The 262,517-nt window shown below is 43.0% G+C and overlaps 2 protein-coding genes, 1 long non-coding RNA gene and 2 pseudogenes across 5 annotated transcripts; 3 read left to right on the top strand and 2 right to left on the bottom strand.

Moving 5' to 3' along the window:
• Window positions 1-16,546: 16,546 nt before the first annotated feature.
• On the top strand, window positions 16,547-20,720 carry GDF7 (growth differentiation factor 7). The gene is made up of 2 exons (XM_059943048.1): window positions 16,547-16,937; window positions 19,701-20,720. Exons 1-2 carry the CDS (start codon window positions 16,547-16,549, stop codon window positions 20,657-20,659), a joined length of 1,350 nt encoding a protein of 449 aa, XP_059799031.1. The 3' UTR covers window positions 20,660-20,720.
• Window positions 20,721-34,466: 13,746 nt separating this feature from the next.
• On the bottom strand, window positions 34,467-132,810 carry LDAH (lipid droplet associated hydrolase). Of its 3 annotated transcripts, XM_059942128.1 has the most exons (8): window positions 132,741-132,810; window positions 121,123-121,278; window positions 110,121-110,264; window positions 98,163-98,332; window positions 66,693-66,927; window positions 53,849-53,931; window positions 41,254-41,490; window positions 34,467-38,027 (listed from the first exon to the last, which is right to left on the bottom strand). In XM_059942128.1, the coding sequence occupies exons 2-7, from the start codon at window positions 121,274-121,276 to the stop codon at window positions 41,299-41,301; spliced, it is 978 nt and encodes a 325-aa protein (XP_059798111.1). In that variant the 5' UTR covers window positions 121,277-121,278; window positions 132,741-132,810; the 3' UTR covers window positions 34,467-38,027; window positions 41,254-41,298. The 3 variants fall into 3 exon arrangements, with proteins under 3 accessions (XP_059798111.1, XP_059798110.1, XP_059798112.1); XM_059942127.1 differs by lacking the exon at window positions 34,467-38,027 and having other exon boundaries at window positions 38,067-41,490; XM_059942129.1 differs by lacking the exon at window positions 34,467-38,027 and having other exon boundaries at window positions 38,067-41,352.
• Window positions 69,500-72,565, bottom strand: LOC132377288 (nuclear pore complex protein Nup88-like; annotated as a pseudogene).
• A 55-nt stretch (window positions 132,811-132,865) lies between the features above and the next one.
• Window positions 132,866-179,641, top strand: LOC132377070 (uncharacterized). Its single transcript, XR_009506522.1, has 4 exons — window positions 132,866-133,313; window positions 144,394-144,483; window positions 176,550-176,693; window positions 179,182-179,641. It is a non-coding gene; the product is annotated as an uncharacterized LOC132377070 (long non-coding RNA).
• A 21,544-nt stretch (window positions 179,642-201,185) lies between these two features.
• On the top strand, window positions 201,186-232,847 carry LOC132376776 (beta-1,4 N-acetylgalactosaminyltransferase 2-like; annotated as a pseudogene).
• Window positions 232,848-262,517: the final 29,670 nt, after the last annotated feature.

The following is a 262,517-nucleotide window of genomic DNA, read 5'->3' as shown; positions in this document are numbered from 1 at the left end:
CCAACGGGGAGAGAGTTCAGGCTCAACCCTGAATACAGCAGACAGTGGGGTTGATAGCCATGGAGCAGGGAGGGGCCCACAAGGGTAGGGGGATTCTTGCCGAAAGCAGGCCAAGGGCTTAGACATCCAAGGCAGGGGATGAGGACCTTGATCAGAGACCAAGGGTGATCAGATATCAAGGGTGGGGATCCTCTCTAAACTGACTTAGCAGGATTCTTGCTAAGGCTGGGCTGGGCAGGCCAAAGACTGGGCAGGGGCCAAGGTCAAAGGCCCAGCTGAGAAGAGGGCTCAGAGGAGCCTAAAGTTTGGTCAAGGAGAGGGTCTTTGTGGCCCAAAGTTTCCCTCCCAGAGAGCTGCAAAAGCTCTCTCCCCCTCTGTGTGTGCAGACCCATCTCTCCACGCACCCACTCCTCCTTTCCTCGCCTCCTAACAACACCCGCTCCCCATGCTGCTCCCTGGCAAGAGGAGGTGGGCTTCTGCTTGACTGAATTTTCCCAAAAAACCAGCCCCCTGCCCCAGCTGCACCGCCCTGGAACTCTGGTCAACCAATGTCCCAGCCCTTTGCAACTACCTGTAAGACACTTAGCCCCGGTCCTGGCCCATAGTGACATTTAATCTGTGCAAATGTTTGTGTTGCTCTAATGTTTAGCGATTAAAAAGACAGGTCTCTCTGCTCTGCTTCTGCTACAAGTCAGACTCCATCACAAAACTACTCTCCTCGATCCCTCGTGGCCTTTCCATTCATTCATTCGTTCAGTTGTTCGTTCATTCATTCAACATTATCTACTGAGCTGGGCCCGTGTTCTGGGCCCTGTGGAGGCTCTGCAGCCATTTAGTGGCTAGGACGCTGCAGCTCTGTGCTCCCACGGTGCGCCCACGGACCTGCTCCCTCAGCTTCCCCTTTCCGACCCTCTCTTCAGGGTCTTCAGGGAGCCACTGCCTGGGAGGTGACGGGGCCCCTGGCCTGCCTCTGATGGCTGCCTTTGGGTCCACAGCTGGGGCCAGAGCAGTGAGGTCAGGGGGCCAGTTTCCCTCAGAGAAGGCTTAGGGGTAGAGGTGCGCCGGACATAATCGACCCTCTCATCAGAGATTCAACTGTCCATGGGGTGAGAAACGGAGGTTGTGTCACCTGCCACAGTGGCCCAGAAAGAGAAAAGCTCAGTCTGGAAACAGGGCCAGGAGAAAAGTGCAAATCGCCACCGGTATTCTGTGCTCTGTCCCTGAGAGCCCCACTGACAGAGAACAGCAGAAGCTGGGCTTAGCGGCGTCAGATGCGCGATGGGGTAACGTGCACCGTGTTTCCTACAGGAGGGACAGCACAGTGTCCCTGTGGACCTCGGCTTCCCACCCACCACCCCACCAGCATCATTATTATCTGTATTGGAGTCAGATTTTCGTGAAGAAATCCTACAGTGAAAAGTTTTGAAAAATGAATCACTTTCCCCACTTTATCTCTTAATAAATATATATGTTCATATGCTTGAATGGCTTGTTTCAAATTTGTTTGTAGACAAGACGAGCAATAATGAACAGAAGGATGAGTGAGTGAAAGAGCTGCAGGAGCACCCCGTCTGCTGTCTGCTCTGCCTGCCCGCCTGCCCGTCTGTCTGTCTGCAGGGCAGAGTTTGAGGTAGCAGACGGCCCCCGTGTCTAGTTTAAATTGACATGCCCCACTTCAAAGAAGGCAGAAAGGGTGTGAGCCTCGGCACCCCAGGGGTCCGGCGCAGTGCAGCCCTTGGGAAGGGCCAGCCAGTCAAGCGGTCACCACCACACAGACACTTGTGGGCCATAGACCATGTGCTGGGCGCTGAGAGTGCAGTGACCAAGGCGCAGTCGCTGCCCTCAGCGAGCTTCTTTGCCCTTATACTCGGGGTAGGGTAGGGGTCAGAGAGGACTCTCTAAAGAAGCCAAAGTCCAAGGTTAACCTGAAGAGATAGGAAGGAATAGGATGGAGTGGAAGGAATATCATCTATGAAGTCCTGAAGACAAGAAGAAACAATTCAGGGAGCAAGTTGGGGAGGGAGCTCAAGGGGGAGGACAGGCATAGAGAGCCATGTGCGCCAGGCTGAGGGCTTCACGCTGACCCTGAGGCCAACTCGAGGCCACCGTGGGACTGCAAACATCGGAGTGGCCCGACCAGCTCTGCTGCCGACATCGGTTTGGAACATGTGATGCTGGAGGTGGGAAGGGGAGCAGAACTGCAGAACAATCCAGACTGGGGATAATGGTGGCACAAATTAGCATGAGGGCCCCCCAGGTGGAGAAGAGGGCACAGGTGAGACAGAGACTTAGGGACTGGAACTGGACAAGATGGAATCGAGCGCACGTGGACGGGAGGAGTTGAGACGCTGCTTCAGTTCGGCTCCTGGGAGTAGCTGGACGGTGGTCCATTCTCTGGGGCAGGGCACCTGGAGGAGGGACACATTTTGGGTGGGATGATGAGTTCTGTGTTGGACAGGTGGTGTTTGAGGGCGTGGGGACATTGAGGTGACTGTGGCTCTGGCCCACGGGAGGCAGGCCTGGCTGGAGACCCTGATGCGGGGGTCACAAAGCTATGGGAGCTGAGAGTAAGGCTGAGGCTGTGGAGAAGACAGCCCAGGAAGGTGCAGAGAAGCCTGCATGTTCCAGGGCAAGCACAGGTCGGGGCTGCGAAGAAGGGGACTCTGTGTCACCACTGGGGCTGGTGGCACGCCGGTCACCCATGACTTGCAGACAAACGAGCCTCACCCCTGGCACCAGGGTTCCTGAGTGCGTGCCACAGGGGGACTTGGCACACCTGGTGCCTGCCGAGAATCCCACTGGTTCCCCATGAAAGAGTGACCCCGTCCCCTAGGGCAATCCCATTTTCTGCGTCATTCCACCCGCCCATACGCACTCGATTCCGTCTTGTCCAGTTCAAGCTCCTAAGTCTCTCTCTCACCTGTGCCCTCTTCTCCAGCTGGGGGGCCCTCACCCTAATTCGTGCCACCATAGTCCCCAGTCTGGATTGTTCTGCAGTTCTGCTCCCCTTCCCACCTCCAGCATCACATGTTCCTCTACTGAGGCAATCCCATTTTCTGCCTCAATCCCATTTTCTGTCCCACGTGCCCCTATGTGGCTCCAGCGGATAATTGTATACAATGCATGGAATGTGGAATCTAAATCTGATATTTTCTGCTTCCTGCCTGACTCAAGGACCCCTTCCATGGCTGAAGCCACAGTAACGCAAACCACATTGCCTAGGATCTTACAGTCCCCCTTCCCGCTGCCCTGGGAGGAACGCTCCGGGCCTCAGTCAACCCCCAGGGAAGTCGCTGCACCTCAGGGCAGTGTGGTCAGTTAGAGACACCACAGCCCACAGGGAGACTGATCTGAGCTCTGGCCCTGCCACACACCAACATTGCCCTGGTTTCTGGTGGGGTGGGTCTTCTGGGGACCTGCTGGTTTGTCTCTGTCCTCTATAGTGATGCTCTAGTGCTCCAGGGGGCTGAGCACCCCAAATCTAGCAAGACCACCACCTCATTTGTCACTCAGCAAATGCTCCTGGGCACAGCTCTGGGCCTGTGACCTCTCCAGGCCCTGGGGATGCAGAAGGCCTCCCTGGCGGGGCTCACATTCCACTCAGGACAGTTGGAGATGTCCAAACGGGTACAGGCCCAGGGTGCATGGAGAAGGGCGTAATATAACCAACTCAGCCAGGGGTTGAGGCATACAGGGGTTCTTCCAGGAGGACGTGGTGCCAGACTCAGGGCATGAAAAAGCGGGTGCTGTCTCTTTGAGCCTTGGTTTTCTCATTGGTGAAATGGGCATGATGGAACTCTTTAATTCACAGCACTGCTGTGAGTTAAATGAGATAAAATGTGACTGAAATGAGAGGAAATTCAGACACTGTAGATGAGCTACCCCAAAGCCATTCACAGCCCCTTCCTCTTTGCCTTACTACCATAGAGGTGAGACAGATAAAGCAGTCATGCTCCCAGCCTCCCTTGCGGTTAGAAGGTGCCATGTGACATAATTCTGGCCATACACACAGAAGTTCCTGCAGAGGTTTTACCTTGCTAGGAGAAAGCTCTTTGTACCTTTCCTATCTTCTGCCTAGAAAGGAGATACAATGCTGGAGAGACAGCAGCCATCTTGTGACAATGAGACACAAACGTGAAACTGGGGCCTACACGTGGAGAATGGAAAAGGCTGGGGACCTGATGGCACATGAAGTACCATACAAGCCCTAGATTTTCTTGGAACTTCTTGTGTGAGTGCTTAAACCACTCTAAGTAGGGTTTTCTGCAATGGATTCCTTATTGGTACAGTCATCAAGTACTTACATGAGGTCTGACCTAAAAACTGTTCAATATGGGGTAGGGATGATTGAGGAGGAGGAAAAGAAGAGGTAAAGTATGTTCTAGGTGGCAGTGCAAAGCCAGGGTGTCTCCAGAGAACCACCGTGTGGTTGGGGAGCTGGGGAGAAGCGTGTGGGGAGGGGTTCCCTCCCGTGCGGGGAGGGAAGCGTGTGGGAGACGAGGCCACACAAAACTCTTTTGTGTACCACTCAAAAGAGTCTACATTTATCCTGAAGCAGAGGGTGGACGCACAGAATGAACAAAAGGGCAAGAGTATTTCAGGGGGACTGGGGTGTGATGAGCCATGTCTGCCTAGGAAGATGACAGCAGAGTCAGGGAGGGCCCAGGAGGGGACTGGAGGTGAGTAGATGAGGACAGTGAGTGTGGCACCCTCTTCCAGAAGCTTTTCTTAAAAAAATATATTGTTTCATTTTCACAATCACTTAAAATATTTTATTAAAGAAACAAAGCAACTTAGCTAAAAATATTTATTAAAGGGGACAACATATAGTAGTATAGTTAAGGCACATGACAAAGTTTTGGCATTAAATCTCGAGAAAAGAAATACAAATTATCCCAGTAGACTTCGGAATCTATTTCATTAGTACAAATAGTTTTTTTTTTTCTTTTTTATTCCCACTTTTCTTTTTTTTTAACATCTTTATTGGAGTATAATTGCTTTACAATGGTGTGTTAGTTTCCGCTTTATAACAAAGTGAATCAGTTATACATATACATATGTTCCTATATCTCTTCCCTCTTGCGTCTCCCTCCCCACCCCCCTCCCTATCCCACCCTTCTAGCTGGTCACAAAGCACCGAGCTGATCTCCCTGTGCTATGCGGCTGCTTCCCACTAGCGATCTATTTTACATTTGATAGTGTATATATGTCCATGCCACTCTCTCACCCTGTCACATCTTACCCCTCCCCCTCCCCATATCCTCAAGTCCATTCTCTAGTAGGTCTGTGTCTTTATTCCCTCTTTCTTAAAATTTATTTATTTAGTGGCTGCCCCACGTCTTTAGTTGTGGCATGCAGGATGTTCAGTTGCAGCATGCATGTGGGATCTAGTTCCCTGACTAGGGATCGAACCGGGGCCCCCTGCATTGAGTGCGGAGTCTTAAGCACTGGACCACCAGGGAAGTCCCTCCAGATAGTTTTGATACAATGTTTCAATAGCACCGGATAACGCCTCTCAGATAAGGCACAATCTTCACCATTCAGAAGCTCGAGTCTGAAGCAGAGGAGGCAAGCCGAGGATTTTCTAGAACTATTATACAGAGATAATTCATGCTTGTTGCTGAAAAACTAGAAAATATGGATAATAAAACACAAAATAAAATAAAAAGCACCTCTCATTTGATACCAGACATAACAATCATTAATGTTTTTGTTGTTCTTGCCCTCCTGACATTTTTTCTATTCCTATGTATAAGAAATTAGCTTTTTTTTTTTGGCTGCGTTGGGTCTTCGTTGCTGTGCGCAGGCTTTTCTCTAGTTGCGGGGAGCGTGGGCTACTCTTCATTGCGGTGCGCAGGCTTCTCATTGCGGTGGCTTCTCTTGTTGCAGAGCACAGGCTCTAGGCACGTGGGCTTCAGTAGTTGTGGCGTGAGGGCTCCGTAGTTGTGGCTCACAGCCTCTAGTGCGTAGGCTCAGTAGTTGTGGTGCATGGGCTTTGTTGCTCTGCAGCATGTGGGATCTTCCCGGAGCAGGGATTGAACCCGTGTCCCCTGCATTGGCAGGCAGATTCGTAACCACTGCACCACCAGGGAAGTCCCTAGCTTTTCTTTTAAACGATACATAATCTTACTGGCTATACTGTTTTGTAACTTGCTTTTTTATTTTCTACCCTGTAAACATCTTTCCATGTTAAATTTCCTCCCAAACCATCATTTTAAATGATTACTTAGAATATTGTGTGCAAATGTACCATAACTTACTTGGCCAGTCCTTAAGCTACGTGTATACGATGGAAAGGTGGCGTGTGGGTGGTGGGAGATGGCTGGGTGAGCTTTGAAATGCTGGCTGATGTTTGAGCCAAATACATGAGGGGGAAGTTTGGAGGGAAAGTGCTAGAGTGTCAGAAAACACTTTGGTGAGTCTCTGTGTACTTTGTCGAGGGAGGGAGGGTCTCGGGAGATTGGGAGAATAGAAATGAGGCCCAGAGTTTAATATCTTTGTGTTATGAAATAAAAGAAATTTGGGGGGAGTTATCTACCTGAGCTCTGGGAGAGATGAATGGGGGGGGGGCCCAGCCACGTGGAGAAGGCCCGTTCTGCTCTGTAACCCAAACCCTCACAAGCCACCATGCACACCAGTCTTGGGGAAATGATCTTTGAAATAAGGGAAGGAAATGGCACCAGGTGTGGGATGCAGAGTTCACAGCACCACAGTTCCAAAGAGTGACAAGTCAGCAGCAATTAGGAAAGGGCATGGATTGAAAGGTGACTGTGGAAGCACAGGCTCCAGGGACTCCTCAGGAATTCCCACTGCCTGGTCACAGCAAATCCAGCTTTTTTGTTTGGATATTAAGGAAAAGAGGACCTCAGAATGCTGAGAACTTGGGCACACAGGGTTGCAAAATTTATTCCATGGCTTTGACATCTGCCACCAAACTGTCCCAGAAAGGCTGGATGAAGTGTGCCTCCCAAACCCTTTCCAGCCCTGGATTCATTTTCTTAAATCCTCTTGACTTTGTTAAGTGAAAAATGATATTTCTTGTTTTAGAAGTACATTTATTTGATTACTAGTGAGGTTAAATACGTTTTCACCAGTTTGTTGGTCTTAGAATGTTTCTTTCTAACTCTCCTGTTTATTTCCTTTGCACATTTAAAAAAGCTCTTATTCTTGTTGATTTGTAAGGATGCTTTATATATTAAAGGTACTAACACTTTGTGATATTATCCCTTATTTATTTTTTAATATTTTCCCCCTAAGTGTTTATTGTGAAAAAGTTTCAGATTCACAGCAAAGTGGAAGGGTTCATACTACATCCGTACACCCTTCACCTAAGTTGGGTTCTATCTGAAATGGAACCAGCAGGAAGGTCGCCTGGACGTAATGGAGGTAGGGGGCTGGGTGGAGGGAGCTGAGTGTGATGCAAACACAGCAGAGGCCCCAGCCTATCGCAGGGGGAGCTGGGCTGAGACAAGGGGGTGGACCTTTATACCCCGGACATCGGACATCGACCAGTCTCGGATGTGGGCCGTCCCAGGAGGGGCCCGACCTTGGATGAGGCAGCTCTCTTCAGCCAAGATAAGCCCCAGGAAGGACTGAGCAGAGAACTGCTCAGCAGCAGGGAGAGGGGAATGAGCACTTCAGTCGTGGAGAGGGGAGTGGGCTGCATGTCTCAGATGCACTGCAGAATTGTTAACATTGCCATGTTTGCTTCATCCTTTCTCTCTCTCTCTGTCTCTGTGTTTTTCCTGAAACATTTAAGAGTTGGCTGTAGACATCATGACGCTTCATTCTATTGATAAATACTTCAGAGAGTAATTTCTTAGAACCTGAACATTCTCCTTCATAACCACAATGCCATAGGCAGAAAATTTGACATTGACACTATACTATTACCTAACATACAATCATATTCCAATTTGCTCAGTTGTCCCAATAGTGTCTTTTATTTACAACTGCTTTCCCCTCCCTCCGCTGCCCATCAAGAATTGGATGGAGGGCTGTGCCTTGTATTTAATCGTCATGTTCCTTTAGTCTCTTTTATTCTAACAGTTCCTGGGCTTTTCCATCATCCATGACACTGACATCTTTGAGGGGCCCACACCAATGGTTAGGATGCTCCTGGGTTGGGATGTGTCTAATTAATTTCATGGTTCGATGCAGGTTACTATCTGGCAGGAGCACTACGCTGGTGACCACATCAGGTGACACGTGATGTCAACGTCCCCATGATTGGCGATGTTGAGTTGGGTCAGTTGGTCAAGGTCCATTCTGTTTTTAGAATTTTTTTCATGCAGGTTTTAAGATTTTTATGTAGTTCCAACCATGGACATTTCTCTTGGTGGTTGTTTTTACAATGAAATTATACTTAGAAAAGTGTTCCTTACCCCAGACTGTATAAATATTCACATATTTCCTCCAAATATGTTTTCTCCAATCAATTCCTTGATTCACTAGGAATTAATTTTGGTTTATGTCAAGAGACAAGGGTCATTTTTTTTTTTCTCAAAATACTTAGTCAAGTACCCAGTATCATTCATTAGTACGTTTCATTGAGTACATCATCCTTTCCTCCATTGGAATTGTCACCATTATTGTATTATAAATATTTACAAACACCGTGATTTGCTTCCGGACTCCCTATCCTGTTGTCCTGATCTGTCAATTCCACTTCAAGCGCTACATAGGAATTCGTTTATATTGAAATCTGATAATGAAGCTCTGCAAGGAGGATTAATTGTTTCATGATGTAAAAATATGAATCTGTTTTTAGACAGAGCAGAAAGAAGTGAGAGAGATCCCTGAGGAGGTAAGAGGGCTGGGATACAGAGCATGGGTGGAAGGACAGTGATAGACACAGTGACACCTGGACAGACACACGTCCACCAGTGTGGCTTGACCATTTGTGTGGGTAGCTGAGAGTCTGCTCCTTGCTCTCTCTACTCTGCCCTCCTTGTATTACAGCATTCAATATTGCGGGCATCTTTCTGTGCTATAATAGGGGAAAACCAATCCACGTGACGGTGTATCATACTTTATTTTGTCATTACCCGATTAAATGCCATTTTGGTCATTTCCAGTTTTCACTATTACCTCAATTTTAAAAATCCTTGTATGTTTATCTTCACTTGTGTGAGTATACCTGTAACAAATTAAATTTCTACAACTGAAAGTGCTGAATCAAAGGATTTCCTTCTTTAAAATATTGCTGCTGTCACAGTGCTCTTGGAAAAATCTCTCTGAACTTATATTCCCACCAAGGGTATGTAGAATGCCCACTTCTTTCTCCTCTCATCAATAATGGATTTTACATTCTTCAGTTTTACTGACCTGAGAAGTAAAGAAAAATGACATCCCACTATTCTTTTAATCTGCAATAATTTGCTGGTGACTTTTGGGATTTTGATTTTGTCACCCTATGTTTTTCTAACTCTTTCAGATTTGTGCCCCCAGCAGTCAGGATAAGCACTTTGATCAGAGTTCTCCAACTCTTTATCCAAGCCAGGAAAAAATGTCTGGGAGGACCGAACCCAGCGGGGGCTCTGCCATGAATTAAGGTATTATTTAGAGGTGGATCAGCTACCTAGGAAAGTGGGAAGCACACGGGGGTTGCCGTGGTTTAAGGCCAAGTCCCCAGTTTTGTGGGTAGCCTCACCCTTTGCAGGGCAGCCTCAGAGACTAGCCCCCTGAAGATCTCACAGATGCCTTTGCCATGTGGGCCAGAAGACCTGAGACAGGCCACCCAACTTGGTGACACCAGGTCCCTGGGTCAGTCCCCTGATGCTCCTGCCCGACGCTCTGCTGTGGGAACCATGAGACATTTTGGTCCCAATGTCCTCATCCTCTGGGGCGTCCGCAAAGTCTCACTCACATCCTGGATTGGGGGACACAACTTCTGGGTCCTCCAACTCTGCTCCTGACGTCTGTTAGCACCTATCTTCCCAGGCAAAGAGGACAGTTTGGTTCCCTACTCATTGTGTGTCTAGAACAGAAACCCTGGGCTCCTATCTGACCAAGATTGGAGGACTGGGCATTCCAAATCACTGCACAGTCTAAGAATTACCAGTTTTTATTCCAAAAGGAGTTTGTTTTGTTTTAATCTAATGTGTCCACAAAGGTCTCCAAGAAAAATCTCATGGAGACACAACTTCAGACTAGTGATATGCATAGAGGGGAAATGCCTCAAAGACAGTGGCCGTACAGAGGAGACTGGATGGACAGGTTAGATTAGCCTTCCAACTGGTTAAACCAGGACTTACTTATTAGAAAACTGTAAAAGCCACCATTTATTGAGCCAGGCACTATGGTAAGGACTTTACCTACTTTGTTTCCTTTATTCTTAGGCACACTTGACAGGTAGGAATCCCTGTCTCCATTTAAAGATGGAGGTTGACTGGTTAATTAACGTAATCAAGGTCACAAAGCTGGTGCACTGCAAAGGTAGATTGGAAGCCAGGTCTTTATCATGACCCCATATGCTAGTTTCTTTCCTGACCTCAGCGGAGGTGTGTCATCCTTGTCCCCTCAACTCCCGGATACCTTAGAGCTCCAGGTAAGCTGGTTCAACTGCAGGGTGCGGGTGCAGGGGTTCCTGAGTCTTCTCCCAGACTGGCCTGGTCGGTAAATCCGAGCAGGAGGGAGTTCAGCCCCACTGTGATGCTGTTATACCCAGTGACCAGCAGATGGCAGTATCTGCCAGCCTGCTGCCATTTGTCCCAAACCCAAGGAAGGGCTCTGAGAGGTCCCCCGTGAAACTTCTGGAAAAGAAGCTATCTCACTCCCTTCTTCTCGGTCCCTTCCCCTCCCCACTCAAAGGCAGGCCAAGCCAGTGGCTGAGGGCCGGGCTGCAGCCAACCCTGGTGTGGATGCCAGAGCTGTTGCCCTGAGTAACCTGGGGGGAGGCAGCCCTCCATTGAGCATGGGAAATGCTTCTGAGCCCGAGGAAGCCCAGACCTGGACATCAGATGGGACTGAGCCAGAACCCTGATGGGATCTTCCCATACCCACAGCCGCATCCCTGGTCTTTCTGGGGGAGATGGCTGCAGCACATGTCTGGCTGAATGGAGAACAACAGCACCAGATGTGCTGGTAGGTGGCTCCCTCTGAAGTCTGTTGTCACCATCGTCCCTCCCCCGCCCTCCCAGGGACACCTTCTTGGGGCGGAGCCGCAGGCTAGCCCTGCCTCCTCACCTCTAACCCTCTCCAGCTCTGAATCACAACAGCCATGGTAGGTCCAGACTGGGGGCAGGTTCCTGGCTGGGTCCCTGGCACTGGGTCCCATCCTCATATGCTCTCCACCTCTCACAGGTGGACCCTCGGTGGACATTTGATTGTCAACCTCACTGTGTATTTGGGGATCGAAAGCCAGGAAGGGCCAAGGGACTTGCGGTTCAAGGTTAGAGGCCAGATTTGAATTCTGGCCTCTTGACTCTCGGAAACCATCAACATCATAGCCAGGGGGCATCTGTTTTACCTTCCACAATAGTGCTGGGCTGCAGGGACCCAGAACCCCTAACAATGGGCAGGATGGAGGCTGAGCCCTCATCCATCCTCTCCCTCACCTCCAGGGTACCCAGGGCAGAGCTGGGAAGAGACCTTCTGAGCTGCACAGAGAGCGAAGGCACAGGATCACAGGGGGGCCCCATCATCCCTGGTGGCTGTGATGCCAAATGACAGGGTACTGATCCCGTTCCCTCCTTGGGGGCTTGGATGCCCTATGTGGGCAATGCAAGGTGTAGAGCAGGGCATCTCTAAGGAAACTTCTGATGCTCTTGTCATCAGACACGGGGCCTCGTGCCTGGTGTGGCAGGGGACACTGGCTCTAGACTGAGCAGGCTGCAGCGGGGGGTTGGGGGTGTGGGTCCAATTTCCAGTGGTTCAAGCTGGGAGAATCCAAGACCAGCTTCCTAAGTGGCATCAAGCCAGTGTGCCAGCTCGTGTTCCCAGGTGGCGTGTGAACTCCCATCAGCAGAGGTGCCTTTGAGAGGTGTGGTGGCTCTCACGGGTCTCATGTGCAGACTTCCCCACCTTCAGAGCTATCAGAAGGCTGCCTGGGATTGGGAGGGAGTTCCCATCTCTGCAGGTATGCAAGCACAGCCTGGGTAGCAGTTTGTGATGAATCAGGCATAACATGAAAAGTTGGCCCAAATAATCCAAAATATTCCTTCAGATCCTTGGATTCTAGGACCTGAGTCAGGAACCTGGTGGTCAGAGAAAGCAAACAGCTTCTGCAAAGGACGGATGAGCGGCAAAGTGCTCTCCGAGGGAAGGATCTGGGGATGAGAATGTGGGGACAGCTCCTGCCCACTCCAGTCAAGAAACACCCCGCCCCCAACCAGGCTGCTTTTCCCCTCCTCCCCCTGTTGGAGCCAGTCTCACCTCCCCTCTCTGAGGAGCTACCAGCTGAAGTCTGGCGCTCTTGGGAGACTGGGGGGGTGGGGGGTGGTCTGCCTACTGATAAAAAACGGAAGTTGGAACTCCAGCCCCAGTTTTCTCCCAGCCTTCGCTAAACTTCCTGCACCGGCCCCTGAGCCTCATCCCCAGCTGCACAGTGACCACTGGGGCAACACAGAGGAATAGGAACCCACCTACAAAGTGCACTTTGCAGCAGGTAGGATACAACTTCCGGGTCTCCAGGCTGGGACCACTAGCTCCCTCCTGCCTGGCCCACCTACCAAAGGCTCCCCGTGTGCCCCAGGAGGAAGCCCCGAGCGAGCCTGGGCCAGCCTGACACTGTGGCTCCAAAAGGCCACCTGCTCACCAGAAGGCCTCAGCTTCACAGAGTCAGGGAGAGAGGGCTGGGAACTCCTGGTCTCATATTCCTCTGTGCTCAGGGAGGGCGCTGCCTGCGCTCCAGACTGATGCTCAGTCATGGGTCCCAGGGAAGCTCTGGACAGGGCAGCCAGAGTCCTGGTCAAGTCAAGCCCTCACCGTGGGCCTGACTCGCTAGGCCATCCGGTCACATCATGTAAACTTAGCCACTGGACCACGTGCTCCTACTAGCCCGTCCTACTCTGAGCTCCGTGGCTTTTCCAGTCACAGGCAGGCCTTGGTGCTGGTGATGACAGAGTGCGTTCAGTGGCGGGTGCTGTGAGCTCCCAGCTGACGCCAGAGGCAGGAAGGAGTCCCTAAGACGATGCTTTCATAATCTTCACCTGGACCTGAGAGTTCTTTTTCTGCCAAGAATTTTCCAAAGAGCTTGCAAGGAAAGCCAGGACCCTCTGCCTCTCCACTGGAGTTGGGGAGAGCATTGCAGGTCCAGCCCCCCTCAATCTCACCTCCCCTCTGGGAAGCCAGAGGTAACCCTTTGCCCAGCCAAGCGTTGATGACTCCAGGCTCTGCCACTCACTAGGTGACCTGGGAAAGGGGTTAAATTTCTTTGCGACTCAACTTTCTTTGTCAATAAAATGGGAATAATACCACCTACCTCACAGGACATCACAGTGGCGAGAATGAAGTGATATGAGTTATGTTAAGCAGTTGGCAGGACCCCTAGCACTAGGAGAAGAAGCATCATTATTTGGTTAACAGTGACCATTATTAACAGTTATCATAATTATTTGAGAGGAAGGAAAGGGAGTCAGCCATGGCCCAAGCTTCCCTCCCTCCCTCCCCTTCAGTGTGGCTGGTCAGAAAGGCCCCCCATCCCCCCTTCCCATCACTTTACTTTGAACCACCTAACAGTGCACTGTACATTCATGTGCATTTATGGATTTACGTGTTTCCTGTCTCTTCTGCCCTTACAAAAGCTCCATGCGTTTGTCCTGTGCGTTGCTGAATCCACAACACACGGAAGGCTGCTCACAGTATTTACTGGAAAGAAGGAACGAATAGAGGGATGGATAAGCAATGAAGGAATGCATTATTGCCTCACTTTACAGACCAGGAAACACAGGTGACAGCAGCTAAGGCCTGGCTCGAGCACACGCAGCTGGTGGGTGGTGGCTCGAGCAGGAGCATCCCACACCCCTCCCCTCAGCAGTCTCCTCCAGAGCCTTCCAGGGCCTAGAAGCTACTTCTCTCTCGGCCATCATCTCCCTGGGGACCCAGAACAGACTAACAGAGGCAGGGCGACTGAGCCTCCTCTGTGCCAGCCTGTTATCCTGGACACACACCACCTTCCTGAAGTGAGAATCTCCCCATTTTATAGATGAGGAAATTCAGTCTCAAAGAAGCTTAATGGCCTGCTCCCACAGGGACAGCAAGAGCACAGGGACCCCAACCCGTCCCTAATTCCTAAGCCCCAAGGTGACCTCAAGGCAGAGGTATCATGTAATTAACAAACGTTTATTTGGCACCTGCTGTACCAAGCCTGGGCCAGGACCCTTCCATTCTCTCCCTCACACAGCTGGAGAAGTCGAAGCCCAGATGATGCAAGGGACTGGTTGTTAAGAGCAAAGCCATGACCAGAACCAGGGCTACTTGACCCCAGCTCAGGGTTCCTAGGGTGTTTGTGCAAATCACAGACGAGATGACATGCAAAACTTCTGAAGACTGTTCATGCGTGGCTGAAGGAGGAAAGGAGGCTGAGAAAGACAGCAGGGACGCAGCACCGGCATCAGCGGAGAGACCGGTGGCTGGGCGATCACTATTTTGACTGACCAGTGTCTCTAGGGGGCGGCTCTGCCAGAGAGCCTGCGTGGGTTCGTGCAGGGCCGCTCTGTACCGGGACCACGCAGAGAGGGAGACCCGTGACCACGACCTTGTCGGGGCTCTCGGTCCTCGGTCCCAAAGGCAAGGTGGGTTAATGCAGCCCCGATCATCTTAGCTTCCCACCGCCCTTCCTGCCCAGACATTCCCTCGCGAACCTCGGGCCTTTTTCCTCCGCCCCCGTGATCCGCCTGGGGTCCTCGAGTTATGACCTTTTGCCAGGCCTCTCCTGCTCCCATACGTCCCGGAGTGGTGTGTGGCCCAAAGTCCCCAGCTGAGCGGGCGCTGCATCTCCGCGGTGGTCGGCAGGGCGATGACTGAGGAGCTCGCTCGGGACGAAGCAGCGGGTGTAGGGGAACTCAGAAGCCTGGGGCCGCAGTCGGCCCAAGAGCTCCCCGGGCCGGGCGTCTTCCGTGGGTCAGAGTGCGGGGCAGCTGGGCGAGAGAGGGACTCACGCGGCTTTGGGTCCGGTGGCGTCGGGTTGACGCTGATCGCCCACTCAAAGTAACCGTGACGCATTACCCCAGCCTAGATTTCCAGTTCGGTAGCAAATACAATTTTAAAATAAAAAGACGCGCCTGCCCTGCTACGGGGATACGTCCGGCTCCAGCCCGCCGTCCGGCTCCAGCCCTCCGTCTGCGCAACAGCGGATTGTCCATCCGCTGGGCTTTCCCGCATTCGAGGGATGTCCGGGCTGCTGGTGGAGCTAAGCCGACAACCGCCGACGACCACCCTCCCTGGTGCGTCTCCCTGAGATGTGGCCTCCGGGACCTACCCCTGCGGGCTGCGGACCCAAGTGCCAAGCTGCCCGCACGACTGCGGTCCCGGGCGCCCCCGCCATCCATCCCCCGCCCTGCGGGAGAACCGAGGCCCGGGAAGGAAGTACGGAGGCGCCACCCCGAGGCTCTTCACCGCCCGCCCTCCCGGCTCTGCCTGCGCCCCAACATACCCGGTAGCCCGTTTCTGTTAGCCAGGTCCCCTGGGAGGCGGGCGGAAGGTCCTCACTTTCGACGCACAGACGAACTCGGGGAGCCGCTCCCGCGCGGGAGTCCCCTCATCACCCTGGGGCTGCCTTCGTGGTTCCTGAGCTCCTTTAAGATCCTGGCTCCCGTCTAAGCGCGTGTTCCGCGCCCAAACCTTTGATTTTCGACCGTCGGTCCTTGTCCCGCTGTCCTTCCGGCCTGCCCTTCCAGCCGCTAGCCCTCTCTTCCCTACGGGTCCCCTCCCCTGCTCCGGCCTCCCGCTGCGATCTTTGGAAGCTGTGCCAGGGTGGGGAACCGCGGAACCGGTGATCAAAAACGCGCTTTTGTGTCCACCCTGCGCGCCCTGGTGGCCTCTCTGTGCGCGGTGGCCACGGGATCGTGGCACTGACAGGCGAGGCCGAGCCCCGCCGCGGCCGCACTTCTGGCGTCTCGGGCTCCTGCAGAACAGGAGCGGGCGGGGGGCGGGTGCTTCTCCGCAGGGGAGTGGGGAAGACGCTGGCGGGTACGCGCGGTGTATCGGAGCCTCTGACTCCCGAGGGCGCATTTGGCCCGGGCGCAGCGAGGGCGGAGGGGGTCACTTTGCCCTGGGAGCGCGAGGCGGGGCCCCGGTTTGTGGCGGGAGCCTCCGGCCGGTGACACTCGCCTGGCGAGAGTGGGGGCGAAGCGCTTCGGCGGGGGGAGGAGGCTCCGGCCCTGGGCTCAGCGTTAGGCCGGAGTAGGGGGCGCGGCGCTGCCGCCCGAGTGTTCAGCAGGGGGCGCTGCTCCGGGCGTTGGGCGGGGGTGGGGTGGGAGAGGAGGGGGGGCCGCAGCTTGCTGCGCACACTTCCCCCATTATTAAACACTATGTTCAAAAGGCGCCGGGGGACTTCCCGAAGCCACGGAGCCCGCGCCGCCCGCCCGCCTGGCCCTCGGAGCCCATGGACCTGAGCGCGGCCGCCGCGCTGTGCCTCTGGCTGCTGAGCGCTTGCCGCCCCCGCGACGGGCTCGAAGCGGCCGCCGTGCTGCGAGCGGCGGGGGCAGGGCCGACCGGGAGTCCGGGGGGCGGCGGCGGCGGCGGGAGGACCCTCGCCGCGACTGCGGGCGCCTCCGCTGCCCCGGCCGCCGCGGCTCCCGGGCCCCGCGCCGCGCGCCGCGCCGCGGGCTCCGGCTTCAGGAACGGCTCGGTGGTGCCGCACCAGTTCATGATGTCGCTTTACCGGAGCCTGGCCGGGAGGGCTCCGGCCGGGGCAGTCGCCGCCTCCACCTCGGGTTCTGGCCGCCACGGCCGCGCGGACACAATCACCGGCTTCGCAGACCAGGCGACCCAAGGTACTCACACCTCCACTGCGCCCGTCCATCCTGTCGGGTCCTAGGCTGAGGTCACCGCCGGAGCCTTGCCCCGGCACCATTCCATTCGGGGGCCCTCGGTCCCGGCACATCCCAGCCTCAGGTGTTAGAAAGTTCGCCGAGGCCCACGCACCCGAACCCGCAGCGCCTGGACTGTGGCTAGAGCCGCGGCAGCTTGCGGCGCCCGGCCCCGGAGGGCTGAGCCCGTCCCTCCGCCGGGCTGCCCTGGCCCTGCCGGCCGGCGGGTCCCCTCGAGGAGGCAGGCTGTGTTGGAGATCCGGAGAAGCAAGGAGGGGGTCCGGCCCAGAGGGACTGCGCAGTGGTGGTGGTGGCGGCTGCTTCGTTGCTCTGCAGTTCCCAGTCTTAAGGGGGCCGTACAAACTGGGGAAAACGGAGGGGAATGCGGGACACAGCAGGCATCAGACTAAAGTAAATGGCTCTGGAGAGGCTGGTGGCATCACCAGGTATGGGGAGGGCCCTTCTCAGCAGGCTGCGTCTGGGTAGAGGTGTGTAGCTATGGGTGCCTGCCTTGTGCTGGGCCCCTGGGGGAGCCAGAGGTGAAGGACTCCGGTTGTGTAGAGAGGAGAGGAGGGCCAGCGACCCTGCAGGAATGCAGGCCTCTCTGAGACCAAGTACCCCACCTTACTACGCCCTGAGCCCTCCAAAGGTAGGACTTGGGTGAGACTGTGGTGGTTGGTGAGTGTCATCTGGATTTTATTAATCTCTATTGAAGCCATTAAAACAGACAGATAGGGAAAATTTAACTAATTTCAGGCGGAAATGCAAGTAATTTCGGCCTTAATTCTATCCAGCCAGAGACTCAGCATGGAAGGCAGAAAGGAACGAAAGGCAAATAGGGCCGGAAAGTAAGTGCTGCTGCAATCCAGGTCCTGCCTGGGAGCCACTGGGGGTTGTATATGCCCGACCCTAGCCTGGGAAAGCAGGTAGAGGCGGGGCAGTGATCTAATCTCTCGTCCCCTCCAACATACACATAATGTCTACACAGACTGCTTTATTTGGGATACAGGGGCATCCTGGGCCCAAATGGCCTTATAGCCTGGTGGGAACTTTCAAGCATTCTCCGAGGGCCTGGCATGCATCCTGGATGGGATGCTAGGGTGCTCATAGGGAGCCCGAGTCCTGGTGTACAGAGCCAGGGAAGGCCCCAGCCCTAACACTGCTGAGTGGGCTCCCAGCTGTGGGAGAGGTGAGATGTGCAGGGCCCTAAGCTTGTAGAGGCACCAGATGTTCTTTCTTAGGTCGAGTTAGGCCTTCAGTAGTCTCAGCCTGAGCTAAATCCTTTCCTGGGGAGCTCTGCTTGGTTGGCAAGGCTAGTAAGGCTGCCTCTCCTTCCTCCCTCTGGAGGGAGAGGATGCAGTGGCAGCATCTCAAAGCTGAGAGAGGCCGCGGGAGAAGCTCAGAGAACGTGTGGCAGCGAGCAAGGCCTTGGGAGAAAGCATGGGGGAGGGGTGGGGGAGCACTTGCCCAGTACCTCTCCTGCTTCCCTCTCCACCCTGAGCCTCAGCTTGGAGCAGGGCTGCCTGAGGTCACCGGCAGCACCCAGATTTCAGACCCCAGGAGTCGATGGCTTGGCATCTGTGGTTGGTGAGCAAATCTCCAATAGTGGGGGGAGTCTGCACAGTCTCTTCGTGTTTGGGGCAAAACGAAACCATATGACCTTCTTCAAAGGGAGCTCTTTATCTGCTGCTTGGTGGAATTTCAACTCTTTTCTCCTTTCTGAGCCCCAAAAGAAACAAGTGCCCACAACCAGAAGTAAAATCCCAAAGCCCGAGTTGAGTCGTAACGGAGGGAAAGAATAAGTCTGCGAGGGGACCAGAGGGTACTGGCCGGGAGACCTCACTCGGTTCGCTGCCCGCACTGCAGCAAGGCAGTCCCGGCTGCCTCAGACCCTTCCCAGAAGGTTGCTTGCGCTCCTTTGCCACCTTTCCCCTCCGTCGGAGGTGGCGGAAACACTGGGAGGAGCTGAGCCTGGAGTTCCCCATCGCGACCAGGGGCTGAGCCGGGCCCCTAATCTGGGCCTCAGTTCCCCTTCAGCAAAGCAAGGAGGCTGGAGGCACTAAAGGGTCTCTGCAGCCCTGAGGGCGCGTTCCCCTTCTGGACGAGCCCCCGCCTGCGCCTGCATGGGAGATCGTGGCCGGCTGGAATGTCCAGGCTGGGCTGGGGAAGAGAGGTAGCAGAAGCAGTTTACAGGGGACAAGAATTTTCCGTTTTCGCACAGCCGGGACTCCGAGGCTCTCTTGGCGGCTAAGCAGGGCCATAACGAGCAGTCCCCTTACCGCGGCCGGCCTGGCCTCCAGGTCTTGAAGAGGCGCACGGCTTCTGATGCGCCCACCGGGCCTTCTTTCCGCCACCGGCCGAAAATCTGGCCTCCGACCTAGTCTTCGAAAACCCATGGCTCTGGGGCAGGCAGCGGAACTGTAGTGGCCTTAAGTCTTGGTCTCGGGCGCGGGGGTGCGTTCAGTTGATGTCCGTGGGTTGTAGGAAATCGTTTGGCTCGATGAACCAAAACCCAGATCCAGATAATCTGAACCTAAGGCTCCCTTTCTTCTGGACCAGGCTGGCGGCTTTCCGGCTGGATCCGAGACGCCCAGGCAGGCGCCGGCTCCAGCGAGCCTTGTTCTCACGTCCAGGGAAGTTGGGCTATTTGCAGTAAGGAGGCCCCGCGGCCAGGCGTGCCGGCTTCGCTCTCACACCGCTTTCTCTGTCTCTGCCCGTCCCCTGCAGACGAATCGGCAGCCGAGACCGGCCTGAACTTCCTGTTCGACGTGTCCAGCCTTCCCGACGCCGACGAGGTGGTGGGCGCGGAGCTGCGCGTGCTGCGCCGCGAGTCTCCGGAGCGGGGCCCCGGCAGCGCGACTCCCCCGTTGCTGCTGCTGTCCACGTGCCCCAGCGCCGCGCGCGCGCCGCGCTTGCTGCATTCCCGGGCCGCCGAGCCCCTGGACGCCGCGCGCTGGGAGGTGTTCGACGTGGCGGACGCCTTGCGGCGCCACCGCCGGGAGCCGCGCGCCACCCGCGCGTTCTGCCTCTTGCTGCGCGGAGTGGCGGGTCCCGCGCCGGTCCCGCTGGCACTGCGGCTGCTGGGCTTCGACTCGCGGGGCGGAGGCGGAGCGGCGGCGGAGGAGCGCGCGCTGCTGGTCGTCTCCTCCCGCACGCAGAGGAAGGAGAGCCTGTTCCGAGAGATCCGCGCCCAGGCCCGCGCGCTCGGGGCCGCACTGGCAGCGGAGCCGCCGCCGGATCAGGGACCTGGCATGGGGTTGCCGACGGTGGTCATCGGCGGCCGCAGGCGGCGGCGGACGGCGTTGGCCGGGACTCGGGCAGCGCAGGGCAGCGGCGGGGGCGAGGGCCGGAGCCACGGGCGCAGGGGCCGGAGCCGCTGTAGCCGCAAGCCCCTGCACGTGGACTTCAAGGAGCTGGGCTGGGACGACTGGATCATTGCGCCGCTGGACTACGAAGCGTACCACTGCGAGGGCGTTTGCGACTTCCCGCTGCGCTCGCACCTTGAGCCCACCAACCACGCCATCATTCAGACACTGCTCAACTCCATGGCGCCGGATGCCGCGCCGGCCTCCTGCTGCGTGCCCGCGCGCCTCAGCCCCATCAGCATCCTCTACATCGACGCCGCCAACAACGTGGTCTACAAGCAATACGAGGACATGGTGGTGGAGGCGTGCGGCTGCAGGTAGCATGCGGGCCAGGCCGGGCCACGGAGGGGGCAGCCGCGCCACCACGGACTCCCCGCTGAGAGCAGCTTCGGGCCGAGCCTGTCACCTAGCGTGGGTGCGTGTCGGAGTCTGGCCCGGCGGCCGCACGGAGGGAGAGCGCACGTTCACACACCAACACTCACACCCACACACTTCGTCACTCATGCGCACATTTACGGTGGAAGCATCCGAAAGCCCTGGGGAGAGATGACCTCGACGCTACCGAATGTCACAGTCATGTGTATTTTGCAAACAGATCACCATTGCGCCCACCGCCCCCGTTTGGGGAGAGGATGGCTTTGCATTGCTGTTACAGTAACTGGCACCAAATCGGGTAGAAACGGGTTAGGGACTTGGGGGCTTCAGAATGGGGGAGCTAAAGGGATACTTGAGTCTCATTTCACCCCTTTTTGTTTCTGGCTGAGTGTGGGGCACGGCCCGCTGAGGGGCAGAGTTCCCGGTGTTGTACCTGAGATCGACGGAAGCGCTGTAATGCCCTTTCCGAAGGCTTGAGTTGCATCGGGGCCATTTATTCTGGGGAGGAACCGCTGCAAAAGGCCTTATCTCTTCCCTTGAACTTTCAAAGTCTAACATTCTCCCGGTTTTGAAAAGGAACATTTGTCGGAAAGACTGCATTGTGGAGCTTCCCAGATCTCTGCAACGGTCAGCACCACCTTTTTTTAAAAATACAAATTCCAATTGGGAATGATCTAGAAAGTGGAAAGAAAATTTTCGGAGTGGGGAGGTGAGATGGGGGAGAGGTTTTAAAGCGCCAGTCTGACCTTACATGTCATCGGGTCGGGGGTGCGTGGCATCTGTCAGTTTCTGCAGCTCCTAAGCTGGGTAGACCGGGGGCGCGCAGGAGGAAGCTAGTGCAATGTCTGGGGATGGGGAAAGGGGGGCGCTATGGCTTTCCCTAGAGACCTGCCAGGAGGTTTTCCTAAGGAGCTGGGAGGAGACTCCTTGGGTTTGAAAGAGGCCCGGAGGTGTCCTGGGGCAGACTCCTGCAGAGGATTGGGGCTTGTCTGCCAGGTAGGCAAAGCCCCCTCCAAATGGTGCCCTCGAGTGGCCAACACGTGCTTGTGCTTAGCTATCAAGTCTGTGTCGGCTTTTATGTGCTTTCACTGTATTGTTGCTGTAGTTTTTGGCAGTGTGATAGTAATGGGAAGCGAAGCCACACAAAAGTGCTTTTGTGAGATTTCAACTCCCCACAACCCAGTGGTTCAGAGCAGGAGGCAGGTCGGCCCCTCCCCTACTTGCTCCGTGGAAGGGCATCTGCAGCTCAGCTGCTGTGGCCCCTTTAGAAGGGCGGTGGTATGGGGGCCTGAGGTGGAAGCCTATCCCCCAGTCTCTGTATTTTGCTCCCAGGATTCTTGCTGATGGTAGGAGTGTCTGTCCATGTAAAAGGGAGGTCGAACATGCCAGACTTCGTTGTCTTATTTGGTTCATTTCTGCCTGGGAGTCCTCTGTGGCCTGTGTAAATGGTTGGGAGAGGGAAGAGAAACAAGTTGGATTCCACCTGTCTGGGGCTCCGAGGGCTTCCTTGAGAAACCCTGCAGCCCTCCTGGGTCCTCCCGTTTACGGCTGTGCTGGGCTTTCTCCTTTAGGGTCCCCAAGAGGCATTCATCTTGCCCTTCTTGTCTTGGATGCTAAGGTCCAAGACAATTTATAAAAATTTTAATTCTCAGTGATTACACTCTTAAGAGAGGAAGAGAAAGTTGAAAGATTTAGATACAGCTAATTTATTTAAGGGTCCCACCTCAGTGCTTTTTATCCTTTAAAGTTCCCCCGAAGGAGGAGAAAGCACACTTATCATGTGAATTTATATGCTGTGGCTGTGTGAGTAGCTATACATAACCTGAAAATGCAACAGTCCCTTCAGGTTCAAACGAACAAATAACACAATCCCAAAGTGGCTGCCATGGTACACTCCCATCCGATTTCAATGACTGGGCAAACATTTACGAATTTTGCCAGGGAAGCCGCACTCCTTTTCTAAACTATGATTCCAATAATAATTGCATGGTGATTGCTCTGATACCTGTCATAATGAAGAATTTTTTAAATGGCACTAAAGTATTAAAACTTGTGGTATTAGAAGTTTTAGAAAGGGAGCTGAAAAACTATAGCTAAATATTATTTTGAAGAAATTCTAGGATATATAATATCTTTGGACAAAAGCAAACATTTGATACTTTTTTAGTAACTAGGAAAAACAATTTGGGAGGAAGAAATGTCTTGATTTAGCCTGAGCTTTTTATGGCAGGAAAAATATGTTCATTTTCTGTTTCCTCTGTTGACTTGCTTCTCCCAAGGGGCGTTGTAAGTGACGGTGGAAGGGGGGCGTCTCCCTGCATCTTGAGCCCAGGCAGCACCCCTGGCTGGGGGACGCTGTCCTTGGTCAGTGACGGTTCCTTCGATGGCCCCTGATGCCCTCAGTGTGTTCTTTATCACATAAAAGGAATGCCTCCTAGATTTCCTCCAGAGCTGCATGTAACCCCAGGGACCACCGTGGCCCATCTCAGGCTTCTGGTGTCTCAGAGTTAAAAGCAGGTGAATGGAGGGGATGATGTGCTGTGCTTTGTAAAAAAGACAGCGAAAGGGCCATCACGTGTGGAGGCAGACAGGTTTTTGCTGCAGAGCTGCGGTTTGAGTAGCTTTGTCAAGATGTGGAGAAGCGTGTTCTGCCCGCACAGTTGGTAGCGCCGTGTACCGTCTGTCTGTCCTCTAGGCAGTGGGGAGCGGGGCCGAATCACCCAGCTGGAATCTCCCATCCCTAGGGGTGGGAGAGCTGGCTGTTGACAAGCAGGGACGGAGTGTGTCAGGACTGCGAGTGAAGGTGGCTCTCCCCTCCTCACCTGTGGTCACCAACGTATTCCTCTCAAAGTAAATCACATTTTCCATTTTGCTGGGGGAGAATCTTGTACTGCTAGTTGAGATCATTCAAACTACTCTTCCTGCTAGAGAGGGAGGTCTGGCATCCCTGCCCGGGGAGCACAGGGCAGGCCAGCTGGGGCCCTCAGGGGGTTGGTGCCAGGTCTGCCAGACCCCCAGACAGTCTGGTCACTGCTGCCTGAAGCCAGACTTCCGTACCAAGGGCGACCCTTGCACTGGAGGGTGGCAGTGCCCACCGATGCCGCAAGGCTTGCCTGGTTGAATTCTGGCTTTCCTGTCAGGGGGGCTGGGCCCTCCAGAGAGGGTGGCAGGCTTTGTCAGCTCAGCTTGGGGAAGCGGGCTTGAGCTGTGCCATTCATCGAGTACACGCTCCCCTTCGCCCTCCTGTCGTGGCATTTTATTGCTAACATGGCATGGGAGGGAGAAGAGGAGTGGATTGTGTGATTGGCGAGGCACCCGTCAAACCCCAGTGTGATGACTTCCCCCCTGACAGCTCTCGGAGGTGTCAGCAGGAGCAGAAACCTCACTTCTACCAGTGCTCGAGAGTACTGACCACTTTGTGGGTGTAATCCAAGTGGAATTCAAATCCTACAAGTCACTTATCCTGTTCTCAATTTCATTCAAACTCAAAGCAGTAAATAACTATGGACTGTAGACTGATCTTCTTCTTAAAGCAGGGAGAAAAACTGAATGCTTTTCAAGAGCAGCTTGTGCACAGAAAAAGTCAGACTCTTCTTGCTTGAATGTGGTCTCCAGAAAATCCAGTGAGAGGAAGAGAAAGCACTGCAGCCATCTCTGGGCCACAAATGATTCTCAGGACACAGAACCTCCTGCAGGTCCAGAAAGCAGGGCTGGCTCAGTGGGCTGCGGGCCAGAGGGCCTCTGGGCGATGCCGGGTGGGCTGGGAGGCTCTGGAAGGCAGCAGTTAGAAGGGGCCAGGGGCCAGCATCATCCTCTCAGAGAGGGCCTGGCCTGGGGAGGGAAGAGGCAGCGGCTGAGTGAACCCAACAGCTAGAGGGCAGTGGGAATGGGAGGTAGCTAGACCCCTCTGAGGGGCTGTGGGCGGCGCTGGGGGCCGAGCCCGCCATGGGCTCCTCACACCCAGGACTGAACTGCCCCACCCGGCATGGCCACCCGCAGGAAGGCCGCTCCACAAGGCACCTCTGGAGAAGCCACCGCCCTGCTCAGAGCTTCAACTTCTGCTCCTATAAGATGAGGAGCGCTCAGGTCCCGTGGTTCTGGGATTCTCCTTTGTCCCCAGAGCCCACTCACGTCATTCAAAGGCAGAGCAGATGCGACTTTCTGGAGAAGGTTCCCTCAGACCCAGTCCCAGAGCCGCTCTCACAAGTGCTGCAGCTTTTGCCTGTGTGTGCGTGTGTTCATTACACTCTTAGCCTTTGTTGGTGCTTCCTGGATGGTGCTTTGATTTCCCCCTGGGGCAAGGCAGGCGCGGGGGAGGCCATGATCTTGGGGGGGCGTTAGGGCTCAGCTCACCAAAGTCACGACCTTTCTCACGTTGTGTCCCAGCTGAGGGGCGCTGCCAGCCCTGCTCGCGTTCTGCCTGGGCTCACACGGGGTGGGTAGAGCCACACTCGGTCTTGGGCAGGTTCCCACGCTGCTGGTGCCTCTGTGGGGGCAGAGGAAAGAAGAGGCTGTGCCTTGTTGGCGAGCCGGACTGTCCCAGCGTCCCTGGATGAGGCAAGCCAGCCCGCCTGAGGGTGAACTGCTCCGCCAGGTCCCCACCCGCCCCTCAGCCACCTCACTGCCACGCCCGTGTCCGGCCCAGCTGCCTGGGGGTGCAACCCAGGGCCAGGCACCAGAAGAGCTACTCTTTCTCTTCTTTTTTAGGCCCTGGAAAATGATGGCAGAGTTAAGCACTAAGAAACACTAGAAAGGAGGGGGCAAAAAGATGTTACTTCTAATTTTTCTGATAGCTCGGCCTTTGGTACCTGGAGCCTTCCGGCCCTTTACTGGAGCAGCCTTCTGCCTCCCTTTGTGCCGTCCTGGACTTTAATCTGTGCCCGGGGCTGAAAACTGCACAAACGGTTAACTCGCAAAGAGGCTTTAGGCGAGAGAAGCCTGTTCTTTCCGGGAGGGCCACATCGCAGCCTTGCAGAGAGCCACCTGCCTGGATGCAACTGCAGGGAGAGGGCTGAAGTCAGCCTAGTCAGTCAGCGGGGCTGATCGAGGATTTGACCTTTGCGACACGGGCTGGTCACTGATTCAGGGCTGCTCTCTGCTCGTGCCGTTTGTGCACCCGGAGCTCAGCCTCTTCCACCCGCCCCGCAACTGCCAGCACCCTGGGTGCCGTGGGTGCCCCGGGCCTGGGGCTTAGCCGTAGGCAGTGTTCGCGTTGGGGCTTCATGGCAACAGCAGCGGCTACAGCAGAGCCATCCAGGCCTCCCAGGGAGGAACCGAAGGGTGTGAGGTTGTTGAAAAATTAGTTTGCATTTCAAGTCATGCTTATAGTTGTTGAAAAGTACAGATGCATCCCCAGAGCAGCACAAGCAGTGAGCGGTGGTCCGCTTCTTTGCCTGTGCGGACCTTCCGGGAGCAGTCCTGCAGGCCCCTTCTAGTACATTCTGGTATATACTGTGTGTGCTGTGCTGGCAGAAGAAAGGACTGGCTTCTCTCACACGCACCCCCCTACATGTAAGAGGGCTGCAGTGTTCGCGGCAGCTTCCTGAGAGGTGTTTCTGCAGGCAGGTAAGTCTGTAAGCAGGGCAGCTTAGCCTGCTGGTGTATGAAGCACAGTTTTCACTCTTTTTTCCTGATGAACTTCCTCCTGCTAGTTTAGGGCAGTGCAGAAATTTTTATCTTCTAAGTCAGTAATGAGATGTGAAATAAATTGTCTGAAAAACACGGAGAAGCTTCTGATGGTCAAGTCCCAGGCACCTTTAGGCCTGGTGGCACAGACCTTCTGGGACGCAGCCAGCCGTTTAGCTTTCGCATTTCTTTTTCACTGTCTTTTAAGATGCAGGCGAGCAGGAGTGTGGTGGCGCTGTGACTGGAGATCTGGCCGGGCGGGGGTGGGCCAGCGGCTGTCTCCTTTGCAGCCACTTCTTTTCGGCTCTGTGCTGTTCCACCTGACCAGCGGTTACTGCATCTGGAGGCGGGCCGAGGTGTCTGCTCCCAGCTGGACTCTGCTCAGACACTTGGCTGCCAGAATCTAGAACCTCGGCTGAGCCTTCTGGGGCTGAGGTGTGCTCGTGGCTGACAGAGACAAGACTCCCACCCTGCCAGGCTTATTCACAGGAGTCCTGCGGAATTAGAGGTAAACACAAACCCGTCGGAAGCACACAGGCTGAACCTCCCTTGAGCACGTTCCCTGGGCCGCAGGATGGGGAAGGGCAGCCTCTAGCTGGTGGTTCAGTGCAGCTGCACACAACTTGTGCCTCTTGTACATTCTTTCTGACGAGCCTGCTTTCTCTCAGACCTCTCACCCCTGAGCGGCCCTCACCCGGATTTTTCAGTGGGGTGAGTGGGTCTGAAAAGCACTGACAAGGTGTGTCGAAGGCCTTTCCTTGTCTGCATGTTTATCTCTGAGTGACTGAAGGCTGCCAAGGGCAGAAAAAGATGCACGTATCCCTGTGGCTCAGGGCAGCAGCAGCTTGGCTTGAGGTGAGCAGGCTGGCTTGAGGAAGGAGTGCATGCATGAGTCGGGCTTATTTCTTTTTTTTTTTTTTTTTTTTTAATGTCTGAAACATTTATATTAACATATTTCCATACATATTTCCATACAAATACAAATATAAGATTTTTAGAAATTTCATGTAATGTCTGAAACATTTATATTAACATATTTCCATACAAATAACCCAATGAAAGTTTAGTATTAGTTGTTTTGTTTGTTTTTTTATACTGCAGGTTCTTATTAGGCATCAGTTTTATACACATCAGTGTATACATGTCAATCCCAATCGCCCAATTCAGCACACCACCATCCCCACCCCACCGCAGTTTTCCCCCCTTGGTGTCCATATGTCCATTCTCTACATCTGTGTCTCAACTTCTGCCCTGCAAACTGGCTCATCTGTACCATTTTTCTAGGTTCCGCATACATGCATTAATATACGATATTTGTTTTTCTCTTTCTGACTTACTTCACTCTGTATGACAGTCTCTAGATCCATCCACGTCTCAACAAATGACTCAATTTCGTTCCTTTTTATGGCTGAGTAATATTCCATTGTATATATGTACCATATCTTCTTTAGCCATTTGTCTGTTGATGGGCATTTAGGTTGCTTCCATGACCTGGCTATTGTAAATAGTGCTGCAATGAACATTCGGGTGCATGTGTCTTTTTGAATTACGGTTTTCTCTGGGTATATGCCCAGTAGTGGGATTGCTGGGTCATATGGTAATTCTATTTTTAGTTTTTTAAGGAACCTCCATATTGTTCTCCATAGTGGCTGTATCAATTTACATTCCCACCAACAGTGCAAGAGGGTTCCCTTTTCACCACACCCTCTCCAGCATTTGTTGTTTGTAGATTTTCTGATGATGCCCATTCTAACAGGAGTGAGGTGATACCTCATTGTAGTTTTGATTTGCATTTCTCTAATAATTAGTGATGTTGAGCATCTTTTCATGTGCTTCGTGGCCATCTGTATGTCTTCTTTGGAGAAATGTCTATTTAGGTCTTCTGCCCATTTTTGGATTGGGGTGTTTGTTTCTTTGATATTGAGCTGAATGAGCTGTTTATATATTTTGGAGATTAATCCTTTGTCCGTTGATTCATTTGCAAATATTTTCTCCCATTCTGAGCGTTGTCTTTTCGTCTTGTTTATGGTTTCCTTTGCTGTGCAAAAGCTTTGAAGTTTCATTAGGTCCCACTTGTTTATTTTTGTTTTTATTTCCATTACTCTAGGAGGTGGATCAAAAAAGATCTTGCTGTGATTTATGTCAAAGAGTGTTCTTCCTATGTTTTCCTCTAAGAGTTTTATAGTGTCCAGTCTTATATTTAGGTCTCGAATCCATTTTGAGTTTATTTTTGTGTATGGTGTTAGGGAGTATTCTAATTTCATTCTTTTACATGTAGCTGTCCAGTTTTCCCAGCACCACTTATTGAAGAGACTGTCTTTTCTCCATTGTATATCTTTGCCTCCTTTGTCATAGATTAGTTGACCATAGGTGCGTGGGTTAATGTCTGGGCTTTCTATCTTGTTCCATTGATCTATGTTTCTGTTTTTGTGCCAGTACCATATTGTCTTGATTACTGTAGCTTTGTAGTATAGTCTGAAGTCAGGGAGTCTGATTCCTCCAGCTCCATTTTTTTGCCTCAAGACTGCTTTGCCTATTCGGGGTCTTTTGTGTCTCCATACAAATTTTAAGATGATTTGTTCTAGCTCAGTAAAAAATGCCATTGGTAATTTGATAGGGATTGCATTGAATCTGTAGATTGCTTTGGGTAGTATACTCATTTTCACAATGTTGATTCTTCCAATCCAAGAACATGGTATATCTCTCCATCTGTTGGTATCATCTTTAATTTCTTTCATCAGTGTCTTATAGTTTTCTGCATACAGGTCTTTTGTCTCCCTAGGTAGGTTTATTCCTAGGTATTTTATTCTTTTTGTTGCAATGGTAAATGGGAGTGTTTCCATAATTTCTCTTTCAGATTTTTCATCATTAGTGTATAGGAATGCAAGAGATTTCTGTGCATTAATTTTGTATCCTGCAACTTTACCATATTCATTAATTAGCTCTAGCAGTTTTCTGGTGGCAGTTTTAGGATTCTCTATGTATAGTATCATGTCATCCGCAAACAGTGACAGTTTTACTTCTTCTTTTCCAATTTGTATTCCTTTTATTTCTTTTTCTTCTCTGATTGCCGTGGCTAGGACTTCCAAAACTATGTTGAATAATAGTGGTGAGAGTGGACATCCTTGTCTCGTTCCTGATCTTAGAGGAAATGCTTTCAGTTTTTCACCATTGAGAATGATGTTTGCCGTGGGTTTGTCATATATGGCCTTTATTATGTTGAGGTAGGTTCCCTCTATGCCCACTTTCTGGAGAGTTTTTATCAGAAATGGGTGTTGAATTTTGTCAAAAGCTTTTTCTGCATCTATTGAGATGATCATATGGTTTTTATTCTTCAATTTGTTAATATGGTGTATCACATTGATTGATTTGCGTATATTGAAGAATCCTTGCATCCCTGGGATAAATCCCACTTGATCGTGGTGTATGATCCTTTTAATGTGTTGTTGGATTCTCTTTGCTAGTATTTTGTTGAGGATTTTTGCATCTATATTCATCAGTGATATTGGTCTGTAATTTTCTTTTTTTGTAGTGTCTTTGTCTGGTTTTGGTATCAGGGTGATGGTGGCCTCATAGAATGAGTTTGGGAGTGTTCCTTCCTCTGCAATTTTTTGGAAGAGTTTGAGAAGGATGGGTGTTAGCTCTTCTCTAAATGTTTGATAGAATTCACCTGTGAAGCCGTCTGGTCCTGGACTTTTGTTTGTTGGAAGATTTTTAATCACAGTTTCAATTTCATTACTTGTGATTGGTCTGTTCATATTTTCTATTTCTTCCTGGTTCAGTCTTGGAAGGTTATACCTTTCTAAGAATTTGTCCATTTCTTCCAGGTTGTCCATTTTATTGGCATAAAGTTGCTTGTAGTAGTCTCTTAGGATGCTTTGTATTTCTGCAGTGTCTGTTGTAACTTCTCCTTTTTCATTTCTGATTTTATTGATTTGAGTCCTCTCCCTCTTTTTCTTGATGAGTCTGGCTAATGGCTTATCAATTTTGTTTATCTTCTCAAAGAACCAACTTTTAGTTTTATTGATCTTTGCTATTGTTTTCTTTGTTTCTATTTCATTTATTTCTGCTCTGATCTTTATGATTTCTTTCCTTCTGCTAACTTTGGGTTTTGTTTGTTCTTCTTTCTCTAGTTTCTTTAAGTGTAAGGTTAGATTGTTTACTTGAGCTTTTTCTTGTTTCTTTAGGTAGGCTTGTATAGCTATAAACTTCCCTCTTAGAACTGCTTTTGCTGCATCCCATAGGTTTTGGGTCGTTGTGTTTTCATTGTCATTTGTCTCTAGGTATTTTTTGATTTCCTCTTTGATTTCTTCAGTGATCTCTTGGTTATTTAGTAACGTATTGTTTAGCCTCCATGTGTTTGTCCTTTTTACGTTTTTTTCCCTGTAATTCATTTCTAATCTCATAGCGTTGTGGTCAGAAAAGATGCTTGATATGATTTCAATTTTCTTAAATTTACTGAGGCTTGATTTGTGACCCAAGATGTGATCTATCTTGGAGAATGTTCCGTGCGCACTTGAGAAGAACGTGTAATCTGCTGTTTTTGGATGGAATGTCCGATATATATCAATTAAATCTATCTGGTCTATTGTGTCATTTAAAGCTTCTGTTTCCTTATTTATTTTCATTTTGGATGATCTGTCCATTGGTGTAAGTGAGGTGTTAAAGTCCCCCACTATTATTGTGTTACTGTCGATTTCCTCTTTTATAGCTGTTAGCAGTTGCCTTATGTATTGAGGTGCTCCTATGTTGGGTGCATATATATTTATAATTGTTATATCTTCTTCTTGGATTGATCCCTGGATCATTATGTAGTGTCCTTCCTTGTCTCTTGTAACATTCTTTATTTTAAAGTCTATTTTATCTGATATGAGTATAGCTACTCCAGCTTTCTTTTGATTTCCATTTGCATGGAATATCTTTTTCCATCCCCTCACTTTCAGTCTGTATGTGTCCCTAGGTCTAAAGTGGGTCTCTTGTAGACAGCATATATATGGGTCTTGTTTTTGTATCCATTCAGCCAGTCTATGTCTTTTGGTTGGGGCATTTAATCCATTCACGTTTAAGGTAATAATCGATATGTATGTTCCTATGACCATTTTCTTAATTGTTTTGGGTTTGTTTTTGTAGGTCCTTTTCTTCTCTTGTGTTTCCCACTTAGAGAAGTTCCTTTAGCATTTGTTGTAGAGCTGGTTTGGTGGTGCTGAATTCTCTTAGCTTTTGCTTGTCTGTAAAGCTTTTGATTTCTCCATCAAATCTAAATGAGATCCTTGCCGGGTAGAGTAATCTTGGTTGTAGGTTCTTCCCTTTCATCACTTTAAGTATATCCTGCCACTCCCTTCTGGCTTGCAGAGTTTCTGCTGAGAAATCAGCTGTTAACCTTATGGGAGTTCCCTTGTATGTTATTTGTCGTTTTTCCCTTGCTGCTTTCAATAATTTTTCTTTGTCTTTAATTTTTGCCACTTTGATTACTATGTGTCTCGGCGTGTTTCTCCTTGGGTTTATCCTGTATGGGACTCTCTGCGCTTCCTGGACCTGGGTGGCTATTTCCTTTCCCATGTTAGGGAAGTTTTCGACTATAATCTCTTCAAATATTTTCTCTGGTCCTTTCTCTCTCTCTTCTCCTTCTGGGACCCCTATAATGCGAATGTTGTTGCGTTTAATGTTGTCCCAGAGGTCTCTTAGGCTGTCTTCATTTCTTTTCATTCTTTTTTCTTTATTCTGTTCTGCAGCAGTGAATTCCATCATTCTGTCTTCCAGGTCACTTATCCGTTCTTCTGCCTCAGTTATTCTGCTATTGATTCCTTCTAGTGTAGTTTTCATTTCAGTTATTGTATTGGTCATCTCTGTTTGTTTGTTCTTTAATTCTTCTAGGTCTTTGTTAATCATTTCTTGCATCTTCTCAATCTTTGCCTCCATTCTTATTCCGAGGTCCTGGATCATCTTCACTATCATTATTCTGAATTCTTTTTCTGGAAGGTTGCCTATCTCCACTTCATTTAGTTGTTTTTCTGGGGTTTTATCTTGTTCCTTCATCTGGGACATAGCCCTCTGCCTTTTCATCTTCTCTATCTTTCTGTAACTGTGGGCTTATTTCTTTACAACTTATATTTCTGGGTCAGGACCTGTCAGAGTCAGAGCAAAGTCAGCCATTCAGCATTCTGTTTCGAAAGTGATGATACAGTTCAGGGAGAAAGCAAGCTCGTGATAAAATGTGTTTTCTGGCTGGGAAATACTCAAGTTCCAAGCCAGGAACAGAGGCTCTGGAGAGGGGAACTTCTCGGTCACATTCCACCTGGATCAATCACGGATTGAATACCAGCATCCTTAGAGTCATTGTTTCGTTTTGTTTCGTTTTTGGTATTTCGCTTTATGCTGTAGTGGGAACAGCTTTTATGTTTTTTACGACAAAGAATCATAATCGAGTCACTTTAGGTCTTTTAGCTGCAAATATTTCACCCCAAATGAAAAGTTATTGATTTTTTACAAGGATTTTTTTTTTTTTTTACGATTTTTACTTGTCCTTTAGCAGATGACAATAGGGGATTCTGAAAAGTTTGGATAGAATTTTTTTTTTTTTAATATATAAAGAAGCAGTTCTTCTCACCCTGAAGGCTTCTGCAGAAGTCCTGCACCAGCTTACCTGCGGTGCTGTTTAAGCGGGCCCTGGGTGGACAGCGGCATCTGATGTGATGGGCACCCTGCCCCTTAACAAACACACACACTCCAATTCCAATACTGTGATTTTAAGGAAACGGGCAAAACTCGAAGTGACGGTGATGCCATCACAGCTCAATGACACGCCATTCCCTCAGCAGCTGAAGACAAAATTAATTATTTGGGGGGAGGGATAGAAGTCCCTTTCATTTTGCAATGACACAGTATTTCTCAGCTTGGCTTGGGAGTAAGGTGGGAAAGGGGGAGAGGTTTTTAAACTCATTTAACACAAGCTGGAATCTCCTTTGTCACCTGTTTTCCAGCTCTGGGTCGGCCAGGGCAGAACTCCGAGGCTTGGGGGCTGGAGATCGGGCCAGCTCCCTGCTGCCCTGCTTGGCCATTTGGGCAGTGCAAGGTGACGTCGAGAACGCTGCCCCCGTGCCCAGGCCGGCCAGCAGGGAACCCTTTGAGGGCAGGTACAAATCCACTGTGTATATGTATTCTCAAATTTAAATAGATGTACATAATGAAATGTAAATGAACTGTAAAACAGCAATCTCTATTTTTCTTGACAATGATATAGCAGTATATATTTGTTAAACATGCTTGTGTACTCTTCATTAACCATCTTAATATTTTGTACAGATAAGTTGATTAAATATTTTATTGATAAAACTGCTCCTGACTGGTCTTTAAAGAACTACTTTTTGAGATCCGGCCTTCCCATGTTAAGAACAGCAGCCAACCACTGAGGCGTTAGGCGTGACTGCATTGAAACAGGGGTTCTGGGCCCATGAGTCTTTAAGCTGACCACTCCCCCTTGAAACACCTCAGGCTCTAAGTCCAGGAGGACGGGGGCCCCAGGCATGGGGCTGCTGCTTCCTGGGTCTTTGTGACTGTTGTCACACTGCGTAGGACGCTGTGCAGCCCCACACCGTACGAAGACACTGCGTGGGAAGGTAGAAGAATCCAGCTTGGGTTCGGGGGAGAAGAGGCCAAAATGCAGTGGAAAACATTTTCTCTTTGGAAAACGAGCGCTGGCATTTGTAATGAGTGATCGTTGTCATTCCAAGCACAGTGTGAGTGGAAAGGTTTTCTGTTTTCAGACATTATCAAGCTGCTGCAGGATCTAGAAAGCCTGAGCACTCCCACTCTGGAGGCCACAGTTGTGCCTTTGAATTCCAGTGGCAGAAGCCAACTGCAGCAGCTTCCTCTGCAAGGCCAATTACATATTCTAGGGAAACCAACAAAGTCCTACAGCGAATTTGGCAGGATACTTTTGCTCGGTATTCCTCTGGACAAGTACAAAGATGTATGCTCTGTGATGCTGTCTTGGCTCCTTCAGCATCTCTCCTAGACCAGGCAAGAGAGGACCGACCACACAGCCTTCCACTGCTGCCCTGGCTCTCACACCTGTTTCCTATAGTTGAAGGAGAAAGCTATTTCATCTGTTCCTAAATATTTGTGGGAGAGGATAAGTGATGGAACAGCAGTTGTGGCAAGATGACAAGGACTTGCCCTCACTAATGACTTGTTACCAGGATCACCTCCTCTGGGATATGGATCGGGCCAGTGTGACACACCTTTTCGCAAAGCGATGGCAGCACACATCCACTGTAATCCAATGTTCCTGCAGGGTGTTAATGCCTGTCCCCTTGGTCATGTGTCCTGCTCTGGTGAAAGAAAGTCTGCTCCCTTTTTGCTTCTTACTTTCATTACTACCAAATAAAGGAGTCTCTTTCTTTGGAATAAAAATGCACCTTGTAACTCACTCATTTGGCAGGTTGCTGTAAACGTATAAGCTTTATGACTCTGCCATTGAAAAGTGTAAAGTCTTACATTGCTTTGCTTTAACAATCCTTGGTCAGTTCTTCATTTTCTTATTTTTCACTCTCCACTTGACCTACCCCGGAATTCTGTGGTTAGAGGAGTACACTTTCAGTTGAGAAGGGCTTGTTACAAGGAGAAAGCAAAGTCAGGGGTGGCACTTAAAATTTTATCCTATTTCCCGAACACTGATGCGAGACGGTCTATAGGCCCTGCAACGATTGACGCTAAAAAGAGGCGAAGATTGACTTCTCCGCTCCCCCGGCCCTGGTATGCCCTGGAATGCCCGCTCTCTGCTCACTCCAAGGCAGGTCAAAGCAAAGATGCCACCAACTGCTGCCCTGCTGAGGGCAGAGCTGCCTGACCTGGTTGTGGATGCCTTGTGCTCCTGTGCCCCCGGGGAAGCTCTTCTGCTCTGAAGGAACAGTGATCTGGGGAGAAACTCATCCGTTGTGATGTGTCACCAGTGTGCAGCCGCCGACCGTGAGGCTGGGGGCGTCTGCTGAGCCCTAATCGCATGCAGGTGCGTGGCCCTGCAGCCGCGGCCAGCGGGAGGAAGCCCAGATGTTCTGCGAAGCCCGAGCAGAGTGGGTTTGCAGAGGTGGGATCCTGGTCCCTCTGTGAGGGAGGGAGGTCCTGCAGGTGCACCGCACTCCTGGCTGTCATGGACGCCCAGTCACAGGGTCACATTCCCGTCCCCGGGAAGAGGAATTTTCCCATAGACCCTCCCAGCAAGGAAGTCTGTCCCAGTGTGGGGAGGTCAGCACAGCCCCTCTGCCAGAGTGTCTGAGGAATGCGATACAAAATGAAAACGCTCTGCTGTCCCAGAGCGGGCTCTCGTGTATTGTTGCTGTAATTCCCACTTGGGGTGTTGCACAGGGTTAGCGCTCAACAAATAATAACCGCATACTTGGTAGTTGCTAATACCCAAACTCCAGAGGTTTTCTAATCATAGAAGAATGGAAGTTAACAGTTGCAGCCGGACGGGCTGAAGAATGGGCCACGACGTGCCGTGGCCTTGCTAGTGCCAGATAGTGAACAGTCTATGTCCTGGAATCTGTCTGACCCAACTGTGCAGAGCAAGGCTGAGGAAATGCTTAAGGGATAAAATAGCAAGTCCATGTCATACGTCCAGTTACGTATTCAGTTTTGAGGGACAAGGAGTCCCAGCAATGTGATTCCCTGATAGTCTGACTGACTGAGGGAACTGTATTTCTGGAGAGGTTGCCTATTAGGCAACCTATGCTATGTTGCTGCCTATGGCAGCAACTTTTATTAATTTAGGAAACAATATTTATTGACTATTCTGTGTGACAGGCCCTATTCTATAAGCCCTGAGAAAAGAGAGGTGACTAAGATACAAGTCCCATCTCCTAGGACCCTCTTTTTAAGGGCAGGAAGGAGTGTTGATAGTGGGGCAGGGAGGATAAAAATCTAATTCCTGAAATAATTGCAAGTGCTTCAATAGAGACATGACCAGGGGACCGTGAGGGTTCAGATGGACGGAGGGAGGGGGAGAGAGAGAGACAGATAGACAGACAGAGAGAGACAGAGAAACAGAGAGAGAGACAGAGAGAGAGGAGGCGGGGAGAGAGAGAGAGAGAAAGGCCACTCTGTGGGGCAGAAGCGGTTGTATTTTGGGGAAGGGTCGAGGCACGGGAACTCTCAAAGCTGGAGCGGTTGATCCCAAAGGTTCAGGGCACAGCACAAGTTTGGAGGAGCAGAGGGAAGTAAGTGCATCTGGAGCACCAGTGGCCGTAGCAAAGCTGCCGAGACCGGAAAGCGGGACTCAGCCCCAGCTCTGACCTGCACAGGCCGCTGCCTGATACGCAGCCCGCACCCCAAAGCCGTGTCTGTTGTATCCTCTGTTCTTCTGATGCTACTCAGTTGTTCCCAACCCTCTCCTCTTCCCTTCCCCTGACAACCTGGCCTTCGCCGGCCCTCGCGTGACCCCTTCCCCAAGCCTCCCCTCCTCTGGCGGCCTGCCCGCTGTCCCCTTCAGGAGGCAGCACGGTGCATGGGAAGGGCTGAAGTCGTGTCGCTGGGGCAGAACCCAGCTGTCACTCAGTAGCTGTGAGGTCTTGAGCACGTCACCCGCTTGGCACCCTCGTGGTAACACACGACTGTGAGGCCTGAATGAGACGCTGTGAAAGTGCAGGGTGAGCAGCACATTCTTTCTCTGGACTTGTTCTCTTCTCTTCCAAACCCACCCAAGTTCCACCTGTCCTTCTGGCACCAGGAGCAGCCCTGCCACACCCTCCCTCCAGCAGTTTTCTCTTTACAGAACTGCGGCAACCCGGAGCCTTCTCCAGTCCTCACCGTTTTGCTCTGGAGATGCCCTCAGCCTGCTGGAGAGGACAGACCCATGTCCCACATCGGCTCCCCACGTGGGCCACTGTGATCACTCTCCTACACCTCCAGGGCACAGAGGCAGGGATCTCAGCCCCTTGGGAACGGAAATCTTCCCTGTCCTCGACACTCCTACAGGAGAGCTTCTGCCTCAAGTCCTCAGAGATGTACCAGTTCACAGAGCTCACTCAGTCCCAGGCACTGCCCGCTCCTTAGGCCCCACCCAGCAAGGAAAGGAGAAGTCCAAGGACGTCTCTTCTCTCTGGCAAGAGGGGGCCAGGAACAAAGATGATGCCTCGTGTTATTTAAGAAACACTTTGCTTCCTACATCTTTTCAAAGGACTATATAAGATCCTCGAGGGGATGTTTGGGTGTCCTGGGCTGTGTGTGAGAGGCCTGCAATGGCCTGGGGTCAGAAAGCTGTATCAGGTGAGCGAGTGGCCTCCTTCACCAATATGAACCAGAAACGCTGAGACGATGAGAATCAAATTTCAGGCTGGGTGAAACACTGCAGAAGCTGGGATATCGAGGAGTCCTCCATTGCAACAAAGAGAAGAGAGTGTAAAAGACAAACACGTTTGCTATCCTTCTCCTTTAGGTACCATTTAATAGAGCATCTACCAGACAGGGTGCTAAATACTATATGCAAGACCTCGTTTGACCCCATTAAAGACAAACAAAAACCCTTCCAAAGTCCAAAAGCTAACGCAAGTACTTTTGTAGATGAGGGCCAGTGGGGGAGTGAAGGAGAGGGCTCAGGGAGGTTAAGCCTCTGAACATCACAAACCTGATAAATGACAGATCCAGGATTTGAACCCCAGTCTTCAATTACTTCCTAGAAGAAGTAATTCACTTTCTGGAAAAGAAGCAATAAGAGACAGATGCAGAAGGAGAGTGTGTTTTTTTGTTTTTTGTTTTTTAAAATAATTATTCGTATACATTTCAAAATCATCTCAAACTTACAAAAATGTTGCAAGAACAAAGAACTTTCTTTTTCTCTGAACCATTTGAGAGTAAATTGACATAATGCCCCATGGCTCCCTGACACTTGTGTGTCTTCAGTACAAATAAGGACATTTTCCTACTTGTCCACAATACAACCAGTGAAATCAGAAAATTAACATTGGTCTCTTATTCCCATCTACTCTTCAGATCCCATTCAATGAAGTTTTGCAAACTGTCCTAACAGGTTTTTTTTAATAACAAAAACATCTAATCCAGAATCAGGTATTACATTAAGTTGTTGTGTCTCCTCACGTCTGGAATTAAATTTAATTTTAATATAATGTAGGATACTGAAAAACCAAGCCTTTGGAGGTCACTGGCTCTCCAAGGGTGGAGTGGAGAGGCCAATGGTGAGAGGGCTGCTGCCTTGGACACCTGGCCACGAAAAGCCACTGGGGCTGCCTCTGGAGATTCTCCCCCACAGTCCAGAGCAGACTGGGAACAAATGGTCATGATTTCCAGTTTAGGCCTTTCATTCAGCCCTAGATAACCCCAGATGAAGTTATTAAATCTTTGACAAGGGCCATTCAAGTGGCTGACTGGGATATAAAGGCAGAAATGCTTCTGGAAAATGGATTTCATCCACTGCTTACCAACTTTAGTCTTTTATTTTTTATTATGATGATGTTTAATAATAATTATTATTAATATAGCCAGTCTTTATTGAGAAGATACTCTTAGTCAGGCATTGTGCTAAATGCTTTCATTTAATCATCCCATTGAATTCTTCAACAATATGAGGTACATATTATTAGTAATTCTATCTTATAAATGAGGACATTGAGGCATGGAGAAATTAGATGAAGTTGTCTAAAATCACACAGACAGTAAGGCCTCCAGAGTTCACATACCCTATCACCTCATACATATGCACGGAAACATTTTTGCTTAATTCCTAATGAAATAAAATGAACTTCAATCTCCTGAAATCTGATTCTTCCTTCTCTAAAAGAAGCACTGAGAAAGTGGCTTTTCAATTTAACAGAGAGACTCTGACCCGAGTCTAACTCAGGAGGATGCCAAGATTGTACCCCTCCTCCCCCAACACACAGAGATCAGGCCAGGCAAGGTCAGAAAGTGCGGGTAAAACACTTATTTTGAAAATTCATTTGGTGCTTAGATGATAAACAGGAAATTTACTTTATCATTTTACTTCTTATCATTTTTTAAGCTCTGGTAGCCTTTGGTTTATCAGACATAATTTCATACACGTGGACTCCTGAAATAGGAAGTAATGTTGTAAAGTAACGCTAAAAGAAAAGCTGGGCGTGTTATTCTTCATTCCAGTGGCATGATTTACCCAGTACTTGCTTAAGTGCTTCGGGTTAGTACTATTGAGCATCTCCTGTATGCAAGGCACTTCAGAGCCATGAGACCGAGCTCCTAACATCAGATTTCTAGAAGGTCTCCCTACACAGTTGCCAATAAGGACTCTGTATGCAGCCTTGCCCCAGTGGCTTAGGCATCTACTGGCTCCTTTCTGGGGCCAAGAGCACTGCTTGCCTGGAGCTTGGCTCCTCCCCTCTGAGAAGTCATTTGCTCTGACACAGAAGCCACGCCAAAGGGTCATAACTCATACAACGCTCACCACTGGGTTGGCAGCATATCAGAGGTGAATCTTTCATCAGGGGGCTTTAGGTTTTGAGAAGAAGGACAACATCCCACTGTCCTTAACGAATGGGACACCATGAGGGATGTCCTCTAGGAGAAAATGGAATGTTTCTATCTATCATCAACCATCTCTGCAGTCAGCGGGACTTACTGGCTCCTAAGGTCCCAGGATTGAGTCAGTTTAGGGAAGGAAGCAATACTGTTAGCCCACTCTAGGCCAGAGAACAAGTTTCTTCTTTACTGGGCCTCAAGGTGCCCGGAGAGGGTGAATTCACATAATTTAATGGGTTGTTTTGGTTCATTAGTAAAACAATTTCTTTCCAACTAACAAAACTAATGGAGAAATCATTTATGGTAATTCTCTATTCAGCAATTTAAAGATGCCCTTTCAAAAATTACTTACTAGAAGATTTTCAGAAGAAAAGAATCATAATGTAGCTAACAATCTATCCACAATGCCTTTATAGTACTTGGTTCACTGCTGGTCCTCAGTGGAGTTTGACTGAAAAAAATTACAGAAGGGGCAGTTGCATGTGGCAGGTACAAGGCTGATCTGGGACAGCCTAGGGCCGCCCCACCCTGGCTCTGGAGAAGAGCAGCCTGCAGGGAGCTCACAGCCAGAGCTTGCTGGCTGTCTGTGGAGGAAGGCAGAAATCGGGATCCTTCAATAACTCTTATTAGCTGTTAGTTGACCAGAGGAATGTCTGACGAGCTTTATTTGCTGACTACTGCAGGCAGACCGGGAAGTCACACTCCTCGGGAAAGGAGACAAGCAGTGCTTCCGCTGCCACTGGCTCTGCTGGGGCTTGTGCCACTGGCGGCCAGACAGAAGGCTGACTTGGTGGTTGGAGACATGCTGCAAGGTAGTAACAGGTGGGGTGTGCAGGCTGTCCTGATACCCAGTCTGATTCTGATGATCTCAGCCAAGACCTATGCAAAGTTAGTCTGGGCTGACCTTCAGCTTCTGTCCTTAAGAGAGACCCAGGTCCACTGCTCATCACTTCCTGCTACTGGACTTGAGTGTATCCTTCTCATGATCTCATATGCTTCACATATCCGACTACACACTTAACATTCACCGGTCTCTTACATTTTCTAGTAGGTCTTTCATAATTTTCTCTAGGGGAGCCTATTCTACATTGTAACTCAATTAAAATCAACTAAATTTAGATTTCCTTTTGTCTGCAAGGATCTTGCCTACCAAAGTAAACTGTATGGTGCCACTGGGCATCTCGTGCAAACATAAGAGACTTTGTTTAGATCACTGTGTTCCCTGAGTCTTGGAAAATGTGTTGTTAATCCTATGGAATATTGATCAACTGTGTTTATTTCAGTCTGTAGCATGGGGAGCTGGGAGCTGATAGTTTTTAAGCCAAGAGGGTCTCACTTTTCTTCTCTTCTAATATCCAACATTAAAATTAAACATTTACCTACTAAGTATACTACTTACTACTAAGTACACCTACTGGCTTTATGTACTAGCTGTCAGTGCTTGCTCCTTGTGTCAGGATTTATATTTTGGACAGATCATCCTTTAGCCAGTCAGCTACCATGTCTGCCATTTCCTGGTAAAAATAGAGGATAAAGTCATGAGGTATTTTTTTCTCACAGAGTCGAATATCTCCTTCTGGAAAATCTTTCTTCATGTCTTCATAGTACTCTTTTGGACACCAAGCATCTATAGTACCATAGTAAAATGTAAGCTAGAAGACAAGACAAAAACATTTTATTAGAAAACACTTCCCCTCCCAACACGGATATGACACCAGCAACCTGTAATGCTTTGAAAACAGCCCCTGCACCTGGCCCTATAAGCGAGTCCCAAGGCTCCCTGCAGAGAGTGGCTCTCTCAAGGCAGTGAGCTTTCATGGTTTATGGGAGTGAACCTTGGCATCTGATGGAAAGAAACCCATGTAGGGAGAGCCTGGTGTGATACATCACCCATGATTCACTAAAAGGACTCGCCAGCAAAGTTGTGTATGTTGAGGTTGAGATGGACACTGGAGAGTTGGCCGATGAGGGCAAGGAAGAGTTATTGAGACATAATCACTGAGTAACTAGTAACCATTCATTATACACTTAATAGTTTTCATACAGCCACATGCTAGGCATATGGGACATGTTTGTTGGATGTATGCAAAGATGAATCAGATGGACTCTGCTTCTTAATGTAGCAGATGAAATGTTATCAGAACCCTGAGAGTGTCTATGACATTTCTAGGAATAGGCTCCAGGTAGCAGGAGAGTGTGCTGATTCAGTGGGGAGGTGTTACAATCATACTTCAGGTGACAGCAAGCAGGCTGGATGGAGACAGAGCTTCCTTTGAGGCATTACTAAGACGCTTATTGACTATTGATCTGTACCAATCCCTGATACACATATACACACACATGTTCATGCATACACATATATGTATATACACATACAAATGTGTACATATGCACACATATGTGTACATATGTATGGGCACATAAGCATATATACACCACCTATGTATATATATATGTGTATATATGTGTATATACACATATACATTTATAAGCGTATACACACACACATCTTTATATCTACGTCTAGCTCTAAGCTGCTGTTCTTCACTGAAAAACTATGTTCTACTTCTGTATTTCTGAAAAAAAAAAAAAAAGGCAACAAAAACGAAATCCTATTCAGAAGGGTACATACTGGTAATTTCTACCAAAAAAACCCAAAAACTAAATTTTAAGGCCCCTCTGACATCCGTTATCACTGAAAAAAAAAGAGTTATGCCGTAAGTGGCTAGTTACAGTCACTTGTAGTTTCCATAACACACCAAATTTGTTCACTCATTCAAACATTTAATCATTAATCTATTCAGCAAATACTTATTGAGCATCTACTCTGTATTAGGAACCCGGAAAACAGATAATAAGACAGTCTCTGGGGGAGGGAAGGACTGGAGGCACCACGTACACAAGACAATTAGCCCGGATAAGGGCATCTGGTGGGAACCAGTGGGCAGCAAAGGTTCCCTAGAGCACTGATGTCCAAGTTGAGTCTTCCAGTTGGGGGAGCACACTGTGGGGAGTATACCAAGCAAATAAAAAGTATGAAGGAGCATGGCACGCTTGGGAATTGGAAGTAATTTAAAATGGCTGGGCTTCCCTGGTGGTGCAGTGGTTAAGAATCCGCCTGCCAATGCAGGGGACACAGGTTCGATCCCTGGTCCGGGAAGATCCCACATGCCGTGGAGCAACTAATCCCGTGCGCCACAACTACTGAGCCTGCGCTCTAGAGCCCATGAGCCACAACTACTGAGCCCACACGCCATAACTACTGAAGCCCGTGCGCCTAGAGCCCGTGCTCCACAACAAGAGAAGCCACCGCAATGAGAAGCCCGTGCACCACAACCAAGAGTGGCCCCCACTCGCGCAATTAGAGAAAGGCCGTGCACAGCAACGAAGACCTAACACAGCCAAAAAAAAAAAAAAAAAAAAGGCTGGAATATGGGAGATAAGTCTGGAGAGCTGGTGGAGAGAGATGAAGTCATGAACAGCCTCTGTGCCCCACTAAGGAGGTTGTACCTTGTTCTGAAGTCCACAGGAGCTAACAAAAGACTTCACACAATGAAGTGACGTGATTAAGTCTGTATGGTAGGAAACTTACTCCGGCTGCAGTGACGAAGAGATTGGAGGGGATCAAACAGAGGCGGGAGGAGGATATGGGAAATACGTGTTATTGCCCACTGGATAATTTTCTACTTGGATCATTAAATCCATTATCTGAATATGGACAGGTGAGATCACTCTTATAAAAATACCAGCTTTTATTACAGTAATGTTATGATGTAACCAACATTTAAAGAGATGGTTAATTAAAAAACATTTTAAAGAGGAGAATATTTAATGTAGTACTCCAGAGAGTCAATTACTAACAAATAAACTTTGAGTTGTAGACTTATTCCAAAACACTTCATAGGGATTTTTCTGGCTTTCACCTGGGCTTTGGTTTTGAAAGCTGCAAAGGATCTGTGGCTCACAGATTTCTCACTGAATTTGCTCTTCCTACTCTCCTGTTTTTGTCACTACAACCATTTCTTGGCACACCAAAGGCCCCAGGCCACACTTCATTTTGCCAGGGCTCTCAGCAGTGTAGGAAGTTCCTTTTGATTCCCGGAGAACAGGAGAGCCTGGCAGTCGCCTGGCTCTTCCTCCTGGTGCCGTTCTCTCTATAGCTCTAAAATGCTGCAACCTCACAACCAGTGGGGGACTATTCTGGCCAGTTGTGGAAAAAATAAATTTCTCAGAATTTCTCAGCAACCACCCTGCCACAGCTTCCCCTTGCAATACTGCTGCGAGTACAAGCTGTCCGCAGGCATTAATGATCTACCAATAGGGCTAATAACTTTAGATTCTCTCTAAACCACTCCCTACTCTTAGCACCAAGAATCCTTTAAATTATATCCAGGAAATAGCATCTGGAACAGTCATTATGCACAGTTGTTCAGCACTTCCTCAGAGTATGAAACAGTGTTGAGAAATCTAGAAATGCGAAATTCAGACTTGGGCTCGTGTCCATCAGGTCTGTTCCTCTGCTCCACTGCACTCTCTTGCCCGAAGACACTGGGACACTGAGAAGGGTACCCTGGGAGTCCTCACACCAGTACAAGCTACGGTGGTGAGGTCTTGTGAAAAACCCTAATACAAAAGGGTCAACTAGAAGGAAAGCAAGGCAGGAAAGACCTCCCCCAATGAAGTCTCTTTGACAAGGAGGAAAGCATCACTGTGGCACCTGCTGTTACTTTCTGCCTAACTCTTCAAAGACTATTTCTATGGAGCGTTTCCTTTTCAGTGAGGCAATTGCAACTGGAACTGTCTCCACTGAGAAGTCCAGCTTGATGCGCCTTAGCACTGGGGAAACGCCATTCCTTCCCTCATGCATGAAGGTATCAGACAGTTGAGCAGGAGTAATAAATATGGATTACAGGAACCCACCCCTACCTTCAGGTGTCAAGAGACAAGTCCTGTCCAAGTAGTTATGGGGCACGCGCTGCCCAAGGCATACGCTAGGAACCTCAACACAAAGTGACGTCAGTGTTCAAGACAGCGTAACAATGAGGATCATAGATTTCCCATATGTTCATCTGATTTTACCTCTCAATCCTCCATACTGTAATCATTTTGAGGGGGCTGTATTTGGTTACGTTTCTAAGTGATAGTGGGGTAAGGTCTTTTTGTTTTGTTTTATATTGTTTTTTTAAGTTCTTCTTCAGAAGAAGGGCTCTGTAAGAAAATCTTGGCTTACAAGTCAAACACGTGGTTATTTCTATTGCCTTTACATACACTGGCTCAAGATACTTCCTGATCCCTACAGATTACAAGTCACAGGCAATAGATCTGAACAGAGGACTCTGCACCTGTAACCTGAAACAGGAAACTGGAAAAGTATGGGGTGTGTGGTGGTAGTGGTGGGGGAAGGGGAAGGACAGGTGAGGTAGAAAGAAAGAAATAATCGGACACCAAAGCGTAGTGGTGAAGAGTGTACACTACTACTACGTCGATATGTAAAAATGATTCGCAACAAATAACGATGACCTGATGAAAACTGAGAATGATTTGCCAGGCTCTATGCTAAGTTTTGTGTTCACTGAGTCCTTATAATAATATTCTGAGGAAGGTATTTTATTCCTGTTTTACAGAAAAGGAAACAGGCTTAGAGAGACTAACTTGCTTAAGTTGAAACAATTAGTGAATATAACCCAGTGAAAAACTGAGTTATAAATCCAGGGATGGCATTCCTAATCAGTACGTTTTACTACTATTTACAATTAAGAATAAATTGAACCATGGTGTGAAAACACAAACCTGAAGACTGAGAGGTCTTGAACTGGTTATGAAAACTACCTGAATGTGACAATCACCGACACGTACAAAGTTGATGTATACAGTTCTTCTGGGGTGCTGCATGCCACGGGGGTGATGAAAATACTGGAATTGTTAACCAAGGATCTCAGGCTATCAGAAGGATGTTTAAATCAAATGTTTACAAGAAAATAAATTATTTCCTAGTTTATTTCTCCTTGGCACTTGCTTTGATATGCATGAGAGTTGATAAAGAGTATACATTATTGAGATGGAAATTATTCTATTTCCAAATTGTTATGTTAAGTAATTGTTTCTCTATTAAACATAACATTTAATTTTCTCAATTCTAGATTTTGATTGCCCAGGATTTTGCTTTTCTCTGTGTACCTTCTACAGTAAGGTGGAATTATGGTTACTGTGATAACCACAGTTATCACAGATAGTCTCTGTGCTCACAGGTATATTTTCCTTTAACTCTTCAGTTGCCCCTAAGGAGACATGTCCCTGTTGAAATGTCCCTGCAAATTGCTGCAGCTTGCCCCCACAGAGCAGCCACAGTCGTCTTTTCCAATGGCTTTTTTTTTTTTTTAAACTTTTTGCTCCTGAAACTGCAGATTCCCAGCATTTCCACCCAAAATGACTCTAAACCTATCTCCCATCTGGCACTGGCTAAGTGGTTGAAATTCAGAAGTAAGACAGCTCTGCCCTGGAGAAGCTCCAGAGTAGCGAAGAACTCAGGCATGTACAAGCTGGCCCTTAAACACAACAGGCAGAGAGAGGTATGAACAAAGTACTGTAGGAGCCAGAAGCAGGAAAACCTGACTTCTGCCCTGATTGATGCAACAAAGCTTTGTTTTAGTACACACTGAGTTGCTGGCTTTTATGCATTACTAATAGAGGATTTATTTTAAGAACAAAAGACATATTAGAAACCACCTTATGATACAAGTTTATATATTTGATTTAGCTAATAACTAACAAAAATCACTTCCAATGATATATCAACATCTTAAAATATTAAACATGAAAAAAGCCACACACAGAAGTCTCTATCTGGTGATAATAAATATTATTCAGCTACAAAAAAGGAAGGAAATCCTGCCATTTGCGACAACATGGATGGACCCTGAAGGTATTTTAGGCTAAGTGAAGTCAAACAAATAAAGACAAATATTGTACGATCTCACTTACATGTGGAATCTAAAACAAAAAACCAAATTCACAGAAACAGAGAACAGACTGGTGGTTACTAGTGGCAGGGGGTAGGGGGCGGAGGAAACGGGTGAAGGTGGTCAAAAGGTATAAACTTCCAGTTATAAGATAAATAAGTTCTGGGGATGTAATATACAGCATGGTGACTATAGTTAACACTATACTGTATATTTGAAAGTCATTAAGAGAGTAGACATTAAAAGTTCTCATCACAAGAAAAAAAACTAAGTGAGGTGATAGATGTTAATTAAACTTGTGATAATCACTGGGCAATACATACATGTATTAAATCATTACGTTGTACACTTTAATACAATGTTATGTGTCAATTCTATCTCAATAAAACTGGAAAACAAAATCTCTATCTGAATTACTTCTTTCTATTCAGTCGTCAACGGGGACTACAGGAATTGCTGCACAGGAGCGACAGGCTGCTGCTTCCACCCTCCCCGCCAAGTCAGACACTTAAGCCTCGACCCTGCAACCTTAAAGGAAACCTGTTCTGTAACATAAGCATCTCCTTTCAGTTATTTGAAAATCCATCCCTCTCAGGAACAGAGAGGTAGCAGTCACAAAGCTTTAAGAGTTCACTGCAGCCTTTCTGAGCAACCATTTTTAAGAACTTGAACAACTGCTGAAGAAAGGGAGATAGCTTAGAAAATTCATTTTCCGACTTACCTTGTTTCCTTTCTTTCTTTTATCTAGAACTGGCTCAATTACCATTCTTAAAAAAATGAGAATTAGGGCTTCCCCGGTGGTGCAGTGGTTAAGAATCCACCTGCCAATGCAGGGGACACGGGTTCGATCCCTGGTCCAGGAAGATCCCACATGCCGCGGAGGAACTAAGCCTGTGTGCCACAACTACTGAGCCTGCGCTCTAGAGCCCGTGAGCCACAACTAATGAAGCCTGCGCACCTAGAGCCTGTGCTCCGCAAAAAGAGAAGCCACTGCAATGAGAAGCCCGCGCACCGCAAGGAAGAGTAGTCCCTGCTCACCGCAACTAGAGAAAGCCTGCGTGCAGCAACGAAGACCCAAGGCAGCCAAAAATAAAATAAATAAATTTATTTTTAAAAAAAGGGAATTAAAATCCCTAAAAATTAAAAAAAGTGGCTGAGGACAGACGTGAACACACAATCCTTCATAAGCACCGAGCCCTGCTCCCCCTGAAAGCATCTAGGGGAGCAGTGGGAACTGGGTGCGAAAGGAGTGGGAGGTCCAAGCGGGTTAGAGGCTGGGCTACTCTCCAGTAGCTGGAACAATCATGCATCAAAAGCCCTGCAAAGTGGGCTCTCTTCTTTCTGCACGATTCAAGTGTAAAGGGCCAGAACCTGCTCATTCCCAAACGGAAGTCACTGCTCCTTCCAGAGTAACTAGCTTCGTCTCTTTCTTACCTGGGTCTGGAGTGAGAAGCTGACCCAAGGCATCTATCTTCCTCTGGTGAGGCAGCAGAGTATGAGGCACTGGGAGCAAATTTATCCTCCTGTGCTTCTGTTTCTCCCTGGTTATATGCCTCAGGAAACTGGCAGACGTGCTGGGAAGGGTCTTGCTTAACTAACTTAGAGAAATGGCCAATTCCAGCTCATCTGAATTCTCCGTACTGGGCCCAAGTCCTGGTAAAGTTTAAGTACTACTGTGTCTTCCTTCACTGCTGTTCCTACACAACATCTCCCTTAGGCATTTTATGGGAAGCAGTGGCCTGAATGGGACTGGGGCATTCCAGGGTCACTTGGCTACGTATTTAATATTACCAAAATCTTTCATTATAGAATGAAAATATCTGAAGGGGTGTGCAGGGGGAGGAAAAGTTAGGCAAAGTCTTTTTAAAGTACTCAGAGGCATATCTAGGATATAACTAACTTTGTAATAATAATAATAAACTTTCATTGAATGCTTAGTACATGCCAGACACTCTTGCAAGGTCTTTATATGAATTGCATATAGCATTATAGTTCTGTAACAACTGTATGAGAGTAGATAGTATTATTAAACCATTTTATTGATGAAGAAAGGAGACACAGTGAGGCCAAGCAACTTAACCAAGGTCACGTAAGTAAGCACATGGTGGGGCTGGAGTGTGAACCTCGGGCTGTGCCTCTGAAGACTCTGCTCCCCGCTACGCTCCTCCCCCTCCGATCACGCTCCACTAGAACACTCAAGCGTATGCTGACACGAAGGAGTGCCTAAAATGAAGCGCTCAAGGTCAAAGTGATTGAGATACAAACAAACCTATCTACTTCCGGGATGATTATGATATTCTGAACAGGCTTCAAATTAAACAGGCAGAACTAACACAATCAGTTTCAGACCGAGGTTGGCGGAAAGGCAGTCCCGGTGAGCTGGTCCAGAGAGCACATCCTATGCTCCACTAAGCGGGACGTGTGCATGTCCGAAGGATTTGCATGCCCCGATCTGCAAACAACTGTGCAAGGTTTGCTTGTTCCCAAAGGCAACATGCGCCTCTGGGCTCAGGCGGGCTAAGCAGGATGGGGAGAGCCGTAGCAGAGGGGTCCCTGTTCCTGAGGACACCCTGCCCCTTTCCCAACCACACTGCTGGCCCCAGGCTGGCCCTCTGGGGGCAGGGGCAGCACCACTTTGCAGGAAGTCCTTCCACCGCTGCCCACCTTCATCAGAAAGCAGCGTCTCACGTGCTCTCGCTGGGAACAATTTCAGACCCCTATTGACTGATAGTGAAGCTCAGATTTGGTCTGGCAGTAGCACACACCAGCTGTTTCCATAAGCCTAGGCCAAGGATGGTCACGGCAGTTTAGAATTTCCCTCCTAAGTGAGTTTTAAATGAAAACTTCAAGTTTCTAAACCAAACACTAATTCACTTTTCTTTGAATGAGAATACATCCCCTTATAGCTGAGAACAATGACAGAACGGGAATGCTGACCTCCTATTTGCCTCAGACACACCAGGTGCCTCATAATGCAGAGCATACCCCAGCGGCTCCCAGAAGGATTGGGACTGGGGTGGTGAAAATGTACAGTTGATTCTCTTACTTTGGTTTATTCCATCCTGGTTCTCATTCCCGTCCCTCCCCCTTCCATTTCCGCCTTATTCATTAGTTCCTCTCCTTCCTCCCAACCTTTAAATTGTGTTCCCAAGGGTCAACCTTTAGATGTATTCTCTCCTTATACCACATACTTCCTTGGGTTACTATTTCCATGCTCATGACTCCAAATATATCCTCATCATTCCCAAATCAAAATTCAGCCCAGATTTCTCTTCTAGGCTTCACACCCATATATCCAGCTACCTGCCAGACATGTGTCCCCCTGGATGTCCCACAGGTATCTCAAACAAAAGTACCAAAATGAACTACTTTCTCAACCAGCTCCCACAACTTGCTGGCACTTCTCCCATATTCCCTATCTTGTTACAAAATCCAAATACAGAGAAATAATCTTAGACTCCATCTCCATTCTCTCACATCCTATGAGTACTAAGTGTCTTTGATTCTACTTCCTAAATCTTTCCAAATTCTACCTGTTCTTCATCCCCAATTCCACTGCCTTCGTTCTTGTAAAAGTCTTCTAAAGAGTTTTCCCACTTCAAATTTCATTCTTTTCCAACATTCTGATACACATTTTCCCCCACATAATCCCTCTCATTGGTTAATCTAGCCACATTCCTAGGACTAACTGATATGAACTGGCACCTCTGAACTGGCTGTTTGTTCACAGATGGCATATGTTCTGATGGGTCAGTGGTTATGTCATATGGTTGTCAAACATTCTGAGTATCACCCTGATTATTACCCCCTTCCTTAAATCCTTCAATGGTTCCCTAACAACTCAAAATAGTCTCTTTAGTGTAGCATATCATGGCTTCTTGTTCTCAGGCCAGTGCCCAAACCACAATACCATGCTCCCTAACCTTTTCTAGTGCCTCAAAGCAACTTCTTCACCTGGGATCTACAGGTCCACGCAGTTTCATGGGTAGATGCAGTGGCAGTTGAGGGGAGCGGAGTAATGTAAACTTGGATGGGAAAAAGAATATATCATTTTTTTTGCTAACCTCTAACAATAATTTAGTATTTCCTTCAATTATGAATACAGGCAACAAACCACAGAAATATTAGAAATACCTATCTTTTGTCATCTATAAAATTACTGAAATTTTCAAATACAGTAAAATTGTTTTAAGTAACTAAAAGTTTAGACACATCACTACATATTTACAATAGTAATTCTGACTGCTATTATATCTCATTATTTAGTTTGTTAATAAAGATGCACAAATTATATATCACAAATTTGCTTTTAATATATTTTGGTAACTATACTTCAATGTAATTTTTTTTGGTAATCCCGTGTATTTATTTCATGCACTTTAAAATATTATTCTGTGAAGGAGTCCATACACGACACAGCCAGAGAGATCCATGGCACAAAAAAGGCTTAGAATCTGCAACAGCTTTCCTGTCCATCCATCTAGTATACATCTATTGATTGTTCACCAGGTATCATGCATTGTGCTAGGCCACAGGGATACCAAGATGAGAAAAACCTTCAAGGTGGGTGAGAGGGGAAAACCGACTGTTTAAATACTGTGTGATAAATGCGATATTATAACTTTACATATAACTTTACAAATTTTCTGAAGGCTTGTATTTGGGCAGAAATGAGACAGAGTATCCTTGACTAGAATATCTAAAGTAGGGATATGTCTAGTCTTGGGAACTGATTTTCAAGTCTGACTAATTATCAGGGTTCTTTGGAAGGCAGGGGAAAATGCCCACTATTTTGCTAGAACTATGTGCCCTTTTAAGTTTCCTTACTTTCTCAAGCAGACTGAGACATATGTTGATTCAACTTTTACCAATATTAAATTACAGCATGTTTCCATTTTTTTTCATTACAGAAACAAAAAAATTGCAATAAACTTCCTGTCTTTCTATACCTCGTTTCACTTAGGAATTGGAATTGTATTATTCTAGTGGAGAGTTCAAACTTAGCTGGTAGAAAGGACATTCAATTAATCGCAGGTAGTTGTGCATCATTAAACTCAACAATGCCTTGCTTTCCCAAACTCCACAAGTACATGTCATGCTATCTTAAAAACAAAATAAAACCATTCCCTGTAGTTGGAAAAGTTTAGTCCTGTGACCGTGTGTTAATATCAACCTTGAAATGCCTGCCACCTACCATTATACCCCCATATTTCTCCCACAAAAGTTTCAGTAAAGTACGGTCCTGACATGGTTACCATGAGCAGCCCTCTATCTGGGAATGATTACACTTGCATACGGATTTAACTTAGGACAGGAATAAGTTAGCACCTTCCTTTGACCTCCTTCTGAGCACAACATACAAACAGAATCCAGGAATGATGAGTACTTTACAGCAGTTGGCTTCCACAGGTGGTAAGACAGGCTTTGACACATGATGGGTCTACTCATTCAGCAAGTGTGATTTTTGGAAATGAGCATCTGCCAGTCTTATTATTAACTGGGAACTGAGTTGTTTTTATGAACTTCCAGCCTTGAGAACTTAAGCACAGCTTTGAAACAAATTCACTTATAATTTAACTAAAAAATAAAATACTGTTTTTCTTGCATTTTCACATACGTCAATGAGTGGAAACAGTTGAAAGCCCTGGAAAGAGGGTCCTTATGAGGCCCCAACCTCCCCCATTCAGCTAATGAGGGTTTCCTCTGTCTTCAAAATTTCAACCTCTGGCCAATTGCTATTTTAGAAATATGATGACCACTATGGCCATAAGACAACCACAGAATGGCACTTTCAAAAGTCCTCTCTAGGTGAAGCTACGGATAGATCGATATTCTAAAAATATTTTTTTAAGAACATATACATTTCTTGCTTTAAGATAATTGTATTGGGAAGTTACAGAAATATGAATTAACACTATAGGCAAGTTTAAGTCAAATGTCTCAAAGTTTATGAAGAGATTCTAAACCCAGCAGGATATCTAAGATTTTACTTGCAGATTGTAGGTTCCTGGGCCCTGTAAGAGTGGTCCCTCAGTGGGGCTCATTTCATTGCAGCCAGCAGATGTCACGGTTCAGCACTGGACTGCAAAGCTCTATATTAGCACAGTCCAACAGAAATACAAAGGCACACAGGTAATTTCAAAATTTCTAGTAACTACATTTTAAAAAGTATAAAGGAATGAATGAAATTGCTTTTAATATATATTATTTACCCCCACGTATCTAAAATATTATCATTTCAACAGCTAATCAATATAAAAATATTAATGAACTATTTTATTTGTTTTTTTGGTACTAAGTTTCTGAAATCCAATGTGTATTTTACACTCATGGCACATCTCAATTCAGAGTAGCCACAAATAACCACATGTGGCTAGTGGTTACTGTGTTAGATGGTACAGCTCTATCCTATTCAGGATGGACAGAGAGACAAATGATGTCATGGGAGTACCAGGGCCACCTTAATTCTAGGGTGCTTAGACATATTCTAAACCATGGCCCCTCACAGTTTCAGAAACTGTGCTTCCAAATACGCCTGTGTTAAGATTCTAGCACTTACAGCAGCAACTCAAAAATGCTAAATATTTCAATTGTTGCCTTTCTGCACCTGCTTGTATAGAAAACTCGCCTTGGTGTCAGCTGGGCATTCCTACTCTAATGCGTTGGAGAATAAGAAAGACGGGCTCACTGGATCATCAGATCATAGGAATGTTAGTTCTTTTCCAACGTTTCACTTATATTTTAATATAACTCATTTTTTCCATAAATATTATTGAGAGTCTTTTCAGTACAAAGCTCTAGAGAGAAGTATCGATTCTAAAAATAAACCCAACAAAAACAGGTGGTAAAACATATTTAAGTAACTATGCAGTCAGCTTTACTTACTTTCTATGCAACTTTCAAGGACTGCCTTAATGTTAACTAGAAGTAGAACTTGATCTGAAAATTACAAACCCTTGAGGTCTTACAGATTCTAACCAACTCTAGCCTTTCATCCTCAATAAGTATTTCTGCCCATCTACTTACTTCCTTGTAGCACTAAAGTGATTACCTTAGATAAATGTTCTTTTATGGTTTCATTGTCTCTCTTCACCACCTCCATCATTTCTTGGCTCCCAAGGTAGGCAGCATTAACTACATTAAAAAAAAAAAAAGGTAAACACTTAGAATATATAGAACAAACACAAATGTCAAATTAATTGTAGTATATTCCTGTTTTACTCTTTTCTTCTGCCAAGTGCTATGTGATGTGAGATATTAGTGAGGCCAAGAGAGGCATGTGAGTCAGTAACATGCACTGTCACCGGAAACAAGAGCATGCCCTGTGGAAGAATCTCTCTCACCCTCACCTGGCTTTCTCAATAGCAACGTTAGCAGTATGATGGCCTAATGTCAGATATCACAGCAGATGTGTGTAATCATACCCGATCAAGGCATTTTTATGATTTAAGGTTTAGAATCACAAATTTTGATAGATAAATCATGTATACCAGGGAAACCACACATAGTTACGAACATGAAACCATCTTGATAATTTTTTTAAAAAGGACACAACTAAAAAGAATGTTTATTTTAAAACAGGTTTAAATGATCTTTAAGAGTTGCTTATAAGGGTTAGTTCTATTATACTGACTGCAGAATGAGCAGAGTGACCCTCATTTTCAAGATGTCAAATAACTGAGAAAAAGGAAGAAAGCCAGAGATAACATGAATTTATGTGATTTTCTGGTACTACTACACAAATTTTCATTTGATTCTTTGTGCCTTGAATTCTACTTTGATTGGTGTTATTATTGTTACTTTGCTTTCTTTTTGGCATCATCTGCCTATTTGTCTTTTATTTTTAGTCTTTTGCCATTTTGTTTTAAGTATGTCTCTTGAAATCATAAGTAGATTTCTTTAAAAACAAAATTTAAAGTCTCTCTCTCTTAAATAAAGGGACTTAACATACTTACGTATATTGATATAAAAAATATTTGGTCTGACTCCAGTCAGTAGGCAGAATAAAGTAAATAATAAAATTCACAGCAGAAATTAATGAAATAGAGACCAGAAAAACAACTGAGAAACTAAATGAAACTAAAAGTAAGTTCAATAACTGATAAATCTTTAGCCAGACTGATCAGCAAAAAAATGTGAGAAGACATAAAACATTACCAGTATCAGGAAAGAGAAATGACAGCCTTTCAGATAATACAGATATCAAAAGGATAATCAAGTAATTTTGTGGACAACTTTATGTCACGAAATTCAATAACTTAGATGAAACAGCCAGTCTGCCCAAAGACACAAATTTGAAGCTCACTTAACAATAAATAGATAACCTCAATCGTCTTATATCTATTAAAGAAATTAAATTTGTAACTTAAAGCCTCTCCACAAAGAAAACTCGAGGGCAAGATGAATTCATTGGTCTACTCTACCAAACATTTAAGGAAGAAATAATATTGATTTTAAATAAATTCTTCCAGAAATGACTACACATATATAGATATTTAATTTTTGACAAAGGTAGCATTTCAGAGCAGCAGAGAACAGGTGGTCTGTGGTAGGCAGAATTCCCAGATGACACACATACTCCTTGCCCTTTTACAATCCCTCCCTTTTGAGTGTGGGTGAAACCTGTCGAGTATGATGACATATTACTCCCATGACTAGGTTATGTTATAAAGTTGAGACGACTTTAAGGGAGATTATCCCAGTGGACCTACCCTGATCACACAAGTCCTTCAAAATTTGAGTTCTCTCTGGCTAGTGGCAGAAGAAGAAGTCACAGATTCAAAGCACTAAAAGGATTAAATGTACCACTGTTGGTTTGAAAATGGAGCTCATGTGAAAAGGACCTGAAAGTGACCTCCAGGAGCTGAGAGGGACCCCTGGCTGACAGCCAGCAAGAAAATGGGGACTGCAGTCAAAAAGCCACATGAACTGGATTCTGCCAACAACCTGAATGAGCTCAGAAGTGGACTGTGGGATACGCAGGGGTATAAAAGAGGCTTCTGAGATCCAGGCAGTGGTGATCCTTGAGCTGGGTGGGAGTTACATGGGAGTTTGCTTCCTGATAATTCATGGAGGTAAACATTTATGTCTTAAGCACTTTTCTGTAGTGTTATTCTTGAATTCGAAAAAATATAAACATTCAAAAAACTTGTAAGGAATCTTACATTTTTAAAAGTAAATTTTTCCTCAGGGAATGTACCTCACCTCACCTTTATTCTTATTCTTGTTTTTCCTGGTAATTTCCCATCTAAGTGTACTTTTTTGTTGTTTGTTTTTAGAAAGCAGAATACCAGTTTCCTTTCCAGTAATAGCTCCAAGGAAGCAATTATCTTTTTCTTTCCTCAAAAATGCTCATAACACAGCACAGTGGTCAGAAACAATAATACTAAATAGAAGTGTAATTTCCTAAGGGGAAAACACATTTCTCCTGGCAATGACTATTGACAGCATTCCTGGAAACCCAGCAGAATTCACAGTTTCAAGCACCATAGTGAAGGTATCTAGGAGCAGGAGTAATGGAAACAAAACACGAAGGGAAGAGAATGATTTAGAAGAATGGCACTTATTTACTTTTATGTCATTAAAAATCTAAATACAGGTGTAATAAAAACCTCACTGAGTCTAATGTTCTATTTTATTTGCTACCATCTTCTTCTGAAATCTGCTTAGTGTTTAAATATCACTACAGGACATCAACTCACAGTGGAGTGGCTAAGGAACGAAATGAGTGAGGGCTAAAGTTGGAAGACCAATAGAACATTCACCTCACGGGCTAAATGGTACCACTAAATTCTCCAAGCACACATAATCTACAATAGAAGGCTGCCTTCTGTTTAACTCAATCACCTATCTTGATGCCATTTTGCCTGTCTGGAAAATTCCCAACTCATCTTCAAGTCCAAATTCATTTGTCTTCTCCCTTACTTATCTAGGTAGAACTAATTTCTCCTTTTCTTGGTACCATTCCTGACCTGCATCTGTATTCATAACAGTCGTAACTGTGATATGTTAAAATTCTTCACATTTATCTCCCCTACCATGCTATATAAATATATATATATATATATATATATATATATATATATATATAAATATAGCAGCAGCTATATTTCATTTATTATTCTCTCCAGTGATTATGCAAGTGCTTGGTTCATGGCAGCTGTGAGTTAAGGGTTGTTAAATAAAATAAATGAGAAGGGACTCGGCCAGTGTTTTTCTTTTTGTGGGGGGGGTAGGAGGGAAACGAGTCAGGAGGAAAAACCTGCTGCCTTCCTTGAAGTGGTGCAAGAGCTGACATCACAAGAGAGGCCAGAACACTGACATGGTAAGCCAAGCTGGCAGGTACTGGTATAAAACTGGGACAAACCATTGCAGGCAAGAGTGGCAATCTAAGAGCTTCTGTTGAGACTGGCCCCAAACTAGGCCACATAAAGCACTGGCCATAGCAGTGAGGGAAAATGCAGAGGGAAGAAAAACCACAATTAATGATACAATAGGAGGTTTGGGGGAGATGTATGAACAGTTTTCTGAAGTAGAACTTGGGGGTTGGAAGCCAAGTTGTCCTGCTGTTTTGGTGGTATGTGATCCAGTGCCATTAGCGCAGTTTCATAGTAGAAATGCCCCAGTTTGTTCAGTTTTGCCTTTATATTGGGGAGGGAGGGTTGATGGTGCTGAAGCAAAGGGAATTACTTGAACTGGACACAGTTTAATTAGGGCAGGTGAAATCTGGAGGTAGGAAATCTCCCATACATGGGTGTGTACACTGCAGTGTAAAATGTGATTGTTACTCCTGGTCTGTTCTGACCAAGATATTATTTCTAGTCACTTTAATTTTCTTTAAAATGGCTGTTAGGCTCTGTATGTCCAAAGTATGCCATAAGGTTTAGAAGAAAAAAAACAGTCTCTTAAAAAAATGCTCCTTACAAGATTTGCTGGATTAGAAAAAGGGTTTGGTATATTTACCTCCACGATGGGAGGGTGGCTGAGGACAGAAGTCATTAGTAAGCACACAAATAGAGGTAAACAGCAAAAAGTTTTCATTTAAATTCTCTTTAAAATAATAAGGGTACTACTAATAATCACGGGAACCAAGACAGGCTCTCCTGTGGATAGGTGCATCTAGATGTGCTTCCAAGAGGGTCTCCCATAAATAAACTGCAGACCCCAGTCTGAGGTGGTCTTGTCAGGGCTAGTGAAGCCCAAAGACATTCTGGAGGGGACATGGCTGTGGTGGACTTTAGTTACGGTGAAGAGGATGGAGTTAACTGTCTAGGTTACTAGATAACTAGTACGGATGGAGTTAACTAGCAAGGTGTTTGGTAGGTCCATGGAAGATGAGTAGGTAGGTAGGTCCAAGACCATCTTGAAGTAGGGATGTAGTAAATACTAGTACCTACCCAAAAGCCAATAAAAAACCCCTCATTTCCTTGACTAGAGACATGGGAAAGTCAAAACATACGGCTTTTCCACATCCCTTATAGCTAGGGATATGGCCTAGTTTTGGCTACTAATGTAGAGGCAAGGTTCCTAGGGGAGGACTTCTCTTCCTAAATAAGCCAAAGCCTCATCAGGAATAAGCCTCTGCTTTTGCCCCATTTTCCTTAATTCCATCTGAATGTCAGACATGAGGCCTAGAGTAGCAGAAGTCATCATGTGATCATGAGATGACGAGCATGAGGATAAATGTGCTGAGGACAAAGAGTGGAAATCTAGAAAGAACCCACATCCTTGATGGCACTGTTGAGATACCATTTATCTCTGGACTCTCCCCTTTATATTTCTTGGTGCATGAGAAAAATATCAATAGATGCCTATCTGTTTAGGCCACTGTAATTTAGTTTTCTGTTATCTATAGCCAAACTCAGCCTTAGCTAATAAAAGCAAATAAAAATGGGGTTTCTGGATTTTCTGGGTGTTTTTGGTTAACAGAGGTTGATGTTGTTGTCAACTTCCTATCAGATTCTGGTACTTGAGTAGGGGAGCAGGGTGGCATCAAGCCTTATCTATACATACTAGATCTTCCCTATAGTAGGGAAGAAGTAGGAGCTGACTGCAAAAAAGCTGTTCCAAGGATAGCCCCTCCTAGCACATCTTCTAACTGGCCCTGAGGCTGGCAAGATGTTGCCGAATGTAGAAGAGTTAGGTGCGAGCCAAGCAGGGCTGCATGTTAGCAAAATTCTTGGGGCTGAGGACAGACTGTGAAACTGGATAGTCCTGGAGATGTGAGTATCCCATACTCCAGCAGAGCTCCGTCCAGAGCTGCTCAGGCAAAGTTAAGGCTAGGCAATCAAGAAGCATAAACCAGGAGAGTTTGTCAGAAGTTAAGCAGGACTACACATGCTCAGAAACCCAGATGAAGTCTTACAAGGGCCAGTTCTTTGGTAAGTCTTTATTTTTTTCCCGATTGTTTTCTACCGTTTCTATTTGTGCCAATTGTGGCTTTTAACAATGTGAAAACCAGATCTAAAAAAGTAATTCTCCCATTCTAAAATTTCTGCATAATTTGGAGTGTTTACTATTCACATATGTTTCTCCATAAGCCAAGACTTTCGTTATTATAACCACTGATTTAGTCTGCAAACAGATAGTCTTATCTATGTGACACTGAGTTCACCAAAGTGAAACACACAACTCAAGGTGTATGATTTTTTAAAAAATAATACAACCTTTTAGAGTGGCAGATAATTTAAAGATATATATATATATAAATTTCTATAGAAAAAAATAATAAAACTTTCACTGAGTCATTTACTTCTAAACCAGAGATGATATTCTAGTACTATATCTAATCACCTTTTGCCCTAAATCCTAATACTGACCACACACACTCAAAATCTTTTCTTTCATTGCTGAATTTTAGGCTAAACTTCTATGAATAACTAAGGCTGAAGTTGGCTTTTATAAATGGATTTTCCTAAGATACACACATAAATGAGAGAATAGGTAACATGGCAGTCTGGTTTTGTCTTATTCAAAATATTATTCTGGGATTAAGTAAAAAATATTCTGAGAAGAAATTTGTGATTTTTTAGTGAAGCTTATGTGTCAGTTCATTGAATAGTTCTGTTCATTTCATATCACTGTACATGTTTTTAAAAGTTATTTCCATATTGATTAAGGAAAGGAAAGATTATGAAAGTGTCTTTTACAAGAATGTATGCAACAGAAGTAACGTAATCTACCAGGAATGCCCTTTGTCTGCACTGTGTTTTTCTAGTTAGGTAACTGAAAGGAATTAAAACATCAATTTGGCCTAACAAAAAGACCCTAAAATATTTTTTAACGTTAATTATCTTGACCTGTGATACTGCTAAGCTAAAATATATTTGCTTTTAGCTTTGATCAGAAAATCCAATTCAGCTGTCTTAGTGAAAAATTTATTTCTCATGAAACAGAAGAACATCTATTCTAAAGAAAATATGTAGTAGCAAATATTCCAGAATTAAAATTAAAGAAAAAAACCATATATTTTCTTTAAAAATAACATTCAAAACAATCTAGTTGTATCAATTGAACTGATGAACACTGTGGTAAAGTTTATAAAGTATCCTAATTGAATTAGGGCTACTCTATCCTGAATGCTGGATAGGAAAGGATGTTTTACTCACTCAGTCTGCTGAAGAAGGCTAATACATAGCATCTCAGCCTATAAGAAGCACCATTTTTGCCAAAAGGACAACAGCATTTGAAATACTTGAATACTTTGGTTCCTTGAATTTTTCAGACCTTACTACAATAAAAAAATATGTGTATAAACTAAAGGATACAGAAAATCAGTTTCTATCCAGATAGGTCAGGATTTATTATCTACTACTTGGACTGGCAAACTTCCTCCATTTGTTTCCATAAGATTTCTACTGAAGCACAGACATTACATAATGTGAAAACACCCCAAGTCCTCCTAAAAGTCAAACCGGTATGCTAAAGGTCGTTGTCTGGATGACAGTCAAGCCACAGAGAAGCAGGTCTGGAGGAGGAAGGTCCGGATGGCATAGATTTGACCACCGAAAATGATCTCAGACCTGGTATTCCTTTCCCCTGATGACCCCTCTCTTTGTGTAACATGAAAATCATGTCACCAACTCAAGTGACTGGTTTGAATATCGATTACCCTTCACCATTCATGGGATACAAGCTCGGGAGGAGTGCACTAATCATCCACAAGGGCCAGGGTCTTATCTGATGAGTATCAGTCCCTCTCCGCGGGGGCCTTCTAGCATTTGTCATAAGCAAGGGAAAAGGAATCACTAGAGGGATGGCCAGGGTAAGCCTGGGTAAAGGCAGGTTCTGTGGTAGCTGTTGCAAGAGGAGGCAGGGGTGACACGGGACCCAAAGGGGAGAGGTATAAAGAGGCCGGCTAGAACGATTGCAATGCTTGCTTAAGGGTTAGCCTACGGTCACTACTAGGAGATTGAACTAAGTACCCATGCAGAGAATAAACCGAGAACACAAAGCAGCAAGAAGACAGGTAATTCTTGCTTCCTTTCTCTTTACCCAAGGTTATACAGACAGGGTGGGTAAAGGGGAAACAAAAGAGACTACTGAAGTACTAGTTACTTGGATATCAGAAAGGCAGATCCAGAAGGAAGAGAACAGAAAATCAGAGAAGGAAAGGATATCAGAAACATAAGGGCTGTGCCCCAAAAGTTTGTTTGCAAGTTGGTTGTTTGGAACAGAGATAAAGCAGTGTGGCTGAGTGTTTAGTCTGGTCTAAAAGTCTATTTTGCACACAATATAACTCTACTATGGGAAAGAAATCCCAGGGTTCCCCAAGCAACAATGCAGCTGGAAGGCTCTGGTTGCCTTGAGTCAGGGAGGGGAATGTGTCCTAGGTCCAAACTGTCTTGCTCCTTGATGCCTGCACTTGGGGCTCCAGGAAGACTCAGTAAGAGGTCAATCACTGCAGCTGAGAGGAAGATTCCTTTCTCTCGAGTGCAGCTTATGGAGCCTACTTCTTCAAGAGGGTGTTTACAATTCTGCTGTAGAAAAATTGAAAATAAATCTTTATATAAGTATCCATTTTAATGAAAAAACATTAAACACGTCATATGTCATATGTGATGTGTTATATAGTCACTAAATATATATAGAAAAACAAATAAAACTTTCTTATATCCCATGTGCTGATTTGGGTTTAGAAAGTATTTCTAAAGAGGTAGAAGGAAAGCACAGGTAGCTCCCTATCTAATGCCTATCAGGAACCCAGATGTTTTCGGTGGAGTGTTCTATAAATGTCTATTAAATCCTGTTGGTTGGGGCTTCTCTGGTGGCGCAGTGGTTGAGAATCTGCCTGCCAATGTAGGGAACACGGGTTCGAGTCCTGGTCTGGGAAGATCCCACATGCCACGCAGCAACTGGGCCCGTGAGCCACAATTACTGAGTCTGCGCATCTGGAGCCTGTGCTCTGCAACAAGAGAGGTCGCGATAGTGAGAGGCCCGCACACCGCAATGAAAAGTGGCCCCCGCTTGCCACAACTAGAGAAAGCCCTCGCACAGAAACGAAGACCCAACACAGCCATAAATAAATTAATTAATTAATTAAAAAAAAATCCTGTTGGTTGATACTGTTGCTAATTAATCTATATCCTTGCTAATTTTTTTCTGTTCTATTATTCTACTGATTGTTGAGAGAGGGGTGTTTAAGCATCCAACTATAATTGTGCATTTGTCCATTACTCCTTTCAGTTCTATCAGTTTTTGCTTCATATATTTTGCCGCTCACTTATTTCGTGCATACACATTTAGAATTGCTATAACTCCTCGGTAAATTGAACCTTTTATTATTATTATTATTATTATGTATTGTCACTCTCTGTTCCTGGTAATTTTCTTTGCTATGAAGTCCACTTTATCTGATATTAATATAGTCATTACTGGTTCCTTTTGATTAATGTTTGCATGATGTATCTTTTCCCATTCTTTTACTTTCAGTCTACTTATATGATTATATTTTAACCAAGTTTTCTGAAGACAGCATATACTTAGGTTATGTTTTTTAATCCACTTTGTCAATCTTTATCTTTTAATTGGTATATTTTGACCATTTACATTTAATGTAATTATTGGTATGTTAGAGCTTGTATGCCATTTTATTATTTGTTTTCTGATGGTTGTCTGTTTTCTATTTCTCTGTGTTCTTTCTCTGGCCTTCCTATATTTTTTACTAAATGTTTTAGAATTCTATTTTGATTTACCTATAGTGTTTTGGAGTATGTCTCTTTTTATAGATTTTAAAGTGGTCATTCTAGGTATTACATTATATATGTAACTTAATACAGTCTACGGGTGTTGACATTTTACCAGTTCAAGTGAAGTACAGAAGTATATTACTTCCCTTTATGTTATTTTACCCTCCCCTATTTATAATATAATTGCCTTAAATACTTCTTCTGTATACACTTAGATCATATCAATGTTATAATTTTTGCTTCAACTGTTAAACATAATTTAGAAATCTCAAGAGGAGAAGGAAAATGTAATTACCCACATTTTTTCTTTCTGTTCTTTCCTTTCTAAATGTTTCAAGATTCCTTCTTTGATCATTTATTTTCAGTTTAGAGAACTTCCTATAGCTATTCTTTTAGGATACGTCTGATAGTTACAAATTCCTTTAGTTTTCCTTCATTGGAGAGTGTCTTAATTTTCTCTTCCTTCCTAAAGCACATTTTTGCTGGATATAGAATTCTGTATTGATGGTTCTTTTCTATTTACACTTGAAATATATGCCATTTCTTTTGGCCTCTATAGATTCTGAAGAGAAAGTAGTTGTCACTCAAATAGATTTTCCTCTATAAATATGTATCATTTCTCTCTGGCTGCTTTCAAGATATTTTCCTTGCTTTAGTTTTCAAATGTTTATGTGTATTGGTGTGGATTTCTTTGGGTTTACTTATTTGGAGTTCATCTAGCTTCTTGAATTTTGTAGGTTTATGTCTTTTACCAAATTTGGAAAGTTCCTATTTTTATTGTTATATCTTTATGTTCCCTGGTTCTTTCCTCTGTCCCCTCCATTTTACTGTTGAGCTCAAACACTGAGTTTTTAATTTGGTTATTATATTTTTCAGTTCTAAAATTTCCATTCAGTTTTTCTTTAAACCTTCTCTTTCCTGAGACTTTCTATTTTTTCATTTTTTTCAAACATGTTTATTAATTGCTCATTTAAGTATTTTTATAATGACTGCTTTAAAATCTTTGTCAGAAAATTCTAGTATCTCTGTCATTTGGTGTTGGCATTTATTGTCTTCTTCCATTCAAATTGAGCTTTTCCGGGTTTTTGGTATGACAAGTGATTTTTAACTAAAACAAGGACAATTGGGATATTATGATACTCCTGATCTTATTTAAACTTTCTATTTTAGGTGGGGTTTTTTTTTTTGTTTGTTTGTTTGTTTTTCCCCTGGCATTTCTTCAGCAAGGGAAGTGGGGAAGGAGAAGTGCCACCTCACTACTGCCAGGTGGGGCAGAAATCCAGGTTCTCCATTTGGTTTCTATTGACAACCAAGCGGTGGAGGGGCTCCTCATTATTGCTGGGCATGGGTAGGAATTCTGACTCCCCACTAGGCTTCCATTATTACCATCCCAGCTAGGAGAGGTAGAATTGCCTTATTGCTTTTCCCACATGATCCCCACTGATCTCATAGGAGTGGTGGTGGTAGTGGCCTCATTACTGCTGGGCAGTGGTGAAAGTCCTGCCTCTCCAATCAGCCTCTTCTGGACACCACCCTAGTGAGGAAGGAGAGGGGTGCCTCATTACTGTTGGATGTAGGGTAAAGTCCAGGCCTCCCACTTGGCCTTTGCTGGTTTGGGTAAGGATAAGGCCACGGTTTTTACTATGGTGCATGGCTAGATTAGGGCAGTCATTATCCAAAAGTTTCTTTTAGAAAGGTTGCCATTTTCCTGGTCCTCTGGCTACAGAGTGCAGGCTTTTTTCAGGGCTTTTAAAAAATCCACACCCATTGGTATTTCTGGGTCACTGGCTCCAAGTCTAGGATATACGTGGTAAAAAGAAAACCCAGGGAACTTACCACTGTGTTGCTCTGTGGGTCCCAAGGTCCCTACATAGTCTGCTTTCTTCTCCACCTTTCAGAGTCTTATATTTGTTTTACATATAATATGCAGGATTTTTAGCACTTAGTAGGAGAAACAGGGAAAAGAATACATCTATTTCATCTTCCTGGAAGCAGAAGTCCTTGGAGGAAAATGGATTCCTTAACTAGAGAATGCTTTTTTAAAATCCTTTCTAAGGGTAAAATGAAAAAGATTAAAGAAGGAAAAAAAAAATCTGTAAACTGTAATGACTTACTGAAGTATACATGGAGTAGTTTTATATATGTTTGCCAGAATTTCAAGTGATTTCCATTTGATTTCAATTTCCAAATGTGTCCAGTCTAACTCTTGATTTGATCAATGACTGAGAACCAGAGAGGGGAAAGGACTAAATTGAGGCCACAGAGGGAGTCTGAGGCAAAACCAAAATGAGAGTTGAGGTTTTCTGACTTGTAGTCAGTGCCATTTTCACTTACTAGGCCATTTCTTTCTCTTCTATGAGGGAAAAATAAGGGGCTGGACCAGAAGGTCTTCAAGGGACATCTCCAACTTCAATGTTTGGTAATTTTTATGACTGTCCTGAGCCTTGCTTCCCTACTCCCTATCTCATCTTCTGCTGCTGCTATGCTAAGCCTATAACAAAGAATGAGAGTTGGGGAGAGCATAAAAATCCACAAATACAGAAAATATATTGAACTTTGTATTTGTGATGACTACTTCTTGCTACATATTTAGAAAAACACTTCCCATACAATCTGTAGCTGTACAATTCTAAAGGCAGGGCTGTGACTTGTTTCTGGATTCACTATGCACATGATCTCGTGGCACTCGATGTAGGTGAGCATGGTAAACTTTACTCAGGAGTCCTGCTTTTATGACTGAAAGGAGCAAAGAGACAATAATAGCAGCAGCTATGGTAAAAGGAAGCTTAACACAGTGGCATATTGCTGGAGTTTGAACACTACCCACTAGTTGTGTGACTTCAGGCAAATCATGTAACTTCTCTGAACCTCAGTATCTTCATCTGTAAAATGGGGACAATAATAATACCTAAACCTTATTAGTTCTTCTGAGGACTACAGGTTAAAGCTTAGAACAGCAGCTATTAGCTGCTGCTGCTGCAACTGTTGTTATATCATTCATTGGAGGCTTATTACAAATAAAATACTAGATAGACACTTTGCATATATTATCACATTTAATCCTATAATAATCTTTTGAGGTATGGGATATTATTATCCCATTTTATGGCTTAAGAAAGTACCATATTTTATTATTAGTATTAACTAAACAGATAAATTACATTTAAAAGCAACATTTGAAGCCAAGAAGTAAAGTAGCAAAAACATTCCCTGGCACATTCAGAAACTATAATCAGTAACGCATCCAGTGTTACATTACCATGACTATTATTTATTGTTAGTTTTATAACTTAAACTTCTCCAAGAACTTTTAAAGGGCAAAGTAAAATCATAGCCTGTTCACTCTATGGGAATATTAGGCCTGATTTTCTTGGGCTGATTTTTGCAAAGTTCACACACTGAGCTTAACAGGGCACACCCTGGATCCCTGTAAGGACTCCATATATATACTCGATACAGAAGAATTCTTTCTCATCATCCTGTAGCTAGAGTGGAGAATCAGAAGGATAAGGTTTAAAATTAAAGCATGATGAGGCTTTTCTGTCATTTAGAATACCCCTCACTATTTTCTTTTTATTTCTAGTTTTAAACTTTTGGGAGAAAAACACAACAAATAATTCCTTGCTTGATACTCATCCACTGTCTGAGATTATTCTCTTAACACTTTCTGATACAAGAATAAACATATACATTTTAAAATGTGCTTACTGAGGCAGAACGGTTCCAACAAATTCAGAAACGAAAATTCACTCTGTAGGTTCATCCTTCGAAGGAGCATTCTGATCACCAAGGACTTGATTTTCTCAGGCCACGGTTTAAGTAGTAAGTAGCCAGGAACATAGAAAGCATATCGAAACCAGCACAGAAGTGGAGTGGCCAGCTTGCCTTTGGGTGACTCAGACATTCGCTCAATTGTTGGAAAGAGCAGAAAAGAGCGAATTACCTACAATAAAAAAATTAAAAAAAACCACTTTGATGAGAAGTTTTCTTAAGGGATAAGTCATTGCTTTACTGTTTCTTCTATACAGTATCCACAAATGACTGAGTTTTAGAATATGGCTAACAATCTATTCAGACTGAGAAGAAGTACCACCCACTGCCTTCTCAGCCCTCAACCGACCTGGGTAGGATATAAGGATGTCCCTTAAGTTGCTGGGGTTAACTTTCAGGGTGAGGAGGAAATCAGATTCCTAGATAAGTTCTTGATTGTGACAGCAACTCACAATCCCTTTGAAGGATTGCTGAAAGTAGAAATGAATGTACAATTTTAGTAGTTATACCAACTTGACTGACTAATGACGCCAAAAGAGAATAAAGCTACATAAAAGACTCCATTTCTAGTCAGAATTTCTTTTATTGATTATATTTAGAGATAGTTCACTTTTGAAAAGCTCCTCTATTCCTTAATCTTACCAGCCAAAGATAATCTTTAATAGGACCAAATATATTTTTAGCAACTGATTCAACCTCAATAAAGTGTAGGCCAGGGACAAAGGAAGCTGGGAATTTCTACCTATGTGGGAAAATGTTTAAGGACAAAAATATCATTTCAACTCAATTCATCAGAATATCATGAAATATATTTTAATAATATACCAGAAGAAAAGAGCATCTCTAAAACATTTAAAATTTACCATTATTTACCATATTAATATTTAAAAAATTAATATATAAAAATAATTTATATGGGGGATCAGAAAAGTCAAAATAGTTAAGTATAATCCATATTAATAATAGGATAACATAAATGGAACATACATGGAACAGCTCGACAATGTTAGCAGACTGTAGAACAGGAAATGAGAATGGACACAAGATTTTAGTTTTAAAAAAACCTTTTAAATTGTTAAGTATAACATACATACAGAAAAGCATATAAAACATAAATGTTCAATTTAACAAATAATTTATAAAATGAACAGCTGTGTGGGTCAAGAAACAAGACACTGCCAGCATGGCATCTTCCAATCACAACCCCTTCCTCTGCTCACATCTTAGGTAATCTCTAGCCTGACTTCCTTACTTTTCTTTGTATCAATACTTATCATTCCTTAATACTATAATCACTTCCTTATTTTGCTTTATATTAATGCTTATCAACCTGCTATAGACTGAACTGTGTCACCTCCAAATTGATATGATGAAGCCCTAACTCCCAAGGTGACTGCATGTAGAGAGAGGTAATTACGGTTATATAAGGTCATAAGAGTGGGGCCCTAATGGATAGGATTAGTATCCTTATAAGGACAGACACCCGAGAGCTTACTCTCATCCCAAGAACACACAGAGAAGAGATCTGGCGAACACACAGACAGAAGGTGGCCATCTACAAGCCAGGAAGAAGTTTCACTGGAAACTGACCATGCTGGCATGCTGATCTTGGACTTCCAAACTCCAGAATGGTGAGAAAATAAATGTCAGTTGTTTAAGCCACCCAGTCTATGGCATTTTGTTATGGCAGTTTGAGCAGACTAATACCTATCCCTTAATACCATAGTTAATTTTTGTCTGTTAATGAACTTTATATACATATAATCATGCAGTGTGTTTTTGTATTTTACTTCCTTCACTCAACATTGTTTATAACATCCAACCATGCTGATACATGTAGCAATAGCTCATTATCTTTGCTATACAGTTTTCCACTGTAAGAACAAAACACAATTTATTTTACTGACAGATATTTGTGTTATTACAAATATGCTGTTATAATATTTTTACACACATCTCTTGTGCATGTATGCATGTATTTCTGTTGACTATATCACCTCGAAGTAGAAATATGGGGTCATATGTTTGCACACGTGCAGCTTTAGTAGGTAGTTCCAAATTTTTTTTTTGAATTTTTGAATTTTATTTTATTTATTTTTTTATACAGCAGGTTCTTATTAGTTACCCATTTTATACATATTAGTGTATATATGTCAATCCCAATTTCCCAAATAGTTTTTCAAAGTACTTATACCAATTTACTCCCCTACCATCAGACATGAGGGTTCATATTGTTACATTTCCTCACATCTGGTACTGGCAAACTTTGTAATTATAATTGTAATTGATCAACCTGGTGTTTAGAGGTATTTCATTGTGGCTCTAATTTGTGTTTCTCTGATGACTAATAAGCCTTTTATATGCTTTTTGGACATTTTCTATATATCCTTTGCAAATGTCTTATTTAAGTCTCACATTTTTCTATTAGACTGTCTTATTTTTTATTGATTTGTAGAAGTTGCTTTTTATTTTAGATACCAGTCCTTTGTCATGTTGCAGTTCTTGGCTTGCCTGTTCAACCCTTATTCTTTTTTTTTTTTTTTCTTAATGGAGATAAGCTCTTAAGTTTGATGCAGTTGAATTTAACAGTCTTTTCTCTTACAGTTATTGTTCTTTGTCTGTGGTTTAAGAAATTCTAGAAGATATTATTTTTTCATGCTACCTCTTATCTGTTCTACAATGTGGATTTAAGCCTTGGGCTGTGTTTAACTTCAGCTGTGAGTCTGCTCCTTTGATTTCAGGCATCAGTGATTTGCCATTTCCCTTATGTATTTACATTCTTCCTTCTGGATGAACTGGATGCACTTTTCCTGGTAGACCTGATAGTAAAGGTGGGGTTTTGTGGACTCAGTCTCTTTTTTAACTTCCACTGTTGACAGTCCTTTTTCATAGTAACCTATTTGATGGCACTGACCAAATGTTAAAGTTGATCAGGTAACACCTGTCATTCTGCCTTCATGTCTGTCTCACTAATAGAGAACAGGGATCTGAGGGTGAAAACTGTGGAGGACTCTTCTTTCTAATCATGATATCTTCTTGTTCTTCCTTGGTCATATCTATCAGCTAAGTGCTTAGCCATTTCCTGCAGACTTTTCCTTTTCTCTCAACAATATCTGAGATATTTTAGTTGTTTCTTTTTTGGTCACAGTAATTTGATCTCTACTAGATCTCCTCCTCTGTCACATAAGTAAGAATGTACTGTTCCCTGTGGCCTTGACGTTCTTTGGGAGCAGGGAGGCACAGCCTTTTCAGATGATTTTTAAAATGCTGGGTTGGTAACAACACATGGCAAGGTGCTCATAATGTGCTTTTTGAATGAATGCTGAGTTTCAGCCAGAATATGGGAGTTTCTGCCACCTTGGCATCTTCTCAAGCACAAAGCAGAGGAGATGCTGGATGGACTGTGCTTAATAAAGGCCTTTGGGGCCTTTATGGGGCATTCATGGGCACCTGTGATGCAGATCACTGTGGGCTCCAGAATGTCAGGGATGATCCAGAATCTTCCAGTCAGAGCCAGCTGCCTGTATTACAATGGGTTTATACAAAGGTTATATACAAAGATTCACACAAAGGTCACAGGATCTCTTGGAAGTCTGACTGGACAAGAAAAGTCAGTTAAAGGAATCATTCTCCCTGGATGCCAATTTCAGTGTGAACTCTAACTCAATGCATTTGTCTTGTTTTTTTTAACTTTTATTTTTATTTTATTTTTGGCTGCGTTGGGTCTTTGTTGCTGCGCACGGGCTTTCTCTAGTTGCGGCGAGAGGGGTTACTCTTTGTTGCGGTGCGTGGGCTTCTCATCGTGGTGGCTTCTCTTGTTGCGAAGCACGGGCTCTAGGCGCGTGGGCTTCAGTAGTTGCAGCACGGGGGCTCAGTATTTGTGGCAGGCAGGCCCTAGAGCACGCAGGCTTCAGCACTTGTGGCTCATGGGCTCTAGAGCGCAGGCTCAGTAGTTTTGATGCACGGGCTTAGTTGCTCCGTGGCACGTGGGATCTTCCTGGACCAGGGATCGAACCCACGTCCCGTGCATTGGCAGGTGGATTCTTAACCACTGCCCCACCAGGGAAGTCCCTAACTCAATGCATTTGAACACAAACACAGGAGGAATGAAATCAGCTTCGGGATCCTGGGACTTTTGATACTTGGTCACCTTCTTCTTCCCCTTCTAGCATAACACAGGGACACAGCATTCCTGATTCATCAGTGACGACCATGGTGTTGAGGACACAGGGTAAGCAGAGTATGTAGCATGAGCATCCTAACTATAGTTACCTTCAGTCTTGGGAAGCATAAGTAAAGAAACTGATAGCTTCCCGATGTCTCCAGGGCTCTTGAACAGCTCTCCATATTTTCGTATTCCATATACAGTGGGCATGCTACTGCTTCACCTTTGCCTTTTCTGTCCAAAGATATTCTTCAGGACTGCTCCCAATGGCTCAAAGTCAAACAGGGCTGCTGTCTCTCTTAAAGATATGGAATATACCCTTCAGACTGGCAAAAAATAAGAAATCTAACAATACCAAGTACTAATGATGTGGATCAACAAGAACTCTTAAACAATATGGCATTAATTATTAGCCTTTCTTCTTCTGTTTTCGAAAGTATGATCACTTTGGTGGGTGTCTGGAACTCACATAGAAAGTAAATTTTATCATATTGTCTAATGTTAGCAGTTTAATTCAGGGATCTGGCATTGCACTTGGATACCAAACAGCACACTTTAAGACTCTGAGGGGCAGAAACAATAAAAAATCTTTTAGCAACTGGAGTGGTGCTACAATTAACCACTGACTTTTATACCTTCAAATTCAGATTTCTTCCCCTATCTCTTGACGTAATTCTAATATCATGAGTCCTTTAACTCCTGTAAGTGCTACCAATGTTCTGTTGGACTTAAGTCTTGAGAGATTTCAAACAGGGGTGGATTTGTATTAAGCCCTCTTTGGTATTGAGAGAGGCAGGGTTTCTCACTGCCCTGCTGAGGCCTCCCAGCTGAAGGGCTAAGAAGGAGCTCCCTTCCCCACCCCACAGGAAGAGTTCTCCCTCGAGGCTGAAGAGCAGGTTTCTTGTTAGCAGCTGCAGCGGCAGCAAAGACAATGATGAAGAAACTGACTTCTCAGCCTCAGCTGGGCTCTCGTTTGTCGCTCCCACCTGGAGCTATAGGAACACAATACCGTAAGAAAGCCAGGTCGGCCACAGTTCACAGTCACAGGCTCCTTGGCAGCCAATGTTCTTCAATAATATCTCTAAAAGCTCGATGGCTTAGTCTTTCACTTTTTGGTTCATAATCTACCTGAAACTGATTTTTATGTGTGGTGTGAAATATGGGTCTAATTTAATTTTTTTCCATATGGAAACTCAATTGTTCCAGCACTGTTAACTGCAAAGATTGCCCTTTTCCTGCTTTTCTGCAGTGACATTTCTGTTGTAAATCCTGTGTATATGTGAATAGGTCCTTTCCAGGGTTCTATAATCTGTCCTACTGGCCTACTTTTCTAACTCTGTGCCCAGAGCACACGTCTTATTTACTAAAGCTTTATATTTTGATATTTGGTAGAGTAACTTAAACCCCATTTTCTTGTTCTTCAAAAATGCCTTGAGTATTTTTGGCTCTCTGCATTGGATACAGATATGAGTTTTATATGGATAAAACCCATACATGGATACTGAGTTTTATAAAATACCTTTTCTGTCCCTATTGAAATGATTGTATGATTTTTCTCCTTTCATTTATTAAAGTGGTAAACTATCAATTGATTTTCTAATGTGAAACTAACTTTCCATTTTTGGGATAGACCCACCTTGGTCATGATACACCTTCTCATATGTTACTATATTACTATATTTGGTTTCCTAATACTTTGTGTAGGACTTTTGCATGTTGATGAGTAAGCCTGGCCTATAATTTGCTTTTCTTATATTATTTATTCCAGGTTTGGATATAAGGCTTTGCTAGTTTGAGAAAACAGAGTTGGAGACTATGGTTTCCTTTCCCATTATTCAGAGGATTTTGTAATATAATAGAATGATTTATTCTCTGAATATTTGATAGAACTCACCAGTGAAGCCTAAAGTTTGGTTTTTTTGTTTCGTTTTGATTTTGCCACACCACACAGCTTATGGGGTCTTAGTTCCCTGACCAGGGATTGAACCCAGGCCACAGCAGTGACAGCGCCGAGTCCTAACCACTGGACCACCAGGGGAAATCTCTAGAGTTTTATTTTTAGAAACACTTGATTGATTCAATTTCTTTAAAGGCTTAGGACCGCTCAGGCTTTCTATTTCTCCCTGAGAATCTGTTTTGATGTTATCTTTTTCTAGGGATCTAGCCATTTAGCCATTTTATTTAAACTTCCAAATTTATTGACATGAAGTTATTTATAATATCCTGCTATTATACTTCAATCTCTGGACCACCAGTAGTGATATTACCTCTTTTATTCTGTTATTGACTATTAGTACCTGATAGAGTAAACCTTTTATAATTATGAAGGAACTCTCTTCATCTCTAGTAATGTTTCTCCCTTAGGGCTTATTTTGTTTAATGTTAACATAGCTATACCAGCTTTCTTTTGGTTAGAAGTTGCAAGATATACCCTTCCCACCCTTCTACTTTCTACCTTTCTATAGCCTTATATTTAGAAGATAGTTGGATTATTATCTCTATCTAATCTGACAGTCTATGTCTTTTAACTAATATGACTAATACGTTTACTACATTTTCACTTAAAAAATGCCAATATTTTGGAGTTAAATCTAAAATCTTATTTTGTGCTTTCTAGTTTTTGTATCTCCTTACCCCATTTTTTCTTCTTTCTTACCATTTTTTGCATGAGAAAGATATAAGTAATAAAAACATAAGTGACAGTAAATACTAAATAAAGAATTGAGTAAATGATATAACAATGAATAAAACATGTATGTTAGTAAGTCACAATAAATGATTAATAATTTAAAAATAATTATATGACAATCTAAGGAATGAATAATTATAAAAATAAAATAATAATAAGTAATTAAGAGATGTATAATACTAGTAAATCTCAAGTCCTATGGTGGGGTAGGAAAGAAATAAGATAATGAAAAAAGCCTAGGAATTGCTGGAAGTGGTGGTGTGGCTCTAAATAGGGTGTTTACAGAAGGCTTCAGTGAAAGGTGACATTTGTGCAAAGGCAGTTATGGAGTGGGCTGATGATATTTGGGAAAAGAGTTTTTCTGGGAGAGGGAGGAGCAAGTGCAAAGGCCATAAAACAGAACCTAATTTGGTGTTTGAGTAAAAAGCAAGAAGTACAGTTGGAGCCGAGTATGTGAGAGGACAGCAGCTCAGGCTGTGGCAGCTGTGATCACAGGGGCAGCAGACGATGGACTGTCCCATAGGCCTCTGGTTTTCACTCTGAGTAACTGAAAAGCCTTTGAAGGGTTTTGAAAACAGGGGTGATATGTTTGACTTCCATCTTAATAGGATTACTCTGGTTATTGTATTGTTAATACTGTCCTAGAAGTACTATATCAATGAAATTTGACAAGATTTTTTAAAAAGTAAGAGTTAGAAATATTGTGAAGGTAAAATTACCATTATTTTCAGCTTATGTTTTAAACATTAACAAAATCTCATGTATAAAAATAATAGCTAAATACCACTGTAAAAAGAAATGTACTACACTTAAAGAAAACTTTAAAATCCAAAGGGACATTTGTTCTTACATTGCAAAAGAGATATAAATTCTCCCACCAAGTTAGTTCATCAATTCAGTTCATTCAATACCAATTAAAATACTAAAAAATCATCTTTATTTTGAAATTTGACAAATTATATTAATGTTTATCTGGAAAATGAAAGGCACTAAACCTAGAAATTCTGAAAAAGAAGAGAAAGAGGGGAGATTAGGTCTACTAAACATTACACATATTATGAAGCTACAGTAGTTAAAACTGTATGATCAGAAAAGGATCATACAGCTCAACAGAACAAAAAAGAGTCTAGAAACAGACCTGAATATATATGGGAATTAAGTTTATGATAATGGTATCAGTGGAGAAAAAAAAAAAAAGAGCTGTTCAATAAATGCAGTTGGGAAAACTGGAAAACAGAATTATTTAGAATAGCAAAAGACTGGAGATGAATGTCCATAATTAGGACTGGTTACATAAATTATGATATTTCCATTTAATGGAATACTATGCTATAATGAACATCAGGCAGATTCGCATGTGCTGACAATGAGGGTGTCCAAATTCTGTTTCTTCTTGGAAACCAACTAGTTGGAATTATGACTAAAAGGGAATTAGCAAGCTTCAAAGAAGACATTCTAAGCCTTGGGGCTCATATGTTCTCTGAACTTTTTATTCTGAAAGGACAAAGGTAATTTTGCTTATTTTCAGGTTCTTCAACTATATCCTGTAAGTGATACCTGGAAAATTAGATGTCACTGAATAATGCAGTCTCCACTGACTAGAAATTAACTATTCAACTCTCAAACTTTCTGCATTTATAATGGCACCAGAGATGATAAGAGAAAATATTCAGATCTAGGACTCTCAGGTGCTACAAATTCTTCAGGAAAGTAAAACTAAATTATGTTCTATTGTTCTCTGCTTATAAAAGCAGGAGAATATGCTAAAACACATTACAAACACTTAAAAGGGGAAAGTTCGAAAGAAATGGTTTTTGTTTTTTGTCTTTTTTTTCCTGGCCAATCCACAGTTAACCAGAACAATCAACTAATGAAAATAATCTGTTTTCCAAGAAGTCTGGTAATTGAGTCCGGTATGGTAACTCATTGCTCATTTTAGTTTCAAGTTTATTCACTTCAAAATAACGGGCTTCCTTGTGTTTATTAAAATGTCCTAAAGGATTAAATGGTTAATACAGTTACTGTCATACTAAAAAATGTACCATACAGATTCCATACTAGTTATGTAACCCACAGTATCTAAGGAACTTCAGGCTGATCAAATCAGCTGGCAGAAAGAGGAAGCAATCCGTTACTTTGTATAAACGATCCATTACTGTGACCTGTGTTAAACAAAACTGCATGCAAGGAAAAACTCTAAAAATACATGAGGAACTACAGGGTTACATTTGGTTGATCTATATCAATAATAAATTGAGAATTAAAGTGCACTCTGAAATCATGGGAATGTACTGAAACAATAAGGAAGTTCTAATGTGTACTCTGAAGGCATCATTGCCTCTCAAAAATATAAGAAAACCAAAGATTGTTTATCACAACTAATAGTTGGTGAGACTGGTTTTCCTCTCTTGCCTTTGGAGAGCAACAGTTATTACCTGTTGGGTGAAACTTATATTTTTCCTAGATACCATAACAATAATTTCAATGAAATTTATAGTCCAAATATGATAGGTTAAGGAACAGTAATAAAAATTTCTTTTATTCATATAGACACCTACTGGCAAAAAAACCACTGAGGTCAAGGAAGTATACCCAATTTTATAACACAGCTGTGCAGAGAAAGTTTCCAAATCTGTGTACATGACAAAACGTTTTCTTATGTTACTGTCTCATTAAAGAAAGAACTTCTAGGCTGGCCAATTCATTCTACTCTAAGGAAACATTTTTATATATTTCACATTTTCATTTGAAATCTGAGTCAACTTTTGATAATGAAGCACAACCATGTTTTCTTGACTAGTATGGGAAAGCAAATATACACAGTGGAACTTTTTATACAGGGTACGTTTGGGGAATTGGAGACAGTATTTTGATGTTTATTTTTCCTGAATTTTTTATTATTATTAATCATTTTCCAGAAAGTAAGTTAGGAAACAATTTGAAGTATAGCCATAAAGTAAGGAGTATGATGTTCAGGTGTGGTTTTTGTACAACCTGTTTCATTAAATAGGCATTTTATTTTTAAACACAGTAAAATCTAAAAAACATCTTCAATACACTTATGCTGTTCAGATAGCTTATTTTTCTGGGGTGCGGCAATGATGCCTGTGTGTTCTGACTAAATGAAGCCATGATAAACAGTACTTCAACATCTTTGAAAGAATGGCATCACTGCTACTTTCCTTATTTGCTTATCAGCTGAGCCCACCTGCTGCAGTAATGGCAGGGTACTTCCCTACTGTAACAAGCTGAAAACAAGAAAACATAGCACATAGTTTTTTTCCTTTCGTATGACTGCCAACATTGTTAAGACATGTCAGAGAACATGCAATATAAACCAGGCAGCCTTCAAAGATAAAGCTGTTAGTAGTCAAAACGCAGACCTAGGAATAATCCTAGTTTAGTTTATCTCTTCTCCCCAAAAGGCCATGTTTTCCTCTCTTTAGGATGAGACTATTCAGCTTATTTAATCATATGTAGTCAGTTTATAAACTGCAAACTCCATTCTATTTTAATGATCAAGAGCTTGCTTTTTGAGATCTTATATTGTCTTAACAATTTCATACATTAGTAAGACAGGAATATGCCCCACAGTAGGGAACTGCTTAGAATAACAGTAGTAATGATAGCTTACTATCTTCTAGGAACTAGGCTGATGTACTTTATATACATAATCTCATTTAATATGCATAACAACCTCATCAAGTAAGTTTCTTCATTCTATAGATGAGAAAAGTGAGGTTTAGCTACTAAATAACAAAGATGAAGTATGGACCCAAGGAGTGTAACTTCAGAGCCCATGCCATTAACCATTAATTACACCGTATACTTGCAGACAAAAGAATTTCTTAATAATTATTATTGTTTGGTGACATACTTGCAGACAAAAGAATTTCTTAATAATTATTTTTTGGTGACATAATTCCCTGTGGTTTAAACAACTGCTACCATTATTGTTAGAGATAGGCCAATATTTACAAGTGTTTCAAATCATTCAGCTTCAGAAATAACGTTAAATCCTAAGAAGGAAGATCCTTCAAAATTGATACTGAAAAAAAATTATGCCACTTCAATATGTTTTGCTTAAGATAGATGGCATTCATGAAACTGACCACTTTTACCATTTCCCATTCATGTGAATCATACTCAGATCTTCTGGGGCAGAGATTTTTCTACACTTTAATTACCTGAATGTAAAAAAAAAAAAAAAAAAAAAAGCCATTTCATGCATTTAATCTACATGTCAGGGTTGCTAATTACAAGGAACGCTGCATATTTGCAGAGATATTTGCATATGATTACACTTAAATATTTGAAACATAGCTTCAAATTCTTCCTATAACCCATTCTTCTCAAGCTTCTGTCATTTTATACACTTCAGATTTATTTTATTTTGAAAGCAAAATGCTCTTCTCCTCAGCTTAAAATCTCTTGTAATCTGCTTCCTTTTGAGTCTTTCAGATTCAGAATCACTAAGAACTCAAACAGGAAATTAATGATGCTCAAGCTGCTCTGGAGTACAGCAATCTATTACAGAGCAACTGTTATTCCAAATTGAACAGTGTTTTCCAGGTAGCCTCAGAATTCAGTGAATGGTGACAATAACAAACCCATCCTCATGTCTACAGCTCTGATATTCTCATGTAGCTACTATGGCCTTTGGCAACATCAGCTTTCTCTGGGTTAATAATGGCAAAGCTACACAGAATCTGAAAGAGTGGCTTTGCTGATCAAAATACTGTTATTTGGCAATTCCTTAAACTTGGAGCTGGAATACTCTGTGTGAGTTAGGAAGCAAGAAACGTGATTATTTGACAATGGGGTTGGGACTTTTCTAAGTTAGAAACTCCAGTCTTTAAAAGCTAAAGCCACTTTAGAGGGAAGAGTCGTTCACTGGGTTTACTGATTGTTTGTTAGTTTGTTCATTCATTCATTCATTAAAGATATATTGGCACCTACGATACACCAGATGCTGTGGTGAGTGCTGGAGGCAAAATGGTGAAAGAGCCTCTGCTTTTAGAGAACTTAAAGTCAAATGGGAGAGGTATCTACAGTAATGCACGATAGGTACCAGGCTACGGGAAATAAAGAGTACCAGAGAGACATATAAAATGGGCACGAGAAGCCTCTTATTCATTGTGGCGTATGTCAACTACAAATTGGCATTTTCCATTGGCACTTGCCATCTACCTCTACAAGGATTAAATCATGTGCTGCTGCAGCTGCTGGCTTCCAACACCCCCTGAAAGGAGTTCAGGGTGCAGAGCTGAAATGAGGCGCTCTGTGCTCTGGGAAAAACTGGCAGAACAGGTCTTCAGATAGTTAGATATTTTCAGGAGTTGATTTTATGAGCCCAATTCTTGTATCTCCTAATATCTAGAAAAACACTAAAATCCTTCATGGTGACGTCTGCTCCTTGTGACTAGCAGTAACCTTCACGAGACTAGCAGAAACCTTCTGCAAAAAATATGTGCCTGATTGTATGTACTCCCCCGTCACCAAAGTCACATATATACTGACCTTCCCCCCTACCTCTTTGGAGCAGTTTCTCAGAGCTATCTGAGATGCTGTTTCCCGGACTATAGTCCTCATTTTGCCCCCAATAAAACTTAACTCACAACTCTCATGTTCTGCACTTTTTTTAAGTTGGCACCTAGGAACCTTTGAAAAGGGCCATGGAAAGAGAAACTGTTTGACAAACATTCACTGAATATCTACATAAGCAAAGTGCTGATGACAGACCTCAGGGTTATCCAGGGAAATCAGTAAAAAAGATTCTTCCCTGTTTAACTTTGCTGAAAGACACTGTGAAATGTATACGCTTCAGTTCCATATACTAAAATACCACTTTCATACCTGTACGAAGACCAGGCAAAGGTATCCATCACAGGGCTTCAGACTAGGGAGAGTGAGACAATGAAAGGGCCCATGGCAGAGACACACACTGGGTGCAGGCCAAAGCACCAGACAAGGGATTTCTGTCACAGAAGCTGCCCCAGTAAACACTCCTAGCTTCTCAGAAGTCAAAAGGAAGGCACAAAGTACGGCAAAGTATGTCCCATTTTATCTGACAGCAGGTAATTCCAACAGTTAGGGAAGCTAAGACCCTGTGAGATACAGATTAAAACTTGGGGAAAAAAGCAGTTAACTCACAACAAAAAGTTAGGCCCAAATAATTGAAGAAAGCCCATAAACCCTAATACCAGCTATGATAATGAAACAGGTTAAGAATCTGTCCTCCTTTCAATTCAGGAAAAAATAAAGATGTATCAGAGATGTACATATCTTAACATATCTTTTCCCTCACAGGTCTCTGAAGGGGGTGCTTCCTCTCCCACTGTCACCCAGACGCACCAGCTTCCTGAGGGTAGCAACCATCCCGGTGCTACCATGATAACTCCTAGGCTTAGCCAAACACCGCACTAGCTCCTGAGTCTTATTACCTCTGCCTCACTGGGCTTCTGAGGCCTCAGCTTCTACAGAGCTCAGAGAGTGGCCAAATGCCCCTGGGGAGGCCCTACCTTCACTAACAGGATTGGCCTGCATTCCCGAGAGCCTTTAAACATCTCTGCCAACTGCCAACTGTTATGCTGCACTTGACATACAAATATGATAGTCACTAATTTATCAACTAAAAATGTCCCATGGTACCTGAAAATACTGTATGATGAAAATGGGAATCATATACTCTGTTACCAGTTCAAATATTAGCCACCAACTAAAAACATTCATTCACCTCAAAGGACCATGACATATTTAACTAACTCTCAAATAGTTCAGAAAGAAATATTATATATATATATACATATATGTATCACTTATATGTATGTGTACACACACACACACACACACACACACACACACACACACACTTACTCTCCCTACCCCCCTCATATATATGTATGAGAGAGAGAGAGCAGTAGGGGGTGGAAGAGGGAGAGCAAATAACACGTAAAATGAGGTAAAATATTAACAGCAGTAAATCGGGGTAAAGTGTATACGGTGTTCTATGTACTATTCTTATTCTTGCAACTCTTCTGTAAGTTTTAAATTATTTCCACATAAAGTATTAAAAAATAAAGTACAGTCCACCACTGCCCTCTATCCCCCAGCCATGGCACTTCTAATCCCCGTATCTTGCTCCACTTTTTATCAAGGCAGTCTCACCTTTGAACATATTAATTTTTATGTTTATTACCATCTCCCCTTAGCAGACTATGACCTCTGAAAGGTCAGGGCTTTTTTCCTGTTTTGATCATGGGTGCCTTCAAGTCCATACCAGGTGCTCAGTGACAGTGCAAGGACACAGCAAACTGAATAAATGAAAGTCAGGCTAAGGGGCAGGGTCTCCAGGTTGACTGCCTCATCCAGTACCCCCAAGCAGCTCCTCCTCCGGAGTTGCACCTCGGGAATGGAGGTCTATTGTGTACAGAAGTTGAAGGACAGAGCTTTCCAGGCATAGGGAATGGCTGGGGAAAAGGGCCATCAATGGAAAGGAGGATTAAGTGAAAGCCCAACATGAATACTGACACTCTCACAAGCAAACACCAGCCTCTCATGTTTCACTTAGATGATGCTGCTCTCAGGCAGGAGATTTGAAGATTTTAGGGGGAGAAACTGAATGGCTCTAGAGAAAGAACATACTAATAGTGACACTGGGAAACAACACCAAAAAAAAAAAATCAGGACCCCTGTCCCATGTGACCCTGCGGTGAAGCTGCCCCGCTGACAAGGCCCACTCCCCCACACAAACGTCCTAGGATTTCCAATGCTTCATTCCTAAATGCGAATAGATAAAAAGGAATGTCAGACATCTGAGAAACCTTCTATTATAGATCAACATAAGCAAAACGTGAAAAAGAAAATTCAGAATGAATAGAGACAGCGCAAGAATACAGCAAAACCCCCAAAATTTGCTTTCCTCAGAGAGAGAGAGGTAGAGAGAAATACCCATGAATAAAAAGGATTGTACAAAAAGGGAACAAAGAACAAGAAATTATCTTAGAAATTGTTTGTATGAAGGCTTGAAATCAAAAGTTTAATTAGATGAATTCCAAGATAAGGCTGGGAAAAATATCCATTTCTCATCGTATAGAACTTTAAAAGAGAAGAGAAAGATGAACAATGGAAAATGAAATAAATCAAGAGAATCTTTTCTGGAGGTTTAACACATGAATAATCAGAAAACAAGAAGAAAAAAATACAAGAAAAGTTTTCAGTACGTAAGGATGCCAGTTTCCAGATTAAAAAGGATAAAGAGTGCAAGGAGTATCATCACAAAATATAATGGGAATAAAGTGAAGATTCTAAAACTGTCCAGAGAAAAAACAGGTCACATAAAGAATAAAAAACTCGAAAGGGAATACTTCTCAGGGCAAAGCCGGAAGAACTGGAAGCTAGGCCGCAGTGGTGATGGTGGCCATGGGGAGTGGGCGTGGCAGGCTAGCCTACTGCAGAGCCATCTGCCTGCCAAGAACAATTAGAAAAGATGGAAAAAGCATTTTTTTAAAGTGTCTTTGGAAGCATCAAAGGCAGAGGAGATTTGAAGGGCCAAAATTCTAGAGAAAAAGGAAACTTTGAGAGGTGTGCTGAAACAGTTCTTCTCAGTTATTTACCAATTTGCAAGCAATGGCTATAAGGCCAAGAAGCTGAACAGTTTCTGAAAATCTTCTGTGGCTCAAGGGTCAAAACTTGGGCGTTTGCTGCCCATTAAAGAGAAGGCACCTGGGCTCTCAGTGTGAACTACTAAAGGGTTACCCCTTAGAAGCAGTGATGAACCAGGCCTCACAAAGATAGTTTTGATTCAGTCCAATTCCTTATCACATTAAAGTGATCGATCCTCACTATAACTGCTAGTCAAAAGCAAAGGTAGAGCTTCCCTGGTGGCGCAGTGGTTGAGAATCTGCCTGCCAATGCAGGGGACGCGGGTTCGAGCCCTGGTCTGGGAAGATCACACATGCCGCAGAGCAACTGGGCCCGTGAGCCACAACTACTGAGCCTGCGCGTCTGGAGCCTGTGCTCCGCAACAAGAGAGGCCACGATAGTGAGAGGCCCACGCACCGCGATGAAGAGTGGCCCCTGCTTGCCGCAACTGGAGAAAGCCCCCACACAGAAACGAAGACCCAACACAGCCAAAAATAAATAAATAAATAAATAAAAATCTTTGACTTTAAAAAAAAAAAAGCAAAGGTAAATCCTCTCTGGAGGAAGACAGAAGCCTCATACTGTCTTAATAATTTTTCATATATAATGCCAGGTATTCAATTTAAAAAGAACCTTACCAAGCAGTGATGGTTTATTTTCTGTGTCAACTTGACTGGGCCATGGGATTAGCAGATATTTGGTCAAACATTATTCTGGGTGTGCCTGAGAGGATGTTTCGGATGAGATTGACATTTGAGTCAGTAGACCTAGTAAAGAAGACTGTCCTCCCCAGTGTTAGTGCGCCTCATCCAATCAGCTGAAGGTCTGAATAAAACCAAAAGGTTGAGGAAGAGAGAATTCCTTCTGCTGACTGCCTTTGAGCTGGGACACTGTTTTTTTTCCCTGCCTTTGGACTCCAACTGAAATACTGACTCTTCCTGGGTCTCGAGTTGGCCTGCTTTTGGACAAGAACTTACACCATCGACTCTCCTGGGTCTCCAGTTTACTGACTACAGATCTTGCCTTTGTCAGCCTCCATAACTGTGTTAGCCAATTCCTTATGGTTAGTCACTTTCTATGTATACACACATCCTATTGGTTCTGTTTCTCTGGAGAACCCTGACTAATATACAAACATACTGGGGGACAAGGCAACATGACCAAAAACAAAGAAGGAAAAAGCAGAAAAGAAATGTAACTACAAGAGGCTTAGACACTAGAATTATCAGTTATGATTTTCATTTATTTTTATTTCAAATATGTCACCTCTGAATTTTATTTTTTAAGAGTAAAATTGTACTTTAAAAAATTGTTGACAGTACAAAGGAGAATAAAGTCAGACATGAACTTCAAATTAACTGTGATTAATATGATCAAGAAATTAAATGACAAGGGCTTCTCTGGTGGCACAGTGGTTAAGAGTCTGCCTGCCAATGCAGAGGACATGGGTTCGAGCCCTGGTCCGGGAGGATCCCACATGTCGCGGAGCAGCTAAGCCCTTGTGCCACAACTACTGAGCCTGAGCTCTAGAGCCCGCGAGCCACAACTACTGAGCCCACGTGCCAGAACTACTGAAGCCCGTGCGCCTAGAGCCCGTGCTCCGCAACAAGAGAAGCCACTGCAGTGAGAAGCCCGCGCACCAGAGCAAAGAGTAGCTCCCGCTTGCCGCAACTAGAGAAAAGCCCATGCACAGCAACGAAGAGCAACGCAGCCAAAAATAAATTAATTAATTAATTTAAAAAAAAAAGAAATGATGAGATGTAGAATTTTAGGAAATGGTTAACTATAATAATAATAAAATGGAAATTCTATAAGCAAAAAATAGAATGAATGAAATGGGGAATTCAACAGATGGGTTTAAAAGGAGTTTATACACAGCTGAAGTGAGGGTTAGTGAACTGGAAAATAGGGCAGAATAACCAGATTGAAGCAGGGAGAGAAAAAAAGAGCTATTGTGTGAAAGTTACACCTTAATTTTAAAAAAGAAAAGCTCAAAGATCTAATAGGAGAATCAAATAAATATGCAATGCCTGTAATACAAGGTAGAATTTTGAGAAAAAGAGTTATAAAGGAAGGACAGTAAAAATAACTGGGAAGAATCAGGAAAGAGTTCACACAGAAGTTTGCACTGAGATGACTTGAAAAGGTGGATAGACGCCATCTGTTAGGTGGTGGCAGGAAAAACAGAAAGGAAGTGGGCAACAAGAAATAATAATAGTTAGGAGGAGTACCAGGTATGTACAGGGCAGGCGTAGGGACTGCGACCGAAGGGGACAAATTGAGGCCATCTCCCTCAGAGGACCTTGAGGAGAACTCCCCTGGCACCCAGATAATCAGAATCGTCCCTAAGATTTTATGAAATCACTTCTGAATCACTATCAATCAACATTTGTGTAATATTACTGAAGTCCTAGAACCTTTCTCCTCTGCAATAGGCACAAGAAACTCCTCAGCATTTTTCTGAAGGTAGTAGGTTATGAAAGAGGAAAAGGCTGAATCTCTAACACTCAGTTTGCCTTATACAGAAGCTCCCACAACTGTACTGGTGAGGAGATAAAATTATTTGTTGAAATGGAGTTTCTGGACTGTCTACAGACTTCATTCATGCATGTTTCCTCTGGTCTCTGTATGACTGATAATGGGAAATGATTTACTGTCTGTTTTCCTAGGAACAGGTTGTCAGAAATGACGCTGGCTTCAGTCTTTATCCGTTTGTCAATATACCTCCCTGATACCTGATAATCTGGCTTCTTCCCAACCAAATACAATTGGTCTGAACTGGCTCAGAATGTAAGATCTCAAAGCAACCACATTTCATTCTCGTGAAGCATCTTTCATTTAGTGCCTGCCAGGCTTTTTCCACTTCAGGGAATTTTTTGTGGCCTACATTGCATATTGTTCACAGATTTTCCATACTAGCAAGAAGGGAGGGTAAAACAGCCTCATGCACACAGGGTAACCATGTTAAAGAGTCTTTTCCTTCCTTAAAGATCATATTCATAGTTCTCATCTCCACAAACTGATAGGCCTGAAAAGAATCTTCTGGCTGGAATCAACAATAGCCACAAAAAAACAATTTCACAGAATTCTGCTCATCTGTTTCTACTTTCTTCTATGTTATCTCTTTTCTGACTGCTATGCTCCGTCCACCGAGGCTCTGAGAATCTGCTCTTCTGTGAACATCCAGTTCACTGGCTTAACAAGGTCTAAATGTAGCAAGGCACAAGCTGTATTTTTCAGACCTGTATCCATCCAACTGCTAGGGTACTCACAAAGACAACATCTCTGCCTTAGCATGGGCCACTCACTCACTCACACCCCAGACCCTCTTGAAGTCCTAGCCACTCTGAAACCTGTAGTCCAGTGAGATCTGAATAAGGTCTGCGTCACCCCAGCAGTACGATGAATGATGATGCTAATCCCAACCTGTGGTTTTGTTATCACATTCAAACAACGATCGTGAGGCAGGCCATCAAAATATGTACCTAGCGACAACCCAAATTATTCTGTGAAGGGGGGGAAGGCAGGGTTTATAAAAAATTGCAAGGAAGGAGAAAAGCCTCGCTAATTGAGTAGAGTAGGATGAGTTAAAAGGCTAGGACGGCTGCTACTGCCGAAGATGCTGCTACCGACCAAGGGCCACTGCTGGTCTCGGGGGTGGGTTTTCCTGCAGAGAAACCGTGAAGAGCTGACATTACATTATCCTTTTACTTTCCCCTTGTGATTGTTGTCTCTTGCTGTGTAACAAGTTACTGAAAACTTTATCTCTCCTGAACCAACTTTCTGTTATGAAGTCATAAAATCAAACTGCTTTTTAAAAAAGGAAAGGAAATACATAACCATTAAATCATTATAAAAATATATGCCATTAAAAGAAATTTTAAGGACAAAAAATAAATAGAAAAAAATCACTCCAAAACTCACCACTCAAACATAACCACTGTATTCATTTTGGTCATTTTATTTTCAAGCTTGTAAATGTATGTTTTCTTTGACATACAGCTGTACTCTATATTCTCTTTATATTTTAACATCCTTAATATTCTACAATTAACTTTCATGTATTACAATGTCTTTTGAAAATATAATTTTAATAGTTGCAAATTCCATATTCAAACTTTCCTTTAGAGTTGGACATTAGGATGTTTACAATTTTTTTGATACAATAAATAATGTTTGTACACAAATGTGTTCTTTATTTTTGAGATTAGTTTCTTAATATAGATTCCAAAGAAAAGAATTAGTAGGTTCAAAGGCTATGAACACTTTTTACAGGAACTATTTTTTTTCTGGTAACACATGATCATTGTAAAAGAGTAGAAACAACATAGAGTCTCCACCTCCTATACATACCCTTACCTCTAACCCCCAGAGATAACCACTGTAAGCCACCTGGTATTTACCTGTTCAGACTGTCTAAAAATACATAAAGAAGTATACGCATACAACACTGAACTTTTTCAGTTAATAGGCAGACATTATTAACTATTACCAGACACTAGTTTATTAAGCACTGTGTCATACATTGTGCTAAGTACACATTTTTTGATAGACTTTATTATCTAGCTCTTCTTCAGTGAACTATCTGTTCATGTCCTTTGCACCTTTATCTGAGAAGTTGCTCTTCTTTTTACTGATGTCCGCAAATTCTTTATAATAAGAAATTAACTTTTAGCCTAGTGGCTAAGAACATGGACTTTGGAGCCAAACAAATGTGGATTCAAATTCCAGCACAGCCTTATTAGTTGTCTACTTGAACAAGTTACTTCTGTCCTTCTAAGTCTCAGTTTCCTCACGCATAAAATGGGAAAAGAATAACCCCCTTCAAGAGGTGTTGAAAGAATAAGGTCCTTAAATTATAATTATAGTAATATAATAAATAATAATTATAGTAAAACAGTTAATAATAATTTAACCTTTAATTATGCTAAATATCTATAAGGGAATTAAGTATCTTAAATACACCCTAATAAATAATAGTGCAAAAATATCCCACATTTTCCTTTTTTTCTTATTAAATAAAAACAAAATTGAAAGGGGTATTGCATTATCCTCTCTGGTCTAAGCATGAAAACTCAAGGAACAAATTAATTACTTTTAAAATCATGAACTCTTACATCAAATTTCTTTGTAACAAATTAATCTCAGACCCACTGGTACCTTTCTTTAAACAATTTCACATTCTGTTTTAAGAGGCTACTTGTTGTTTTATAAAAGCAATTTGTGGTAAGTATGTTATGTCTCTCTGGATACTACAGCAATCCTCAAAGGCACATTTGCTTTTTTTTACTGCTTTTCCTACCTGCCTGAAATTTACAAATATATTAACTTTTATAATTGGAAAGAAAAGCCTCTAATTTAAAGAAAGATCTCACAAACCAATTGTAAAAAGACATTCTCGGGGAATTAAGAAAATCTGAATATGAACTGTATTAGATAATATCAAAGAATTACCATTAATTTTGCTAGGTGTGATAATGACATGGTAGTTATATAAGAAAAAGTCCTTTTTCAAAGATGCACAATAAAGTTTTTAAGGGTGAAATATTATGAGGGCTGTAATCTACCTGAAAGTATTTGAGGAAAAAAAAAAAAATGAGGTAAAGATAAAATATTAGTAGCTATGTTAATCTAGATAATGGGTGTCTGGAGATTCATTATACAATTATTTTTTTTTTTTTCTGTTTGAAACTTTTCATAATAAAAATTTTAAATGATCAATTAAAAAAGATGTCTCTTTTTCCTTTCCATTGATATTAGCTTAGATAGCTATATTCATGCTTCTGTCAAGATGGGTTGCAACTGAAGACATATACCTTAAACTGCTTAAACACCTCTCCCAGGCTATACCTAAGCTTCACCCTTACAAGCTGGGGCACCAGTGATCAGCTAAAAGTCCACTTCTGTCATCAGGAGAATATTCTCAAAATTTGTTACAATGCCACATACACAACTACTTCAGTGCCTAAACACACAAAAATACCGACACTGGAGTTTGCTGGAATGCAGAGGGCCCCTACGAAACTTAAGATTAAGAACTTGCCCATAAAAGAGCAGGGCTTAAATCAGCTTCCACTGACAGACCTCTGCTACCTTGCTGCTTAAATCTTGGATCTTAAGACTTCAAAGAAATGAGAATGAAATATATGGTCCCATCCCAGGCTTGAATTATGGAAATGAGAAAATACGTCTTGGTCGTGCTGTTTCCCTATATCAACATTTTACTCAAGGGGGCTCACTGTGCTTGTGGATAAGGTCATAGGTGCAAAGAGCTAGAGAACATGAAATATAGAAAAGAAGATCTTTCTTTTAGAGAACTTGATAAGTATTCCTCCTGCTTCCAAGGAATGATATGAGAAGGTAGAGATGACATGTATGGAAAGACCGAGGACAGATTTAATTGTCCGTAACATCTCAGAATATTCTACGTTCCAAGCTTTTGGAAAAAGTTCTAGTTCTCAAACTAGAGCATGCATCAGAATCACCTAGAGTACTTGTTAAAACACTGACTGGTGAGTCTCAGCCCTAGAGTTTAAGATTCTTAAGTCTGGGTGGGGCCCAATAATTTGTGTTTCGAACAAGATCCCAGGTGATGCTGATACTGGTTTGAGAACTACTGGCTCAGATATATGAATCAAATACCTTACATCATCAAGTATACTCTACTCACAACTACTCCTGGGCCAGGAAGAGGTGGTGCTAAAATATGTTTAGGCAGTAAATGTAAGGCTTTCTCTGGCTAGTAGCCACTTCACATCATTTGTCCTACCTGTCCCTTTAAACACATCTCACTAACTCCCAATATATACTGGACCTTTGAGAGCATGGGGGGAATTTTCCATATCTAACAGTCTATCACGGATACACATATATTAAAATGGCTCAATATTTAAATCTGAAAAGTGTTCAGAAATTCTCAGATGAAATGCATTAGATAAAGTACTAAGTATTAACATGCATGAAGAACGTTCTATTATAAACCACTGTTTTCATTTTCTTGCAGCTTTCCAAAAAATTAGCCCTTTGTGGTGAAATTTTCCATGCTTGGTTTCAGCCCAAAGGTGATTTTTTTTTTTTTTTTGCAAAGTTTGAGAAAAATATATTAAATAGTTTTTGAGTTATGAAAAATGAAAAAAGCCCACACAATTTTTCCACTTTCAAAGCAATTTCAGGATCTTTTTTTAATATGCAGATAACTAAAAAATGGCTGAAGTTGAAAAGTTGAAACTTTCCATGTGTCTAATTTTCAATAAGGTAGTCTGTGGGTAATTCAGAAAAGATAATGTGTGTGTGTGTACACATAAACAGATAACATATATATATTTAAATAAATGCATAAGTGATTAGAAAAATAGCATTTCATCATATTCAGTACGAACTTTCCTCAGAATAGGAGATGTGTTGTTTTCTGAAATGGAAAGTCTTTCACAAACCCAGAGTGGCTGTCGACTGCCTGACCCCTGTGGTTTTCACACACTGGGGTTCACTAACGGGTTATGCAGACACAACTGCAGACTATTGTGCACTGTGTTTGCAGAATCTTCCAGTTCCCTTCACATTCGAATCTTCCTTTTGTCCCAGCTCAATTCTAGGATTCTGATTCACTGTCTTCGGAGTTTAACTTCTGCCCTTGGTCCATACCTCACTACCAGCTCCCTTGATCTTCTATGCTCCAGACACTCAAGACATGTTCTCATTTCTCCCAATTCTCTCTGACCTCCCCCCGAAAGCATTCACCCACTAACTGCTAAAACCCTCCTTGTGTATTTGAAGACCTCAAATCTTAAAGAAATAACAGTAGAAAACTTAAGTTTAGGTTAAATAGGTTTTGATGGTTTGTCAAAGTAACTTGCTCTAATTATTTATAATCATAACCTTCCTAACTAACTCACCTGAAGGCTGATGATGGAAAAGTTAGAGAACAGAATAGAGAGTCCTAGTTCTGCCATTTACTAGCTAACTGACATATGGATAAGACACATAACTCCTTGGAACTTTGGTCTCATCTGTAAAATGGGAAAAAATTAGGTTGTTAAATAACCTTGTTACATATGAACATGTTTTGTAAATTTCAAATGCATGTATAACTGTTAGTAATGACAATAACCTCAATTTTTAACTGTTTCAGGTTTCTGGGCTCAAATGAAGAACCAAGTATAAGGCACCAAAACACTTTTGCAAGGATGTGAAGATTAAGAAAAATCCAATTTTCCTGGTTTTCAAGTGTGCAGGCTTAAAGGACAAAGAGAAGGAAATCTGCTCCGATAAACATTTCTATTCCTTTTTCATTTTCAGCATCTCTCTCTCTGCATGGGTTATTCCCCCCAGCATATGCTAAATTCTCTCCCAATTACAGGGAAAAGATGTTCCCTTGACCAGCTTCTTCCTTAAGTTATCTTCTTGTCTTCTCCCCTTCACTGGCCAATTCCTGGATCACCTAACTTCCTGCAAGCTCCTTCTCCCATTATTTCACTAAAAATGTTCTCTTCCAGACCATTAATGGCCTTTCGATTACCAATACCTGTTGGCAGACCTGGTTATGTGACTTGCTGTGTCCAATGCAGTATGAGGAGTGACAAATGTCACTTCTTCCAGGCAGAGGTTTTAGAATGCTGCATGTAGTTCACTATTTCCTTTTTATTCTCTGCCACGAGACTGGAATATTCCAGATAGAAGCTATTACATCAATCTGGATTCTGGACTAAGAGTGCATGGAGAGAACTACACAAGGGCAGCCCACCCTCAAAGGACTTGTATCACGAGCGATAAACAAATCTTTGTTGTTAAAAGCCACTAACACTGTGTTACCATGGCATAGTCTACTGCATCTTGACTAATCCACTAGTTGCAACCCACTGAAGTGAATACAGGACCCACTAATAGACTGCAGCCAACAGCGTGGAAAATTATTATACCTTTTGCCTTTTTCTCTGCTTCCTCCTCTTCATCCTCCTTTCCACCAAATAAAGTCACTCCCCTAATGTACATCTATGACCTGTTTCTTTTGTCTCTTAACAACTTCCCTGGGCAAATCCCATATATTGTCTTCATTATTTCTCATTTGGACTAGGAAACTTGCCTATCACTTGGTTGTTCACTTTTTACTCTATACTCTCTCTCCATTTTATTTTCCTTTTCAATGAGACATTAATTTACCCGATGAATGACTATTACTATCACAGATCCTTCAGGGGCTCCTTGCTGTCCAGAAAACAGAGTGCAAACTCTCTTGCCTTTCCACTCTATCAGCCTAGGTTCTGCTGTCCCACCGCTCCCTTCACACACACTGCGCTGCATCCAAATCCGACCACCTAATGCTCTCTTCATGTGCCCAGTGCTAAAGCCCATTTCTCTTCTCTTCATACATTTCCTACCTCTTAGAAGGCATAGCAACCCCCACCCCGCCCAAAAACCCCATCAAATTCTGTGTATAAATACTTCTAAATACTGACTCATCCTTCCTCTGTTCAAATACCAGCTCTTTAATGATGCTTTTTTTGATCTTCCCAGTTACAAGCCATCTCTCTTTTTAAAACACTCAGAGCCTCACGGTACTTCCTCATTTTGCCTTTGGCTTCTTATCAATTAATCTAGGGACAGGACTCTGACAACAGTTACTCTGACAAATGAATTATCTCCTATTCTCCCCCCACCTCCAGATTATCTTGACTGCTGAACACAACTTAGTGACGTCATATAAATGTTTCTCACAAGCATGTCTAACTTTGCAGATACGCAGGTTCATCAGAATAGTGTAAGTACACCACAGGCTCAATGATCTCATTACTTCCAGAATATTTGAATTTATTTTTTTCCTAATTTAGATGAGATGTACTCCTGATTCAACACATACATGATCTAACATACTATTTTGACTCTTTCGGTAAAGTTTTTCAAGCTTCTCAGCTGTACCTGTGGTGTGTTTTGAGTCTCTAAAATTCTGAGTATGTACAACACCACTGGGGATCCCAAAAGAAACAAAAGAAAGTTTTTTTTTATTGCTCTGAACAATAACAAAATCCATTTACTTAATTTTGTCAATTTTACTCTCGTATCTTCATTTAAGATGTGTTCATTCTTACTTGAGACAAAATTCTAACATGGTTATCTGTTTTCTCTATCTGCAGCAAATTAGTAGCAACAAAGTGTAAGTAGGGAAGAGAAATGGCACCTAACTCTAGGAGAGGAGATGGAAAAACTATAAAATAAACAGACATGAGAATTCTTTTTTAACGAAGCACTATCACCTAAGAAATTTCAGGACATAGGCAAAATCCCTTTAATTGTATTTTACTGTAGTATAATAACAGTATCAAAATGATGTCCTTGAATCATTAGGGAAAAATTCTTCCATAATCAACCTACATTGTTGAAGAAGGCAGATAAGTAAAAAATATATTTTAGACAAATTTTTACCCAACTGGATAAAATAGTCTGGGACTTAAAGGAGTCAGTTTAAGTAATCTGGAAATTTCATTTAGGGAGAAGATATTTTTGCCAACCAGACAGACAAAGGAAGGTCTATGTTATTGTGCATCTTCCCGAAGGAAGGCCAAATAACATAAAAAATTAAGTTTTGAAGGATATGATACCCCTGGAAGGGGAGGAAGTATTATCATTAAATGCCATATAAATTCTTAGAGGAAAATAATAGTTAAGTTACTTGAATTTCACTTCATGACTTAGTGCAGTGCCCAGTTAGGAACCGAGGGCTTTCACAACTACTGAAGCCCGTGCTCTGCAACGGAAGAAGCCACCGCAGTGAGAAGCCCGCGCACCGCAACGAAGAGTGGCCCCCACTCACCACAACTAGAGATGGCCCGTGCACAGCAACAAAGACCCAATGCAGCCTAAAGTAAATAAATTTATTAAAAAAAAAAAAAAAGAATTGAGCGCTTTCAACTCCCAACCTTGAACTTTATGCAATTTATTGGCAAAATCAGACGGAACATTTTAAACATACAGAGGATTGATGTTGAGGGAAAGAAGATTCTAGATAGTGGGGGTAAGATGATTACTTTTTTATTCCCATGTCACCCCATCTGCCCCAAATTGCTAGAACAGTATTCATGGGGTCTCCTACTCCTTGAGCTGCAATGTAATGAGTCACGTGGAGCTAGCTGTGAACACTCCAGGAACACGCCATACTATCTGGAGTCTCTGCCATCATCCAAAGGTTGAGAGAACCATCAGATATCTTTGTAGACTGCCTTTATATCCACAGCTAACATAACCGTACCCCACCCCTAGATTAAGACAGAGCCGAGGCTGGATCCTGGCAAGGCACTTTTCTCTCAGTTTCTACCTATAAAATTAAAGATGGGACTAGATTGTCTCTAAAAATCCTATGAATCTGAAATTGTGTTTATTATTTTAAGTCATGACAGTACTATTTAACAATCTTCCAATTATCTATTTTCTTAAGTTTCTTTTTTAAGTTCTTTATTCTGGACATTACTGTCACAATATATGAAGACTTTCTATAATTCTATGTTCCAAATTTGCTTAAAGAAACAAAATTTTTACTACCAGATTTTTAAGAGTCAATTATTTTCTTTAGCATATGAAAACATAGGTCAGACATTATGTCTAAAATATGCAGTAAGTCTCTTAAAATAATTTTAAGGCCAAAGTTTCCTATAATTAGCTACAAAAATATTATAAAGAATTAAACCAAAATAAAACCAAATAAACCAGCTACTAAACTACACATATGTCCTTAAAATCTTATAGGAGTCAAATATTCCAGTAAAAATAACAGAGAGATGGAAACACAAGTTTCTTATTATCACACTTCATATGTTGTAAAACATAACAGCTAACTTATTTTTGGCAAAATGATTAGGGATTGCAACACTCTGGCTAATACAAACTTATTTGATTGTCAAATGCATCTTAGATGGAGTGTGTCGTGCTAACTTCAGGCATGCAGGCGCTGTGCCATCTTAGAGTAGCCCAGAGACACTGAAATTTCAACACTTCAGCTGGGGTCACACCACCAATATTAACTGGGCCAGGTGTTTAAGCGGGGCAGGGCGGGGGTGGACTTCAATAATGTAGTTAACTGAAACCAGATAAAGCTTTTGAATAATAAAAAAATCATACAGATGTTCGCCCTCCTCCCCGGGTAACCTTTGTGGACAATTTATTGCATGCGTTATTTTCTACAGTACACCCTTTATAAGAAAACACACTTTCTCATGTCTCTCTGAAAACTCTATGATCACAGTATGACTTATGTCTTCACAATTAGACTAGGTTAAGCTCATGTTTCATCTGCCTTTTTCCTTTTCACCACTATTCCTGCAAAGGTAAGAACACCTGAAAGCAGAGCCTTAATTAGAAAGTTATAGAGCTGAGGAAGCTATAAGAAGCTACATTAACCTTAAGACGCATTGTACTTCTTTCCCAACAGACACTGTGAACGCAAGCCAAAAAAGAGAGATGGGTTCAAAACAAATGTGTTGAACAACTGTTTTCAAATATGCATAAGAGAAATTATACATTACATGCAGAATGGATGTGGTGCAAACAAACAAAAACCAAAAGGAAAGATCTCTGATTAAGTTAACAAACTGAAGGACTCAGAAATGGTTACTTTCTTCCCTATGTTTAGAGTAGTGTATTTGTCAGGGTTCTCAAGAGAAACAGACTATATATATGGATATAGATAAAAGAACAGTTACTATAGTAATTGGCTCACACAATTATAGAGGCCAAGAAGTCCCACACAACATGCCATCTGCAAGATGGGAACCAGGAAAGCCAGTTGTATAATTCAGTCCGAGTTCGAAGACCTGAGAACCAGGGGAACAGATGATGCCGAGGGCTTGAGAACCTGGAACTCCACTGTCACAGGGCATGAAAAGATGGCTGACTCAGCTCAAGAAGAGAGAAAGAATTTGCCCTTCTTGGGAATTTTTGTTCTATTTGAGCCGTCAACAGATTGGATGATGCCCACCCACAATGGTGAGGGCAGATCTTTTTTACTCAGTCCAATTCAAATGCTAATTTCCTCCAGAAAAGTCCTCACAGACACACTCAGAAATGTTTTACCAGCTATCTGAGTATCCCTTAGCCCAATCAACTTGACATGTAAAATTAACCACCAAAAATAATAATGTTATTATTATTGCAAACATGCAAGTACTCTTTTTAAAACACCTGGAACAACTAATAGCCAAAAATTATATGTCATATCAGTTTGCAACATTTTATTTGACAGGACCAAGTTACTTCCTACACCAGGAAATAAATCCAGTATTTTAATTTATATATTGATATACACCTATATATCTACATGCTTGATGGTACATCACACAAGTGAAATCCTAACTGTAGTTAGTGGTGGGGTAGGCAGCCTCTGTCATGGTCCCCAGTGATCCTCACCTCCTAATATTCATGCTCTAGTGTAATCCCCTCCCCTTTAGTTTGGGCTGGACCTAGTGATTTGTTTCTAACAAAGAGAATACTGTAAAAGTAATGAGATATCATTTCTGTAATTGGGTTACAGTCTGTGACTTCCATCTTGCCAGCAGACTCTTTCTCTGGCTCTTCTCCCAGACTTGCTCTCATGGGGCGAGTTAGAAAGGCCCACATTCTAAGGAACTGAGGGTGGCCTCCACCCAACTGCCAGTGATGAACCAAGGCCCTCCGACCAACAACCCTTGAGGGAGTGAATTGAGGCAGATCCTCCTCAATTCAGATCTTCACATGAGACCACAGCCCTGAAAGACACTTTGATTACGGTCTTGTGAGATACCCTGAACCACAGAACCTAGCTAAGTTGTGACCAGTCCCAGGTCCACAGAAACTGTGAGAGGATAAATGTGTATTGTTCTATGCTGTTAAGTTTTGAGGTCACTTGTTACACAGCTGTAGATCACTAACACAGTAGTTAACCTAATTACTGAGCCACTGCTTCCAGTCATCTCCATTATAATAATAATAGCTAACACTTACATGGAACTTTTAAGTTCTAGGCACCATTCTTAATTCTTTATATAATTCCTCACAAAAATCCTTTGAAGAACATACTACTATCCCCCTTTTACAGATGAGGAAACAAAGGTACAGAGACTCAATAACTTGCCCAAGGTCACCAAGACAAAATATGACAGCAAGTATTTGAACGCAGGTGTCTTGTTTCTAGAGTGAGGACTTGTGGCAACTGTGCAAAGAGAACTGCTAAGGGCTAAGACTGGACACTATGGAAACAGTAACCTCATAACATGGTACCAGAGGAGCTTTAGAGGCACAACAGAGATTAGAAGCCATGCAAAATGCTAAAAACAAAAGGAAAGCCCGTTTTCTGATTAAGATGCCTTATCTAGGGGGAAAAAAACCAGGGTAGAAGCAATAATATAGTGAATGGAATGCAATCTAGAACTTATTGAATTCACACTTAGAAATGAAAAATATACTTTCTGATACCCAGTGTAAGAAATTAACAGCCTCCATTTGGTATTAAAAACCACACCCAAGGAGGCTATAGTTGTACTTTTCCCAAAGACAATTAATTATAAGTAAGAAGTAAGTGTGTCAAGCTGGTGGGAAAAGAAGCAAACTCCTAGTGAGCTCCAAGACTCCACTGAAGATATTTTACCACATGGAGTGAGAAAAGTCAATATCCTAGGATAGGGAGATTCCAGGAAGGAATCACTTCCTATCTTGTATTCAGATTACCAGGTTAAATAGCACTCCTTCATGATCTCACACACCCTCTATTTACATAAGAAGTAGGTATCACACCTATGGGTTAGTCTGTGTCCTCCCTTAGACTTCAGGTTCTCTTACCTCAAAGACTATTTTATTCACTGGGATGTCTTCAAAACACAGCACAAGGCCTGATACATGGCAAGTGCTTAATATAAGTTTGTTGAATGAAGAAATAATTTATGTTGTGAATCACATTCATTTAATGGGTCATTTCAATGGTATATGTCAGTGAAAGTATGAGGTTTGGTTTTGTTTTGAAGTGTTGTATAGTTCACTAGCTTTCCTGGCACTTTAAATAGGTCTTTATATCTCCAGTGTCTCACTTAATATCTGGCACATAGTGGCACCCAGTAAGTATTTGTGAATGAATGAATGAATGAATAAATGAGTGTCTCAAAAAGGCTGCCAAGCTATAGAACAGATAAGGATTCAGACTTATGACTAAATAAAGATTTAATGTTCCTTAAGAATAACTGTTTGCCTATCAACAATGGTGATAATAATAATTTTTCTTCCTTTTGAGAGGAGGCATGAATATTTGCATAATACTCTCCCTAGACAAGATTATTGCCTCAGCCCTAGTTGGTGACTGCTTTTAAATATTCCTTTACAGGGACTTCCCTGCTGGCCCAGTGGTTGAGAATCCATCTTGCAATGCAGGGGACACTGGTTTGATCCCTAATCAGGGAGCTAAGAGCCCACATGCTGCGGAGCAACTAAGCCCACGTGCCACAACTAGAGAGAAGCCCACACACTGCAACGAAGAGCCTGCATGCTGCAACTAAGACCCAATACAGCCAAAAAATAAATAAATATTTAAAAAGACATATTCCTTTACCAAAGACAGCAAGTTGTATGTAACTTAAGAACTCCAGATAACCCTAGATTAAAAAGCATTTGTTCAAATAAAATACTGTAAATTAACTATACTTCAATTTAAAAAGAAGAGGCATTTATTCAGAAAATTCCTACCTCCTTCAGCGTTATTTTTTGAAATATTATGGGAAATGTATGAACATACACTCACACAGGCCCACAGTAATACAGAGATAAGGATAAAGGCAGCTGCCAAGTATCCCTCTCTGTGTTTTATTTATCAATTCAGTACGAGACAAAAAAGCAAAGGAAATCTGAGAGGATTTGTGCGAGTGCACAATCAAGCACCGACAGTCACCTCCTGAGGCGTACTTACCGGGAGCTCAGGGGCACGCTTCAGAACCTGAAGGGAGAAATAGCAGCCTATGGAATGGCCAATGACCACAAGTTTCATTTCCTTTGGCACATGAGTTCTCAGGAAAGCTAGTTTGTGTTCTACTTGACCACGGAGTCCATAGATGTCCTTAATTTCTTGAGCATTTGGATCTAAAAGAAAAAATATAAGTTATGTATTCATTCAGTAAGTGAAAGCAATCACTTCACTGGGGAAAATATCTAAAAAAAAAAAACCAATAACAATAGCAGTAGTTATCATTTATTGAAAGCCTACCATGTGCAAGCCACAGTGTTGGCACTTTATTTAAAGTATATCTACCAATCTTCACAACAACCCTGGAAGGGAAGTATTCCTATCTTCATTTTATAGATGAAAATCCCAAAGCTCACTGACGTTAGGTGATAGATTGGCAGTTACATACCTGTTAAGTGGGACGGGTGAGATTCAAACCCAGGTGTCTGTCCTCAAAGCCCATGAACTCTCAACTACTCCATGAACTACTACAGTTTAGGCTACTGGTTCTCAAACTTGAGTATGCATCAGAATTCTCTGTAAGGCTTGTTAAAACACTCATTGCTAGGCCTCACCATCAGAGTCTCTGATCCAGTGGGTCTGGGCTAGAGCCCGAAAATTTGCATTTCTAAGTTTCCAGAAGATGCTGATATTGCTGGTCCCAGGACCACACATTGTCAACCACTGGTTAGGCTAAGTTACATGATTAATATATAACCAAGAAAATCCATGACACTGCTTCATTATTTTAGATAATCTTTGTTTAAAGAAGTCAAGACTAAAAGGCATAAGTAGGAATGTTTTAAACTGTTCCTTTTAACCAGCACAGTCCTGACCTGAAATATCCTTTCTTCCTTTCACAAATGAACGTCTTTAAGATTCTTCAAGATCTACTCAAAACTTTATCTAGCTAATCTTCAAGAAAAATAAATGAGCCTTCCTTTGTGTTTAACTGGTATTCACTTCTTATTATAGCATTTTATCATACTTGTATAACTGTCTGTTTCCTCCCTTCGACTGCGAGCTCCTTGAAGGCAAGGTCCATCTTTCATTTCTGTGTCCTCTGTGACTAGCACCCAGTAAATATTATTGTTGATTGAAAATATGAAATGACTAGACAATCTGAGGATGCTGCCAGCTCTAATATTCTATGAGCAGAGAAAACTTCAGTAGGCTTTCCCTATGAACATATATACAACCCCAATGACAGGGTGTAATATTTCAAGATATCACAAGGTAGTCAATTGTCTTCTGAAATTGGAATCATTGGAACACTAAATTTCTTACCTTCATGACTCCTGCAAGGTACTGATGCAAACTATAATAAAGGTACCCAAAACTCATTACGAAGAACTGCTCTTCAGTTTTATCTGTACATGCTGGTTTTCTTCCTTCAGTGCTCAGCTCCCCCTTGTTAATCTGGCTAACTCCTCTTTATCCTTCAAACTCTCAACAAGTGTTACCTCCTCTGAGAAGTCTTTTTATGATTCAGTAGATGAGGAGTAAAGTAGCCTTCCTTTCAGTTTCCACCACATCCCATGTTTGTCTCACCACACTACTCCTAATTTACTTCTGTACTTCCTGTCTTGCTTATCTCTTTCTCCAATGCCTGGCATACAGTTATTGAAGCGCTTTTTATTGAATTAATGAGGCTTAGTTCCCCATTTCAGTGGTACTACTGAAACAGGAGATTTCCCAGGTGACACATGTTCTGCTTTAACCCTTCTTCCCAGGTGAGCCTAGAATTCATTCTCTATTTAACAAGGAAGTTCCCCATAAAACAGAATTGGGAAGAGACAGAATCTGGAAATTTGATTTTCGTAGGGCCTCTGACGGCTCCAAATCCAAGTTTTTATTTATTTAATATTCTATTTAAGTTTGAGTTGTTTATACTCCACTTCTCTCATATACCTTCTCTGATCACTCCACCCAGGAGTCATCATATTGTTCTGATACCCCAAAACAAATACCTATAATATTTGCAACCCAAGTTCTTTATTTTTCAAAATATACAGCTTTTGAAAATGTTGAAGTCTTCCTTTCATTGGTACAGTATGGTGTATTACAAAGATCAAGGGCGTTGGAGACAAGATAAATCTGGTTCTGACTCCCAGCTAAGCACCTTACTATGTGACTCCGTGCAAATACTTTGACCTCTGGCTTCAGTCTCCTCATATATAAAACAGAGATAGTAATTCTAGCCTCCGAGGAATGTTGCTTGCATAACACTTTAAAGCACATAGGAAGTGTCTGGCATAAACTATTTGAGAAATGAAACTTATGATTGCTATCATTTCAATTCCTGTCATTTAAGGCCTCCCTCAAATACACATTTATATGGTTAGAGCAAAGACAAAGAAAATGAGCTAAATATAATAAACATTTAAAAACTTCATTGATTCTAGAAATAAGGTCCTAAAACATATTTCAGATGAACTTTAATGACCATTATCATTCAAATCATTACCGAAGTGAATATTTCAGAGGTAAGTCTGGCTTTACCTCTGGGAATTGCTCAGTAGATTTCCAAGATAAACACACTACTTAGTGTTTTCTGAAGTAATGAGATTAATGGGGAAAGTACTTTCTATAAATAAATAATCAATGATAGAAAATTTCAATGTGCTCTCTGGATATTATTTTACTAGCAAAAACTAAAAGCTAAAAGAATATCTATATACTGGACTGTATACTCTATACTTTCTCTCCTGTTATGATTTTAATATACTCTGAAAAAATTCTAGGAATCATTTACTTACTCTCCATAAAAATATTGTAAAAAATCACATTCAATTGTATTACAATCAGAATGATAATATGGAAATGATTTATACCGTTCTTTTTATAGGGAAAATGTACTCCAAGTTACGATCAACTAAGTATATTTGGAAAGTAAACTGTTTCTAAACTGAAAACTGCCTGAATTGATAGATGGCAATCCAATTCATCAGTTCTTTATCAATATATGGTCCTGAATATAGTACTGACAATTGCCTTTTAGAACCTGAGCCTGTTTCTTAGACCCATCTCAATGGAATTCACTTCATAGATCATTTACTGATTCTGGAGTTTATTTCAAAAGGTATGTATAATCTGTTCCTAAGTAGTTCTTTGGGGAATTAAGTAATATCAGTACTTCACATTTACTTTTCATCTAGTTGTTCAAACTGATTGATCCAGTTATTAAAATTCTGTCAATTCTGGATCAAAATATCATGCATCCCTTATAGCTTCAGGACACAGGTAAATCTGATAACTATTATCTTCTTCCATTTCTCATGAACTAAACTGACTGCTCTGACAGAAAACAGTGACTAATTGGCCCATGATAATATTGAAAACACAGATATAAATACAATATACTCCCTTGCCTTCAAGGAGCTCACAGTCTAATAAGAGGAAACAGAAGTAGATAAAAACATTATTACAAAACACTGAAGTAAGTATAGCTCAAGCATTTCCTTGAGAAATTAAGAGGGTTTTATTGGATCAAAATAGAAAGGTAATGCCCCTTTGAATTCATAAAAAGTACTATGCCTTTCTCCAAATAAACCAAGAGAGATACCTGGAAAATACTATTTACTACATGCACATTACTATAACTGTGTAATTTTAACTACACATTTGAATACTGTCACAATGGTCTAAATTTAACAACACATATTTTAACAACGCACCCACATATATGTTTATCTAGATACACATTGAATATAAATGCATAAGTTTTACTATACATTGTCACACAAACAGTATTTACAAGTCGCCAATGACCACAGAGCCAACAAGACCAAAGATTAGTGCCACATGAGCCTTCTGCTAGGACTGAGTCTGCAGACAGAAACTCTCTAAATCTTACACCAGAATTTTCTCAACTAGTGAAGTCTTCCATCCTGCTCCCATCATTACTCCAAAGCTATACCTTAATAATAACTTTAATTATACAACTTACACGTGGAGATTAAAAGGCTAAAAATAGCACTTCCTATTTTAAAGAATGCTTTGAGCAAGACGAATATACAGTTTACTCTTTAGGTCAAGCTTTAAAAAACACACAAAACAATATCATGTATTGTTTAGCATTACATATACATAACTAAAAAAGAGAAATGAAATTTACTCTAAATTCATGATACTAGAACATAAAGGCATACAAGTGTGAGGTGTAATTTTGGACCCTGCGATGAGTACTGTGCCTGTTTGTGGTTATGAGAGAGATGGAACAAATAAGGTTAGAAAGGAAGGTTGAGACTAGATCAAGTAGGACCCTGAACATCACTAAGGAGTTCTGGACTCCACTGTGTGAGCAGTGAGAAGATGCCCAAGGATCTCAAAGGGAGGGACAACGATCCGGTCTGTGTTACAGGACATCAGCTATAATGCTTTTCTCCCTCCTCTTGTCTGCTTCTTACTTCTGTCTTCCCTGAGAATCTAACAGTTTGCTCGATTCTTAACTCTTCTTCTTGCTTTACCCTTTGGTTTTCTGCTTCTTCCCACCTACTGAGACACTTACTTGTTTATTTCTAGTGACTGAGAGCCCTGAGACTTGACTAACCGTCCCTGCCTCGGGAGAATCTAGTCATTCCCTGTAGCCGCCATGTTCTTCTGCCAATCAGAGTCCTGGCAAGAGAAAGCCCTACTGGTTTTTCTCTTTCTTTCAGTTTTGGGTACTAGAGTGGGAGCGGTTTAATGATTCTCGGGATAAACATGACGCAAATTCATCATTAGTTGAAAGACTATGTAACTTTTTTAGGTAATGTTTTACCAGTTGAAACTAAACCGCTATGATTTCCAGCTTTTCTGTTACACGTTTGGAACAAATGACAAAATAGTTGATAATGAATCTGCCATCAAGTAAGCTGACTCCATAGTAAATCAAAGCCAGAGAGAGTTTCTACTTCTAATTCCTCAAATTTTCTTTTCACACTTTTTTTTTCCTGAGTCACCTCCTTCTGACACTGGTGAACATCTGTTCTCCCAATTATACCCAATTTATGATTGTGATAATGTGGTGCAACTAGAATATTATTTCCAACTGTTCATAATTTTAACATGTGCTAATATGAAGCAAAACGTACTTTCAACATTTGATGTGTGGTTATAGCTTATGTCTTTTCTCTCAATGATTACATATTTTTCACACCAGATTTTGCATGTCAGAAAACCTGTACTTTAGAACAATAATCTTGGATGATGAATAATATATCTGTCCTGCCTATCCATTTCAGTCTACTGTAGCATGCATTTATAAACATAACCTCCAATTTGTAAAACAGATGAAGGCAGAACTGTTCTGGTTGAATAGGGGGGACTAGTGAAGCTCAGAGCCCCATGTGCCCTTTATAGAACTTTTGGGCTACTCACAACACAGATGGAAAGTCACTAAAAGGCAGCATTTTCATTTCTTTGTATACTTCTGTAGCACCACACATAATAATCTAGTAGGTTGTCGATAAATCCTTGATGATGGATGAGTTGCCCTTTCACCCCCCTCTAGAAACCACAGCTTCCTTTGGCCCTGTGGTGGCCCTTTGGGCTAATGCCTCTAGATGGCACTGTTCTCATTAGTAGCAAAGGACCCAGGCTCTAATTACTAAGTCATTAACTCAACAGCACACAAGCAGCCTAAGCAATAAGCATACTCGAAATAAAGTTATAAATAATATGTCAATTTAAAACAAGAATTAAAGACATTTCTCAGAAATTCAGACACAATAGATACTTTCCGCTGGTTTTCCCCACCAGTGTTTACTGGTGAAGATCTACAGCAGGGCTTCTGAAAATGTGGTACCAGGACCAGCAGCATCAATATTACTTAGGAACTTGTTAGAAATGCAAATTCTCAGGTCCTACCCCACTTGTAGTGAATCAACAACTCAGGAGGTAGCATCCAGTAATTTGTGTTTCAATAAATCCTCCAGGTGATTCTGATGCCAGCCAAAGTTTGAGAACCCCTGATGTAGGGTTACTCTTTTGAGTCTATTTTCAACTTTCAAAGTTGCTACTCATGTTCTGCTCAACGTTTGTTTTGTCTTCAAGTATGACTTAAGGGCTTACTGTGATAACTGAGGTGGATGTTGCTTTCATTAGGTAATTCAATATATAGCTTCTATTATGATGACCGTTCTCACTGAGGTAAGAATATAGGAATAAGACATGTTCGCTAATCATCACTAAGTTTGAGCACCATGAAAGAAGAGGTATTATCCTTCATGAGTGCTATGAGGTATTTCCACTACTTCCTAGCTCCTCCTGTCCTTGGTTATCTCTTCTCTTGCCAGAGTTAAGATAATAGGCCAGCAAAACTGGTAGCTTTTCGAGATTTAGCATGTTAAACAAGCCTGTTTTCTAAGAATTCTTTTAACACCTCTGTTTTCCAATACCACGTAAGATAGCCAAAGCACATTCTAAGCAGACGTACAAATTTCCTGACAGAGGAAAAACTGTGGTATTAAAACCCCCAAATTTCTTTGGGTATATATGAAGAAATAACTCAATAAATATGTATCTTTTAAACTATTTCAAGGTAAAGCAAGTATATACTATACATTTGATTCACATTCAGCCACATTTCTGTGATAGCTGTTGAAATAGATGTTTTTAATCAAGGCAATAAAATCTGTATATCCGGTTTCACTTCACAAAATCTCTCACTGCTAGGTAATCAATAGTTGCTTGCCTTTCAAAGCATACCCTAGGCTTTAAGAGAAGTGTAAAAGGCTCGAAAGTAAATTGCATTCACAGAGGAACACACACACACATACACGTAAACAGATAGAAAAAGACACTATGAAAAGAGGCACTTTGAGGTATTTAGGCAAGCATTTGCCATGAGTTGCATAGTTTCATCTACACCCCACTTATCCTGTCCCCCTTACAAGACATGGCAGGAAAAGGGTGACAGACCAGGGTACAATCTGTGACCGTGGAAGGGCTAATCACTAGCACTTTGCACCAGCCACCTGAGATGACCTACCACAGGACTAGAGCACTGACCTCAGGGTCAGAAGTGTTGGCTTCCTGTCTGCGTTCTACCACTCACCAGCACAAGGTCATTTAGCCCTGTTGGACCTTACTTTCCTTCCTTGAAAAATAAGGGTTCAAGATGGAATTTAATGTAAATACGTTTTTTTTTTAGGTTGATTGTTTTAATTAAAATATAGTTGATTTACAAAATTATATTAGTTTCAGGTGTACAACACAGTGATTCAACATTTATATAATAGATTATACTCCATTTAAAAGTATTATAAAATATTGGCTACATTCCTCGTGCTGTACAGTATATTCCTGTATCTTATTTATTTTATATACGGTGGTTTGTACCTCTTAACCCCCTGCCTCTGTGTTGCCCCTCCCCCATTCCTCTTCCCACTGGTAAGCACTAGTTTGTTCTCTATATCTATGAGTCTGTTTCTGTTTTGTTATATTCATTCATTTTACTTTCTGGATTCCACATATAAGTGATAACATACAGTACTTGTCTTTCTCTGTTTTGTTATATTCATTCATTTTACTTTCTGGATTCCACATATAAGTGATAACATACAGTACTTGTCTTTCTCTGTCTGACTTATTTCACTAAGCATAATACACTCCAGGTCCATTCATGTTGCTGCAAATGGCAATATTTCATTCTTTTTATGGGCGAGTAAAACACAGTGTGTGTGTGTATACACACACACATCACATCATCTTTATCCATTCATCTGCTGAAGGACACTTAGGTTGCTTCCATTACCTTGGCTATTGTAAATAGTGCTGCTATGAACATTGGGATGCATATCTCTTTTCTAATTAGTGTTTTCACTTTCTTTGGTTATATACCCAGGAGTGTAATTGCTGGATCATATGGTAGATACTTTTAGCTCTAAGATCCTATAATCCTTTTCCTTTCTTTAAAACCTTTTTTTAAAAGTGGAAATTTTGAAACATACACAAAAGTCCAGAGAATAATATAATAGACCCCCATGTACCCATGGTCCAGCTTCAAAAATTATTTTCCTTTTTCTTTCCAGCTTTACTAAAGTATGACTGCCAAATAAAATCTGTATATATTTAGGTTGTACAACATGCTTGTTTTTAAAGGTGTACAAGGTGATGACTTAATATACATATACACTGTGAAATGACTACCACAGTCAGGTTGAGTAACACATCCATCACCTCATGTACTGAGTGTAAGTGCCTGACATTAAGCTTTTGAGTGATGAGACATCCACTTTGAATAAACATATTGCCAGCTGTAATGACCCAGCTACTAGCAAAACAACCAGATAAGGAACTAGGCCACCCCCACCCATGAAGGCTTTCCCTTTCAGAAAGCTTTGGGTAACCTAGATAACTGCTCAAGTGACCTTTTCTCCAAGACTTGTTAACTTCTGTCTTTTTGAGAATAGCCATCCTAACAGGTGTGAGGTGATAATATCATCGTGGTCTTGATTTGCATTTCCTTGATGACTGATGATGTTGAGCATTTTTCATATACCAGTTGGCTATTTGTATGTCTTCTCTGGAAAAATCTGCCCATTTTAAAAATCAGGCTATTAAGTGTTTTTGCTACTGAGTTGTATTAGTTCCTTATATATTTTGGAAATTCTCCTTATCAGATATATGGTTTGCAAATATTTTCTCCCATTTTATAGGCTGCCTTTTCATTTGGTTGCCTGTTTCCTTTGCTGTACAGACGCTTTTTAGTTTGATAAAGTCCCAACTGTTTATTTTTGCCTTTGTTACTTGTGCTTTTGGTGTCAAATCCAAAAAAATCATTGCCAAGACCAATGTCAAGGAGTTTTTCTCCTACATTTTCTTCTAGGAGTTTAATGGTTTCAGGTCCTAAATTTAAGTATTTAATCCATTTTGAGTTAATTTTTGTGTATGGTTTAAGTTAAGGGTTCAATTTCATTCTTTTGCATGTGGATATCCAGTTTTCCCAATACCATTTATTGAAGATACTATCCTTTCCCCATTGTGTATTCTTGGTGCCCTTGTCAAAGATTAGCTGACCCTATATTTGTGGGTTTATTTCTGGGCTCTCTATTCTGATCCACTGGTCTGTTTTTATGCCACTACCATACAGTTTTGATTACTAGCTTTGTAATATAGTTTGAAATCAGGAATTGTAATAACTTCACCTTTGAACCTTAACTTCAATCTTCTTCCTCAAGATTATTTCGGCTATTTGATATCTTTTGTGGCTTCATACAAATTTTAGGATTTTTTTTCTATTTCTGTGAAAAAATGCAGCTGTAATTTTTGTAGGAATTTATATAGGGATTGCACTTAATCTGTAAATTTATAATTCTAAATAGAAGATAATTAGGGAAATAAAAAAGATAAAGTAGGTGAAAGTGGTAGTAGAAGAAATCTGAGCAACTAAAGAGCTGAAACAAAGTCTGGATGATCCTGCTTATCAAGGGCCTGATCACGGAGAATGGAAACTGTTTTAACAGAGAGGAGGAGATTAGCCAAGATAAATGTAATCTTACATGTGATGCCTTAAAAAGAAAGACACAGGAAGTCTGGGTGGTGAGATAACCTAATAATAAACAATGTAAGTGCAACAGATTTGCTTTAAGCACAGAGGTATTTTTCCATAAGTGCTAGCAAAGAGGCAGGTTCACAGCAGGTACTCAAAAAAGATTAAATTGAGTAAATGGAATTAGGAAAAAAGAAAGCTTAAATTCCATTCTCAAGAGTTGGCATCTGATGTTAAAGTCAATCTAAAATTAACACAGGATTCTGGAACCAGAACTAAAATTTCAGGAAGCTGATCTATACCACGATATGTAAGAATTAAGAGAAGAGATCAAGAGCCAGGGAGTTGTGATGTTCACAGTGAGATGACACATGAATAGTTTGAGCTATGGCTTCAGGAGGGAAAAGAAAAGAGAACCAAATCCCATGCTAACTACAGAACCAAAGAGTATCTATCTACTCTGTATGCACAGGGTGATTTCATTTCTTAAATTCTGCAATAACTACATTGTGTCTTGACCATATGTATCAGTTAACAGCCAAAAATAGGACATGGATAAAAATAGGAATCACCTCTTAATTGTCACCCACTTCTTCAAATAAAAAAATTATTACAATTTAGCTTGCCTGCAGATGTTCATGACTGTGGAAAGAGCTGCCACTTAGAACAGAAACTTCTCCTTTGCTACGCAACAGGATCGAGGCTTCAAAGGGCCTGCTTCTAACAACTGTAAGGTAATACTTCTGAGGATGGACCAAAGGGAAGCTAATAAAACTTGAACAAATATCTAGCAAAAAAAAAATAGCAAAAAAAAAAGAGATAATTTGTATGTTCTACTATTGCTCAGGTACAATGTCATATGTATATGCTGACCTATGCCTGTGATCAGATTTAAAATGTTAATACATAACATTCCCATTCATGATTATATGGACTGAATATTTTTGTCCCCTAAAATTCTTACGTTGAACAACCCCCCTGCCCCCACTGTGATGGTATTTGGAGATGGGGACTTTGGGAGGTAATTAGGGTTAGAGGAGGTCATGAGGGTGGGGCCCTCATGAAGGGATTAGTGCCCTTATAAGAAGAGACACCAGAGAGCTTGCTGGCTTGCACTCCTTCTTGCTCTATCGTGCTCCCTCCCTCTCCCTCTCTCTCTCCCTCTCTCTCTCTGTCATGTGAGGACAAAAAGAGAAGGCAGCCACCTGAAAGCCAGGGAGAGGGCTCTCATCAGAACACAATTATGCTGAAACTCTAATCTTGGACTTATAGTCTGCAGACTATGAGAAAATAAATTCCTACTATTTAAGTTACCTAGTTTATGGGTTTTGTTATGGGAGTCTGAACTAATACAATGATAAAAAGTATAATGTAAATATTAAAATTATTAAAAACCTCCAGTATTTGTTTTTTTATTAACAGATTTTATTTTTTAGAATGGTTTTAGAGTTGCAGAAAATTTGAACAGATTAGTCCAGAAAGTTCCCATATCACCCACCTCTTTCTCCCTCCCTACCCACACATGGTTTTCCCTATCATTAGATGCTCAATAAGTACAAGAAGATGCTCATACCATAGGAGAGGCATACCAGAACCAGGGGCAAACTAGGCAATGAAGCCATAGCCACCTCTCTCCCACTTCAGATTAACAAAGCGGAACCCTTAGGGAATGCCCACACAGAAATTATGTTTTTCTTTTTTCCTCTCATCTCACTTTTTTTTTTAGAAAAGTGAACATGCTAGAATACTCATGAATCAGAAGCAGGTAATTTGCAACTCTGTGGTACTACTTCCTCCATTTAAAGCCTTCCAGAAATTTACCATGTAAAGTCCTAGTTCTCCCTTCAGCTTTCAAGGTTCCTCCCAATCTGGCCCTGCCTAGCACTCAAGTACCTACTGAATCTCTCTTCCTGCTATGTTAATCCTTCTGCCTATTATACAGAAGGCACCCACCTCCACCCCTCAATTCCAAATTCTACTCAACTGTTAAAACTCTTTTACTCTCTCCTTTGTTTACTCCTTAAGTATCCACATGATCAGCAGGCCAGAGTTTATCACTTAATCACTCTCTAAACATGAGAATGAGAGCTTCTTTAGAGTAGGAACCATGGCTAAGGACCACGTCGTCTTATACTACTTCACTCACTGTTCCTCTTAATACAACCCTGGAACTATAGTACATGATCGATAAACATATAGTTGGTTACTAGTTGGTAAATACAGATGGCAAGTCCTAGACAAACTGTTTGATCTGCCCAAACTTTTAAAGAAAATTACCTGCAGAATGATTAAAATGACCCCCCAAATCCTAAAATTACCAGAATGTGGCATCATGGGCCCAATGACACAAGTGGAGGTTTCCACTGGTATAACTCTTAACCTTAGCAGGCTTTCTAGAAATATGAACACCCATTCACTGTAAAGGAAAGCAGATGTTAACAAACACATACCATCTGAGGTTGTAAGAATCTTCTTGTCTTTGGGGGCCAAGGCATGCCCAGCATGACTGATAACCCAAACTGGAAAGCGTCTTTTTGTTGAAGAATACAAAGCCTTTGCAAATGGCACATAAAAGGCAGAAAAACCTGGGTTACCTAAGAAAAGAAACAGACTTTTAGATTAACCAAAGCAATAAACTCACATAAGACAATGTGCTGACTGAAAAAGAAAGATCTATTTCTCCTTATACTTCCCTAAATGTTACTATACAAATGTAGTAACATTTACCCATACAACTCAATTTTAATATCTTTTATACCTTAAGTCTGGGAATTATCATTTAGAAAATTTCTGCTCCTGCTTTGTTCTCCAACTGCTTCAAATAAATTCTTCCTCCATGTTCCTCATCTTAATAAGTGGAAGCACCAATCATAAATCAAATACTCAAGTCCTAACAGCAGGAGTCATTCTTGGTTCCTTCCTGTTCTTCACATCCAATTCATCAATAAGTCCTGTCAACTCTGCTTCCAAAATACATCTCAACTTTGTCCAATTCTCTCCATTAGTGTTATCACTTCCCACTGGGTTTCCCACAACAGCCTCCTAACAGGTCTTCTATCTACTCTTGTCCCCTGGGAATCCATTCTTCAGGGTACCCAGAGAGATATCTCCAAACCTCAAATTGAATCACAGCAGTACCCTACTTAAACACCTTCCAGTGGTTTCGCATTGTCTAAAATCATTAATACTGCCTGTCAGCCCCATCAAGGTTTGACTATGATCAGTTACCAAGCTGCATAAAAACCAATCAGTGTCAGAATCATTCACAAAGAAAACTTTAAGGAGTCTACTAATTGTTTTCTGGTCATTTATCACAAGTACTTATATTGTAGAGATGTATAGTTTGATCTTTGGGGGAAAAGACCACCAACTAATACATGTAGATTTTTCTTGTGTATGTACAGAAGGTATTTTTGAGATGGGTTTGCTATAAAGAGACAGAATGAATAAATGATCTTTTTTAAAAATAGTCAATCTGATACATCTTTGGGGGAAAAGAGTGAAATGGTGTTTTCATCTTACAATCATCATCTGTATAACACCTTCATAAATACTAGTCCATTTCCACCAATATCTATTTCTCCAATCAATTTATCTATTTCTTCATGCTGCTAGGTTTTCTCCTCTTTGCAATTACATGACAGGGTTTTGCTGTACTGATGTAACCTCTGCCATCCTTGTCAAATTTTACTGATTTCTTCTTCATTGTCTATATCTTTTAGTTTCCTAGATAAGCAATGTAGCAAAGTGGTTAAGGGCATAGACTCTGGAGCCAGACTGCCTGGGATGGTTTTCTTACTTTGCCACTTAGCAACTGTGTGACCTTTGGCAAGTTATTTAACCTCTCAGGCCTTGGCTTCCTTGTCCATAAAATGAGGATAATAATCATACTACCTCATGTGAGAACTAAGTGAACTAATATATGTAAAATACTTAAACACTGCTCAATACACTGCTTGCTGTATAAATGTTAGCTATTCAAACTTGTCATCAGTGTCTAGCCATGATGGTAACATATGAAGGCCTTATCACCCCTATTGTTACTTTGCTTCTGTTGCATTCTGACCTAGTGACTCAAGTTCCAAATTCCTTTTTGTGATGGTGCTAGTGTCATCTTTGTTAAATAGGTGAAGACTTCCTCAAATAAAGTAATGTGTTCTTTGGTCACCTGATTAATTGTCTGCTGTGCAGCTAGAGAAAGAAGGGAAACAGGGTGTGTATCAGCACAGAGTTACTGTAACATCAATGGTGGATGTGATGGCACTGTTTCATGTTTTATATTTAAATCTTCAGTATGGTTAGAATATTCTTGAGTGTAAAGTACAAAGCAGTAATCCAGTTTCTTTTCAAGTGAATAGCCAAGTGTCCCAAGAGCATTTATTATATTACCCATTCTTTCTGCATGGATTTGAAATGTCTTCTGATCCAATACTGAATTCTTACATTTGTTTGCTACTTCTGATTCCAAATAATTCCACTTATTTTTTCCTTTTCTTCTCTGCCAGCACCATACTGTCTTGATTACTACATTGTGTTTTTTTGTTTGTTTGTTTGTTTGTTTGTTTTTTAATGTTTCAGTAACTGGTAGGCCCTTAGAATTATTTTCAACAGTTTCAATTTTTAAAAATTTCTTTGGAATTCTGATTGAAATTTTATCTCATTTATACATAAGTTTAGAAATATTTGATATTTTCCACATTACTGAGTATAACCTTCTAGGAATGTGTCATGTCTCATATTCAAATATTTTTTGTCTCTCAGTAAAGTTTTATAGTTTTCTTCATAGGACTAGAAAATAATAACACTTTTAAGTGCTATAACCTATTACATGCCAGGCAGTATTTAAGTGTTTTATATATATTAACTCATTTAGTCCTCACATGAGGTAGTACTATTATTATTTCCATTTTATGGGTGAGGAAACTAAGAGAGGTTAAATAACTTGCCAAAGGTGTTACCAGTGTTATCATACAAATGATAAGTGCTCAATAAATATCTGAAGACTGAAAGAACATAAAAAGTAAATAATACTGAATTTTGAAAAGAACATAAAATTACCTAGTCTAGGATCTTCTGCATACCTTGTTTTAGTTAATCTTACAACAGCGCTATAAAGTAGCTGACATTATCACCAAGGATAATGAGTGGACAGCCATTATTATTATTACTATTATTACTACTATCATTGCTATTATGACTACAATTATTATTACATTTTTAATTTTTTAAGTTGAATAGATTTAACATGTAGCATTCTGTAAGTTTAGGATGTAGAGAGTGTTAAACTGGTTTAACTTTAAGGAGAATCCAAAGATAACAATTACATGATTTAGACACAATAGTTGCAATGACAGGATACATAAAACCAGAATAAATGAGTACTAGATAATGGAACTGCTAAAAAACAACTTTTTCTCTCTATCTCCGGGTTTAAGTCTGAGTTCTTTCCCTTAATGACTGTAAGATCTTAAGCAAATCCCCTTAAACCTTCTGATTTACTATTTTATTACCATGAAGTAAATGATAATGCCAACTACTCCATGTCCATTTATTCCATTCACTACTATAGCTTCTTTGGAATACAGTAAGTCCCCTACGTATGAACCTTCAAGTTGCGAACTTTCAAAGATGCGAACGTGTCCCTGTATGCCAGCTGTTGTACTGTATTACTGTACTTTTCAAGGTACTGTACTGTAAGATTAAAACTGTTCTCTTTTTTGTGTGTTTGTTTTTTATGTGTTATTTGTGTGAAAAGTATTATAAACCTATTACAGTATAGTACTATATAGCCAATTGTGTTAGTTGGGTACCTAGGCTAACTTTGTTGGACTTAAAAACAAATTGGACTTAATGAACGTGCTCTCAGAACAGAACTCGTTTGTATGTAGGAGACTTACTGTATTCTTTTAGTTATTTTTTTGTAATTTATATTCTAGTAGGAGAATATATACACATAACTAAGTAGGTAAATAAGATAGTTCAAGAGTGTGATAATTTCTATGAAGGAGATAAACAGGATCATATGATAGAGAAGGGACAAGATTAGGATGGCCTGAGATAAATGTCTGAGGAGGTGGCATTTAGCTATAACTCAAAAGATGAGAAGAAATCCACCATGTAAAGATTTGAGGGAGAAGAATACTAGGATGGAAGAATAGGTGCAAAGGCCCTCAAGTAATAAAGAGCTTGACTCCTGAAGAGAGTCCACATTGGCCAGTAGCATGGAGATCCAACTTACAACAGAGACAGAGGTAGAAAATATAATGCAAAACATTTAAATGTCATTGCATACTTCACCACTTAAATGTTATGGCTTATGTTACACTTTATGAACCATGAACTAAACTTCCTGGTTAGGACATCACAGAGAAAATTAAAAGGGTCTTGTTTATACAACTAAAATCAGATATAGATGTATGTATATATATCTATCTCCAGGTGTAAAGATGTTCAAAAGCATTCCAATACAGAAATGCAAGTTATACCTTTTATCAAAGGATATCAAAAGGTGTTATAAACACATGCTTGAACATACACATAGTGAAATGCCTAAGCAACGTATAACAGAGGCTGTGGTGATCATCTCTAGACCCTGACTGCCAATAAACCCTTAACTACTTAACATTGCAATTGTAGACTTATGCCTTCTAGTTAATCTTGTAGGGGACAAAACTTCCATATATCAAGTTAATGTGGCATGGCATCTAGAGAAGGTTGTCATGTGGACAGAACTTTGGGCTTCTCCATGGAGCCTTCTCTGCTCCATCTCCAATCACTGTACTCACAACACAGGACATGCCACATGATTCCATTATCCCCATATGACCACTTGAGAATTATAATGATTCAATATGTTCTATACTGAGTTCTCATATTGCCTCCCTTTGCTTATTTCACTACTTAAAGGAAGTCCAAGGATGCTATTAGCAGAAATTCTACAACAAAAGTTCATTGGAAAAGATGAAACTAAATTAAAAGCTACTCAATCTGTGGCTTCCAATAAATAATTCCTCATTATCATTACTAACTTAAAAGTGATGAACTAATTTTGCTATGTGTATAAGCAAAGTGATTTAAAATACTACAAGCAGCTCATGCAGCTCAATATCAAAAAAACAAACAACCCAATCCAAAAATGGGCAGAAGACCTAAATAGACATTTCTCCAAAGAAGATACACAGATAGCCAACAAACACATGAAAGGATGCTCAACATCACTAATCATTAGAGAAATGCAAATCAAAACAGTGAGGAATCACCTCACACTGGTCAGAATGGCCATCATCAAAAAATCTACAAACAGTAAATGCTGGAGAGGGTGTGGAGAAATGGGAACCCTCTTGCACTGTTGGTGGGAATGTAAATTGATACAGCCACTATGGAGAACAGTATGGAGGTTCCTTAGAAAACTAAAAATAGAACTATCATGTGACCCAGCAATCCCACTCCTAGGCATATACCCTGAGAAAACCATAATTCAAAAAGAGTCATGTACCACAATGTTCGCTGCAGCTCTATTTACAATAGCCAGGACATGGAAGCAACCTAAGCGTCCATCAACAGATGAATGGATAAAGAAGATGTGGCACATATATACAATGGAATATTACTCAGCCATATAAAGAAACAAAATTGAGTTATTTGTAGTGAGGTGGATGGACCTAGAGTCTGTCATACAGGGTGAAGTAAGTCAGAAAGAGAAAAACAAATACCATATGCTAACACTTATATATAGAATCTTAAAAAAAAATGTTTATGAAGAACCTAGGGGCAGGACAGGAATAAAGACACAGATGTAGAGATGGACTTGAGGACATGGGGAGGGAGAAGGGTAAGCTGGGACAAAGTGAGAGAGTGGCATGGACTTATATATACTACCAAATGTAAAATAGATAGCTAGTGGGAAGCAGCCGCATAACACAGGGAGATCAGCTTGGTGCTTTGTGACCACCTAGAGGGGTGGGATAGGGAGGGTGGGAGGGAGACGCAAGAGGGAGGAGATATGGGAATATACGTAAATGTATAGCTGATTCACTATGTTATAAAGCAGAAACTAACACACCATTGTAAAGCAATTATACTCCAATAAAGATGTTTAAAAAAATCTACAAACAATAAATGCTGGAGAGGGTGTGGAGAAAAAAGAACCCTCTTGCACTGTTGGTGGGAACGTAAATTGATACAGTCACTATGGAGAACAGTTTGGAGGTTCCTTAGAAAACTAAAAATAGAACTATCATGTGACCCAGCAATCCCACTACTGGGCATATACCCTGAGAAAACCATAATTCAAAAAGAGTCATGTGGGCTTCCCTGGTGGCGCAGTGGTTGAGAGTCTGCTTGCCAATGCAGGGAACACGGGTTCGAGCCCTGGTCTGGGAAGATCCCACATGCCGCGGAGCATCTAGGCCCGTGAGCCACAACTACTGAGCCTGCGCGTCTGGAGCTTGTGCTCCACAACAAGAGAGGCCACGACAGTGAGAGGCCCGCGCACCGTGATGAAGAGTGGCCCCCGCTCGCCGCAGCTAGAGAAAGCCCTCGCACAGAAACGAAGACCCAACACAGCCATAAATAAATAAATAAATAAATAAAAATTTAAAAAAAAAAAAAAAAAAAAAAGAGTCATGTACCACAATGTTCATTGCAGCACTATTTACAATAGCCAGGACATGGAAGCAACCTAAGTGTCCATCAACAGATGAATGGATAAAGAAGATGTGGCACATATATACAACAGAATATTACTCAGCCATAAAAAAGAAACGAAATTGAGTTATTTGTAGTGAAGTGGATGGATCTAGAGTCTGTCATACAGAGTGAAGTCAGAAAGAGAAAAACAAATACCGTATGCTAACACATATATATGGAATCTAAAAAAAAAAAATGGTTATGAAGAACCTAGGGACAGGACAGGAATAAAGACACAGATGTAGAGAATGGACTTGAGGACATGGGGAGGGAGAAGGGTAAGCTGGGATGAAGTGAGAGTGGCATGGACTTATATATACTACCAAATGTAAAACAGATAGCTAGTTGGAAGCAGCCGCATAATACAGGGAGATCAGCTTGGTGCTTTGTGACCACCTTGAGGAGTGGGAGAGGGAGGGTAGGAGAGGGAGGGTGGGAGGGAGACGAAAGAGGGAGGAGATATGGGGATTAGCTGATTCACTTTGTTATAAAGCAGAAACTAACACACCATTGTAAAGCAATTATACTCTAATAAAGATGTTAAAAAAAAAGTGATTTAAAATAAAATGTTACATCAGTCTATCAGAGATGGACTAAACATAAGGTCTATAGTGGCTTAACAATCTTTGAAATACTGTCATCCTAATTTTCCCCACAGTATAAAAGGACTAGCTCCCCAAATAAAATACAATTTTGAATTCCGCAAACTAAAGAGCAGCAAGAGCCTACAGCTTGCACAAAGCCCAAGGAAACGGGCCAAGGGCAGGAGGAGAATAGACGGGCAAACATAAAAGAACACCAGGAAACAAAATGATCTGAAAATGTCAAAGCACTATAAAACAATGACACTTAAAAAATAAGTGTTTTAAACTTCCCTTTCTCCTCAGTGTCTTCAATGAATGCTCCTTCTATCTCTTCACCATATCTTAAACCTGGCTCTCCCCTATGATGGACTCTCTTCCTTTCAAGGCCCTGCAGAAAAGACCTCACTATTCTCTAACACTTCGTATACCTCAATGAGAGCAAAGGCTTTTGCAACACACCACTCCTAGCACCTAATACCAATGAGTGAGTGAAAACACCTCTGAGTGGGGAAGTATAGAGTGGGCTGTTTGCTCCACTTATAGTTCATCCTACTGTAAGAACCTCTCCTCCCCTAAGATTGAAGCCATCTGCTTCCATCTATCAACTTTCTAGTCATTCTCACACATTCCCTGAAAACCTTGACCCTTAAATGGCAGTTTCACTTGCCATTCCATAAGTTAGGTGATTTCAAAATCTGGGCGGCCTGACTGAGCCAACACCTTTGTCCCATAATTCATTATCTCGATCAAATTCAAAGAACTTCACCTATATCCAATTTAAGCAACTAATTCCAGTAGCCACAGCCTAGATCAGTGGTGTGCATATCAAAATCCACTAGAGGGCTTCTTAAAACCCAGATGCCCCACCCCCAGAGTTTCTGGTTCAGAAGATCTAGGATAGGGTCCCAAAACTTGCATGTGTAACAAGTTCTTAGGTGATGCTGCTGATCCTGACCACAACTTTAACAATGACAGGCCTATGTCTTTTCATTACTCAGAAATGGTTTACATCCAAAGCATCCTAACTCTGATAGCCCTTCTCCAGCTCAATCTTTGACCCTTTTAGACTTCACTCCCAATATACCTGCTATTTGATCACAGCCCTGCTCAAAATCTATCTACTTGTTTTTGGTCAATAATTCCTTTCAGGGCTTCCCTGGTGGCACAGTGGTTGAGAGTCTGCCTGCCAATGCAGGGGACACGGGTTCGAGCCCTGGTCTGGGAGGATCCCACATGCCGCGGAGCAACTGGGCCCGTGGGCCACAACTACTGAGCCTGCGCGTCTGGAGCCTGTGCTGCGCAATAAAAGAGGCTGCAATAGTGAGAGGCCCGCGCACCGCGATGAGGAGTGGCCCCCGCTTGCCGCAACTGGGGAAGGCCCTCGCACAGAAACGAAGACCCAACACAGACATAAATAATAAATAAATAAATAAACCCAAAGTTAAAAAAAAAAATAATAATTCCTTTCATCCTGAATATCTGCTATTTTCAATGCTGACCAATTTCCTTAAGGCCCCAATCCACCCTCTGCCATCCTTATTCTCCACAGATCACCTCAACTCTTAATTAACAGAGAAAACAGAGGTCAGGAGGCAGGAACTACTTTATTTCCTCTGACACACCTTCACACTTCTCCATTACAGTAACCAACGTCACCTCCTTCATTCTAGCCTCAGAAAGATATTCCTTCTCCAGTCCAATATAATGTTTCTAATTATTTTCTCAATCCCACACTCCACCATTGCCTCCAAATCTCCGCTTCATATAATAGCACTTGTCATGCCTATAATTTCAAACTCTCCCTCACTATTGGCAGAGCATATGTATTTTTTATTTTTTTTAATAAATTTATTTATTTATTTTTGGCTGTGTTGGGTCTTCGTTGCTGCGCGCAGGCTTTCTCTAGTTGCGGCGAGCGGGGGCTACTCTTCGTTGCGGTGCATGGGCTTCTCATTGTGGTGGCTTCTCTTGTTGCGGAGCACGGGCTCTAGGCACGCGGGCTCAGTAGTTGTGGCTTGTGGACTCTAGAGAGCAGGCTCAGTAGTTGTGGCACACAGGCTTAGTCGCTCTGCGGCATGTCGGATCTTCCCGGACCAAGGATCGAACCTGTGTCCCCTGCACTGGCAGGTGGATTCTTAACCACGGTGCCACCGGGGAAGTCCCTGTATTTTTAATTTTAATAGATGCTGACAGACTGCTTTCCAAAAAGACTGTTACATCATGGCAGAACACTGGAAGTTTATTTTCAGAATAGGTTAAACCAAAGAGAGATTCTGGATCAGAAGTCTTAGCCCAGTTGAGAACAAAAGCACTACACTGAGAAGAAACACTGAAACTCCAACCTCCTCTCCCTTGTTCAGATCTGAACATTAGCAGACAGGCTTCCATTCCTCAAATAGGATACTTGGAAGATTCCTTCCTGGAAAAGTGAACAATCCAAGAAACAGCTACAGATACTGAAAGCTGGAAATCCTCCAATGAAATGCTGAGTCCCTACCCAATCACCTTAAGGTGAGGATTACCTAAGGTAACCAACCACTCCGTTTTGCCCATCCTGTTGTCATGGTTTTAGTACCGAAAGTCATGTGTCCTCGAAAACGCCTCAGACTAGGATGGCTAGTCACCCTAGGCATACCTGTGGACAAGGCCCACCCCTGAATACAAGCTTCCAATAAATTTTTTACGTCTTCCTCTTAAAAATGAAAGGGTAGTCAAGGATGATCAAACATTTGAGGAAAAACAAACACTAATAGAAACAGAAAAAGGAATGCAGCAAAAACTCTAACAATGCAGGAAGCCAAAAAAAGAGATAATGCACCCACAAAACACATGAAACAGAAGACTATAAAAAAGAAAAGAACACAGAGCTCTGAGAATTGAAGTTAAGTTTCTGGCTTAAAAAGGTCCACCAAAATCCAATGTATGAAAAACAGCCATACCAAGGTGCCTGACTATAAAATTTCAGAATCTTAGAACAAAGAAAAGATCTAAAATATTTTTTTGCTGTGGGAGGGGGGGAGCTTCACATACAAAAGATAAAAAATCAGAATAATATCAAGACTTCTCAAAAACAGTCTGAACCCTGGAAAACAATGAACATGCCCTCCAAATTCTAAGGAAACCACGATCTCCAACCTAGAACTCTTAAGACGTTTTCTGACATGCTAGAAATGTAAAAGACTACTTCCCATGCACCTCTTCTCAGGAAGCTCCTAGAAGGTATGCTCCACCAAAAACAAGGGAATAAACCCAGAAAAAAAAATACGGGATCCAGGAAACAAGGAATCCAACCAGGAGAAAAGTGAAAGGAGTCCCCAGGATGGCCTGTGTAAGAAGCCTAGAGAGCAACCAGTCTAGACTGGAGCCGAAGAACACAGAATTCTGGGAGGGACAGCCCCAAAAAGCAAACCAAAACAAAACAGAAACCCTATTACTCAAAAGCTGAGAAGTTTTTTTCACTTCTGGAGAATAATTTTAGGATAAATTACCGATTGAAACATAGAAAACTAAGCAAATAAAAGGGACAACCATTAATCCAAGGAAAACAAACAAAAATGTACAAGAAGAGAAATCATAATACCCCATAGGCCTAGCTGTGTACATGAGATGATATAATATGATACATATTAACAGTTTCATTTTTAATCTTTAGGCTGATATATATATATATATACACACACATATATTTTTCAAGCTCATATTTTTAAAAAGTGCTTCGAATACCTACAATCAAGAATCTTCCCCTAACATTCTATTGATACTGATCCAGCATAAATCACAAATGACCCAGCTGACAAATCCCAGAATAAATAAATGTTCTACCATAAACTTACAATCATCTTGAAATAAGACAGTAAAAATTATTTAGAAAACTGTCAAAAAATATTATTTGATAAAGTTCTAATTATTCTAAATATTGTTAAGAAATTTTAAAAAGCAGATTATAAAACTACTTATGGCATACATTGTGATTTTAAAAATGTATATAATATATATACTATTAATGCATAGATGACAAACAAAATATCCAGCCACTAAAGTATCAAGGGTGGTTGTTATCAATGGTTTGAGTGATTCTATTTCCTTCTATAAGGATTTTTATATTTATCAAATTCTCTTAAAATCAGAAATAGTTATAACTATCTGTATACAGTCTTCTCATCCAGATTTTTAAACTTACCAGGAATAATGAAAATAAGCAGCTTAGGCCTGTTGGCAATTTGATCGTTAATGAGGTCAGTCCAGGGCCCACATTTTAGAACCTGGGTTTCAATTCCACAACATAGAATGAATTCCTCGTGCACAGGAATTTCTTCCTTGATTTCTGAGTCCATTTCTAAATAAGTGGAGAAGAACAATAAGAAGAGTCACTAAAATATAAAACTTTGAGCCAAAGACAATATTCGAGAATAAAAAAGACAAAATTCAATATACCTAGAAGGAAATGTCACAAAGAGATATGAGAGATATATGACTATTCAGCTATTCTAGATTACAGGATTGAAAAAAAAAATTAAACCACAAGAGAAGAGAGAAAGAGGGGCATGTCTTTGGTGAAATTAAAGACTACAGAGGAGTGTGAATCAAAACAAAAATCCCACCACTCTCCTCTCCAGTCTAAATTGACAATATCCATGGCTAACTTCCACTTTCCCTCTGCTGGAATTCTTGTATAGCTATATGCTCTACCAGTGAGAGAAGTCCCCCTACTTTCACCTGGTGAAGTCTGGTGAAAAAATACAGAGGCTATGGCTGCCCTTGTACTCTCTCAGATAGAACTGTAAAGAGGGACAGTGAACTCCTTGATGAGCTCTGAGTTTTTTCCTCTATTAATCCTCTCATCCCAAATTCTGTATGTTTTTATAAATTATTAAAGCATTACATTATTAAATTATGAAATGGATAGGTGGAAGAAAACAGAATATGAGATAACATCATGAACAATTTTCTGAATAATCAAGATATGTGCAAAAATGCAGTCCCAAATTATTTATATTACCCCTCCACCTCTGCCTTCCCTGTGTCTATCAACACGACCACGTCCCAAACTTTCATTGGTCTTTCTATCCTCCTCTTCAACTATCCTCCTTTCATTCAGAGCCCTCTAGAGTCTAGATTATAAGTACCCTTAAAGCTTTTTCTCCTCTTACCACTTTATGCCAAGCTTGTACTCTGGTCTATCTTGTCCCTGCATTTCCTCAGTGTCTTCATGCTTTTCTGCTCCTATACCTTTGCTAATGGTTTTACTCTGCCACCACTTCTGGAATGCTTTCCCCCTTGTGCCACTTATCAATTTATTGCCTCCAAATTCATCCTTCATTGCCTTCTCTGGAAAAATGGATCTGGGTCTTTTAAATATTTTTCCTCTGCCAACTGATATGATGTTGACCTTGAAGAGTGTACTGGAAGAGAGACACTGCAGGAAGAAGGATTTCTCCCCTGGTTTCAATGTACCCTCTCAGAAGACTTCTGGAGCACTTGTCCCCTCACCCCCGTGCTCAGGCTGTGAGGTCTCTCTAGAGCAGTGACTTCCAACCAGAGACAATTTTGCTCCCAGAAGACATACGGCAATAAATATAGTATTCAACGTCACAACTTGGCATCAGGGGAGGTGTTACTGCCAGCATCTAGTGAGCAGAGGCCAGGGGTACTGCTAAGCATCCTACACTGCACAGGACGGCGCCCGCAACCAAGAATCACTAGCCCAAAAGGTCAACAGTGCCAAGGTTGGAAAAATACCTGGAATGAAAAATTTTCACTTAAAAAGTGGGGTCTCCTTTCAAAATTATATTAAAAATATACTGACTGACTAAATAAATAAAAGTATCATCTCACCTTTTCTTGTGGATTGATTTTTAGTTCACTTATAAATGTCACTGTAGCCCAATCTTTGAAACTATCACAAAATACAGTATATTTATAAAGGTCTTATGACATTTGTAAAGTGTTAGAAACAATATTAGATTTAACTGTTATACACAGTATTAAATTAGAGCACTGACAGAGAGAACACTGGCTAAATTTAAGATTTTCACCACAAGAGAATCCAAAGTTATTAACTGTAATCAACTCATAAATACTTAACTTCAAAGTAAATGACATCTTAGGAGTTTGATTAGCCACAAAGTTAATGAGAATGCAAGTAGATATGAAACTTAAACAGTCTATGAAAATCAGAAAACAAAAAAGTAACAACTCTAAAACACTTCAAGTAAAATACAACTGGGAAACACTGAGTTAATGTATGTATTTGTAAAGCATCTTTTTATTTTACTGCACTCTTATGTTTCTGAATCTCACACAGCCAAATAAAAAAAGTAAAGAAAAACTTTACTTTCTTCCTTACCTAAGAACCCAAGGTAATTCAATGCTGCCAACAATGGGCAGGTTAAGACAGGACAATGTGTTCTAATATATATTATTAAAGGCTGATGGCCCCACCTTCAGCCGCCACCCACAAGCAATTTTAATGATCAGCTTTGATAAACAGCAAGACTTAGCCTGGATAAAAACCATATGTACAGTGTAGATATAATCTGTACAACTTAGGCAATCCTTACTCAGCTAAGCATAGGTGTTCATCTGCTTATATTAATGGGTTTCTAACTTTATTTAGTAAAAGAATTTTTTTCCAATTAAATCTTATACAAACCTAGACAATACACAAAACTGAAAAGCAGCATTTGATCACTATAAATGAGTCCCTCACCATCCAAGTAATGTCTGCATTTTATTTTGGCTACTCAGAATTCTACTTTATCCATCATGTAAGAACTGCACATGATAAAAAAGTTTTTTTAAAAAACTCGTTGCAATGTCCAGGTAGTCTTCAATGAAACTACATTACATTTGAAAAAGAGACAGTAAGATACTTTTCTTTCAAAGTTAAAGCACAAACAAAATCTAAAAATAACTTGTATTATTTATCATGTATATAAGGCAGATAAGGAGCTGCTGAAACTTCTTCAAATGACAAAAATTTTATATATATTATTATCAAATATAAGTTGTGACCTGGGTTATTGTCCCATAGTTACACAAAGCAGAGCATACACTCTGCATGTATCTGCACTTTGACTGGCAATTAATTAGTGGTATTCCTGGGCATAGTACTAAACCTACTTGTAAAGTATTTAGTGACTAGACAAGTGAGGATTAAATTTTTAAAGGCCCAGGGAAGAGATACAAAATTTGTAATTGTTATCAAAACACAATATAAGAAGTACAAATACATACAAAATTGGCAGTGGAAGCTTTATTCCAAGTTCTTTTTTTTTAAAATTAGCCTGGTAGCAAACTTTGACATGCTGGTTATCTCTGTAGTATATTAAATGTTTGGTATATAATAGAAGTGAGTCTAGGAATTGTTTTAAATTAGAGAGGCTTTTTTAGTTTAAAATGTACATTAAAATTAAGTTTGATCCTGAAGTGGGTAGGAAGGTGGGTGAAATAGGTGAAGGGGATTAAGAGGTACAAACCTCCAGTTATATAATAAATAAGTCACAGGGATGTAATACGCAGCATAAGAAATATGGTCAATAGTATTGTAACAACATTGTATGGGGACAGAAGTAAAAAGAGAAATAGACAAATCCACAATCATAGTGAAAGATTCTAACACACCTCTTAGAATGATAGAATGAGCACAGAAAAAAAAATCAACAAAAATATATAAATTTTGATTGACATAATTAATATTTATGTTAACATAATCAACATAACTGACATATATAGAACTCTATACCAAATAAGTGCAAAATGCATATCCTTTTCAAGTGTACATGGAACATTTACCAAAACTGACCATATACTTGGCCATACAGCAAGACTCAACAAATTTCAAAGAACTGAAATAATATAGAGGATGTTCTCTAACCACAGTGGAATTAAGCCAAAACTAAATAACAAAAATAATAAGAAAATCCGCCAATTTTCGGAAATTAAGCAATATACTTCTAAATAACTGATGAGGGAAAGAAGAAATCACAATGCAATTTAGAACTAAATAATAATGAAACAAATAATGAAAATATGATATATCAAAATGTATAGGATACAGACAAAGGCATGAATGTAAGAAAATTTAAAGTCTTAAAATACTTTCTAAAATATTTTCTAAAATAGTAGGAAAAAAAGGCTGGAAATCAATGATCTAAATATCTATCTTAAGGAGTTAGAAAAACTAAATGAATCCAAATAAATAAAATAGAAAAAGTAAAATAACAAAAAATAGAAATTAATGTGATAGGAAAAGAAAGTTTACATTTTAAAAGATTAACAAAGCCAAAAGTTTGCTCTTTGAAAAGACCTATAAATAAATAAACAAACCCCTGAGAAGACACATCAAGAAAAAGGGCACAAATAACCAATATCAGAAGTGAAGAGAAGATATCACTCCAAATTTCATGGACATTAAAAAGATAATAAAAGAATATTATGAGGAGCTTTATGCCAATAAATTTGATGTGGGCAAGTTCTGAAACAAACACAAAAAGGCTAGAAACATCTTTATAGTCCTATAACCAGCAGACATTGAATTCATAACTCCTAGTCCAGATGAGAGTCAACACTTAAGGAAGAAATAATACCAATCTTACAGAGTTGGCCAGGGAACAGAAAAAGAGGGCCCATTTATCAACTTATTTTATGAGGCCAGTAAACTTTGGTATAATACCTAACAAGGGCATTATAAGAAAGGAAACATATGGGACAACCTCTCTCAGAAACACAGATGCAAAAACTCTATTCAAAATATTAGTAGACCAAATTCAGTGATACATAAAGGGTTATACACGACAACCAAATTGTGTATAAATCAGAAATGCAAGGTTGTTTAAACATTCAAAATGTAATCAATGTAACACATTAGTAGAATAAAGGAGAAAGATATATAATCATCTCAACCAATATAGAAAATACACTTGATGAAATACAATACAGTCATGAAAAACTCTTAAAAAAGAAGAAATAGAGGGATTATCTTTTACAGAATCTAAGAATCTATAAAAAACCTACAGCAAAAACAACAACAACAACAAAACCTACAGCAGATATTTTACTAAGGGTGAAATACTAAAAGCACCTCTGAGTTTGACATCAAGACAAGAAAGTCTGCTATCAACACTTCTATTCTACAGTGTACTTGAGGTCTCTGCCAATGTAATAAGACACAGAAGAGAAATAAATATATATAGATTGGATAGGAAGAAAGATAGCTGTCATTAGTCACAAACACCAATATTATATACATTATATGGGTGTTCTAGTTATGCCTGTTGCATTATTCCAAAACTTGGTGGCTTAAAACAACCATTTTATTATACTCATGGATTCTGTGGGTCAGGAATTAAGAAAGGGCATAGCAAGAATAGCCTATCTCTAATCTGTAATATCTGGGGCCTTAGCTGAGGAGACTTTTTACTGTGGGCGGGGGGCAGGGGGCGGGGAATGCACCATTATGTTTATTAGAAGTTGGATTTCAATGTGTGCTCTAGACAGATGACAGAATAAATACCCACACCTTGAGAAAAGGAAGTCCACAATTCATACAAAGTGCTCACTACAGAAAGTTGCTGTGTCAAAATCCAGGCAAGGACCACACTCGGAGCAGCCCCTCCTCTCCCACTGCCCTCAACAAGGGCTGTGCTATGGTTCTTAATTTATTATTTCTTTTATTTATCTTTATTATTATTAATATTATTATTTGCTTCTCCTGTGGTCACTGGTGGGTGTGATATGTTCACTGGGGGCAAGAGTCTTCTGGAAGTGAGAGTCCTCTGGAAGTGAGAGTCCTCTGGAAGTATCTTTATTCACATGTCTGATGACTGATGCTGCTTTCAGATAGGTTGCTGGCCAGGAATATCTATACATGTCTACTCTGTATGGTCTCTCCACATGGACTATTTTGGGCTTGTTCAGAGCATGAGAACTGGGTTCCAAGAGCAATTGTCTCAAGAGTACCAGACTGAAACTGCATCACCTTTTAAGACCTAGTCTCAGAAGTCACACAGCATTACTTCCATGTTAGCCACAAGCTCACCCATATGCAAGGGGAGCAAAATGGACCTCTCTAAATAAGGGAAGTATCATATCATATGAATAGTATGTGGTATGGGAGTTACTGTTGTAGCCAACTTTGGAAAACACAATCTGTCAAAATAGGTTAAACAAAGATTTTAGTTCTGCAGACCCTTTCAAATTATATTATTAAGAAGATTGTGAAAGACAGAAAAAACACAAGATTTCACTAGAGTTTGGAAGCTATCAAAATAACCTAAGCAAGAAATAAGGGCAAGAGTGGGAAAGGAGTGAATGAGAGACTAAAGTCTTGGTAATAATTCTGTAAGGGAATCGGAAGGGAAAGTGACAAAGATGACTTGGATTCTGATGCTAAAGATGAGGGGAATGGAAACACTACAATCCTATCATCAATAAGCAGTACCATTACTTTTAATTCTTGTAGTCTTTGGGTATAAAATATCTCACTCTTTAATTTGTATTTCTCTGACTACTAGTATATTTGAACATCTTTTCATGTTTGCTGGCCTTCTGGACTTTCTTTTCTGTGAACTGTCTATTCATATCCTTTGCCTGACTTCCAAGTGGGTTATTTATCATTTTCGTATTGGTTTGTGAGACAACTTTGTATATTGCTGATATTAAGCCTTTTCTGGACTCCTATATTTAACATATAGCTTCCTAGACGTTTATTTTAATTTTTATTATTCTAGTTTTTACATTATAACTTTTAAGCCATCTATATAAGAATTCAACTTTGTTTTTCTTACAATAGAGAGCTACTTGTGCTAATCCTATTTAATTAAAAAAATCATCTTTTCCCCACTTTTTCATATATTAAATTTTCATACTTACTGGGAAATACGTTTTTTTTTTTTTTTAATTTTTTAAAACTTTATTTTCTGAACAGGTATTACATACACATGGTACAAAATTCAAAGAGTAGAGGAGGGTAGACAATGAAAAGTAAGCATCCTTCTCTTCTCAGTTTCCTAGCTGTTTAGGTTCTTGTTGTTATCAATTTCTTGAGTATCCTTCAAGAGATATTTCAAGCATTTTTAGAACCATATTCATTTACACGTTATTTTTTTCTCACACAAATGGTAGCACACTTTACATAATCTTCACTTTTTTTCACTTAATGAAATATCTTGGGTAGGGAAATACGTTTTTAATCGCAGTGCTATAATGTCAATGAATCTGGCAACTGGGTCCATGATTAATTTTTAATTATTTGGTAAGGGTAGAAATCGAACCAATAAAAGCAAGAATCAACATTACCTAAATCTCAAGTATGGCCAGTGAAAGTTATCTGTTGTACTTAAAATCGTCAGTGTTATTCAAGGGAAAAAGGGGGAAAGGAGGGGGCTTTCTGAATCTGGAACTATATCACAAAACTCCTTTAAAAGTTTTAGTAAGCAAATGTAAATTTTTCATTTCATTTTTGCTTCTTGGTTTCTTTTTTCTAGAATTCCAAAATTCCCGCTCCACCTGCTAGTGGGATACTACAGTTTGCCATTTACCAAGGCCTAGATTTCCTTCTTCATTTCCTTCCCCATTTCCCTTTTATTAGGTTTCTAATATGAAATTGCCTGAAACAAGGAGAGAAAAAGTACATCTGTTCACTTTTCTTCTGCTAATTACAGCAATAATTCTGCTGAGAAGATTAAAATCTTGAGTAAGATGATTAGTTTATATGCACAAATAATCCACAGCTATCATTAATTTTGCTCAGAAATTACATGGATATTCAAAGTAATTCTCCTTGAACGATAAAATACTTTACAAAAGTAAGAACCAAATGTAATTATAGAATTGAAAAGTATAATACATTTTTAAAAACTTGGTGGATGGGTTCACTAGTAGAGTTAAATTGACAGAACAGGATCAGTGAACTTGAAGACACATCAATAGAATTTACTAAATCTAAACAAGACGAAAACAGACTTTTTAAAAAATGAGCAGGATCTCAGGGACTGGCAGGAAAATAACAAATGGCTCAACGTTTGTATAACCAGAGTCCCAGGGATATAGAAGAAAGAGTATGGGGCTGAAAAATGTTATAAAAAAATAATGGATAAAAACCTCTTTAATTTGGCAAAACACATAAAACCTACAGATTCAAGAAGCTGAGTTAACCCCAAATAGGATAAAACCAAAGAAATACAATACAAAGCACATCATAGTCAAACTTCAGAAAACTAAAAACAAAGAAAAAAATCTAAAAAGCAGCCAGAGAGAAATGACATATTTCCTAAAGGCAAACAATAATTTGAATGTCAGCAGATTTCTCATCAGAAACCAAGGAGGCTAGGAAGAAGTGGCAAACGTTTTTCAAGTGCTGAAGGAAAGTAACTCTCAACCCCAAATTCCTTATCAGAAAAAACTATCCTTACTATCCTTCAAGAATGAAGGAGAAATAAAGATATTCTCAAATGAAGAAAAACTAAAGGAATTTGTCACTAACATAGCTCCCTCTTAAGTAAGGTCTCTTAAAGGAAGTTCTGCAAACAGAAAGGAATAAGTGAATAAGGTTTAACTTCAGATAAAAAAGAACAATGGAATAGGTAAAAGCAGTGGTAAATATAATGGATTATGTTTCTCGTCATTAGCTTCTTCAATAATATTTCATGGTTGAAGCAAAAGTTTAATGTGGTATTCAGTGTATGTAGAGGAAATCTGATAATTATATTTAAAAAATGGAAAGGGTAAAAGGATGTAAATGTAAGTGAGGTTTCTACACTTCACTTAAGGTAGTAAAATGTCAATACAAAAGTAGGCTGTGTGATGTTATGTATATATACTGTCATACCTAGGGCAACCATGAAAAAAAAAAGTATACTAAGAGATATACTCAAGAATGTAAACAAGTCAAATAAAATTCTAAAAAGCATTTAAGTAACCTACAGGAGGCAAGAAAAGAGTAACAGAAAAATGATAACAGAGGAAACCAACAACAACAATAAATAATAAAATGGCTGAATTAAGCCCTAACATATCAATGATTATTTTAAATACAAATGGTCTAATTATACTGGTTAAAAGGCAGAGATTGGTAGAATGGATTTAAAAAGAAACATGACCTAACTATATGTTGCTTACAAGAAACTCACTTCAAACATAATGACATTGGTAGGTTGCAAATAAAAGAATGGGAAAAGATATATCATGCTAATATTATTTTTTTAAAAAAGCAACAATGGCTATGCAACTATCAGATAAAGTAGACTTTAAAGCAAAGAAAATTACTGAACAAGGAGGGACATTTCAGATTAATCCACCAAGAAGACATCCTAAATATACATGCACTGAACAACAGACATTCAAAATACATAAAGCAAATACCAATACAGCTAAACGGAGAAAGAGAAAATTCCACAATTATAGTTGGAAACTTTTAGCAATGAAAACAACTACTAGACAGACAATCAATAATGTATGGAAGAACCTAACAATACCATCAACCAACAGGATATAATTGACATGTAACTGACATCCAACAACAGCAGAATACACATTCTTTTCAAGTGCCCATGGAACATTCACCAAGATACACCTCATCATGAGCCAGAAAACAAACGTAAATTTAAAAGAACTAAAATCATACAGCTTATGTTTCTGACCATTATAGAATAAAACTAGAAATCAGTAACAGAAAAGACAACAGGTAAATCTCCAAATACTTGGAAACCAAAGAGCACACTTCTAAATAATCCATGGGTCAAACAGGAAGTTGCAAAGGAAATTTTAAGAATACACAGAACTCAATGAAAATGAAAAGACAATACACCAAAATTTGTGAGATACAACAAAAGCAATGCTGAGAGGGAAATTTATAGCACTATATGCTAGCATTAGAAACAAGAAAAGGTCTCAAATTAATAATCAAGAAACTAGAAAAAAGAATAGTAGAATAAACCTAAAGCAAGCAGAAGAAAATGATGGAGCAAAAATCAATAAAATTGAAAACAGAAAAATTAAATAAAGTGCTAGTTCTTTGAAAAAGATCAATAAAATCAATAAACCACCACTGAAAAAGAGAGAAGATGCAAATTACTAACATCAGGAATGAAACAGGGGTTATCACTAAAGACCCTACAGAATACTATTGCCCTGATACCAAAACTGGACAAAGACAGTACAAAAAAAGAAAACTACATGGGAATTTCCTGGTGGTCCAGTGGTTAGGACTCGTCACTTTCACTGCCTGTGCCTGGTTCAAACCCTGGTCCCTGGTCGGGGAACTAAGATCCCACAAGCCATGCGGTGTGGCCAAAAAAAAAACCACAAAGAAACAAACAAACCAAAAAAAAAAACCCAAAACAAAACTACACACCAATACCTCTCATATCTGTACCTTAACAAAATATTAACAAATAGAATCTAGCAATGTATAAGAAGAATTATGTGGGATCTATTCCATGTATATTCAACATTCAAAAATCAATCAGTGTAGTCCACCATATCAAGATGCTAAAGAAAAAACATATGATCACATGAATTAACTAAATGCACACCCTATGACACAACAATTATACTATTGGGCATTTTTCCTAGAGAAATGAAAACATATTCACAGAAAAACCTTCAAGCAAAGATTCACAGCAGTTCTATTTGTAACAGCCCATAACTGGATACTACGCAAATGTCCTTCAACAAGTGAATGGTAAAACCAACTGTGGTACAACCATACCATAGAATACTACTCAGTGATAAAAAGGAACAAACTATTGACACACTCAACAACTTGGATGTATCTTAAAGGAATTATGCAACCTGTCTCGTGTAGAAAAATAAAAAAACCCAAGGGTGACAGTTTACAGTAAGGCCTATGTGTGGATGAAAAGCAGGGTGAGCACTAGGTGTCTGCTGCAAAGAACTTCAAGGGAGCTGTGAGAGTCAGTGTATGGGTCATTCTTTAAGAGTTGATGTTTACTGAGTGCTTATTACATGTAAAGCACTGTTCCAAGTGTTGTATGAATTATCTCAGTTAATAAAATAATCTTATCAAGTGGCTACTACTGTACCCCATTTTATACATGAGAAAAAATGAGACAGACTATTTCTGAAAAATACCATGATGCATGGCACTCGGTAGAGGCAACAAAAGCCGCAATTGTTTCCCCAAAATGCTGCACTCCAAATTCAAGGGAGCAAGCGCCGTTTTGACCTTGGCGCCACGGAGAAATATTACCGCAGCTATAGTGAACCTCAAACAACTGGTTAGGGGAGTGTCAAGTTCAGAGATTGGTGCAAGAGTCAGTTCTCAAGGATACCTGGTGTAACAAATTTGGGAGAGGCGTGGGGGAGGAAGTTGATCCTGATGAGAAACTCGATTCCAAACCAAAAGAGCCCGTTAATGGACAAGGTTGGAAACTGAGACCCAGGGAGGGAAGAGAGTGACTTGCCCAGGGCTACAGGCTTGGTTGATACAAGAACTCAGACCTTTGGAGTCCCCGGCCCAGACTCTAGTCACTTCTAGTCACTTCTTCCCTGCCAGTCGCCCAACGTCCTGGACCTTACCCCCTAGAGGGGCCGCCATAAGACTCTCCACAGGCGGGCTACAGTTAGCAGTACAAATGGTACGTTCCCGCTGGGCAAGCAGCCAAAGGGGCTCCCGGCCAAAGTGGCCCCGAACCCCCGAGCGGTCGCAGCCGTCTGGCTAAGGACAGCACGGGCTCTGCGAGGAGCCATAGAGAGGAAGGGTTCCAGCTCCCGCGTGCCTGCCCGGCCGTCCTTTCTCCTACAAAGTCACCCCGAACGTGGGAGGCAGGTCCTCACCTGTCAGCCTAGAAGGCAGCTGGCTCTACCGTGGCCGTCCTGGTTAGGCGTCACCGGGACCGGAAGTCCCGCCTCTCTCTGACGTCACAGCACCGCGCCGCGCGCCGCTCTCGGGAACTGGTGCCTTTAGGACACGTGGTGTGGCGGGGTTTGGGAGATTCTTGACCCTGGGTTGGGCCCTGTGGCCCAGATCCAGCGAGACCGCTGGGAAGCTGTCGCTATGCTGGAACTGTCTCTTCCCTTTCATTTGAATTTCATCCGCCTCTTATTTTAGTCATCCTTGATACACTTCAGCTTCCCTTTCTCCAGTTCTCCCCCGTGCCCATGTTTCCCTTCCTACGTTACTGGTTGCATCTCTTCCCTTCCTTTCCCCACATTCACAGGGAAGTTGGTTCTCAGTTGCCCTGTTTACTAGCATTAATATGCCCAGCCTCTGCTACTCGGCCCTTTAGCAAAATGCTGAAAATGCCTATTCCAGAGGTATTTCGAGCTTACCACATCCAAACTCCATGAAGACAAAGGTCATATTCATCTTGCGAACTGTTGGCATCCTCAGCACCTGGCACGTAATAGGTGAGTGGCATATATCTGTTCAAAAATGCAATAGAGAAAACAAAGTAGTTTTATAGCCAGGGGTAGAAGCAGACTAGTAGACTGGCAAATCAGTAATCTCCCCCACACATAGAAAAGAAGACTTGATCCTTTTTCATTCAACATCTCAGTGATAGGCACCACCTTCCAACCAGTTGTTGGAAGTTGACTGGTACCTCTTCGTTACCTTCCCTGCTTTCACTTTACTTCCTAAATATAATAGTTAACCCAATGAGTTTAGAAGATGCCACTCACTGTGCTAAGAGCTTCTCATAAATCAACTCATTTTTAATCCTCACAGCAACCCCAATGAGGTCAGTATTAACGTGTGACCATAGAGTCTGGAAACATAGACAAATGCACAAAATTAGTGAATGATTACACTACAGTGACATTACATGGTATGTTCAAGGTATTGTCCCTCATTACTAATGCACAGCTCAATGTATGCAAAATTCCGATAAGTGTGGTTCAAATGCAGCAGTTCTTTCAATTCTTGCATATGCATTTATGGTGCATTGCTCAAGTGATTTGTGTCTCTGACTTCTTTAAATAAGGCTGTGCCAGAAATGTTAACCAAAGAGGTTCCTTTTTTTTTTTTTTTTAAATCTATCTTTCCAGACCTCTGGCCAGTCTGTGTTATTATCCCCATATTATTTGCTGTTCAAATAGTTTCTACTTTCTACCTTCTAGGCACTTATTAGGATTGCACTTCCCTTATAGTTCAGGGGTGGAGAGTGGAGGAAGGGAGGGACCAAGGGGATGTGAGTAATTCTGGCTAATGAGTTGTGAGGAGAATGCTGTGTCACTTCCAGCCGAGCAGTTGATTTCTTGTGTGAGATGCTCCAAAACTTCACTTTTTCCTTTGGTGAGGTGATGGCAACATTTGAATGATGTCTGTCCCAAGAGCCTGTGTCCTTCAGTAGCTGCTGCTACATAAAGCCTATTGACCATCCTGTGATGAATACTTCGGAGAAAGAAAGAAACCTCTGTTGTTACTTTTGGTGTTCTTACAATGTAGCCTGTCCTAATTGATACACAGGGACAGCCACACAGAGAGGATCTTTTTTCTCACGCTCTTGATTTTAATTCTAAATGCTCAGGGGAGACTTTCTGATTGCCTTGTCTTGGGTCTGGTTGTCAGCAATTGTCCAATCATCAGTAACAAGCACTAGGGGTCATATTGTACCTTGTAGACAGGGACCATCTGCTACAGTTAAGGGGATTTTAGCGAGCAGGCAAACATTCCACAAAGGTGTCTACTACAAGCAGACATGGCTATAAAATTAGACCATTGTATACTGATTTAAAAACAATAAATGAAATTGAAACAGATTCACCTTTTACAAGAATTTTAGACTCTCATTACTCATTCAACGTTTCTTGACTACCTATTACATTCCAAACACTCTTCCAGGCACAGAGGACGCAAAGGCAACCCAGAGAGAAAAACACTTGCTCTCACCAAAACCCAAAATAAATTAAATACATTGACATATAGTGACAGTGGAAGAGGAACTAAAAGGCAGAGTAAAAGCATTCATTACCTACTGCTGCTTAACAAATTACCCCAAAACATAGCAGCTTAAAACATTTATTATCTCGCACAGTTTCTGAGGGTCAGGAATCCCGGAGAGCCTACCTGGAGCTCAAAGTCTTTGAGGTTTCAGCCAAGCTGGTTGCTCAGGGCTGCAGATATCTCGAAGCTCCACTGAGGCTGGAAAATCCAGCACTAAGCTCAGTCACGTGATTGTTAGCCAGCCACTGTTCCTCACTGGCTGTTGGCCAGAGGCTGACCTACTCCAGGGGCATCTGGGGACTCATTATAAAAGCATTCAGGGGCTGACTCCACATTTCATTAATTTAGCAGTGTCCACAAAGAGATGCAGTGCAGGATCTTCTGACTGTTTAACTTCATGACTGCATGGCAAGGAATAATTTATGGAAAGAAAGCTTCAAAAGGTAAATTTAGGCTTATGTAGAATAATTATTCTAATTATGGAACTCTAAGGAATGTAAATTACTAGAAGGAGAGACTTTTGTCAAATGAGAGTAATGGCTAATATTTCCTGAACATTTACTGTGCCAAGTTTTGTGCTAAATGCTTTACATAGGTCTAGAAGGGAAAGAGAAGTTTGAGGACAGAGTTCAGAATGATGGTCTGAGATAAATGGTCCCCTCTTTGCCCAAACCATATGGATTCATGTCTGAGTCCTAGCAAGAGAAGGATTATGGCAGGAAGCAGAAAGAAGAAATTTCCCACAAAATCTCTGAGAGATTTTGGGATCCCAAGGCAATGCAGCTCAGGAACCACTGTGACAGAGTACCAAGGAAACCTGCCTTCTGTTGAGCAGAGAAGCTGTGCAGTGTCCCGTGGACAGGGGATGATTTAAGGAGACTGTCAACCACATGTAGCACTTACAGGGAAGAAGTTGCAGGGGAGGTAGTGTCTCAGCCTCCTGACATTTTTTTGGACAACATCATTGAAGAGAAAGAGGAAAAAAATAAAAAGTTTGCATTTCTGATATGGCCCAGATCAACTATGCAGGGATCTTTAAAAACAGCTCCTAGAAACTGCCACAGCTGTTGGGGACACTTTAGCAGAGGTAAGAGAGTAGTTGGGGACACTTTGCAGAAGTGATTGAGGGCCCACAATAGCAATGAGAGTGAGACAGAGTGGTAGGTAACACTTAGATCTTTCTGATAGGAAAGAATATTTCTTTTGTGTGTGTGTGTGTGTGTGTGTGTGTGTGTGTGTGTGTGATGAGAACTTTTTAAGATTTATTCTCAACAACTTTCAAATATGCAATACGGTATTATCGACTATAGTCACCATGCTGTACATTACATCCCCACAACTTATTTATTTGATAATTGGAAGTTTGTACCTCTTGACCCCCTTCACCCATTTCACCTACCCCCAAACTCCCTCCCCTCTGGCAACCACCCATCTGTTCTCTGTATCTACGAGTGTGGTTTTGTTTTGTTTCGAAAAACAGGAAAGAATATTTCTGGTGGATGTTATGAGAATGTTAGAAGGACCTGCACTTATTAATAAAGTATGTTCCCATCTTCCTTATTATTCCATTACACAAAGTTAAAACTCTTAGTTTAGACACCCTTTGAATTAAGATATGTAGATTGAATATTATATAAAAAGGAACAAGAGAAAGAAAAAGAAGAAAAGAGCAAGGAAATAAGAGAAAAAAATAAAGATTTATTTCTAAGTGTAGAAGACAACTAAGATTTATCTTCAATATATATTCTAGAGAGAGTATCAGTGAATTTTGAATTGTGGTTTTCCACTGGTTCTAATAGTGAATTTTCTCATTTGTAAATCTTTAAGTGTGAACAGTTCTAAATGCTTGTAAAAATACCATTGCTCCATGCAGCCTCCTTAAGATGGCTCTGGTGTACCCTGAGATCTACATAAATGTCTTTTTTCAAACATTTTAGGTCAAGAAGTCCACATAATGATTCTCTTAAACATAAATTTAAAATCAGTAGCTAAAAATCGACAAAACCACATTTAACCCCCATATTATAGTTATACTGTTCCTCCTGACCAAGAGATAGCTGGTCCTAAAAGCCAGCACACTTGAACTGTGAGACTTGGAGTGTCTCACTATAGGACTGTTCACTGATAACATTGCCTTCGTAGAGGCACTTGGCTAATAAAAAGAATGAACTAAAAAAATCTGGCAAACATCAACATTTAGATGTTAAGGCCATCAAAAATAATACATATATATGTATATATATATATATACATATATATGCGTATATATGAAAGAGACTAGAATAATATTTTTATTTTAAGACTTTCAAGGTCATTCACCACATGTTATATAACTGCAGCTCCAAATGTTTTACTGTTATCCATTGATATGATCCATTAGTCCCCCTCAATGAAACCATACCATAAAGAAGCTTTTAGTGGCAGAGCACGGTATGTTAAGGATAAGAAAAATATGGGAAATGTAGTTCAACTATCTCTATAAATTAAAAACAAAGTAGAGATTGGGACTAGCTACAGATGAATATCTCCTGAGAGTATAGTATGTTCCCATTTTATTGGGTTCCTCAGAAACTAATTGCTCGTTTCAACAAGGTTTTTGTGGGCTAATTATACTGCTACAGAACTTTTACACATCGTTCCTTCTTATTTTTTAATGGAGACTTTATATTCCCCAGTAAAATAAGAATGGAGTTTTTCATAAATCAAAATGTCTATCTATATTATCCATCTATTCAACCGTCATAGACTGAGTAATGGCCCTCCAAAGATGTCCTTGTCCTAATCCATGGAATCTGTAAGTATTCTGCATTACATGACAAAAAGGGCTTTGCAGATATGATTAAAATGTGTTATGGATCTTGAGATGAGGAGAGTAGCCTGGATTATCCAGGTGGGCCCAATGTAATCACAAGGGTTCATATAAGAGGGAAACAGGAAGACTAGAGTCAGAGAAGCTATGTGACACTGGAAACTGAAGGAGAGAAGAAAATGTGATGGTGAAAGCACTAGTCATAGTCAGAGAGAGATCGGAAGATGCTATGCTGCTGGCTTGAAGATGGAGGAAGGGGCCACAAACCAAGGAATGCAGGCAGCCAATAGCTGGAAAAAGCAAGGAAATGGATCTCCCCTAGGCCTTCCAAAAGGAACACAGGCCCGCCACCACCTTGCTGTTAGCCCAGTGAAGTTGATTTTGAAGTTCTTACCTCCAGAACTGTAATATAATAAATTTTAAGCCAATAAATTTGTGGTAATTTGTTTCAGCAACAATAGGAAACTAATATACCAACTAAATAAAGGCTTAGACATTTCTGTTTTGTAAACAAGTGAATAATATTAGTCAGGTAGAATTCAGTCTTCAGAGTACAGGCTTTTACCCAAATCCTATGACTTCTCTTACTTCCTCCAAACGTGACAGAAGCCCATTTCTCTTTCATTGTTCCTCCATTATGCTATTTGCTGAATAAGTGCTACATCATTTTATATGAGACTTGAGCATCTGCGTATTTTGGAATTGGGGGTGCCAGAATCCTGGAACCTATCCCTTGTGGATACCAAGGGACGACTGTATTCCTGTTTCTTGTGACTTTTGATAAGTGTTTAATCTTGATAGAGAGAAAGCTAATTGACTAATTTATGTTTTCCTCTAATGTTTGAGTTTCTTTTGGCTTAGCCATGTGTATTAGTTTTTAAGTTTATAGCTTAAAAATTCATTATGTTGTGTCCTTAAAAACTGCAAAGGAATTCTACTCTCAGTCCAAACCAACCAGACTAACGTATTTGTTTCACACTCTCAGTAGCAACCTTAATGAGGCCCAGGCCTATGATTTAGCTCTCTGTGAATTATCCAATGGAGATATTGTTCTCCACAATGCTGGCTACCACACAACAGGGGAACTAAAATGTCTACTATTCTCTTGTTCTGTTATTATGGTTTCTCTGTTCAACTTCTGCTTTCTTCGATTTAGATCCTTTTAAAAGAGTCTCATGCTTTCCTATCTTTTCATAGTCTAGTTCCTGAAAACTAAAAAGTAGTCATGTCATTAGCACAGAGTACATTTTCATTTATGGTCTTCTTTAGAATTCCTTACTGAAATTGATAGCATTAAACAAAAAAATTTTTTAAATGTTGAATTTCTGACATTATTAAAGCATCTTAACTTTTAGTTTAAGCATCATTCATTTTTGTAACATTTCAGAGAGGTCAGAGAACCACATTCATTTTCCTTTTCTCTCGCTTTTTTTGATCTTTTTTTCCCAGATGGTAAAATTGAGATATGGACCGCAAAGAGTATCTCTGGGGACTGAGTGGATGCCCGAACTTTCGGCTGCCCACATCTGGCCTTCTCCCAATGCTTGGGGAAATATTCCACATGATAAATTTTATAACATCCTAAGCATTGTGCTGGGCTTGGTTCAAGGTAACTCCTTCTAGCTGAGGAAATGAGAGTATCCCACATAAAACTGTCCTGATATTGTAGACAAGCTCATCATCAAGTGCCATATTGAATATCATGCTTTTAAGAGTTAGACGAGGGGGAATTCACTGAACTACAAATTGGGTAAGAAGAGCTTTTGACTGAAAGGAGTTCTTGAGTCCTGCCTTGAAAGATAGCTACTATTTGCGTAAAGGAGAAAGAAAATGGCATTCTAGATGAGGAGATTGATTTAACAAAATATAATAGTCTAAATTAAATGGTCTAAGTGGCATGATCCTGTGGAGAAAAGTTGACTCTAGTCTCAACTTTGCACAATCAAGACTAATAATGCTTTTTTGTACATCATTATTGGAGTATAATTGCTTTACAATGGTGTGTTAGTTTCTGCTTTATAACAAAGTGAATCAGCTATACGTATACATATATCCCCATATCTCCTCCCTCTTGCCTCTCCCTCCCACCCTCCCTATCCCACTCCTCTAGGTGGTCACAGAGCAACGAGCTGATCTCCCTGTGCTATGTGGCTGCTTCCCACTAGCTATCTATTTTACATTTGGTAGTGTATATAGGTCCATGCCACTCTGTCACTTCGTCCCAGCTTACCCTTCCCCCTCCCTGTGTCCTCAAGTCCACTCTCTACGTCTGCATCTTTATTCCTGTCCTGCCCCTAGGTTCTTCAGAACCATTTTTTTCTTTTTTTTTAGATTCCATATATATGTGTTAGCATACGGTATTTGTTTTTCTCTTTCTGACTTACTTCACTCTGTATGACAGACTCTAGGTCCATCCACCTCACTACAAATAACTCAATTTTGTTTCTTTTTATGGCTGAGTAATATTCCATTGTATATATATGTGCCACATCTTCTTTATCCATTCATCTGTCAATGGAGACTTAGGTTGCTTCCATGTCCTGGCTATTGTAAATAGAGCTGCAATGAACATTGTGGTACATGACCCTTTTTGAATTATGGTTTTCTCAGGGTATATGCCCAGTAGTGGGATTGCTGGGTCATATGGTAGTTCTATTTTTAGTTTTTTAAGGAACCTCCAAACTGTTCTCCATAGTGGCTGTATCAATTTACTTTCCCACCAACAGTACAAGAGGGTTCCTTTTTCTCCACACCCTCTCCAGCATTTATTGTTTGTAGATTTTTTGATGATGGCTATTCTGACCGGTGTGAGGTGATACCTCATTGTAGTTTTGATTTGCATTTCTCTAATGATTAGTGATGTTGAGCATCCTTTCATGTGTTTTTTTGCTATCTGTATATCTTCTTTGGAGAAATGTCTACTTAGGTCTTCTGCCCACTTTTGGATTGGGTTGCTTGTTTTTGTGATTTTGAGCTGCATGAGCTGCTTGTAAATTTGGAGATTAATCCTTTGTCAGTTGCTTCATTTGCAAATATTTTCACCCATTCTGAGGGTTGTCTTTTCATCTTATTTATGTTTTCTTTTGCTGTGCAAAACCTTTTAATTTTCATTAGGTCCCATTTGTTTATTTTTGTTTTTGTTTCCATTTCTCTAGGAGGTGGCTCCAAAAGGATCTTGCTGTGATTTATGCCATAGGGTGTTCTGCCTATGTTTTCCTCTAAGAGTTTTATAGGGTCTGGCCTTACATTTAGGTCTTTAATCCATTTTGAGTTTATTTTTGTGTATGGTGTTAGGGAGTGTTCTAATTTCATTCTTTTACATGTAGCTGTCCAGTTTTCCCAGCACCACTTATTGAAGAGTCTGTCTTTTCTGCATTGCATATTCTTGCCTCCTTTATCAAAAATAAGGTGACCATATGTGCGTGGGTTTATCTCTGGGCTTTCTATACTTTTCCATTGATCTATATTTCTGTTTTTTGTGCCAGTACCATACTGTCTTGATTACTGTAGCTTTGTAGTATAGTCTGAAGTCAGGGAGCCTGATTCCTCCAGCTCCGTTTTTCATTCTCAAGAGTGCTTTGGCTATTTGGGGTCTTCTGTGTTTCCATACAAACTGTGAAATTTTTTGTTATAGTTCTGTGAAAAATGCCAGTGGTAGTTTGATAGGGATTGCACTGAATCTGTAGATTGCTTTGGGTAGTATAGTCATTTTCACAATGTTGATTCTTCCAATCCAAGAACATGGTATATCTCTCCATCTGTTTGTATCATCTTTAATTTCTTTCATCAGCATCTTATAGTTTTCTACATACAGGTCTTTTGTCTCCTTAGGTAGGATTATTCCTAGGTATTTTATTCTTTTTGTTGTAATGGTAAATGGGAGTGTTTCCTTAATTTCTCTTTCAGATTTTTCGTTCTTAGTGTATAGGAATGCAAGAGATTTCTGTGCATTAGTTTTGTATCCTGCTACTTTACCAAATTCATTGATTAGCTCTAGTAGTTTTATGGTAGCATCTTTAGGATTCTCTATGTATAGTATCATGTCATCTACAAACAGTGACAGCTTTACTTCTTCTTTTCCGATTTGGATTTCTTTTATTTCTTTTTCTTCTCTGATTGCTGTGGCTAAAGCTTCCAAAACTATGTTGAATAATAGTGGTGAGAGTGGACAACCTTGTCTTGTTCCTGATCTTAGAGGAAATGGTTCCAGTTTTTCACCATTGAGAACGGTGTTGGCTGTGGGTTTGTCATATATAGCCTTTATTATGTCGAGGTAAGTTCCCTCTATCCCTACTTTCTGGAGGGTTTTTATCATAAATGGGTGTTGAATTTTGTCGAAAGCTTTTTCTGCATCTATTGAGATGATCATATGATTTTTCTCCTTCGGTTTGTTAATATGGTTTATCACATTGATTGATTTGCGTATACTAAAGAATCCTTGCATTCCTGGGATAAACCCCACTTGATCATGGTGTATGATCCTTTTAATGTGCTGTGGGATTCTGTTTGCTAGTATTTTGTTGAGGATTTTTGCATCTATGTTCATCAGTGATATTGGCCTGTAGCTTCCTTTCTTTGTGACGTCTTTGTCTGGCTTTGGTATCAGGGTGATGGTGGCCTCGTAGAATAAGTTTGGGAGTGTTCCTCCCTCTGCTATATTTTGGAAGAGTTTGAGAAGGATAGGTGTTAGCTCTTCTCTAAATGTTTGATAGAATTTGCCTGTGAAGCCATCTGGTCCTGGGCTTTTGTTTTTTGGAAGATTTTTAATCACAGTTTCAATTTCAGTGCTTGTGATTGGTCTGTTTATATTTTCTATTTCTTCCTGGTTCAGTCTCGGAAGGTTGTGCTTTTCTAAGAATTTGTCTATTTCTTCCAGGTTGTCCATTTTATTGGCATATAGTTGCTTGTATTAATCTCTCATGATCCTTTGTATTTCTGCAATGTCAGTTGTTACTTCTCCTTTTTCATTTCTAATTCTGTTGATTTGAGTCCTCTTCCTTTTTTTCTTGATGTGTCTGGCTAATGGTTTATCAATTTTGTTTATCTTCTCAAAGAACCAGCTTTTAGTTTTATTGATCTTTGCTATTGTTTCCTTCATTTCTTTTTCATTTATTTCTGATCTGATCTTTATGATTTCTTTCCTTCTGCTAACTTTGGATTTTTTTACTCTTCTTTCTCTGATTGCTTTAGGTGTAAGGTTAGGTCATTTATTTGAGATGTTTCTTGTTTCTTGAGGTAGGATTGTATTGCTATAAACTTCCCTCTTAGAACTGCTTTTGCTGCATCCCATAGGTTTGGGTCATCATGTTTTCATTGTCATTTGTTTCTAGGTATTTTTTTATTTCCTCTTTGATTTCTTCAATGATCTCTTGGTTATTCAGTAGTGTATTGTTTAACCTCCATGTGTTTGTATTTTTTATAGTTTTTTTCCTGTAATTGATATCTAGTCTCATAGCGTTGTGGTCGGAAAAGATACTTGATACGATTTCAACTTTCTTAAATTTACCAAGGCTTGATTTGTGACCCAAGATATGCTCTATCCTGGAGAATAAGACAAATATAATGCTTTTACCTCAAATATTTTCCCTAAGGTTGTTCACAGCTTCTACTGAAGAATTGCCCTGTGCTCCTTCACGTCCATTTCAACATACTTTCCAAGCCTTCGTGACCTTACATATCTCATGTCCTCTGCCTGGAATGCTATTCTCTTCCCTGGTAACCCTACCCAATTCGCCCAGAAAATTCCTACACAACTTTCAACACTCAAATATCACTGTCCTTACTTTCCTGGGCAGAATTAGACTACTTGGCTTTCAAGATACCTTAAACATATCTGTAGTCTTACATTTATTACATCTACAGTATGTTCACATGACTGTTTTTTGTTGTTGTTGTTGTTTATTTGTTTTGATGGAACATTTAAAAGCAAATTCCAGACACTATTATTTTAACCTTAAATACTTCAGTATGAATCGCTAACAGATAAGGAGTTTCAAAGAAAGAGCAACAATACCACTATTACACTGCACAAAATTAGCAGTAGCTCTTTAATGTTTTTAAATATCCATCTCGTATTCAGTTTCTCTAAAATGGATCTAACTGACTGTGTCCTCATGGTTCCAATCTGGGGCTTCTAGGACAACAGTAAGTGTTTGCATTTTACCACTGGAGTATATTAATGTTGTCATTTACTCTCATTGTAGAGCCTCTGATGGTCTATTTTAGACAGTGTAGCAAGGACAAAATTTAAAATGGAAAATAAAATGTAGATAAAATAAAGTTTTAGCTTTGAGCATGAATCATAGCATGGCCTTGGATTTATTAAATAATGTACTCTTAAGCAAGTTGATAGCCTTCTGGAGGCAAAATCTATCTCGTCCATCAGTGGTCCTAGAAGGACATCCAAAGAGCAGTTATTGGTAGAATAGCCTCCTGAGGGTGGGAGCAATACTCTCCTATTGGGTCTCTCTCTTGATGGATATAGACCATAGGCTAATGGTCAAACCAAATGAATTTTTAAAAAACCAACAAAACCAACAAGCCTGAATATAATTTTCGCTCACAATGTTTCTTTTCAAAATGAAGGACCTCAATTAGTTTAACAGTCCTGGCCTCTCTCAAGCCCCTCTGCACTCTGCCAAGGGAAAGTGGAGTGACTTGCCTGATAACGTAACTTTTGGAAGAATAAACTATTCATGGTTAACTCATTTTTGTTTTCTTCTTCTGGGAGCTAGCATCCCATAGGGAGTAGAAGGTCTTTGCTCTTCCATGATATAACCTAAGCAACTCTCCACCCCTGTAGAAGATTGCCTCTGACTGAGTGGGTAAGTCTGTTTAATTCTGGGGTTCACTTTGCAAGCCCTTTTGATATGCATGCTAGCTATGGGCCCTAATATAGCCTTTATCAGAAATCGAGATGATATTTAGGCCTCCAGGTGTTCTGTAAGCATAAATAAGACTAGGGTCTTATTTCTCAGTTTTTTCAGAATCCAGATGAAGGGTACTATTTTGGGGGTCTTGTCAAAAATATAAATAATAATAAAATGGTATGTTAATACGCTGCTATATTCTATTGGCTAATATTTTACATAGAATTATACATTGATATTCTTAAGTGGGATTAATTTGTGGCTTTTAGGGGTTTTGTTACCAGTATTACACTAGTTTTATAAAAAGAATTTAGAAGCTTTCATTCTTTTTATTTTCTATGCTCTGGAACAATTTAAATAGTATTGGAACTATCAATAATTTATATTTTCTCTAAAAATCACCCTTTTAATTCTGGCTCTCATATTTATTTGCTTAGAGTTGAGCAAAGTAGTCACTTATGAATCTTTCAGTTTTCTCTGTGTTTGTGGTTATTCCATCATCATTTTCAACTTTTGTACTTTTGTGCTATCTCTCATTTCCCCACTTGATCAGATGACCTAACGGTTTGTGTTTATATATTTCTACCTTTTTTTTGGAAGAAGCAGCTCTTGGATTTATGTAATAGTTTTATGTTTTTTCTTTTCAAATTCATTATTGAATACTTTTTATGATTCTTCCCTTCTGCTTTCCTTGACATTCTTTTTTTCCTACCTTGAGACTTGTTTGTAAATATAAACTTTCCAGCTATGAATTTTCTTCTGAGCTTTGCTTTGCTTCTATCCCATATTTCTGATGTACTGATGGGTAAAGTCATTTGATAAGCAGGCAGATTTGCCCAGTTGAGAGACCTACTGTCCTGTGAAGAAGAGAGCTGAACAGTCCATTGTTTGGATAAACATGTTTCCAGGAAGTCTCTTAAGCAATAAAGTTATTCCCAATAATTTTCTGCCCTTCCCATTGAGAGATTGTATTTTGTGTCCCATTGGTATCAAACTTGTGGCTTGTTTTGGACAATGAAATGTTAACAGATGGTCCACTGAGCGTTTCTACCCTTGTGGGATTCTGTCATTCCTCTTATCTCTCTGCCCCAAGATCAGTGTGTCCCAGATTGGGGTTGTTCATTTATCCAGGGTCCCAGAATGAGGAAGACATGGAATAGAGGTGGAAGCAACCAGTGAGGGATGTGTAATGGGAGCAAGAACTAAATCTTTGTTGTTGTAAACTGCTGAGATTTCTGAGGTTTTTTGTTATTGCATCATCAGCTGGCAAAACTGTCTGACACAGCATATATTGAATATATTTATGTATATATATTCTTTTATATGTACCTTTATATACTATATTACATATACATATAATATGCATACTCAAATATGGCATAGTAACATCTTTTGAACAAATAATGTATAAGTATATTTTATGGAACTTAAGATGTAATTTTTGCTAATTAAATTTTATCAAAATTTATAGTTGTGTCTTTGCTTTTATGACACATATGTGGTCATAGTCATGATTTGTTTGATTCCAAGCCTTTGGTCAAAAAAGTTCCTCCATTACAGGTTTGTTTCTTTGAGAAAATCCCATTGCTCTATACCCGTCAGCTTTGGGACATGGTTATAGAAATTCACTAATATGAAAAATAGCACTGCCTCTACTTTTTGCAATTTTTAAATTCTCATTTTATTACTCCTTAAAACCAGTGGAAATGACCTGTAATCATAGTGATATAATATATCTTTATAAATGATCTCTCTTATAGAAGGAAAAAAATGGTCTTCTATAACCATCAGATATATAAACAGTGTGGGATATGAAGATAGTTTAAAAAATTCTAAACAGGGAAAAGAAAATACTCTATATTTTTCTTGAAAACATAGTTAAGAAGTCGGGCAATATTTAAAGATTCCAAAATATGCATCTTATTTTTAACACAATAAATTAAGAGTTGTGCCTTTGATTTAGCAAGTGCTTATATAATTTTTCAAATCTTGTAATGTCTTATAGAATATTAAACATTTATTGATAGATCTAAGCAAAAATGTAAGATGTCAAAACTATTTGAATATAATGTTTTTGGTTCAGTGCTCCCTGCCTTACATTGTCATTATTTTACACGGCAAAGCTGGCATAAGTGAGAATTTGGTTAATTGTCTAATTTTGTTCTTATAAACCCCAATTCTCTATATGTTAGTACAAATCTGAGTTTTAGTATGCTAATCTCTGAGTAATCAAATATGCCTAGGAAAAAATAATCTGCAGGGGAACTGCAACTACAGGCCATATGATTTGCATTATTAGTACTTTCCATGTAATAATTCTACACATTGTTATCATTAGCAACACTATTTCAATCATGAATATCACCAAGTTCAGAAGAAATCATTTCTGAATTGTCTCTATTAGACCATGATCAAGAGGAAAAAATACAAGACCTAGTTTTCCTTTAGTGTTGTATCTGACATTTTTAAATAGACTCATTTTCTGTGGTTTCATGTAACCTATTACATTTGTCACTGAATGGCAAGGAGGCCTGTCTCTCATTAGCACTTCCGCTGGTACTTGAGAAAAATATCCTGGAAGAAAAAAGATTCAATTTCCCCCCCTGGATTTGGAGGCATTTGATTTTTTTGAGAATTTCAGTGAATATCATCTCTAATTTTAGTTGAATACCCCTTACCATATGATGTTACAAGATATAACTAACATACTATCCGCCTAGAAATATGTTTCTCTTTGATCCTAAAAATGGCTTTTGATTAAAAAATTGGCTCTCCATTATGTTAAGAGTGAGATAGGATTTAAGTGGTGGTGGGGGAGACTGATCTATAAAAGACAGAACAAAAGAATAGATCAGAATTAAGTGTTACTTTTTTATCCGTCTCTTAATTTTTTCCCTCCTTTATGTTCATCTGAGCCCCAGGATTCCCTGTAAACTTCTGCAGATTTGGAATGTGTTTATATTGGGTTTGTCTGTAGTGTGTTGCGTGTGTGTGTGTGTGTGTGTGTGTGTGTGTGTGTCTTTGGAAGGAAGTCTTGGAAAGTGTTTTTAGCCCAGTTGTTTGCCTTGCTCCTCCTTCCTTTTTCTCCCAGCACTAGAGATGTTCTTAACATCTCTTAGTGACTCTATTGGGGTGAACCATTTAGGATGTGACAGAATTCCCCTTGCACCACTCATTAATGGACATATCCTAACGTGAGTGCTGAATGATCTTTGAGTTGTGAACATTAGACTGTGTCACTCCCATGCTTAATATTGCTTCTTGGCTCCCTCTTACCTAAAAGCTGAAACCCACACTCTATCCAGCATAATAAGGTCTTCACGATCTGGTCCTAATCTTCCATTCTGGCCTCATCTCCACCCTCCAGGAGTCTAAACTTTCTAGAGTTTCCCTACAAGCTATATTCTGATCCCTTTGTCTTTGCACATCCTATTTGTGTGGCCTGGGATGTTCTTCACCAACTGGGGAAGCTAATTAATTCCTTTCGTTCCTTTTGTTTTAACTCAAATTCTAAACCTTTTCAGTGAAGCCTTTCCTACCCTGCCTCAGGCATCCTACAGAGTTCCCACTGTGTTTTGTACACACCTGCTGAAGTAAAGACGGCTAATTTACAGCCAATCCAATATCCCTTCTCCCCTCTTCCATTCGTAAGAGATCCCTGATTTTATTTGGAGTGGCAGTGTGCCCAATTCCTAAACTTCTTTTGGCCAAGTGATCAATCTCTGGCCAATGAAATACAAGTAGATGCTGAGTGGGACTTCTAAGAAATCCTCTCAGAAGGCGAAAACTGGAACTGGCCTTTTTTATCTTTACATACTGCCTGAAATGTGGATGTATTGGCTGGGGCTCCAGCATTCATCCTGGACCACAAGGCTCCCTTGAAGAAATACCGTGTGTTAGAGATGGTGGGGCAGAAAGAAGGAGAAATCTAAGATTGACACTGTGAGGTTACCTTAACAGCCTTGGACTATGTACCTCTGAACTCTTCACATGAGAGATAGAGGTTTATTTATTGTGTTTTAACCTGGCCCTATTTAGGTTTTCTGTTACGTGCACCAACTCTAATCTTGACTGATACATCTGCCTTACAGCACTTACCAAAGTGTATAATACTGGTCTACTTTCATAGATATCTTTCCTGTGTTATTTCCCAGTAGGAGAGCTGGGGTTACTGTGTTGTGTTCTAATAGAAGGATCAAACGGAATCCCGCCAGGGCATGACTCTTGAATTGGTGGTGGTGGTGAGGGTGAGGTCTTCCAAAAGGTCATTCATTTCTTTTCTGCCTTTTTTTTTTTTTTACCATCTGTCACTATACAAAGATATTACATAATTATTGACTATATTCCCCCACACTGTACATTTCATACTGTGACTCATTTGTGACTGGAAGTTTATACCTCTTTCTCTTCTCCCACACCCCCTCCCTCTGGCAACCACCAGTCTGTACTTTGTATCTATGACTATGTTTCTATTTAGTTATGTTTGTTCCTTTGTTTTGTTTTCTAGATTCCACATATAAGTGAAATCACAAAGTATTTGTCTTTCTCTGTCTGACTTATTTCACTTAGTGCAATACCCTCTAGGTCCATCCACGTTGTTTCAAATGGCAAGATGTAATTCTTTTTTTGATAGCTGAGTAGTATTCCATTGTAAGTATGTACTCCATCTTCTTTATCCATTCATTTATTTATGGGCATTTAGATTGCTTCCATATCTTGGTTATTGTAAATAATGCTGCAATGGACATAGAGGTACATATAGCTTTCCAAATTAATGGTTTTGTTTTCTTTGGATTAATAACCAGGAGTAGAATTGCTGGATCATATGGTAGTTCTTTTTTTTTTTTTAAGATTTTTTTCCCTTTTAAAAAAAACCAATCAATTAATTAATTTTTTTTGGCTGTGTTGGGTCTTCGTTGCTGCGCATGGGCTTTCTCTAGTTGTGGCGAGCGGGGACTACTCTTCGTTGTGGTGCACAGGCTTCTCATTGCGGTGGCTTCTCTTGTTGCAGACCACAGGTGGTAGGCACGCAGGCTACAGTCAATGTGGCACACAGACTCAGTAGTTTCAGCTCACGGGCTCTAGAGCACAGGCTCAGTAGTTGTGGCACACGGGCTTAGTTGCTCCGTGGCATGTGGGATCTTCCTGGATCAGGGATCGAACCCATGTCCCCTGCATTGGCAGATGGATTCTTAACCATTGTGCCACCAGGGATGTCCCCACATGGTAGTTCTATTTTTAACTTTTTGAGGAATCTCCATACTGTTTTCCATAGTGGCTGAACAATTTACATTCCCACAAAGAGTGCCTGAGGGTTCCCTTTTCTCCACATACTCGCCAACACTTGTTATTTGTTGTCTTTTTGATAATAGCTATTCTGACAGGTGTGAACTGATATCTCGTTGTGGTTTTGATTTGCATTTCCTTGATGATTAGTAATGTTGAGCATCTTTTCATGTGCCTATTGGCCATCTGTATGTCTTCTTTGGAAAAATGTCTATTCAAGTCCTCTGCCCATTTTTAAATCAAGTTGTTTTTTTTTTTTTTAATGTTGAGTGTATGAGTTCTTTGTATATTTTTGCTATTAACCCCTTATCAGATATATCATTTGAGAATATCTTCTTCCATTCAGTAGGCAGCCTTTTTCATTTTGTCGATAGTTTCCTTCACTGTGCAAAAGCTTTTTAGTTTGATATAGTTCCATTTGTTTATTTTTGCTTTTGTTTCCTTTGCCTGAGGAGACATATCCAAAAAAATTTAGCTAAGACCGATGTCAAACAGTATACTGCCTATGCTTTCTTCTAGACGTTTTATGGTTTCAGGTCTCAAAAGATCATTCTTGGTGTCTGTCATATAGATGAGAGGCCAGAACCACTGTAAGGGGGAACTCAGTGGATAAAAGAAATAACTGAGCCTTTCTCACCCTCTCTGAACCTGAACTATGAGGAGTCTAGGTTTTTATAAGGACGCCTTCAGGTGAGGAGTGTTCAAGTTTGCCTTTTTATCCCTGGAGGCCCATGAGGATGTAGACTGAGTGGGACCCCTGTAGCAGATCACAAAGTGAGCATGAGTAAGTCATAGCTTATGAGTCAATTTATTCTAGATGTGTGCTACTCTCTGTGTGTATTTCCATTTTAAATGTTTCAGGTGCATCTAAGCATTATTCAGGAGACCAAGGCAAGGGCCTGTGTCCATCTTGGGCATGAGGATATGCAGAGTCCTTCTGAAGTCAGCATGATGGTAACTACAAAAGTCAACCAGGGACCTTAAGAGTAAGGGAGAACTCAGGAGGAAAGAGTGAGTGGGGGAAGACACCCTTTTCCCCAAGAGTACCTGCTTTCAATGCAAGATCCTTCGCTAAGGAATATGGAATTTCTCTTCAATTACAAACATGTATGATGTTAGTTCTAGAAGGGCATATAGAGGTCATTTAGTCCAACCCTCTCATTTTACAGATGACCCACAGAGGTTACATGAACTCACCTATGTCAGTGGCAGAGCCCATTCAATATTCTTTCCATTGTGCAATATTGATACCAGGTTATCGAACAAGTCAATTTTCAATGAAATAAAACATTTAAAAGTTGTGTGTTTATGCATTTTTATGGAGAAGAAATTCACAGTTTTTTAAAATCAAATTTGCCAGAGCATCCATGAGCCATAGCATAAATAATAAGTTCTGGGAGGATGACAGTTTTCATCACAACTTCTTCACCAGCTTTCCAAGCTCTTGTGAATGAGATTCCAACACATTAAGTCCCTCCCACCCCCCAACTCCATTTACCAACTGATTTTCTCCTGAAAAAGTAGCTTTTATTCTCACAGAAATCTTCTTCCTTTGATGTCTCACCTTACTTTTACTTATGGCTTTAACAGGAAAATACCTTTCCTACAGTAGGTGCTCAATTCAGAGGTATATGGATTTTCTGTATCCGATTCTACCTGCATAGAGATGGAAGTTTGTTTCTATCACCATTGATTGTATTGCAAGGTTCAGGGCACTTCAGTCAGTTACATTTTCCTTTGTTCTTCACAAGTGTTTTCTCAGTTCAAATGACGATTTGAACTCAGAAACTCTCTCATCCAGTATGGTTTCTGACCTATATTGACTCTGAATATTATATTCACTTCCAAAGTAATTTTTTTCCTTTATTTTTATTTGATATTTTATGCATCATGCTTCCTTTATTTGGACAAAGTAGTTAACAAAATAAAATATCGAAACATTAACATCTTTGAATGAATGAATGAATAAACAACATTGTGAAAGAGAAGCATTGACTCTGAGTGCAGCTGTGGATGGTGTAAGCTATGTCGCCAGTCATCTTGGCTGGGTCACTGGTGTCTCAAATCCACTCCATGCTTTTGAGACAATATTTGTGGTATGATGCTGTTGAAATAGTACCTGATTCAGTTTTGTTCCTATTGTGTCCTTCTGGCCCTTCTCTCACCCAGTCAAATGGGCACTCCACATTCCCTGCATCAGGGTAGGAAAGACACAGCAGAAGACAGAAAGAAAGCCATCCTTGTTTTTGTTTCAAAACTCTAAGCCTCAGTGAAAGGGGAGAAACTCAAGTGACTGGACTATAGATTGGAAGACTTTTTGATAAGAGGACGCTTGGGGACATTCTTTAGTCTGGGAGGGTTGCGAGAGAAAGGGGAAGATACAACCAATTAAGGGAGAGCTTGGTGGAACTGGGATGGACCATGGGGAAAGGAAGACAGATGGCATCTGGAGACCATTCCATGTCCCGCTTGAGCAAGCAATTAAAGTATTCACTACCCATGAGCCATAAAGGAGTTAGACCAGTGTCCACAGGCTGTCTCTCCTTTTGAGCATCCCCTGGGTTGAGGAGCTTTACTACTTGCCCTTGGGTTTAGCTGCCTAATAAGAAACTCCCTAGCAGTGGTCAACTTGCCACTCATGACCCCTCAGCAGGAGGAGTTACGACCTTCTTTTCAGAGCTTTTGATTGGAAGGTACCCAACCACTCTGTATGGGACTACCTCTTACTTGGTGTCCTAGGACATCCATAATCCTCCTGAAGGAAGGCAGCATCCTGGTGAGTGAGACCAAAGACTTGTGACTTACATTTAGTTTGAACTGATCAGAATCAGCTCAAGATCTCCACCACATCTTGGCCTGTGGTATAGCACTCCTCTATTGTCTGACTGAGTTGGGAAGTTTTTAGGGAGTTGCAAATAGGAGTCTGGGTTGTTTGCAAGGTCTTAGTGACAGTAACAAAGGTCCTAGAAGCAGCGGATTGAAAGTCAAGATGTCACCTCTGCCCACCCATGGTGCTTTAGTGGGGCATCAGCTTTAATTTGCCCTTCCTCTTTTTCCATTTTGTGGCCTTGGCTGATCTAACTACAGACCACCCCTGCTTTCTTTTTCCCTATTATACTTCTCTGTGGAGTGTTGCTTACATGGGGATCATCAGGAAACATTGTCCCAGACATGGAAATGGGCAAAAGAGATTGATGTATGTCCTTTCGGTGTAGTGCTGGATATTGTCTAGTGTATACTTGGGGGTTGTCTAATTGAAAACAGGTGTGCTTCTTTCACTGGTTTTCTATGGGCCTTCTATAGGGGTAGAAGGTAATTTATAAAAAACTGATTGTAGTACATATGATTATTGTCCTTAGTAATGCAAATGAATTTTGTCTGGTAGAGGTAAAATTGATTTCTCTCGGTAAAAAAGAGAAGCCTAAACATTAATATCTTGTTGGGCTTAAGAATATTAATCAGTTTTACATCTATTAGGTAATCAATTTCAGGATTCCAAAGATATTTCAGAAATATAAATTCAATATATATGTATGTATATATATACATATATATGAACATATATATATTCAAATTCTCCTTTAAGCTAGTCTTAATATCTTACTGTTTCTCTTACTAATTAATAGCTTGAGTAAAATAAAATACTGAATAAAATCTTTGACTTGTGTTCATTTTGTATTTGCAAGTTAAAAGTCATTTTAACTTTTGAAATTATACTTTAAGTGGATAACTTCTTAAGATGAGGCAGACTTCTTGAGATGATTTTCTGACATTTTTCCTCCTTGTTTACTTTATACTTTTAAAATGTTGCTTTCTGTTCTAGAACACAAAATTTTTTCCATTGCTCTAAGTGGTCATAACTTTAGATGTAAACAGAGAGGAATGTGGTTGATTGCTGCAAGTACTAATTTTTCTTAATCATTGGACATTTTTTGTTCAATAAAATGTCTTTACCCTTGTTGGCTTAGTCTTGTAGGACAAGATGTACTTACAAACCTAATCAAGCATCTTACCCGGATTCATATGTACAAAGAGGCTGGACATCAGCGATGTTGATGGAACTAGCGTTATTATGAGAGCAGACACAAACCAACATTTCCTTCTTCTAATGATTCATGGCTGAGCTGAGCACCATAAACCACATTAGACTTCTTATCAGAATGGGATAAAACAAGGATCATCCAGTATAGAAAAATAGTTTATAAGCAAAGTATTAGAGATTATGAGCATTGGAATGACCAAGACATGAGGAAAGATTTTACTGATTGGGCAAATTATAAAGAGAAGCAGTGGAAGATAAGATAAGTGAAGGTCTTTGAAGTTTATCCTACAGGAAAGTGAGGAGATTCTGGTAATTCTTGAGGAGGGGAATGGAATTCTAAACATAAATGGCTTAAGAAGACTAACATGGCAGTCATGTGTCACAAGGATTGGATTTGGAAGTTGCTGGCTGAGGTGGGTAGGGGAGAATTAAAGACAGCCTTGAGAACATCCTAGATGGAAAGTGAAAGAAGAATGTAGGGGATTTTTTTCAAAGGTTTAATGACCTTTGGACTAGAGAATGAAAAAGAGTGATATTGAAAATGACTTCAAAATTTTGAACTTGGGATGAATGATGACATTGAAAGGGAAGACAGACAAAATTTCTGTTTTCTGAATTTTTTCAGTATAAGGCAGATCTGACAATATAATAATTTATATTCTGTGATTTTCTTTGCTTTTTAAATTTTGAAGCATTTTCCCCAATTTGTCTCATCTGATAGTCACAACAGTCTGTGAGGCAGGCATAGTAATTGCCATGTTCCAACTGTTACTCTTACAGAAGAAGAAGCTGAAGCTCAGAGATGTTAAGGGATTAAATGATTTTTTCAAACTTCAGGGAGGTGGCCCAACTTTGATTTTGTTTTTGATCAAATAAGTGAGTAAAATGATGTACAAGCATCATAGGAATTCAGGATAATGGGTGACTGTCCAGTTAGAGAAAGAAGAGGTTGGTCTTGTAGATATGGTCAAATTCTCCTCTAGATGTGAGATATGGGTATCATGGATGTGAAATAGTTGGGAAGTAAGGGCCCAGGTATCTGGAACTTGACTCTCTAGTGCTAATCCAAATTGGAGGTAGAGTCTTACCCAGTAAAAACAGATATATTGCAAGATATCACGTATTGATCACTCTCTACCCAGATTTCTGGAAATATTCTGGTCTATAACATAAAGAGTACCCCTCCCAGGGCTTCCCTGGTGGCGCAGTGGTTGAGAATCTGCCTGCCAATGCAGAGGACACGGGTTCGAGCCCTGGTCTGGGAAGATCCCACATGCCGCGGAGCAACTGGGCCCGTGAGCCACAACTACTGAGCCTGAGCGTCTGGAGCCTCTGCTCCGCAACAAGAGAGGCCGCGATAGTGAGAGGCCCGCGCACCGCGATGAAGAGTGGCCCCCACTTGCCGCAACTGGAGAAAGCCCTCACACAGAAACGAAGACCCAACACAGCCAAAAATAAACATAATAAATAAATAATAAATAAAAATTTAAAAAAAAAAAAAAGAGTACCCCTCCTTTTCCTTCAAGGAGGAGAAATTGATTTGATTAAACAAGAGGAGGGATGGGGTCAGCACACGACTTGAAGGTGGAGAGATAAGAGAGAGCTGTGGAAAGGCCTCCCTGAAGCAAGACACTCCTCCACCCACCATAGGATTTTTGCAAGGTGGGAAGAGAAGCTCTTGTCATGTCCATCCCTTGTTGGGTATGTTCCAGAAACAGTTTTGGAACAGCACTGAATGTTCTCATCTCCCCATTCTCCATAGGTCAGGGATAAGTGGAAGTACTGAGGGTAGTAGAAGTACCCTCACATTAACCCTCACATTAACCCTCACATCTCTTTTCATCTCTGGATACTGGTCATTAGTGTCAAAGCCTTAAAGCACGTGTGCCTGTTATCAAGACTATACCTTGTCTTCCTCCCATACTTCATGAGGTTCTGATAAAGAATCCTGCTGCTTGGGTTAGTTCCTATATGGCATTGAATGGATTTTTCAAATCTGTTCTGTCATCAAATGAATGTTACACCCCCAGAGTTGCAATTTAGGTACTTAGCATCAGTGCCAATCAATGGTAAATTTTGGCAGCAAAGAGCATGTACTTCTGTCATTTCCAGTGAAGTTGTACATAATAAAGTGTCAAGGCCTCTCCAGGGCCCAGAAGAAAAGTGCTGGAATCCTGAGCTCTGAGCCTTTGATGTGTGTGATGGCTAATTTTATGTCAACTTGACTGAACCATGGTGCCCAGATATTTGGTGAAACAATATTGTGGATGTTTCTGTGAAGGTGTTTTTTGGATGAGAGTCACATTTAAATTGGTGGATTTTAAGTAAAGCAGATTACATTTCATAACATAGGTGGGCCTCATCCAGTTAGTTGAAAGCTTTAATAAAACAAAGACTGATCTCTCCCAAGCAAGAAGCAATTTTGATAGAAGTTTGCCTTTGGACTCGGAATACAGCTTTTCTCTGGGTCTCTAGCCTGCTGGCCTACCCTGCAGATTCTGGACTTGTGAAGCTTCAAAAGTCATATGAGCCAGTTCCTTAAAATCTCAGTCTCTCTCTCTCTCTCTATTTTTCCCCCCTAGTTTTCTAGTTATCTTATTGTTACATAACAAACAACCCTGAAACTTAGTGGCACAACTGGGATGGCTCAACTATGGGGTGGAATAAAGATCCACTTTTAAGATAGCTCTCACACAACCACACAGCTAGCAAGTTGGTACCAGCTGTTGTCTGGGAACTTAGCCAGCGCTGTTGGCCAGCAGCCCCTGTTCCTCTCAATGTGGCCCCTCCACAGGCTGCTTGGGCTTGCTCGTAGCATGGGACTATATTCTAAGTACAAACGCCCAAGAGAGGAACCAGGCATCTGTACCTCATTTTATGACCCAGCCTTGGAAGTCACATAGCATCATACCTGCCATAATCATAAAGTCACCCAGATTTAAGGGTGAGGAATTCTAGGGTTGCCAGATAAAATATGAGATGCTCAGTTAACTTTGAATTTCAGATAAATCACATTTTTTTTAGTGTTAAGTATGTCACATGCAATATTTGGGTTACACACTAAAAATTATTTGGGCTTCCTGTATTTTTCCTTCTTAAATCTGGCAATCCTGTTATTGACCTCCTCTGTTAATGGGAGAAGACTCAAAGTCACATTGTAAAAAGATCATGTGGAATGACAGTATTATTGTGCCATATTTGGAAAATACCCTCTTCCCCAGTCTGCCTTATGACTACAACAGTTTCCATCCCTCACATGTGCAAAATAAACTCATTCCTTATCCCTAAGACCACCAAGTCTCATCCATTTAAGAATTAACCTGAAGCCCAGGATCTTATCATCTTGATCAGGTCCAAGTGCAGATGAGGCTTCTCGGTGGGGTACCATTCCTCAGGTACAACTCCTTGAATCTCATTCCTTTTTTTTCCTTTTCCTTTCTTTCTTTTTTTTTTTTGCAAAGTGATTCAGATATATGTGTGTGTGTGTGTATATATATATATAATCTTTTTCAGATTCTTTTCCATTAGAGGTTATTATGAAATATTAAATATAGTTCCCTGTGTTATACAGTAGGTCCTTGTTGTTTATCTATTTTATGTATAGTAGTGTGTATCTGTTAATCCCAAACTCCTAATTTATCCCTCTCCCCGCTTTCACCCTTTGGTAACCATAAGTTTGTTTTCTATGTCTGTGAGTCTATTTCTGTTTTGTAAATAAGTTCATTTGTATCATTTTTTAAGATTCCACATATAAGCGATATATGATATTTGTCTTTTTCTGTCTGACTTATTTCACTTAGTATGATAATCTCTGGGTCCATCCATGTCAGAGTTTCATTCCTTTTAATCTGAAGACTATGAAGAGAAGAGACAAGTTTTCTGTTCCTTACACATTCAACATACAGGAGTGAAACCCTCCCATTCAGAAACAGGAAACATGAGAGTACACAGCACTTACCTGTCTGGGGCTATTCTGAAATTCAGCTAGGGGATGTTGCAGGTGCCTTGCTTAGGGCTCAGTCCTATGCCTGGGATTGTTCTCCAGGGATCTTTGCTCTCTGGGCTCTTGGTTCTGCCCCATGAGTCCCCTTTCCTTTTCCATAAGAAATGACATGTGGTTGAAGCTGAGGAGTTCTCTAAGGCTCTTTCCTGTCCGTAGCAGTTTGGGAATACAAAGACTTCTTTTCATTATCTCTGTTGTTTTCAGTCTAAGTTGATAAAATACTTTTGAAAATGCTGTTGTAAGCTTTTTGTGCATCAATTTATAATCCTCTCCATTAGACAAAAGTCACACTCACAAATCTCCCTGTGAGACTGCAACAGGACAAGACCCATAAGATTCTTAGAAGGCCTATTGTTCTGTTTTTCATTTTGTTGTTTGTTTGTCTTTACATCCTTTAAAAAAGTTTTTATTTGAAAATACTTTCAAACTTACAAAAAGTTACAAAAAACAAAACAAAATAGTACAAGGCATACTCTGTACACCCTTTACCCAGATTTGCTTATTGTATTCGTGTCCTGCGATTTCTGTAACAAATTACCACAAACTGGGTGGCTTAAAACAACAGAAATGTATTCTCTTATACTTCTGGAGGCTCAATGTCCAAAATCAAGGTGTTGACAGGGTCATAGTCTTTCTGAAAGCTCTAGGGGAGAATCTGTTTCATACTCTGTTAGCTTCTGGTGTTGCCAGCAATCCGTGGCACTCCTTGGCTTGTAGAAGCATCACTCCAATCTCTTCCTGCTTCATTATGTAACCTTCTCCCTGTGTATGCCTGTCTCTGTGTTCCTTCTTGTCTTTTAAGAACACTAGCCATATTGGATTAAGAGCCCACCCTATTCTAGTATGACCTCATCTTAATTCAATTACATCTGTAAGAACCCTATTTCCAAATAAGGTTTTGAGGTTCTGGGAAGGATGTGAACTCTTGGGGGACACGACCAACCCAGTACACCTGTTGTTAATGTTTCACCCCATTGGGTTTACCATTTGCACTCTTACTCTCTTTCCTCTTCTCCTTCTTTCTCTCTCTTTTCATTCTCTCTCTCTATATAATAGTTTTTCCCCTGAATCATTACATTTCATGCACCATGGCCCTTTTACTGCTATGTACTTTAGTGTATTTCCTAAGAATAGGGATATTCTCTTACATGTGTTACTTACCCATTTGTGAATAAACATTTGTTATTCCTAAAAAAAAAAATTGTGCTCTTATATAACCACAGTACAATTGTCAAGTTCATATGTTTATGTTGATACAATACTTTTATTCTACCATCCATATTCCAATTTTGTTAGTTGCTCTATAACATTATTTATAGCATTTTACCCCTCCAAAACAAGATCCAGTCTAGGGACAGATACTGTACTTTGTTGTCATTTCTCTTTAGCTCCTTTAATCTGGAACATTTCTATAGCCTTTCTTATGTTTTATGCCGTTGACATTTTTGAAGATTACAGACTGCCCCCCGCTTTGCCAACTGCCACTCACTTTTTTTTTAAAACAGAACTTTCCTCATTTTGTATTTTTTCTATTATTTCTTCCTGATTAATTTGAGCTTATGAATTTCAGCCAGAATAGAACACTAGTGATGTGTCCTTTTTTAGGGTATCACATCTGGAGGTACACAGTGTCCATCTGTCCCTCACTGATGGTATTAATTTTGATCACTTGGTCAAGGTGTTGCCCAATTTTATAATGGTATAATAATACTTTTTATTATCTCTTCCAACTGTTAAGTATCCTGTGTGTAAAACCATGCAAATATCCCGTTCCTCATCAAAATTCCTCCCTGAGTTTACCAACCATTGATGATTCTTTACCATGATGGTTATAAAATCATGATTTTCTAACCCAGGACCCTGCTGACATTTACCAGTAGGTTCTTGGCATTCTGTAGTAAGCAAGAGACCTCCCTTCTCCCTTGTCTATTTATTTATATATTATTGTAATTGATGCATAGAGCTCTATTTTTTAATGGTTTAGAATTACTGCAGTTAATTATTTGGTTACTCAAATTGTCCCAGATTTGGCTAGTGGGGACCCCTTCAAGCTGGCTAAAGTGTCCTTATAATAAGCTCCAATAAAAATTTTCAGCACTTGCTGATTTTCTGGTTTAACAAGTTGTTTCAGGCTTACCTTGTACCTTCCCTGGGATCAGCTATTTCCCCAGGGAGCCCTGGTTCCTTTTAGTGGGGAATGGTATTAGAGACCAAGGAATGGGTGCTAGGTATGCTCATTGCTACTGGGGTAACTTTGTTTCTTGACCCTTTCAGTGGACAGAGCTAGGAAACGTATGCATGTATATGCACACATACATATACAGACATGTAAATATAAACATGCATATATACTTACATATACGTATTTTAGAAATCATAAGTTCATACTGATATCTCCAATTCCAACCTATTCCCACAGCGTGTTTTCTTGCCTGCCCTCCATTCCTTATTTGTAACTTTCTTCCTCCATGGTGAGGACCCTGACTCCCAACAACACTGGCACATTTACTCATTTGCTCAATCCTATAATAAATTTAGAACAGTTTCAGAATTGCTTCACCCATACCATGACAACAAATAAACCTACTGCAAAGAGTTTAGTATTGATTTGCATTCCCCTTTCTCCTATACCCAACTCTTCCCAATTCTGAGGGCATATAGTCTCACACTGTATTGATAAGGTACATGGATTAGCTCTTTCTTTTCCCCCTTCAGTGTGCTTATAATGTTTATTTGAAATATGAGGCTCAGGTTTGTTTTTTTTTTTTTGGCTTCTTTTTGTTTTAGACATCCCCCCTCCAATTCCTTTTCTCATTGACTTAATTTCATTTTTGAATATGTAGGATAATGATATGCTTTCAAAAGTGAAAGAAGTTTCACTCCCTCTCATATATTTTCCTCCCACTCCAGTGGGTAACAGAGTTTATTGTGTTCTGGTTAATCCATCCTGTATTTCTTTTTTGTAATGGTAAGTAGATATTTTCTTATTTTCCTTTCATCCTTTCACAAAAGATGTCATAACACATGTACTCTTTAGCACTTTGCTTTTTCCCCTTAATAATATCTCCTAGAAATAAATCCAGAACAGTTCAGAGAGATCACCCTCAGTCTTTTTTTACAGCTGTATAGTACTCCATTGGGTGTATGTGCACAGTTTATTCAACTGATCTCCTAAGCTTGGATACTTACATAGTTTTCAACATTTTGTAATTATAAATGATGCTACTATGAATAGCTTTTTGCATATGAATTTTCGTATTGTTGGAGGTGTAAATTTTTAGCAGGGGGATTTCTGGGCTGAAGGATAGGTATATATATAGTTTTGTTATTGCCAAATTCCTCACCATATAGGATTTTTCCTGTTTTGCAGTTCCATCAGCAGTGAGTAAAACTATTTCTGACAGCCTTACCAACAGAGTGTATAGACACACTTAAATTTTTTTTGCATATCTATTGGGTAAGAGATGGCATTTCAGTGTAGTTTAATTTGCATTTTTCTTATTATGAGTGAGGATAAACCTCTTTCCATATGCTTTAGGACCATTTGAGATCTCGTTTTGTGAATTGTCTGTGTTTTGCCCATTTTTCTAAGGATTTTTGGTCTTTTGTCTCCCAAATTTTGAAAGTTCTTTAAAATTAGATACATTAACCTTCTCTCCGTGATAACCTGTCAAATATTTTCTTCCAGTTTTATTGCCTCTGGATTTTGAATTGCAGTTAGAAAGTCTTTTAGTACATTGAAGTTAAAGCAGAACTCACCCACATTTCTTCTAGTAGTTGTGTGGTTTCATTTAGTTGACTTTGGTATTCATTTAATTCCCAATTTTTTTCTTCTTCTGAAGATTCCTGACCTTTTTGTCAGGTCAGTTATTCATTTTAAAGAAGTACTTAAAATATTTTATCCAGCAATTTTAGTGGTGTTTATCAGGAGGGTCATTCAGAGGATTGTGCCTACCATGCTGCCAGACATAGAAGTCAGCTAATCTCTGCCCTGCAGCCCTTAAAGAAGACAACATGGTTTTGCTACACAGTTCCTAAACCCATAGTCTTACAACACGTCAACCCTTTTGGTAATTTGCTTTTGGCTAATCGTGCTATTTCCTTTTAAAGGTGTTTTTTGTTGAAAAAGAAAATGGTGCATGTTTACTTTTTCTAAAGGTTTCTGTGTGTATTTGCTTGAATACAATAAAATATAGATTACTTGGTTGAATATATTTTTAAAGGAAAAACCTTAAATAAAAGCAAACTTAATTTGCAAATATGGTGCTTGAATTCTATACATGATCAGTAAATACTTGTACAATTCAAATTTTCCTCAATATATAAGCCCAAACAGAAGCATACTATTTAGTATTAGAGATATTTGTTTAACAGAGAAATGAAATTCAAATAATATTCTTAATAAGTTAGAAATAGTTTAATACTTCTTATCAATACTCAAATGCACTTCATTAGGAGATCACTAGCCATTAGGAGGCACCCATGCTGTTTTCTCTGTGATCTAGCGTTGACAATGCGTAATAGCCTATGTTTATTGTATATGTGGCTCTTTTATAGCCAAAAAAGTGCTAGGACTTAACCTAGTAGCATTTCTATTTGCTAGCAATATTATAGATGAAAAGAAAACTCAGATTTTTGGAAAAATCCCTCTTTCTAGTCTGATTACATGTTCCTGGACCTGATCTAGTGCAATTGTTGTTCCAGGCACTTGGAGCTTTTGAATTCACCTCCACAGACATTGCTCTGAGCAATTCTATACGTAAGTGCAAAATATTTTACACAGGCTCCATCCAAGAAAAGCTTAATTTTCTATCAGCTGATTTTTGGGTCTCCTACCCTACAAACTTCATCCTAAGTTCTCTTATGTTCTTGATTTGGTAAAAGGTTTCAGATGAGCTGTTGGGTAAAAGAGAAAGCAGCTAGGATTTTTACCAGACCTAACATAGTGTCCACTTTCAAAAACACATTTTGAAAATCATTGTAAATTTTAAAGTTTATGTATTTATTTATTTATTTTGGCTGTGTTGGGTCTTCGTTGCTGTGCGCGGCCTTTTCTAGTTGCGGCGAGCGGGGGCTACTCTTCGTTGCGATGCGCAGGCTTCTCATTGCGGTGACTTCCCTTGTTGTGGAGTACGGGCTCTGGAGCGCAGGCTCAGTAGTTGTGGCGCACGGGCTTAGTTGCTTGGCGGCATGTGGGATCTTCCTGGACCAGGGCTCGAACCCATGTCCCCGGCATTGGCAGGCGGATTCTCAACCACTGCGCCACCAGGGAAGCCCCAAAAAAATCATTGTAAATTTTAATGATGAAGTGTGGAAATCTGAAAAGAAGCTTTGTTTAAAAAAATGGAAAATTTTCCCATAAAATCTTCCCCAAATTCACAATCTATAATGTATGCTTCTCCTTAATTTCCTCTTTTACTCACTTCCTAGTTCCCAGCAGCTGCATGGTCTCTGCAGCTAACACTCTTCAGAGTGTTTGCCTAATCAGTATTTGTGGACTGAAAGAATAATCCAACAGTAGTAGACAGTATATGAAGACATGTCGGCAAATCTCTTAGATCTGAAATGGTTTAAATGATGGCCTGATACTGTATAATTTTAAATGATTTTATTTATTTATTTATTTAAATTTATTTATTTTTGGCTGTGTTGGGTCTTCGTTGCTGCGCATAGGCTTTTTCTAGTTGCAGCGAGCGGGGGTTACTCTTCGTTGCAGTGCACGGGCTTCTCATTGCAGTGGCTTCTCTTGTTGTGGAGCACAAGCTCTAGAGCGCAGGCTCAGTAGTTGTGGCGCACGGGCTTAGTTGCTCCACGGCATGTGGGATCTTCCCGGACCAGGGGTTGAACCTGTGTTCCCTGCATTGGCAGATGGATTCTTAACCACTGTGCCACCAGGGAAGTCCTAAAATGATTTTAATATGGAATCATAACCATTAAAATCTTTAGTTCTTAGGTGAGAAAGTTATTGTCTTCAGGGTTGGTTATAAATATTACAGGAAGCACATGCAGCAAATTATTACTAAATTAATTCTAAGAATGTGAACTATTTGAGAGCCAAAGTTATGGATGATATCAAAGGAAAGTAAGTACATCAAAGTTACGTGATGCTTGATGTGAAATATCTATGGAAAATTTGAAACTCCTTTTCTTTGCTCTAGCTCGTGGTGGGTTTTAGACTGCATTCACAGACATGGTTCTTGTCTGAGGCTCACAACAGTCTTGTCGGGCAAGCGGTCCAGAAAGTTTCTGTCACCCTTTTGAGGGATGAGGAATCTGAACATTCGAAGGGTTAATTGACCTTCTATGATTTCCAGCAGTATTGGCAGGGTCCAGGCTAACATAGAGACCTCTGGACTCTTCATTGTGTTGCTTCTGTTATAACATCAAGAGAAAATAAAACTTAAAGCAGAAGAAGAAAGGAAAAGGAAAACAAGTTCAATTCCATAGGTTGTTACAAATAGTAGGTTTATAATAAAAATATTTATAAATGTAATAAATTTAGTGAATATTGGGATGGACTCCCTGGCCTGGGGAGGCGGGGGAGAATGTCTTGATTAAAAAAAAATTCAGATATAAGGTGAAAATAAGATTTGTGGAATAATAAAGCTCTTAGGAAGAGTAAACGGTGACATTGACTCTGCAGATAAGGTAGGTCGGTTTTTATCTCTTACTAGAGATCCTTAGCATATCTGCCCATATGCCGTAAAATCGCCCATCCTTTCAGACTTTGTGGGCATTTTTCTAGAGGAGACACCTTTCATCCTCGCTCTGTACCAAGTGGATTGACAGCTGTGCTCTGGATAGCCATCTGCTTGCCAGGAAATCCCAGAAACCTCCTGCTGGGACTTTAATTGTGGGCCAGGGGAAAGAAGATGCTGAGAGCAAAGGAAGGCATAGATGGCATTCAGAAGGCACACGCCTGGCTGTCATTGTTGTATGAAAATTTCCTGATGCAGAACCTCACCTAACACCTTCATCCGCTGTGGCATAGAAGTCACTTTCCAAGGCCCAGATTGAGCAATGCATTTTTATTCTCTGAGAGTAAATTAACAGGTAGAAGAAGATTCCCAGGGCTGCAAATGACAGCCCTTTACATGGCTTCTGTCTGTTGCCAGACATGCTAGGGCATGTGCATCTTAAACTGTAGAATAAAATCCTCCATTCTTATTTCTTGGCTCTTAAGATTACTGTAGAAATTCAGTCTCTAGTTCATTTGGTTACATATGTGCAAAATGCCTAACACATGTGTGAAAAGGCAGTTAAATACAACAGCAATTAAGTCATCACTTAAAAAAAATGGTTTTGGATAGTTAAAACTCTTGATTCTGATGAGGTGGTTAAACCATATTCCAAGATAGAATCTAAGGAGCCGTATTAGGCCATAAAAGCTCTTTGCAAATCCCACTTGAATTTCATAGCATGATGGTCTATCTGTGTTAACAGAGTTGTTAAAATGTAAATTACTAAGGGTAAATCCTGATGAAAGGAGCTATGCCAATTGAGGTTAAGAGAGCTTTGAGATTTCCCTGTAGCTGAGGCTGGGGCTCGGGCTGGGGCTGAGCCGAGGCCAGTGTTAATACATAAAGCAAACGCCTCTTAGAATACAGAAGGGGCTTTAGGGAGTTAAGTGTAAACCTAATAATGATTAGAAGAAATCTTATTCATGATAAATTAAGACTTGTAAGTACAAATTAGATCAAACCATTGAGCTACTTTCCTGAGCAGCCTCATTCTTATATCTCCCAACGACAAGTCTGCACCCTCCATGCCTTCTGCTGACTGCAAAGGCATTCATGTATACAGGTAGGTCTGGAACCTATTCTAATGGTTCAACCTGTATGCAAATGTCAGTCTTCAAAATCCAGCCCTCCTGAGGCCCTTATGTGGCAGACAAGAGGATGGAAAGGAAGGCACCTTGGCATAAAGCTGTCTGTTCAGGCATCTTTCCAGGCTCTAATCCAATGTCCACACTAGCTGCCAGAAGGGTCCTCCCAAAACACAAATCCAGTCACGTCACACTCATTTAGATCCCTTCTGGGGAACTGCACCAGCTTCATCCCCCACCTTTTCAAGCAGTTCACAGTCAGGCCCTTTCATGTCTCATCATCTTTGCTTATGTGGCCCCTTCTGCCTGGAAAAAACAATAACCAAAACCCTCCAAAACCTATTTAGTTTTCATGGCTCTATTTTTCTATCTTTTCTTTTGTGAAGACTTCCATGATCTTTCACCTTTATCTCTGCTTTTAAGACAGAGTTAGGCTCGCTGTTCTGTGTGTGCCCACAGAATACAGATTCTGTGCTTACTTACAGATTATATTATGATTGAATATTCACACACATGCGTGCATATGAATGAGTGCACACACATTTGAACGGTATGAATGCTGAGCATACAGTGGGCTGAGCCATATCTGCTTCCTGTGTGTTGTACAGTGCCAGCTCTTAGAAAATGATGAATTAATCAATAAAAGGAACACATGCAACAGTCCCAGAAGAACCACCAGGTTTCTGGTTATCTGAGAGTTGTCTTTACAGAAGAGAATGTTAAGAGTGTCCCAAGTTCCCTTGGATGTTAACTAGACTTACCGTGGAGATTATTTTGCAGTACATGCAAATATCAATCATTGTGTTGTACACCTGAAACTAATATAATGTTGTGTTGATTATACCTCAATAAAAAAAATTACTCCTAAAAAAAAGTGTTCCAAGTTCAAAGGAGTTTCGTTTTGCCCTGACTCCTTAAGTAAATATTAAACACAAAAATGTTGAGGGTAGGGGAAAGTCAACGGGAAGGCACAGGAGTTGCAGACACTGCAAAAACTGAGGTCACTGTAAAGCCAGACTCTGAAGTTTTGCATGACATCATTTCATTCTCTTAAAGGAGAAACCACAGGTAAAGCCAGTATCTCGGTAGATAGCTGATGCTCAACAAAGGTAAGGTCCCGTTTCTGTCCCATCTCTGTTCATTCCTCTGATGAAGTGCAGTCTGCCTGCTCCCTGAATTCAGTCATTTCATTGTTCAACAAATGTTTATTGAGTATCTGCTCTTTTGCCAGGACTTTGCCAGGCTCTGGAGATACAATGGGGATAATGGTAGGTGCAATGATGCCTTCACAAAAGCCTGCTGTCCAGCAAGCACTGATGTTCCCCAAAGATCCTTCCTGCCCTCTGTTCCCTTCTATACATTCTTCTTGGAAGATATAATTTATTTTGGTAGTTTCACCTGTGTTCTAAACACCGATGACTCCATCCCTATCTCAAATCTCCCTCCTGAGCTCCAGATTTGTATATCCAATGCCAATTAGCCATCCCCGCTTGGATGTCTCTTAAGCACCTCGAGTGCAACATGCCCATGGCTTACCCCATCATCTCCTTCCCAATGCCTAGTTTTTTTTTGATCCCACTGAATGTCATCACCAGCCCCTCATACTCCAAATCCTGGAATCATCAACTTCAGGGAGCATTTGTTGGGTGCCTCCCTTGAACCTTGCACTGGGAGAATATTTTGATGTACACTGTCTAACCTTTGGCTTTCTTCTTCTTCATACCAGCCTTTTACTCCTACTCCACCTTATCCGTCCTGACTTCAATCTGATCAGTTTGAGGGCTACAAAGTTTCTTTTCCCCCCTGAAGCTGGGGTCCTAATTAAAGTTTCAAAGCCTCTTACTTTTATCGTTGGAGTCCATCCAGAATAAAGTCCATGCCCAGCTTGTCATCTAAAGATCTACACGATCTGGCTCTGACCCAATTATATAGCTCATCTCCTTCTCCGCCCTTCCCCAGAGTCTTGCTCTCCAGCAACACCAATTGACTCTTTTTTTAATAGGTCCTTCTCTACCATGGTGTCTTGCTGGATATGGGTCCATTTCCTTGGATGGCCTCTCTCCTATTCTATACTTTTTGAAATCCTACCCAGGCTTAAAGGTCCCCTATCTTTCCAGTTTTCTGGTATTTTCTTAGATTGTAGTAATCTCTGCCTCTCCTGCACTTCCAGAGTTGCTTTGTATTATGGTGGTCACGGCCGCCCCAGGAGAGCTTAGGGTGGAGTGCTAGTGGGGGCAGGCTCTACCTAGAGTCAGTCTGTCTGGTTCTTCTTCTAATTTAAAATAGGACAGTACATCATTGATCATAACCCCATGATCTCAGATGATTATGCCCTGAATCTATGGATGGAGAACATCCCAAACCAATGCACCTTCAGGAGCTTTGCTGCTTGATTTAGTTAAAAAGGAAAAAGTTGTTTGTAACACATAAATGTCCTGTGAAAACAAAACAAAGCAAAAAAATTGGACTAAGTATGGTCAGATCACTGTGGGAGTTTAAAGAGAAAGGGCAGGGAGTGCATAACTAGGTTAAGGCAGTTTAGCCAGAGAGAGTAATAAAATGAGATGACTACAGCAGTGATAACATCAAGGCAGGTTGCTAAATAATTGTCACATTATTTGTTAGGGTGCATTAGGTAATCGTCCTATTTTGCCACAGCTGGTGTGAAATAGAGTAACTTGCTCATGATTGCTGTGGAGAAACACGATGGCATGGAGGCAGTTGTGGCCATAGGTAGTGTTAGATCTTTATCACAAATCAGAGGAAGGTTGATCCAGGGTAAAATTCAACAGGCTGCAAAAGCATAGAAAGCATAATTTGGACCAAAACAACAACAATAAAAACTTTACATTTTCTCAATTAATATTTTACCTTTTGAATTACATGGAAAATCACTTCAAAACTTTGATTTTCTAGTAAAGCAATGCTGCATGCCAAGAATACTGACATTTGAAGTTTATATAATGGGAAATAAAGCTACCAACTAAAGTACGGGTGCCATTGAAACAGGAAATGTTTCTCACCTGAGGATGCTGTATTATTTGATTGTGATGGCAGATGATACCTGCTCTGTGAAGGTGTCCCTACTTCCCCTGCCACCCTGCCCAGGTGCTCTCTCCCTCCTCTGGGCTCCCACCACCTTGTGGGCATATATCAAGTACAACATTTTTCAGACCTTATTTAATTGTGTTTTTTTGGTTCCCCTCTGGACTGAGGGCTCCTTAGGGATTTTCAGGCAATTTCTTAAATGTTTTTGCATTTTACCCAACAATAAAATTCTAAGTTTTGTTTTGCCTTTTTATAATTACCCTTACTTTGGGACTTCCCTGGTGGTGCAGTGGATAAGACTCCGCGCTCCCAAGGCAGGCGGCCTGGGTTCGATCCCTAGGTGGAGTCCAGGATTCCCCTTCTGGGTCACCGGGCTAGCTGCCTTTTGGTGTCAGCAGAAGAGTGGCTGCGCTTGTAGGGAGGAGCCGGGGTGTACTGCGAGGGCTCTACGCCCCCACCCCTCGCCGACCCCTCCATGCAGGTGTCTCTCTGCAGAAGAGACCGGGCTTAGTGTCTGCAGCCCCGTGTTTCATGCAAGCACCGCCAGCAGCCAGCTGGGTCACCTGGAGCTCTGAGCACGTTTCCCCATCTTCCTACTGGGCATTAGAAATCCCTCGCTCTCTCAGTCCTTAGAGAGGAGACCTGAGAGCCAATGAGGTGAAGGATGAGAAAGCACTTTGTACTAACATGTCTGATACCCCCCATTAGCTCTCACCCCATGAGCCAAAGCAAAGCCCTTTGTGAAAAGGCAGCTCTGCGTGGAACGGGTCAGACATTAATTATCAGCCGTTAACTTCTTGACTCTTTCCTGAGTGACCTTATCTGAGAATGGGGTTCAAGGGGAAGACTGAAAGACACGAGTCCTGTGGTAGGGATGCCAGGTGGGGCAGGTTTGTCAGGCAGCCAGGATAAAGATTCCACTAGTTGTCTGCAGGAGGAGTGAGGGAAGACAGAAGAGACATTGGGGAGCATGGTGTTGGAGAGAGACGGAAAGGAACAGAAAACCCTCCCCTGCCTGGGTTGGTCCCTGGGCTGACCTTGGCCTGGAAGGGAGTAGACTGAGCCAGAGACCTCGCCTGACCTGGGAGCCTTGCCCAGGCAATGCGCTGGGAGCAGGGACAAAACCTGAGGCAATAATGGCCTATCATCTCTCCAATGAGAGCAAGAGTCAAGCTCTCAAAGAGAGTTGGTGGAGAGATTTACTATGCCAGAGAAAGCAGACAAGCAAAACAGAACCTCGCCCAAGACTTCAGGCTGACAAAATGAACATAGGAACGTGGATTTCTTTCTGAAATAGGAGCTTGGCTATAAATGGCTAGACACGTGAAAGGAAATGGACTGTACAGGGAAGATTGTTCCCTTCAAGATGCGTGTTAGTCTTCAGACTACACCCCATTTTTACCTCCCTAAACAAGTGACCCTTCAAACAGGGTTTCTTGGTCTCAGCAACTATTGACGTTTGGGGCCAGAGAGTTCTTGCTTGTGAGGGGCTGTCCTGTGCATTGTAGGTTGTTTAGCAGCGTCCCTGGCTTCTACCCAGTAGCACCCTTTCCCCAGCATGACAATAAAAAAATGTTTCTGGACATTTCTAGAAATGTCATGAGGGTAACAAAATCTCCCCTGTCTGAGAACCACTGGCTTAAATGTTCTAAAGGACGTTCCTTTGTTACTTTGTTCAACTATTTCCTGATCTCAACGTTTGTTTTTTTCATCACTGGACTAAGTTTATATATCCTGCTTTACATAATTAATTAATTTGTTCATTTATTCGACCAAGTTCCCTCCTCAGTAAAGTGGCAATGGTAATAAGAAATGACATTTTGGAAGTTCAAATGAGACAGTGTTTAAGCAAATGATAGATCAACCATGTCTTACTTAACTAATTAGCACATTTGCAAAATTATTAAAAGGAGCAGTATAGAGTGCTTAATTGAAGCGCTGAGTTTGGAGTCAGAAAACCTGTAGTCTGGCCTCTGCCCACACGTGTGGGCTCTGGCAGCTCAACCCTCTAAAGCCTTAAATCCAAATGGATTTAATGTGAACATGTGTAGCACACCTACACAGGTATTGTCATTTTCTTTTTCCACTTTACGAAGCTAGAAGCACACAGTAAAAAGTTTCCGCTAGGAAGCTTTCTGTGGAATAGTTTGTCTCAGTCTCAATAGTAATCCTGCATTAATTGCATTAAACACAGGTGGGGCTAATTTGTGTGAGGAAACCTGGAGAGACACGTAGGTATGAAAAGACAAAGAAAGATGTAAGACGGAGGCAAGAAATTTCAAAAGGGATCAGTTTGATAAATCATGTGTGAATGACTGCATACATGTTTATTAGAAACATGAAAATAAGACAGAAATACCTTCAGCAAGTGACTGAAACAGAACACAATTAGAAAAATACAAAACTTCACAAGAGGTTAAAACAGACTGACTTCATAGAAAATGCTCTAAATGTTCAACATAAAAAAAGTAGGTGAATGTATCATATGGTACGTAGACACCTGAACAAGTTAACTATGTGCAAATTGCTTTTAGAAGGATTGATTTTAGGACAATTGGCTTTAGTCAAATTGGTTTCTTAGAAAACTGCACTGCTCTGGTGATTCTGGGGTTAGATGGTCAGTTTTTGAAGTAAAAAGGAAAAAAAAAATTAGGCAGATACATGAAAAGTAAAATGGGGCAGTGTTAAAGGCCAGGTTTCTGCCCAAATGCTACATCCCTGAAGGCGTAGCCCTTGACAGAGAGGAGACCTGGCCGAGGGTGACCCTCAGTGGAGGTCCCTTAGTGGAGAAGCCTTCCCAATCAGCCTCTCCGCCCCTTGCCCTACTTTATTTCTCCTCGAGGTACTCATCCCGTCCTGAGTTAGGTATTTATTTGTTTATTTACTTGATTGTCTTCTGCACCCCTCCTCCCAAGCAACACACACACACACACACACACACACACACACACACACACAAATATAAACTCTTTAGTCACTACTGCCTTCTCCAGGGCTTATCCTTCTTTCCCCTTCAGAACTCTTAGGTGCTGAGTATTGTTTATTTGTTTACTTCACATTAGATCCTGGGCCACTTACACCCTGACCCCTGATCTTCACAACAGCTCTGCCAGGCAGGGATCACATCACATCTTCAGAAAACTCACAGATTTAGTAGGATGGATTAAACACATTCACAATAAATCTTTTTTTTTTTTTAACATGAAGCATCTGATGTTCAGAGAGGTTCAGAACCTAATATCATACGGCTAGTAATGAGCCTCACTGGTATTTAAAGCAAGGTTGTTTAACTAAAATCTTTATAAAATGCCATCGTGCCCCAAAGGAGCAATAGCATCAGTCAAAGAAGACCTGTCTTTCTGTTCTAAAATGTGCTTGAACTTCCAGGAGCATTCCTTGTGAACTTGAGGTCTTTTCCATGCTTGGGTGCAGAGCAGAGCCCTGGGAGGCCCATGGAAGGTCACCGGGTTCAAGTGGCTGACCTGGCCAGGGAGGAAGACAACTGCCCAGGTCCCCAGCCCTGGGCTCCAGAACCTTTTAAAAAAATGCTAGATATTCCAATAGAAAGATAATGTGAGCCATAGTTAATTAAGAAATTTCTTGTAGCCACATTAAAAAAAGGAAAAAAAAAAAAACAGGTAAAATTAATTTTAATGATATATTTTATTTAGCCCAGTATATCCAAACTATTATCATTTCAACATGCAATCAGTATAAAAACTAGTAATATGTTTTATGTAACTCTTATGTTAAATTAATTAAAATAAACTAAAATTTAATATGTATAGCTGATTCACTTTGTTATAAAGCAGAAACTAACACACCATTGTAAAGCAATTATACTCCAATAGAGATGTTTAAAAAAATAAATAAATAAAATAAAATTCAGTTCCTCAGTTGCTCCAGCCACATTTTAAGCACTCGGTAGAGGATGGTAATGGAGAGCACAGTGCTAGAGAAACATTCGCTGCTGGTGGCAGTTAGGAGGAATTCCTTTGTGAGTCTCCGTGTGTAATATCTCATTAAGTATTTCAGAGCCTCTCCAGCTTGGCAGCTCACATGCTTACATGGTGGCTCAGTGTCCCAGAAAACAGGGCAGAAACTGAATGCCTTTGATAACTTAGCCCTGAAAGACACATTGCGTCTCTTCTGCTGTATTCTCTTGCTGTCCATAAAGTTTTATTGGTACATAGCCATGTTCATTTGTTTACATATTGCCTGCGGCTGCTTTTGTACTACAATGGCAGAGTTGAGTAGTTACAGTGCAAAACCTAAAATACTTACTGTCTAGCCCTTGAGAGGAAAAATTTGCTGACCCTGGTTGTAGAATAGCAAAATTTTGGATGGCATGGTGTGCTGTGGACTCCCAGTTTTTAAATAGCAGGGTAAAGTTAAGATGATGGTACCTTCTTGTCTTGGAGATATCCTCAAAGCAACAAAGAGAACAGAAATCAGACATATAAACTCCATCTTTACCAAAAAGGGAAACATCTATAACCTTAATCACAATCTATGAGGAAATACAGTGGAGACCAAACAGGCCAAAGGAGAAACCAAGAGATTATACTTGTGTCTTGGACGTCACAGAGGAAGCTGGCAGAACACAGTTCTCCAAAGTGGATGGCCATCCTGAAGGGCAAAACCGACAATTCCTTACCGGGAACAATGGCACTATCATAAGTAGAGTTTTGGCAGGAGCACTCTCGAACTTGATGTGACAGCAAGGATAGTCAGGGATGACGGGGCTGTATCACTGGGACTCTGGCATATTGTAAGAGGAGAGGAGCAGAGAGCCGCTGTACTGAGAGCAGCACCCCCAAGCCTCTGTTGGCTGGGAAAAAGTAGAAGCTAAAAATTTACTCCCACAACTCTTCATTCCTTTGGAGGTGTGTTAGTCTCCTAATGTTGCCATAACAAATTTCTACCATCTTGGCGACTTAAAACAAGAGAAATTCATTCTATCACAGTTATAGAGGCCAGAAGTTTCAAAGCCAGGTGTTGTCAGGGCCACGCTGTCTCTGAAGCCTCCAGGAGAGAATCCTTCCTTGCCTCTTCCAGCTTCTGGTGGTCCTGGCATTCCTTGGCTTGTCATAATTCTAGTCTCTGCCTCCATCTCCACATGACTCTCTTCCCTGTGTCTCCAAGTCTGTATGTCCCAAATTTCCCTCCCCTTTCTTTAGTAAGGACACCAATTAGTGGATTTAGGGCCCTAGTTCAGACTCATATCATGTCAACATCCTTAACTTAATTAGATCTGCGAAGACCCTATTTCCAAATTCATAGTACTAGGGGTTAGGACTTGGACATATCTTTTGTGGGGGACACAATGCAACCCACTACTGAAGATATGGTGGTTTTAAAACATGGCCCCAGGGCTTCCCTGGTGGCGCGGTGGTTAAGAATCTGCCTGCCAATGCAGGAGACACAGCCAAGGAGGAAGACAACTCTATGAATTTGTCTGTTCTTGAGATTTCATATAAGTACAGTCATACAATACATTTTTGTGTGTGTCTGACTAATTTTATTTAGCATAATGTTTTCAAGGTTCATCCACATTTTAGCATGTATCAGAACTTCATTTTTCATGGCTGAACAATATTCTTTTGTATATATATCACATTTTGTTTATCCATTCATTTGTTGATGAACGTGGGTTATTTCCACATTTTGGCTATTGTAAATAATGATGAACATTGGCGTACAAGTATCTGTTTGGGTCACTGTTTTCAATTATTTTAGGTATATACGTATGAGTGGAATTGTTGGATCAATATGGTAATTCCATGTTTAGTTTTTTGAGGAAGCACCAAGCTGTTTTATAGAGTGGCTGTACTATTTTACATTCCCACCAGCAATGTACAAGGGTTCCAGTTTCTCCACACCCTCACCAACATGTTTTTGTTTGGTTGGTTTTTTGTTTTAATTATAGCAATCCTAGTAGGTGTGAGGTGGTGTCTCTTTGTGATTTTGATTTTCATTTCCTTAATGACTAGTGATGTTAAAGATCTTTTCATGTGCTCATTGGCCATTCATATATCTTCTTTGGAGAAATATCTAAGTCCTATGCCCATTTTAAATTGGGTTGTTTGTCTTTTTGTTATTGAGTTATAGGAGTTATTTACATATTCTGGATATTAAACCCTTATCAGATATATGACTTGCAAACATTTTCTCCCCTTCTGTCAGTTGCCTTTTCATTCTGTTGATTGTATCCTTTGATGCACAAAAGTTCTTAATTTTAATGAAGTTCAGTTTACTTTTTTTCTTTTGTTGCCTTTGTGAATGTTGGTTTTACAATGACTATTGACGTTAGGTAAGCAGAGTGGGTTTTGGTGAACACTTAGATCTTTGATCATGACTAGACTGGACTAGAAAAACTCGTTTATGGAGCTATTTATGGACCCACAGCACATTCACTCTGGATGGCTGAGGAGTCTGCAACAGAGCAGATGTCACCTTTGTCTCATCAAGGAATGCTCTTTGGGACCAGCATTCTTTCAATGAGTCCCAACTGGCCTTCATTTATCTAATGCTGACCCGATTATGGGGGAAAATTATCTCCAGTCTGTTTTAAATCCTCTTTGAGATTCCCTCTTATCCTGAACTTCTTACCTTCTCAGAGATACCTAAGCACATAGAGAATGAACAACGGCTAGTTTCTATTTTACTCTTCACCAGTTAAATAAATCTTCTAAGTACCTTATCAGTTTAAATTAAAACTACTGTTTTCTTGTATCATCAAGAGGACATCATCTGCATTGTATAACCAGTGAAGTCTTTTCTTTTTTTTTTTGTTTTTCAGTGATGTCTTTTCAACTGAATTGGCCTCATTATTCTAATGCCTATAAGATACATAATATCATTAGTTTTATGGTTGCTTTTTCTTCTCAAAGATAACCTTTGTGTTTCTTTTATTTTTCAATTTCCGAAGTGTACAAAAAGTATGGGCAATAACGGATGGCAGTTGTGTGCATCTGTGTGCATTCAGATAAAAGCATTTTGACTCTATGGATGCAGGTGGATTCTCCAAGTACACCAGAAATATAGAAAGTCATCTTTGCCCTTTCTGAACTTCAAATATAATTTCTTGCCACATCTAGGAAGCAAAAACACACTTGCAAAGTACATCCGAGAACCTATGGAAATATTTTTGGGGCCAATTCCAGATATGCTTTCTTTCAGAGTAGATTTAATTTGTGGAAACTGATGGTACAGTGCAACTGGTATAAAAGTTTGAAGACAAATTTGACATGAGTCTCATGATTTCACTACACTCACATTCTCATACAAGTGATATCCACGTGGAAGAAGTGGTCTGAAAGAGCAGACTTGGAAAATATTTAAATAAGCCATTAGTCCTGCCAACTCAACACTAGGGCATCTTGACCGCACATTTGGAAGTACAAGAAACAAGTCATAAACCTCTGAACTCTGGGAATGATTACATCTGGCATGAGAAGATGCAAGGCGGGGCCCTTCAAGCCAGCCACAGCTGATCGTCAGGGTGTGTTTCCAGACTCTCTGGGAGGGTAAATGGAGCCAAGGAGTCTGCCCAGCCATTTATCAACAGGAAGGGAAGGTCAAGGTGACAAGAAAGGGTAACAGATAATGGGACAGAGTGGGCACAGGAGTAAAACACTGCCAAGGATGGCTTTGTGCAAGGTGGAGTGTGATGAAGCAGAAGGAAGGAGGAGGAATAGAGCTTTTCTTCCTAGAGCCACGCAGCTAAGAATGAATGCGGGTGTGAAAAACTGGAGCTGGGGTTCCAGAAATTCTCTTCTATAATTCTGTAATTCTCCATCTTTACTGTGTTTCAGAACAACCTGCAGATCTTGTTAAAATACAGATTCTGGTAAAGCTGGTCTGAGGTGGGACCGAGGTTCTCCATTTCTAACAAACTTCCAGGTGATGTAACCCTGCTGGATCCCCTTTGAGCAGCAAGGCTGTAAATTGAAGACAAGGTAGGAAAAGAATTAAGAAGGAAATGAGGGAGGGCTGGAGGGTCATAAACCCCCATACTTTCCGCAGGTCATGCCATGGGACCACTTCCAGAGGAGGTCCTTTGGATTCTTGGGCAACTGAATTTCCTCAATAGGGTCCATGACAGAGTTCCCTCTTGTAAGAATTGTAGCCTTTTATTGTTCTTGAATCTGTGTGACAAGGGTAACAGAATGTTGGAGTAGTGAAATCCTTGAAGCAGAGACATTGGCATTCCAAGGAAAGGCTGGAACAGAAGAAGCCACATGAAATCTAAGTGTATAAGTGAGCATACGTAAGACATCCCAGGGAATGCCCAGAAGCATATTTTTGGGGTGAACCTGATAAGAGAGAGATATGTGACCCTCTGAGGAACCGCGTGTTTGCGGCTCAGAAGAGTCAGCATTGGGTTGCCTGCCTCAACAACTCACAGAGAAGAGAGTGTAGCATCCATCTGCCTTTTTCCCCCTCTCCCTCCTCCCACTCTGATGCTGGAGGAACTAGAAGAAGGTGGCTGCAAGAGTATCTGAAAGCCAGACTTTCTATTTTTCCTTCTAAAACGTATATATATATATATTTTTTTTTTTTTTACTGTGAATTTGTACATTTGTACCTTTTACCATTTTTTCAATTGTGTTTATTTTTTTTATTAATTTCTAAGAGGTCTTTATATATGTTAATACAATTACGCCTTTCTTGTACATATGTGTTTAAACTTTTAGAGACCAATGGCCTTCAAAGGTGCAGATACTCCTACTCTTTGGCTCTTTGGGCATCAGTTCTGTGGGGCATTAATGTCTTGTTTGGGGTCACCAGTGTCCCATGAATACTACTGCTGTGTAATAAGCACCCCAGACTGAATGGTGGTTGAGAACAAGTGGAGATTAAATGGGTACCACCAGCAAGTGGCGAATTAAAGATCTCATGAATATTTAGTGTCTCATGAAACTCTGATATATCATATGCCACATGAATATTTAGTGTCTACTTGGTCCTTCCATCCATTCCAGTCTATGTTTAGCACACGAATGCTTTACTTCTTTTTTGCCTAGTGCTTCTCACATGATTCCTATTTCTATACCTAATGTCATCTATCTTCCTTATTTATTTGTTTCTCTAATTTTTTATTATAACATTGAATAGTCTTTTTAAAAAATAACAAACATTTATTACTTTCCCCAAGGCAGTTTGCAAAACATTTGGGAGTCAATGTAGGAGGCCCACTAGGTAGAATTAAAAGGCTTCTTTCTTTCCTTTTTTTTTTTTTTTTTGAAGTATAGTTGATTTACAATGTTGTGTCAGTTTCTGGTGTACAGCAAAGTGATTCAGATATATATATTCTTTTTCAGATTCTTTTCCATTATACATTATTACATGTATTGAATATAATTCCCTAATTCTCTGTGCTATACAGTAGGATCTTGGTGTTTATTTTATATACAGTAATGTGTATCTGTTAATCTCAAGCTCCTAATTTATCTCTTTTCCCCCCTTTCCCCTTTGGTAACCATAAGTTTGTTTTCTATGTCTGTGGGTCTATTTCTGTTTTGTAAATAAGTTCATTTGTATCATTTTTCTAGATTCCACATATAAGTGATATCATATGATATTTATCTTTCTCTGTCTGACTTGCGTCACTTAGTATGGTAATCTCTAGGTCCATCCATGTTGCTGCAAATGGCATTATTTCATTCTTTCTCATGGCTAATATTCCATTATATATATTATATTATATATGATATTATAGATATTTTTTATATATAAAATTTTAGACATATATGTATACCACATATTCTTTGTCCATTCATCTGTTTTTGGACACTTAGGTTGCTTCCATGTCTTGGCTATTGTAAATAGTGCTGCTATGAACATTGGAGTTCATGTATCTTTTCAAATTAGAGTTTTAGTCTTTTCCAGATATATGCCCAGGAGTGGGATTGCTGGATCATACGGTAGCTCTATTTTTAGTTTTCTGAGGAACCTCCATACTGTTCTCCCTAGTGGCTATATCAATTTACATTCCCACCAACAGTGCAAGAGGGTTCCCTTTTCTCCACACCCTCTCCAGCATTCATTATTTGTAGACTTTTTGATGATGGTCATTCTGACTGGTGTGAGGTGATACCTCATTGTAGTTTTGATTTGCATTTATCTAATAATTAGCGATGTTGAGCATCTGTTCATGTGTCTTTTGGCCATTTGTATGTCTTCTTTGGAGAAGTATCTATTTAGGTGTTCTGCCCATTTTTTGATTGGCTTTTTTTGTTTTTTTAATATTTAGCTGTATGAGCTGTTTGTATATTTTGGAAATTAAGCCCTTGTCTGTCGCATCATTTGCAAATATTTTCTCCCATTCCATAGGTTGTCTTTTCGTTTTGTTTATGGTTTCCTTTGCTGTGCAAAGGCTTATATGTTTGATTAGGTCAAAAGTCTTCTTTCTTGAACTAAAGTTTCTCTCCTATTCTTGACCAGGTCTCTTGTTTTGAGCCCCAGAGAATATGGCAGGGGAAAACAGCAGCATTCTTTCCCAACAAGGCCCAGTAAAGCCCACATGTTGAGCTGCCTGGAGAGTTTGCATTTTCTGACGGCAAGATGGAAGCTCTTTGGAGTCCATTTTGAGGCCATTCTGGCCCAAACCTCACTGAAAAGCATGATTGTTCAGAAACTGCAGCACAGTTGTGAATGGCGCCAGATTCTTATTGTACACACCTGCACTCTTAAGGTGGTGGAGAGGTGGGTGGTGGTAGCCCTACTCAGTTATGTGTTAATTCTGTACAAAGCAAAAACTGTAATTGAGATAAAAATCAGAAACATAAATCCCATCTTACAACATTTGTGACATCCCATATAATTAATGGACAAAAGTGAAAACTTAAATTGCACTCGTAAAATGAAAATAGTTATTGAAATAAACTTTACTCCCCCCATTTAATAGGAATCATTAGGCTTTTATTTTACATGGAAAGGGGGGATCAAAGGCATTAAAGACCCATTATTTAAAGCCAAAACAATGTTTTATTGGGTTTTCATGAATTATAATAGATCAAGGTCCTTTCAAAGTTCAGAAACAAAAGTGAATAAATTTAGGAAGAGGATGTAGCACAGAAGAGAAGAAAGTTAGTATCTTAGAAGTTCTATACTTAAAATAATAGTTCTTTGCCCCTCCTCCAACTCTTGTATTTGATAGAAAAACAGAGATGAATCGTTTTCATTAGCTAAGTATATTCTAATGTTCTATTAACTAAATGGAAATCTTATTTTAGTCCCTGGTGGAATAATTTAAGCTAGTATTCTTTATGTGGCTTTGCATATAAATATCTAACTTCAGAATTTTAACCAAGATCCAAATCAAACAAAATTAGTTAATTTCATCTTTCAGTAAGACATTGTTCAACTAACACACAGGTGTACTCTTTGGAAAGAAACCAGCTAGAAAGTACTTGAAACTGACTGCAGAGAAATTCCCAGAATTTACTGAAGACCATAGGTCACAGTTTTAATTACTTAAAGAGCAATTTATTCAAATAGCCGGGAGGGGTTTAATCTCAGCTGAAAATATTTGGGTTGGTTCCATTTTAGTTTCACTTTATTCTAGAATCTAAATCTTGTGTTTTTTTTTTCCTTCCCAAAGTACCATATTGCTTTTTGCGTCATGCCAATAAATACAAAGCTCTTATTAGTTGAAATAGGGGCAAACAAGAAATACTCACTCACTGTCTAGATACTCTTGATCCACATGTCTAAAGTACTTAGGACGAATGATACCCATGCCTCTTTGTTCTGCAAATAGAGCTGAAAATCTCCAAAGATTAGATTTTCTTGCAGAGCTTCCAATAATAATACTTGATTACACAAGGAATTGATGTAATAATAGTTTCAGATAATAATAATGCTTAGCACTGAAGCATTTGTCATCTTCAAAGTGTTTTAACTATTTAATCCTCATAAAACCCCTGTGAAGTGAAGTCAGCTAGCAGTATATTATTCTCATTTCATAGTCTTGAACTCAAACCACTGAAGCGTGTTTGCTTCCTCCTGTATCACTTGGCTCCAGCTGAGTTGGATGAACTGTGAAAAATGTTTCCTTCATCATTTCCTTTTGTCTCACATAAACTGTGAAGCTAGCAGAGAGCTGCTCTGTTTTTATTTCTATTTCTTTTTTCTTTTTAACATTATAAACATTAGTTCAGTTATCTTAATGTCACAAAAATATCTGGTGAGTACCTTCTATAATACAAGTGAAACAACTCCAGGACCTCTGCCTTCTAATTCAAGAACACTAGATTTGGGAATGTTCTTATAAGTTATTATGGAAAGTCCCTTTGCTTGGAAGTTAGTCTAGATAGAAGAGGAACCTTGAGGATTTAAATGCATTTAAACCTCATCCAGATTAAAATGTTTTGTATTTTAAACAAAATAGTCCAGATTTAAGAGGATAATATGTAAATACTTTTAATAAAACTGAGTTATAACCTGGTTTTTACCATCAATTTGGGAAAAGGATAATAGAATGCAATCATTGCATAAAGCCTGCTACTCTTGACTGTGAGTTTAAAGCTCTAGTTGAGGTTTGGTTTAGAGAATTCCGAGGAACAGTTCCTCTATCAGCCAGGATGCAATAGTTTTTAATGTGATAACAAATTAATTGCAGCATCCCAGTGGCTGAACATAGCAAATATTTACCCCTCGTGTTACCTGTCCATTGTGAGTCAGCAAAAGGAAGGGTGCGAGAGGGGGCTCTGCTCCTGGGATCCAGCTGATGCTCCACCATCTTGTAGCTACATCGTCTGGAACATTCCTCATTCAGCAATGCAAAAGAAGAGAGAAGCACAGAGAAATCATATCTGCTCTTCTATGATTGGGTCTGAAGTGACAAGTATCATTTTTGACCAGAGTCCATTGGCCAGAAGTACTAGGCTAGAAGGAAAGAAAATGGACCACGTGGTGAGCATTATTGCCCCTGCCATAGTTACTACATGATTTTGTAATATTTTATACACACATGATATTTTATATAGAAATGTAATATATCATAATTTATATACATAAAGCATACTATGTATATAATATAGTATTTTATATATATGTAGTGCATGCACATTGCATGTATATTGACCCTATTTTACTTAGATTTGTTACGGAAAATTGAAGTGCAAAGTAAATATGTGTCTTTCCCATCTAATTTCCGTGACCATTTCAGAGGGGTAATCCATTGGGAAAACCATTTGCCCCAGTAGAAAATACAAAGAATAGTAAAGAACTCATTCTAATGTCTGCATTGTGGAACGCTTTGCCTCCATCACTGTGAGCCTATTGAAGAGAGATGCTTACCTCATGTTGTTTCCGTATTCAACCAAAACCCACATTGTAACACTATGCCACACAGCTAGTTCTGACTGTGGAGTTTAAATGGAAGTGATGGTGGTGAAGAAGGGTAATATGCTGTGCCTCAATCATTCATCACGTTCAATTCAATTGAGAGACAACCCAGGATTCATTAATACTCCGATGAGGCATATCTTTCACAAGCTCTGAATCCCACATCGAGGGATAGTGTGTTAAAACAATAACCTAAACATTATTTAAAGGTGGTGAGGAAAAGTGGGGCAGTGAGATCTATTTTTGAGTTATTTTAAGGTTGGTAAACCACTGTAAGGAAGCATGACTGAACACCTATAGATGTTAACTGGTCTTTGCCTGTTTTTTGAGTTCACTCTAATTTTTAAGGTGTGTCTGACATTTTGCTCCAGAAAAAATAATTAAATGCAAGAAATCCAGATGGATAAGTAGAATGACCACATTATTAAGGGTTTACTATATGCCAGATATATTATTACATGTTTATAACATTATCTTATTTAATATAGATCCCACAATGATTATATGAAGTATTAGATCCATTTTATTGATGAAGAAATTAAGATCCAAACACTTTAAATTAAACTTGCCCAAAGTCCAAAGGCTGTAAAGTGCAGAAATATATATATTTATTAACCAAATGGGTGAAAGGGTCTGGTCTGATATGATGGAGTCCAATTAGACTTGACCCCTTCCTTACCACTTCTCAGTGTCACGAGGCTCCTTCAAGTGCATATGCTTAAGGAGTCTGGATGACTCTCCTAAGTCAGCCTAACAACAGGATCAGATCTCACAGAAGCTGGAGAAAATCCGAATTAGAGGCTAGATATTTTCCGAAGACATAGCTCTTAGTCTTTTCTTCATTCTCAGCATCTTCATATAATTTCTCTTCATTTTTAATGTATAGCTTGTATTTTTTTCTGTTTGCCACTTCTTCCTTCTGATCTTACACTTCTACACCTTCCATATAAGAGCCCTCCGTCTCATTCCTGAATCTGTTTTTCTTGTAAGAGATCAATTTCTATTCCTTATTAAGATGTCACGACGACATCCAACTACTCCCAGATGGGGCTAGTCTTTTTTTCAGTCCCCCCAAAGCATGTCTCATTCCCACAGCAGCAGCAAGTGCACCCACGAGGCCAACAGCTTCTTTGAAAATAATGTTCTCTGGCCTCTGGGTTCTGCCTGGATCCTAACCTTAGGAAACTGAGCCTGGAGGGCAAGCCTCTATCTGTATACCAAAGGAGCTTGACTTCCACCCTGTTCATTTCTGCAGACTTCCTTATTCCAGCTCACCTCCTAAGCACATCCAGTAGGAACACACATCTCGTAAGATAACCAGGGAATGCTGACTATCCCAGGAGCCATCCTGTAGGAGCATGTAAGAGAGGACTGCAGAGTGAAATAAAGCTGGAAGAGCGTATGCTTTGGAACCAGGGCATCCTGGATTAGAAGCCCAGCTCCAGGGCCAATCATCATAGCTTCTGAAAAGCTGAAGTTGAAAGCAGTCTCAAACTGTCCTCTGAAGTCTGCTATAAGCTCAAAGGAATTTGCCCATGAGAAGTCTGGCAAGTCTTTGAACTCTGTAGGCAAGGCTGTATCCTGTTCCGAGCTCCCAGCTCACTGCCCACCACCACACCCTTAGCTCTCGCTGTCAGAGACGATCTCATTCCCAGTGTGAAAACCATCTCTAAGGGGCACTCAAAGATAAATTCTTTCAGGGTCTTATGCTTTACGTCGGTGCGTGTGTGGATTCAATAAATATGTTTCACTGAATGAATGACTGTTTCTCACAGGGAATTGTTCCATGAAGAGGGACCTGCAGTGTAGGAGGCCTTGCGGGGCCTCTGAGAGCCAGGGGAGAATAGGGGATTGGGCAGGAGTGTCCAGACCGTTTACTCAACCCCAGGGCTCCAGCCACAAGGCACATTGGATCTACCAGGGAGCCCCAGAAATGCTGCCCTAATTCCCCAAGGAGAAACCCTGGAATGGGACATTTATGCTCCTTTTCCCAAGGGCTTATTCCTGCAGGTAAAACCCAGACCACGATGATGGCTCTTGCTCCCTTGGGTTTCCTCCCCCTTTGCTCCTATCTTGGGCTAGCACAGATGTCTGCAGGCTGAGGAACAGAGGCGACCTTGAGCCAGGCCGGCCTCCTCCCCAACGCTAGACCCTACGCCCTCCCTCACTGCAGCCCCTGAGCTTCTTGCTCTTTCTTCTTGGGTTTTCTGTCCCTCAGAGTCCTGCTGGGGGTCTGGGGTTTGAGCCACGTTCACACGCTGGAAGCAGAGGTTAGGATCCCACGGTTGCAGGTCTGAAGAGCTTTAATTAGAGGCTCCTCCAGACCACCCCCCTGCCAGTCTCTCCAAGCCCCTGCCGTCTGTATCCCAGAAGGGTCCTCGTCGCTGTGGGTGGCAGACCACAGCAGGACGCCTGAAGGTAGTCAAGTGGGCCTGAGACGGCCCTCAGACCTCAGCTGGTTTTAATCCTATAAAACTGAAACTTAATATACGAGGCAGGCAAGATAAAAAATGCTTTTGTGCTGCATCAGTGTTCTATGTTGGACTCCAAATCCCATTGGGTTGAATTCAACTACAATAATGATAATTGTAACAGTAATAATAGGCATCACGACAACCACATGATGATAAAAGCAGGAACCAAAGGGAGAATCCTGACGCTTGTCTGACACCGCCTGCTGTGTGTTCATTGTCCTGGTTTGATTAAACATGTGGCCCAAGTAATGGGGCTCAGTGGCTATGGGTCCTCCTGGTCCCAGTGGCTCTGCTGGAGGCGTGGCCAACCTGGCATCGTCCTCAGGCCTGCGTCTGGTTGCCCAAAGCCTAGCCTGGGAGTCCAGTCGTAATTCTGTCACCTTCTCCCCAGCTAGGTTGGCCTGGACGTTCTTGGAGGCCCCGGCCTGAAGGGCTGAGGGGCATTTGTTAACGTTTCTTCCTGAGGAGACCCTGGCAGTTGGGGTCAGGACAACCAATTCACAACCGAGAGCAAGCGACCAAGAGTGAACAGAAGACTCACCAGAAAGAACGCTTCCTTGTTTCCTTTTGTTACGTGATAAACTCACGTATCTCTAGGGAGCACCTTCCCCAGCCCCACAGCGGCAGCCCTGAGCTCGTCCGCCTCACAGCGGCCTCCTCAGGAGCCCAGACGACCTCCCCTCCTCTCCTCAGAGCCGGCGTCTCCCCTCCACACCCTCCCCTCCTCCTCTCTGGTTTCACAGAACGAGGCGAGTCCTCTTCTTTCCAAGGCCAGTCACTCTAATTTGCCCTTGACTTTGTTTTCCCCACTTGTCCATCTTTTGGGCTGTCAAGTCTCCTGTCATGTATTTTTAGCAGCTCCTTTCACTTGGCCTATGAACATGCTTATCACTCCCGTGTTAAAACAAAACAGAAATTCAGGACCTCATATCTCTTCCATCTCCATCCTTTCTCCTTTCCTTATCGTCCATTTATACCCCCTCTTTTTTGCTGTTTTTTTTTTTGAGATAAAATATGCATAACATAAAATTTACCATTTTAAGCTTTTTGAATATATAAATCAGGAGCACTAAGTAAATTCCCATTGTTGTGCAACCATCACCACCATCATTCTCTCTCTGAGTCGCTGTAATCTGGCTGCCGCCTACACCACTGCGTGAAAACTGCGCTTGCTGAGCTCATGAACAGCCTCCTAACTGCTGAATCCAGGGGATACACATGCAGGGTTGTCTAACTGACCTCTTGCAGGTGTGTGACGGCGGTACCATCACTTCCTTTGGAACGGCTGCTGCCTTTCACGCCTCTCATTCCCTCCAGCTGTCTGGCCACACCCACTCTCCATCATGCCATCTTCTTCCTCTGCTTCAGATATTGGTTTCTTGGGAATCCATCTGCAGCCCTCTGTGCTTCACCCCACATGTCAGTTATCTTTCGTGCTTTGGCCAGACACTGGACACTCCTGTATGGAGTGAAGGGCACAACTGGACACTCCTGTATGGAGGCGGAATGTCCTAAGCCCAAGGCCTATTGCAGCTGAGAGAGGATCCAGAGAATAGTATGCATCCAACACCCCCGATCTCCTAAAGAAGCTTCTCCAGTATCCATAACCTAAAAGCTGCAGGTAACTGAAGTGTGTCTGGTTGGTAGAGGAACGGGGCAAGTTGGGAGATTTGCTCACTGACAGCACAGACCGGAGATAAGTTGATTTTGAAGTTCTTATGAAGCCAAGAAGAAATTCCCCAACCAACTACAGGCAAAACAGATGGCCCACACATGTGGGAAAATATACTGTCCTCGCATCTTTGTACCGTCCTCAAAACTCTTCCTGATTCCTATAAGTAGAGCCTCGGTTCCCCAGCTGCCAGCCTTATAATCCACTGTTTAAGAAACAGCAGGTAGGAATCACTGTGTTCAGGGAAGCGCAGTGTGAAAGTGAGGGCTTTCAACACCCCAGAGGGAAGAGAAAAGAGGTCTAAGGACAGGCATGGGCAGGAGGGGGTGGTGGAAGGTCCATAGGGACCCATATCCTTCTTTTCTAAATTGAACATTGACATTAACACAGCCATACAATGACCAGAAATACACGGGCCCAGTCACACAATGGGTGCTTGGAGCTCTTTATAGAATACGATGGGCCCGGAAGAGTCCTTCTCTGAGACTAGCTGACTCAGGGCTTGGTGATTGCAGACCAGCAAAACCCACCCACCCAATGCCAGAACACCGTGGCTACAATCAGCCCTAGCAGTAACTGTTGGCATCTTAGGAAAGGATTTTTGAAAGTTTAGTATGGGTATAATTATAAACTGTTGTATGACCTGGTCCTTTGGGGAATAGGAAAATCAAAACCCCCGGAAATGATTGATGATTCTCTGGACAATTTCTGCTCATCTTTCAAGACTCAACTTCTGTGTACCCCTCTTTATGAGGTCTTCCAATCCCACGCAGAATGAATTTTACAGTCCTTCCTCCGTGCTCCTTTTGTATGCCTTTCTGCCATATAATTTCTTTCCATGTGTCATAATCATCTATTAACCTCTGCCTCATCCATTGGACTACATGGTCCCTGAGGGCAGTCCATCTATTTCTGATGCCTACCATTGTTCCTGGCATATAGAAAGTCCTCAGGAAAATTTGGAGAAATGAATGAATAAAAATTTGAAGTGACTGGTTCTCAGGGCCAGATGGGAAATCATTCCTTAATGATGGACACACATCGCTGGGTGTGTGTGAAGCCTAAGATGGTTAGGGAACATCAGGATCATGCCAACCAAGAGGACATGGGGATGTGTAACCAGGAACTCAGAGAAGGAGCACACATTATCAGGATGACATGAAATACTGGGTACTCCCTGGATGACAACCTCTTTCCAGTGTACGGCCCCCATACACTGGAGCATTGAGCTGGTCAGGCCAACTTGTGCTTGTTTTGTTCTGTGGAGTTCTGAATAATTTTACTACTTCCCCCCTACCCCAAAAGACTGATTGACTTAAGGAGAGTGTCTCTGATAAAAGCATCCTTATAACCTAACAAATTCAATACAAAACATTTAGAAAATGGTTGCAGATCTTGTCAATGACTATGGCAGGTGTTGGTTCACTTATCCTGGGTCAGCTCCTTACCTGGTCTGAGCTAGAGCCCAGGATTGCCAATGTAACATCCTCTTCACCGTACCAAAGGGTCAGAGTGTTGGCCCATGGATGGAACAAACATTAGTCCTTTCAATTTTTATCAAGCTGTTTTTTGGTTTTTGTTTTTGTTTTTTTTAAAGAAGGCTCCAGCAAAGGGGAGAAGGCATTCAAGTTGTGTGAGTGTTGGGGCAGAATGAGAAAAATGCAAAGTCTCTACTGAAGTGAAACCCTATCATCCTGGCTCTGAGAGTTGAAGGTTTGTCCTGGAGCAGGGGAGGAAATAGAGCCCAGCTCCCTCAAGCCTGGTGGGCTGCTTAGCACCCCAGGTTGGAAGATCTAGGGCTGGGATATCCTCCCTCTTTTGCATTATTTCATTAGGCTGTTGACAAATAAACACATGGAAACAATCCATAGCCGGGAACTGATTACATTTTCCTTCAAAGGCATGGCAGGCCCTGTGTCTTCTGTGAAAAATTATCTTAATCACTGATCGACATCTAACCCACCCTCACATTTTCCGAAATGTCTTAGTCATGCTTTTCAGAGGGTTTGATTGTTGTTCTGTTCCTTCTACAGGACTTTGCACAGTGTTCACCTTGCTCTTCTCTCCATCCTGGAGTCACTCAAGGCAGGGTAACAACAGAGCTGACCTCCAGAATCATCATCCTTACGATGGAAGCTGCCCGCCCCACTTGGTGGCCCATTGAGTAACGCCACAAGCCAGGCGCCATTTCTGTGGAGGCAGAGTTAGTTCTCTTTGCTCAGTTATGTGTGCAAAACCAGAACCTTCTCAATCAGACTTTAAACACTTAGGGTATCAGTACTTCTGTATCATCCATCCTCCCTAACACTCTGCAGGCTATACAATGGGTCCCAGTCTATGCCTTTTCATTCATTGATTGAGGGTCTAGCAGCCTCAGTGGGGTATAATGAACTAATTTCTCTCGTGTGCATCTAGAATGGTACTGGTTATGTACCATCCTTGGAAGAAAGGCAGAATGGTCACTATGATGATATTTTGTGTTCTCTGGTTCAGGTGATTTCAGAACACTTCTGAGGTTGAACAGTTCGTTCTCATAGTGCCAACAGCAACCTAGAATCAGGTTAACTTGGCAGTTTGCACAGCAATTTTCCGGTGGGTCATCGTGAGCGGGGGCAGGAGGTGTTTCCTGGAGGTGTGTCATTCCATGTGTGTTTATGCAGGCTTTTCTTCGAGAGAGCATACCGCCTCAGCCTGACAGTCTGTTTATGCACAGGCCTCCTGATGCACTGTGCACAAGTTAAAATGTCCAATGTGGAAAGTATTATAACAGCTATGCAACCACCTTTGATTAGAAGCAGCTTTCGCTTCAGATATGATCGGGGTTACCAGAAAATTGGGCATGTGCAGGGGCTGGCTTAACAACTTTATTTTTTCTCTGCTCTTGTTTATCATTTTTTTAACCTTGGGAGGTGAATTCTAAGGTTCTGTGTTCCCTATAGAGTGTCCCATGGCATTTACATGGAGGAGCACAGATATACAGACACATGAAAACCATTTAGAGTAGCAAGTAAGCTTTGGAGCATGGAACTGTTTGAATGTTTCATTCTCAAGCTTTGGCTCATTACCTGAGAGGTGGGGATCTCTTCAACAAAAACAACAAACCAAAGCTAACCAAGTACTCAGGTAGCCAATGTCTGATGGCCTTGGCATTCTGTGTTTGCAGTTCCTTAACTACCCAGGATCGCTGAGTGTGGAGCCATGCCTTCCTGCAGGTTCCCTTGTAGTCTTATCTGAAGTACGATGTGGTTTTGCAATGAAAAGTAGCCAGGATACCACTCCCTGTCATGCAGTTTGTGTGAGGCGTAACACCGCTTGGCCCGGGGGCTTGTTGGGCTGCAATTCAGCCCTCCTTCTGTTTGCCAAGGCCCTGCTCTCTGTGTCAGCCCAGAGGACGGGACATCTTTTTTGGAATTTGTTACCTCTGGGCTTCTTTTGCCCAGAAGCACTGCACAGTGTGTCTGTCATGCCCCTCACTGTACCTGGTGTTCCCAGCGCCCTCGGCCTCCTGACGTCTCTCAAGTTCTCTACTCCCACCCAAGTAGAGAAGACCAGGGTGGAGGAATTTCTCCCCTAATGCCATTCTCCACAAGCCCCTCATCTCCCTTAGTCATTTTCAGCTTCTTGAGTGATATTCCCGCCCACAGATATGCACACAGCCAGGATTGTCTTGCACATCCACACCCTATAGGAATGTGATATATAGTATGACAACATTGTGCGACATTAACTTATGTGGGTTTTTTTCTCCCCATAGTTACATATTTTGGCCTTCCCTCTCCACCCAGCCAATTTAAACATCAGGCTGTTCTATGCTCAGTCCCTCAGGAGAGGGATGGGAAAAGTAGGAAGCAGAGAAAATGAAGAGTTATCTTGACATATGTTTCTAGAAGCTGATACTCTTAGGGGAGTAGTGAGGATTCTGTGTGCAGACAAGTTGGGACAGACATCCCAAATGAGTGCTGAGATCCCCACTCCTGCTTTCTTTAGAAAGGGTTCCCCGGGGTGAAGGGTAGATACTCTGTGGCCTAAGATTCTCCTGCCCCAACATGGCATAAAATGAGTCCTGTGCCCTCAAAGGTGGCACAGGAAAGCTAAGGGAATAGTCAGATCTAAAGCACCTTATGCCTGGAATGAGGGATGTTCTGCTGGAGACTCGTGTGGGCTGGAAACTGACAACCAGATGGGTGATGGGCACCTCAGCAATGCCTGCATGGCATGTGACCTCCCACCCGGCCCCTTAGCACTGTGGAAGCTTCCCAGGATATACACACAGTCCTGAGAAAACAGAAGTATTTGAGTTTACACTTCTGCCACCCCAGCGCAGTGGGACTCAAACATGAAGTTATAGAAAAGCAGGTGAATTGCACACCTCAACAGTGAGCAGGGATCCAAACCTGCTGTAGCATCTGTATAAATAAGGTCCTCTCCCCACCCTTTCTTCCTGCCTCACAGTACCCCATCTCTCTGTCCTCCTTACAGTGGTTCTGTCCTGTACCCACATTCTGTCAAGGAAACCAATGAATGCCATGGGGCTGCTGCAGTGGGGTGTCGGTTGAGGGGCTGCAAGGCTGAGCCCAGATGTTACTGGATGGAAAATGAGCTTGAGGAAACATCTGTGTGTGTCAGCTGAGCTTAGGTCTTCTCCCACACCCTCACCATGTGGCCAGAGTGAGATGCGGGCTCGTGTTTGAACGTTGAGAGGGAGTTCTGGGCCCCTGCTATCTCAGGCAGCCCTCCATGGAGATTCCAGCCCTGTCTCTGCAGTCTGGACAAGAAGGCTTCTTTGCTGCCTGGAATGCAGGTCCGGCTCCCCGACTTCTGAGTGAGGTCCTCACAGCACAGCAGGCTTCTTGGCCAGCAGGGCTGGTACATCCAAGGTGTGACAGGATGTGCAGGAGTGAGCTCTGGGCTGGAGGCAGGCCACCATCAGCGACATCCGGGTCCTGCTCTGGCAGTGGCTTGAAGAGTGACCAGAGCACTTTCCCAGACTTCTCTGAGTTCCTGCTTCCTCCTTGGGAAATGAGGAGATTGGCCTAAAATAATCTGTAAGGTGCTTCCAGCTCTTCAATGTCTGTAGCTGACAATCCGATATTCCCCCTTTCCCTGATTTGGGGCAGCAGTTTAGCTCTTTTAAAAACCTAGTGGAGATCCTGTCCCTTTGTATGCCTGGCCTTTTAGGGTTCCCTTGTGGGAACCCTATCTTAGATATTTCATATAAGTGGAATCATATACTATTTGTCCTTTAGTGTCTGGCTAGTTTAACTTAGTGTAATGTTTGCAGGGTCCACCCACATTGTAGCATGTATCAGGACCTCTTTCGTTTGTATGGCTGAATAATATTTCAATGTACCACATTTTGTTTATCTATTCGTCTGTTTATGGATAATTGAGTTGTTTCCACCTTTTTGGCTATTGTGAAAATGCTGCAATGAACACTAGTGTACAAGTATCTTTGGTCAAGTTCCTTAAACTCTCTGTCTCTGTTTCATCATCTATAAAATGGGCATCAGGGGGTAGCTTCCTGATAGGCTTATGATGAGGATTAAAGGAGGTGATGCATGTTTGGAATTGAGTATGGTGACTAGCACAGGCTGGGCTCAACAAATGGACACATAAGTCTGTGAGGAAATTGGATTTGTTTTGCAATAATTCTAGTTTTTCAGGAGCGTACCTGCTATGTAAGTGAGAAAAAAACTCTATTTCTGCCTTCCCATCTAATTATTATTATTGATAATACAAATTAATATTCACAATTTTCCCTCCTTTACTTCTTTCTTTCTTCGCTTCTCTCTTTCCCTGCTTCTTCTGTGAAATGAAGCAGTGCATCTAATTATTGGATTCCCTTCTCCTATGATTAGCCTTCTAGGGAAGCATAGGAGAGAGGAACATCAGGAGGAAGGGAGCAGCCCAATGTACATGGGATTGTGAGATGCAGTTCGTTGTGGGCACGCTCTATGAATGGGTCTGTGCCTGGGCGTGGAACCCAGTTGGCCATAGTTACTTGCTGTGATGATCATCATCATATACCTGCCATTTATCTAATACTTATTAGCTGCCAGATGCCTTAGAAATATTTTCTCACTCACACAGCAAACATATGAGATAGGATTTATTATCAACATTTATCAGATAAGGGAAGTGAGACTCAGCAAGGCTAAGTTAATCAACTCTGCATTGACTTAATAGTAAAGACAACTAGCAAGATGTGCCAACGCTTCTACAATCAGTACTGCCATCTGCCCGCACCCCTCCCTGCCTGCGGGCCTGTGTTGATGATAGATGAGCATTTCAGCAGATGCACTAGCACTGGCTGTGCTGTCCTAGTGACACCTGGCTTGCCAAAGCAAGAGCATTTTCCTGTCCCTTCAGATGCAGACAGGTGTGCTTTCTATGGTTGTAGTGAAAGGATTCCATGTTTTCCTCTCGGATTTACCTCAGAGCCTCTGATTCTAATGGGGCTTTGACACTTTGGTGCTGATTCTTATTACCCAAGGTAACTATTCCAAACACTTATTGTTTTCATGACACCCTTAACAACTCCTTCCATTGTTACTTTAAGTATATGACCTCCTTTTTTTAGGGAAATGAGGCTGTGAGTCATGATCTATTCCATCTCCCTGCGCTTGACTCTTACAAAACCTCTGTGCCCACCCCCACTGGCTGCACGGGTTGAAGCCATCACCTCTACCCGCCCTCTGTATCGCATCCTTTCCCCGAGCACAATTGTGATTCTTCTTTCTTTCCCTCTCTGTTGGTTCTTTTTTCTCAGTCTATACACATGCCCATTTCTCCTATTTTAAACAAACAAAACTCCACAAAAATAAACAACAACCTTAAAGCCCTCTTTTTACCTTCTGACTGCTTTAATTAGCATCTCCTTTCTGGCTTCTCATTCGAATGTTTCCAAGGATTACTAATCCCCTCCATTTCTTCACTTCACTAAAGAATTTCTTTATCTACAGCAGTCTGACTTCTACCCATAAGGTCACAATTAACATTCTAATTTCCAAAACCAACCAACAACCTTTAGTCCTTATCTTACTGGACTTTTTTGCTGCATTTGACACCGTTCCTCACGCCTTCATTCTTTTTTTTTTTTTTTTTTTTTTTTTGCATGATAAAGTTATATTTTTATTGTTCCTAAGAAGCAATGACGCAAGGAAATCCTTTTCCTAATATAGTATACTTCATTCTTGAGGCTCTGTTTCATTCATGACACCTCATTCCCTTGGTTGTCCTGGGACCTCTTTGCTTTTCCCTTCTTAAATCTCCCTCATGAGCCCAGCTTCCTCAGTTCTTTTGTTTCCTAGAGTTTTGTCTCAGGCTGCCTTCTCTTCTGACAATAAATACACATTCTGGACAACCTCATCCACTCCCATAGTTTTGGCTACCACCTACACTGATGGGTTTTTGGTCTCCTGTCCATACTTCTCTGAGCTTTAGACTTCAATTGCCTACTGGACATATCTACTTAGATGGGCATCTTGGTATCAACATAAGTAAACCTTCATTATCTTACCCCCGAAATCACTTTCTTTTATCAGTTGATGGAGATCCTACTCCTTTCTCGCTGGAAATAGTAACCAGCAAGTCATCTTCAATTCCTCCTAAAATGGTTCTGAGGCTCAGTTTCTCTGTGCATGTGCGTGTGTGAGGGAGTTTCCCACAGAGCATCAAGTCATTCTCCAGACACCAGCTGGGTGTCCTATAATTCAACTCTATTCTGACTCTGTCTACCCAGAGATAGCATCAGATTCCACAGGTTGATGGCTCAGTCCTACAAGACTGCTTCCCGACCCCTTCCCCCTCTCACTTCAGATGCCAGTGGCAAACCCAGTTTATCACCTGTGCTTCTGACCTACTGGCTATAAATCAGAGGTTCCCATGACCCCCTCCCCCAGTTCGATTAATTTGCTAGAGTGGCTCATGGAATGCAGAGCAACATTTTCCTTACTAGATTACTGATTTATTATAAAAGGATATAATTCAGGAACAACCAGATGGTGTACAGTTCAGGGGAATTAATTACATTTGCACTGTTGTGCAACTATCACAACTGTCCATCTCCAGAAATCTTTACATATTGCAAAACTAGAGCTTTGTACCCATTGATAAATCAATTAAATAAGGAGGTCATTAGCCTGAGGCGGCTTTAATGCCTTAAGTAGCCTATGTCTGCAAATCCAAACCTAAGCCTATATTGCCTCAAGGTTAGGAAATCAAAACCTAAGGACAACCAATCCAAACAGGCAACTAGACTTTCTCAAATAAAGCAGCCGCTTCAGCTATAGCCAGTCAAATAATTTCCTTGCCTTCCATCTCTTCTCCTTACACATCTTTCCCTTAGCTCTTAACCAGTGTTTTGGTACTGCCTAATTTGTATTGTTTTTTGCTCAAATAAACTCTTAAACTTTTTAATATGCCTCAGTTTATCTTTTAACACTATTAAGCAGTAATGCCCCACTCCTCTCTCCTCCCAGCCCTGGCAACCACCATTCTACTTTCTGTCTCTGTGAATTTATCTACTCTAGGTATGTCACATAAATGAAATCATACAGCAGTTGACCTTGGGTTCCAATATCTCCACATCCTCACCAACACTTGTTATTTTGTTTTTATTTTGTTTTGGGTTTTTAAAATATAGTAATGGGTGTGAGGTGGTATCTCATTGTGGTTTTTGATCAGCATATCCCTAATGATTAGTGAGCATTTTTCCATGTGTTTATTGGCCACTTATATGTCTTCTTTGGAGAAATGTCTACTCAAGTCCTTTGCCCTTTTAAAAATTGGGTTGTTTGAAAACAATTTATTTTTAAAAATACAAATCTGACCATATCTTTTCTGCTTGAACTTTTCTTTGTTTCCCACTGTCTAACAGAAACCTAGCTGAAATCACCTCTTTCCTTGCCCTCCGTTGGCTCGTTGGAGCCTGTATTTTCTGTCTGCATAATCTCATCCTTTATGACCCAGGCCCACCTCACTCATCACTTCCACTGGGAACTCATTTTCATATATCCAAATTGGGTTACAGAATTTTCCCAGAGCTTGCTTTGATTGTTAGATTTATTCTTTTGTATCATAGGTAGCTATTTTCTTTATCACACTGTGAGCTTCCTGGGGGGAGGTCTGTATCTTATCCGTTTTCCCAACATTCAGCTGAGAATCTGCTATGTAATAGACCCTCAATAGGTTTGAAGAATAAGTAAGTGACATGACAAAATTCCTTTAGGGTAGCCCTTCACAAACATTTTCGTCGCAGGAGCCCTTTACACATTTCAAAATTATTGTGGCCCCCAAAGACTTTTACTTATGTGGGTTTTAGCTATCAATATTCACCATATTAGAAATTAAAACTGAGAAACTAAAAATGATTAATTCACTAAAAATACTAATCATAAACAAATTACATGTTAAAAAATAGCATATTTTAATGAAAAATAACTCTATTTTCCAAAACAATAAATGAGAAGCGGGGCATTGTTTTACGTTTTTGCAAATGCTTTTAAAATATGGCTGTACAGGGCTTCCCTGGCAGTGCAGTGGTTAAGACGCCGCGCTTCCATTGCAGGGGGAGCGGGTTCGATCCCCAGTCGGGGAAGTTCTTCATGCCGCGAGGTGCGGCCAAAAAAAAAGAAAAGTTCACCCCCCTCCTGGGACTTCCCTGGCGGTCCAGTGGTTAAGACTTCGCCTTCCAATGCAGAGGGTGCGGGTTCAATCTTTGGTCAGGGAGCTAAGATCCCACATGCCTCAGGGCGGAAAAACCAAAACATAAAACAGAAGCAATATTGTAACAAATTCAACAAAGACTTTAAAAATGGTCCACGTCAAAAAAATCTTTAAGAAAAATATGGCTTTATAGAAGACTGTTCATCTCTCATATCTGTTTCTGCATTCAGACTGTTGAGATATATTGTTCTGGTTGAATTAATGAAGAAAATTCAACTTTGCATGACATATAGCTGGAAAAGGGAGGAGTATTAGCTTTTTCAGATAATTGTGGATATTCTTCAGTGATTCTACACCAAAACTCAGCCAGTGGTGGTTTTTTAAGTGCTAGTTACCACATGGAATCTGAAATCACATTAACGAATTTTTGTACTCGGTTACACTATATCCTTGGTCTATCTTGCCCTTTAAATAGAAACTTTACACGTGCACAATTTTGTAACACACTATATTGGTCATTTTGAAAACATTGGTTTGCTGCATTATACCAATCTTCCAAATGTTTGACTGTGGCATATCATTACACAATATCAAAAATCACATTCATTAATATCACCACTCATCTCCCTAGAAAGGTGTTTAAGTATTGGAAAGCCGTCAAGTTCCTAATGGCAGACACCAGTTTTCCAAATGTCTCATTTTCATTTAAAAGCTTGCATCTTATCATTGGCAACAAAAACTGTGAGTTCTCCTTGAAATGACAGGCTTATTTTATTCATTTTCAAAAAAAATATCTTGCCAAGTACCCAAGTCTGAGTAACCAGAGTCAGTTTTTCTGTCAAGTAAAATCGATGCTCTATGAAAACAACCAAAAAACAAAAAACGACTTATTCAGCTTGCAATTCAAACAACAGTACAAGTGTTTCTTCTTGAGCCAACCGCGGTACTTTAGGACACGGCAGATGTGCTAGATGACTACTTCCCATTTCATCACATGGAAGATTGAAAAGATCAGCTTTAATAAAATTAATAATTTTTACTGCTTATTCAAGAATATTCTTTTTAATATCTTTTATTTAATCCAGTATACCCACAATATTATTTCAACATTTAATCAATGTGAAATAATTACTGAGAAATTTTACATTCTTTTCTTGTGCCAAGTCTTTGACATCTGGTGTGTATTTTATACTCACAGCTCTTCTCAATTCAGACTAGACACAAACGTGCAAAAAGCCCCTAAGTCTACTGGATTAGACAACACAGAAGTAGATCTTTCATGAACATTCTTAATCAAAGCTGTTGTTTTTTTCCTGTGAGTGTAGGTGAAGAATACAATGACCGCTAGCACATTTCAGTACCACTGCCTGCGTTCATGCTAAGGTACCAGCGGTTTTACACACCATTGCTATTGCCCTGTCAAGACAAATGTCAACACAGAAGAAGGCAAAGATTATCTTGGCATCATTATGAAGATTGTCTTGAAAGCCCCTGGGGACTCCAGGGCTCCATGGACCACACTTTGGGAATTGTTGGGCTAGAATTAAGTAGGCTCAGACTCTGATGCCTTGGTTTTGGCATTTTGCTGCCTATGTGGGAAAAACAATCCGGAGCTGTATATTCCAAGAATAATGTACACATCGCTTCGTTTTGGACACATCTGAGTCTGAGTTATGTCCATGACCTTGCAGGAAAAAAATTAATGAAGTCACTTCCAGAGAGCAACCTTGAGAGTTGATTTCAAAGCCAGTTTTGTTTTATGGAGTAAAACACGTCCATTGAGGGGAAACACCACAGAGCTGGTCGGTGGCTCAGGAAGCAGTTATTAGCGTTGCGGAGCTTCCACATCAAAGCTGAGAGCAGGGCAAGTGTTTGTCAGCCCCAGTGCCGGTGAGATCAGCGTATAACAAGTGGGTCAGTGGAAGATGCCCTCTGAGGGAAATGTGGATGGGGCAGGGTGGCGGCAGTCTGCTAAGAGCTGGAGTGGGGGGACCTCTGGCTCCCGTCTGAATCAACAGCAGGCCCGTCCTTGCCTCAGTCTCCACGAGGAGTCAACACAGGGGAGGTTGTGGTTACGACCTCTGCGGCGCTTGTCCAGGGCTTCAGGCTTCCAGGTTCTTTTTTTTCATCTGTTATCTCATCTGATTTTTCACTCAGTTGGGAGAGATAAGCAAGACAAACCTTATTCTCATTTGTCACCAGATAGAGGCCCAGAAGAGGTGTGCCTTGTCCAAGGCCATGTAGGGAGTCTCCTAGTGACTTTCCCAAGGCCACCGCTGTGTGTGGGGGACTGGAATTTAGACTTATTCCAGATTTCAGGTCTCTGAAGGCTCTCTCCACTCTCCCCACTATGGCAGGTGTGGATGCTCTGAGGGATCCTTAGGCCACTATAGTGCGTGTGTGTGTGTGTGTGTGTGTGTGTGTGTGTGTGCGTGTGTGCGTGTGTGTGAGTGTGAGAGAGAGAGAGAGAGAGATTGAGAGAGAAGAGTGTTACTCTTCATGTCTGCACAGAAAGACTTCCTCTGGGGCCTTGGAGGGCTTTCCAGCCCAGGCTACTCCTTGGCTACTCCTTGGGTGGAAACAGGGGCTCTTTATCTCTGGCTGGGGGGTTCCCTTGATAGAAAAGCAGGCTTTGATGGGGAGACCTTTGATCTGTGGGTGCAGCTGGCTTGAACTTGGTTTCCTGCTGGATTTCAGACACGAGGTATGACGGCTCAGAGCATGCAGGGGCTTCCCGGCAGAGTCCAGCTCCTTTGGGTCTCACCCTCCACACACCAGTGATACGGGTCCGGGAAGCATCTGCAAGTGGCCGATCTCATCCTGTCCCTATAGAGGTTTCTCAACGGTCTTGACATCTAGACGCTTCATGATTACAACCTGCCTCATTATATTTTATTAGGTGTCCAGGTCTTCACATTGCTCCCTGTAGACTCCAGGAGGTAACTTTAAAATGTTTCCTGGGGAAAGTGTCTGAGTGACAGAGAGACAAGTTTTTGACATGCTGCGGCCCTCAGCCGACCGCCTGCATGCCCCGCTCTGCTCACACACAGAGCAGCCGGCCTCGCCGCCCAATCGCCTTAGCTCAGCCATTAAACCCTGTTTGAAGTTTTATTTCCCTCTATTCCTGCTATCTCAATGGGCAATCACTCCCAGGACATTTTGTAACAAATAGCATTTTCTGTTCTGCTGAGAACACAGACCCCTGGCCTGCAGCCTGGTTATATTTGAGAGCCTAGCCCATCCCTTCCCCCCAATCTGAACCTCATTCTTTCTTGTTCCTTGTTGTTTTTTTAAAAAATATTATTTTTTCCCCCTGAGGGCCTCAAGTGTACAGAATTGAGGTATACGTATGCCCCAGTTCATGTCACACTAACGTCAAGGCCTGTCTTTTGTTTTGTTTTACTTTCCCCCACCCCCATCTCTATCCCAACCTCTCTCTCCACTGGAACCCACTTGTATTGTAAGGCCTGAAATGCCATTTGCTTCCTGGACACCTCTGAGCCTCATAGGGCCCCAGAGGCCTCTCTCTGAGTTCCCAGCTCTCAGCAGATATGCCCCTACCTAAAGGGAAATGCTCCCCTCTGCTAGCTCTCCTATCAGCTGGATCAGCCGCCTCCCCCCCGGTCCTCAACCTAACGGGTTTCACCTCCCTGCCAGGCTGTGGAATTATTCAAGCAAGCCAATCACACCTTCCTGTGGGCACAGGGAGCGCCCACCTTCCTGTTCCCAGAAAGCCTGTCTTGCACAGCCCTTTCTGGTTCTCTCTGCTCCCAGGTACAGCCGCATGGGACCCCGTGTGGTGTGTGGTGTGTGGTGACTGTGAGTGTATGTGACTGATAAACTGCTGTCAGTCTCACCTGTTCAGTGTCGGGGGAGTCCCTTTCTCACCAACAAACTGAATAGTACTTGGTGAGGATGGTACTCCAGTGCTGAAGAAATTAGAGGTTCCTTGGACACAGAAGAGCAGGGGCCTGGACCTGTGCTTACTGGGAGCCTGGGTCATCAGTGACATTCTCAGGAAGTCCTCCTGAATATCTACTGTGTGCTTTCCGGCTGCATGGGGAGGAGGCTCCCTGCCACCGCCTTCACTCCAGCCCAACACCCCTCCCTCAGTTAACTACTCTAGCCCCTGCCTGCTCTGGGTTCTCCCGTACACCTGTTCTTTACACTGAATCCCGAGTAGTCTTTATTTCTTAAACGCAAATCCAGACATATCCCTTGAATTTTCAAAACCCTTCAAAATCCCCTCACTTTTACTGGTATTTTGGTCATCCAGGGAGGATAATTGGCTGGAGGTCCTTTTAGTTTTATATGATGGATAAAAATATAAATCTTCCTCACCAAAAAAAAAGGAAGTTTGTATGTAGTTTAATTGTTTGGAATGGTGAGCTTTTAGGTATAAACATTCGAAAAGCTTGAAAAGGAATTCTTTTCATATTACTAAGACTGTTTTTGGATTATACTAGTCTGAAATGGTAATATTCATTGTTTTACATGGTTTTTTTTTGAATTTTATTTTATTTTATTTTTTTATTCAGCAAATTCTTATTAGTTACCTATTTTATACATATCAGTGTATACATGTCAATCCCAATCTCCCAATTCATCCCACCACCACCCCCCCTACCCCACCTTCCCCCCTTCATTGTTTTACATGTTTAATGTCCACCAAGCTGAACCTGAATATTTTTTTTTTAAATCTGCCAAGAATAAAAGTGAGAGGTTAAAAAAAAAAAAAAAAAAGCAGCTCCTTATTCCCTTTTAGCATAAAGTCCCTTTATTGATCAGCACAAGACCCTCCCTGAACTGGCCCCAAACTCTCATCCCAGGTCCGGCAACCCTCGCATCTGCATCTACCCTTTGTCTCTCCTCTATCCCCAGAATAACCTAGGGCGTCCACACCCCCATGCATTTGCTCTAGGGGATTCCTTTGCCTTGAATCCCTTCCCATTCTTTCCTTAGGGGTCAGTCCTTCTGTCAGGTTTCCCTGATTCCTAGTGGCTCCTCCCACTGGGCTTTCCAAACAGGTGTGGCTTGAAATCAGAATTAAGTAATTAACCAGGCGAAGTAAAGCGAAAGCAGAGAGGGGTAGCCCAGGTGGAGGCAATTGCCTGGGCAAAAGCCTGGGGTGGGAGGGAGCGTGAAGGGTTTGTTCACTAGCAGGAGGTAGTTCAGGAGGACTGGAGAGAAGAGTGGGTGCGGTGGATGTGTTGGGGGACCAGGGTGGCCAGGAAAGAGATCAAAGAGATAGGCGTGGACTTGGTCAAAGTGGGACTCTGGCGACAATGGGGGAGCCTCCTGAGGGGGTAAGCAGGCAGAAGCCCGCCAGCTCGTGATTGGGTTTCATCAGCCCATCCCGTGGTTCTGCTCAGCCGCTTGCCCAGCTGGGGCCTCTCTCCTGCGTCCCGCACCCCAGTGAGCTCCCACTCGGCACTGGCTAGGGGAACCAGCCCTCCTCAGCTCCTGGGAGCTGAAGGCATTGCTCCAAGGATCCTGGGACTTCTGGCTCAAGGATAGCTGAACACAGGTAAAGGCTGGACTCACTCCTGAGGCTTCAGACTGTGTTAAAGTTGCGCCTCATCTGAGTGGAGTGGTTTATGGGGGGTTGAGGTGGGGGATTGGGCATGGAAACCCCATGGCCAGGGGAAGTTCAACAGTGAAGCTGAGGCCCAACTGCCTTTTGTGTTTCTCCAAAGGCACTGTTTGCCTCAAATGGCTTTGGAACCTCAGGCCCTAACCTGGAGGATATAGGTGCCACCAGGAAGGAGAACAAGGGGACAGGGCCCAGTCTGAGCCAGAAGAGCCCTGTGAGGGCAGAGCTTGTGCTGCAGGGGCCTCACAGAAGCCTGTGTTTTCATTACTAAGCAACTTAGGAGGAGTGAGTTTGGGGAAAGAAAGACGGTGGGTAATAAGTCTGTAATAATGGCTGCCATGTGGAGGGAAGGCAATGTTACCCAGCTAAGAACTAGAAAACATGGTTTATATTTTCAACAGTTGGAGAAAGAAATGAAAACTGAATATTTGCTGCACCTGTGAAAACATATTTGATCATGATGGCAAGTCCAGCATTCTTAGTGCAGGATTCATATTTCATAACTCATGTTCAAACAAGAAAAATGATTATAATGTTAAGTATTTCCTGAGTTTATTTTGATGGATGACAGAATAAGTACTGTATCTTTCACTCATTAAAATACAGATTGGTGTAATTTAATAAATGAACTTAATACACAGATGTTCCAGGCTGTTTTAGCAGGGTGTATATTAATCAACTTCTTTCTATATGATCCTCTTTTATATTTTTTAAAGAAACTTGCAGGAGCCAAGAATTTATTAGATTTGCATGCTCTAGGACGAGTATCCGATGTCAGGTACATGCGGGAGTGGATTAAGATGAAACGGAGCCAGAGTCTGCAGACTGGCCAGACCCCCACAGGGGTCGTCCCCGGCTAGCTCCCAGGGTCGTCTCAGAGCCCCAGGCCTGTGCCAGGTCCTAGGTGTTTGCTGAGTTTGCTGGCTGCTGCCACGGCCTCAGGGCCACTCAGAGGTGCCTCCGGAGACCCAGGTGGAAGGTGGTGGCCTTGGAAAGATTGGTGGCCCAGGCTGGACAGTGGCCCTGCCCGGGGCAGAGGCTTCAGCTCAGGGGAGCCTTGAGGGCCCTTCGCAGCTTCCCTGGCCTCCCCCAGCATTGTCACTCTCCCTTTCCTCACTCTCTCTTGGCAGCACGTTGGGGGCTGTGCTTTCTTCTGCCTGTGCTTGTTTCTCATGAGGGAAGCTTGTCTGGCTGACACTAAACTCCTGAAGATAGGGGCTGTGCCTTCTCCAGCCTGCACAATCTGTGCTCAGTGAATCTGGTAGGTTTGTACCGAATCCATGTGTCGGAGAGTCAGAAACCCTGGTTCAGCCATCCTAGAGGGCGCGCGGCGTCCTGGAGGGCGCAGGTTGGGAGGAGGGAGGCACCGTGAGGACACAGTACTAATTGACCTTTCTGGGAAGGGACAGAGAAAGCATGAGAGCAGAGACTTCACGTCAGCCGCCCTCTCCTCGCCCGTTGCAAATCCTGGTGATACAAGGATGGCGGGAGTTGTGTCTGGCTGGCAGCGGTGGTGGGTGGTGGAGAAGGTGGAGGGGAGGCGTCTGAGGCCAGGCACCTCATTTTTGCAGCCTGTTCTGTCCACACAGAGCACTTAGCTGTCTCTCAAAACATCCTGCACACTCCTATTCGTTCTGGAACTATAGTGATACTGCTTGATGCGCCGCACTGGATAGGAACCCCTGCAGGGCCAGGGGCCACATCTCATCCATTTCAGCACCTCTCTCCTCATTAGAGTTTAGTCCAGGCCTCCCAGCCCTCCCCGCATCGCCCAGGTAGCTACTCACTGCTGGCTGGCTTGTAGGCGATACGTGAGACAAGCCAGCCACCCAGAGCACAGGCACTGGCGTCCCTCCAGCTCCCCCCAAGGTTGGGTGCTGCCTGCTGGCTGCAGCCTGAGCTGGCTCATCCCCCTGCAGCCCCTCTGCCCCCCTCGGTGGCTCATCAATCACACGGGCAGGTCCTGCGGGAGGGTAGTGGCTCTGCTGTCACATGCCTGTTTGCAATAAGCTCTGGCCATAATCATTAATCATTCATGGAAGCTGTGGTTAGCGGCCCTCAGTCAAGGGGATGGTTTCAGGTTTTTCAGGCTAAGTGCCTCTCCAGCAAGCATCCTCCTCAGCCCTTTCATGTCCGGCCATTTGATGTTCTGTGCATGCTGAGCTGGCCACCAGGGCCAGGCTTTGTTTTGGAGGGTTGCTCTGAATGCTTCCCTCAGGGCCAGTGGAAGAGAGTTCTGGGTCCCAGCTCCACGTCTGCACAGGAAATAGAGCTTGGAGGCTGAATCTCTCTTGAGCACTTCCTGAGCGCCCACTTCTCTGCCAGACCATGGCGATCTGAGAGAAGTTACTCACTCTGCCTCAGTCCCCCATTTAGGGGCAGAGCTCATGCAAGACAGTTGGCCAGCACGACTGAATTTATTTGGGCTAAGAGGTCTGGAACAGCCCTTCAGTCTGTGGGTTTCTCACGAGGGTAGATGCTCAGAGGCTGGGCAGTATGGGGGAGGGAATGGAGGGAATCACAGGCGCAGAGGCCGCAGATAGGGGTAGCTCTGTGTGTGCAGGGCTGCTGGGTGGCCCTGCTGTGTGGCCTGAGCTGGTCCTTGAAGGCAGACTGAAGCTTATGGATAATGGTCTGGAAACAGTGGCAACAGTAAAAATCTTTTTTTGTTTTGTTTTGTTTTGCTGGGAGAAATGTGAGAAAGATGAACTTTACGTTTAATCTGAAGGTGACAGTGTTTTCTGCAAGCTACTAATATGATCGTCGTCAGAGTACCTGAGTTACTTGAAAAGATACATAATACATTGGCATGGGTTAGAACTGGGAGAATCTGGGACTAGAGTTCAGCTGGGTTCAACAAATACTTCTCAGCACCTCCTAGGTGCTAGGACCTCGGCCACAGGGAGAAGAAATGTCCTAAAGATGCACGCTCTACCCAGAGCCATGCCTAGCATCACAGCTCCGAGGGGAGGAATTCCAGTGTCTGGAGCCACAAGGGCAGGGGCCGGGGGCAGGGGGTTGAGGATGGCCCATATACTGCTGAGGCTGAGACCCCAGCCTCCATTTCAGTATCTTTCCCAGAAAACATTTCTCGCGTGTTCAGCCATTGAGACCTTACGGTGAATAAATAAAAGAACTCTGGGTGTTCAGAGTCAAGAGAGATTGCCTCTGGTCGAGGGGATCAGGAGTGGGTGCGTATAGCGGGTGGGGTTTGGCAGAATTCTGGAAGGCCAGGAAAGACTTCCCCAGGCAGAAGTGGGCTAGGAAGAGCTTGCCAGGTAAATGGACGAGGGGACATGAAGGCACAGAGGGTAGTCTGAGTTGCTGGCAGCCAGGGTCCTGTGCCAGGGTGCTGGCAGATTCGGCTGGGAGGGCAGGGTGCTGTCACACAAGATGTTGTCCGCCACCGGAACAGTCATTCTCCTGAAACATTTTTTCTCTGTGCTTCTCTCATGCTGTCTCTGCTTGGGAAACTTTTCCTCTCTTTGATTCCTGGAGCGTTTCTCCTCATCTTTCAAGATCCAGCTCCAAGGCCAGCTCCTCCTTGCAGCACTCCCTGATTGCTATGGTCTGCACGGATGATCCCTGCCTCTGGAACCCCACGCTGGAGAGCGGGCTGTGCTGTTCGCCACCCACCGGGAGCTTGTTTTGTGTGTGTGTGGGGGGGGTGACGCAGATCTGAGACCTGCTTCTGCCACTCACTGCCTGGGTATCCACCTCGATTTTCTCATCTGTACGAGGGAAAAAATATTGCAAAGAGTTTTGAGTAGCAATAAATAGAATAAATCAAATGACGTATGTAATGCCAGTTACAGAGCCTGGCACAGAGTAGATGCTCAGACAGGGTGCGGCTCCTTCCTGCTCCCTGACTTCATTCTATCTCACTGTCAGCCATCTACACACAGGTCTCTGCACCTAGGACATGAGATCCATGGGGTAGAATCCGAATCTTGCACAGTAACAGGCAATCTCCTTCTGCAGAATTCCTTCCCTGTGGAGAAGGAGCCGAGCTCTTCAGGGCGATTTGTAGATGTGGGAATCAAGTTTGTTTGTTTGTTTTTCTTATGAAGGTTCTGATTAAGCCAGAAACTTCCTGAAGTCATACAATTCCCCTATCCCCAGAGAAGGATTTGAATAAAGTATCCTCTTGCTGGAAGGAAAATTAGAGATAATTAGTCCAGTGGTTTTCAAAATTTGTAAAGGACTGGAACCATTTTTTCAAATGAAATTTTATATGGAACTTGAAGCAGGCAAAGCATTATTTATGAATATATTAATATTTATTATTAATTAGTGATTAATTAAATCACAATAAATAAACCAACAAATGTATTTATTGTATAATATCAAGCTTATAACAAATAAGAAAGCACAATGAGATTGTTTTGATCCGTGCAAAAAATTAGAAATTAAGTGTTATGGTGATCCTTGCTGTGTTTTAGTTTCAGAATGCAATTCATGTATGTATTTTGTTTTCACCGTCTGGAGAGAATCCTAATTCGCGGTGATGGGTAGATCCAAATGATTGCTGTTTTGCAGCAGTTTGTCTTGCAGTCTCCATGTCCTTCAATTAATGGGGCAGGTGGTGGAAGGGGAGCTCTGTTTTGAGTCTGCCACAAAACTGAGTTAAACTGGTCACATAAGTTATTGTCTGTCTGCACAGTGTTAAAAATGGCTATCCTTCTTGTTTTAAAATCACACTTTCATCAATGCCTAAAGATATTTTTAAATATACAATTTTGAAATAAAACATAAAGTAACTTCTGGGGTCTTTAGGGCCCAGAGCGTGTGATGGGAAATTGCTGATTGAATCCACCCCTTTGTATCACAGATGAGTAAACTGAGGCCTGGAATGTGACAAGGTCATGTCAAGGCCACATGGAGAATAGGTGCCGGGCTGCGGTGAGAACTTAGGTCTCTTGCATCTCACCTCTGGGCCTTTTCAACGATATTCTCTATCTTTTTTTCCCAATTTGTATTAGTAAAAAAGTGTTTTGTTGTTATTTGTTTTTAAATAAGTTAGCTACCCCAACTCTATAGTTTGGTTTATATTCAAGGCCTTCTTATATTCCGGGGATGAGCATGAAACTGCTTACTGGAATTAATAGTACAACCCGGAACTCTCCTTCCATGTCTTCCTGTCTCACCAGGAGAATTCTACCCCAGTGATAGATAATTGAAATGGATTTGGCTAGCCGGCCTATATAGAAATGATTATCCTATGTTTGTTCATCTGTCAGAAAAGTAAAGAGCAAAGCTGGTAATTTGTGTTAACTAAGAACTTTCATTACAAGAACTCAAGGGAAAGGGTGGGGAACAAAACATTTTGTCGTACAGCTGTCCCGGATCCTGAGGATGATTTGTGTAGTTAAGGAGAAATTCTAATAATGTTGAGCGTATGGAAAAGTTTAAGGCAAAGATGATGGGTCATTTTCCAAGTGTTCGGGTTGAGTATCAAGAGTGTGTAGCTTCCTTTCCCAACTCCTGCTCTTCCTGGCGGGGCGGATCTCACATCGTGCCTCCCACATGGTGCACGGGTGACTGCCATGAATTCCCAGCTCACAGATGGCGCCACCCCAGTGGGTCACAACAAGGGTGTGAGTGTCCCAGAGGGAACCCAGATTTCCCACTCTTCGCCCAAGAGGTAAGAAAAAGACTTGCTCTGGAGTGCATTGGATGCTTACAGCTGCTACAGTCTCTTCTTCAACCTCTCACTCCTGACCTCAGGTTCTGTCTGGCAGGTGCTCACACCCAATTCCAGGGAGCATTTTAAGGGTGAGCCCTCTCTATCTTAAAGCAGCCCTTTGTGGGGTTGTTCTTACCTGTAGGGAGACCAGGCTAACGGTCCCCATCAGATGCCTCTGTCCCCGACATTCTTCCTCCTCCTGCCCATCCAAGAAGGCTTGAAACCCTTTCCCAGGAGACAGAGCCTCTTCTGCCCTGGAATTGAGGTTAGAGATGCTAGTACCGCAGAAGATGGAGATAAGGGTCTAATCGTCATGTTGGAGTGAGTGGCCTGCGTTGCCTCTTCCTCAAGGGCAGACATTTCTACAGGGATAGAAAGCATGAGGACCCCAAGAGGCTGGAATCCTAGGACAGGATCGCGGAGGAGAGAGGAGAGGAGGTAACAGAGGGGAGTGTTTGAGATCCTCAGATGGTCTAGGCCGCCTGACCGGTTTTGCCCCAGGAGAAAGCAGGTGGAGAAGGAGCCCAACCTTGTGGGGCATCTTGAGGTGAGGCTGTTTTCCGCCCCTTGGGACAAGGATAGCCCTAGGTCTGACCATCCTTAACTAATAAAGGTGATGGTTAATTCTTCAACTTGCCGCAGTGATCCTCTCTTCATAAAAAGGCTCAGAGCTGAGCTTCCTTAAAGAGCAAATTTCAAATAGGATTTGAGTCACGTACAGAGCAAGTGATTTACCTTCCCACCTCCAAGAGCACATCTATTATGCAAAGCAGAATTCTAATTGGACCTCGAAAGTAATCAAACAAAACCAAAGATTTTTTTCCCCTTGTTAGAGAGTAAGGCATGACTGCATATAAACCATCTGTGCTAATTCCGAATGGTGTCACATTTGACTCAGATACAGGGACCCAGGGAGGAAGAGGGTGAGAGAAGTGTGAACTTATTGGTCTTCAGCACGGGGTGCCCATGTGGCCTTTAGTTTTAGCTGGTCCAGTATGGCTAAAGATGCAACACAGAGTGAGGTACCGCAACCAGACTTAAAAGAAAACGGTGTCCTTTGAGGCCAGCACGTGCATCATCACAGCTGCTGCTTGATCACAGCTGTGGATGAGCGAACCCCTCCCCGCCTCACACAACTTCCTTGGCTAATTAGGTACGTCTTCCCTTTATGGCCACATCTCTCAGGCATTTGGAGACGAAGGCAAAGCTAAAAGTCTCTCTCTTTATTGGATTCAAATCTTCTTTGTAAAGACATTGTATATGAAGAGTTAAAGCAAGCTTGACAAAATAAACAGGGATCAAAATGTTTGCCAGTGAGTCTTTGTTAAAAAGGACTGCTTTTTCTCTTGGAGCCTTGGTTGACCTTCATGGGTGAGGAGGTGGAAATGTCCCCAGGAAATCTCAAGAACCTCAGAGGAAGCTGTTGACAAGCTTCCAGTGAACTGCTTTTTGCTTGTGCTCCAGAGGCAGAGAGTAACAGATGGACTTGGGCAAACCTCAGGCAGATGAGTATAATCTTCAAAAGGTAGTTTCCTTTCTTTTTGCTTTTTCACTGGCGGCGTTACAAGCCCATGCTGCCGTGTTTCTGGGCACCATGGTGGAGTCCTGGTCTGATGGCAGTTTTTAAGAAATTATAAAGAGCAGCTAACTGGAGTCAGGAGCTCTGTGTGTCTAGACAGGTCACCTAAGCTCTCAGTGGTTTCCTCGTTTGTAAGGAGGGATGACCAAAAAGCCTACCGGTATCTCTGAGCCATTGTGAAAACACTTGAGAATGGGAGAATGGGAAACACTTTGAAAGCAACTCAGAGGCTGTGACGACTCAGCGGCAGGAGCTCAGGAGGGCTGTCACACAGAGAGGCAGGTTGAAGAGCCCTGTGGCAGAGCAGGGCTAGATCCAAGGGAGCAAAAGTGAATGGAGAAGCAGTTGAGTTAACTTTGGAGAGCAGCGGTGCTTTCTGTGACTGCCCAGACGTAGCTGTCTTCACATGGAGCTCTACTCCTCCATCTAGTTCAGCCTTAGAGGCCTCTGGTCAAATGGGAGCAAAGCGCAGCTCTGGAGACAGACTCAGTGAATTACTCTCAGAGTTTCCTGAGTGTGTGACCAGAGGCAATGTCTCCTCCCTCAAAAGTGTAAGGCCCTGCTGCATTGAGCAAGAGGTAAGTTGAAGCCTCCATTTCCCTGAAGTCCTTGCTGGCCAGTTCATCTTACGGTGCTGGGGCGGAGGTTGCTGGAAAGTCCACAGTGAGAATGGCAGGGGTGGACTCCAGTAAACAAAGCACAAATGGCAGTGGTTCAGAAAGATGGGTAACTTCTAAAGGTGGCTTGTCTTTTCATTGGCAATTAACCTGAAGTGAAATTGTGAAAGCTGCTGAATCCTGCGCAGTCTGAGCACAGAACCTTGGGGAGCACTAGCCTTCAGTGTCAGACTGGCTTGGCCAGGACTCAGGTTCATAACCACCAACCTCTCATGGACCATCTGAGCAGAGGTAGAGGCCCTGAAACCCAAGTCTGGGCTGACTTCAGAGCCATTCATATTTTTCAGATCCCTGAAATTGCTGGCCCGGGTATCTAGTTAATGAGGTGGACAGCATCAACCCTTTCCTTCCCTGCCACCACTCCCAGAAGAATCCAGGACTCTGGTCCAGTTAACTCCCCAACAGAGGTCAGAGCTCTCCAAGGTGCTGATGGTCCAGGCCAACTTCCCCAGAGGGCGTATTACACTGCAAATGTGCTTTGAAGCCCACCCAGGTCACCTGGGGGACCTTTCTCTGCCTCCATTCTTGTGACCAGGAGGACCCTTTGATAGAGTTGAGTGGAAGAAGTTGCTGGTTAGGCTGTCTAGATTGGTGTGGGAAGACCGACCAAAGGCTCCAAGCAGACTTGAGCATGTAAATAAGAATGATGCCTCTCCAAGTTGCCTGGAGGAGCCTGGCTCAAAATGCCTTGGAAGCAGCCACCCTTGAGTCAGATATGTCCACACCAGTATATTATCATCACCTCTAAGAAATAGAAAAATGCTGCTTTTTAGAGTCTAAACATGAAGGGGGCAACTTGGGGCATCCTCCTGGTAGACTGTGGATGTGACCAGTGAAACCAACAGAGGGCTGTTCGAGTAGTTAGGCCAGAGATGAGTGTTGAATTAGGACAGTAACTTTATCACCGGGAAAATCCTAATGGCAACACCAGCAGGCCTTAGTGATTATTGGACAGGGGCCGGCACAGAGAGGAGTTATCCTTGACTCTCAAGTTAATTGCTTGGGAAGGTGGGTAGATGATAATGCCATTCACCAGGAGGAGCAGCAGGGTTTCTCTGGAGGTGGGGAATGATAAATTCAGATTATATATGTTGAGTGTGAGGTACTAATGGAACTCTTAGAAGGATTGTCCAGCAGGAGTTGGGAACACGGTTTTGGAGCTCAGCAGAGAGGTCAGGGCCAGTGATTGAGATCTGGGAATCATTGAAGAAGAGGACATTGTTGAACAGATGGGAGATGGCAGATGAGATCAACCAGGGAAACTGTGTGTAGAGTGAAAGGAGAGGAAGGCAGAGAATAGATCTTGGTGGAATTTCTGCATTTTCTGGGTGTGCTGAGGCCGAGGTGCTGATCAACGAATCTGCCACAGGGCTCTCATCAACCGCTCCCAGACCACTTCACCACTGGTCTGACATCATCCCAATCACCTCTCTTCCACTCTCCTCTGAAATATAGATAGATATAAATGTAGATTTAGATTTAGGTGTAGATACATAAAGTCCGATTTGTTTTTTTATTTTTTTTTAAAGTTTTTTTTAAAAATTAATTTATTTATTTTTGGCTGTGTTGGGTCTTCGTTTCTGCACGAGGGCTTTCTCCAGTTGCGGCGAGCAGGGGCCACTCTTCATCGCGGTGCGTGGGCCTCTCACTATTGCGGCCTCTCTTGTTGCGGAGCACAGCCTCCAGACGCGCAGGCTCAGTAGTTGTGGCTTACGGGCCCAGTCGCTCCGTGGCATGTGGGATCTTCCCAGACCAGGGCTCGAACCCATGTCCCCTGAATTGGCAGGCAGACTCTCAATCACTTGCGCCACCAGGGAAGACCCAAGACCGATTTATTTTAAGGAATTAGCTCCTGTGATTATGGAGGTTGGCAAGTCCAAAAGCTGCAGGCTTGGCCAACAGGCTCGAGACCCAGGGAAGAGTGGATGTTGCAGTTTTGACCCTGTAGCCAGTCTGGAAGCAGAATTCCTTTCTTGGGGGACGTCAATCTTTTTTTCTCTTAAGACCTTCCACTGATGGAACGAGGCCCACCCACATTATGGAGAGAGCGATCTGCTTTACTCAAGGTCTACTGATTTATTTATTTATTTTTTAAACATCTTTATTGAAGTATAATTGCTTTACAATGGTGTGTTAGTTTCTGCTTTATAACAAAGTGAATGAGCTATACATATACATATATCCCCATATCTCCTCCCTCTTGCATCTCCCTCCCACCCTCCCTATCCCACCCCTCTAGGGGGTCACAAAGCACTGAGCTGATCAGGTCTACTGATTTAACTGTTCATGCCATCTAAAAGAAATACCTTCACAGCAATATCTGGACTAGTGTCTGACTAAACACCTGGGTGCTGTGGTCAAGTTGATACATAAAATTAATCATCTCAAGGTGGGGCACCCCCTGGCAGCCTTGCATCCAGGTTCAGATGAGAGTAAATAAATAATAAAGCATAACCTGTGTCTTCCTCATTGCTTTAGTGGCCAATGCCCCCTCCTTCTCTACACACACACACACACACACACACACACATGCAGGGTATGGAGGAGCAGGGTGTGTTGGTGCCCTTCTCAGGAATTTGTCCACATTTCTATCCAGTCACATTTGCTCCTTCCAACCTGATCTTTCCAGATTCTGCACCCTAATTCTCACTTCAGTCCCACTTTGGACTCTCTTCTTTGTTCTCTACTTGGAGAGTCTCCCTCAGATTTGATTCTGGTATTTCATCTATTGCACCTTCTAGCAGGTAATGGAAGCTTCAGCTCCCACTCTGTCCCATCCAGCCTCACAGATATAAGAAGGTTTTAAGACAAAGAAATTTCTCATTTCCATTTCAAAGTTGGAAAATGTGAGATAGATAGGAGTTAAATTACTTGCCCCAAAAATCTTTCAGAGAAAGTCTAGTGCTGCCAACAACGGGGTTTTCTGCATAGCCACACCATTCCCCATCTGTGCCAGAATCCTCAGTGCATTTTTCAAGCTTAGTGTCCAAGACATCTCCAGCCTAATAAGAATAAGGTGCCCTGGGCTGGTTCCCAGCCAGGGCGGGAGTGAGCAGATACACATTCCTTTGAAGCCGGTTTCAGATTCTGGAATGCTTTCCTGGAAACCACACAGTCTCAGGAGAGATCCATCACCTCCTGATGCTGCCTTAGGTCTAGGTCAAGACGGGCCCTGGACCTCTGAATGAGACAGTGTCTGCCCTGATTAGCAGCTTCCTGTGTGGTGGCTGCAGGATTTACTCAGAGCTAGCCTAGGCAGATCTGGCTGAAATTCAGTGCGAACTGCCCCACCTCATGCCTCTCCCCATCCTTGTCTCCCCTCACGCCCATACTTCCTCCAAAGATTTATTCCTTGGATATCAGAATAGAAGGCCCAGGTCCCGAGGCACAAGCAGAGAAACTCTTCTTTGGGTATAGACCGAGAAACATTCTCCTGTCCAGGCCCGGGTATCGAGGTGGGCTGCCCATTGTATAATGACACCAAGATGTCTTAGGAAGGCAGCTGTGGAGGCAGTCGTGTGAGCACTGGACAAGGAGTCATGGCCCTTGAGACCATGTCCTGATTCTGCTGTTCCCTTCCTGGTGACCTCAGGCAAGTCACAAAATCAGAAAATGGTAATACCACGTGCACCCTCGGAAATCATCTTCCCATTTGTTCACTTTAGAGATGGGGAGCCTCTAAGAGGTCACAGCAATGGCTTAAAGTCCCAGACCGAGGCGGTGTCAGAACCAGAAATAAAATGTCCCAACCAATATACTTCCTATGAGTGTCTCTGTCCCTCCTCAATTTCTCTGGACCACAGATTTTTCTCACATGTCAAATGGGGGCCAGTAACATCTGCCTCTCAGTACAATTTTAAAGATCAAATGCAATCATGGATAGAAAACGGTTCGAAAAAAGTGAAAGTGTTGGGTTTTCAGGAGACTCTTGAATCCCAGGAGTGGCACAGGTTACCTTCCATATCTGATACAGCCCAGCAAGGATGTAGGTATGAATTCCAGGATGAGGGATGCCAGGGATGATGCCAGCTGATGCTTGTGAATATGTCTGTTAAGATACTGAAATGCTTGTGGTCCCAGTCTCCCTGGGTGCCCTTCTGCCACCTTAGCCCCTCCCCCCATCGTTACTGGACCTCCTCACATTCCGGGGATTAGAGGGTGAACATCTGGCACAGCAGGAGGTCTCTAAGGACCTTGCTCCAGCCCTACTGCCAGTCAGCATCCATTCTGATTGGTCAGGGTTCCTGCCATACCTATATTTTACTTAACTATTGATATGCAACAAACCACTCTGAGACTTGGTGGCTTAAAAGGACAGTTTATTATTATCTCTCAGAGTTCTGTGGGCTAACCAGGCTCAGCTGCGTGGTTTCCCGCTTGGAGTCTCTCATGTGATTGCGGTCAGATGGTGTTGGGGTTGATGTTATCCGAAGGCTCATCTGGGCTGCACGTCTAGCTTGTTTTAGTGGCTGGCAGCTGGTGGCTGGCCATCAGCTGGGAGCTCAGTGGGGCTGTCCACCCTACTGGGGCACCTACATTTGGCCTCTCCAAATGGCTTGAGCTTCTCACAGCAGGGAAGCTGATTTCCCAGAGGGAACATCCCGAGAGCCTGCTTGCCAAAGGCAGGAAGCCAAACTGGCCTGGTGCCATCTCCACCACATTCAACTTGTCAAAGCCGTCAAGAGCCCTCCTAGATTCAAGGAGGTGGGAGAGTGCCAAGATCAACTTGCAGAAAAGCATGTGGGTGGCAAAAATTGTTGCATTCATCTTTGGAAAATAGAGTCCGTCCCAGTCACCATGGGAAAAGCTCACCTGGCCAGCACTTGGTCTGTCTGACATCCCCCTGCCCTTCCTGTAACAGCCTTTTCCCCTTCCCAGGAATGCCTCCATCAGCTCCAGTGGGAGAATACCCTCCCCTCTCTGGAGCTTGCTCTCCTCTGTTCTCACGTCTCCATCTGAGAAAAGAGCCGCCGGTCCCTCTACGCTCTCACACCAAAGAACTCCACAGGTACTTTGACCAGATTCGCGTCAACTACAACATGGTGCCCTGTTTCCTGGCCAAACCAGAAGATGATATTAACCTCAGGAGCCAGTGTGGAATCTCATCCCCTGGGTGTGTGTTGGCGAGGAGGGGGCGTGGCAGGAAGCATTGCTGTCAATAGTCTTTGGGCAAAGATTGATTCCTGCCAGAGACACGAGTTCTGAGATGATGACTGAATACAGTGGTGTGTCAGGAATAGGCAATCTGAAACGGCTTTGCCTTCCCCAACCAGGTCAAGGCCCCATATGCTTGTCATCCATCCTTACCCCTGCGTGCAGGCTCGTCTATCTGGGCTGAATTCTGGGTGGTGTCTGGACAGTTCCTCTTGCTGCTCAGAAAGGCTATGTCCTCATTTTCTGCACGCCAGGGCAGGGCTTGGCATCACCGTCAGCCACCATTGCTATCTAGAGCATTCCATGCGCCTCACTTCCCTCCCCAGCGTGAAGTGTGGCTGCATCTGCAATCGGGTCTCTGCCGTGGACTTCCTAGCAATTCCCCCTGTCGAAACTTTGCCAAGCTCTCATAGGGAGAAGAATTTGTATGACCTTCCATTCCACTGAAGAAAAAGCAAGTGGCTCTTGGTCTCTCTCCCATCCACCCAACCTCCGATGTGCTTTTTAGCTGAGGGAAAATCTGTTATTCATAAAGAAAAACAAAGGATGATAAATTATAGGACCTTGTAAAATATATTAACATGAATCCACACTTTCTTCTGGATAGTTGAATTTAGAGTGACATCGGCCAGACTCTGCAGCTTACGCAGGAATGCCAGCCTTCCTCGGTTGTTTTTCATTCTTTCGGTGTGATTTCACAAAGGCCTGGCTAAGTCCGAGGCCTCCATTGTCTCCCGGCCAGCACGTGTTGTAATCTTGTCCACAGTTTCATTACTCTCTGAATTAGGAGCTTCATTAAAATGATAAGTCTCTCTCAGCGTTGTAAATGACAAGTGACCTTCTAACCAAATGTGGCCTCATTAGATGACAGGAAAGGATTAAATGTCAGGATGCGGGGTGGTAGGTTTTGATATTTATGAAGGTCAGATGAAGGGTGAGTAATATAATGGAGTATTCCACTTAAAGTCAGACCAGTGTTCCTGGGAACCACTGTCATGGCTGCTCTTTGGCGCTGTAAGAAGTGGATTTTCTGTAGACTTTGCTTGTATTGCAAGGTTGTGGACTGTCCAGTGTTTACATGAAGCCACAGCTATATTCTAATTATAATTGGAAGAGTGGTTGGAAAAATAACTGGAAAATGTCCAGAAATAACTTGTTTCTGCCAACTGTCTTAATCTTCCACTCCAACCAATTATTCGTTGGTTAATTGGTATTTTGCCAAAGCAGAGGTCTCAGGAGAGAGACAGCTTTGCTCATGTGAGAATCCTTGAGATTTGGCTCTGCTGGATTTCCTGTCTTCATAGATCTTGTCTTTATCTCTTCAAGTAAATAGAAGTGTGGTTTTAAAATCCAGGCCCAGTGCAGTTCACTGGCTTGGGGCTACTCAGTGGAATGAGGAAGAGGCTTTGGGTCTGCAGGGAATTGGCATTCTGATTGGCAAGAAGATCTGGAGGCAGTAAGAGCAGGAGAGAGTTGGGGATTAAGGTTGCTAAGACTCACTGGGGTGGTTCATTCCAGGTCTAAGAAGTGTGTCACCTTAGGTTCCCAGCACCTTGGGGATTCAGAGAAGAGCCACCAGGTAGGATTGCATAGTATTTGCACAAGAGTACCTAATCAAAGGGATGAGCAGTGGACGAGTTTTAGCCTGTGTCCCATTTACCAAGCCCTGGTGCTTGGCTGCATCCACCTGGAGCAGGGGCTGGGAAACAATAGCCCGTGGGTCAAATCAGGTCCACTGCCTGTTTTTAAAAATAAAAACATTTTGGAACACAGCTACACTCATTTGTCAATGTGCTGTCTATGGCTGCTTTTGTGTGACAATGGAGACCTTCTAGCCCACAAAGCCTAAAATATTTACTATCTGGCCCTTGATAGAAAAAGTTTGCAGACCACTGATCTGGAGGTAGGGGCACCTTTTTCTAATTTGCAAAGGCTCTGTCTGTCTGCCAAGCCAGAACTGCATCTGAAAGATGGGGGCCGGCTTTTTCTAATTTGCACAAAGGTGCCTTGTGAACGAGCAGGCACCTTAGGATCTCTCTCCTAAGGAGGAGATCCCAGTCCTGCCCCTGAGGGTGGGGGCCTTGGGGAGCAGTGCTCACAAGGCCTCACCGCAACCCATGGCAGGCTGCTGGTGACCACACAGTAGAAAAGCCACAGGCTTGATGCGCAGAAAGGCTGTCCGGGGAGCGAAGGACTGGTTGTAGCAGCTCCCAGAGGTAAAACCAATGCTTCCCTTGCTCCTTTTCCAAATAACCGTAAAAGAGAAGGTTTGTTTGGGGGTCTTTGTCGCCGGCCACTCCATAAAGAAATGCAAACTGTCTCATGAGTTATCATCAATCACTTGTTTACACAGCGGGGCTGATTGACGCGGTTTATTTTTCTGTGGTTTTTCTTCTAATCTAAAGTGAAACATGAACTAGAGAATTCATGAGTTCCCTTCACCTTTTGCAGCCCAGAACCTGCAAGGAAGGTGACTGTTTTCACTTGTGTGAATATTATACGCCCCATCTGCATCTGGTCGCACGCATGTGAAAGATCTGATCAGCTAGGCCTGAGAACCTGCAGGAGCCCTTGTCCTCCCCAGGGCATTGATGCGCAAATCTGGACCAGTGATCTGTAGGACATCAGGCTGGATGGGAACTCAGAGTTGTTGTCTTTTGACAACTCTGGAGTCCCTCCATTGATCAGCCCCAGTGAGGTGCAGTGACTTTCCCAAGGCTTCGAGGGACCCGAGGGTACCTTCTCTCGTCAACCTCCAGTAGGCAGGATTTGAAGTCCGGGCAGGAGACCCTCGTGGTAGGAAAGAGTGCCCATGGTGGTCCAGATGGCAGGGACCTGGTGGGAATAATCATGTTCATTTCAGCATGCCTTGCACCAGGTCATTTACAAAGCTCTTCTCATTCATAATCCCATTTACTTCTCCCCACTGTTTTATGAGACTAACACTTTCTCCCATATTCCATTAGTTGTTATATATAGTTTAGAGATAATCTCAAAAAAATCTAGCCAGATGGGATGGAATGATAAATATAATGGTCTACACAAGTTGAAGGGATGATACTATGGGTGCTTTTTACTTTTTTTGATAAAAACAAGGAAAGAAAACACCTCTGGCTTTGGGAACTGTGAAACAACCTATTTTTAAAAAGCTGACTACACAAAATCAGAACAGGAATGGCCTGGCTACAGAGAGGTCATGAGGACAGACCTGGGGGCCCATGGTGGGGGGAACCTGAATCAGGGGTGAGGAGGCTGTCTTGCATGGGACACAAGAGTCCAGAGCTGCTAGTTGCCCCTCCCTGGAGGAGAGAGATAACAAGATGGGCAGGATCCTGAACCCCCAAAGCATTAGCGGGGGCCACTTCCAGGGGCTGCAGCCACTCTTGCCAAACCCCAGGGAGATACTTTCCTCTCTCCCCTGCTTCCTGGCCTTGTGCCACCAGCCTGTTGCCCACACCCTCTGGGAGGTTGTGGGAGCCCTAGAATTTGGCCTGGGTGTGTCATGCAGGATGTACACAATCCCAAGATTTGTTTGGAGCCAAGTTGCCCGGTGCCCCCCATACCCACGCTCACACATGCCTACACATATGCTCATGGTATTACTCACGCTGTATTGGCTACAGAGTCTTTTGTGGGAGGGCGGCTGGCTCTGTTTCAATTAACAGTTTCTTCATAAATAGGATGCGTCAAGTAGCCGTACTTGGCAAGTGAATGAAATCCTGCAAAGTAAGTTGGGGAGTAGCAATACTCTTAAGACACACTGGGCTGGATATGCTTTCCTATGTGCGTGTGTGTGTGTGTGTGTGTGTGTATGAGACATTTTGACTGAACGAGGCAGGCTTTGAGACCTGGGAGAGGATGGGAACGCTGGGACATTTTGTGGAAGCCACCTCTTGTTCTATGAGTCCCAGCTTTGGGAAAGGCTCTTATTTATTTGGGAGGTTTGACTGGGCTTCTGCCCTGTTCAGTGGCAGCAGAAGAATCTGATGGTCTGTAAAGGTCTGTCCTGCTCGGCAGTAGAGAACAACCAAAGTCCCTTACATTCAAGTTGTCTATGAAATGCACATTCAGCTCCAGTTGGAAGCAATTCTGGAAGGAAGCTTTGTCTTTGCAAGGCCAGTGGTTGATGAGTCCTCTGAGCGTCCTTCCCTGCGTTCCTCCCCCTCTCCCTGGGAGTTGGCTGAATCATTTGACTTTGGTGGAGGCCACCTAGGGCTCCAGAGCACCAGAGCTGCAATTTCCGGAGTCCAAGAGCCAGGATTATAGTTCTGTTGCTGCTGCTTTTTCCCCTTCTTCTTCTTCTTCTTCGGCCGCGCTGTACGGTTTGTGGGATCTTAGTTCCCTGACCAGGGATTGAACCCAGGCCCTCGGGAAAGCGCAAGGTGTCCTAACCACTGGACTGCCAGGGAATTCCCTCCGTTGCTTCTTATAAGGAAAGAACCCAGTCCTTGGGTTGTCTCAGCTGGAAGAAGGCGCCTCCTAGGATTCACTTCCCCTGAAGTCAAAGCCCAGCATTCTAAGGGTCCTGGGCAGTGCTGCGGGGCAGGGGTGAGCCCTGGTGTATGGCGGGAGAGATCAAGACAGACTCCAGCCCTTCCGAGGGGCCAGAAGTGTTTCTTAAGCACTGGAGTTCTGCGCTGTGATTAGCCTAGCCGTGGAAAGCACAGATGCTCACATGTACCAAGTCTTTTTCTGAGTCAGTTTTATACAGTGAATGTGTCCATTTATCCCTGCGCAAGTACACTGCTGACTGACAAGTAGGGTCCCCCCGCCCCGTTCCCATTCCTCAAGCGCTGCCTCTTCCACCTCCCTCCCTCCCCAGGCCTCTTCTTTAGGGAGTCTTCCCTGGTCATCCCAAGTCAGAGCCCTCACCCTCCGGTAGTCCAGAGTATCCTTGGTCTTTGCCAGGAGCGCCTGACAGGGTGAAGGCCAGCACGGGAAATAGCCCAGCTTTGCTTCCAGACTTCTCCTATAGAAGGTCTTCTCTCTCCTAAGGAACTGTAAACTGTAAGCTTGACCAGTTTTGGGGAAAAAAGGACTTAGACCCAGGAGCTTAACCAGGTAGATGGGGTTGATGGAAGTGAGGTCATGTGTGATCGGGACACCTTATTAGGAGGGTCACACTGACTTTGCCCAGCAAGTGCCCAAAGTATGGTGTGATCCAGGCCCCAGATGCTTGGTGGATGGGTCTCTGCTCTTCCCAATGTCCCAGGGCCTTCTGTCTTGCCATGGGTGTAATGGAAAGTTTTAGGTCCCAGGGCTACATCTTTGTTAAAATCATTAGTATTTCAAAGAGATTATTTATGCCAACAACTGTTCATCTTTTCCCTTAAATGACCTGAGGCCTTGACCACAGTCGCTTTTACCCCGGCTTCCTTTGGCCTCTGAGATGTGGAGGGTGGGCAAGGGTTTCCTGACACTCAGAGGGCCTTTGAGAACCAATTACACAGCAAGGAGGTGAGGGGTTCATAGGGAGTTTGGCAGGGGATGGGGCATTTGTCTCTCCAAAGACCACATGAATGACTTTTATTATCTGATACTTGGACTGCATTTCCTTGCGCTATTGGACATCACCAAACATTTCTGGGAGCAAGGGCAAGACAAATATCAGTCTCTAGCCATTTGGTATAAAGTTTTTTCCTTCTTTCTTTGGTTTCAGTGTCTGCTGCCTCTTATAATTCCTGGGTAATCAAAAGGCATCTGACTGATAAAAAATATTTCTCTCTGTAGCCCAGAAGCAGGAGTTCAGAGACAGTCTTTGCCAAGAGTACATAACTGCATAATGGCTGGCATGTGTGGCAAGGGCTTAGTGGTCTTGCTGGCAGAAGAACCCATTAGTCGCAGGAAGATGGAAAAGACTTAACTTGGCCAACAGTCGTTTGGATTCTCACTCAGAGCATGGGAGAGCACAGGACATATTGCGTGGGAAAAATATGATTTGGGGGGACTAAGCATGGTCCTTAAATCTCTCAAAGGGAAGAAGGAGAGGAAATAGGCTGTGTGGCCCAGAGGACAGGGGTAGGACTTGCAAGATGGCAGTTGTGTAGAGAGGCAGATCTGACACCAACAGAAGGCAGAACTTTCTAATGGTTGCCTCCAGTTCTGGGGAAAGACAGCAGAAGCTGGGGGAATACTCATCCCTGATGTTGCTAAGAGTGTTCCTATGATGCATAAGACCTAAGAAGCCAAATGTGCAAAAGACCATACAATCTGGTGGTCCTTAATAAAATTACACACACACCAAAAAAAACCTGATTAAAGACCTGACCTTTTAAAAAATAACGATCTTGCTCACGTTTAGTGCAAAAATAATGAAGCAGGAGGAAGGAGGAAAGAATGGTACAAATTTAGAAATTTACGAGACATTTGATTATCATGTATCTTGTAAAAGAAGTGATGATTGTTCATCCAAGATTAGAGTAATACTGGCAATCTTGGTCAGTACTTGATCTTCTTCTTCAGCTCAAGGGTGAATAGCTCCTACTTGAACAAAGTCAAGCCAGTCCTGATGTCTTGAAGGGAAGGGTCCACAGGATAGGTCCCTCTGGGAGATGAGGATGGCTGTCTCAGTTTCCATCTGTACCTCCATCCACACATAGCCCGTTCCCAATGCATATAATGGCAGCCAGGCCAAAGAAGGCTCCCAAGTGCCTCGCTGCATGGCAGACCTCAAAGGCCCGCCTGGTGTCCTCCATCACCCCCGACCCCAGCCCCGCCACGTGTCTCCTCATCTCTGCGATAATGCTAGTTGCTGGGATGCAGTCCCACCCTTCTGCTGCTACACAAAGGGCACACTCAGGCACCTCGACAATAAAAGCAACTTGAAGGGAGACCAGCTGTACTTATAAATAAACATCCCAAGCACATTAATCTGCTGAAGGTTTTTATGAGGGGAAGCATAAAATTTCAAATAAAGGGCTAATGGGAAATATGTCCAAAATGTTGGAACTGGTGATGCTCTACAGTAGGGAACTGCCCAGATAGAGCCATAAAACAAAATGTAACTAACAGCTGATTCAGTTTTAAAGCCTCAGCCCTCTCACTCCCACACCTGAGTTGTATATTTTATCTGAAGGGCTGTTTCATGTTCCAGAATCAGCTCTGTTTGCAAGCGAGCTGTCACAGTTTTATGGCCTCGACTTTAAAGAGTAGGACATTTCTTTCCTGGAGAAGAAGGCTAATAGGAGGTAAAATGCAGGGATTATGGGCTCTCCCACAAATCCAGGCTAGCAGATGCGCCTCTTTTCTGTAATCAGAATGAATGTTTTCTTTGGACCCAGCTAGGAAGGCCCCTTAAAACATCCCGGGAACAGGAGACATGCACCAGGCCAGATAACAGATTGGAAGCAGACGGTGAGGAAAGCAGGTGCCTAGCCCTTTGGAGTACCTGCTCCTTTCCCCCTTCAGGACAGGTAATTTAAAAAAATGACAAGGTGATTTTCTTTTTTTAAGTGAAAAATGGGAGATGGCATATGGTTAGCATTGCTCCCTGCCCTGCCCTTCACCTCCGTTAACGATCTGCTTTCTTCCCCCGGCTGGGGCTATGAGGAGCTCTGTTTTGCATTCTTTTCCTCCTTAACTTTGTACCAGGCCATTCGAGTCTGCAGGGGAGGACACCCCACAAATAAGAGCCTTTGGAGTAGTGGAGAGAGCTTGGATTGGGGAATTAGAATGGGCTCAGGTCCCTATTCTGCCACTTACCTGCTTTGTTGGACCTCAGGCAAGTCTCTTATTTTCCATTTTTCTCATTGGGAATAAAAGGAAAAAACCCACCACCATCACAGGTGCATTGTGCGCATTGCGTGGTGGCCCCAGTGAAAGCTCCTTTTGGGGCAGAGTCTGACTGCCAAGGGTCAGAGTTAACAGTTGATCATGAACAAATACTTTCCCCTCTCTGAGCCTCAGTTTTCTCATCTGTAAAACAGGGATAATAACCCCTCACAGGGTTGTTAAGAGGATTAAAGGAGATTTGCACAGGAAGTGCTTAGCAGAGTGCCTGCCACGTGGTAGGCACTCAGCCTTGACCATCATTGCTATTATTTAAGCAGAGATTAGGTTGTTTGGCATACAGTCTGACTCACCCAAACACCACATGGCTTAAGTTCAGTAAAGGCAAAACCAGGCACTCCATACCCTGCTCCCCTTGCTCGTGATGGAGCCCTTGTTTGATTACAGTTTCAACCATCTCTGGCCTTTGGCTGCTTCTCACTCTCGGGCCAGCCCGTACACTTTGGGCTCATCATACGAGCTTTGTTTACCAAGATGGGTGACACTGCATACTGTCCTAGGATTTGACTTGGACACCCCTTGGGCTGTTTCAGCCCCCAGATGCCTCAGACAGGGCCTCCTATGTTAGCTGTAATCCCTGCATCCCACATACCAGCTCTGCACTGCTCTGCTTCTCTCAGGTGGGTGACCTCAACCCTCCATGAGAAGAATAAATGCTTAAAGTTGGGCAGGAGTTAGTGCATCCTAGATCTTTCCCCTCCATTCCTACATGGTGGGCCAAACACTACTTTCATCACCTGCTCTACTCACTCCAGTTTGACAGCAACAGAGAGCAAAAGAAACACAGGCAAAATAAACAGACTTGCTAACAGCAATGGGAAGAATGGCAGCTCCAAAGATAGTGCCGACGGTGTAAGTTTATGACCCACTCCCAGCATATTCCCTCGACGGGTCACTCCTCCTCTAGGCTGAAATCGACTCATCTCACCCTCCTTGCCCACACTGCCTGCTTCATTGCTACCTCCTGTGGCTCTTTAGTTTTCTTGTTTTTTTTTTTTTTTTTTTTTGGTGCCATCTCCCAAGTGAGACTGAATTTATGGAGGGGGGATACCATGGTCTAAACCTCCTTGTTCCCAGTATCTCCCATCGCAGAGCAGAAGCTTAATGAAGACTAAAGTAAGGGAGCCCAGGCCACGTGGAAAGGCTGCGCTGGGGGTGTTCAGCTGAGGTCCCAGTTTCCTCCCTTAAGGGAGGAAGCCTCAGAGACTTCTCCTGCCCCAGCCACTGCCTGCCCACAACGGCGTGAGGGACCTGGATGAGAACCGTCTAGCGGAGCCCATTCAACTCCTCGACGCATGAGAAATAATAATAATAAGGGATCGTTGTTTAATGCCATTGGGTTGGGGTGGCTTGTTGAGCATTAATAGATACTTAGATAACTGATCACTTAAACAGCTCTTTTGGCTATTTGTATGGTCATGAGAGCCACAAGCCGTGCCCTTTGGAGAGGCCTGAAGTGCCACCACCAGCTGGTGGTGGGCAGTGGCTCCAGGCTGTAGCAGCAGCATCCTGCCCGACCTGCATGCCGGACCTCAGGATTGCCAGAGACCTTGGACTATGCGATTCTTCTGGCTGGCCACCTTGCCTGGGGAGGCGTTGGCTGCCTGGCCCTTGGGGAGCGACCTACCCTTCCTTCTCCAGCAGAGCTGGGAAGATATCCAGGGCCAGCTGTGTGCTTTGGAAAGCTACTTCTCTAGTTCCTCGGCTCTCTCCCCTGTGCAGGAGTATACGATTAACCTCTAGTTTTACATCCTGGAACTCCAAGTACCATATAAGGTTCAATGTTTTTCAGGTGCAAGTTCTTTATTTGGCTTTTTGCAAATGAATACAACAACAAAATTCGAACATGCAGGTCCTCAGGGGATGAATCTGGGAACCACAAGAGTAAAGGGGTTTCTAGTTACCCTCTGGCTTGTGCTCAAAGCCCTCACTGGGTGAGGGCTGAAGAACGGGTGTGAAGGCCCAGATTATGCAGTGGTCTGGGAATGGAGACTTGGAAGATAGGACTGAGGTTCCCCAGAATTATAGTACATGCTGTTAGCTAGCAAGCAGGTGGTCAGACAGAAAGGAAGGCCAGGGAAGGCTGCCATGAAGTTGTGTGATAAGCATGGTACAGTCTTTCAAGGTGTGTTTTCAGCAACTATACTCAGCTGTCAGCCCTGCTATGGACTGAATGTGTGTGTCCCCACCCCTCCAAATTCATGAAGTGAAGCCCTAATCGCCAATGTGATAGTATTTGTAGTTGGGGGATAGTTAGGTTTAGATGAGGTCATGTGGGTGGAGCCCCCATGATGGATTAGTGCCCTTACAAGAAGAAGAAGAGACCAGAGCCCTGTCTGCCATGGGAGGACTCAGCAAGAATGTGGCTGTCTGCAAATCAGAAAGAGGGCCCTCCCCAGACACTGAATCTGTTGGCACTTTGATCTTGAACTTCCCAGCCTCCAGAACTGTGAGAAATGTTTGTTGTTTAAGCCACCCAGTTTATAGTATTTTGTTATAACAGCCTGAGCTGACTAAGCCAAGCCCTAAAACCCTACTTTTAACTTTGTCTCATGGGCCCAGGTGAACCTAAGAGAACATCTCCTCCAGCCTGATCTGCTCACAGGTGAAAGCCCTCGTGACTTGGGGACTTGCTCAAGGTCACAAAGCTGTGTGGAGAATGCCCTCCACAACGTGAGTATCCTACCACAGCAAAGCCTTGGCTTTTAAGTCAGAAAGACATTGGCTTTTACTGGTCACTGTGTCCATCTACACTGAAGAAAGTAGAGAACAGAGTCAATTATCCAGCTAATCCACCAAGCAAACCCCGTTGATAAAAGAGGGGATTTCTTGACAGGGATTGGTTCTCTATAGGGATTGGAAATCCCTGGATGTATGCTCAGGATTCCAGGGCACTTTGTAGGAATACAGCCAGACACGTCAATAATCATGCCCCTGTGTAACAGAGTCCAGTTCTCTTGTAGCTTTTGAATTCACAACAAGCCCAATTTCAATGGCTTTGCAGACAGAATACTTAAGTTCAAGTTCTGACTCTAATACTACTAACTGTGTGATTTTCGATAAGCTACTTAACCTCTCTGTGCCTCAGTTTTCTCACCTGTAAAATAAATAATAGTAGCGCCTCCCTCATGGGATTGTTGTAAGGATTTTTATCTCACACTCTATCTTAGAGAAGTTCCTGGTTGTTAATTGCAATGCTATTGTTTGTCATTATTTTTATCTGAAACTTTAGTTTTCATTGTAACTAGCCATGGGGAGCTTGTAGCCCACAAAGGTTACACAGTGGTGTGTTTTGTGTTGACAGCATGTTGTTTAATAAAAATTAGAATTTGCATGTGCTTGATGTGCTTGATGGGGTACCCACTCTCCACCTTGTCACAGTCTCCACCACTCACATTTCAGACATTTTTGTTACCGGCCAGGTCCCTGTAGACCCTAGGGTTTATAACTTATGGTCTATTAGGAAGGTTAATTGGACAGATTAGGACAGAGCATTCATGGGTGTAAGGGTCTCCGGTAAGGGAGATGAGGTTTGAAGTCAGTGAAGGCATTCTCAGAGTGCACCATTGTAACGGTCAACCACATTCCCTCTTCTCCTGCTGCTGCACCCGTGCGTGTGGTGGAAATGACAGAAGCCAGAAGAGTTTGAAGCAGTGACTGCCCAGAACAGACACTTGCGTGCGCCAATATTTCAGTCCTAGTCTGAAGACTGGAAAAGACCAATGTCCCAGTTCAAACAGAGGGGCAGGAGGAGTGCCCTCTTCCCTAAGAAAAGGTCAGCCTTCCTGTTCTATTCAGGCCTTCAACTGATTGGATGAGGCCCACCTACGTTAGGGAGGGCAGTCTGCTTTACTCAGTTTACTGATTCAAATGTTAATCTCATCCAGAGACACCCTCACAGACACACCCAGAATGACGTCTGGCCAAATATCAGGTACACTGTGGCCCAGTCAAGTTGACATGTAAAGTCAACAGTCACACATACCCTCATGGATGCACCCCCGGTTCGCAGCTGTACAGTCTGGCCTTGTGGGCAGTGCATGCTGTGTGGCTTCTTCAGCAGCAGCACTGATCCCTTGGCAGTGTTGGATATTCCTGCTCCTGACGGGGGCCGTGCATTGTGATGCCTGCCCTTTGGGGGCAGTCTTTAGCTCCAGGAGTGGAGTTCTGTGACAGAGGCTTCCCACTGATGAATGGCCCACAGTGAACAATTTCTCTTTGCTGTGGTTTCCTCACAGGATGTTTATCTCCAGATTCTAGTGGGATGGAAGGGCTATTTCAACAGCTGCCACAGTGGCTGGGGAGCAAACAGTCAGGAGGCTGTGGCTTAAAGGTCCTTTGTCTTCATTCGCAGCTCTGAAGCAGGTGCTCTGAACAGCAGGGCATGCATTTTCCTGTCCTCAGATATGTCTGCCTCTACCGTAAGAATTTAGCAGACCCAGCCTTTTAGTTCATGAGGTTTGTCCTCATCTCCGATCCCTCTTTTACACTTAGCTCTTCTGTGTGTGTTTGTTTTGGCCTCTGGCTATTCGAAACCCACTATCTTGAGGGCCCACAAGGCCCGTCACCTCCCATCAAGAGCCTCAGCTCCAAAAGCAGCCTCTTTCCAAACCTACCACATCATGACAGCAGCTCCCCACTAGGTGAAAGTCATCCATTAAAGAAAATTCACATTAAGTAGGAAAAGATAGATAGTCTACCTTACTCATCCTATGGGCCCTTATCATCATACAATGATGCAGTGAAAAGTGGGTCTCCTACTCACCTTATCCCCCATCTCCCAGTTTGTCTAAAGGAACCAGTTTCTTATGTGAACTTCTAGAAGGAGTCTGTGCATATCTAAGCACATATATTATTTTCTTTAAGGACATGGTAGCATTCTGTACAAAAAATTCTGTATCTTTATTTCATATTACTTTCCTTGGAGGTCATTTCATATTAGGACATACAGAACTACCTAAATATATTTATAGCTCTATATTATTATATTGCATTGATGTACTTTGATTTATTTTATTAGTCCTCTATCGATGTACATTTCGGTTGGTTTCAATCTTTTGCATTTACAAAAACTATACTGCCATGAATATCACGTATCTCAAATCTGTAGGATAAATACCTAGAAGTGCATTTGCTGGGTCAAAGGTAATTGCCTTTCGAATTTTGATTCCTATTGCCTAACTGTCCTCCATAAAAGCTTTGCCATCGCCCCAGCAATGTCTGAGGATGTTGATTCCCCACATTTGTACCAATACAACGTGGTGACAAATTTTTTGACTTTTGCCAGTTTGATAAGTACAGAGTGATATTTCATGGTAGTTGTAATTTGGATTTTTATATTGTGAGTGAGGTTTTGCATCTTTCACATATGTTTGTACGTGTATCTGAATTTCCTTTTCCATGCATGGTCTGTTCATATCTCCTCTCATTTTTCTTTTGTACTATTGCTCTTCTTCTACTGACTTATTTGAATTTATTGGAAGCGGGGGAGGATTTCCCTTCTCCATGCTTTATATTTCCAAGTGAAAGGACATCAGTAAATGTAAATCTTGTCCTCTTTCTGACCCCCACCCCCCTCACTCACTTCAGCTGTGGGGGAGAGAAGTAAATTATCTGATTGGTAAGTTTGGGAGGAGGAAGTGAACAGGGCTTGCCTCTCTCTCCCTGCCCTTTGGGATCTGCCTGCCTGCAGAACACAGGTGCTCCTGGTGGCCCTTGGCTCTGCAGTCAACTTAGCAACAGAGGCCCTGCCCTTGCCAGGTGAGGCCTGCAAGTTTCCACAGTTGCCTGTGATCTGGGGGCAGATCTGCTTCATCCCAGGGTCTGGTATTAGGAGGCCCATTGTTTGCATACCTAAATTATGTTCTTCAAAACTCTGTGAGTAATAAAGCTGGTTTTGGGGTCCTCATTTACCTATTCCTGTGTCTATTACAAGTTGGTTTGGAATTTTGGTGGGAAAAGGGATACTAGTTATTAGATCTCTCAAACTCTAAAGGAGCTTTTTAAGTCTCAAGGGAAATTAATCTTTTACCTGTGATATAAGTTCCAAATATTTTCTTCTAGGTTTTCATTTATCTTTGCTTTTGCTGTTTGGTGTTCGTCTTCTTAATATGGAAATCTAGTCAAAATTGTCGATCTCATATTTTATGGATATTGAGGTTTTGTGACATGCCTAAAAAGGCATTTCCCCCTGATGGATTATAAAATATATTTCCCTGAGTTTCCTTCATCTGCTTTTGTTTTTCACGTTTAATCCTTGTGAGGTCCTTCCTGGGGTGGCAGGCTACCGGGAGCCTGGACTGACTCTGAGAGAACGGGTCTTCGGGAGGTGGCAAAAGGAGGAGGCCCAAGGGGACACCCAGCTCCATGTATGTGCTTGAGGTCAGCACCGTGTGGTGTGCGCAGTTATGGATCAGACAGGTCTCCAGAGCAGCCTGAGCACTTCAGCAGCCACGGCGGGAACGAGGAAGAGCCCCAGTAGCCTCCGTCCGGGGCCCAGGAAGGGAAGGGGCTTTCTTAGCCCACCCCGCGAGTTGGGTGGCAGCAGGATTAGCGCCCAGGCCTCCTAACCACAAGCTAAGGCCTTGTTTTCTGGACTTGGCGGCCCAAGTCCAGCTTGATTTCAGTTGAACCAGAGAGCTCAGGGGACAGCGTGCCCAGGTCCGAGGCTGATGGGCCCACTTGTCTCCCGAGGTCTGCTGTACGGTCTGGACCTGGCCGAGCTCTGACTCCTGCTCCGGACGCCAGGTCCGCTGGGATGACTAGAAAACCAAGGCAGGGCTGCAACCATGGCCTCCAAGAGAAAAGCGGTGATTTGTTTCCTTTCCTTTGGGTAAAATCAACAACAGCCTGCAAACATGGGATCACTTAGAGACCAAAGTCTTCCTGCATCGGGTACTTGTTACTCTGTAAGTTCCTTTCACATGTGATAAAGGAACATGCCTTCGGGGGAGCAGGGCGGGCTGTGTGCTTCTCTCCTCTCAGCCCCTCGTCACTCAACAACCTGAGGACCAGGCTTCTGAGCAGCTCAGTGTCGTCCCACCTGTCTACCAGCAGCCCCTCCCTCCTCCCACCAGCACATCCTTGAATGAGGAAAAGATCTCTAACGTTTTGGTTTTCATAAGCATAGTTAAACACTGAGAAGTCCTTTGGTCCTTCTCGGATTCTTTTTAGATGAATTAGGGTGGGTCTGGATGAGTGTGAAGATGCTTTATTATAAGTGTTCATGTGCTGTGCGTATGTTTACATTTTATGTATTAAATCTTGTAATATATCTTCTCCCAGTGATAAGATCAATTCTATGTGTTCTTTGGTGTTGTGTCTTCTTAGCTTTCTTCCCTTCCTGCTCAGAGAGCCCTGAACAGCCTCCACTAGGGCTACCATATACAGTTGTGTAGGTTGTGCACTGCACAACTCCAAGGGGTGCCATTGATTTTACAGTCTGTAAGCTGAAAGACACCCCTGGACTTATGGACTATGGCAGCCCTTTCTCCATCCATTGTGCTCATAATTTACACAGGCAATTCTAATGCCTTTATATAATGAATGACTCATATGCTATATCCCAGAGCCACATGGAAATATTTCTTGGATTACCTGTTCTGGATTATCCATGCTTAATTCTTCCACTAATGTATGTGATCGAGAATTACTCCCACTCTTTTAGTTGAGCTGAATGAAGAGGATAAGGGGAAAATGTCAGATTAAACTGATCCACACTAAGGTGTGAGTGACTAATATGCCACCCAGGCCCTGGATGTATCTGGGAAGGCTATTTCATTTCAGAAAGGGATCTTATTCAGTACAAGCAAGATTTTGTTTGTAAAAATCACAACTAGGTGGGCAGAGGAGGGAGGAACTTATGTCAGGGTGGGAGCAGATTTGAGGGTAGGACCCTTTAAGGCTCTCACTCTCTTCTGTTGCTCTAGGACCAATCAACTCAGCAGCCTACAGGCTCGGGAGAGCCTTTCTGCAGAGGGCATTCTCAGTATTTCTTCTCTTTGGCAAATCCGCTAGTGTTGTCAGCTTCCTACCTCCTGCTACGGCAGCAGAATAGGCCTGAGAATTGTTCTTCATGACCTTGACTGCTGGGAGTTGCAGATACGACTTAAAGTCAGCCAATCAAATGCACTCATTCAGAGCCAGAGCAAGGGATGTCAAGGAGCAGGTGCATTTAGAATTCTCTCTGGCCGAGGGGGAAGTGCTTGGGGTTGAGGTTCAGTGCCCTGTGGCAGCAGAACTGAGACACGAGCATCCAGCCGCATGGTGGCCTGGTCTGGCAGACCCTGACTGGCCATGCTCAGTTCCAGCCTGTTGCCTGATTCTGATTCTCCAGATTTCCTGTGGATTCTGTAGGCTATCTGACATCCATCCCCAAAATCCCATATCTGCTTACCAGAGTCAGGTTCTGTTGTATGCACCATGAATCCTGAGAGAAATCCCCTCTGCTCACAAAGTCCTGAGGTCTTTTTTTTTTTAAATAAATCTATTTATTTATTTATTATTTTTGGCTGCGTTGGGTCTTCGTTGCTGCGTGTGGGCTTTCTCTAGTTACGGCGAGCGGGCTCTGCTCTTCGTTGCAGTGCACGGGCTTATTGCGGTGGCTTCTCTTGTTGTGGAGCATGGGCTCTAGGTGCGTGGCCTTCAGTAGTTGCAGCACGTGGGCTCAATAGTTGTGGCTCGTGGGTTCTAGAGCGCAGGCTCAGTAATTGTGGCTCACAGGCTTAGTTGCTTCGCGGCATGTGGGATCTTCCTAGACCAGGGCTCGAACCCGTATCCCCTGAACTGGCAGGCGGATTCTTAACCACTGTGCCACCAGGGAAGTCCCAGTCCTGAGGTCTTATTGAAGTCAGAGTGATTCTCTCTGGCGAGCAGTGATGTGCTGATGAACTATCTTTCTAGGAAAAAAAAAGTCCCCGATGTGTGGCATTTGGCATTTGCTGATTTCCATGGTATAAATATTCCCACCACAGTCAGTTTCATAATACCAACCTTTAAACACCTGACTAGCAAGGTTCCTGAATATTTAACAACAGGCTGTCAGGGGGCAGGACGAGCCAGCTTCAGCATAGCACGGCCATCAGAATGTGGTCTTTATCGCCAAAGTTTAGGGTTTGCCAGACTCTGAGTAGGTGGTATGTAAGAAGGGCAGTGGTGAGCAGTGGCCAGTCCCCAAACTGGGACAGAGAGCAGAGGCAAGGCCTGGGCTGCTGGCACTCCCTCAGGCCAGGAAGAGCCCCTTTCCTCTACGGGTAGGGGAAGAAACCTTTCTTTGCTTTTAACCTAAACCTTGACTGACTGCTAAACTGATTACTAGGGTGCCAACGGCTGGACAGTCGGCGGGGTGGCCGCCCAGCTCCACCAGCCCGGAATGTGCGAGGCGGCGGGTTTCGGGATGACTTCGTGCAGGTCTCCAGTTTGAAGGACCAGATGCTCCCTTCTATGAGGTCACCCTGACAGCTTCTCTGGGGACACTGAACACCCTTGCTGACATCCCAGACAGAGTGGTGCAGGGCGGAGGCCAGAAGCAGCTGACCACTTCGACCAGTAACTGGAAGCTTTTGAATTTCATACTCCAGCATGTGACATACACAAGCACAGAGTACCAGCGCTGCAGGGTGGATGTGATGAGTCTGGAGTCCAAGTCCTCAGTGGCCAAGTTTCCAGTGACCATCCGCCTTCCTGTTATGCCCAAGTTATATGACCCTGGACCAGAGAGGAAGCTCAGAGACCTGGTGAGCATTGCCACCAAAACTCTCCTCCGTCCCCGCAAGCTCATGACCATGCTCCAGAGCATTCGTGAGCATTACCCAGACTTGGCCGTGATCGTGGCTGATGACAGCAAGGAGCCCCTGAAAATTAATAACAACCACGTGGAATATTACACCATGCCTTATGGGAAGGGTTGGTTTGCTGGTAGGAACCTGGCCATATCTTAGGTCACCATCAAATACGTTCTCTGGGTGGACGATGACTTTCTCTTCAACGACAAGACCAAGATTGAGGTGCTGGTGGATGTCCTAGAGAAGACGGAACTGGACGTGGTAGGCGTTCAGTGTGCTTGGAAATGTGTTCCAGTTTAAGCTGTTCCTGGAGCACAGTGAGAATGGGGGCTGTCTCCACTGGCGGTCAGGATCTTTCCGGCCCCTGGACGGCTTCCTCAGCTGCGTGGTGACCAGTGGTGCTGTCAGCTTCTTCCTGGCCCACATAGAACGGCTCCAAAGAGTTGGCTTTGACCCCCGCCTACAGCGAGTGGCTCACTCAGAGTTCTTTACTGATGGGCTCGGGAGCCTGCTTGTGGGGTCCCGCTCAAATGTGACTGTAGGTCACCAGCCCCGTTCTCCAGTGGCGGACCCAGAGCTGACAGCCCTGGAGAAGAGCTACAACGCATACTGGACCAACACCAAAGCTCAGGTCTAGTTCAAGCTGGCTCTCCACTACTTCAAGAACCATCTCCAATGTGCCACATAAAGGTTGTCTGGGCATCGGAAAAGCGCTAGGCTGACTGGTTGCAGGTATCTAAAACAGAGGAACTGGCGGATGGCCTATCAAAATTTGAACTCCTGGGCTTCCCTGGTGGCACAGTGGTTGAGAATCTGCCTGCAAATGCAGGGGACACGGGTTCTAGCCCTGGTCTGGGAAGATCCCACATGCCGCGGAGCAACTAGGCCCGTGAGCCACAATTACTGAGCCTGCGCATCTGGAGCCTGTGCTCCGCAACAGGAGAGGCCGCGATAGTGAGAGGCCTGCGCACCGCGATGAAGAGTGACCCCCACTTGCCGCAACTAGAGAGAGCCCTTGCACAGAAACGAAGACCCAACACAGCCATAAATAAATACATAAAATAAAATAAAATAAATAAAAACCCAAAGTTAAAAAAAAAAAAAGTTTGAACTCCTGATAAGATGGACAGGGCAGATGGGTCTGGCTCAGGTATTGGAAATATCAATCAAAAGCTAAGGGTCATTAGAAATGGACCAATCACTGATCAGGGCAAGGGAGACTGTATTCATTATTGTTTGTATGATGTCTTACCATTTATGAAGCATTTGTACATATCGTATCTCACATTATCTCATTTCATCTCACATGAAAGTATATGATGGGTTGGTACCCTCAGTCACAAAGATGGCCTCTGGGTTCTTGAGGGTTATTTGCTGGAAATTATATCACAGATCATCTCCAGCATCACTGTCATCCACAAATTTTTTTGGTCCTACCTTGTGGACTCAAATAACGTGAATCACCCAGGGTCCTTGCCTGGAGGAGGTGGCAGCCTGGTTCGGTTCGGTCCACTGGTGGAGTCGGCTCAGAGGATGCGAGGCGGACCAGGCAGGCGAGGAGGGCTGTGGGGAGTCCGCTCACCTGGAGCCCGGCGCACGGATGGGACGCAGGCGGCTGGAGGGATGAGATCACTGGGGGAGTCCACTCACTGCCGGAATACAGGTTTCCCTGGCATCAGACTCCCTATCATAAAGACAGATTCCAGAATGCCTGGGATTGAACTTGGACCCTGTGCTGAGGTACCATGATAAACAGCGTAAGTGCAGTGGCCAAGCCACTAAATTCCAGGGCCTTGAGATCAGTTGCTGACCCCTCAAGACCCATGTCATCTACAGAGCGGAGCCATCATGATGAGGCAGGCTCTCTCGGTTATCCTGGGAGTCAGCAGATTCTCCCAGTGCTGCACTGGCTCCGCCTTTTTGTTTCTACTCTTTCCTCCTGAAGACGGCCTAGGGTAGTTCAGGATCTCTGAAAATGTGTCTGTGAGATATTAATAAAACCTCATGAAAAATGAAAAAAAAAACCTGACTACTAAACTACTTCTGTGACTGGGTCAGCTGGGCCTCAGTTTCTCCATACAGAATATGGGGTGGCACTTGCCATGTTAACATCAGGAAGCTCTTGTGAGAACCAGGTGTTTTGTGTTGTGGGCCAGGATAGTTCAGCTCTGCAAGGACAGCTTAAAACTTCCGGGGTTTTGGCTAAGGGACTGGGTCTCACGGGAGGTTTCTGGCTTTGCATGCTTTGTAGCATCTGCGTGATACATGCCTGGTGTGTGCATCTGTGTCTGTTGTGTATGATGTGGTGAAACTGGGCCCTGGGGACCTCCAGCCCAGTGTGGCTCCAGGCATGTGTCTTGGATTACTGGTGCTCAGCGGGTGAGCAGACGACAGCATCTAGTTTTAGAGAACATGAAGAGGATTTGAATGTTTAATAAGGAAAGGATGGACAAAACATGCTACAAGAAATCCACAAAATGTCACTGGCATCGACAGGCCTGCTCCCTCCAGCTTGTGTTGACAGCATTTGGTAAATATTCTGATTAATCTGTGTCCTCGTGTGACCTAGAAATTCACAATTTGAGTTTAAGTTTGTTCCTGGGACTTCATGTGTTGGCCAGTTGCAGAGAGAAACAAAGAGGACCCTACATGATTTCCTGGCCTCATATCAGAAAATGTGGCCTCATTGGCCTCTAAGAGTCACGGGGCTCTGCATACCAGCCAACGTTGCACTCCTTGGATGTTCCGAAACACCTGTGCTTTCTGCCCTGCCTCGTCCCAGCCAACCTGACCGTACAGCCTGGAATTAGGGTTCGGTGCGAAACTCCAAATGTCTTGGGCAATGTCATGGCCCTACCCAAGGGCCTGAAGTCCACTCCAGTGCCTGGGCCCTTCTCTCAGAGCCTTCTCTCAACATTGAACTCTGACACATCTGGGGAGATTGGAGGTCCTCAGTAGCAACTTTTTACATTTACAAACCACATTAATCCAAGACTCTATTTCATATCAACTGTTTTCCCGAAAAAGGACTGAAGGTTAGCTCACATTTGCTGGTACCACCAGATGTTTCTGGCACCCATGGCTCAGGCCACCCCCTGGCATCCAGCAGGTCTTACAGCTGAATGGGAGTGTGGTGATGCCCAAAGGGTTACTCGACCAGCTGTCACCATTTGGCCCCAAGCAGCTGTGTGTAGCTTGCAGGTCAGGAGTCGTCAGGGCCTGACGCTCCCCCGGCCCCAGGGTGAGGTTGCCCTAGACAGAAGCATAGCGTCAGGCAAAGCACCAGGTGCTGGTATGAAGTCAGGTCTCTTTGTCAGCAGAGCCACTCACTTCCTGTTCCACCACCTGCTTGCTTCCACCCTCTTGCTGAGAACTGCAGGCATCTGCATTCTGAAGGGAGCTAGGAGTGGGGGCCCCCTGACCTGTCCCCCTAGTGTGGAAGAAACGGGCAAAATCCCACTATACGTGCAAAGCAGAGAAAGAAAGACTGTGCTCAAAACACGTGTTTTTGGGGACAGGAAATTTCCCCAGTCACTCTCTTTTCCCCATAAAAAACAGGCTACATTTAAAAATCACTAAATATTAAGTATTTTAAAAGCATATTAATAACCAAGTTGTAAAAATATAGCTAATAATAAAACAAACTTTTCTATTTATAACCCCAGTTTAATAAACAAACAAACAAACAAAAAAACAGGCTACAGCAATAGTCTAGCTATTCACTTAGCCTTGAATTAATGTGACATCATCCAAAATGACTATCAGTCTAAAGTTAAAACTTTCAAGTCCTAAAATAAAAAATCCCCTTTCCCTAAAAATAAACATTACAGGTACTCAACTGTAGGCGTATGGGATTATAGACTTGGGGAATTGGAAGGGATCTTAGAGTTCATTTTACAGAAGAAGAGACTATGGTCCAGAGAGGGAGACTCTTTGTCTGGAGCCAGGATGAAAGGTCAGGACTGGGAGCCCCCAGGACTCTTGCTGCATCTCAGGAGAGTGGGGACATTGAAATTACCTGGGGCCATATCTGGGCTCAATCATGTCACCTTCCATTTGTATGCTGCAGGCGTTTGGTCACAGACTGTGATGAGGTGACGTGAGCCCGAGGGATTGCAGTCTTTTTAGATTTCTGTGCCACTTGGGACATCCAAAGACGTTGGTTCCATCGTGGCAGGAAAAGCTCATGGTAGTAAGCTGGGTACTTAACTATTTTCCTCCAAAAAAACAGAGAGAAAATGGGAAGGAAAGTCTCCATAAATTTATGCCATCTGAGCCCTTGGGGATGAACACCAGCAAATGCCAATGACAGGCTGGCCAGGCCAGGAAAGCATACTGAGTGGGGGCAGGCTATTCCTCGGATCCATGATGCTTGGGAATGACCGAGAAAGTCCCGTGAGGGAAGTGGGAAGGGGTTCTCTTCTGCCTCAAGGCCAGACTCACCCCGAGAGCATCAGAGCACACGGGTGTTGGGAGGGTGAAGGGAGTACAGGGCAAGAGGACTTCCCTTGGCCCTGGAGGGCACCTGACATTTTGATGGGTCATTTGGCACAGGGACATGTTGTAGTGGCAGAAAAAAATACCGTGTGAAACGCTCTGTTTTTTCTGTTCATTTTTCTCTTTTATTGTAGTTACTAAGTAATGTGGGTAAAAGTGTTCCTCTGCATCCAGGCTCAGGGATAATGAAACTTGTGGCTGAGAAATAGACAGGGGTTTTAGTCACGTGTATTACTGGCAAAAACACAAGTAAAAAAAATCAGAATTTTTCTATATGGAGGAGACTGCATCCCCAAACCCCCAATCACAAATTGTTGCATCTAAATTCCCAGCAGCCTTGGAGGTGTCTGGCTGAGAGGCTGTGGCCTGACAGCCTGACTTGGCTTTTTACCACCAGTCTGGGTGCCCAGCACCCCAGAGCTCTCAGTCCCCCTCCTACGGCCCTTCCCTGCAACCCTGTGCACTCCGCTCCCCCAGAGCTCCCATCAGGTCCTTGCTCTTCTCCTGCAGGGCCCCATCCTACCACTGGCTTCTTAGTGGGGATGCAGGCAAAGTCCTGACTTAGGCCAGGCAGAGAGGAAGAAGCCTTTGAACAGGCAGGCCCACTTGTGTCCCTGAGGCCACTGGGTGTGGGCAGTCCCGTTTCTGCTGCTGTCGGGCCCATGGCTCCTCTGCCCGAGTCTGAGACTTGGGTCCCATTTCCCCCAGTTTAGCACTTTTAACTGAACCTTGTGAATTCTTGAGAATGACTGTCTCCAAGGATGTGTCTACACCTCCTGGGCCTCCTGTGAGCTGGAAAATGAAGGCCTTTGTTCCAGAAGGATTGCACTTGCATTCCTGTGACTGCTTTGTTGCCTAGAGCAGCAGGGCCTCAGCTCAGCCTTGAGGTACCAGGAGTGTCCTAGTCATCCTAATATGTGTCCTAGGTCTTTGCATCGGGTGTGGCATATACTTGAAGAGGAGAGAGTGGACCAGGGCAGCAGGCCCCAGATGGCTGGTGCTTTCAAACTCCTTGGAGTTCCCTTATCCACATGGAACAGAAAACCTGCCCAGAGACACAATGAGCAGGGCTCTCCAGGTTGAGGGACAAGCAGGCTGGCAGACCAGAGTGCCTGTACACAGTAGGGGCCTAATTCATACTTGTTGAATGGAAGAAGGGATGGTGAGGCAGCAGAGGGGCACCCCTGGATTCCAGAGAGCTCTGCCCAGACACAGGCTACGCTACCCATGGAGGCCAGGCCTTCTGGTACATACCCTCACTCAGAAGCTGGTGTTTAACCATCTCTGATGGCCCATCAACCTCAAGATTTTTCAGCTCCTGTGCATGAAAAGCTTAAGATTTGGTCATGTTGCTTCTCTGTTCAAAAATCTTTGCTGGCTCCCTGGTATTTTCAGTGGTGTTTCCTAGTTATTAAAAATTGGTTTCAGTGATCATGCTTCCCTCTTGAGAATTCACAACACACATTAGCATACTTAAGGGCCCTGAGAAGACCTGCGGGGAAGAAATTGGTTTCCCAAGCTCAACCATGGAGCACCAAGGTCTGTCTTTTGTTTGCTTAACATCTATTAGCACACAGCAGAGTACAGGGCATGTTTTGATAACATTAACCAATAACATAAAAGCCAAATGAATTAGTCTTACACTCAGGAGATTATGGAATCTGGCCTTGACCTGAGGTTCTCTCCATCTCACCACCATGTTGCTCCTTTTTCCTCACCCCATGCATCCCCTTCAGACAGGCGTGCTGTCTGTCATGGGCTGAATTATGTCTCCCTAAAATTCATGAGTTGAAGTCCTAACCCTCAGGACCTCAGAATCTGACTGTATTTGGAGTATTTAAATTACCTTTAAAGAGGTAATTAAATTAAAATGAGGCTGCTTGGGTGGGCTCTAAACCCAGTCTGACTGGTGTCCTTATAAGAAGAGGCGATTAGGACATACAGAGAGACAGCACACACAGTGAGGTGAATCACGGGAGGACACAGCAAGAAGGCAGCCGTCTACAAGCCAAGGAGAGAGGTCTCAGAAGAGACCAACCCTGCCAACACCTTGATCCCAGACCTCCAGCCTCTAGAGCCGTGAGAGAGAAATTTCTGTCATGGAAGCCCCCAGTCTGGGGTTTGCGTGATGGCTGCCCAAGAAGACTAATTCACGGTGCTCCCCACTGCTTCCCAAATGTACCACAGTAGGTCAGTGTTCCCAGCCACCATTTGGCTTCTCCACTCTTCCTCCTGGATGCCATTCCCCCATCTCTTTCAGGGCTCTGCCACTGCATTTCTTTTAGCTACAAACAAACAAACAAAACCAAAATAAAATAAAATTCTGCTCGTCTTTAAGGACCTCACCCAAATGCCTCCTTGCCCAATAAGCTCACCCTGGCCCATTCACGGCAATGAGTCCCTCTCTTCTGTGCTCCCAGAGCTGGTGGAAACTTCCGTTCAGCCTTTCTCTCACTCCGCTTTCTGCTGAGGTGAGTTGAGCATGTCTATTCCTCCCCCCATATTGCTGGATCTCTGGGAGTAGAAACTTGTCCCGTGTCCCCATACCCAACACTTAACAGGTGTTCCGAGGTTATTTTCTGGATGGAACTGAAACCATGTCTCCGCATCCGCCAGGTCAAGAGGAAAGAGAGCACCTGCTGTCTGCCCGGCATATTCCTGCTCTTGGATGCTGGGACCACAGCCACAGTCTCTGCTCCATCCCAGGAGGGAGGGGAGGCTGCAGCGTCGGAGGTAGGCCTTGAAGGACACGCAGGAGCTGACGTCATGCCTCTGTGGAGCCAAGGAGCGGATGCTACTTTATCTGAGTTTCCAAATAATTTCATGCCTTTTGACTCAGACGCACAGGACCCCTGCGCCTGGCACACAGAGGGGACTCTGCAACCATGATGAAGGTGAAGGCGGGCCATATGCCGGCACATCAGGCTCTCGGGCTCTGCTGCCTGGCAAGGTTCCTTCCAGTGACCCCACTGGACCCGGAAGGCCCAGGAGATGGTGCAGCAGCCAAAGCCAGGACCTTCCTCAGGAAGCCTGGTTGGGGCAGCACGAGTGCCGGACCACCATGCCAAGTCACCGGGCCTCACGTGGCGGTTGCCAAGCCTGGCAGCAGGGCTCACATCTCCAGGCCCCGCGGTCTTGGGGAGGAAGGCCCTGTGGAAGGAGAGCTTTGACACCCTCCACTCTGATCTGAACACAGGTTTTTAATTTCCCTGTAATTTGCCCTTTCTCCCTCTCCCCGGCTGGCTTCCCTGTCATTTCATTTCCTGCACTATTCTCATCTTACAGCAGAGGTGAAGAGAGTTGACCTCTCTTTGCCCCAAAGCTGAATAAAATACAGAACAGATTTTTGTGAATAAAAATAGGCTCGAATACCACCAGCCAGTCACTCCGGGCTCCGCTCGGCCCATCTGGCCTTGCTCTCTCTCCCACCCACTGGCCCACAGGGCAAGGCCGCACAGAGAGTGGGTGCTGGATCTCTGGACCAGGGCCCGAGGGGACCACTGGCAGGAAGGAGGGCAGGACAGCACCAGAGCGAGGTCAGGAAGGTGGAGGGGGTGGGAGCGGTTGACCACCTTCATCCTCTCCCGTGAGGGACGGCTGGGAGGGTGGAAACCTCCTCGTGCGTTGCCCTTGCCAGGGGACCAAGGAGGAAAGATCAAAATGTCAACACCTAGCGGGAAAGAAATTTCTGTCTGGTACATTTGGGACAATTCCAAGAAGGATGCAACTGGAGCCCCTACGAGCAGAATAGAAAAGATTGTGGCTTCAGAGCCAGACAACAGACCGCATGTCTGCCTGGTCCTCGTTCTTTTGTGGTTGGCTGTGTTATCTTAGACAAGGAACTTAATCTCGGTGAACCTCAGTTTCCTCATCTGTAAAACGGGGAGAAGACAATAATGTAGATTCTGTAGGTCGGCTGGGAGAATTAAATAAAACAGCACATGGAAAGTGCTTGGCACATCAAAGGTGAACCCTGATCTACTTGTATCCTTCTTGTCATTCAGGTCTCAGGTCAAAGGTCAGAGGGTCAGAGGGGCCGTCTCTGATACCCCATCCCTGAGTCTAATGCAGTCACCCAGCTCTGGTCCACTGAGTGCCCTGTTAGAGAACAAGTGTTAGGGTTAGGGTTAGGGTTAGTGCCCTGTTAGAGAGCATGTCCACAAAGCATGGGCGTGTCTTTGTTTCTTTGTTTATAAGTCTGCTGTCTGGCCCCTCCTAGAAGGAAAACCCATGAGAGTGGGGATCCAGCACCCAGCCTGTCCAGGGCCAGGCGGTTCGTTCGAAGGTGGCCTCTGTTGGCTGTGCACCTGCTCTGCTGTGCGAACTTAAGGGTTGGCTCAGGCCCTGGTGCTCCTTGTCCACATCTCTGTGGGTACCCCTCAGCAGGTCCGACTGCTCCTGGGCTCTGCGTACAGTGAGGCAGGATCCCTTCCATCCTCCGGCCTCAGAATTTAATTCCCTAGAGATGGCCACTTCCCTCTTCCCAGCTTCCAATCCCTTTCCCACTGAGACAAAACTACATAAACCCCCTTGTGGACGTGGCTTTCAAGAGGTGAGCTTATCTCACCTGACCATGTCTCCTCTTGCTCTGAAACACAGAGAGATGTCCACAGGGTATTGGCTCCAAATGAAATGACCAAAATCTGTATTAGCTTCCTTTTGCTGCTGTAACAAATCACCACAATGTGGTGACTTAAAACAGCCCGCGTTGGTTATCTTACGGGGTCTGTAGAAGGACACTGGGCTAGAATTAAGGTGTTGGAGGGCTGTGCTCCATTCCTGAGGCTCTAGAGGTGAATGAATTCCCCTGTGTTTTCCACCTTCTAGAGGCAGTCCTCCTTAGCCTCATGGCCCCAGCATTGCCTCTCTCTGACCTGCTCACAAGGAAGCGACATCCTATTGGAAGCAGACAGGTAAGCCAAGAAATGCAGTCCTATATGGTAAGTGAGGAGTGGGTTGGGCAGGGAGCAGGGTGGGAGCATGCAAGGTGGGGAGGCTCCCCAGGGGATGGTACCCAAGCCAGCGCTTGGCTTCACTCCTCTACTAAGCTGTGGAAAAACTCGCAGGCAGGACTGAACCTAACTCATCCTCTTCCTTCTTTCGAAGCTGAGTTCACTGCTTTGTGCCTGGTAGACACCCAATAAATACCATCTGCAGTGAACTGGTTCAGCTCTTTCAGAGTCATTTTTCTCTTTGGGGCCACAGTTTCAGAACTGTGATGTGATGGGAAATCAGGGACTGAGGCAGCATCCTGGGGCAGAGCCCTGGCTGAGGGTTTGAAGGATTTTCTTCATTACTATACATTTTCCTCCCATCAGAGGTGAGTATCAGGATTGAAGCTGGAAGCTCCATGTCCAGTTGTGGGTCCTCACCAGGCATCTCCCCAGACATCAGGGAACTGGATTTGAGACCCTGCCCTTGGTTTCAGGCAGGACTTTAGGATCACTGGGGGGGTTGATCAGTGAAGGATGGCTCGTCCTTTGAATTTCTTCATAAAGTCACATGCTAGGAGTGAGGGGGATGAAACTGAGCAAGTGAAATACTTGGCAGAGTGTCAGGAAGGACTTTCTGGGCAGATCTATTGGCTGTGCCCCAGAGGGAGGGCTGCTGCCAGAGTCGGGGGGTGCCTGGGAGATTCTGGTCTCCACTCAGAAAGTTCCCCTTGCAGTGCCTGCCCGGTAAGGCCCCTTGGCTGTGAGCATCTTCTGCCCTTTAGCCTCAGATTGTTCTCCTTCATTCTTACCTTCTTCTTCTTCACTCAGAGCTTCAGAATGGGGACCCCACACAGTTCTAGGACCCATAGGCTGCAGGGGAAGGCTGATCACAGGGATGTCTGAAGCCAGAAATCCTGGCAAAGCAGGCTAAGGACAGGGCTGAGCTCTCAGGGGGACTCACACAGACCAAGTGAGGCTGAATGGAGAATCAAGGTTGCCTTGGTACTTCCCCTGGGCCATCATCTCCCTCCTAGACTGGAGAAGCTCAGCATCCTTAGCCCCTCCTAAGCTCTTGCCAGGACCTGGAATGTACAGGAGTGGCAATGCATTAGACTTTATCCTGCATTCTTTCAAGAGCCATTCTCCAGGCCACGCTTCAAACCAGGCCTGGCAACCAATTAGTGGGTGGTGAAATCAACATAGTGGATGGAGAGCCACCTAGCATTAAGAAAAAAAGAACACATAGAATCAAGCACAGTTGAAAATATCCTAGTGTATCTCAGGAATAAACGTATTACTCTGTGAAAATGTGTTTCAGTTTTGTGTATGGCATAGAGTATACTAAATGTGGGTTGCAAAGTGCAATGTATTTCTTAATGCAGGTCAAGTAAAAATAGAGCATCTCAGGAATCGCTGGGGGATCCAGTGACCCCTGGTGGGAGAAGCTGCAGGTCTGACCAGGCAACTTCATGAACTGTAAATAAAGATGCATAAACCATCCAAAATGTTCCTTCCCGGAGACCTTGGGTGGGGTGGGGGGTGGGGGGTCAGTGGAGGAGCATTGGCTGGGAGTAGGGAGGCTGGGGTTCTGAACCTGGATCTGTCGAGTACTCCCTGTGAGCCATGGGTGCGTTGCTAACCCCTCTTCCAACCTCAGTTTTCTCCTCTCTCAAATGGGGAGGTTCCATTGTGTCTGTGTGAACTGCTGCCCTCTGGTGGTGAACTCTAAGATTGCTGATTGGCGTGGAGCTGTCCATATTCTAGGCGAGCCTCACTCCCAGGTGGAGTGTATAGAACCCCACACATGTGCTGAGTTCTCTGCAAAGGCCCCAGCTGCTCAACTACCCTGCCTGTTGAAATATTCCCATGCGATAGTGTACAGTACAGATCTTTCACTCAAAGATCCATTTGTCCATGAATATTGAATGACCTTCCAAAGTGTGTGAAGTTCAGCTATGGGAGACCTCAGGTCATGAGATTACGATAGCAGCCTTCACCAGCCTGGTCAGCTGCTGGCTTTTCACAGTGTGGGAATTCATTGTGGGGCACTGCCTGGCATAACCAGGTTGAAGGTTAGCATTTCTGGGGTGGCAGCCGTGAGGACCCTGAGTCCTAAGATGGTGATGTATCTTCTTGACCTTTGCCCACAGCTGGCCTCCTTCCCTGCAGGCATCTTTAGCAAACATCAGCTGCCAGGGCCAAGGGCCGAGGCTTCCCCCCAGGGGAAATACCAGGTAGCCAGAGGTGTGAAGGGATCCACCTGCTCTGGATCTCTTTGCATCTCTGCTTAGCTGTATACCAGGCATCCAGATGCGCCTACTAGGCCTGAATGTATTTTTTTGAAGCTGCTGAGAGTGGGATCAAACATTTAGAACATGGAGTTTATTAGTCTGGCCACTTTCTTCAACCTCTTCTTTTTTGATGGTATCAGCACCTATTTGCATCTCCAGTTAAGGCTCTAATTAAATTCCCTTTAGTCTTTGACCCAACCTCTTGCAAGAGAAGTGATTTTCCAAAAAATTTCTTACTTAAACAGCATGCTGCATTGTTCTGAGATTTATGTCTAGTGAACTAAAAGAGGACTGAATGTTCCTGGCATTGTCTCTGGATTTAAAAAGGTCAATTGCTGGCATGAGTAAGGCATCTTCAAATCCCCCAAAGCAAATATCTTGGATCATTGCATTCAACAGGTGCTTAATACGTGTTTGTGAAAAGGTTAGAGGAATGAATGGGTGGAATCGCAGCAATGACACTTCAGATGAAGCTTCTGAGCTCTGAAGCCACAGTGCAAACCCCACTGTTACACAACAGGCCAGCGACCTGGAGCCAAGTCAGGGTGCTTTATCCACGAGGTTGAAAGACCCAAGCAAACATTTGACAAAATGGAGTTAAAACACTTTTTAAAACAATCGTTTAGAGTATTAGACCACTGTCTTATGGGGGGTCTGAAGGGCCTGAAGTAGGAGTGTTTTATTTTTAAACAATTCACTTCCCTTCTGACTTCAGGAATCCCCAGGATGGCTTGGTTTTGAGGACATTGCCGGTCAACCGCAGCCAAGAAGTGATTAGCAAGTGCCTGCTCCACAGACACGGTCTGACTTCTGGGCTGAGTTCAAAGCAGAGTTCTTAGTTTAATAATAATACAGGATTAGCTTTCCTTTACAACTTCCCATGCTGGATCTATTTTGAAAAAAACACTACAATGTCCATGGAACTTTGGGGGCACAGTGAAGACTTGGAGAAAACATTTAGTGCATATTTGCGTTCTTGTTCACATCCTCTCATAATGAATCATGGAGAAAATAACCCTCCCTTAATTCTCTTGGTGGGAAATGGTGGTTATTTCTAATGGGATGAACAAAGCAGGTCTTGAACTCCTCTCATCACCAATGTGCTGAAAGGTGGTTCCAGAGCTCACGAGTGATACAGGCTTGCGTTCACTTATTGCCATGTCATTTAAAGGAATCTGATTAAAAGTTCAGAAGAAATGCTAGAATTCTACAGAATAATTGTCCAAAGCTGTGGACAAGTACTGACGGTAGCATGTGAGAAGATTTTAGCCCAGATATGGGTGAATATTTTCATTTCAATGGCATATATTTATTTTAACACATATTTAAAAGATATATAACTAACACATCTGTGAGTTCTTGACTATTTTAGGAAAAGACTAAAGAAGCTATTTAAGTGAAAACCAAAAAAGAAAGGAAAGCGTGTTAATTTAAAGAAAACTAATAATAGTGAAAATTGTGAGGCTGGTACCTAAACAATGAAGTTTGCTGAACAGATTCAAAGCAAGCATTACATTTTTGTCTTGTTACTAGAAGCAGTACGCAGATGCTGGAGTCTTGTTTGGAACAAATATTCAGGACTTGGGGGAAGGCTCGGGTACTGTGGATGTGCTTGGAAGGAAGCCTTAAGGACACAGCCAGTCTTTTCGGTTGTGGGGAACACTTGGCTCCAGGATTTCTAGAACGAATCTCTGTGAGTCCATCAGTGAAGACCCCCAGCAGGCAGTGACGTCTGCTCAGGAGAGCAGACCTTCTCTCAGACTGAGCCTGGATCTCAGAGGGAAGCTGATAGCTCCAAAAGCCTTCCCCTCTGCCCACCTGCCGGGGATGTCATTGCCTGGCCCTTGGAGAACCTTCCACCAGGGCTATCGCACCTCACAGTGCATCAGAGTGGAGCCCAAACTAACAGGTGTACCTTCTACTCACCACCTGGTCATGCAGGCTGGCATGAGTCCACTGCATCTCCTTCAGGATAAAGACAACGAGGGGAATGGGCTCTTGCCTTTAATCACTTTTCTGAGTCTTTGCTGATAGAGGGGTGTCCTGGGCAGGGTGCTTAAGAGGACAACTTAACTGTCCAGGCGTCTTTTCTGTGGAACCTCAGTCTCGACTGGAGAATCCACTCCTGAGCCTGGCCTTGCTCGGGACCCACGTTTTCTCAGAGAAGGAACTCAAAAAGTGCCCAGAGCTGGTGCTGGGGATGCCATTTGGTGGTCTGGGAGTTACTGATTGCTTTCTCTGTCACAAAGCCTTTGATTTCCACCGGCTCATGTGTACACATGTGGGTATTCTTGGTGGCCTGACCATTGAGCATAATTAAAAGAAATGATTGGCTTTCTCTTGATGCAAACATCTGGTTTTACTTGAAACAAGATGACTTAGCTGTTTCAGAAACATTCTTGTAACCCTGGATTCACATTTTCTTCTTAAAATATATATTTTCTCTGTTAGGGCAGCATGTTAATGTAAACACTCCATGTAACTGACAACCGACAGTTTCAGAGTGTGTGGGGCTCCAAGCACCGGAGGAACCGCAAGAATGATTGCGTTTTTGATTTGATCACTGGAAATCTGTTTCAACAGTCACTCTGATTTAAACAATTACTCTGATTTATACTCCAAACGCTGTAATTTGCAGAAAACGTAACCATGTGAGGACATTTTTCTAGAGTATGTCTTGGCAACTTTGTTTTGTTGTGATGTCATTCCTTCAGCTTCAAGGAAGTGCTAAGGGAATCCAAGAAAGAAAGCGGGGCCTTTTCTTTCTGATGGGCTTTCTGGCCACCAGGGGGAATATTCTCAAGTCTTACCACTCCCGGCCCCTGAGGCCAACTCTGCCGGGCTAAGAATGCCATCCAGGACAGAAGGAGACCCCAGGTTTCCTGAAGGTCAAAGAGTTAAGGACCAGGAGTAGGGTGATTGGTTGTGTAGCCACTCCCACCATCTACGGTTAAGGAGGGCAGGTGGGAAACCTCTTCTTGCACCAAATTCATTCTTCAAAGCCCAGGTTGACAGAGCTAGAAGACGGACAGGAGGTTTAATCCCTTCATTGCCCAGAAAGGAAGATCCAGAGAGGGAAAGAACACCACCCAGGTTCTAGAGCAAGTGTCAGAGCCAAGGGAAGAACCAGGTCCTTGGGTTTCTGATTCATTGCAAGATTGAATTGTAGGCATGGAATGGCAAGTTGGTTCCATTTTATGTATGGAGAATGTGTCTCAGTAAAATGAGAATACAATTGTCATAAATCAAAAAAATTAAGCAGTCCATGTTTTGTAGGGTACAGCTTCAGAGAGCTAGTATTCAAAGTATTAGCTGTGTTTATCCACCCCCACCCTGCACCCCACCCGCAATACCACAGCCAACTACCGTAGCTGGTCAGTGCTGCTGGAGAAAGAGCCATGGAGGGCAATTCCCTGTGGCCTTGCTCTGCCTGCTGGCTTGGTGACAGCTCAACCACCATAGGCACTGAAGGTGCTTGTTATATGAGGTAGCATCATGCCTGTGGGGATGGCACCAAGACCCTTGATGGTGGTGGGGTGCCCACCCTCTCTAACTGCATCTTCCTAGACCATCTGCTATGGATTAAATGTTTTGTCTCCTCCAAATTCATATTTTGAATCCCCAGTGTAATAGTATTTGGAGGTGGGGCCTTTGGGAGGTAATTAGGTTCAGATGAGGTCATGAGGGTAGGGCCCCCACAATGGGATTAGTGCCCTTATAAGAAGGTGAAGAGACCCGATGCCTGGCTCCCTCCTCCCCCCATGCCACCCCTTCTCTCGTCCACGTGAGGATATAGGGAGAAGGCAGCTGCTTGCAAACCAGGACCTTCACCAGAACATGACGAGACTGGCACCCTGATCTCAGACTTCCTGTTTCCAGAACTGTAAGAAATAAATTTCTGTTGTTTAAGCCACCCAGTTTATGGTATTTTGTTATAGCAGCCTGAGCTAGGACACCATCTGTCTCCAACCTAGCCCTAGCCCAAGAAGTAGATGGTTCTCTTTAAAGTTCATCTCCTTGATAGCTATAGGCCTAGTTTTTCAGTAACTCCTTAAAATCACTTATGTGGCTCTTATCACCGAGGAGCTGTAGGATATGACAAGTTCCATCTCCACCTAGAATCTGCTGTGTGATCAAGAAGGGGTCTGATCCTTGGCCATGCCCCAGTGTCCTCTCAGCTAAATGAGGGATCAGACCACCAAGTGCTGAAGTCTCTTCCAGCTCCACTACTCTTTGGATCTGTGACTCTATCATTTTGTTTATATGTTTTTCTTATTTAAACAGTGATACAGGCTGATGGTGGACAGTTTTTCCCTTGAACCACATACTCTTTGAGGTGTGAAGTTCATCATGTGTGTCACCCCTCCCACAGAGCCTGGAATGGGGACCTTCAGCCAAAGGCATGCTCACAGCCTGCCACTCCTCTTGGGACTGTCCTGATGACACTACCAAAGACTGTTGTGTGCTTCTGAACTATGTTGGTGTATGTAGCTCTTGCACGATGAGTGGGAGCCTACAAATACTCAGTTCCTAGTACAAGAGTTGGAGCACAGCTGGATCTCAAAGATGGTTTGCTAAACAGCCCTGGATTGGCTATTTGACCAATATGTCCTGCAGTAATAAGTTTATCCATGCTAACCACACTGATGAAAGAAATTGTTCTTTCTTTATTTTCCTAAAACTGATCTGATATTCCACATGAGCTCCCACACACAGCGTGGTGAAAGAAGAAATAAAACTAAATTTTGGTCCAATTGAATAATTTCAAACTGATTCCAGCTCTCTTGTCTTCTCCTTTCTCTTACTCCATGTGGCATTTGGGTGTGGTAGGAGGGAATACTATGTTCTCAGATCCCTCAGGCATTGATGATCCTCCAATTTCTGAGCCAGTGTCCCTTGGTCTGGTCACTGCTTGCCTTGCTGTCTTTGATGGCTGAGGTCAGCAGCTGGTAAGACGTGTGACTTTACCTCTCTATCCTCAGTTGCCCCACGTGGCTGACTCAGGGTCTGCTGCATCCTACGTCTAACTCTGACCTGAGAGGTCTCTGCAGTGGGTCATTATTCCGCCTGCCATGGTGACCCATGCAGACACTCTGGCTCCCAACGCAGTGGCCGTACAACCTCCCCACCCTTGGAGGGCCTGTGGGAATGTCTGGGTCCCAGACACGCCACAAGGAAACTGAAAATGGCTCAGAAAAGGTAACTCAAGCTTGGTCTTCCCTTAGCTCTAGTATGCTTCACAATTAAATTTACTTTGGTGTGGTTGCTGCCATGTTGGTACAAGAATAGACTTTGAAGCGAAATTAACTCAGAGTCCCAACTGGGAACCAGGACAGGAGACTCTTCCTTCTGGCTTTCCATGCAATTATTCAACATATTGGAGCCTCTTATCTCACTCCCTGTCTCTTCTGCTTATTACCCCTTCTCCTCCTAATCCCTCAGAACTGGGAGGGGTGAACTCCTAGCTTTTCCTTCCTCCTCCTGAATTTGACAGCAAGTCTCATGGCCTGTATACACTATAGAAAAAAATTCCGTAGCCTGAATTTCTTCAATTGATATGTGAGTCACTCTCAAATTTATACTTATCTTCTTCCTGAATCTCTATCTATCTATCTATCTGTCTGCCTGAATTGTTTTCTCAATCTTTACACTTGGATATCTAATAAGAAGCTCAACCGTAGCATAATCAACACCATAACTGTTTGGCTGCCCTGTCCCCGTATCTGTCCCCTATCCCAAGCATTTTTAATTTTGGTGAATAGAACTGCCATCTACTCAGTTGCCCAGACCAAAAAATTTTAAGTCATTTTTAACTCTTCTTTCTCTCACATTCCCACATCTAATCCATCAGAAAATCCCATTGGCTCTAACTTCAAAATAGATCTTGGACCCAAAACATTTCTCATCATCTCCATGGTTACCATCAGCATCTAAGCTACCATTTCTCCCACCTGGGCCATGGCTACAGTCTCCTAACTGGGATTCCTTCTTCTACTTGTGTCCCCATAGAGCATAGGTTCTCATCTGGGGGTGATTTTGTCCCCCTGGGGGGACATTTGGCCATGTTTAGAAATACTTTTGGTTGTCTCTAGGGGAAGGTGGGGGGGTGCTGCTGGCATCTAGTGGAGAGAAGCCAGGATGCTGCTAGCAATTCTGTAAGACACAGGACAGCTCCCCAAAACAAAGAATTACCTGGGGGCTTCCCTGGTGGCGCAGTGGTTAAAAATCTGCCTCCCAATGCAGGGGACACGGGTTTGAGCCCTGGTCCGGGAAGATCCCACGTGCCGCGGAGCAACTAAGCCCATGCGCCACAACTACTGAGCCTGCACGCTAGAGCCCGCGAGCCACAACTACTGAGCCCGTGAGCCACAACTACTGAAGCCCACGTGCCTAGAACCCATGCTCTGCAACAAGAGAAGCCACTGCAATGAGAGCCTGTGCACCTCAACGAAGAGCAGCCCTGCTTCCTGCAACTAGAGAAAGCCCGCATGCAGCAACAAAGACCCAACGCAGCCAAAAATAAATAAATAAAACAAATAAATTTATTTTTAAAAAAAAGAAAAAGAATTACCTGGCCCAGTATTTCAACAGTGGCAAGGTTGAAAAACCCTGCCAATCTCCCAACATAGTAGTCAGGGTGGTCTTTCTTAAGTATAAATTAAATTGTGTCACTCCCATGCTTAAAACAGTGTGGCTTGCTAGTGTAATAAGAACAAAATTTAAATTATTTATTCTAGTTTCCAAGGCCCCATAGGACCTACCCTCTGTAGACCTCTCCTATTTCCTATTTCTCCATTCTGCTCATTTACAATCCTCCAGCAGCAATGATCCTTTGTCTTTCTCTCCAATTTCCTGAACACATTCCTGTCTCAGGGCCTTTGCACTTGCTGTTACTTCTATGTTCTCTAGATTTTGCGTGGTTGCTATGTCATCACTCAGGTCTCAGGTTAAATGTCACCTCCTCAATCAGTCTTTCCTGACTTCCCTGAGGACCACAGGCCCTCTACCCACCCCTGCAAAACAGACAGACACATCACATTACCCAATTTTATCTTCTTCTTAGTATTTATCAATATCTAATATTGTCTTACTTTATAGTTTATTTGTGGTCTGTCTCTTTCCCCTAAGTTTCTTGAGGATGAGGCTATTTTTCTAGAACAGACAGAGAAGGGCTCAGTAGATATTGATGACTGCATGCCTGACTGATTGATTGTCAGTATGTTGAATAGAACCTAAAGAGATTTAGAACATCTTTTCTCTCTGGTCAGTGCCTAGCTTTCAGGCCTATTGTCTTACTGTGAAATCGTATTTCAATAATATGAGCTGAATATTAACTCTTTTTCTATGCATTCCTGCTATAACGTTACTAGCCACCCCCATACCACTCCATCCAACTAATATGTACCTTAGCTGGTTAAGGACTAGGTCATGCTCAGGGGAATACAAAAGAGAAAAAATAGTAATCATTATTTTCCAAAATATTACTCTTACAAATATAAACAAAGTGTTCAATCTATTATTAAAAAAACCTCCACTTCTTCTAGGAGGCAAACCCCATCCCCCTCTTTCCTCCCAGTGGGTAACAGGATGGGCCCCAGCTGGTTGCCTGTTTGCTCTGGTCTTGGTAACTGAACGTCTTTCAGTTGCTCCCTTCCCTACAGCACAAACCTAAGGCTTTACCTAAAGCTTTATCCAGCATTTCCTAAGGCTATTTCTACGTTGGTGAAAAGAATGCACTCCCTCGCACAGTAGCAGAGGAGGCTAAAATGCAGAAGTGCTGGATTCTCAGGAGCCGTTTCAAATACTAGACTCCCTTTTGCCAGTGTAGAAGCTGCCGAGATTTCACAGACACAGGAGGTGAGGTTGTGGGAGTGTGCTTTTTGTGCATGAGTGCGTATCGTGTGCACAGATCTGCATGCAGGCCTCAGGTGTATATCTGTGCTTGTGACATCCCAGAAGTCACAAGATCAAAAATGGGAAAGGATATTTTGTGTCTCGGCCCACGGAAGGGTAGTGGGAAGAGTGCATTCATGTCATTAATCTAGTGTTAGCCACAGGAACTAGTAGCATTTGGCTAGGTGGCAGCTATTTACAGTTTTTTATCATTTATTTGCAAATGACCTGGGTTCAAATCCATTTAGTAGTTTGATTTGGAAAAGTTACTTAATTCTGCAGATCCTCAGTTTTTTGATCTGTAAATTGTGGCTGATAATTCATTTATGATGGTCCAAAAAGTACCAAAGCTCAGTCTCCACCATAATAAGACATCTCTCTCCTGCCCTCCCCTTGCTGGCTAACAAACACATCTGCTGTTCTTGCCTGAAAGTTATGGTGTCTTTATTACCCAGATTGGGGGATGTGGGTGAGGGGAAAACATGGAGGCTTATAGGCTGTCCACTGCAAATGGCAGCGTGCTACTGAAGAACAGGGGCCCAGCCAGAAAGGGGAAGGGGAACAGGAGTTGGAGCCTGTGCAGGCTTAGTTGGGAGCCATCGTTTTCTTGCCCATTAGGGATGAGGGAAGAGAGAGGATTGGGGACATCTGTCAAGCATGTGAAACAGGTGGTAAGAGAAGGAACTAGGGAAAGACAATCTTTAAGAAGGTTCTCTGTGTTAGGATGGTGATGCCACTTTGGTATTTCCTTGAGGGAGTACAGTGCTGATTGAGTCGGTTCTTCTACCACTTTGATGGCTCCACAGAGGCTCCTTTGAATGTGACATCATGCTGAGACAATTCTTTCAAAAGCAGAACCAGAAAACCAGACTTTATTCAAGTTAGAACCAATTTGCGCTGTTGTTGTGAGGATTAAATGTGATTTTTGTGTGTAAATCTTCAGCACAGAGTCTGGTAAATATTAGCACTAAATAAAATGTAGCTTTAATTAACATGCTAATCACAGTCTTATCTCTCAAAGACTAACTAACTTGACTCTCAAGAGTTCACAATCTCTTTTATGTAGCCCTTAAGACCATTTGCCACTGTTTTACCTGTTGTGGATTTTCCCTTGACAACTCCTACCCCAGGTTCTGTTGGCTCAGAGCTGCTTATGAATCTAAGACTAACTTCTGAAGGTCACTTTAAGATCCAGAGAAACGGGGCTCAGCTTGAAGGATACCAGATTTCTTTCCTTAGTGATAACTGGGGTTAGAGCCTTTGGAAGTATCTTTGGGCAGCAGGGGAGTGACAATTGTAATGGGGAGTTGACGGGTTGGTTGGGTTCCCAGTCATAAGGCCACCATAGCCTGGTGAGGGGTCCCAAGAATGCCAACCAAAACCCCTTCCCTCTGCCCACTCACCTCACTCCTACCCAGTACTGAACTCTAATAAGGCCCAAGCTTGCTCTGTGGCTCTGGGAGGGTGATTTAGTTCTTCCCAATCCCACAAGCTCAGGATCAACAAGGCATAAGCCAGGTGTGGCCAACTTTTAAAGAGAAATCATGATGTCCCCAGGACCTACACAGTGTCTGTCCCAGTGGAAGCAGGCTTTACCTTGTTGTGACCGGAAGGTGGAGAGGCTTTCTCCAGCCGTTGGCTACCTTTCTCCCCACTGCAGTCCTCACTCTCTGCAACCCCCCTTTCACTTAAAGCCCCCCTTCAGGTGCCTGCTGCCTTGTTCTCACCTTGTTCCTTATGTGCTGGTCTCAACTGTCCATTCATCACCAGGGCAGGAGGTCCATCTCTTTTCATCAGAAGCAGTTTCACAGAGGGGTGAAGAGTACAGACACAAATGCCAGGTGCTTAGAGTAGAATTCCAGCTTCACAACTTACAAACTGGTGACCCTGAGCTAGTTAATCTTTTCGTGTCTCAACATCCTTATCTGTGAAATGGGGATACTGATAATGTCTGTCCTGTAGAGTTCCCACAAGCTTAAATGAGATAATATGTATTTAACTCTGCCTGGCATGTAGTGATCGCTGTGTAAGTTTTGTGGGGGTGATGATGGTGATGATGATCATGGTTATGATGATGCTGGTGGTGGTGATGGAGGTTGTAGTGATGATGGCGATGGTGGAAGTGATGATGACAGGGATGGTGATGATGGGTACATCTGCTCACTTAAGCATTAACATAAAGTCTTCCTCTGCCATTCAAAGGGCAAGTGATTATTCCTAGGCTGGCCTCATACCTGGGCAAGGATGACAGTCAACCTCTCACGTGATGTCAGCGGGTACAGAGGGTCCTGCCCTCCTCTCTGCTGCCTGACAACTCCTCTCCTATTCTAGGGAGAGTAAATGTTAGCGGGAAGATTTCTGGGCAAGATTCAGTAACTTCTCCCCCACCTATTTCTGGCTATGCTTTCGGGGTGAGATTGAGCACACTGGCTCCTGATGTTATGTGGACTCAGAGTATGAGCTCCTTGCATGCAGGGCAGAGACGTGATGCTATTTATCTCTGTATCCCCAATCCCAGTGAGTCCAGGAGTGGTGCTCTGTATAGACTGCATGGACGGATGGATGGATGGATGGATGGGTGAGGACGTGGATGGATGGATGGATATGTAATGAAAGATGAACAATTAGCAATTTTTCAGGGCATTTGTTGGCCGCCTGCAAGGTGAATGATGTTTGGCCCCTCTCCCTGATATCTGCCACCTGAGGGATGTCTCTGGGGACAGGAAAAGTTGAAAAGAGAACAAAAGGAGAATCTGGGAGGGGGGCCATAGGGCCATGCTGGGCCATGGTCAATATTCCATGACTGATTGGGCATTGAATAGATTTGAAGAAATGAAAGTCTTCTTGGAGAATTATGATGCTGCTGACAGGTGCCTCCACGGATGCCCAGGTCTGCCCCTTGTCCACAGAGCCTCGGATGAGCAGGGTATGGGACCTGCCTTCAGGGGTTGCCCATTTTGGCTGACAAGTCTGATCATGAACATGTAAAAGGTAAAGATTCATTCTAAGCTTTTGGCTCAGTTGAGGGTTATTTGATCATAAGAAACAAAAACTACTCAAATGAACTTAAGCAAAACGGGAGGATAAACAGTAAGCAGAGAGAGGGGCTGAAAGTACTGCCAGGCTTCACGGAGTCTGGAGAGTTTCCAGGTGGTGCTTGTCAGACTATCTGTGTCTTGCTCTCTGAGACGACGTTGTCTCTCTGCTTCTTTTGGCTCCAGGCTCCTTCCCTGGAACTTCCTCTACAAGGCCCTTCATTTCTGTTCCTCCAGAATCTCAGCTTGCCCACGGCTTTGGGTTGCCCTGACACATACTCTGGTCCAAACTATGCATGACCTTGAGAGCCTCAAACGTTTTTACTGCAGTTTCTGTCTCTCTTAGATCAAATTCTGGAGAGAAGGAAAAAGGAGAGAGGGAAAGGTTCAAGCTGGATGCTTCTCTCTCCCCGACCCCAGTCACGGGGCTCACAGTATGGCTGTAACAAAACTCAGAGGAAAGGGGCATGTGCAGTGGGGACATTTCAGCAGAGACAGATGCAAGACATGCCACAAATGTACGCTGAACGAATGAGAGGGAGTCTCTCGAGTTGTGGCTGACTGATGACATGTGGGAAGGATTCCAATGTGACAAACGCATCCAGCGCTTAAGACTCCGTGCTCTCACTGCCGAGGGCCTGGGTTCAATCCCTGGTCGGGAAACGAAAAGTGCACAGGCTGTGCAGTGTGGCCAAAAAAAAAAAAAAAAAATAGAGAGAGAAGAGAGTGGGGCGTTAAGTAGGTTTGGTGCTGAGTGGTGGGGGGTGATGGGAAAGTTGAGTTCAGATCCCCTGAGCTTGACACTCTTGTCGTAGGCAGGTCAGTCGAGCTTCTGGAGGCGCGGAAGATGCACACGACGCTCCCCTCTGGGGGAGCTGACAGACAAGGGCGGGTTCTCTAGGACCCACATCTGAGACAGTCTCCTGGGCTGCAGAGATGAAGACCCTTCAGAGACGACAGTCACTCACCGTGTGGAGGGAGAGAATCGGGTCCCACGGTTTTCTCCAATCCTGCCCCAGGCAACTTGTCCCAAGCTCCTTCAGAGGAGAGACTTTTGAGCAGAGTTGGTTTGCTTCGGGGCCCCCACAAGAGCTCCACTCATTGAAGTCATCTGCACTTTGGCTGGAAGCTGAGCTAATAGTTGGGAAAGCCGTGGTTTCAAGGCCAATTCGGAGGTGAGAGGATGACCACAAGGACGAAGTCCAAGGAGCATATTGGAGGAAAGAGCGAGACGAGTTCTAGAACCATAAAGGAGAGTGTGTGAGCCCCTGGGCCCCAGGAGAGGAAGGAGAGAGTCTTAGGGGCTTAAACCCCAGTGACTTTCCAGGACGGAAAGACAAGGTCAAAGGTCACCAGGAGTGTGCTGGAAGGCCTGGGTAGTCCCCAAGGGCAAGGTAACTCAGAGGGAAAAGTGAACCTATACCCTTGCAGGGACGGTCCAGGAGGAGCTTTGTCCTGTACTAAAAGGGTCCAGTTTAACTCAGAAAACATGTCCAGGGCTGAATTGATATCCTGAAAGAGAAAAGACCATCTTTCTCCCTCAGAGACTTACACAATGGCACATCAAGAAGCGGCCTGACCCACCTTTTTGTCACCTGATTCAGGTGACAGTAATGTGGAGGGCAGGACAGGGGGCGGCCGCTCCCCTAGTCTGGAAGTTCTTGGGCAGCCTGCTCAGAGAGCCTGCACGAGCCCCGGGCCCAGCCCCTCCCTGGCCCCGGCCACTCACCGGGGCCCTGCCGATGCAGAGGAAGCCATAAAGAAACCGCGGCTGGTAGTTCCTGCTGGTGGTAATGGATATACCTGGAGGGTGAAAGGGAGTCATTAACCGAGACCCATGACAAATTTCTGCATGTTATTATTTTATATTTGTATTTAAAAGTCATCATCCTGGGCTGTGACACAGGGGTATGTTCAATATAGAATTTCTGCTTTGCCTGGAAAACTAGCTTTTGGCTGTGAAAGCGGCACATTGTCAATTGCCTGTACTTTGGCCTTCACACTGCATTTCCTTCCCTGCTGTGAGGCAGTAACCTGGCACATACCTCCTCTCCGCCCGCTCCAGGCTCCTCAGAAACGCTCCTGTCCCTCTACCAGAGCTGTGACCATTTTATTGAGGGTGAGCCCTGGCACTCAAGCCCCTCTGCTTTCCGGGCCAGCCAGAGGCCCCACCGGCAGAACGAGGCCCCCAAACTTCCTGGAAAGAGAACAAAAGGGAGTTCTGATTTGTTGAGGATCTTAGAACCTCTGTGGCCCAAATAAATGCTTGTTGTCACAGTGACAAGCTTCAGCTGGGACCCTCTGGGCATGAGGTACACAGAGTCCATAGGTGTGGCCTCTAGCCTTTAAGCTGACACTTAAAGCAATTAAGCTAGCACACGGTAGCAATTAAGGTCATGGTTTTTGGAGTTAGGTTTTGGTTCAAATCCCTGCTGCATCACTTACTAGCTGTGTGTCTTCGGGCAATTGGTTTAACCCCACCGAGCCTCAGTTCCCTCATTGGCAAAATGGGAAGATATTAATATTAATAGTAATAATAATGATTAAAAAAACAACTTCAGAGGGTTGCAGTGAGGATTAAAGGAGAAAACACAGGCAAAATGCTTCTATTAGTGACTACTACCTAGTATTTATTTGAAAAGCGTCAGTTTTATTGGTGCTATGTTTGCGCTCTGCCTGATTTTTTTTTTTTTAAACATCTTTATTGAAGTATAATTGCCTTACAATGGTGTGTTAGCTTCTGCTTTATAACAGAGTGAATCAGTTATACACGTACAATATGTTCCCATATCCCTTCCCTCTTGCATCTCCCTCCCTCCCACCCTCCCCGTCCCACCCCTCTAGGTGGTCACAAAGCACCGAGCTGATCTCCCTGTGCTATGTGGCTGCTTCCCACTAGCTATCTATTTTACAATTGGTAGTGTATATATGTCCATGACACTGAGATGTGACAGGGTAAGAGAGTGCCTGATTTTTAAAGTCTGGTGTAGGCAGTGTATCAAGGCAGGAAAAGCTCACTGCATCCTTTAAATAGCATCTGGGAAGAATCTGTCACATTTTGGAGATGCCAGCCAAAGAACATCTTATTTCCAGCCAAGCACCTTGTTTGTCCAGCTACAGGGTGTCGCACGTTTATCTGAGACAAAGTCACCCCAGCCCCATTTTTCATATTTACTTCTCAAGAAGTACAGCCAGAAGAGGAAATTAAGTTGTGGCTTGGTTGCAGCCCAAGATGCAGACATTTTCCTTTTTGATAGGTGCATCTGCCCTTCCAGAGGCCCAGCGAAACATTCAGGAACTGAGAATCACTTATGGTCATTGGAGGAATTGATATCCTTTGAAAGAGGGCTGGGAATAATGCAAATGTCACGTGATATCTGCTATGCACAGAATAGAAGGAACAAACCAATTAACTGATGGAATGTGGGGCATCTAGGGGAACCGCAGGGGCTCTGAAAGGCCAAAAGAGAAAAGCAGCAAAGCAGGCCCCAGGTGGACCGGACTCAGCTGCTGGTGCTAAGTCTGGGCAGAACTAAAGCCAGTCTAGTGGTTTTGACTGGCACTGGGGCAATCTCCCAAATTCTCAGGATCCTTATTTTCTTTCTAGGATGGGCACATCCCTCTTTGAACTGGTAAGTTCCTACATCAGAGCCCAAACATCAAGCCCCGGTTCTGCCCTTTCTGGAATCTCGAGTTTCCCCTCACTTGTGGCTTTGCTTTCCTGCTGCTTTCTGTGGCAAGTGTGTCTGGATCTGCCTCTTCTGCTGACTTGCCAGCTCAGGCTGAGGACACCAAGTCATGCCCAGATTTGAATCTCTGCAGCAGGAGTAGGTTTTTAGTGGGTGCCTAGTGCACCAAGGGAAGGATCTTGGGAAAGTGTACAGTCATCGATTAGCAATGTCTGCTGTGGACAAGGGCACACACAGCATAGGCTAATCAGGGACTAGTGCACAGTACGTGATTTAGAAATGTTTGTACAGCGAGTAGCCAAATGAGGAATGAATAGAACGGACAGGGCAAGTGTCTTCCTAAAGCTCGTAGGCAATTTGTTGTTGAGTGTGGACTAGAAAGCTGTCTTTTGATTGGCAGCTCTGAATTCTTCTTCTGTGGCTCATTTGCTCTTGCCTGTGGCTCAGAGCTTGGGGGCTGTGAGAAATCACCAGCAAAAGTGGGAGAGAGAATCTCGTAAAGGCCAAAGCACTCTCTCCAGCTCCTGTTTGTTCTGGTCAGAAACGGATACATCTTGAGTCAGCCTAGGGAAGAGACCTCAGCTGAAAAGAGATAGACCGGACCAGGGGATACCTGGCTTCTGTATCACTCAAACAGAATTTGATGCAAGTTTCAGCTGGGGATTGCTAATCGCATGTATTCTCCATCTAGAAATCATTTGTTAATCAATGAGTGCGCTTTTTTTTTTTTTTTTTTTTTGTATGTTGAATCACATCTGGAAATGATCTATCCCCATAAATTGATGTTCAGGAAGATGATTAAAAAATCCTGATTGTGCTCAAATGAGTATGGAAATGTTTAATAAGGAGCTGGGGTCTGGGATCACTGTGAGGCACATTCTTGAATCCTCATGGCCTGGATTTCACTCAAGGCAAAGGGACCAAAGGGAGGGTTAGGGAGGTGCTGCTTTAGTTTGTTTGCCCGTCTAGGGTGGGTGAGCGCTCCTCTGCTGCCCTGCTCGCCCTTCACCCTTCTGGAGCCCAAGTTCCCATTGCTGGATTCTCAAACACATCACCAGCCTTGTAGCCCGGGGCAGAGGGAAGGCCAGGAAGAGTGTGGGGTTGTCACAGTGCTGGCATCTCACAGAGAGACCATGAGAATTCTGGGACAAGGGGATTACCATCCATTTTCACTCTCAAAGAGGCAGTGGTGATCAAAAGTCTTTTTGAGCCGAAAATCCCATATGACTCTCTCAAGCATTAGAATGAGCTGCCTCAGGGCTGGCTGGCCGGCCCTCTGCCTGGTAGAAGCCTGCACTGAGTGAGCTGGACCACGTCCACCAGTGCCCCTTCCTAAGCAGCATGATGCCCGCGTGCAGCTTGGGTGGCTGCCCTGGGGACTCTGCTGCACGCAGTGACTCAGGAAGCTGCCGTGCGCCCCGGAGTTGGGAGAGAGGGCCCTGAGTGGACCCTGCAACCTCACATCTCCCTGCATCTTCTGCGTGAGTCTGAGATCCCGACTGCTTGCTTGGTTCCCAGGGCCGAGGAGAAGGGTTCTGGCCTCACCTGTCAGCCAGCACAGTAGCCTCAGCAATTAGCCCCTAATTGGGCTCCAGCTGCCTCAGCATCTTCTTCCAGGGAGGCGGTTCTCCAGGCCCCTCTGACATTTTCTGCCTTTTGGCCTCCCTCTGAAGAAACGAAGGAAACTGAAGACTAGAAGGAGTTTCCCAAGATTTCATGGGCAGCTGGGGGCAGAACTAGGACTGGAAATAGAACTCCTGCCCACTTCCCAGTTCCATTATTTTCTGACACCCTTCTATTTGCCAGACAGGCATTTTTCTTAAGCTCCCCAGACATCTGATAAATTTGGTGGTGCCGTGACTTTTTCATCCTCCCGAAAGTTATTGCCCAGACACTGAAAGGCATAATTGAATAAAAAGCTAGAAGCTGGCAGAACCTGATATATAGAGAGCCAAGGCCACAGAAACAGCCAGAGCCTACAGCCTCAGAAGAGAAAGGAAGCAATGCTCACGGCTCTTAGGAAATTGTGGAGCCCGGGGCCCTCAGCCCAGGTTTGCCTTTCGTCCTGCAGATTTCCTATGGGTCCACGTTCTTACTGGCCCCATGATGCCTGTCTTCATGGCTAAGGCTTTCTTTGTGTGGCACGAACATAACATGGTGAGAGGCTTAAGAGACAAACAGACAAAACCCAAACCAAGCCAAACCGTAACAACGTGGCTCTTGTCACTCATTAGAGAACAGGAGTCAATGACCTCCTTGTTCTGGGCATTGAGATCACAATACAAAGTTCAGGCCTCGATCTAGCTGTCATTTCAATGGGCACACACGTTTTGCAAACTCTTGATGTTACTGAGTGGGCTGAAGTTTTTTATATGGGTTTTCTGGGGTTGGAAGGTCAGCTAGGGAATGGGAAATATTATTACCAAGGTGAGTCAAAGCAACATTTTGTTCTTGTCTTTTCTATCCTTGTTCTGCTCGGGAAGCTTGCAGTGAGGCTTCCTCCTGCTGGTTGTGCCTGAGGCGCTCTCGTGCAAAGTTGGGTGGCAAGGCCAAGGTAGAAGACCCCCACTCTGGGGAGGACTTGGGGGGTCTGAGAGTAGTTCCTGGTCTGGTCCACTCTCGTCCTGCATCCAGTGAGGAATATGCACAGTCAGCTTAACACCCATGGCCTGGGCAACTCTCTGTAAATCCTGACCCTGGGCTGAGCATTTTTGGCACATTTTGAGGTTTAAGTTAATTTTGAAAGTTGGTTTGGAGTCAACAGTGGGACTTACCCTGAACCTCGAGGCTGTGTATAAAATATCAGTCTCCTTGGGTGAGGGACAGCCGGTGTGCTGATGTGACCTCCTCTGTCCGGAGGGGCACAGGTACACGGGGAGGATGGAGGCGAGCAGTGGGGATGATTCACGTCAACTCCTTGGAGGCAGGAGCTGTGCAGAAAACTGGCTCCCTGCCCTGACCCCTTCAGCTGATGTTGACCTGGAGCAAGATGGCACAAGAGGTGATGGTGGTGGGGGAGGACACATGGGCATCCAGGAAAGGGTTTGAAACAGAGACCTTGCCTTCGTTGAGCTGATTCTGCGGAGGCAAACACAAGCAGTGTGTTTAGGGGGTCATTACTCTGTGTCTGGTCTTGTGCTGGTGGTAGAGATGCTATGGGTGTGCTCCTTGCATGCAGGGAGGGGTGCAGGGCTCTTCCAGGCTATAGGTTGGGGGGTGGTCCCAATGGAGAGTGGCTTGGTCCAGTGGCAGCAGCTCTGGTGAGCGACTCCTCAAGCACAGAAATTTGGCTGAAAGTCCCTCCAAACAGTCCTGTTGGTCTTGGCAGTCAGGCTGTGTGCGTTCTATTCATCAGTGTCACCTCTGAAATTCCCAGGGGCCCCTCTACGTGGAGTGAAGCAGAGACAGCACGTGTGCAGCTGGAAGTGCGTTTCCGCAGCAGTCAGGGCCCCAGGCGGCCCTTGGATGGAGTTCTTGAGGCAGGAGGGGGTTTATTTCTGGGACATCTTACTCAAATGAGAGATACTCCCTGGAGAAACGCCAGCCTGGGGCCAGTGCTGGGAGGGAGCGCTTTCTCCAGCAGAGATGGCTGCCTGCTCAGACACTCCAGGCCTTTCCTTGGAGGCTCAGCTGCACTCCTGGCCGTGAGACATTAGACGTCTCTGGGAGTTACCCTGATAAAAGCCCGAGATGGGAGGTTCTGAGACCCAAACACCTCATAGAACAGAAAGGGAGTTTGTAGCCCCAATAGAGTCAGAGGCCAACAAATGACATGTTACTGCAGGATAGGGGACAGCTTTGCAGGCAGAGCTACTCAGGCAGAATGGAGAGATTTGCGTTTGTTTGCTCTCTCCTAGAAAAGCAGCAGGCACACAGCAGGTACTTAGTAACTGATGAATGAAAGAGCACAGCCCATCTCCACTTCTGGGCCTGTCTCCCCACCCTGTGATACTGGCTGGAGTAGGAGGCAGGGAGGTGAGGGGTCCTGGACTTGTGCTCAGGCAGAGGGTGTGGGCTGA

This window comes from Balaenoptera ricei, chromosome 13 (genome assembly GCF_028023285.1).
Source record: "Balaenoptera ricei isolate mBalRic1 chromosome 13, mBalRic1.hap2, whole genome shotgun sequence".
Taxonomy (NCBI): Eukaryota; Metazoa; Chordata; class Mammalia; order Artiodactyla; family Balaenopteridae; genus Balaenoptera; species Balaenoptera ricei.
Note: the sequence above shows the minus strand (reverse complement) of the source record. Positions and strands in the feature narration are given on the sequence as shown.

Excerpts from the sequence above, each read along its gene's own strand:
- GDF7 (XM_059943048.1), top strand. The coding sequence starts at position 16,547 with ATGGACCTGAGCGCGGCCGCCGCGCTGTGCCTCTGGCTGCTGAGCGCT. Across the intron at positions 16,938-19,700 it reads CGCAGACCAGGCGACCCAAG|ACGAATCGGCAGCCGAGACC; the intron begins GTACTCACACCT and ends CGTCCCCTGCAG.
- LDAH (XM_059942128.1), bottom strand. The coding sequence starts at position 121,276 with ATGGACTCAGAAATCAAGGAAGAAATTCCTGTGCACGAGGAATTCATT. Across the intron at positions 98,333-110,120 it reads GATTCTTACAACCTCAGATG|ATCCAAATGCTCAAGAAATT; the intron begins GTATGTGTTTGT and ends TTTTTCTTTTAG. Across the intron at positions 66,928-98,162 it reads AGCGTGCCCCTGAGCTCCCG|GTAATTCGCTCTTTTCTGCT; the intron begins GTAAGTACGCCT and ends TTTTTATTGTAG.